The 235,079-nt window shown below is 42.5% G+C and overlaps 4 protein-coding genes across 4 annotated transcripts; 3 read left to right on the top strand and 1 right to left on the bottom strand.

Moving 5' to 3' along the window:
* Positions 1 to 20,852: 20,852 nt before the first annotated feature.
* sox21b (SRY-box transcription factor 21b) lies at positions 20,853 to 21,584 on the top strand (the record flags this gene model as incomplete). The annotated part of the gene is made up of 1 exon (XM_084443635.1): positions 20,853 to 21,584. The coding sequence occupies one exon, from the start codon at positions 20,853 to 20,855 to the stop codon at positions 21,582 to 21,584; it is 732 nt and encodes a 243-aa protein (XP_084299761.1).
* Positions 21,585 to 53,736: 32,152 nt separating this feature from the next.
* Positions 53,737 to 58,726, top strand: LOC311313012 (L-dopachrome tautomerase-like; the record flags this gene model as incomplete). The annotated part of the gene is made up of 8 exons (XM_084443030.1): positions 53,737 to 54,025; positions 54,203 to 54,502; positions 54,702 to 54,802; positions 56,478 to 56,644; positions 57,182 to 57,361; positions 57,576 to 57,711; positions 58,226 to 58,427; positions 58,551 to 58,726. 8 exons carry the CDS (start codon positions 53,737 to 53,739, stop codon positions 58,724 to 58,726), a joined length of 1,551 nt encoding a protein of 516 aa, XP_084299156.1.
* A 3,749-nt stretch (positions 58,727 to 62,475) lies between these two features.
* LOC311313013 (L-dopachrome tautomerase-like) lies at positions 62,476 to 67,896 on the top strand (the record flags this gene model as incomplete). The annotated part of the gene is made up of 8 exons (XM_084443031.1): positions 62,476 to 62,764; positions 62,991 to 63,290; positions 63,558 to 63,658; positions 65,391 to 65,557; positions 66,078 to 66,257; positions 66,449 to 66,584; positions 67,396 to 67,597; positions 67,724 to 67,896. The coding sequence occupies 8 exons, from the start codon at positions 62,476 to 62,478 to the stop codon at positions 67,894 to 67,896; spliced, it is 1,548 nt and encodes a 515-aa protein (XP_084299157.1).
* A 4,736-nt stretch (positions 67,897 to 72,632) lies between these two features.
* On the bottom strand, positions 72,633 to 186,937 carry LOC311313078 (glypican-6-like; the record flags this gene model as incomplete). Its single annotated transcript, XM_084443114.1, has 10 exons — positions 72,633 to 72,838; positions 73,116 to 73,291; positions 76,113 to 76,249; positions 92,327 to 92,356; positions 93,315 to 93,458; positions 94,154 to 94,284; positions 112,893 to 113,058; positions 123,408 to 123,799; positions 160,038 to 160,196; positions 186,787 to 186,937. 10 exons carry the CDS (start codon positions 186,935 to 186,937, stop codon positions 72,633 to 72,635), a joined length of 1,692 nt encoding a protein of 563 aa, XP_084299240.1.
* Positions 186,938 to 235,079: the final 48,142 nt, after the last annotated feature.

Raw genomic sequence — 235,079 nt, 5'->3', positions numbered from 1 at the left:
AAAGAGAGCGTAAAAATCCTGCATCTCCCGATGAGCTGATTCTGTCAAAATATCAGCTAATAGCAAAGCTATCTGTTGCATCTGTATGGCTTTCATAGTCCTATCAGTCAGGCAACTTTGTGCCAGAACCTAATAGGATAAGTTTCAAAGTGTAGAATAAAAGCAACACAACTTTAGCGTGAACGGCTGTTCTCACAGATCTCAGGGTTGATGACACCGTGCCCATGTGGGCTGTCCCCTGGGTTTGTCACAGTAAACTGAACAAGCCCTGTTCTCCACTAACTTGTTTGGTTACTTCAAGGACTGTATCTGAAGTGGCCTGTCATTTGGAAGTTAGTGTCTCGCACTTGGGAGATATTCTTCTTCTAAGTTGAGTCAATTTTCGATGGAAAGATAAGCTTGTGTCTTTTGCCCCTGCAGAGAAAGTTGGATCCAGTTATTCTGTAAAAAGGGGTGGGGGTGGGGGGGGTGGCTTTTGACGGCAGAAAAAAAGAGAATCTTTAGAAATATGACAAAGCAAGAATAGGCAGCGTATCATGGTCTTCATCTGTTTGTAACATTGTTCCAGAGAGCATATACATCACCCCCAGAGTGTAACTGATAGGCCCAACCATTCTCTCCTCAGATAGATGCACAATAGCTGCAGATCTCTGCAGCACAGATTACATTATACCCAGTTCAAAAGCGTTCGCTGTAAAGTATGCAGAACTCCCCTCCTTTGGAAAAAATGCTTTTAATGCTGGCCAATGATTATAGGCGAGAGATGTAACTGATATCGTAGTCTTCATTGTTGGGAGATTTGGTGTGTTTGACCCCCCTAAAGCATCCTGCTACCAAGGGAATTTACAGCCATGCTCGGACCCTGAGGAAAGGAATGTTATGATTGCTCTCAGTGACACCGATACAATAATGCCAGGTTAGTCACCTAGATAGATAGCCTCTCGCCAGGGTTAGTCACGAGAAGGTGTGTTCTCAGATAGGGCTGTTCAGGGCTGTGGTACAGGGATGCCCAGGAGAGTCGCACAGGCTTTTCATTAACCTCTCAGAGCAAAGCTATGTTTTTGTTGGGGTTCTCCAAAGCTGTGGCTCGTGGTGTCGCTGCTCCATCCGACCTCCATTAGCCCACCAGGTGTGTTTTTTATTAATGAACTCAAGTGGCGGTATGGTAATTCAGCATCTCCAACAATACTCCCACAAGGATCTTTATTTTTTTTATTTTTTTTTAGCACAGTAGGAGTGTTGACTTGTGTTCCTCCTGGCAGATATTTTCATTCAGGGCCCTCTTATCAAATAATGACATAAATAATCTGTTTCTTGCCCTATGCTATTACCTTGCCCAAATCAAAAGCTTTCCTCAGTAATGTCTTGTGTCTCATAGTTAATTGGGTAGCACCGTACTACACACTAATTCTTCATTCAAGTGAATCATCCAAAACAATGAACCTGTCCTGAACTTTAAACATCCCGTCTTAATACTTGGTAGCAGTAAAATCGCTAGTGTTTTGTTCTCCCGGGTTGTTTAACTGTGATCTGTTATCTCCTGGCCATTGAGCATCTTCCTAGCATCTTCCTGTTGGATAACGCTCCACCACGCAGAAGTAATAGAACAGAATGAAATGCCTTTACCATGAGCAAACAGAGGAGACAATGTATGCAACCCCACCATTGATTTGGACAGTGGCATTAATATTCACACTCCTCCAGATAATCATGGCATGGTCTACATGATTTGTTTTCATTGATTAAGTGACATTCCTCCAGCTTCTCAGATCATGGTTATTAATATTTTTTGCATTGATATTATTTCCACGTTAACAACTATTCCACCAAGTGAGGGAGATTAGAAGACAGATGCAAACAAGGATCCCCTCTGTGGCAGGGAAGCCGATAGCTTTAATCAGAGTCACTTTGATACAAAATCTTTATCACTTTAATCAATCTTTATGGATAGGCTTTTCAGCATCTTATGTACATTTGAGCATCGTAGTTTTAAAGAGGCAGGATCGTGCTGTCAGGTTTTTGCGAAGAGTTTTGCAAATTGCAAATCATTCTTGGCATATCAATGAGCTTGCATGGCCAAATGATCATTTTACACACCACTGTCCTGGACATATTACAGAATAGAGTAGCTTTATGTGCAGTATTCATCCAGGTTAAGGCTGATGATTAACTTTATGCCAGGTATAGTACTGGAAACTAGCCATTGCCATTGTGGGCTTTTAGTCAGACCCTCCACAACGAACCAATTTGCACAATCTTGTTTTCTTTACATCTCAGGTTTATTCACATTGGTTTGTTGAATAAAGAGAATCTCTCACCAAAATACAGTGAGTAGACAGTCTTTATTGTATTAATGTTCTTGTACTTCCTTGCTAAGAACGTTGCTAAAGTTGCTGGTAAATCCATTCCAGCAGGGTTCGTCACAGTGTGTCTCTCTTCATTCTCATCTGCATGCGCCTGTTTACAAATTACAAACATATTTATAAAACCAGGCTTCTGGCCCTCCCACCGCCCACTATGGCGATTAGCCCTCCACTAAGATAACAACCAGAACACTGCGCCTGACGCAACCCAGCAAAACGGCAACGTGATTTCCCCCATGCATCCTCATTCAGATGTCTGTAGATATGTATGTGTTTATATGTTTACAGAGGTTCTGAACAGGTTCTGTGAAGAAAGGCCAACGGTCTTTATGTACACCTGATACGCTGGCAGCCTGAGAGGGAGACACCTCTCCTCACACAAGGAGGCCATGCTGGCTGTCAGAGGCAGAGTGCTTCCAGATTGATCAAATGGGACCAGGGGCTTGCTCAGTGTCTTAAGGAGTATTAGGGGTGTTGCGAGTGGCACGAGGTTATCAGTAGCGATAGCCCCCTCTGTGTAAAGCTGACATGTTCAAGTAATCACGCTGACCTACAGCCCGCTCAGTCTGTTATCACCGGCTAGAGCGGAATGGTTTTGAAGGGAGGAGAAACACCTAGAAGACAGCTGAATATATCTACACCTAGAGGGTCCACATATACACTTTTGTGTCCTAGCGCAAAAAGAACGTTTTTTTAATATTTGTTTTATATTTTACATATTACCTGCTCTGAAGTTGAGGGCAAGGTAATTCACAGAGGACAAAGAGGCCACTTGTGACTGTACACTGCATTTCATCATAGTGACATTATAGCCACTGTGCACAGAGAGGAAGGAATAATTCAAGTACCAATCCATATTATGTATTTGTTCAGCTCAGGAACTGTCATTGACCCCACAGAGAAAATAGATCCTTAGAAAAGTACGATGCTCAAACTTGCTCTGAGGTGAAGGGCATTATCTCAGCATCTAAAAAGTATAGAGAGTGGTTTTGTGAGTAATCCAGCAGTTTTTACTCTGAGATTGCCAACAGACCAAACTATCTATTTCTAAAAGCATTGATCATCAGGGCATAGCCAATATGGAGGCTAATCCATCCCTATGTCTATTCTATGGTCTGCTTATGGAAGCATATTTACTTAGGGCAGTCATGCAAATTATTACTTACTGCCCTGTAAGCTGATAACACAAATTAGATACTCATTAAAGTCGAACAATATATATAGAATTAAAAAAAGATTGCAAGTGATACCTGAAGGGATGCTCAAGTCATGTGGTATTAAATATGCCTCGTGCCAGCAAAACTTTCAAAGTGGAGGAAGATGTTTATCACTGGGACTGGAAGGTGCATAATGGTAATCTCAAATGCACAGAGGCAGCTGCCAGGTGGAGGGAAGCGCACTGCATGTTTATGAATAGGAATGATTATAGGGACTTGGGAGCACACTCACATGGACCAGTGCCACAGAACTTTCTTTTTTTTTTATCATCTACTCAGTTCATGTGCACAGCAGGCCACTGGAGAGACCCTAAAAATCTATATCACACAGGCTATATTCCTGTGCAATATTGCATGTGTTTGTTTTTATATTCTGTGTTTACATATCCTACATCTGTTGTGTCTTTCGTAGAACAGGTGTTAGGGGGACTTTGTCAGAGTTTTACTTCTCCCCTAACTTTAAGCCCTGACCTGAATGCGGTTGGGAGGAGTGAACAATGGCTCCGTTAACACGATCCGGCCACCTGAGGGGCCTGTGAAATCAGTGCACTCAGAAACACGCCTGCTCCGACAGCAGAGACGGTGCTCTCCGCTGGGCCTCCTGACTCCACACAAACTCACGCTCCTATCAGATGTACCACTTTAATTAACGCGCCAAACCCCTGCTACAAGCCTTCTCAGAGGTGGCTACAGAAATGTCCTTTTTTTTTTTTTTTAGAGGTGGCTGGGTAACTGGAAACAGCATGTGGTGTGTTTGACAGGGGAGAGAGAGCCTCAGGCCAGTCTAGGAACCCTGGCAGATAGTACCTCAGACTTGTCTGTTGTTTTCCGTTCAGCCCCCCTGTCTCTTATCTGCTCTGGCGGCTCCATGATAGTTAGGGATTCATCTTAAAGCCTCCCCCTTTGTCTGTCAGACCATGGAGTCAGCAGTTACTCTCCAACTGACAACTTTGAATGGGCGGCTGTGAAACTGATGAGGCTGAAACACAAAGGTAAATTAAGGGTACAAAAACACTCGCCATTGTCCCATTGTTGTGGGTCACAAATCGTCGAGTAAAAGCCACAGCGTGGTCAGAATGTGTTCGCCTCCGTCCCCCCCCCCCCCCCCCCATCACCCCTCCTCTCCTTTATATTCATTAGATTCATTATAGGCCACAAAGGACTGCCAACAAAACAGCTTGTGATTTTAGTTGAATCCATCCCCCTCTGAGGCCTGCAGGGAAATTAAAGTAGGTGACTATACCAGTGGAGGGGGAGCAGGCTTGACACCTCTGAAGCTCTCAGTGATGCTAATAGCCAAGCGTATCCAAAATACACAGGAGCTGACCCCAAACAGATTGTGGGGGTTTAAATCATTACTTTGCAAATGGAGCAAAAAGTCGATTGCGTGTATGTAAGAGTCAGCCCCTCTGAACCTCTGATTAGTGTTTGTCAACTCCCCTTTCTCTCCACTGCCACCCCCACGCACCATCACCACATTAATAAAGGACACATAGCGACACTCGAGGGGGGGGAACGTGTGCATCTCGAGCACCTGTTAAACAAATGCACTTTAGGCGGAAATCAAATTGCAGGCTGGTTGAAATTGGTGTAAAATCTTCATTTAAACGATGTCCCCAGGGCCTGCTGATTACTTGAGATTTATATAGCATTAGTTCTGCCTCGCAACTGTGGTGCACCACTCCACCTCACAGAAATATGAAACGCTTTGATAAAGCGCTACAACAGATTCTCATAAAAAAAAACGTAAACCTTTTATAGATTAATTAATTGAACTTGTGGCGTGCAAGCACAGCCAGGCAGTGAGGGCAGGCGTGTGCTCTGAGCGCTGTTTGAAATGGGATGCAGTGTAGGTTGATGATGCTGAGTAGGAATGTGAAGCCAGGGGCTGGTGGCATCTGTGGTGGTGGGTCCTTGTGCCATCCTATGCACTGCTGCACACGTTTACCATGTTAGCAGTCCAGAATAAGTTGTTAAATTCAGTACAGTTATAGATCCTGCGTGGGTCTGTGTGCCAGCCGGTCTTGAGTTTAAGTTTGACGCACAAACAAGACAAAAACACTGTGCGATGAGCCGCCATGTTGCCGTGAGTGACGTGATTGAGGGTGCGAGCTCCAAGGGAAGCGCCACAAAGGCATTCCAGCTGTAGGAGTCTCGCCATTCAGTCTTGTGTTTCAGTCGCCAATCTGTTTTGTTCTGGATTCTTTTCAATTTGTTTACATTTGGCCCCTGCCGGAGAGGGACAGTCTATTGATTTATTATCCCTGCTTCCTGAGAGCGGCATTAAGGGTGCACAAGGCCCCCTGTCTTCAGGGCCTGCTCTGCCTCACTCCTACATTGTGTCCCCTGCTTGCTGGGCTCGGCCTCGGAGACTGGCCCTGCCCAAGGATCACAGGGACCTCACAAGAAAGGACCCTGAGCTGCAGGCCTGAGAGAGAAGTGCCCACGAACAATGTAGCCACATCTGAATGGGAGATTCTATGGGTCGTTTGTTCCACATTGAACTGATTTTTATTTTATTTTTAAAGATTCATTAGACATTCGACACAAAATGTGGATGTAATTATTTCAATTTCTTTTCCTAAGAAAGTGCATTGCATTTTATTACCAGGCAATTATATATACATCTTGTTGAGTTTTACTAAATCACATTTATAATCTTTCATGCTATCACAGGGTATTGTTGTTTGTGTTTCCGACCCAAGCAGCATGCGATGTGTTTATTCCCTCAGGTGGTTGGTATTCATATTTGATGATGTTTACTTTCTCAGACTGATATTCACTTTGAAATTCAACTGCCTCAGATTCTATGGAACAATTTATTTGAGTGAAAGGAATGATTCCAGATGAAAGGTAAAAAGCTTTTGTAAAATTGTCTTTTCACTACCCCTGCTTGAAGATAAACAATTTCCCATGAATATATGGCGCCCCCCCTATCTCTCGCCAAAATCAGAATGTGTCCCATACTGAGCCTATTGTGGTCTATTAAAGGAAATCCTTCCCTGTGGCAACCATTTTGCAGGTTTCAAGTAGATAAATGCCTTCCAAGAGGGATAAGAATGCATTGCTACAAAACTGCATTAAAGAGTAATGTTTGTCAACGATTCCGATAAAAACTTCAGTCAAAATTCTTTTTTAGTGGTGGATAATACATAGGCAAGGCACAAAGCTGATTGGTCCAGGGAGGCTGCCCACAGGTTAGCAGGCCTCATTTCCAATCTCTGGCAGCAATATGTGTCGCCCAGCGCTTCATCCCGATTGCTCATGTTCAACACAAACCCTGGTCACTCTATATATGGAAATCTCTGTCTTCAGGGCGAAAAAAATTAAAAAGGTGAGATTGGCCCTTTAGCCTCCATGGCCCCCTGAAAATATGTTTTGGCCTGATACATTATACTACTGCAAATTATTTATCGAGAAGATACAAGCTTGATATTTCCAAAAATAATGAGATGTTGAGGTGGCAGCTGGAATGTTCTGGTCCAGCGAGCAGCATCTATGAATCGGGGGAAATGAAGTAAATATGTGCAGCCAGGACACGCCATGTGGGGAATGTGAAAGAGAGCAGCACTGTTAGGGTGGCATCCGCCCAAAAAGTTTGGAATCTTATGTCTTTGTGATCTCAGTTTAATCTCTTTTGCAAAATGGAGGAAACCAAATACATATATATAAACAATGAATGAACAATGAACTACAGATCTGAAATCAAGATCAGATCCAGCCAGAATAGCATTGTTGTGAATACCTGTTGTCCAGTGGAATATATATATATATATATATATATATATATACTTTAGTGTTAAGATGAGAATGGATGTGGTGTAATGTAGCATCCTGGAAGTCATAAAGAGAAATCAAAACACAAGCAGAGGGAAATATGGAGTTCTGAATGTTCTGGACAAAGCAAACAGTTCAGTTTCCCTATCTATAGTGAACAAAACCACCTGCCGACACACTTTCAAAGAACAAGGATTTTAATCATTGAAGTTATTCAACACAAAATGAAGAATAGAAATCCATTCATACTCACTGTGAATGGATTTCAAGTATGGCTCCCGGAAGATGACTCTGTTATACGGGAACAAAGCAGAGGAAGACATTGAATTCATACTCGGTCAGCAAGTCATTGTGTGCCTCCTCTACTACAGCATGTTCCATATTAGATCCAGGTCATACTTTTATACCTGTACTAGTTTTGAACTTGGCTAGTCAAGCCATTGTAAGAGCCTTTGTAGAAAGCATCTACTGTTTGCTATTGGGGTTATACACTTAAAATACTTAGAAATAGCTCTGCCCTCATCCTCTACTGTTCCTCTGGATGTGGATAATTAGCTAGATGAAGATGAAATACAGTATACTGTTATTAATGGGTAAAATGGTTCTGAAGTGTTTATGTGCTACTGCTGGTGACTCCTGACACTAAACAAGTGTGCTCCATCTATCAAACCCATCACCCTACCCTGTAAGCCATCTTGACTTGTTGATTTCGAAAAGTAAATCAATTGACAGTGAAAGAAATTGGTTTATTTCAGACAGTTTCCCTCCCAAACTCTTTTCTTTGGTTGTGATTTATTGGGCCCTCTCAGGGTGGCCCCTTGCTTCTCAGGGCCCCCTTTGTTCTTGGTGAAGGGGCCTTTTATTGGGGAGGAATCTTCTATCTCAGAGCAGTGCTTTGCCTTAATGCAGATCTTCATTAATCTCCAGAGCCGCTGTGGGCTCTGTGGCAGCCAGCCGTTTTGATGGGAATTGAATTTGATACTGCATTGTGGCCTGTGTGGATGCTGACAATGGCCTGTGTTTCTTCCTGTGTCTGTGCACAATCAGAGAGACCCAATTAAATCATTTGGTACAATAAAAGGGAACAAAAGCATACGCAGGCATATAGTGGGGGACCCAACATTTGCATTCTTTTTTTTTTGTATCATGTTAATTAATTTGCTTTGAAATCATAGAGGGAAGCACAATGGATACAGAGTAGCTCATTTAAAGTATGTCAGAAGATGCTTTATATTCAGCTGGTGATGCGCTAAATCAACATTTTACAATGGAATGTTTTTCTCTGGAGTATCATGAGCAGATTAAAGAGGCATGCTAATAATGTGGCTATTTTTCACTGTGGGTTTCAGGATTTTGTGATGCTAGCTTTGGCCTAAGATGTCCAAATATGAAACAGGCTTAAACATGTTTGATGTTTTATAAGGGCATTTATTGCATCTGGTGTGTACTGTGGCATTGTGCTTTGTGTTTTGAATTGAATGTTTGTGTAATAGCATGTGATTGGGAGAATGTGGCATGTGCCGATATGAATCTGATTGTGGTGAAAGATGATTACCACAATTTGACTTGTTTTTATCAAGACCATCAGAATTGACTGCTATCTAATCGCCTCTGAGAAAACATGACCTAAATTGATAAAAATAGGAATCCGGGGATATAAAACCATCAGTGTTGATAGATGATACCAGTATGTCATCTCCAGTGAAGGCTATATGAATAGTCCGTGAGGGGGCTGTGATAGGCAGTGATGGCACGGCACATATGGAGCTGTGCGTGGCCCCGCTGTCGGGCTCCCTAACCCAGCCAGTGTAATTGAAAGAAATGAGCCATGGAGCTGACATATTAGCACTCACCCCCAGAGACAGCTTTGGAGGACTGGGTGGCACGGGACTCGGACACACACACACACACACACACACACACACACACACACACACACACAGAGCCACCCCCACCTTCCCGTACACAGCACATACGTACCTAGTGCACGCAAACACTATCTGATCAGTGGCTTTAGCGCAGGAATGGTCGGCCTGCTCACTGTTGGCCGGCGCCCCTTTGTGCGAGGCAGGGTGTAAGATTGGGAGGGTCAGAGTCAGAGGCGGTGGATAATGAGAAACTGCCCTGCGGCGAGTTAATCAGCTCATCCCTCTCCCCGACACCACCATTTATTTGCTGTTTATTCCCCAGCCTAGGGCCCCCGGGGGAGGGCTGTCTGTGAGGCAGCACCTGCAGCCTCCCAGGCGCCTGATTTAGTGCTGTAAATGCTGCTCGCCGAGTAGATTACGCTGGACAGTGATCAAACCTTATTTGCACTCTGATTAGACGAACTGCTCCCTGCACTGACCAGACTGAAGCAATTCCCCTTTAGTAATGTTATACGGCTGGCCGGCATAAAAATGATTAACTCCCGACCGAGGGGAACGTGGCAGCCAGTCACCACAGCAATATCCCTGGCCTGCCCAGGTCTCGAGACCACGCCTGTTCCCATCAGCCTGTCCATCGCCAGGGCTGGACAGACATACCCTAAACACACAGACATGACACACTGCAGGACCATGTACAGGTAAACCTGTCAGCGATATCATGTTATCCCCATCTGTAATACTCGTTAATGTCCAATTGCACACGATGACGAATGTGTCACGTGCTACGCGTTCATGTAACATTACTTTTCTGTGCAGTGTGAATGCACAGACACAAAGGTGTCCCGGTGTTGCAGCACACTGTGGTTCTATGAGATGAGCTGGTTGCAGTGGGCTCCAGAGAGGCAGGCTGTCGTTGTGGGGTAAGCTGATGGATGTGGTGTTGGGCCACCCAGCGGCTGGCTGACTCAGCAGGACAGAGGACCCTTTCACCTCCCCAACGCTGAGACCAACCTCTCTCTGATACTCTGATCTTATCTTTGTCGTTTTACCAAACAAAGGCAAACTTAGTGCCCTCAGTGTGGCTCAAATCACTCAATCTACTTGATTAATTTTCTGAGCAACATTTTATGCTAGCTGCACATTAGTCTAGTTGTTATATTTAATGTGTGTAATTGATTGTGAGGATAAATCAGTTCAACAAAGATTACAATGAACAAAGAAAGAGAGTAAAGGATTAGAACAGAAAGCTAATTTATTTGCTATACTGTATGTTGAAAATACACCTTGAACATCATGTCCCATGTCTTATACACACAAATGCACGCACCCCCCTCCTTTCCACACACACGCGCACACACACACACACACACACACACACACACACACACACACACACACACACACACACACACACTCTCTCTCTCTCTCTCTCTCTCTCTCTCTCTCTCTCTCTCTCTTTCTCTCACTCATCTAAAAGCAACAAACAATATCTCCTGTAACCTTCATGTGTATTGTGTTAAAGGACTAAGGTCTCCTATAGCATTCTGAGCAGAAAGCACTCCAGCACTGACATTGTACCACCTACTACGTTGGTGTTTCAGACCCACACAAAGCCTGCTTTCTCTACACAACGCCTGGGCCATCTTAAATATTTACACAATGCATCTGAATAGAGATATAGTGCACTGGAGAAGGGCTCTATTCTTTCCCCTGCTTCTGTGCCGAGACTATGTACTAACGAAGACGTTTTCAGATGTGGCGTCTTTACCTTGATCTTCTCTGAGAATGTCACGCAGCAACGTCTCTCCATGGTTCTGGAGTATTTATTACTGCAGCCCTGATGCAAGGACCATTTAGAGGCGGCCCTTAAAGACTGGAAAGCGTATTTGGGCAAGGGGGCATTATTGTGTGGAAAATGTATAAACAGCTGAGAAGAATGGAGGGCAATATCCATAATGGAATCTGAAAGCTTTCATTTTTGTTCTCATTGTCTCTCCTTCCTTCTCTAAACAATCTTCCCCTTTCCAGCTATCAATGCAAGGTTCTTTGAGAGAAAATGAAGTGCATTCATGCTCTCTGAAAGGGGCTTTTAAAGTTGAGTACAGCCTAGACAAAAGGGAAGGTAGGCCAGCGCTGCCCGAGAACTCAATGTTTATAACCTCACCATGCAGGATTCAGAAACTCTGAGAAATGGTTGGAGACTGGCTACTGAGCACATCAGCACCACAATACCAGAGAGCTTATTTATATTCCAGTTTTGACTATGGTAGTTCAAGTGATGTGATATATCTAAGGTTTATTGAAATATTTTCATATTACAAAAATGTTATTGCTGTTGAATTTCAGTCAGCATAGTTTGACATTGGTAAAACTGACACTTTTTTCATATTTATTCTTTTTGGGGGCGAAATTGTTCTCTGGCATAGTATTCGAGTATTTCTATTGATTGGGAGTGTTGAAATAGATATACATCTTGAAGATAAATGTACATTTACGATAAGATACAAAGAGCATTTTTCTGGGCTGTCAGCCCCCCACCCCGCCCGTTGCTACTGGCCCCTTCTCTCTTCATTCTGCTAACTGGTGCTCAAAGCCTCCCGTCGCTGACCAAGCATCAGCTTCCCTGCTCTGATAAATGGGCTGCTTTGAATTGATGGCAGGCCGGAGGAAAAAGAGATAATCCTAGATAATGTGGACACAGTTTTCATTTCTTGTCACCCAATTAAACTGCAATTATCCCAAGTGCAGGAGAGGAGAAAAGTGGGAAGAATGGCCAAAGAATGAAGGAGCGCGGCTCCCTGGGACTCCTTCTACCAGACACATTAGCCCAGATTTGCTCTATTCTGATAAAGGAGACCCATTCCTTGCACTTGGCAGTGCACAGCGAGTGGCAGACCAGCTGCAACCTGGGGCTTAGAATAGAATGCCTGTACAACGCTTGTGCCATGCCTCAAAGTGGCTGGGAAGAAAAAGAGCAGAATGTATACAGGTTGTCCCCCCACTAAAGCAATATGGCATTTGTATGGGGGTCCTTTGTGTTTTTAGGAGAGACGGGGACATCAAGGTTTTAGCCCTAAATAGCCCCTGTGGATTTTTTTGTTTTATGATGCAAATGTTCAGGACACATTGTCGGGATCAACAAAAGTGTGTATTGTGAGAAACCTTTGTCATCGCAACACTAGCTAGTGACTGGTCGCTGTAAGAACCCTGGAGGGGACTACACGGGGGTTCACAAACCTGGGGCCAACCCAATACCCAAATCTGCTTTGACCCTCAGCCTGGGCTCGCCTACTGTTCCTTCAAAGACTCAGCCAGGCAGCTTTAGAAAGAGAAGCCTCCTCCTCCAATTGTGTGTGCCAGCAGATGAATCAGACCCTGATGAAACCCTCCACTGGCACAAAATCTAAGCAGTAAATGAATGTCCTTTGTAATTACTGCTCCTCGCTGTAATTATCACAGGGGACAATTTATGGATAGCCGTATTGATTTGACTTGACCCTCAGCAAGGCTTAATTTGGGCGCCGCATGAAGACACTCGGGGCCAGTTCGGTCTGAGGGGCTGAAGCCGCTCTGGGGGACCCCGGCGGAGCTGGAGCTGTCATCCGCATCTTTAGCCACGGACGTCCCGCGCTGGAGGGGGGGGGGGGTCGTTCGGGGGGGGCTTCTCTCCGCATGGGGACTGACTTCTGGCGAACATAAAAGCGACATTGGTGAAAACTTAAGGAGGAGCGTTCATAATGGCCTCTGCGTTAATCCTGACGCGACCGATTAGTGCTTTGATGTCTTTGATTTGTGAATGCCCCCCTACTCCCCCACTTTACTGCCCCGCCCCTGGCGGCCTCTTCAGATAAACATTCAAATAAACAGATTATTTACCTCATTAAGCCAGAATTATCTTAACACATAAATACAGACGGCCTCCTTCAACAAAGCTCATAATGCGAGTCCTCCTTCTCAGTTGCATCCAATCACGATGCAGTGTGTGTGTGGCTGTGTGCACGCCAACGGATCCATGGCGGTAATGTATTGCTGATTATGGAGAGGAGAGAATACTCTGTCAAAAGGAGATCAATAACTCCCATAAGTGTCTGATGTGCTCTGCATGAGGAACGACCTGATGAGGTGGCGGGGCGACGCCCAGGCGTGGACGCAGCCTCTCCACTGGTGTGTCCATCAAATAATGTGGTCACCTGAGACGGCCACTGTCACCGACGTGCTGACAGGACACTCGCCTGCCCCTTGATCACGGTGTCATTCAAGCCCATGCTTGGGATCAACACACACACACACACACAAGTATGTACTGTACACACATGCACACACACACACAAGTATGCACTGTACACACATGCACACACACACACACACACCCTTACCTATTAACACAAGTCTAGAAAATATGACGCAGATATCTGGAGTACAGTGTGAACAACAGTTCTCTTCTGAGATGTTACAGGGTTACTACCTCTCGTGCCCTATGTGTTTCAACCCACACACATCACAGTCTATGGAATGGCCACTTGTTTTGTTGCTGTGGCATGTCAGACACCATTTCTATAATAGGTTTACCTTGAGAAATGTGACATTCAGCTGCAACAATGAGCCATCTGCAGGACCACTGTTATTCCACTCTTTTGAAAAGAGAGAGGTTTTTCTCTCACAATGTCATGGTTATTATCCTGGTCACTTAATCTCCTCAAATAAGATTGATTTCCCCTTTCAAGCAGTGTAAGAGTGCCTGTGTTTGAAGGCATCCAGGCCATGGGAACCATAGAGTTCCAATACATCCTCACAGTCCCTTCATTTGATAGAGGTCACAGTTATTCTGGCTGTTGCCTTGACATACTGATGAGCAGAGACACAAAAGACTCTTTCAACATTAGAGCAGATAGAGAAGAGCAGAGATATGTCCACAATGCACAGTAGGATGAGATAGGGTTAGGCGTGTGTCATATAAATGCAAACATGCAATTCAAATTGTCCTGTGATGATCAAGTGGGTTTTGATAGACGTGGATCACGATAAGAAGATGGTCACCTTGGTGTTGTTCTTTCATGCCATTGTTTCAGACATGGGCGGTCACCAAAAATTACAAATTAGCTCTTTTTGTTATATTTGCCCAGTGTCACTGCTATGGCAAAATGAATAATGATCTTGAAAAACTAAACAGTATGTTAAGTATCTTTTAGAGGATGATGTTCTAGGCTTTTTGAAGGATATATGCATGTGTTGCATTTGTCATTGTGGTGTGAACTTACTCTGGAGTAAGGCTTTGTTGTGTGTGTTATCCATGCGTTTGACCCACATTAAGATTAGGCGAGTTCAGAACACCATCCAGCCTTTCTGGTAACTGATCTGATGTTGTGAGACAGGTGAAAGCATCTTCTTTAAGGCTGTATTTCTCTGTCCCAGGGTAACATCAGTGAAAGTATTAATGAAAGTCAAAGGGTGTGAACAAGATAGATGTACTTTCAACCTTTACACAGAACAGCAAGCACTCTCTCTCTCCTTGTGCCTTTGAGCGTGTGTAAAATGTCACAGATGAACAAGGCACTCGCTCTCTTTAGCAGAAGGACGATGGCACAATATGAAGGCCCAAATAGCTTGTCACTGGACTGCCACAGGTTCAAGGAGATTGGATCACGTTTTGTGTGCCAAATGGCCTCAATTCTGCCTCCACAGAAAGGAAGAGAGACTAAAGGAGGACTGGGAGAGAGCAGTCTTTGTGGGCTTGAGGGAGAGGGTGGATGGAAAAATTGCCTGGGTGCATCAGTTTCCTCTGATCCCAACTGGAACTATAAATGTATCTGTAGAGATGAGCTATCTGTGGCGGGCGCTGTCCCTGTGATGAGTTAGCAAGACCTGGGCTGATGGAGCTGATAGAGGAACTGCTATCAGGTGGCAGTCTGGGTAATTACAACTCTCTCTTTGGACCTGTGCAACGATGCTGTGCTGATAAGGGCAGAATCAGGAGCGAGAAAGGCCAGTGATAATGCATCCACTAAACGGTTGAAAAAAATGTTTAGTGGCAAAAGTCATCCGAGCGCCTGCAGGGATACAAGTGTCATTTGTGGATTTAAATCACAGGGTTCAGCGAAGGAAGAAATGTGGGTGTTTTAAGCTAAACATGTGCCCTGTGGTACTGCAGGTAGCAGGAATCAGCGCTCAGAAATCTGACTTCTTGACAAAGGGCTCTGAAGGTTGTTTTATAATGATCCAGGAAGCCACTGTTATTTTGCCTTGAGGTGTGCAGATATTCCTCAATGGAAGATTACTATAGGATGAAGGTCCCAAGGATGTACCAACCTTGTGGCTTCTGGGTGCTTTTGTATAGCTTTTCCTGTTCCATAATGTACTTTTTAAAATATGTTGCATCTGCCAGTTCAGGTTCTCAAATAGGAAGTGACAATTATTTGCCCTCCAACAGCATGCACACACACACACATGCACAGACACGCACACACACACAAACACAAACACACACACACATGCGCACACACACTCCTAGTTCTGAATCAGGTGAGCATCTTGCAGGGCCAGTACTATGAACATACTGTATAGTAGAGCAATACAATTTACTGTATCTAGAAAGAGATGCATTACTATCAAGGGAAAACTATTAACTCATGATAGTAACATAACCACTGTGCTTGATTTAGTATACGTAAATAATGTGATTAAGTTAATACTCTGCCATATGAAAGGATTACTTCTGAATTCGTTTTGATATGCATAATATTTAGGTTGTGGTGAAGTTAATGTGTTGCTTCTTTACCACAGAAATTCCAGCAGAAACAAAGACTCAAACGTCTGCCCTAAGGAGCAATAAAGACTGTATAATTAGAATAATTACAGAACTGGAGAAGTAATTTGGCTCTCATTGAATATGTTTTAAGAAAACATCATGCAAAATAGGTCACATTGAATTTAAGCAAAATATTAACTTTATTGAATTAACAATGTATTTTATTCAGGACTGAATATAACTCATTATAACTAATGCAGCAGACCTTATTGTTGATTTGCCAAACCTGTCATTCTGTTCCGGACACTTGGGAACAGTCACTAGGCATTGTACAAACCCCAGTTCACACACTGAGGCACAAGACAAAATGACTCAATCTAAATACAAACATCTTTAAATAGTAATCAATTGGATTTTACACAAGACTAAACTGTTGAAGCCATTAGCTCTATATCAAGCACTGACAATACATTAAGATAAGATACTGAAGCAAATAGGATGACAAATTGACTTTCAATACTGTCTCGCTCAGGAGATCTGTTGAGAACATTTCCTGCTCCTGCAGTATGTTTAATAGGATTTGTTTGAACTAAACAGTTTTCTCCTCTATAGAGTTATTTCCCTCGTTTGAAGAATTTGTCCTAATTTCTAAAAGCCTGTTGTGTCATTTCGCAATAAACAATTTATGTTTATTTCAAGCACGGATCAATGTACAAAAGCGGGCTAAGCAATCTAAGAATTATGATTAAGACAAAACCAAAACTGCTGTTTATTTCACCCCTATTAGCTTCAATATCTCACAATCAAAGCAGATAAATTTGCTTCATAAAGAAACCTATGTGATCCATATAAATTAAATAGTATAGTGAAAATCAAAGCTGAAAAAAACCTGGCACAATGGATGCAGGTTGAGAGTGCTTAATGAAAATCACAAGCAAAATGAATAAGAGAACATGACTACCTTGAGTGTAATGGGTTTAGCTCCTATCTGGGTCTAGCCCTGCTGCAATCTGATTGAACGGAAGGCGGGTGATCCAGGAAGGCAGGGAAGGCATTGCTGTGATCAGACAAGCAGAAAGGACTACATCAGGTACACAATCTGGACCCCTCCCTCCATGCCCCATTCTCCCTTCTCTCTGATAATGAGCAAACTTTGTTGATGCAAGAACACTGAACCATGGGGTTGATCTGACGGTAACTGCTGTTGTTTATCCGGTGATGTTTAGAGAACTGTTCTGATACCAAAAGGTCGAACTTCATGTGCTTTTGAAAACTATTTCCTATTTGCAAATGATTTGATCTTCCTCAATCCTCGCCACTGTGGAGAAGGACAGTGGAGGGTAGTTATCCTTGGATTATCTCATTATCCCAGAGATAAACTGAACAACCTGGAATTCTCTTAGTAGATGAGTGTGTCTTTGTGCCAACCAAGATCACAGGAGCATCTATCCTTGTCAATGCCCTTGGTATAAAATGTGTATTAGCCTATTTTCACTTAGTTTAGTGTGGCGTGGATCAAAATGGATCAAAAGCCTTCTTCTCAGGCTTCCATCTCAGACTACACAGTGGCACAGAGTGGGAACTGTGGGCGATCTCTCAGTGAAAATGTCCCCATGCTCTGGTTGTGCTGCTGTCTGCCTGGCATTTGCATGATATTTTTCTTTTCAGCCTTATCGCCAGCGTACTGCGGAGTGGGAGTGCTCTGCTCTGCTCCGTCTCAGAGGCTGGACCTGGGCTTTATCACCAGGTAATTCTCCCACTCTCACTAGCTCATCTTGAATTATTGAAGTGTTATTCCCTCTCGAACCTTCCCCCAGGGAGAAGGAAACAGGGAGAAAAGGGCAAACATTCATGTCATTTGCATCAATTTATTAGATCATGCGTATGTACGCGTTTTTCCCAGTCACAAAGTACTGTGCAGTTTTCACTTAATAGAAAGGGCAATGAATCATTAACAATTGATTTAATCTTATTCAGAACAGGTGATGAAACGGTAATTAAATATAAGGTTTGCTTGGCTAGTCCTTATCACTTTAAGAACTATGGGCATTTCCAGGGAACTCCCAATGCACACTATAATCTTGGGGGCATGGTTCAGCAACAGGCTATTATGAAACATGCTATTATGATTCAGTATAGCCTAATTAGAGCCTAACCCTAATTAAATGCTGCTGAGTTCAGAATTAAATGTGCATGATCAATATGCTTCCCAGTGAATTGGAATAGTATGGATTGATGATGCTGTGAGACTCGTAATTTCAAGGGGATGAGAAGTATTGTTTTGTTTGTTCATTTACCTAATATCCACTCTTGATAACTTTTTAATATATGTAACTCCAGGCCATTTTGCCTGTTTGTGTCATAAAAGATAACGCTCCTTGCAGAGTGATTGGTGCGCTTCATTGCTGGAATGTTATCTCAGGCAATGACAAGCCCACAATAGGGACGCACCATGGTGTTGAGAGACGCGCGCACTTTCAGTAGAGGCAGCAGCTTGTCTCTCAGATGCGTCAACGCGCACTTGTCAATCAGCGGCTGGTCCTTTTGACGCGCATCATCTCCACCTTATCATCAGGTTTCCTTCCAGATACAATGTAGCGGTCTTTCAGTGAGGAGACCACTATTTTCCGGGGACATTGAAACAACATTAAGCTTGCTCGTTAGGCTTATTAAATTTGAAAAAGTAGTCTATATCACTCCAAGCAGGAGCGCTGTCTTCTCTAAATAGCGCATCATACTGAATTCCTGGAGTGGCATTCAATCTTTTTTTTTAAATATATATATACATATTATTATTTTTTTTTTTTTAAATCAATAGCCTAATTTTGATCTGCCACATTGTCTCATTGTATCACTAACCGCTTTCTACTCCTGCTGGGAGTGACATGGGAGTGATGTGATTATGGAAATCTCATGATGATTAAAATTAAAGATAGCAATGTAATGTCTAATAATAATAATAGGCTAATAATAATTATAATAATAATAATAGCATATTAACAACAATAACAAAAATATGTTATTGGAATAATAATTAGCTAATAATGATAATAATGAAGGGGCAAGAAGAAAGAATATTGAAGGCTCGTTTTGCTACTGTATTGTAAAAGCTGAGCTGTCAGACATTCCGACACAAGACCGGGAAATCATTCAGAAAAGATAAGCGTTTATAGGAATTCCAATGTGGTTTTCATTTATATATCAATTTAAACGCATGCATGACCTATTCAGCATTGTCAATTGTTTGATGCAGCCCCTTTTTACTTTTTCATTTTAATAATTATTCACAACAGAGAAGGTACGCATCAAACCACTTGAATATACAATTTACTCAACAAGTCCTTTAGATAACTGTAATTGCTTAGTTGAATATTCGACAACCTAATTTCGGTTGTCGATTCACCGCCCTGGGGAAGTCCTTTCAAGTGGGAGTGAAAGGCGGAATTCAGGAAAATAATTAATTTCTCCAAGCGCGATTAGAGACATCATACCCTCCTCAATATTTAGGCATACTTATGACAAATGCTTTTGCACAATATCAGAAAATTAAAGCAGACATTCTTTACCTCCATATAGTGCGTCTAGACGTGTCATTTTCTGTATTAGCAGTGCCACCCGTGGAGCAGGGGATAGGGAAAGAGGAGGACAGGGCTTGGAAGTGAGATCCAGTGCAGAGTAACAGATATTGGGACAGCATGACCATGTAGATCAACTCCTGAAAATAAATCACATTTATTGAAAGACAGGAAAGGAGAGAAAGCGAGAGAGAGAGAGAGAGGGAGAGAGAGAGAGAGAGAGAGAGAGAGAGAGAGAGAGAGAGAGAATGACCAAGAGAATGGTAATGTGCATGTGCATTGAACGATAACGACGGTGATACAGTAGGCTTGAGTCAAATGTAGGCTATGGGAGATTGATCGCTTAGTGAGTTTCGAACTTTGTCCTCCCAAAGATGAGGCTATAGACTTTACGGTGCACACCGAGCTTGCCCACAAATAGCCTACTCTTCGGATAGTTGAATGTGCTTCCAGACGACCCACCTTTCAGATTTACAGTAGGCCTATAATTTACCACTCTGAAGAGACCTCGTGGAGTCATGTAGGATATCAATTGACCCCTATTTAATCTCGAAAATAACTAGGCAGGCTATCTGTTTGTTAGGCTATTGGAACATGCTTTCAATAATGGCCCTAACTCTTGATTAAGTAAACAAAAATGCAAGCGTGGTGGTGTACTTTTGATAATTACCTGAAGTCTCCCCATTAGGATGTTGGGATATAGCCTAGTCTAGAAAACCTTTTTCGTCTGGCTCCAGGTCCCTCGCACGCGCGCAGGGAGGGATTAAAAGAGCGCCCGTGTGTGCCAGGCGCATTGCGCATGCTCCCAAGGCACTTTCACTACCTGCCTCCGAAATCCGTATTTGACGTGGGGCGGCCGGAGCTCTCATCCATTTGCGTAAATGCTGGATTCAAGTGCTGAGTGGCGGTTCACAGTGTCTGGCGATAGAGTGAAAACAAGATAAGAACTGCAACACCGGTCGCATTGGCTTCTGAGTTCCATGCCATACTGTCCTCATCGGATATCACGATGAATCAGAAAACCTAACTTTTACACAGTTACTCATCAGTGCGCTGCGTATTTCTCTTTTCCATACGGATACCAACGGTGGGATGAAGAACTGAAATCTAAGTAAGTGAAGACGTATCCTACTAGTATTTTCGAATAGTCCAATATCACGTCATAATGTTTTGCCAATGAATGTAAATTGATACGTTCGTCTTAACTTCTACCGGTGGTGGGACCTGAATGTTTGGGAAGTAGGCTATGTGAGTGACTTGACATTATTGTCTGTGGATGTATTTCAGGCCAAGTACTTTGTACCAACATGTCGAAACCAATGGATCACGTAAAACGCCCGATGAATGCTTTCATGGTTTGGTCCAGAGCTCAGCGAAGAAAAATGGCTCAGGAAAACCCTAAAATGCACAACTCTGAGATCAGCAAGAGATTGGGAGCCGAGTGGAAACTTCTTACCGAGTCAGAGAAGAGGCCATTCATTGACGAAGCGAAACGACTGAGAGCCATGCACATGAAGGAACACCCAGACTATAAATACAGACCCAGGCGGAAGCCTAAGACTCTGATGAAAAAAGACAAGTTTGCTTTCCCCGTGCCCTACAACCTTGGAGAGCACGAAGCGCTGAAAGTCGGTCTATCTAGTGGAGCACTTTCCGAGTCTCTCTTGGGAAACCCCGACAAGGCGGCGGCGGCAGCGGCGGCCGCAGCAGCCCGGGTGTTCTTCAACCCGTCCATGTCCACGAACCCCTATTCGTTTTTTGACCTCGGGTCGAAGATGACCGAGCTTTCCCCGCCGTCGTTCTCGTACGCCTCTCACCTGGGGTACGCTGGTGGCGCAACGGCGTTCTCTGGAACTGGCAGCGGAACGCACACCCACACTCACTCGCATCCATCTCCGGGCAACCCAGGCTACATGATCCCGTGTAACTGTGCAGGCTGGCCCTCAGCGGGTCTCCAGCCACCGTTAGCCTATATCCTGCTTCCTGGAATGGGCAAACCTCAACTTGAACCATATCCTGCATATGCCGCAGCATTATGATAATATGGACCTAGAAGTTGTTTAAATGTGAAAAAGAGAAAAAAAATCATGCAAGAGTGTATTATGCATGCACAAAGCTGTACATGTGATGAAGTGCTCGTCGTCTCAGATATCACATGTGTATGTATATTGATTAATGCCTTTATCTAAGGTTATGCTTATTTAGAGAACTCTCTAAAATACTATTCAGCCATCGCCTGGCAGACCCCAGAAGAGGAGAATCAATGGATGGCAGACATACAGAAACTGAGGTGGAAAGGGTAGGAGACCAGTTTGCCCGTGTCAATGTGAATACTCATTTGAAAGGTACCATATTTGATTTCTATCTGTTGCAATTGCACCTGCTTGACCGACCTGCTGGAATCAAGTGGGGCGGGGTAGGCTATAGTTGACAGCGTCCAGTCAGAGCGATGATCACCCCTTCTTGCATATTTCTTCAGATAGCCTAATTCGATATTGTTTAGGAACCGACTGAGGTTTGCAAATTGCTCACGCACCTGCCACCCCTACTTCATGGTCATTACGTATTGCAATCAGAATGACTGTAAATGTGTACAGATAAATAATACTAGTTGATTTGCCATTAGACTAGTGTTTGAGATAGGCCCTGGAACAGGCTGGGTTGTTTGACTAGAAATCCGGTGTATATCTTAAGTTTTTAAACACTGTTTTATGGATGTCTGTAATATTTATTGTTTAGTGGAAGCATATGATGACCCAGGCGATTTAACCGAGGACATTGTCCTGTAACATTTGCACAGGAAATATGAAGTGCTTAGGATGTAATTTATTTAAGGAGCAACTTTGCCAAGTATCCCCAAAGTTTTGATTCGTCTACAAAACGTTGACTCATCATTGACACAAGTCACAAATTAGCCTAATCATTGACAATATTGGTTTCTGGAAACATCCGATTTATGTGCATTTATGTGCATAATAAGAATTCGTTTTTACTAACTCTTATTGAAGTTGTATGTTTTGTGTTTTATTTAACACCACTTACATGTACTTTAAACTCTTAAATGCTATTCTGTTCATTTGTTGAACAAAGGATTATAATAAAGCGTATGCGGACAAACGGAAAGCATCGCCGTAGTTCTTGTTGAATTGCTAACAAGATGTTTATCCTCCTGACGTGGTCAGTGCAGGTGAAGTGTAAGGTATCCTCCAAAGGCCGCTTTTGTTCGCACTTTGAATAGCATTACTCGGAAATCTAAATCAACCCATTGTAATCAAGAGCCAAAACCTGATTTATCACAATTTTAATCGTGAATAGGAAGGTAGATAAAACTGAGTGGGTCTCTTTTAAGCCCTCTGTTCCCAGTAAAAAGATCTGCCTTGGTCTGTTGAACAGGGATCTCTTTGACGTTTGAAACAGGGTCTGAATTAGGCCTAAGTGTCTGCTTCCAAATCCAAAACACAATTCCATTATGTTTGTTATTAATTAAATTGTGAAAAGAAATGATTCAAGGCCTACCATGCACTATACTGTAGGGAGCAGTTGATCTCTGGTGCTAAGTGTGTGTGTGTGTGTGTGTGTGTGTGTGTGTGTGTGTGTGTGTGTGTGTGTGTGTGGGAGAGAAAGACGAGACAGGCAGAGGGAAAACGTGTGTATCCTATATTAGTGGGAGTGCACCGAATTTATGCTCATATTATGACATGTAATAATTCATTGGATATGTTATTTAAGCAAACGACCCCTCCTAGATTAGGCTACATTAAGAAGTTAATTCATATGGATCAGAGCGATTATGCAAAACTAATTTGGACTGTCCAGGGATAATTATCTCCGTCACGGTTAATTAAACCCTTTCACCAGTCTACATTCTCTATTGTAACACCCTGATCACTTCTCTCCACGGAACTTCCTGCTTTGCCCTGGAAATAACGCGCAAGTGACCTGATTCATGCAGTTCAAGATGAAACATTTAGGCATATCTTGTAAACACTAATATTACAAATCAAAAGTAATATATAGAAGCCTAGAAGTTTTGAATTAGAGCAGGCCTATGTTTGGTACTTTTTTTTCTTTTTCTTTTTTTTATCTTGAAAGTCTGTGCCTATCAAGCTATAGCCTAGCCTAGCTATATTGTGTTTTAGAAATAGGGCCTATCTTTTGATTCATGGTCAGTGACCATTCCCTCTCTTTCTTTGCCCTTTTATTATATTTTACTCGAAGAAAAGGGGAAGAAAACTTTTTTTTCTTCTCTGGGAGCGTTTAGACGGTCGAGGAGGTTTTGTCTGGGAACAAAACGTGGGTTGGGAGGTTTTTGTGAGAGTGTTGTTTGTTGAAGTGGAGCTCAGCAAAAAGCGTCTGCTTTCCCTCATTGTGATGAAAGCAATCAGTGGTATTTGGAAAACTGTTAGCATTGTGCACTTCTTCTGTGTCCATTGTGGAGGATTTCTTTTCACAAGGTTTTTTTTCAGCCGATCCAGCTGGCCGGAGTGAATAGCACTGCAATGTGTACACGCTTTGTCCCTCCAAGCCCTTCAAGTAGCCCACATTGAATAGAGTGAGTTGACACTGCATGACAGTGAAACAACATAATAAAAAATACATGAGCACATGAATAGAAGCTGGCGCATAAATAAATAAAATGGGTGGCCAAAACTGGATAAACTGAATGACAAAACGGTGAAAGAGGAACAAAAAGATATTTAACACGCTAGATTAGCATTAGAATGCAATCTACAAGGCAGAACAATTGATGAATGGGTTTACCGGCCAAGAAAGAAATGGACTAAATGCCTTTTGAATAGATATGTTTTTTTTCTGTCGAAGAGAAAAGAGACTCGAGGGGAAAGGTGGAGATGCAACTATGCAAATAACTAGAAAACTTAAATAACTGGTAGAACATTCTAACATGTATTTTCCCGTATTTTTTCCGAGATAGCTAGGTGAGACAATAATAGACTTCCAAACCTTAAATTGTGAGTCTTTCTCGTTTGAGTAATTTAAATTTTTGTAGGCAGATAAAGGATGCTTAAGCCCACATAAGTCATTTATTTTTTGTACATCTAACTCAACTCCTTACAAACCAGTCACTTGACATTTCCATTCCTCCGACCTGGAGATCCAAGAATGGAGGCAGTAGCCTATAGCCTACGTCCCTCCTGGCTCACTGTATGATAGCATTTGGTGTTAGACCTACTGTATGTAATTTTGTGGACTGAAGGCTTTGACATAACCATCTCTTGTTTTGAAATGTATCAGAAATATCAGGGGTAGGCTACTGGGAGAGTAACACTGGCCGTGGAAGTGAATATTGCCCACAGATCAGCTGTTATAAGGAAAACAGCACTGTGTGATCGTAGGTGGTGTCAAAGTGGATTGAACAGTGTAATGACGTGCCTAACAGTAATGTGTACTAACTAATATGTAGCCTAGTACTAAATGTCGAGCTGCGACTGGCAGATGCACTTGGTAGACAGGGGAAATGAACGTCACATTCCGCTCTCCACTCTTAATTGAAATTAACTTTCCGCCAGCCCCCACCTGCTGAAGTGCTTCTCCGACATCTTAATTACAACTTGCTCGTGGGAGAGAGGGAACCTTTGATATCTGTGTCTTATCCCCAGCGTTTAGGAAAGACTGTTCATATCAGTGTCTCCTGATATTTTCTTTGGCAAAAAAACGTTTTTATACACAGGCATTTAGATGTATCTGAAGCCATATCTTTTGGATTCTTGACATGCTGTCATGCAGCATATACATAAGCCTCTGAGGTCGACACTCAGAGAGGAGCACTGATCAGCTATTCTCCAAAGATAATGTTTGGAATTGATTAGATTTGCCTGTATTTAAATCATTCTAAATGAATAATTATTGGGTGCCATATTAGTCCATGCATTTTACTTTTTTGTTTTGTTTACCTCCAGAATGATTTATCTTAAAATGTGAAAATAGGCCAGACTGACATAAATATGAGACATTGTTGATTAAATAGTAAGTAAGTAAGTAAGCAAGTAAGTAAATAAAGAAATAAATAGTACAATGTCATAGCACCTAACCTAATTCTGTAACATCTGCATGCACATTATAACTTCATATTCTGTAAATATGAAAAAATGGGAAATGGCTTTAAATACAAACATTGGCCTTTAGCCACAAATTACATCATACTACAAGGAGAGATAGCATTCAGGTTATTTATACCGTTCCAAATCTTCACTGGCTCATATTTTCATCAACTCCTCCAGATGCTCTGATATCATTAGCCTGTCCCAGTGTTAATGCCCTTTTGTGTGCCTGCAAGATATTTATAGAAGCAAGATTAGGCAAAATGACATACATATGTAGCACGGGTTCAACTCAGTGTTGACCTCAGAGCCATCTACAGATGGGTTTAACATCCCCAAACCACCTGGGGCCGGCCCACAAGCGCTTGGATTAACACCTACCTTCAATGGCTTAGATGGATCACATTTAGTATTTTTATTCAGACATGAATAGGAAAACATGACTGTATCTTTGCTGGTGTACTGCCTTTATTTAAGTTAAGACATCATGTTGGGTCTCACCTGGGTATCATAACATGGTGCATGCAGGGAGGACCACTGCCAGAGCAGGTTTCTCTGTTAAGCCATCACTGACTACTCCAGCTCATTTTTGGCAAATCAAAGTGTGAAAAGTCTCTCCTGAAGCAATCTCTCCATCATCAGGCTGTGTCAAGAATGTTTATGAAGGTGATGTGCTGTATTGCCTGTAATCTCTGAAGGAGGACCTGGTATATTTCTTACTTCTCTATGCTCCCAGGAGGGGGAAAAATGACAAAATTATCTTGCATTGCACCTTTTTTCCCATAACACTCCAATGTGGCAAATCAAAGCCTCAAAACCACACCTGTCACTGTGCCCAAGGTCACCAGAAAAAATGAGAAAATTTCTACATATAGCCAATCCCCATAAACATTCTCTGAAGTCGGCCTCTACTTTTAGTTTGTTTAAAAGTACGCAGTGTTGCAGATATATGGACTCCCACTGGGGCCAAGGAAGGCATGCTTGAATTAGGACCAGGGGAGGGAGATTTTTTTTTGGGGGGGGGGGGTTAAGAGTACCACTGCTCTCTCAGATGAGAGGGATTGTGGAGTCCACATGTTTTATGAAATGCAGACCAAGATTATCCATCGAAGGCCCTAAAAACGTTGAAGTTCAGGTATTATTTAAAATATATTATTTTGAAAATAAAAATGTGAGAATATTGAGGGATTTTAAGAAAAAAACAAGATGAATAGGGATTTAATAAATACATCATGATGTCTCCTGGGATCACAGGGTGTTTCAAAACACTGAGGATTTCTTTTGCCCTCATAAATCTGACATTTCAACTTCTATGTCAGATGAAAGAATGAGAGGGTGTAAGTAATCTACAGGTATGTGTCAAACTGGAATTCCATCATGTGATGGGAATCCAATAGGGAGGGGCATATACAGTATGTGCTATGCAGGTAATCTCTGCAACCTGGGTTCAAGACCAACGCTTCCCAGGGTAGACATGACCTGAGTAACGCTGACCCTAAATAGTCAGAGATGCACGCATAAACCTTACCCTAACCATTAAGAGTTTCATCCCCAACTATAACCCTAGCCCTAACCCTAAAACCATAACATGCCTTAACCTTTTAACATGGCTTATAATGCTACATTTCAAACATGTCCTTTAACCCTAACTGTAACCGTAAATTAAGACCTTAAAAAAGGTGTGAGAAATGCTTCCCAGGGAACATACTGTATTGAAATCTGTTGCCCTGTGGACATACTGTATCCCAGCAGGCATACTGTATTGAAATACATAGCTTACAACATTTCTAGAATGAATGTAAAAATGTATAAATTAATCTGTTTTATTAGGGACATCGACATATTGCTAAGAGATCATCTTGCAGAACATCATAGACCCTCAGCCAGGTGATCCAGTCTTGTGTCCAAGTGGTACAGGTATGAAGCTAGTATCAATGGAGCTACAGAACTGATCTCCCTGCTATCTCATGGAATGACCAACAGCCAGCTACAGTAGGCCTGCAAACTGATACTACTGTATCAACCCCTTTTGGCTTGTAAGCCCTGCTCAACAGCTGATACTGTACATCATTAAAAGCCAACCAAGTTATAACTCAAACCTGACAAACAGCACTACCCAACACAGGCTCACAAACCCAACACAGCACTACCCAACACAGACTCAAAAACTCAACCAAACAAAACCAACAGTACATGGCAAAGGATGTTAGTCACTTCTCCATGGATCTGTCTTAATCCTCAGCTATCGGCAGACTTTCTCTGTTGCTTTGTGTTGCTGACAGCTCTCTTCCTTGTTACTACTCATAATTCTTAGGTCCACTTCTTTTTTTTTTTTAAACTGAACTTTCTTGTTTTTGTTGTTGGTGGTAAATCATGCTTTGCAGTCTCTGGCAAAATATATCTGTGATCAATTGTATTGTTGGCATAACCACACATCTACATGGGGGCAGATTATTTCTGCCTTTGTGTGTTTATCAAATTACTCATCGCTTATTACCTCAAGGCAAAGTACTCATCCATTGAAGTCAAGCAATAACAAAAGATGTCTTGCTAAGATGACTGGTATTTCCTCATGATCTTTTCACGACGGGATGTGAATTCTTGTTTCCCTGTGAGTGGTCAGTTGGTAAGTTGTGTATGTTATATCAGATAAACCTTGGGGTTTTCCTGAAGGACTTCCGCCATGGATCAGAGGAGAGCATGTTACTCTCATTATCAGTTAAAGGAGTAGTAAAGGGAAAAATGCATGTTTAGCCCTGTTTAAAGGTTACTTATGATCATATACAATGGTTCAGATCAAAACGTTGACAAAACTAGCACTTTTGAGAAAGTCTGATAATTGCTCTACCACCGTTTAGGTCATACAATGGATGTGAGTGGGCACCTTGAAAAATCATTCAAAAACATGTTAAACTCTAGATTTCAAAGACAAGAAGCTCACTGAGGGGGTAATTGTTGTCCGTTGGTGTTCTGACATCAAATTCGCCGCAAAGTATGAATCCTGTAGGGTTTTATTGATCATTTTATGAAATCCATTGACTTGTATTGAAGCGACCGTTGTAGATGTGTAGATCAATCCGCAGAGGGGATTCAGGAAGCAGAACTACTTACGGTAGCTATTGTTATTGTTTATGTTGCTAGGCTACCTAGTTTGCGGAAGTTTACACACGTATGTGCTGCGACTAAATAGTTCTATGCTAAATATTTAAAAAAGCCTTTCCAGATCAACTAGAATCTTACTTTATGCTGAATTATATGTCAGAACGCCAACTAACACCTCGGTGAGTTTCTTGTCTTTGAAATTGAGAGTTTAACATGTTTTTTGAATGATTTTTCAAGGTGCCCACCCACATCCATTGTATGACCAAAACGGTGGTAGAGCAATTATCAGACTTTCTCAAAAGTGCTAGTTTTGTCAACGTTTTGATCTGAACCATTGTATATGATCATAAGTAACCTTAAAACAGGGCTAAACATGCATTTTCCCTTTACTACTCCTTTAAGATGATGCTGTACAAATCTGTTGTATTCCATGTACTGTGATAAACACACATGATTCCAACATGATTACAAATATATTGTCTAAAGAATATGGAATCTATGTTGATGTACATGTAGTCCACATATATTGCCTTACAATAATACTACTGATAAGGTAATATATGTGGACCACATGTATATCAACATAGATTCCATATTCTATAGCAGAAATACAGATGAACCAGACCACATGGATAATTGTATTCTATGGACTATGTTGACTCCAATATCATCAATACTTTTTAGCGTACTGTACTTGCATTGCAGTGAGTACTTAGATACAGCAGCAGTAAGGAATAGTCCCTCCTGGGCTTTCAACAGGCTGCCTGACACTAAAGCTCCCACTGCTGTCTGAAAGACATTACTGCAGTGACTTCCTCCAACAGGAAACACCACTTTTTGGGGGGCCATTTGAGTACATCAACAATCACAGTAAATAATAGGATGATTAAGACCAGTGAATACTGTAAGTGTTGATATCAAGTGATCACCGATAAACAGTTTGCTGTCAGAGCATTACGGAGCAGTAAACAAGTCATGTAAACTGTTTTTATGGCAAATTCCCAGCACAGTTTCAATGGATTAAACCTTGATCATGTTTATGTACTGCATTGATCAGAAAAATGTGGAACACATTCTAATCCTAATGTGCTTAAGAGAGAAATTAGATAAATCAAAGACAATGTGCATGTGTATGTATAAAAGACATAGAGGGGTAGAGGCAAACAAAGGCAACTGACCAAAATCACACTCTTTTGAGAGACACATACACATAGTCAAAGGCTGCTCAGTATTCTCACAGAGCAAGCCATCGTCCGATCAGCAAACTGGCATAGGATTACTTTGTAAATCCATCAATAAATTTAAATAAGATTGAAGGTGTACAGCTTTAAAAAATATTCTGTCAACTGACAGAACTGACATTTTTTGTTCCATTTCCAAATGACCGCTGGCAGAGATTGTCAGCTCTGGTATTAAATTCTTGTTTTCAGGGCAAATATATATCTATCAGAACTAGACATAATGAAGTTGAAGAGCTGATGCCCTGAGGAGCAGTCGCAAAGAATTATATCCTTCTATAACACAGGACAAGGCAGAAGATAAGTACCTGGCAGCTGGCATACTCTCGGCTACATGTGCCTATCAATAAAACCGATTATTTTCTCTGCTTATTACACTGGAGATCTGGGGGGCTCGAGATTGCACCTTTAATGAGAGGGAATGATTCCTTCCTGCACACTCACAACTCCACTTGAAGTAAGTGAGATGTAATACACTCATTTTTGTTCTCCTCTCCGTTTCTCAAAGCACTTATTAAAATGAAATTTTGCCCACATGAATTATCGGCTTTATTTATTCACATTTCAACGGCACTATGGTATGCAAGGATAGATTTGGGATTCACTTTATTCATTGTGGTATCATGGTTTTGCACACATATTCTGCATACTTGCTGCAATTAACAACACTGGCAAAATAGATGATTGCCAAATGATATATGTTGTTCCAGCTAACATTAATTTCCATGTCCTGAGATTTGTTTGGTTCCTCAGCCCCCACCCGGTGTCTGAGAACTTGCTGTCTGGTACTATCAGAGAGAGGGATGAATGTCACCTTCATATTGTAAGATTCTTGACCTCACTTAGTGCTGCACCTATAGTGTTGTCCTGTTTCTCCTGTCTCCCCCTATTATATTGTAGACATAACTGTCCCCACTGCATGGTGCTCTAGCCATATTGTCTGTGCTTCCTCGCTGTTTGTATGAAAGCAAAGATACAATTCACATGGGTGGCGCCTACCTGTATATTCAGCAGAAAATCTGACAAACACTCCTGAGAGAGCCGTTTAATCTGGTCAACACATGGAGCATGCCATTTGGTTTAATGATTAAGAGCATGACTTCATACCTTAATTGTAAAATAATGTCAAGGTTAGAACACATCTATTATGAATGGTCTTTGCATTCCACATGTAGCTGTATAGTCAAATCGGGCACAGAGGAACTGTAGTAATTTCCCCGTTGCTTGTCATAAAAGAATGGCTGTATTGAATGGCTGTATAAGGCACTGACTCTTGACCCCTTGAATACATAACTTATATTGGTCTTGTTTGTAAGTATAAGAAAAGTGAAAGATGTGAAAAAGAGAGATAGAGAGAGAGAGTAGTGAGAGCTTCCTGCAGAGGTGTCAAGCCCTTTGTTAAAACCCTCCTATAGGCTTAGCATCTCTGAAGGCCATTTGGTGACAAGTGACGGCCCAATGGGAAGAGTGAGTAGCAAGCCAAGCAATCAATAGGCTTCATGGTCTAGTGGCATGGATATCTCTCTACACTAACCACCCTGTGTGACGTGCAACTGGGAAAACACACACAGCTTGCTTGCTTGTACAAAGAAATGGATAATTGGCGCTACCTTCACGCTGCTGTAGGACGCTTCCAGCTCCAGGCTGACGTCTTCATTGGTCACGGAGTGGTGGCTAGCTAGCGCTAGCTGAGTCCAGCTTCGTTTTGTTCAGGTTTTTGAACAATAAAACCAACAAACTTATTTAGGACCTGAGATCTTATAGCACTCGATTAAATAATGTTGTGATCTCCTAAAGGGAAAGGGCATTTCTGTAACACAAGATCTCACTTATCTGGCCCAGAAATGTTGATTAGATTAAAGAGAAAATGAGAATTTTCTCACAGTAACTAAGAAGCATGTTACAAAGAAAGCAATGGAAACTGTGTCCTTCATTCTCTTTGTGCTGACAAAGGCATGACAAGTCCAGACATGACTGAGACCTCTCATTCTTGAGATGATGAGTGAGGTCATCAATTAGAATAGTCATCTTTTATTATTATCAGCTACACTTTTTCATCTTCAAGTTAATACAAGTGCACAGTAAGCATGCCTTCCCCTGTGTTGCTACATTGTTGTGATGGGAAGGCTTGTGTGCCCCCCCCACACCCCCCCCTCAGCAGGTTCAACCAAGCCAGGCAGGTTTCAGGGTAGAGGCCAGACAAAAAGAAACACTTGGCCCTCCAGGTTGGGGGTTGGGTGTGGGGCCAGCAACTCCATCCCGGAAAAAGACAACCTGTTGCGGAAACTATGACAAATACTACAATTGCCACGGGCCCTGTAGTAGACTTGAGCCAAATCTTTGGCAGTATGACCACTCCTAGAGAAAGCCCTCAATGGGAAGCTAGGCAGAGAGCCTATTTGGGCCCAAAACAAAGATCCGCCTAGGAATATGGAACGTATGCACCATGTATGAGACGTCCAAACTAGCCCAGGTCACCAATGAGATAAAAAGGTACAGGATGGATATTTTGGGATAGTGAATGTTGATGGACTGGTTCTGGACACCAAACATCCAGGGAAGGATCGATTGTCTTCTATGCAGGGCATGAAGACAAGAACATTCACAGCATGGCTCTCATGGTCTCCAAAGAAATGGCAAAAACCTTGGTAGAATGGGAACCTGTGAGTGACCGAATGATCAGGGCTTGCTTCAAATTCAAACATTGCAAACTGATCATCATACAATGTTATGCATCAACAAATGAAGCTGAGAGAGTGGACAAGGATGACTGGTATGAGGAGCTACAAAAACTGTCTTCAAGGTCCTTCAACACGATATGCTACTGATCATAGGTGACATGAATGCCAAGGCTGGAGTCAATAATGACAGCTGTGACAGAGCTATAGGAAGACATGGCTGTGGTATGCGGAACAACAAATGGTGATTGCCTTGTTGACTTCTGTCTCAAAAACAACTGCGTAGTTGGTGGTACCATCTTCCCACATAAACCATCTTCCCATACACAAACTCACTTGGGGGTCACCTGATGGACTTACAATTAACCAGATTGATCACATCCTAATCAATGGGAAGTGGCGCAGGTCCCTCCAAGATGTTAGAGTTTGCCATGGTGATTACTACCTCGTGACAGCTTACATCAAGCTGAAGCTCAGGAAAGTTAAACAGCAGGGTCAATGAAAGAGACAACTCAACATCGGCAAACTGAAATGTCAGAACAACAACAAAGAGTTTGTGTTGGAGCTGAGAAATCGCTTTGGTGCTCTTGGTGCCCTGGCTGACCCAACTGATGAGGACCCCGATATCCACACCAAATGGGAAACCAACAAGAACATCATGTTGAGGCAACTACTAAGATCCTGGGTTACAGAGAAAAGAAGAACAAGAAGTGTCTGACACCTGGCACTTGGCAGAAAATAGAACAAAGAACTGCTGAAGGCCAAACAACTGAAGGCCAATATGCTGAACACTAAGTCCCTGATGCTAAGAAGCCTATAAGACCAAGGATAAACAGGTCAAAAAGAATGCAAGGAATGACCAAATGGCCTTTGTTGAGATGCTAGCCTGCAAAGCAGCAGGGGCAGCAAGAAGAGGTGAAAGGAGTGTTGTATTTAAAATCACCAAACAACTCTGGCAAAAACACCAGCCAATCTGCTCCTGTAAAACACAAGAAGGGTGACAACCTGTTAACAGAGAGTGAACAGGCAGGGAGATGGGTGCAGCACTTGAAGTCCTCAACTGCCCTGAACCAGAACCCCACATCTGCAGATAACATAGGCCTACTCAACATCAACACCAGCCCTCCAACTGAAACAGTCAGAAGTGTCATCCAAATAACAAAGGATGGGAAAGATACAGGCTTTCCAAAGAAAGGCAATCTGCAAAACTGCAACAATTAGCGAGGTATCACATTGCTATCTATACCATCGAAGGTCTTCTGCAGAATCCTATAGAGTCCCTCCAAAGATAATCACATCGATAAAGATATTTTAGAGGCATCTCTTCACCCAGCTGGAATATCTCTACTACACTGATGACATAGACTTCTGACATGAGAATCAGCACTTCTAAATCTGAGGCCATAGTTCTCAGCAGGAAACCGGTGGTTTGTCCGCTCTGAGTAGGAAATGAGTCCTTACCCCAAGTGAAGGAGTTCAAGTATCTGGGGGTCTTGTTCACTAGTGAGGGAACTATGGAGAGGGAGTTTGGCCGGAGAATCAGAGCAGTTGGTGCGGTTCTGCAGTCGCTTTACCGCACTGTTGTGACGAAAACAGAGCTGAGCCAAAAGGCAAAGCTCTCGATCTATCGCTCTATCTTCGACCCCACCCTCACCTATGGTCATGAAGGATGGGTCATGACCGAAAGAACGAGATCACGGATACAAGTGGCCAAAATTAGTTTTCTCCGGAGGGTGGCTGGGGTCTTCCAAAGAGATCAGGTGAGAAGTTCAGTCATCCGGGAGAGACTCGGAGTAGAGCCGCTGCTCCTTTGCGTCAAAAGGAGCCAGTTGAGGTGGTTTGGGCATCTAGTGAGGATGCCTCCTGGGCGCCTCCCTAGGGAGGTGTTCCAGGCATGTCTGGCTGGGAGGAGGCCGCGGGGTAGACCCAGGACCAGGTGGTGGGATTACATCTCCGCACTGGCCTGTGAGCGGCTAAAGATTACCCAGGCAGAGCTGGTTGATGCTGCTAGGGAAAGGGATGTCTGGGGCCCCCTGCTGGAACTGCTGCCTCCGCGACCCGTCCCCAGATAAGCGGATGAAGATGCATGGATGGAGGGATACTTGACCAATTTTCATTAGGGGTGGAGGGGTGTACCATGGAGCAACAAAGAACCGATTAAATTTTGGAGTGGATCCGAATCACGGAACGGGTCCAAAAGCCGCTTTTTGGTTTGTCCATTCAGCTCTGTTCATTTTTTGGACATCCTAACAAACAAACAAATACACCAACGAAAACATTACCTCTCGTCCTGCGCTGTCGCTAGGGCAGAGGTAATAATGTAATATAGTGATGTAGAAAATTCTGTTGCGGTTGTGGAGCCCAACATTGGTCTTTTCTCAATCTGTGCACAAAAATCACTTTATTGTGTTCATTTGTTTTTTATTTTTGGCCTTAGGAGCAGTGTTGCAATTATTCCAGCCATTGGAACCATCTGTAAGTTCAAAGCATCCTAGGCTTACTGGCTCCTTTTTTGGATGATGGGCCCTCAAGCCCAACCAATGTCTTATTGTCACTCTGTTAACCATGCATCAGGAATGCACTGACTACTATAGGAGTTTCTTAACTCCATAAGATGGCGGTAATACAACACTTAGGATGCAAGCTGCTGTTAAATACCACAGAACAATAATAATACAGGTTTGCAAAGCCAAGCTAGTGGATATAGGTGGATATGTGTCATTTATGTGCAAAAAGGCAGGGGCTGCAACTAGACACCCCGGAGAAAAGGCTTTCATCTTTGGAAAACTGCCTTAACTTCAATGAAATAATATTATCTGTAGATATGGTAGTGCAGAATGAGTGACAAAAGTCAATGGTGCAATGAATGGTTGGCAGAGCGGTATACCGGGGTAGTACTGTATATCGCCCTGGACCAGGTCTAACCTGAGAGCAGAGCTTGCATCGGAAGCGACTTACTTGCCTTTTGTCTCCATTAGATCTCTCTCTCTCTTTCTCTCTCTCATTCTCTCTCTATGCATTCATACTAGGTGTGAGCCCAAATACAGATACGTTATTCGGAAAGGCACAGATAATGCCTTGGAAACAGATATTTTTCATATCCGAAGTTACTCATTATTATTCGGAGGAGAGGAAAAAACATGCGCATCTGCATTAGCCTATTGTTGATGTTGATGAGTGAATCACAGGAGACGCCGCGCTAATCTGATGAGACCACTGACAATGCCTAGAGCGAGGTGGTAAGAGAGGACACATTTTCACTTACCCATTGTCAGATAAAGTTGGAAGGTCAAGCAGCAAGTTTCTTGGTTTCTTGGCTTCTTCTCTGGAGCTTGCTCGATCGCCTTGTTGAGAGGGGTCAGGGAAGAATTTTTACAGCTCACTTATCTGGCCCCGGGTGATTACTGTTTTTTTGCTTCCCTCTGGAATATGTAGAGAGTGGGTCGTATGCCCACCTCCCTTGTTCTCTGTAAAGCGCATTGTGTTGCCTCTGGGTATGAAATGCGCTATACAAATAAAGCTTTGATTGATTGATTGATTCTTAATTCAGCTCTGGCTTTGAAAGTGTGTTCCACCAACCGACTTTATATTCATTGCAGCAACGTGATGGGGAAAAAACATGGCTTAAGCCATAACATTACGTTATTGTCAACTAGACAATAACTTCAAAAAATAGGCTACACTCAGTCTGAGACGAAATGTGGCTTGTGGATGTTTACTACATATGTGATAGGCTACTTCTGCCTGCACCCCCACCACCAGCACGACCATGTAAGAGCTAGAGTCACGCAAATGCTTCGATGTGGTGCAACATGGTAGTGCTTTCTTCATATCCAGTGAGTTTAATCTGCCTAGATTATTGTTGTACAAAATGATCAGCACAAACTTTGTGGGCCAATTTTGGATTTTTTAATTTAATTTTGAATGCCAGTTTCTCCACCACCTTGGATTGGATTTCTAAGCGGTTAACACTCTACAGGGAGACATGCACCCTAAACATACGTGTGAAATTTCAGACCGATCGGTCTTATGGTTTATGAGAAGAAACCTTTTGTCTGTTTTGCCAAATTTTTAACCTGCAGCCAAATCCATCATGGCAGAGACTATGGCAAATGGCAAGTTTGTTCTGCATAAGGAATGACATAAGTGTACGAAGTTTCATACATTTTCATCCAATGTGGTGGAAAGGGCAAGCATTGAATGCTAAATTGCTCATTATAGCGCCACCTATGAACGAATCTGCAAATACAGTGAGTTTCATGCCCGCAGATTATTGTTGTACAAAATGATAAACACTTGAACTTTGTAGCCCAATTTTTTGACATTTTTTAATTGTTAAATGCCAGTTTCTCCACCATCTTGGATTTGACCTCTTAGCCGTGAACACCCTATAGGGTGACATGCACCCTAAACATACATCGGAAATTTCAGACCGATTGGACTTACCGTTGATGAATATGGCTGTTTTTCAGAGAAATGTTGGTTTAATCTGATCCTGTTAGCTGTTTCTAATTATGATGATTGACCCCTGATTATGGCTGTCGGCCGGAGTTTTCTGTAAGAAACTGTGCCTCCCTTCCATAGACTTATGAGATAAAGATTACATTCTTAGGGCTGGTACATTCTGTGCCAAACAGCAATTGTTGTGGTTAGAGAGAGAGAGACCTGGGCGCCGAGGCTATTGGCGTAGGCTTGGCTGCAAGGCCATAAACAACGACCAGTCCAGACCAGTCGGGGGGGGGGGGAGACACTCAAACCATAAGAACTGTGCTCAAGCTCAGATGCTTTGATTTGGGTTAGACAGCCATTACAGACAGGTCAGCTGGACACTAGACTATATGCCAACATCTTTTGTATGCTATAACCTTCTGTAATAAAACAGCTTTTGATTGTCGCTCAAATCCCGTGTTGGAGAGATTCATTTGGAATACACCTGGAAAAGGGACACTGGACTGTGTGGTATTGTGTGAGATTGGGGGCCATCTTTTATTGAAATCAAAACACAACGCAGAGCTGAATAAGGACAATGATAAAAGACAACGAAAGTCAAAAGTTTCCAATTTTTCAACCTGCAGCCAAACCCATCATGGCGGAGATTATGCATCCAAATTGCAAAGTTGTTCCTCATGAGGAATGACGTACGTCTACCAAGTTTCATACTTTTTTGTTAATCGGGGCGGATATGGCAGCATTGTACACTAAATTGCTCATTATAGCGCCACCTATGGGTGAATCATGGTGAGTCTTTGTGGCGTAGTTACTCACAGTCTGTAGTTGCGACATGCCGAGTTACAGCATTTTTGGTTGAGGACTTCAAGCGCGTAAAGGAAAATAATAAGAATATCAACAATTACAATAGGGTTCTACGCACCTTCGGTGCTTTACCCCTAATAAATTTTATAAAAAGCCATAAATGTGAAAGGTCTATTTCCTGATAGTGTCTTTGTTATTATTAAGCAGCCAAGCACCGCCGCTGCGATGGCACCCTATTGTAATTGGTAGTTTAGTTTTTTCTGCAACAGAGCGTCAGTGAGGTTCCACCACATTCGCATCGCATTTTAATTTCCCATAGGAAAAATCCTTATATTTCGAGAATTCAGTCATGAATCCAGCTAATAATTCATCAGACGAATCGTGATCAGAAGTCCTTATGATAGAAGCCATTAAGCCAAAAGTCCGTATGATATCAACCTTGTTTTAAAGGGGTACACGTTTGAAAAACTAACATTTTTGCATGTACATTTGAGTCTCTGATGGGCCTACTACACAAAGTATGAACTGAAACAACCCAGTCATTTTGTTGTGGTCAGCCAAATTGAAAACATTTGAAAATTAGTCAGTCCCTGCAAGCCATTCAAATCTCCCGTGTTACTCTACATCACGTTCGGGGACCCCGCTAGCTAGAATAATATCTTTGCACAGAAAATGCTCTGTTCTTGGATGTACTAAGCAGCACAGATCATCTCCCAAGCTCAAAGGACAGCAGAGCCGAGTGGATACATTTTATTTTTGATGGCAATGTTCCTGCTGAAATTGGCAAAACACTGGCAGTGTGTGCTAGCCATTTTTTGGCCCGATTGCTTTTCCAACCTGGGTCAGTACAATGCAGGATTTTCAGATAAACTCTTTCTGAATGATCAAGCAACACCAACCGTCCGTGGAAATTATATAGACACTTTAAGTAATTATGCTGTGTGTTTGTTTGCATATAGTACTAACGCTAGGTAGCTAACACAAACAAACTCCCCTTTTGCCTCAACCCAGATTCTCGTCTCATCATATGTTAGAGTAACGTTAGTGGAAGCGGTCATTAAAAATAATCAAATGTTAAGAAGTGGACATCATTGGATTCCCCTCGGCCTACAGAATCTAGCTTTTATTGTTTGTAGTCGAATGGTGTCATATAGCCTGGTGGTGTCTAGTGGCAACGACGATAATCCCAGTGGTGAACGCAGTCAGGAACGAAGCATGGCACCATGTTTCTGACGGCTAACGCATTAGCTAGCAAACGTTACACGCAATATTAACAAAATATACACACACAACCCAAACTAAAACACTAATATTAACAACATTAACACTTAACAATGACAAAGATTAAATGTATGAAGATGCAAGTTGGAATTCTGAAGCAAGTTTGAAACTGTTGAGCGAGAGACGAGTATCATTCGCAATGTTTTTTGGGATGTGTAGTTTTATTCGCTCTTACAGTACAATAGGCTAATTATGTAGGCTACACAGTCTTGTACCATAACCTTTTTTTCATTTCCCCCCCAAAAATTTGCTCCAATATACATGTTTAAAGGTCACGATTCGTCTGATGAATAATTATCTGGGTCCATGACTCAATTCTTGAAATATCAGGATTTTTTAAAAAGTCTATGGGAATTAACAATGCGATGCTAATGTGGTCGAACTCCCCCCCAAACAAACAAGGGGGGGGTCACTGACACGGTCTATGGCAACTCCTAGAATGGTAGGGTCATGCCAAGAGGCCATGGTGCAAATCTTACATCGACTGGCCAAAGGGGGGGCGCTATAGATACTGATTGAAATTGCAAACTTTGAACAGCCATATCTCATGCCCCATTTGACCCATAACCCATAACTTCCGGTTACTTAGACTTTCTGCCATTTTGAATTTGTTGAAAAACTATCTCCTCCTAGGAAATACTGGAAACTCTGTACACACAATCTAGGAACAAATATCATATCAATATCATATATGTTACATCTTGGTAAAAGTTTGAAATGTAAAAACAGCCACTATGAGCCAATAAAGATTGTGGAGGGCGTGTCTTTTCACATAAAGGTGTATAACATTATAAAGGGTTGGACCGAATACCACAAACCCTTGTACGCATATCACCGCAAATAATAACCCAGGATAACCCTGCATATTACAAATCAAGCAAAATGGTGGTCCTAGAGAGCTCATAGGCTGAGGAGTGATCAGAACAGTTGTATGAAAATGTCTTCTATCTGGTGCCTGTTTCCGATACCTTTATCTCGGGTTCTGGGGGGGAGAAGGGCATATAATGGACTAAATGGCCAATTACTGATTGTGTGCTCCAACGTGCATCAGAACTAGTTATTAAGCTTGAGTTGAGTTGGGTTGTGTTTTTGTGCATGGCTGGAAGCCAGCGCACCTAGTATAGCGTTTGTCGGGTTATCACTCCCGCCCTCCCGACAATGTTGGCCTGCATCTCTCTGTTGGCACCACAAGAGGCAGTAGTCCTAGCACACCAAAATCAAGAAGGACACCAAAATCAACCCACTGATCTCCACTGCACAAGTAGAGTAGTGGTCAGAGCATTGGACTCCCACCCGGGAGACTGGGGTTCAAGTCCCGGTGTGGATGACTTTATGGGACTAAACCCCAAACCTCCAAATGTTCATCCTTTCACTCCAACCTTGCCTTATAGATCAGATCCTGTCCCAACCCCAACCCTTATTTTAACCCCAACCCACACTAGGGACTGGAAGAAGGACATCAAAACCAACCCGCCGATCTCCACTGCACAAGTAGAGTAGTGGTCAGAGCATTGGACTCTCGCCCGGGAGACTGGGGTTCAAGACCCGGGGGGGATGACTTTATGGGACTATACCCCAAACCTCCACACGTTCATCCTTTCACTCCAACCTTTACCCCTTGCCTTATGTCAGATCCTGTCCCAACCCCAACCCGTATTCTAACCCCAACCACACTAGGGACTGGAATCTGTGAAATTATGTGTTTAAGCTAAAATGAAGATGCGGCAAAATACAACAGAGCTTTTTCTCTTTTTGGGGAGTGCTGAGCGATGTGAGCGGAGCAGGAGAAATCAGGTGAGCGGTCAGAGAACAGAGTGGCACAGAGTCTCTTTGAGCCAAAGAACAGCCCTGTGAGCATGGATTCTCACGCCTCATCTCCACTCACACGCTCTGGAATGGACTATACTTTTACTGAGACATAAGGTATAGTTTATTTCATACAAAGAAATATGTATTGGCAATCTGAAAAATGAACTGTCTAGCACCCCTAGTGATGGGCTCTAGTGCATCTTGTGTGACGGATGCACGCATGAACAGATGGACAGAGGCCGTTTTAATAATTCCCCCCTCCGATTTCATTGGGTGGGGGATAATAAGGTTAACATAACCAAAGAAGGGAGATTTTTATTGTGTTACCTAGGGAAGGTATGAAATTGCCAACACACAAACTAATTTCAACACATTGACTTGCTTGTTATCTGAAATGGGTCATATGTAAAACTGTCTCTTAAATTACTGTGATTCAAAAGAGGCTAGGGCCTTCAGTTGCACTGTAATTTTTTCCCTGTGTCAGTCATTGGTGACACTACATACTTGAATGGGAAACCTCCAAAACGTTATTAAATATATTATTGCAAACAGATGTAGTTGACGTAGAGCAATAATGAGACATAGAATTATGTATGTAGGGCGCTAAAGAAATGCAGAGTCTATGACTGGTGCTGTCAGGTTGATTTTTCTGCTACATCATTCACCATGCCAAAGCACATATCAGCAGATACTCACCCACTTCTCGTACCAGAGATGTCTTGATCTCCAAACATACAAACATATATCAGAATATCCTCCATTGTTGGCTGTCTCTCAAATATGTTTGTTTGTTAGCTTGTGAACAGCAGGTAAACATGTTTAAATATTTTTTTCACTAATTTGATGTACAATGCATCTTGACGGTTTATTGTAGATGGTTCATACAGTTTTCCAAACACACTGGTGTGTGGAAGTTTACAATGTGACGTCCAGAGTGTCCATTAATCTATCATGATGACCCCTTGACATATCCATGATCCACTCTTTTCTGTTAATCCCATATCAATATCACCTAACTCTGTTCTACCCTGCTCCTCCTCACCCATCCCCTTGGAATCCCACAGTACACATGGCTAGGACAGCAGAGTAGACAGGGAGTGAATGGAGGGCATGTGACATTGCGCCGGCAGGGATTACGGAGGTAACATAACCTCTTGGATCAGATACTGGGACAGGGATATTTTTTTGGGGGGGCGTCTCCTAAATTGCTAGACAGCTCCAGGGCTGACATTTAAAACATAACATCACCAAACAAAAAACACATTAAAAGAGAATAGCAGAGCGGGGGGCTTTAAGGGAAACCTGAAATTCAAGTTTTGGCGAATGCAGCTGTCCCAAATTTCCTGCCCCTCTCATCCTTAACGTGCTTCTGGAAGCCTGGCCCAGGGCGACACCCTATCCCTTACACAGGGATTGCCAGTGCATTTACATAGCATGCTTAATGAGAGATCAACACCAGGGAAGCGCGTTGAATATAAAGCTTTCTTGTAAAAAAAATAATGAGCAAGTGATTGATCCGTAGTCAAACCAACCGGTTTGCTGAGTAAACACCAAAGGCAGATTATAGCCCGTGCCAAAAGTGCCCTGGCATGCAACGCTTTCCGCTTAGAGGGTCCCCAAACTTGTCATCACATTAGCACATGGTCAAGAAGTACATCCCACCACTCTCATAATCTGCTTTCTTGCACAATTAGCCTTCTATAATAAGGCAGCTGCCTAACAGCCGGTAGCAGGAAAGGGGGGGAACTCGCTGAGTTTCAGAGGGGTGGATGCATCTTGTACCGCTTCTGAAATGTATTTTTTTCTCAGACTTTTTTTCTTTTTCATGTGCTGGTATTAAGTCAGAATGTCATGACAACATGTAAGCACTGTCTTATTGCGCCAAGCTAAAGTGTTTTGATGAAGCCAGACAAAGAAGAATAGGAGAGAGAGAGAAAGAAAGAGGGGGGGGGGGCAAGAGAAGAAGTGAAGAGGAAGAAGAAGAAGAAGAAGGAGAAGAAGAAGAAGAAGGAGATGATGATGATGATGATGAAGAAGAAGAAGAAGAAGAAGCAGCAGAGAGAGCTTTTCTAACCCAGGGAATCTGATGTTGAAGAAGGTCTGTTGGGAGGAAATATGGCAAGACTTCTGAATAAAATAATAGATAGTTTCATCCCGACAAAGACTAGGAAACTATGGGAAAGGCGAGAGAATAGCAGGGCTGTATGGAGAAGTGAAGGGCTATGAAAAGAATCAGAAGAATTCACCGCTGCTTCTTGCAAGGGAAAAGAGAGAAAAAAACACTGATGACACCCGGTTCCATTCTTCCGCTCTCTCCTTTCTCTGCTCGTCGCCTCGCAGCGCGCCGGGCTAAGCTGGGAGCTGTAATGTCATTAAATTGCAAATGCTTTTTTTTTTTTTCATTTCCGACACACACTGTTTACTTATCTGGCAAAAACATATGTTGGAAGGAATCCGTTAAATTCTGCCCATTGCCTTGGGTGAAAGTGCAATAGAAACGGGCCCACTGAGCTCCTTCTGTCGTCTCCTTTTAGCACTCTGCCTTATCTACAAGGCTGCTTAGCAGCAAACTGGCGAGTTCAATGAAAAATGAAGATACAGTGCGAGATAAGGGAAGAACAGTGAGGGGAGAAATGCTTGGAGAGAGGGTCATCCCATTGCAAATGATTTCACTCCTCTCCATCTGCATAAATGACTATTTTTAAGGCATCTCCAGCGTCTGTATATTTTTCTCACTCTGCCACACATTTAATTTCACGCCCCGTGTTCTGAATATGCTTAAATGCATATCTCTGATGCACCTTTAAGCCAGAGGAAAGAGGTTGGGGGGAGAGGAGGGGGGAGGGGAGGGTGGGGTGGGGGGTACGAAAGCAAAATTAAAGATAAAATGGTGTGATTTGCACTACAAGTCTATTACTTTATGGCATTTACATATAGTTTACCTCTGCAATTCCAAGATTTTTTTCTACCACCTTCCTATCAGCATTTGGGTTTGTATAAATATGTATAAATCTTTGTTGGGAAAAATAGAATTCCTAGCTGGAAAGTTTGAAGGGTGCACTTTCTTTCTTTAAATTCTCCTCCTGCTCCCCTGAGACTGCCGGTAGATATGCTGGAGGTTGCTCCCCTGGCCTGCCCCACAAAGGCGCAGGCATCAGCCGCTTTGTGCCCCCCCCCCTACACACACACCACCACCACCCGCCTCCGTGAGCAGTGAAAGAGAGGGGAGAGGTAGCCTGGGTCGGGCCTTGACTAGGGCTTTGCAGGGAGGGATTGGTAAAGCTTGGCAGGAACCTGGTGAGGTGAGCCTCTCAAACCTCCTAGTCAAGTGAGCAGCCACAGTGCCGCCACATAACATGGACCAAGTTTGCCATGAATAGTGCCTCTAAGGACATTATCAAGCGCAATGGAAGATCTATAATAACACACTTAGGCCTGGTAATGTGACACATTGAATATAACTACATGTCAGGTATTGCCATACTATCAGACAGCTGTTTTTGTTCCACAGTGGCGAGGAAGTTAGTAAAGAAAGATGAAAGCCCGCCCCTCTGATCACAGGAGGAAAAGGCCTTGGATTGGTCTGGGACAGAGAGAGAGGGAGAGAGAGAGAGAGAGAGAGAGAGGCTATTCAAAGCACGATTCCACTCCCTCATTGTCTGCTCGCTCAGATTTGAATACTCTCACTCGCTGCAGATGAGAAAATGCTGCAGCCGCCTGCATTGTTGGCTTTCTCTCTCCTCTTTTCTATTTGCAATTAAATGCATTTCAAACAGAAGAACTGTACTGAAAATTCAGAGGGAGATCCATTGCTTTCCACCCTCCTTTGTTAGGCTTTTGCATTTTTTAAGCGTTTTTTTTTATGCCAAAGGCACATCAAAAACATATCTTTGTAGAGCAAAACACCATACAACTTAAGTAGTATATTGTTGAAAATTAATTTGCATTTAAAAATCAATTTTAGTCTCCTCCTAGTGTTCCTCTTCTTTAGAGGCAGACCTTGTGCGTCTCTGTAACGTTCTTGGATGTGGATTCTTATTTGACAGGACCCTTGTGTCCTGAGCAGTATCTTACACTAAGGTCCTCAGCATGTGATGTGATCAGTCTATTAGGATTTGTGTCATCTGGTCATTTACAGTTAAACACCCTCCTTGTGCTTTGTGTTGCTTTGTGTGCAAAGCGTCAACTGCAAAACCAATCTCATCCCCCAGACGTGACTTTTTGAAGGATTTGAAGGCTGTAAATAACTCCAAACCCTCTCTTACGAGGTTTACCCCCAGAGCACTTTGTAACTTATCAGGGCTGCCTTGTGCCTCCTTTAATGCCAGCATTATGCTGAAATGTAAATCGCTAAGCTAGCAGAGAGGTGGGCGGGAATCACTGAAGGGTCTAGCCAGTATTCTGACTGGGGCACAGCAAAATAAACAGTAGAGTTTTGTTTTCTGTACCCGGTTCAACAACAATATTATGACGTTCCCTAGTTATAATTGTTGAACAATGCTTCTCAGATGCTTGGTAGAGCCCATATTCAGGACACGGAACAGGGGGTAGAGGGTTTGCGTGTAAGAGGATCATGTAGGCCTACATGCTTTAGACAGGTTTCTGGAGATGAACTTGCAGGGCACTTACACTCGTATCCCTATTAATGCAACTTTAATGTATTCTGATTGAAAAGTGCCCAAGGTCCTTTTAGTATTCCTAATTTCCATCTCTAATGGTACAAGGGATAGATTAGTAATTAGGACAGGCCCATTTACTAGCATGTAATGAGCATGATAGGCTGCCTGTATACGTACACATCACACTGATGCACACAGATATCATCAAACGGAACGCATGTTGACCCTTAATGGCAATTTATCTAACTACTCTGTTTTTCTGCTTGTCCTTGAATTGGCTTTGCGAAGTAATGATAGCATCACAGGCATCTTCAAAATAATTGACCCGAAGCGTGCTTCATAGCACAACTATTAATCTTATTTTCCAGTCACTAATTATAACAGTTTAAAGGAGGCTAACTGTATGATGCCCCTAGTTATTAGTTTGAAGGTGGCTAGAAGCCTTAAAGAGGATTAAGTCAGTATACTGGGCCACTCAATTTATGTTTGTACACACCGCACAGTATACCGTATACAGTAAGTCATTGCTTGGCATGGTTGAAATTTGAAATGGTGACAGTCAAAGCACTAAGGTGTCCAAACGTAGACTATTTCATGGTGTATTTGGTAGAGCATCATGAAAGGCTACTCAGGTGGGATGGTCAATCATCTCCCACTACTGGGGCCACCTACAAACCAATACTGCCCTCCTCAGGTCACCTACAGATATTGCATCTCACTTTCTCTTTCTCCCTGTCTCCTTGCCTATCTGTATCTCTGTAATTATTCCTGTTTTTCACCTCTGTATTTACATTTAAATTTTACATACATAGTACTGAACTGAAGAAGCCCGTATAAAATATATATTAAGAAGCCTGTATAAAATATATACTATTCATCTCTTAATGACGCTCATACATATCTAGCAGATGAAGCATTCAGGAGTTAAAGTGTACAGTTGCATTTGTTTTCCATATCATGTTTTTAAAATGCCTGTTTGCTCATTTTATCTTGTTTTTCTTTGTCCTCCCATGTAGTTGGCTGTAACTACTTCGTTGTTTTTAAACACCTGTTTTATAGCACTTTGAGATTTTTTTTCTAAATGTCAAGTGCAAAACAAATAAAATGTATTATTATTATTACAGGAGGATGAGTAGAGGAGACATTAGGCCTTGTCAGTACATTTGTTATGGTTCGGGCCGGGTACGCCCCGGCTCTCTCCCTGCTCCCAGTCTGGACCCTCGTCCCTGCCACGGACCACTGGTTCGCCCCGGATCCCTGGGCCACTCTATAGTTCGCTCTGCTCACCCCCTGCCCCTGGTCCAGACCCTCGCCTCACCCCTGCCCCGGGACCTTCCTGGACCCTGAGCATCTCCCCTCCCAGTGACTGCCCCTGCACTACCCCTAGAGACTTTTGTACTCATTGGTCACGTTGTCACCTGTTTTGTTCTGCCTCCATGTGTTTGGTCTTGTGTTCGTTGTGTTCTCTTCTATGTTGGTTTGTGTCCTCCCAGCCCCAGCTCTAGACACCAGTCCCTCACTAGTCCCACATCACTCCAGTCCCTCCACTCCTGGCCCTCTAGCTCCCCCCTCTAGGTTCTGCCCTGTCCCATTCCCTGTCCCAGCCTCGTTCCCTGTTCCCTTCCCTTGTCTCCTTGTTCCTCTGTCCTTGTGTTGGTGTCTTGTTGGAATCCCTCCATGTCCTTGTTTGGGTGATTGGCTGCACCTGTGTCTCGTGTCTTGTTGCACACCTGTACGTTGTTCCTTGATTGTTCTCCCAGAGTATATATGCCCTCCTGTTTCCTTTGTTCTCTGTTGGTTCATTGTCATATGTTAGTGCGTTTCCTCCCGGTGTTCCTTGTTTTTGTTTTATATTAAAACTTTATTCTTTGAACCTGCGCTGCCTGCCTGCCATCTGCTTATGGGTCCTAACTCCACCTACCAGACTCAAACAACATTCATGTCAGCAGACGTGTTACCCTTTATTCCGTGATGTATGCTGACTGTGGACGCTGCTGCAAGTCGTGTCAAAGCATCCTTTCAACTGGGAGAAGATATTGTATCTGTGAATGGCTTCCTAGCCCACAAACACTAGAATCAAGGTCAGCTTTCATTTGATTGAATAAGTAGACACATTCACTCTTTTCCTGAACAGTAGCATTTTAACATGTGCCAGTAGTAGGAGAAATGTAAATGCCTTTCTGTTTCTTGGTGTAGGGTGCCACATGAGTGTGGGCTGGACTAGAGTTCTGGATTAACTGAGGAGACAGCCTAGCGGTGATGGCCTCGCCTCCAATCAGTTCCTCCAGTCCTCAGACCACTGAGCTCTGTTCTCTGTGAATGAAACTGAAGCGCTCTTGATTATAATTTGAAAAGACCCTCTGTCTGCCAACCAACACATTATATTCCTCAAAATGTGTGCAGAGCACAACAGTCTAAGTGAATATTCATAAAGCCAGTAGCAGAATGGATGCATTTTGCCATCAGCATGGTAATCAATAGATCAATTTGTGTAATTGAGCATCACCTCCTCTTGTGGTGTCTCTTTGAAATGCTGTAAAGGGAAAGGTTTCATGTTCACCTCTTCAAAGGCTGAGCTCTCTCCACGCAACGCTGGACTCTCATTTGGAAGTTCCCATTTTAAAACAAAGGCTCTTCCACCAGGGATGACTGGAGTGGGGAGGACTGGACAACATTGTCTCTCAGACAAAAGGTGGCGAAGCCGCATGCATATTCCACGCTGGTGCAATGAGCGGCTCAAAAATCAACAGCAGCCCTCAAATTGTTCCCATGCGATGTTCAACTACTGAGCACTAAATCAAAGGCTTTTATCAAATTAATTTTAATTATAATAGAGGTAGGTGAAACAAATGGATTATTTGTAGTACAAGTACAAGTATTAAGTATTAAAAATGAAATTGCATATTAAAAGACAATGGCAACAACATAGTGTATTTTATTATTATTATTATTATTATTATTATTATAAGTTGTTCATAGGTGTTTTATAAAAGCCTGTTTCTGGTAAATATACTCATACACTCCTGGTAACTATTGACATAATAGCCAATTATATGTAGTCATAATAATAATAATAATAACTACTACTACTACTACTACTTCTACTACTAATAATAATAGTAACAATATTAATCATCATACTCATAATGAATAATTGTTTTTATTTATAAAGCACTTCATTGTGAGACAATCTCAAAGTGCAGAGACATGTGGTTGGATATGCTGCTCCCAGATTGATCAGTGTCAGTCTGATTATGGTCCCTCAAAACTAGTGTCACATTTGTATGTCTTATTTGGGAGGCAGATCCTATATCCCATATCCCATCTATGTATATCTATATGTGAAATTATAAACTATTTGTTACCAGAGTACTTGAACCCCTTAACTGATGTGAATGTGTAATTGAAGTGACTTATGAGACAATCTGTGCAGGCAGTGATACATATACTCATACCACTTCACATACCTCATTCTTATCTCCCTCTTCCTAGCTTCAATATTTTCAGTGGTCGAGCATTGCCTCAGATACGGATGTTTAGCATCACCTAGTGGTTGAACTATGGTATTGGATGACTATTTAGTATGACTTCTTTTCATGCCTTTTTGATTTCATGACATGACTGTGGATGACAACATAACATCAAATTCAACTTGAAGTACAGTACTTTTCATAGTGGTTTCAAATAGAAAAACTATGCTTCATGTCTTTGAGAAATCCGTGGTTTTACACTCCTCTAAACAGCACACGAGGACATGAGCCAGCCAAACACATGACTTCCCCAAGATTTCCTCAAGGGTTGATCAGAAGCTTCTAGTGTGACTAGTCTCGGCATTTTTTTTCTTTTCCATCCACTTGAAATGAATAAGAAATATGTGTATTCTTGTGTCTGACTCCACAGTGTATTGGAGTGAACCATTATACTATAACAATCATGCTATAACCATACTGCAGAATCAATCCCAGCACAGTTTCTCTTCAGTGTCTAATCCGATTATATACATGAGAATCAGATTATAGATTAATCAGATTACAAAAATATACTGATGAATTATGTGACATTTTTTTCATTCAGTTAAAGTATCTCTTGGGGTACAGGATTGGTGGAGTTCTTTGAACAAATCTACAATCAACATTATCTGACCTCTCAAAAACAGGATTACATTTTAAAATAGATGCACCAGTATTCAGATAAGTGAAGCACACAGTTTCTTGTGTGTGATTGGTTCAATGTTTTATATGAATCTGGGGAACAGTCTACCGTGGAAATGGAACAAGATGAAGACAACGTGCACGATGCAGGGGATCGTCTCCCAGCAGTGCTGCCCGTCTCTTGGCTCCGACCCTGCTAATGTCTGTGGAACCATATCAGGTAGAGGAAACTGCTCCAACGTCAGGGTGGACAGCAAACCCTCGGGAAAACCCTATTCCCTCTAAGACAGAGATGACTGGGAGAGACAATGTGTTTCTCAACCAAAATTGTAACGTGCTTGGTATTTCGATTTTAATTTCAATACTACTAAATACAATGCATACAACTTGAAACTTAATTTTCTCAGTGATATTTAGCATAGACCAGTGCTCTCTATTCTGTACCTGTGTCCAGATAACTTGACAACCAGACTAACCAGAATTTCACTGTGGCCAGTGGAGGTTTAGCTGGACAGGACCAAACTGACCAAAGAAAAGCCCCCAACTATTTCATATGTACCTGTTATTGTGTTGCAGGTGCTCCCTGCCTTCTAAGACGCCATCTTTGATGAGTGGATGAGGAGGTTTGTTCCACCAAACTCCAGCTTCCCAGATGAGATGGCCCCTTTTGGTCACAACAGAGATGGCACTCTTCTTCCCTCCAATCACCAATGAGGAGATCAACAGTGGCTGCTTAATAACTTTGAACTCCTATGACATTGCACTGGATGGTTTGTGCTTGAAAATCTAAACTTTATGTTTGTGTTAATGTGATACAAGTGGTCCATTAAATCACTGTTTTTTAAATAAGTAGCCATGCCTGAGACCTGTTGTTTACTCACTGAACTGAACTCAAACCTAAAATTTAGTAGGGCAGACAACAACAATCACCAACTCATTACTTTAGTAACTTTCGTGCTGATGTATTTGTTGTGAGATCTCCTCTAGACATTTGTAGGTTTAAGAGCATGATTTGTTGAATTGGAGCCTGATTTATCCAAATTTATCCAAATTAAGAATAAACTTTGTCATACATTTATGGATTGAAATACTGTAACTGTGATTTCTTCAAACACATTCCTTTGTTTGGACTTTTTCCAGGAATTCTCCAGCTAATCCTTTTAGGTGCAATGACCCCAGATAATCTGTTGTACAAGAAAACTATGGTTTAATAATTTCTCAGGCGGCAATCTTAAGAGCAACATCCCACCCTAAATCTCACTATGTTTTCTTAAATTAGCCCATTAAGACCACTTTGCTCGGGGAAATCTGTGCAACAGACATTTCAATTTTACTTGGATAGTAATACCTTTGTAACTCTGTTAGACTACACAATACTCTGAGAGTACACAATACTCTGATTCCACAACAAATACTTTCTCTAAACTGAGCTCTCACCAAACATGGCGACATATCTTACCATTCCTGACGGCAGGAAGGTCTACATTCATCCACTTACAGTAATATGAGAACTACTATTTCCACTGTGACTCTCTTGGCAACAATCAGCAGCAGTCACATGCTGGGCCATAGGAAGGTAAAACGAAGGCTGCTCACACCAGGAGAAAGCATATGACATCAGACATGTTCGCACGGGGGGCCCACGAGTCATATGCCTTCTCTGAAACAAGTTCCTCCCACGAAACAAAGAATCTTTAGTTGAATGAGGAATTTATGACAAAACTAGAAAGGGTGCTCAGAGAGCACAGGGCTCCACCCATTAATGCATTTTGTTGGTGTAATCGAGTTGAAATGGTTAAACCCACTTCTCAGTATAAATATAGCACACTTGCACCATTGGAAAGTAAGCTTTTTGATGGTGTAACTGATAGTGTTTTTAATTAGAGGTGGTCATGTATGAACACAACTGAACATACTTGTGATTTTTTTTTTCAATCAGCCATTACAGACAATAACAGAAGACATAAGTTACAAAACACTACTAAATACTTAACATACAGAAATTAAGTCCAGTGTTCATTCCTCTGGGGGGTAAAAAAGGCGGGCACTAGCCCAGTGTCCATGTCTCTGGGAGGGCTAGAAGGGCACTAGTCCTGTGTCCATGCCTCTAGGAGGGGTAGAGGGGCCCTATCCCAGTGTCCATGCCTCTGGGAGGAGGAGCACTAGTTCAGTGTCCAGGTCTCTTGGATGGGTTCTAAGTTGGCTTATGCTGCATCCCTCCATTGAGTTTCATGAAAATCGTTCTGGTAGTTTTTGTATAATCCTACGATGTGACGGATAATACTGTTTTTTTCGTTCGCTTCAACACTCAAATTAAAAAGAACACATAGTTAGTGAAACCTGATACTCAAGGGGCAAAAACTCAGCCCAGATGTGCAGGTATATAGCTTATTATTTATATGTAGGCTAATACCACAGGATCCAGGCTAAGAAAATGTAACTTTTCCTAAAACAGTGTTTATATGATTTATTTTTCTTGAATCAGATATGATTTTGTTTTAGATGAAACATAAGACAATATTTGGGCGTTAAGAGCAAATAAAAAGTTGATATCGAAAATCGAGACCGGGTCAAGGCATTGCTAGACTGATACATTACCGCACGGCCATCGGCGGTATAAACCTGGCAGGAAGAGTAGATATAAATGGAAGCAATTGTCGGTCCAACTATGGCAAATGTTTTATTTTAATTCCTCTGTCTGCCCAGTGATTCTGATCCACACCAAAATTTAATGTGTTCTAACTTGGCCCATGCTATACCCCTCCACCAAGTTTCATGAAAATCGCTTTTTTGTATAATCCTGCTATGTGACCGAACGAAAAATTGAATAAACGTACATGGAAACAGAGAATAAAAAATAACATTTTACACAACATTGTGAAAGAGAGTCTTCATAATGCTTAAACCAAACATCTACTTTATGTATGGGAAACAGGAGGGTGAAGGGTAACATGACCATTGGGCAGCTATCTCCAGTGTTGCTTATTCTGATCAAATGAGCCCAATCCCTTGTTTACAGTATGTTATCGATTAATCAAATTATTCTAAACTTGTGTAACTACAGTTAGTGTAATTGATAGCTGTGGTAGTTATTATGAGGGCTTATAACTAATACCAGAATTATGCTACAAGTCAGATTTTAGAATCTAGATAGATTCCAAAATCTGTAGGCTATAGTTAAAATAAGTGTGGAAGTAAAAAAGTTAAGTAATTAAAACTGAGACTACCACAACACACATTTCTGCTTTAGATTTGGCCATAACCACAAACCTGCGAAATATTGTGTTATTAAGATATAAATGTAGAGGGGAATATTGCAAACACATATCTTAATACTGTATCTCTCATTGTATTTGCAAAATGCCATGGTGCTCAGATTCAATAGATTCATTTATTCACAGACACTCAGACAGGCCATGAGAATGTTTTCAACAGAGCATGTTTGAGATTACTATTCTTGGAATTTGCCTTAAGCACTAGATCATGCTCTTAGTCACTTGTTTTAGAAATGAGATGCACTTGTTAGTTCTGGCAAGTAGTAATACTAAGTAAAGTGGCTTTTCCTATGTTAAATGCAATTATTGTTGGTCGCTTTGGATAAAAGCGTATGTTAAATGACTATGCAATGTTTTTTATTTAACCTTCATTTATGTAAATGTAATGTTTCCCCTCAAGTATTTCACTGTGTCCAGCTCACAGTCCGGTGTGTCAGGTGATTACCACGAGACCAAGGCTTAATCCTTTCTGGTCATATAAGAGGCAAGCACATAGGAAGCTTTGTTAATGTCTATGAAACTGACTGGAACACTATTTCCTTCCAGGGTGTTCTTCATAGCTGTTATACAGTTATCACTGGATTTAATCTTAAACCCACAACAGGGGACCGTTACAGAGTTAGATTCCATGCCCATCTGGAAGAACTAATCTGTGACATCATTACAGTGAATTGGTGTAAAAACTGATTTTACTGGAAGTGGTGAGAAGAGGCTGAGGTGTGAAGGATGAGGAAGGCGCTGGTTCTGGGGCTGGTTTGTTTTGTTTTCTGGCCTGATTCTACAGAGGCTCAGTTTCCCCGAGTCTGCTGCACAGTGCAGGGGATCGTCTCCAAGCAGTGCTGCCCGTCACTTGGCTCCAACCCTGCTAATGTCTGTGGAACCTTATCAGGTAGAGGAAACTGCTCCAACGTCAGGGTGGACAACAAGCCCTGGGGAGGACCCTATAACCTGAGAAACGTTGATGATAGAGAACGGTGGCCGACCAAATTCTTCAATCAGACATGCAGGTGCTCTGGTGAGTAATATGCTGCAATTTAAACGTCCTCACGCCTGCCATTAAGACTACACAGACTCAGTTATAAATATGTGCCAGACCTGTAGGTGGTTTGATCACATACTGTTACATATTGTTAGTGCATTCCATACATTTTCCTGGCAAAATGACATGTTCTTGATTCTGTCCCTGTTCCAGGTAACTTTTCAGGCTTTGACTGTGGGCAGTGTAAGTTTGGCTGGACAGGTCCAAACTGTGACCAGAGAAAAGCCGCAGTGGTGAGGAAAAACATCCACTCTCTGACTGCAGCTGAGCTCCAGGAGTTCTTGGACGTGTTGGACCTGGCCAAGACCACCACTCACCCAGATTACGTCATTGCCACTGAGCACTGGCTGGGCCTCCTAGGACCCAGTGGAACCGAGCCCCAGGTCACCAACATCTCCATCTACGACTACTTTGTGTGGCAGCACTACTACTCTGTCCGAGACACACTCCTTGGTAAACGTCAAGTATTTTCTCATTAACCGATCAGAATAATCTTAATTCCATAGTCCTAATTCTAATTGTAAATAAGAATCTGTCTTAATGACTTGCCTGACTAAATAAAGGTTAAGGTTAAATAGATGAAATAAATAAAAGTAAATGTATATGACAGAGGAGAAGTGACTTTTAAAAACTCAATGTGTTTACCCTGTAGGTCCAGGCCGTCCATTCAGAGCCATAGACTTCTCTCATAAGGGACCAGCCTTCATAACCTGGCACAGATACCACCTCCTCAGTCTGGAGAGAGAGCTACAGGTACATGTTGATCTTACAGTATGTCAACAACAATATTGGATAATTTGGACTAAATTACGCATTCACTCATATATCAATAAATACAGTGCATTAATGTTTATTTTAGTTTAGATATTAGGTGGAGTTGTTAATAAATCATTGCATACCTCATTAAGTATTTAAGATGGGGTTGACAATTTGGCTAAAATTAACAAAACAACAACAACAAAAAAACACTGTATTTGGAATTGCAGGACTGTAATAAGTCCATCCAGACATATCACGGTACCACCTTGAAATGATTGGATGGCCTACCTGCCAACTGACCTACTTGCTTTGACATTGAGTGTCATTTGTATTTCCCCATTTGGAGGAGTGGCTTTGGGAGGCCTGAAGGGAGGGGCAGGGATTTTGTCAGTTGTATTTTAAAAAATCATCCAACCTGGTTTCGCCTACCCTACCTTTAAATAGTACTATAATTAATGATGAGCAAAGACATTCGGCGTAAACTGATTTTTTTGATTTTAGAACAGGGAAAAGTGAAGAATACTTCAGCTGCTGTGCTCCTCCCTCCCTCTCCCTGCTCTGACTAATCCAGCTCTCACACACACACAACTACACACACGCACACACGCACACACGCACACACACACACACACACACACACACACACACACACACACACACACACACACACACACACACACACACACACACACTTCATCTCTCCCTCGCTCCGTCCCCACTGCAAATTGCTGTCCACTCCTCATGTGAACGTGCCTATTCAAGCCAAAAATGATCCGTTGTTTGTCTATCAAATAATAAAACAAACTTTTCTTGCAGTACTATACCTATCTAAAATTAGCAGTGGTAAAAGTCACTATATTCTGTTAGGATCAAGGAGTTGATAAGCAGACAGATTGTTGTTCTATTGCACTTTGTGCAAGCTAAACGTGGTATGGCTTTCGGACAGCGGCACAAAGAAGTACAAATGGTGCTTGGAGAACACAGATCTCTGCCTATAAATGCATTTTGTGGTTCTGTATGCACACATGCGTACGAGCAGGACATGTTTGGTATTGCTGCATTTGTTTGGTTGAGAGCTTTATGCCAGTCCAAACTCCGTGTCTCTGTGACCTTCCCATGTCAAGTTATGGGATTCAATTCCCCCCATTGACAATGAATGGGAGGAATTTTTCATTCAAAAATGAATGGAGGTGAATGGCTGGCAGTGTTTGGGCGCCTTGTGGACCCACCCTGTGATTTGGATCCACTCCAAAGTTTAATGGGTTCTAAGTTGGCCCATGCGTCACCCCTCCACCGATCTTAATGAAAATCGGTCTGGTAGATTTTGCATAATCTTAGTCCAAAAAATGAATGGAGGTGAAAGGCCGTCTGTGTTTGGGCGGCTCATGGACTCGCCCCGTGATTCAGTTGGCCATAAGTTGGCCCATGCTGTACCCTTTCAGTCTGGTGGTTTTTGCTTATCCTGCTAAAGAATGAACCAATCCACCCCACTGAAAACATAACCTCTCGCACTGCGCTGTCGACAAGGTTATTATTATGTTTTTTGAAAATGTATTGGTTTAAGAATTTATTCATATGAAATAATACATTGGTAATGCAGCCACATTGTAAAGCCTCATAAAATGTTGAACATAGATTATTTTTAAAAGCCTACTTTTCTGGTCTGTAGAGATTAACAGGCAACGAGAACTTTGCTGTGCCATACTGGAACTTTGCCACGGGCCAGAGTGACTGTGACGTCTGCACAGATGCTCTCCTGGGGGGCCGTAACCCAGACAACCCCTCCCTCATCAGCAACCAGTCACGCTTCTCCAACTGGGGGGTGGTTTGCAACAGGTCCGTCAAACACAATTAAGAATTTTCTGTGTACATTTCTACTTAGAATACATTTAATAATTTATTGGTAATAATTCATCTGTCAATCATTTGTACTAATTCATACTTACATGCACCTAAACATCAGTGTATCCTATTTTGTAATTGTATCAAACCATAAATCTGTGATTATAGAGCGTTAGGTTATTACATGTTGAAGGGGGGAGGGACTCCAGGAGTAGGGCAGCTGACGATTGTGTTACTAAAGCAAGATTAATATTAGCATCCACTTACCTCCCCCTTCCTCACAAACCTGGTTCTGCTTCTGTAATAACATACACTGCTTAACTGTAATGTTAGTGTAACACATAATTACATGGCAGTTCCTACTGTATGTTACAACAGGTATTGCAATGTAGTCACTTTAATAATTAATGTACACTTAAGGTGGAGTGCTACCCAGCATTATTGCGTTATACTGGTATAATAGCAGAGCTGTATGTTTAACTTGGGCCTAATCTACTGTAGGTTGTAACAATGAAGCTTACTTGTTCCCAGCCTGGATGACTACAACCGTCTGGTAAAACTGTGTAATGGGAGTCGTGAGGGCGTCATACAGAGAGGCCTGAGGGAGGGGAACATCATGAGTCTGCCCACCATGAATGACGTCAGGAGCTGCCTCACCCTCAGGGACTTTGACAGCCCCCCCTACTTCACAAACTCCACCTTCAGCTTCAGGTACTCCATGCATCCAATTACTGTACAATACTGTAACTGTTCAGATACACCATGTGGCTTGAGACCATCCCAGAGGGATGTTTATCAAAGTACTTCAACATAGAACCTGAACGTGGTGGCACAGTGAGGACAGGATAAGAAAAATGTGGGGAAAATTCTGTTCTTGACTGTTATTATTATTAACTACATTTCAGGACTGTTTTGTTTCTTACAGGAATGCTCTAGAAGGTTTTGACAGACCAGATGGACAGCTTGACTCATCAGTGGACAACCTGCACAACCTGGTTCACTCCTTCCTCAGTGGAACCAGCGCGCTGTCCCACTCCGCGGCCAATGACCCCATCTTTCTGGTCAGGAAATGTCACAGTCTAAAACAGGGTTCCCCAACCTGCGGTCCAGGCCCCCCTTAGGGGGGCGCCAACGGTCGCAGGGAGTGTGCCATGCCTCAGATACATTGAGGCCTTAATATCATATTTAGCTAGACAAATATTTGTCAAAGAATCATGTCATTGACATTTCATACAACAGTTATAACAAAATACATGATTATGTCTGATAGGGCCAAAAGCCTACTACACTGCAATTCTACATATATAAATTCAACAAATTAATCTGAGACTCTGAATCGAGTCAACATTGACGTTACTGCTAAGTTGTCGAAGCGCTTCATTGTACCCTAACTTACACCTGATGGAATTTGCCCCCCCCCCCCAAGTCGTTGTGAACGTCCAGTGTGTGTCGACCTCCATAGTACATAGACTGTACATCCAGTAAGTTAGGGGGGTTCTATGGAAGAAAGGTTGGGAATCACTGGTCTAAAAGATGCTGAACTATTTCATATGTGTACCCCTTATTGTGTTGCAGGTGCTTCATGCCTTCACAGATGCCATCTTTGATGAGTGGATGAGGAGGTTTGTTCCATCAAACTCCAGCTTCCCAGATGGGATGGCCCCCATTGGTCACAACAGAGATTACAACATGGTGCCTTTCTTCCCTCCAGTCACCAATGAGGAGATCTACATGACCGCTGAGCAGCTGGGCTACTCCTACGCCATTGAACTGGATGGTAGGAAGTCTCTCATTACACTATCAGTGTCTTTGAAATGATTGAGTAATCAACTCTTATGTCACGTTGTGAGATATTGAGTTGTGCCCTAAACCTCCTTACTGTGCTTCCATGTTTCTACAGAAGGCGATGGCGGAGCCACGATGTTTGTGCTGGGGTCCACTCTGGGTGGTATCTTCCTGGGCTTCCTGCTACTGCTGCTCATCCTGGTGCTCTACCTGCAGCAGAGAAGAAAACAAGGCTTTGAACCTCTGCTCAAGGCTGAGTTCACCAACAGAAAGTACACAGAAGAAGCATAGAGAGGCCCATTACAGTACAGTGTCCTGTTCTGAGTGATTGTGATACTGAAATGTACAGTACTCCAACACTCTTACCTACATAAGATAGAGCTCTTCAAAAAGCGCAGATGGTTTGCAAAGGCAAAGAGTAACACACAGTATAATTCTGGACATTGAACTACTGCACTATAAAGTTTAAGCAGCTAATACACTATATGGACAAAATTATTGGGACACCAAGTTTGGTGAAGGAAGGATAATGGTCTGGGGTTGTAGGCCCCATAATGTTTCAGCTTACCAAGACATTTTGGACAATTCTATGCTTCCAACTTTGTGGGAACAGTTTGGAGGAAGGCCCTTTTCTGTTTCAGCATGACTGTGCCACAGTGCACAAAGCAGGATCCATGAAGGCATGGTTAGGTGATGTTGGTGTAGAAGAACTTGACTGGCCTGCACAGAGCCCTGACCTCAACCCCATTGAACACCTTCGGGATGAACTAGAATGGAAATTGCGAGCTAGGCCCTCTCGTCCAACATCAGTGTCTGACCTCACAAATGCTCTTCTGGATGAATGGGCAAAAATTCCCACAGACCCACTCCAAAATCTTGTAGAAAGCCTTCCCAGAAGAGTGGAAGCTGTTATAGCTCCAAAGGGGGGACCAACTCCATATTTATACCTGTGAATCTAGAAGAATGGGATATCATAAAAGCTCCTGTAGATGTACAGTAATGTGTAGGTGGCCCAATACCTTTGTCCATATGGTGTATATTTAATGTATTTACTTTCACAAATGAATCTTGAACTTGATATTGCACATGCTTGCTTTTGGCTATAAACATTTTAGACACAGCTGATGTAAATTCTACAATATCTTAAGTTGTACTAACCCTGACATGTTGAATTATTTGCTATGTTTGTGCTTTGCTCAAAACTGACATGCACAGTATTGTAACTAAGGAGCATTCATTTGTATTGGTTTGCATGTAAATCTATTTACCCCACATGTATCTCACTGTTATGAAAAAATGTATTTTCTTTTCATATACATACCAAACGTAAATAATCAAAGCTGTCATCTTTTTATCAAATATTTAGTCGCAATAAAACATCTTTAAGTTACCTCTATCATCAATCATACTGGCTTGAAATAACTTTCCAGCTCCAAGCTACAAATGTAATCATTTTGTCACAACAATACATTCGACTTTTTGTTTTAAATGTTAATGAATAATATTTCTGAAACTTTTGACATTACTTTTGTTGGTTAATTAACATACATTTTCAGGACTTGATTTCAAACATATTACCATTAAAAGTGCAATGATTCAATACATAAAAACAGCATCCTGTAAGATCATTATCCATAATAAAGAATCTTCCAGGGACAAACCGATAAAAGGGAAAAGCTTTACTGTAAGTTCTTGATGATTTTGCACATCATCCTGTCCCTTACATCCACAATGTGAGTACTAACACTGACTTAGTGAAAGGCAACAAGCAAGCCAACACAACTGCTGCAGCGTACAACAGATCTCAACAAGAGCTAAGAGTAATAATACTGTCGAAGTCCATTGATATGTAAGCGTAGCTGGCCTTTGTGGTTTACTGAGCTGACTGGCCTTTTAGGGACCAGCGGACATCCAGCCCTACTATAGCCTGGTGTTGTCCTGTGTTTGAGGGTTAAATGCAGTACGCCTCCTCTAGTGATGTGAAGTTGTGTTAATGTGATACAAGTGGTCCATTTAATCACAGTTTTTAAGATAAGTAGCCATGCCTGAGACCGGTTGTTTACTCACTGAACTGAACTCAAATCTAAAATTTAGTAGGGCAGACAACAACAATCACCAACTCATTACTCAGGACTTTAGTAACTTTCGTGCTGATGTATTTGTTGTGAGATCTCCACTAGACATTTGTAGGTTTAAGAGCATGATTTGTTGAATTGGAGCCTGATTTATCCAAATTTATCCAAATTAAGAATAAACTTTGTCATACATTTATTGATTGAAATACTGTAACTTTGTGATTCCTTCAAACACATTCCTTTGTTTGGACTTTTTCCAGGAATTCTCCAGCTAATCCTTTTAGGTGCAATGACCCCAGATAATCTGTTGTACAAGAAAACTATGGTTTAATAATTTCTCAGATTTCCCATTTTGCTTGGGGAAATCTATGCAACAAACATTTCAATTTTACTTGGATACAGGTGGTAGACACTTTTGTAACTCTGTTAGACTACACAATACTCTGAGAGTACACAATACTCTGATTCCACAACAAATACTTTCTCTAAACTGAGCTCTCACCAAACATGGCGACATATCTTACCATTCCTGACGGCAGGAAGGTCTACATTCATCCACTTACAGTAATATGAGAACTACTATTTCCACTGTGATTCCCAATGGGAGGCAATGTGACTCTCTTGGCAACAATCAGCAGCAGTCACATGCTGGGCCATAGGAAGGTAAAACGAAGGCTGCTCACACCAGGAGAAAGCATATGACATCAGACATGTTTGCACGGGAGCCCCATGAGGCTGAAATCTTTCAAGCTCCTCCCATGAAACAAAGAATCCTTAGTGAGGGGAGTCATCCTTACCAATACAATGCAGCCTATCTGTCCAAGATGTCATCCTTCGGCAAACATACCAATAAAATACAACAATTTGTTGTTCAACTTTGTAGGCTAGAAAGTTGAACTTTCTAGGTACAGTCTGAGGCAAATGATTAATCCATACTTTGTGACCCTTCAAGTCACAAGTGTTACCTTGTGATTGCTCTGTGAAATAATACCAATGGAAATATCTAATAAATGTACATGGCTTGAAACAGAGAGAATACAGAATAACTTTTTACACAACATTGTGAAAGAGAGTCTTCATAATGCTTAAACTAAACATCTACTTTAGGTATGGGAAACAGAAGAGTGAAGGGTAACATGATCATTGGGCAGCTATCTCTACTGTTGCTTATTCTGATCAAATGAGCCCAATCCCTTGTTTACTGTATGTGATCGATTAATCAAATTCTCCTAAACTTGTGTAACTACAGTGAGTGTAATTGATAGCTGTGGTAGTTATTATGAGGGCTTATAACTAATACCAGAATCATGCTACAAGTCAGATTTTAGAATCTAGATAGATTCCAAAATCTGTAGGCTAGTTAAAATAAGTGTGGAAGTAAATAAGTTAAGTAATTAAAACGAAAACTGCCAGAACATACATTTCTGGTTTAGACTTGGCCATAGCCACAAACCTGTGAAATATTGTGTTACAGTATTTAGATATAAATGTAGAGGGGAATATTGCACACACATATCCTAATAGTGTATCTCTTATTGCATTTGCAAAATGCCATGGTGTTCAGATTCAATAGATTCATTTATTCACAGACACTCAGGCAGGCAAACAGAGAATGTTTCCCCTCAAGCATTTTGCTGTTATTAGTCCAGCTCACTGTCCTGTGTGGTCAGGTGATCACCACGCGACCAATGGCTTCATCCTTTTTGGTGATACTAAGAGGCAAGCACATAAATTGGAAGCTTTGTTAATTTCTATGAAACTGACTGGAACACTATTTTCTTCCAAGGTGTTCTTCATAGCTGTTATACAGTTATCACTGGATCTAATCTTAAACCCACAACAGAGGACCGTTAGAGAGTTAGATTCCATGCCCATCTGGAAGAACTAATCTGCGACTACACTGCAGTGAATTGGTGTAAAAACTGATTTTACTGGAAGTGGTGAGAAGAGGCTGAGGTGTGAAGGATGAGGAAGGCGCTGGTTCTGGGGCTGGTTTGTTTTGTGTTCTGGCCTGATTATACAGAGGCTCAGTTTCCCAGAGTCTGCTGCACAGTGCAGGGGATCGTCTCCAAGCAGTGCTGCCCGTCTCTTGGCTCCAACCCTGCTAATGTCTGTGGAACCTTATCAGGTAGAGGAAACTGCTCCAACGTCAGGGTGGACGACAAGCCCTGGGGAGGACCCTATAACCTGAGAAACGTTGATGATAGAGAACGGTGGCCGATCAAATTCTTCAATCAGACATGCAGGTGCTCTGGTGAGTAATACACTGCAATTTACAAGTCCTCACGCCTGCCATTAAGACTACACAGACTCAGTTATAAAACGAGTCCAAGACGGACCAAAAATAAACCTGCGTAGAATCATCCCTGGATATGTGCCAGACCTGTAGGTGGTTTGATCACATACTGTTACATATTGTTAATGCATTCCATACATTTTCCTGGCAAAATGACATGTTCTTGATTCTGTCCCTGTTCCAGGTAACTTTGCAGGCTTTGACTGTGGGCAGTGTAAGTTTGGCTGGACAGGTCCAAACTGTGACCAGAGAAAAGCCGCAGTGGTGAGGAAAAACATCCACTCTCTGACTGCAGCTGAGCTCCAGGAGTTCTTGGACGTGTTGGACCTGGCCAAGACCACCACTCACCCAGATTACGTCATTGCCACTGAGCACTGGCTGGGCCTCCTAGGACCCAGTGGAACCGAGCCCCAGGTCACCAGCATCTCCATCTACGACTTCTTTGTGTGGCAGCACTACTACTCTGTCCGAGACACACTCCTTGGTAAACATGTCAAGTATTTTCTCATTAGCCGATCAGAAAAATCCTAATTCCATAGTCCTAATTCTATGTATAGGATAAATGTCAGTTTTCTTTTCATGCCATTGTTAATTCTTTATAGCAGGTAGGAGTGAATGAGTAAATTGTATTGTAAATAAGAATTTGTCTTAAAGACTTGCTTGATTAAATAACGGTTAAATAAATAAAATTTGTAAATGTATATGACAGAGGAGAAGCGACTTTTAAAAACTGAATGTGTTTACCCTGTAGGTCCAGGCCGTCCATTCAGAGCCATAGACTTCTCTCATAAGGGACCAGCCTTCATAACCTGGCACAGATACCACCTCCTCAGTCTGGAGAGAGAGCTACAGGTACATGTTGATCTTACAGTATGTCAACGACAATATAGGATAATTTGGACTAAATTACGCATTCACTCATATATCAATAAATACAGTGCATTAATGTTTATTTTAGTAAAGAGGTTTGGTGGAGTTGTTCATAAATTATTGCATACTTCATTAAGTATTAAAGGTGGGGTAGGCAATTTGGCTAAAATTAAAAAAAAAAAAAAAAACAGTATTTGGAAGTCGCAGGACTGTGATAAGTCCATCCAGACATATCACGGTACCACCTTGAAATGATTGGATGGCCTACCTGCCTGTCAACTGACCTACTTGCTTATTGAGTGTCATTGGTTTTTCTCCATTTGGGGGAGTGGCTTTGGAAGGAGGCCTGAAGGGAGGAGCAGATTTTGACAGTTGTACTTTTAAAAATCATCCAACCTGGTTTCGCCTACCCTAGCTTTAAGTATATTTAATATAATTAATGATGAGCAAAGACATTCGGTGATAACTGATTTTTTAAACATTTTTGAACAGAAAAAAGTGAAGAATACTTCAGTTGCTGTGCTCCTCCCTCCCTCTCCCCGCTCTGACTAGTCCAGCTCTCTCTCTCACACACACACACACACACACACACACACACACACACACACACACACACACACACACACACAAACACACACACACACACACACACACACACACACACACACACACACACACACACACACACACTTCATCTCTCCCTCGCTCCGTACCCACCGCAACCTGCTGTTCGCTTCTCATGTGAACGTGCCTGTTCAAGCCAGAAATTATCCGTTGTCTGTTTATCAAATAATAACACAAACTTTTCTTGCAGTACTATACCTATCTAAAATTAGCAGTGGTTAAAGTCACTATATTCTGTTAGGATCAAGGAGTTGATAAGCAGACAAATTGTTGTTCTATTGCACTGTGTACAAGCTAAACGTGGTATGGCTTTCGGACAGCGGCACAAAGAAGTACAAATGGTGCTTGGAGATCACAGATCTCTGCCTATAAATGCTTTTTGTGGTTCTGTATGCACACATGCGTACGAGCAGGACATGTTTGGTATTGCTGCATTTGTTTGGTTGAGAGCTTTATGCCAGTCCAAACTCCTTGTCTCTGTGACCTTCCCATGTCAAGATATGGGATTCAATTCCCCCCATTGACAATGAATGGGAGGAATTTTTCATCCAAAAATGAATGGAGGTGAATGGCTGGCAGTGTTTGGGCAGCTTGTGGACCCACCCCGTGATTTGGATCCACTCCAAAGTTTGATGGGTTCTCCGTTGTACCATGCTACAGCCCTCCACCGAATTTAATGAAAATCGGTCTGGTAGATTTTGCATAATCCTAGTCCAAAAAATTTATGGAGGTGAAAGGCCATCTGTGTTTGGGCGGCTCATGGACCCGCCTCGTGATTCAGATCCACTCCAAAATGTAATGGTTTCTAAGTTGGCCCATGCTGCACCCCTCCACTGAGTTACATGAAATTCGGTTTGGTGGTTTTTGCTTAATCTTGCGATTAATGATCCAACTGACCAACCAACACACCCCACTGAAAACATAACCTCTCGCACTGCGCTGTCGACAAGGTTATTATTATGTTTTTTGAAAATGTATTGGTTTAAGAATTTATTCATATAAAATAATGCATTGGTAATGCAGCCATATTGTAAAGCCTCACCAAATGTTGAACATAGTTTTTTGAAAAGTCTACTTTTCTGGTCTGTAGAGATTAACAGGCAACGAGAACTTTGCTGTGCCATACTGGAACTTTGCCACGGGCCAGAGTGACTGTGACGTCTGCACAGACGCTCTCCTGGGGGGCCGTAACCCAGACAACCCCTCCCTCATCAGCAACCAGTCACGCTTCTCCAACTGGGGGGTGGTTTGCAATAGGTCCGTCAAACACAATTAAGAATTTTCTTGTACATTTCTGCTTAGAATACATTCAATAATTTATTGGTAATAATTCATCTGTCAATCATTTGTACTAATTCATGCATCTAAACGTCAGTGTATCTTATTTTGTAATTGTATCAAACCATAATTCTGTGATTATACAGCGTTAGGTTATTACATGTTGAAGGGGGGGCGGACTCCAGGAGTAGGGCAGCTGACGATTGTGTTACTAAAGCAAGATTAATATTAGCATCCACTTACCTCCCCCTTCCTCACAAACCTGGTTCTGCTTCTGTAATAACATACACTGCTTAACTATTATTTCAGTGTAACACATAATTACATAGTTCCTATGTTGCTAAAGGTATTGTGATGTAGTCACTTTAATAATTAATGTACACTTAAGGTGGAGTGCTACCCAGCATTATTGTGTTACACTGGTATAACAGAAGAGTTGTACGTTTAACTTAGGCCTAATCTACTGTAGGTTGTAACAATGAAGCTTACTTGTTCCCAGCCTGGATGACTACAACCGTCTGGTAAAACTGTGTAATGGGAGTCGAGAGGGCGTCATACAGAGAGGCCCGAGGGAGGGGACCAACATGAGTCTGCCCACCATGAATGACGTCAGGAGCTGCCTCACCCTCAGGGACTTTGACAGCCCCCCCTACTTCACAAACTCCACCTTAAGCTTCAGGTACTCCATGCATCCAATGACAATACTGTGACTGTTCAGATACACCATGTGGCTTGAGACCATCCCCGAGGGATGTTTATCAAAGTACTTCAACGTAGAACCTGAACGTGGTGGCACGGTGAGGACGTTGGGGGACATTTTCTTGACTGTTATTATTAACTACATTTTCAGGACTGTTTTGTTTCTTACAGGAATGCTCTAGAAGGTTTTGACAGACCAGATGGACAGCTTGACTCATCAGTGGACAACCTGCACAACCTGGTTCACTCCTTCCTCAGTGGAACCAGCGCGCTGCCCCACTCCGCGGCCAATGACCCCATCTTTCTGGTCAGGAAATGTCACAGTCTAAAACAGCATGGTACAACGTAGAACCCATCAACCTGCGGTCCGGGCCCCCCTTAGGGGGGCGCCAACGGTCGCAGGGAGTGTGCCATGCCTCAGATACATTGAGGCCTTAATATCATATTTAGCTAGACAAATATTTGTTAAAGAATCATGTCATTGAACACAGCAGCTATAACAAAATATATGATTATGTCTGATAGGGCCAAAAGCCTACTACACTGCAATTCTATGTATATAAATTCAACATATCTGAGACTCTGAATTGTGTCAACATTGACATTACTGTTAAGTTGTCGAAGCGCTTCATTGTACCTAACTTACACCTGATGGAATTTCCCCCCCTCCCCCAAGTCGTCGTGAAACGTCCAGTGTGTGCCGACCTCCGTAGGACGTAGACTATACATCCAGAGTTGACCTCTGTAGGAGGATGGTAAATGGTAAATAGACTGCACTTATATAGCGCTTTTATCTTAAGCGCTTTACAATGAAGGCCTCTCATTCACCCATTCACACACACATTCACACACCAATTTGGGGTTCAGTGTCTTGCCCAAGGACACTTCGACATGCAGTCAGGAGGAGCCGGGATTCGAACCGCCGACCCTACGATCATTGGACGACCCACACTACCCCTGAGCTATACAGCCGCCCCTGTGGATGGTCACAACGACGTGGAGGGAGGGGACAATTCCATCAGGTGTAATTTAGGGGTGCTCTATGGAATAAAGGTTGGGAACCACTGGTCTAAAAGATGCTGAACTATTTCATATGTGTACGTCTTATTGTGTTACAGGTGCTTCATGCCTTCACAGACGCCATCTTTGATGAGTGGATGAGGAGGTTTGTTCCATCAAACTCCAGCTTCCCAGATGGGATGGCCCCCATTGGTCACAACAGACATTACAACATGGTGCCTTTCTTCCCACCAGTCACCAATGAGGAGATCTACATGACCGCTGAGCAGATGGGCTACTCCTATGAACTTGAACTGGATGGTAGGAAGTCTCTCATTACACTATCAGTGTCTTTGAAATGATTGGGTAATCAACTCTTATGTCACGTTGGGAGATATTGAGGTGTGCCCTAAACCTCCTTACTATCCTTCCATGTTTCTACTGAAGGTGATGGCGGATTCACAGCGCTTGTGCTGGGGTCCACTCTGGGTGGTATCTTCCTGGGCTTCCTGCTGTTGCTGCTCATCCTTGTGCTCTACCTGCAGCAGAGAAGAAAACAAGGCTTGGAACCTCTGCTCAAGGCCGAGTTCACCAACAGAAAGTACACAGAAGAAGCATAGAGCCCATTACAGTACAGTGTCCTGTACTGAGTGATTGTGATACTGAAATGTACAGTACTCCAACACTCTTACATACATAAGATAGAGCTCTTCAAAAAGCTGCAGATGGTTTGCAAAGGCAAAGGGTAACACACAGAATAATTCTGGACATTGCACTACTGCACTATAAAGTTTAAGCAGCTAATACACTATATGGACAAAAGTATTGGGACACACCAAGTTTGGTGAAAGAAGGATAATGGTCTGGGGTTGTAGGCCCCATAGTTCCAGTGAAGGGAAATGTTAATGCTTCAGCTTACCAAGACATTTTGGAAAATTCTATGCTTCCAACTTAACAGTTCAATAACAGTTTGGGGAAGGCCCTTTTCTGTTTCAGCATGACTGTGCCCCAGTGGACAAAGCAAGATCCATAAAGGCATGGTTAGGTGAGGTTGGTGTAGAAGAACTTGACTGGCCCGCACAGAGCCCTGACCTCAACCCCATCAAACACCTTTGGGATGAACTAGAATGGAGATTGCGAGCTAGGCCCTCTCGTCCAACATCAGTGTCTGACCTCACAAATGCTCTTCTGGATGAATGGGCAAAAATTCCCACAGACACACTACAAAGTCTTGTAGAAAGCCTTCCCAGAAGAGTGGAAGCTGTTATAGCTCCAAGGGGGGGACCAACTCCATATCAATACCTTTGAATCTAGAAGAATGGGATATCACAAAAGCTTCTGTAGATGTACAGTAATGTGTAGGTGGCCCAATACTTTTTTAATTTTTTTGGGCCCAATACATTTGTCCATATATTGTATATTTAATGGATTTACTTTCACAAAGGAAACTTGAACTTGATATTGCACATTCTTGCATTTGGCCAGAAACCTTTAAGACATAGCTGACATAAATTCCACAATATCTAAAGTTGTACTAACCCTGAAATGTTGAATTATTTGCTATGTTTGTGCTTTGCTCAAAATTGACATGTACTGTAACTAAGGGGGATTCGTTTGTATTGGTTTGTATGTCAATCTCTTTGATGATATTGATTATATGATTTTGATTACCCCACATGTATCTCACTGTTATGAAAAAAATGTATTTTCATTTCATATACATACCAAACATGAATAATCAAAGCTCTTATCTTTTTATCAAATATTTATTTGCAAGAAAGAGTAACAAAAAAACAGATGCAACTATTTCATCATTGCATTCAAAAACTGTAAGGCATATTTGTAAGATCTTTAAGTTACCTCTATCATCAATCATACTAGCTTGAAAGATCTTTCCAGCTCCAAGCTACAAACTTAATCATTTTGTCACAACAATACATTTGATTTTTTCTTTTTTTTTAAATGTTAATGAATAATATTTCTGAAACTTTTGACATTACTTTTGCTGATTAATTATCATACATTTTCAGGACTTGATTGCAAACATATTACCATTAAATGTGCAATGATTCAATACATAAAAACAGCATCCTGTAAGATCATTATCCATAATAAAGAATCTTCCAGGGACAAACTGATAAAAGGGAAAAATTTTACTGTATGTTCTTGATGATTTTGTACATCATCCTTTCCCTTACATCCACAATGTGAGTACTAACACTGACTTAGTGAAAGGCAACAAGCAAGCCAACACAACTGCTGCAGCGTACAACAGATCTCAACAAGAGCTAAGAGTAATAATACTGTTGAAGTCCATTGATATGTAAGCGTAGCTGGCCTTTGTGGTTTACTGAGCTGACTGGCCTTTTAGGGACCAGCGGACATCCAGCCCTACTATAGCCTGGTGTTGTCCTGTGTTTGAGGGTTAAATGCAGTACGCCCCCTCTAGTGATGCTGGGCCTCTCAAAGTCCCTGTGGGCACGCTCTACTGAATATCCTCACTGGAGCATCCACGCCTGTCCAGACACTCTCTACCACCTCATATTCTCATTTCACAGGTGGCTGTGGTCGGCTTGGGGCCTGTATGTGCAGACACAACCACTCAGCTTCAGAGATAAATTCAGGGACACCTTTTTTGCTTTACTGTAGGCTTTTTTTTTAGTCTACGTGTTCTGTATTCAAATGGCAGCACATCATACAGTATGTTCATTTCCTGCCTTTTTTATTCATAGAATGAATTATCCTTGGGCAGTAATCAGTCTATACACTGTATGCTACCCCTACGTGATGTCATTAGGAGGCACAATATTAGCTATCATAGCTTTGCAGATTACACCCAGCTCTATATTTCTGTGACACACAATAACCACAGCTCAGTTGACCACTTGGTAGAATGCATTGCTGATATAACTGCATGGATGTCGCAGCATTTCCTTCAGTTAAACCAGGATAAAACTGATGTGCTGATCAATGGTGAAAAAGCTGAAAGTGAGAGAGTATCTGGGCACTTAAAAACACTAACTCTGAACACCAAATGCCAAGTCAGAAATCTAGGTGTCATGTTTGATTCAGATCTTAATTTTGAGGCCCATATTAAGAATGTGACAAGGACATCTTTTTATCACTTGAGAAACATTGCTAAGGTGAAACCTTTTCTCTCCCAGGCTGACACTGACAGACTAATGCATGCTTTTATCAGTAGCAGGTTGGATTAATGTAATGTTCTCCTTTCTGGTCTACCAAAGAAAGCTATTAATCAACATCACACCAGTCTTAAAATCACTGCGCTGGTTACCTGTCAGTTTTAGAATAGATTTTAAGATTATTTTATCAGTCATTACATAATCAAGCACCTAAATACATATCAGATATGCTTTTAGAATATACACCCAGTAGGTCCATCAGGTCCTCTGGCACTGAGCTTTTAACGGTCCCTAGAACCAAGAGGCATCGGGGTTCTTATGCCCCCAGCCTTTGGAACACCCTGCCAGAGGACCTGAGAATGTCTGAGACTGTGGTAATTTTTAAGCAAGATCTTAAAACACACCTTTCTAACGTTGCTTTTACCACATAGTTTTACTTGTTTTAATATCTTAGTGTTCTTAATTTGCATTCTGTTTTATAGTTTTTATTCTATTTTTCACTGTCTTTTAATTTTTGATGCTTTTACTTTCATTGTTTATTTAAAATCTACACTGTATTTGTATGATTTATCTTTTTATCTGTCTCCTTTTATGTAAAGCACTGAGTGCTACATTAATTTGTATGAATAGCGCTATATAAATAAAATGACATTGACATCCAGTTTGGGGGAGAATTGACATTGGTTGATTCTTTAATCAGAATCAGAGTGTCATATAATGTAGTATAGTATAATGCATATTACCTATCAGGCATTTTAAGCAGAATATGCATTCATTTGATATTAATATACTCTCTCATTGTGGTTAATAGGGAAACATATTTGCTCATTTCAGAATTGCAGTCGAGGATATCATGATAAAACAGGGTAATTAAAAAATATGATGTACTCAAGGACCAACGTGACAGACGGGCTGGCAAAATCCTTCTGCAGAAAACACTAAATACTTTGCTAGGCAAATTAACATACATTTGGGGGGATAAGCATGTGGAGTTCAAAAGGTAGTAAATAAAATATAGCATGTCTTAATCCTGAGTTATCAGGTAAAGGTTCATATCTGATATAGAAAACAGAGATACTCTATATCAACAATATTCATGTAAACGTTTTCCTGCTGATAAATGCACCCCATTATGATACAGATGTATGGGGAATGAAATACAAAGCTACAGCACACTACTCTCAGCTGCTAGAAGCCTTACTGGTACAGTATGTCACGAGACAGAGCCTTCACTGGACCGCTTCAACAGAGACCCAGGGGGCGGACCCATGACAAACCCATGACACCAGACAGCATTCCTTGGTTGGCCATTCTTCTTCCATTTTGAAGTTGATGAGACATTTAGAATAGAACTGCAGTTAAGTATAAAATAGAGCAAATCGGATGAGATCATTGATGATTTGATTTCATCTGCACTCAAAAGAACATAATGCAGTCATTGGTACAGCAGGAACTGTAGAAGATATGGCCGATCTGATCTCGAACTAAACCTGATTTACAATCAGCAACTGCTCTGTATATATTTCATATATACCTTTTTTTCTCAGTTAATGTAGAAAAATAATGAATAGACTTTAAAGCAGTGGAACCATAGCAGACATTAACCTAAATGGTGTCAGCCATGTGAGGCGCTGTTTAGTAAGTTTAGCAAGAAATGCACATTTGTGAAAAATGTAATTTAGTTTGACTGGCAATACTGTAACTGCCAGGCCTTCGTCCACCTCCTAGCTATAATTCTGGTAAACATGTTCTAATTCCCATCATCTCTAGTTGAGACATTTCCTCACATTCTCACAGTGGTACAACAAAATAGTACATTATCCTTTACAGCGTTGACAAATCAAAGCAATCAAAGTGCGTGGGCTTTTCTCTCTCTCATGGAGACCTAATCAAATCTGCTATATGCAAAAAAAGGTGACTCCATTCAACTTCTGGAATAGAGTTTGACAGGGGGCATCTGTTTAACATGTAGTCCGCCTGGGGACAGCACCGCCCAGTCTTTGCGAGAGGGTGGAAACCAGGCTGCGTGGGTGTGCTCTCTTCAGAGCTGACCTCTCTCTCTCTCGGAGAGGGCGAGGCTGCCTGGACGCTGTCTGCTTGACTGTAGCCCCAGTCTGACTGAATACAAAAGACAGTGAGAAGAGAAACCCTGCTGTCCACGCCGGGCCAGTTCGCCCGGCCTCGTCTCCATCACCGGGCGCGTTCACCCAGCATTATCTCCATAAGCGGTGCAGCGCCAGGACGGACAGGGCCAGCGCGGCGGGCAGGGCTGCCGAGGGGGCGGGGACGGAGGCCGAGTCGTCCACCGGGCCGCTCCGGTCGGCGCCCACCACGGGGGCCTCGGGGGTGGAGAAGTCGAACTCTGTGACACAGGCCTCGGTACAGCCGCTACCGCTCCCCGAGCCACTGCCTTCGTCACCTAGAGCGCGGACGCAGCAACACACAAGAGAGGGAACAGGCTGAGCGACCGGCTGACTATTCTCTGTGATGCAACGTACCGCACAGACAAATCCAATATGTCTAAATAAACCATGGGCTTATTATCATAACTAAGATTTGGAGCGATTGCATCCAATCACATTGCATAAAAACCAAATTGAAAGTTCCTCATTTTAGAAATTATTGTAAGTAAATAGCAGAATTAAGTGTTAATGTGTAAATATGACTCCACTAAGCTGTATGAAGAGAATTCTTACTTGAATCTTGAAAGTAGATGTCGTTGCCATTGAAGGCGTTTTTCAGTTTGGTGGTCATCACTCTCAAAGCCATGATCTGCTGGCGAATCAGAGTGTCTGGCCGGGTGATGTCCACGCCTACTTCCGGGTTGTTCACCTGATTGGTCAATCCATCCTTCAGGACTTCTGGGAAATACCTGGCAGGCCAGACAAAAACATGCCTTTTCATATGCAGTAAAAACTGTTACTATGGATACACTGAACATACCTGCCATACCCACCATACACAACCGTTTTTCTTTCTCTTCGGGTGCGTTCATAAATGCACTCTGAGAATCTGCTCTGGTTTCAGAGCGCTCTACTTTCAACGTGATAGAGCGCTCTGAAATCAGTTCATTTACGAACAGTCAGTTTGCTCAGACAAACCGTCTTTTCAGTCAGAGCACCCAGTGCGCAGTGCTCTGAATTCTCGAACGGGGATGCGCAGAGCGCTCTGAATTTCCGAACAACCAGAGCGCTCCAAGCACATTTACGAGCGCACCCTTCTTCTTTTTTATTTTATTTTTATTTATTTAAGAAAATGAAGCGGTGGATACATGATTTTCTTCAAGAATATGTGAAATGAGTGTTATTCATTTTATATTTTAATATTTATCATATTTTTTATATATATATCATTTTATATTTTGTATTTAAAGGTACCCAATGTAACGTGAATATAAAAATCTGTTTTTTGTTTATTTTCTAAATTCCTCGATTAAATGGTTCCTTGTTGTCTAATAAACATGTTGAATCACTCAAATGTATGTCCTACCTTGTTTTTTCTTGGCTAAATGATATTTAGATAATGTTTTGTATATAACGCCGCCATAGATCCCTTTCTTTTCCCGTGAAATTGAGCCAATCAGCGACGAACTCCTGGAAGATGTGGGTATAACGTCACTATTATGTGCTCGGCGCGTGTTCGTGCGCTTGCTCGTGCGTCCTCGTGCGCGTGCTAGAAATTATGTATATACAATTTTCGGGGACCACCTTCTGAAATTTGCGTAAATTACATCCGGTACCTTTAACTCCCGGAGCTCTAAGCTGTGGAAAGTATAAGTGCCCTTGAGCGCTTTCTTTCAATTCTGGGAATCCAGGAAACTGTGACTCTCCTTTTTTTTTTGCTTGAGTCATGGTAATGCAAAGCAGATGCACACTCTCCAACTAAAGGGCATGACTAACTTCATCATGGTTGGACATGTTATATAATGCCTATAACTAATGATAATTGTACCCACGATGCACCTAGCCTTGATACTAATCGATGGGAATCCTACTGTACATGTACAGTAGGTTAGAATCCTATGAGAAGCACCAAAAGAGCTACTACTGTAAACACCTTAAGCTCTGAACTCTGTGGATTTAGAAAGTAGACGGCCCCCTGAGTAGAATAGACTATACTTTTATTGAGCCACCAAGCATAGATTTTTATGTACAAAGCAAAATGTACTTGGTAATGGGAAAAATGAACTGTGGCAAGCGCCCCCAGGTGGTGGAGTCTGGTACATGTAAAGCCCCCCACAAACCGCAGTCAAAGCGACAGCACAAGACATCTCCCAGCTCTGTGTCGGTTAGCCCTGAACATAGGACGCGACACACCACGCACTCACGCACATTTAAATCACAAATGATGAGCATTATGACATCATATGTCGGCTGCCACCTTTCATAAAAATAGAGCCAAATTGAATTCAATCCCGGGGCGACATTGTTGGCTGCTGGAGGAACGACGCTAGAGTGTGGGCTTCCATAGAAAACAATGGGAGCTATGTTATTGGAACGTCGTTTCGTGGCGTGTCGTAACGCTTTCGGTTGCGGTTTGCGGGGGGTTTATGACAGATGAACAAATGAACTAATGCACAAACAAACTAACTAATGTACACGGGTGAAGTCCCCTCCACCACATTTCATTAGGTGGGGTACAATTGGTAAAATATTTAATGTGAAACACTGGAACACGCGAATGAGCATCAAGTCAGAGTAGGTCATGTCACCGGACACCCTCATTACTGTCCTGGGCTCTCTGGCATGCTGGGGCTGTCACAAAGAATTCCCCAGCTTCCCCCGGTTTGATAAGAGAGGTGAGGAGAGGCTGCCCTCTTTACAGCTCTTCACCATGTTGCTTTTGTCCTCAGGTCCCATTTTGACTGACAGGATGAGCCAGAATCAGTGAGGGGTGACCAGGGCTAGGAGGATAAACTCTTGACCTGCACAGGTCTAGGAATATGTTGACGTTCTTGGGAGATATTTCTCTGGGGGAAACGTGTTCAGGGTCACTTACTATGTGTGCCCACCCAAGACTGTGGGGAGTTTTCTTCATGTCTAATAACAATAACTTTCATTTCCCACGTGCCTGGGTTGTTCTAAAATAGCTGGATAACACACCTTGGGTCCACCACTGAGGCAAAAACATCACTCTTGTTTACTTAGTGACAATGACTGACAAGTGGAAACACTACCTATTGGTAGGACACAAGAACATCAATCAGAATGCAGCACTGCATTGAAGAAGTTAAATCATGACTGAAATAAGTAATGTCTGCCTCGTCTTTTGGGAGAAAGCAGAATTGAACTTCGATTGTCAAACATTTTAGTTGCTTACGTAATTATTGTCAAAGAAAGGAATCATACTGGTTATTAAGAAACATCAATGCAAGTAGTAGAACAAACATTCAAGGGTTTCTATGGTGGAGGAAACTGTTAAGACACAGTTTGGTCCGATGCTTTGATGTCTACCAATTCCTTGGAGTGTAGAGCACTCTTTGTCTTCCACTTGCACTGCACTGCCTCGGACAAAAATATACTCTGAAGAATGCAAGGCTCTTCAGTTCAAAAGTTACTATATTTGGGTGGGTACAAAATACATAATCAGTGACTATTAATACAGAGCTCAGACATATAAAAGCAACTGAAACGTTTTTGTCTATCACAGCTGTGAACAGTAAGCAGGCTGTTGTTGCTGTATTAGTGGCTGACCTGCCCTTCGTGTGTCCATTCCAGCACTGGTCATCGCTGGCCTCCCCCGCGGTGACCCGCTCCTCCTGGCAGATGGCCTCCGGCAGACTGGACCAGAACTTCTTATAGACCTTCAGCTTCTCCTTAATGTCACTCACCTGAGCACGAGAGGGGGAGAGAGATCAGTCCAACTACAGATGGACTCAGATATGAGACTTGGTGACCAGCAACCTAGTCGGTCAGGGAGTGATACTGTACATCGAGGAAGATGTGAGAAAGATGTTCAAGTTTAATTTATTTGCCATATATACACACAGATGTCTGCCCCTGAATGCATTTTGTGGCTCTGTGCACACCAAAATTGAATGAGTTCTAAATTGGTCCATGCTACACCCCTCCACAGAGTTTGCTACACCCATGGACAAACCATGTGATTCGCTGGGGTGGAGGTAAAAATAACTGGAGGTGAATGGGTGGCTGTATTTGTGGCACTCTGTGGCGCCCTCCTCGGGTCACAGCCGGCGGGGGGCAGTGCAGTGCACTCCGGGCCCTTCTCCCGCACACCCCAATCCAAACCCCCACACGGGGAGCTGGCTTCGTTTACACCCCTTCATCGAGTTTCATAAACATCGGTTTGGTAGTTTTTGCATAATCATAGTCCAAAAAATGAGTGGAGGTGAATGGCCGGCCATGTTTGGACGGCGTGTAGACCTGACCCGTGATTTGGATCTGCTCCAAAATGTAATGGTTTCTAAGTTGGACCATGCTACACCCTTCTGCCGAGTTTCGTAAAAATCGGTCCAGTCGTTTTTGCGTAATCCTGCTAACAAACACATGCACGGATGCACGCCATGAAAACATTACCTCTTGCTCTGCGCTGTCACTGGGGTGGAGGTAATTACAAAAGATGTTAGATGGAGGACTAGTGCATTGAAGACTGATGCTTCCATAGGCCTTGCTGCTTACTGCCATACAGTGTGAAGCACATCACATCTGTATCATAGTCACACACCACAACGAGAGCATGTTTAAGAAGCTTCACAAATCTCTTTCTTGTGCTAAAAAGTTCACACTTCCATACTTAACTGAAGTTGAAGGAAAAAAAAGGGCCAGGTTTGTCCCCATTAGTTGGGTGCCCTGTCATGCTGAGAGCTGAGGTGGAATACTGAGCCTGAGCAGAACAGGAAAGGTGCAGTGATGCCAGAGTGGCACTGCTGTAGGCCCTGACACAGCTTTTGATGTTTTAATCCCGTCACACGGACACCAAAGCACTTTAACAGCTCTGATACTGCCTGGAGGGCCAGTACTCCGCAGCCTTGTAAGACCATCCTGATCTAGCTCACATTCAGTTTCACTCCGGAGGCAAACTGAAAGTGAGCTCGAGAGATCAGGATGGTCTCACGAGGCTAAGGACTCCGCTTTCTGCAACAAAATGAGAAACCATGTTGAAGAGTCGTGCCACAAAACATGGGAAGAGATGTGGAGCCAGTGCATTAGCCTACCTTTCAAATCCAGCTGCAATTTGAACAGTATTTCATCTGTAGTGTATAGTCGGGACTAAATTAAAAACTAATTTAGGTACTGTAATACACTTTGCCGTTTGTGTAATAAAAACCGTGAAGTGAGAGTTAACGTGGAAGAAAGTCCAAGTAAATCCCACCTTGTGTGCCAGATATGCTACTGATAGCTTGCTAATAGTGCAGGGCTCATTAGCAATACTTGAAAAGTGTAAATATTCACTTCTGGGTACTCAGATTATGTTCAACTTAACCACACATCTGCCCTTCATGGAGGCAGCCTAAAAGGAGCATACAGCTGAGTGTCAGAAAAGAAACCCCTGCATGACGGATCTGACGCATAGGAGGTCCTATTCACTTTCTCCTCATCCACCTCATTCTGCCTAAGTAGACCACCAAATATACAATATCTACATAATAAAGTAGGCTATACAGAATCTCAAGTGACTTCAGTGAAGTCTAGTTAAACTATGGAGTATTTCCAGATTTCACAGGTTCTACTGTATCTAGTAATGCAACATTAGGCTATTTATTTCCCAAAAGGCTCATGCAGTTTCATAAAAAAAATGAAATAATGAAAATGTCTATTTCTGGATATGAATCTGAATTTTTTTTTTTTTTGAAATATTGAAAATGTTCCTCTTCATGAATAGTTTAATAAAATAAATCCCCCCACCTAAAATGCCTCAGCAGACCAAAGGAGTGAGAATGGGGGAGAGAGGAGAAAGTGCTTTTTCATAATCAGCACAGAGGCAATCTACTTCTTCAAACTGTTTCTCAATCCGAGTCAGTCTTTATTGTGCATTTCCTATGAATAAATAAGAAGTGTATGGGGACTGCATTAGCGAGTGTTGGCGTGTTACTGTGAGCTACTGTGAACACTAGATGGCACTATCTCTCTGAGAAATGGAGTGTGTGTGTGTGTGTATGTGTGTGTGTGTGGTAGGAAATGAGAGAAATATTGTGTGTGTATGTGTGTGTGTGTGTGTGTGTGTGTGAGAGAGAGAGAGGGAGCGAGCAAAGGAAAAGGAAAGAGAGAAAGAGTGCATGTGCAAAGCCCTGACTATTCAAATAAAAACCAAAATTGATCATGCACATCCATAATTAACACTAGTGCAGTAAGTACTAAGGGCACTCTTTAAACGGTGCTGTATCTTGCTGTGCTAATATGCCATGGGGTGGTCATAACTAAGCGTGTGATAACTCTAATTGGTTACATGCGCACTAATGTATTCCACAATCTTGCCACTAGACTAGCTCTCTGTATGCATGCATTTAAATGGAAGAAAACGGCATGTTCATCACACTGAAACTTCATATCATCTCAATATAGTCACATTGAAAGTGTGCATCTTCCAGCCAGCATATGCCTGGCAGGTACTGGGGATGAAGGTCTGGACAGCACTGATATGGAAAGGCATATGGACATGTACAGGTATCTATGAAGGAGAGAGGGAGGAGGACAGAGAGGAAAAGAGAATGAAAGGGAACAAAGTGGTGGTGGTGGTGGTGGTAATGATGAGCCTTAGTCTTCTCTATTAACAGCTGTCTAACAATGGGAGATCTTCTCATTAGAATGTGAGGCGTAGTGACCCGCAGGTGGCTGAAACAGTCCTGAACAGCCCTGCCTCACACGCAGGGAATCAGGACAGCAAATAATTGCTTTTGTTTTTAAATTAATCTAAACTCATCATCATCATCATCATCCACCGAGAAGGTTTGGAGACAGGAAAGATGACGCAGCATTAGTGAACCATGCTTCTCTGGCCATGGAAGACAAGGCTATTGATAGAAGACGTGTACGTTGGCAGGAGATGAGGCCGATTTTTATCATGTCACTTCCTTTTATGTGGCACTTTGAGGAGCACTTAAGACGATTACGTTTCATCAAATGACAAAACTAGCTGCGACATTAGGGTTAGAGTGTCAGGTGATGAACATCAACCAGAAAGCTCAGCAGTGTTTCTATGTATACGTGGGGCGGTCCATATACTGTGCCAGGTAAGATGACTGTAATGGGCCATAGTGTGTCAATATTCCCCTGGTGTTATCTGTTTTTCATCACCAGAGCCGGCTCTAGGTCATGTAACTGTTTTAATGGTGACTAACAACATATTATGATTATATTTTTAACACCAGGCAGAAGCCCCCTAGCGGCCGCGGGGCCCTGAGTACAGCTCATGGTCAGGGTGTAGGTTAAGCTGGAGCTGCCCATTACTCTTCAAAGCACCAGGCAGTCCTTTTGTTTGATGACAGAATTATATACTGGATCGTACCTCCAGAGGACATTGTGTGCTTTGCGATTGCTTTTGAAAAGTCGAAAAGTGCCACTAGGCAGAAAGACAGGAGGGGGGTGCAGAGATCCTAACCAACGACAATGAAAAAGTAATTAGGAAATGTGATATTGTGGTGGGGATAACGCCTTCACAGGCTCACATGGATGTAGGAGATATTTCTAGCCCTTGTAAGTGTTTGAATGCGTGGAGAAATAGTCTGCATATTGTTGCAACAAGCTTTTCATATAAAGGTCATCTTTAAGTGCAATGGTGTGGGTAAAGAGAAAATATTGAGGCTTAAACATCAAATTAAATAGAGGATCAAATGCTGCTGCAAAGTCTAGTCCACTATCTATAACTCCGTCCCGAGAGATACATTCTCTCTCTCTCGCTCTCTCTCTCACACTCTCCCTGTCCTCTCCCTCCTTTCTCTGATTCTCCCACTCTCTCCCTCTGTCTTTCCCTCTACTTTTCTCCCTGTAGCAGTCTGGAGAGGGATTAACAGTGGGAAAGCAGGGTGTCCAACTAATGGCTGTAAACAGCAATTCAGAGGATTAATCCAGCTGTAAACATCATTAAAAAAGGAGCCTGTTGTGTGCTAATGTTCAAGGTAAAACAGCGCCTTCCATACGACAGGCCTCCCCTTTTAACTCACATCATTGGCCATGGAAAATGCCTTCAATTTCAAAGAAGAATGCACCAAACCAAACAAATGACATGCTTCATGTTTACTCATGGTAGAAAATAATTGGGTGGTTAGAAATAGACAAATATAGGAAGGAATATTTGCAAATACTCATCAGATGTGTGTAGAGGCAGTAGAACTCATCAAAGATAATGAGGACACGGCATGCACACATGGTAATGTAATATATATTATTTAAAACCAGATCATCAGATATGATAACTGAGCAAACAGGTATAGCAACAGCTTGGGCTGAGAGGGCGAGTACATGCCCACGTGCGTGTGTGTGCGCGTGTGCGCGCGTGTGTGTGTATTGATCAAATGGTAGCCGGGTACCACCATTCAGCTCAGCGTACAAATGTGAGCTGACTGTCCCTGGGTCAGTGGTGTTCCGATGAAGAGCTGAAGAGTCGGAGGCTTTGAGGCTGCAGTCCCGTCCCTCCCGTCCCCGGCTGCTCCGTGTCAGCGGCCCACACCGCCCTCGACCTCGTCTGCGGGCCCACGGACCGACCAAGGACCAATCTGCCTTTCATATGACTTTTACTGGGCCGACATCACCCCCCTCCGCACAGTAGACCCACACACACACATACACACGCACACACACACACATACACATGCACACACGCATACACACACACACACACACACACACACACACACACACACACACACACACACACTGTACACACATGCATGCAAACAAGTACTCACACACACAGGCGCGCGCACACACACACACACACACAGGTTTTCGAAGATGTGTACATAAACAAGACATTTCCAGTTGATTAGAGAACTTAGTTCTTAGTTTCTCATGTCAAAGGATGTCATCACGGCCTCACATAAAGTGAAGCCCTTCGCCACCAGTCGGAGCTAAATTAGAGCACGCTCAGTCTAATCATAGCCTGAGCAGCAGGTCTCACCACACAAACCACAGGGGCAAGTTCACTCCATGATCAACTTATTTTCCCTGGCAACTGTCGCTACTGTCTGCATTAAAATAGTTTTTCATTTGATATGAATGGTGCATTCAATGTGCATCTCAATTACAGAGTTCAAGGAGTCTACACAGATCTTTCCAGTTAGTCATTACTGGAAGACTCTCATAGTGAGACCAGTACAAAGTTAACAATTCAGCTTCATCGGCCTCAGAGTAAAAAATCAAAAATCTTTATAAGGTCTTTTGGACATTGTCAATACAAATATCTGACCATACATACACCTGTTTAAGAACAGTAGAATTCCCTTAGAATTCCCTTAGAGTTCCCCTCTTTTTTAACAATACATTTCCTACACGTATTTTATTAGATGACTGCCTGATCTCTGAACAAAATGAAATCTGCCTAGCTTTTAACGAGCATTTTTGTAGTGCTGGCCATCTATTTGACAGGGAATATCATGGCCCCCCTCTTGTTGATCCCATACCCATTATTCCTCTTGAGTGTACTGTACCCCTCATTTCACCTTTAAATCTTTTTCTTCTGATGAAGTTTTAGAAGTTATACAAACCTTGAACCCCATGTGTCTGACTGGAGAGGATAAACTGGACCCCTTTTTTCTAAAATGGTCAGTTACAGCCCCTATTGTCTTAGAACAGTTCACTTATATTTTTAATCTTTCTACTGCTACAGGCAGATTTCCCATGGCTTGGAAGACTGCCTATGTGACTCCTTTACATAAAGGAGGTAATAGAGATGAGCTCAACAACTACCGCCCGATCTCCAAGCTTCCATTTCAGTCGAGATCACTTTAGTCAAAATTGACCCATTTATTGTGCATGCAGCAATACAGCATATGAATTTTTGGCAAACATAAGCACGAAACGCAAGAGCAGAGAAGCAGCGAGCACGCAGATACAAGCGATCAGCAGTAATGGCAAGAGCGAACAATGACATGTTTTGACAGCTTAAATACATGCACTCTAGCATGCTGGACCAATGCTATGACAGCTGACAGTTGGTGGGTTGCGTCATTACGGGGTGTGACTGATCAGCCTCTGCCGATTAGCCTGGCATTGACATCCGTGCCTCGCCTGAAGTTGCGTCGGAGACTTCATTTTTAGCTAAAACTCTGGAAACCTTGGTTAATAACCAGGTAAAGCTTTTTCTTTCAAGTTATTCTATATTAAGCCCGCATCAATCTGGTTTTAGAGTGAATCATAGTACAATCTCAGCTGTCACCTTGGTCACTAATGACATTATATTGGCACTAGACAAAAATAAACATTGTGCTGCTCTGTTTGTGGATCTATCTAAAGCATTTTATACAATTGATCACCCATTATTATTGCAGACTTTATTTAGAATTGGTATGTCTGATGAGACCTGTGCTTTCTCCCAAGACTATTTGTTTGAGAGGCATCAATGTGGGAAGATGGGAAATGCTCGGTCTACATTTTTACCTGTCTCAAAGGGTGTTCCACAGGGTTCAATTTTGGGCCCTGTACTTTTTACCATTTACATAAATAATGTTGTCTCCTCTCTAAAAGATTGTCAAGCCCATCTGTATGCTGATGACACATTGCTGACTCTGTAAATCTAGCCATTGAGAAATTACAGTATGCTTTTAACACCTTGCAGGTAACTCTTGCCAACCTTAAATTGGTTCTCAATGCTAACAAAACAAAGTTTATGCTTTTTACTAGAGCCAACAATGTTGATTGTAGTAAGCAGTCTATAAATACAGCAAATGGGTCTTGCATTGAGAGAGTCTCAGAGTATAAATATCATGCCATTTGGTTAGATGATAAAGTTACTTTTAAATACCATATTGACATCCAAGCAGGTAAACTACGTCAGATTTTTTATTTAATTTTTATATAGAAACAAATCCAGCTTCCCCATGTTGTGTAGGAAAATAATTGTGGAAGCTATATTTTTATCAGTACTAGATTATGGTGATATATTTATGGTAACGCTGCTGCTTCTGAAACCTCTCAACTCTGTTTATCATTCTGCGATTAGATTTATCACAGGTGATAGTTACTGTACACATCATTGTCTTTTATATGACAGGGTTGGTTGGTACCTGTTCATTTTTAAGGCTCTTACTGGTAAGCTGCCTCCTTACTGTATATCTCTTCGATGCTGAGCCAGAAACCTAGTCTGTACTCAACTAGGTCTAGTGACTGGCTCACACTTAAAGTACTGTCCAGGAATTTACATCCAAACACCTTAAACCTTTGTCCTGGTAATTCATCACCTTCCCCCAAGTCCCCTGCAAACCCCAGTTTTCAGTCTCCCCTTTGTAAATGTAAAACACCAACTCTCCCCCCTTTGTAATTGTAAACACACTCTGCATAGCTCTTCCTCATCTCTTTGTTTAAGTCAGAAGGGCCCCACCTTAGTCTTCCTCGTCCTGATTCAGACCTTTGTTTTCTTTGTTTATCACATGTCTTTACTCTTGGCCACGCCTGCCATTCATATGTACAATGCAGTAGCCAATCACATCCTCAAAGCGCCGTACCTGTGTTTTGCTTGAATATAAGACTGGGCTCTGACAAGCTTTGAATTCACTTCGCTGACTAACCACTCGTTGTTCAGGAAGTCCTTGCGCTCGTATGTTTTTCACAATAAACCAGACTTAACCTTTTGAGCGAATCTTGGTAAATCATTTTTACTAGAACAGTAATTTCCATAACAGTACCCCATGTGACCACAGAGCTGGGAAGGTCTGCCTTCTCATTTTTGGCTCCTAGTTCTTGGAATTGCCTACAAGACTCTCTGAGATTGGAATCACTTCCTTCTCATGGACAATTCAGGACTCTGATTATGGACTATTGTGTTTCTGTTTGTAATTGTTTTAGTCAATGAATTTGTTATTACTTCATTTTATATTTTATCTCATAATGTTTTTTATATGTCTATGTATGTGACTGTGTATTTACTGACTGTATTTGTTTATTGTGAACTCAACACACTTGAAAATGAGGTTCACACCTCAATGTATAACTTGAGTATAAATAAAGGTTTGAATTAATATTTGCACTGTATTTTGTTTGCACTGTATTTTGTATTGCATTTGCACTGTTTGTGTCCTGTTCTGTCCTGCACCCTGTCCTGTCATCTGCAACAGTGTATGCCTTAACCCTAGTCAAATTCCTACAGTAGTATGTGTGTACCATATCAGTGGATTAGGTTTTTTTTTTTCAGGGGGGTTGGTAGGCCCCTCGAAGCTACTAGTGTTGTCGCATGTCACAGATACATGGTGTTGACAGTGTCGTCATAGACGCGCAGTGAGGCGTTTGTTAGCATAGATATCCATGTTTGTTAGTATCGGTGCATTCCTCTACACTGAGCTGAAATTAAACGAGTGCTTAGGTAAATAAATATTAACAATATTTTTTAAAACACATAAACATATTACTAGAAAAATGCAGACAATGTGTGAGAATTCTGAACAGAGAAATTGCAAAAGCATTGCTGAAAATGCATAGCCTAAATGGGAAAATGTAAACTAACTTGAATGCAATGCCATTTAGTCCACAATACACAGCCTAGCTAATGGTAGTTACTAACATCTGAAGACGTACACTAAACTGTGGTTACATTACTTACTGTATGTAGCTAGATACAGCAACAGAAAATATTTTAATTTCATCATGTCAGAAAATGTCTGACATGTCTGACTCCACTGACTTATGCTAAAAATGTTAGCGATCTAAAAGTCTTCTATTTTTGACTTTGGGTCTTTCACAAGGGACGGGAGGTCCCATTTGGGGGGTGGGCCGCCCCGCCCCTCCAAGGCAATGGTAGGAGAAACACTATACAGTACAGTACATGGCAAATAAAACGGATCTTGAATCTTGAGTGTTGTGTTAATACTGTGTTAATCAACGAGGGAAAACAAGGTGGGTAAACTCAGTTTACCCACCTCTGTATTTACCACTCCACCCCGGATTACAGTACAATTTTATTTCACATTGTACAATCAGTCAAAATGATACCAGCTTCAAAGCTCAACTCTGTGTTTTGTTCGGTCCACACATATGGCTGTTGTTTGCAGAGGGGCTGTGTTCCAAGTCAGTCCTCAGAGCCAGGAATCAGATCTGGGAGCCCCCTGTGGGTACGTTACCCTCGACACGGCTATGTATTTCATCACTGGTGTCTCACACCTCATAAAACCTTCTTCCTGGGCCTGGCTCCACACATAAACAGAAAACCCTCTCAACCATGACCTGCCATCTGCTTCAAAAACACTATTTGCATATTAATAAACTATAGCGAAAAATAATATTGGCTGAAAAAGAACACACTAAGTAAATGACCTTTGCGATTAAGTTTCGAATAGTAAGCATTACAGCAATGCAACGCCCCTCCTGCATTAATGCTATTGTCCTTGTCTGGAAGACAGAACTGCTCTGTGATAGGTCACCGAGGTGAGTGCTTAGAGCAGGTAGCAGCCTGCATAGAGACGTGGGTTCCTCTCCACCAATCAATATCCATCAACAGAGCATACAAATCTGTTTCCCTGCTGTGACTCAGCACCAGGTCACCCCTGAAAGAGATCAACCAGCTGTTTATGATTTAGTCTCTGCACAGATGGGAAGGATACACCTTGGCCGTTCCTCCTTTCTCCTCCGCTCAGACTCTGACCCCTTGGGTCTCTATTTGCATTAGTGATATTTATGTTGTGAAACAAGCCTATACCAAACTCAAAAATACAGTATATCTGATATACATTATGTACAGTATCAAGGTATAAGGCTTGATGTGTGAGACTATTCAGCCACAACCCCTCAACCTTAAACAGTCCCTGACACCATACCTACAGCAGCTCCAGTCAAAGATTCAGCTACAGTTCTAACTCCCAGCTCCAGCCAAAGATTCAGCTTCAGACCCAGCTCCTAGCTGTAGCTACAGATTCAGCCAAAGCTCTCAGCTAAAGCTTCTGCTCAAGCATCCAGCCCCAGCCAAACATCCAGCTTCAGACCCAGCTCCTAGACCCAGCCAAAGAGTCAGCTTCAGAGCCAACTCCTAGACCCAGCCAAAGATTCAGCCTCAGAGCCAACATCTAGACCCAGCCAAAGATTCAGCCTCAGAGCCAACATCTAGACCCAGCCAAAGATTCAGCTTCAGAGTCAACTTCTAGACCCAGCCAAAGATTCAGCTTCAGACCCAGCTCCTAGACCCAGCCAAAGATTCAGCCTCCAGCCCCAGCCATACTTCAGCTACTGCCCAGCTCCTAGCCTCAGCCACCAGCCTTATTTCCCTAGAAGCCTGATTATGTCTGCACATTCAATCTGCCAGAGCGGAAGGCTGTGATTTAACACGGAGCTCGCAGCATGGCGGTGGCGTGGCTTGCCAGTATATCATTCCCATACCTCAGAGTGATGGCACCATATGTCTGCTACAGCCCCTGTCTTTCTGGCTGCTATTATAGTTTCCTGGATACTTCAGGTACTTGACATGAGGTGAAATCTTCCTGTTATTCAAATGTGCTATTATTTTCAGTAAACTTTGATTTAACGGTGCAGGTTTGGAACAGAAATCGGAATGCAGGGAGATCTGTCTTTGTGCACAGCCTGACAGAGATCGGAGGAATGACATGGTTGCGAGCAAGGCAACATAACAAAGGCAATGAATATTTATCACTGCTCACAGGGCCTCCCATCACTCTTTGAAATATGCAATCTTCACATTAAACAAGGAGATAAGCTACACATTCAGCAATGATGAAATCAGATTCATATCTACGTTTTGTGGATTATTTCCCCCCCACTACACTGAGTAACTTTCCCATGCAGGGCTACTGCAATTACTGTAGCAACAGCAATTTATTAGGACGGACTGTTTTTAAAATTGCATAGCACCTTACTTCAAATAATGTGTGACAGCTACTGTATTGTCAAGTGCAGTTTTCATTCAGATGAATATTGCATTGTATCGCCATTCAGATAAAACACGTCTTATTAACGAGCAGCATGCTATAGATAGGCTGGGAAAAAACTATTCAAAATGCATATCAAATCTAGACTCTACCTCCTACTGTCTGTCACTGACTTCGAAAAAAGTAAACCTAAAAATAGAGGAAATAGTTGTTTCCAGGGATGCATAATCACCTACTAATGGATTCTCCCTCTGTGGGCTAATTTGGTCAGGTTCCATCACAGAGAGACGTGTGTCCACTTCTGTCTAATGTCTCACTCCAGCCCCTGCAGACCAAACTCATTAAGAGCTAACACTACTGTACCTGTACAATAAGGGGCTTTTATTATGTGACTCCATTTACAACCATGTAAGATAATGTTCTATACTGTACATGTATAAGTAGTGTGTACCTTAATGCAGATAAATCATGCTGATTTACATTGTTCTGTGTTCATGTAAATTTAAAGTGCCTAGTGCTTTGCTTGCTTGTAGATAGTAGGGGAACCGTGTACCTGGGGCTGAAGTATGTCCAATTACTGTATGGACCACTTGAATATGTTGTTGGTATGACTATATGCTCTATATACACATTTCAAATTGACCCAGTAGCATGCTTCGTTTTCAGTGGCCCTTTTTACATATCCAGACCTGAGGCTCGCTCCCCTGGTGACTATGCTGTTCGGTTAACAGTATATACTTCATCATGGTGAGCTCAATTTATCAAACAAGGATCCCTTGGTGAGGCAAAATGACAGAATATTGATGAAATGGTGGTGGGTTTTTGCTGGTGATTAGCTCTAGGCTAAGAGATAAGTTGTTGAGAGAGAGAGAAAGAGAGAGAGAGAGAGAGAAAGAGAAAGAGAGAGAGATTATTAAAGCCAAGCTCCACACTGTAGAGAAGAACACAGGAGCCATCCTGGGCAGGGCTGACCTCTCTCTCTCTCTCTCTCTCTCTCTCTCCTTGCACTCTCCGTCTCTCCCTGCTGCTCCATGCTCCCCAGGGAGCCTGCTCGCCCAGAGTGTAATGGGGCCAATATGTCTCATTAAAGTATTGACAGATATAAAGAGTATCAGAGCTTTAATGGCACCGCCATTAGTCATCATGAAGGAATGATCCATGGACAGAGCTCTGTGAACAGGAGACCGGCGAGAGTAAGGCGAGAATATGACAGAACACGACAGAGGACTTCTTATCATAGCTCTAGTTCTCCTCACAGAACCTCAGTTATCTATAAACTTGAAGTTTATTTCAAGATATGCGCTTGTGTTTGTGTTTCCGTGTCTGGTGTTCCAACAGGGAACATGTTCTGTGCGAGATTCCCACCAGTCGGGAATGATGTTATTTGGCGCCGGACAGTCCTCCAAGCCCCCCGACTCTTTAAAGGATGTAACACGTGGGCTGGTGCCGTGACTGCTCATCTGTTCACGGCTGCAAGCCCCCTTGAAGGAATTGAAGCTGTGTTCTCTCTCGGCTCTTAAGCTCCTAACACAGCTGTGCACCAGAATGCTGCTCAGTCCCTGTGCTACAGGAGCAACATAAAATCACCTATTTAAGAAGACCACCGTCTGATGACATCCACGAATCAAACAAGTAAAAAAAAAATCACTTAAAAAACAACAACAAAAAGAACCAACTAAATTCTGCTCCACACTCTATAGGTTAGTTAATAGACAGCCTTGATGTAATGATTAGTGAATAGACTGCCTTCCTGTCTAACCTGGGAGAAGGCAGAATTGAAACATTGCTTATGTGCATCAGTCACCTAACAATGCCATATTAACCACAAGTCACCAGTTTTAATTTCATGCGCAAAAGGCTGGCAAATTAGTTTACACACAAGTGGTCTAGGGGCTTTGAATCTCGCTAAACAGGTTACATTCCATTGTGATCCGGGATATTTTAACTGAAGTCTTTTGTGTGGTTATCCACGATTGATGGCATTTGCTGAATTTGTCAGGATATTTCTATACTATTACAGTTGTACGCCTGAGTACAGCTCCTCGTTCAGAGCTCAGTACGATGTCATATACAAGTACTATCCATTTTTGCCCTGTTTATTTTCATGTGGTATGAGGATAAGTAACAATTATGTTAGAATCTGTGGAATCTAGATAATAGTATGCCTTATGTCTAGAACGAATAAATACAACAACTGCGAGAATGGCCGTGCGGCCAGGCTTACTTATTTCCATTAAGCCGTATCCAAAACAAGAATGTTTGAGTGGCTTAAAATGATCCTGGCCCACTGAAGGATTATGTAGGGGTCAGGACTCTGGAAAAGGGAGAAGATGGATGTTTCCTGACAGTGGTGCATGACTCCAGCAACCACAGCGGCATTTCACATTTGTTCCCTTGTGAACGGCTGTAAATCATAAAATACTGCACAGCCCATATTGTTTCTAAGGAATAAAAGATCTAATTGGATGGAATTTATGATCAGTACAGAATGACACGGACGATAAACATAGAAACTCTATGAGATGAGAAGTGATATTTCCAATAGCTGTAATCAAAGCCCAGAATACCAGATAAGGCAGTCTGCAGCTGACTCCAGTGTTGCCAGATGATGATCATCTAATTAACAGCGACTGCAGCCTGGTATCTATGGCACGGCTCTGGAGGTCTCCAGTTTCCTCTGCTGCACACTAGGCGCCATGTCCATGCAGAGAATGAGGACTTCAGTCTCCCAAATGCAATCAATGAAACCAGCACAATTAATTTCCGTCCACGCAACTGAATTGAGGGCGGAGAGCACGTGAATTTATAAGTACATGCAAATGGACACCAGTATATCCAGTTACAGAAATGGAAAGCAAACTTTTTATAATTTTATAATTCTAATGAAGTTTATGAAGCTCATGCAACATTCAACTTTGACTACAGAATCACTCTAGGCCTCGTTTCAACATAGAATAATAGAAAATCATGATTTTCAAAATGACCTTGTAGTACAGCGACATCATAACCAGACACACCAGATGTTGAGTAAACTGTCTGTGAAAACAATTCCAATCACTGTTATCCTCTCATGAACCACTATACACAGCATATTATAAATTGAACATGAAAGACTGAGCCCAGAAGAGCCCATCCAGTCTGACAATCTATGGTGCCTTCATCTCTCCCTGGACTTTCTAATATCCGCTCCTCCTCCCGGAGCAGTGATGGTGTACTGTGACAGGATGTCAGGCAATTAAGTAGCGGTGCCTCATGGAGCCAGAGGTGGGCTGACTCCTCCAGGCGAGCTCCTCCAGGCGCCCAGGCAACGTGCGCAGACTCTCCCTGCAGTCCCACGCCCCCCCCCCCTCCAGGCTCACTCTTTCAGCGCCGAAGCCAGGCGCTAACACCTGCTGTAATCAAAGGGCGCGTGTGCTCGGCAAACCAGCCGTGGTGCACTGGGAGTGTCGTCACTGTCGCTAGCAATTATGACGTTACAGAACGCAGACCTGGACGGGGATCGCCTGGGGCCACAGGGTTGTGAGGCAGAGTAACTTTCTCGCTGGGAATCCAGACATCCCTGGTCAGCAGATAGCCTACCTGCCTAGGCAGTGGGGGGACTGCAGCTATACAGGAGAAACCCCCACCCCCATGCTAACTGCTGCAACGTACTGACATCAAGACATGAGCACATGCCTCAAGTCAGAGCTATTGAAGGTCCGCTCCTGGATGTGTGTATGGATGACATAGTTCTGTTATCGTTGATAAAGAAAGATATATCAGCCTGTTAAGGTTTCAAAGCTGTGTCTTTACGATTGGCATCTCGGTTTCACAAAAGCTGTCATTTTGATTGCTTCATACAAGCTAATAATGACAGGTTTTGCAAAAAGAGAAGTGTACAGTACCGTTGTACAGTAAATGACATTTGCCATCCCTTTTCCCTAAATGCATTCACAGACCACATGGTATCACAACACCGTGTTCTGAGCTGTAACTGGAAAACTGCCCCAGCAACCGGACTTGTTTATGCCAGAGGGGACTGTGAAGCAAACAGAACAGCCGGGCCTACCGTATCCACACAGCCCTGGCGAGGTAGCCCCCCTACTCAGGTGTCTCAGTCTAGCCATCACTTGTCCAAAATAAGCTCCTGTCACTCAGCTCCCATCTAGGGAGGATCTCTGAGCAGGCTAATTGCCTAGTTATTCATGAGCAGTCTGGAGAACTCGTTTCTCCGTGCCATTAGAGCACACGCCGACGCAGCACTGCCGTCTCCTCCTCCACCCCCACCCCCACCCCCACCTCGGCGTTCAGAGTTCTACCCCGTGCGTTCTGATGGAATAGGCCACGTGGTGATTGGCTGGCGTCCTCCGGGGCCCTGACTCCATTAGCTAAGGCAACGGAGATCTCAGATATGTCTGGAGAGACAGAGCGGGCCAGGAAAAACATGGAGCACACCTCCAGAGAGGAGTCCTCTGCAGCTGAGGAAACTGCAGCGCAACCTCAAGTTCTCCCACTGGAAATGACTGTCGTAATACAATGTTACAACAGCCGAGATTTTGACAGAAGACATACAGTACAAAACACAGGGGTTGTGATCAAGGTTGTTCTCATGAATACAACGCTTTGTAAATCAAAGAGGTCTACTCGTGAAAAAAATAAAACAAGGTTATTAAGTTTGTTCTTATGGGAGCAGAGTCTGGCGGTGGGGATGAAATACAATATCCCAGGTGCTGTGTACCACAGGGCTTTGTAATGTCACAAAGCTTGTTTACAACATTGCCATTTAATATATAGTATGACCCAGTATGACAGATGTGAAATGATTTGCTTTCCAGTGATGTACACTTAACAGGGCACTGCAAAGGAGATGAAATAAGACAATGGTGCCAAACAAAAACGTCTGACGATGGCAAAGTAAAGAATAAGTAGAGAATTCAAGAAGCTTACACTGTGTTGCATTGCCCTCCAGACAACCTTCTGGTATGCAGCAGAGAAACAGACAAAGAGGAAGAATCAGTTAAGAACGCGGAGACAGAGAAGGAGAGAGCCGAATGCACAAACACAATACAAGAGCAATAACATTCATAAGCAACCAAAGATTCCATTAGAGGGAAATATATTTAGAGGGGGAACAAGTTAAATACGGAGGATTATATGTGAAGAATGACGAAATAAGAGAATGCCTTGTTCTGCAGAAGGGGTTCTGTCCATAGCTAAAGACAGGCAGCCAATTGTTTTCCATGGTTCATTTATGGTTATGTACCACAGCTTTTGACCTCAAATAAAAAATACAGTACTAGTACTGCTTTACTTTTAAAATAGGCTAATTTGAGGAGCTCATGGATCTCCTCTCCATGCTAAGGCTGGGAGGATCATCCCAGATGAGAACTGTCCCTCACCTCAATCGGCCTGTCAGTTCCCTGTTAACCTTTAGCCTCAGCAGAGATGAAAATCTCAACCAGATCAAACAAGCGTATTGTTTATCTGATGGACCATAACGGTTCGCCAGACAGCAAACAGATACCTTTGCTTCTGACTATCCCATAAAATGTCTTGACAGGTCCAGGTTAAAGAGGACTGGTAAAGCTGGTGATCTGTTAACAAACGGGGATCGATAGACAACCCTGAATGGAGGACGAGTACAAAGAATTCATTTCCGGCTCCAGGAACCAACCATGGCAAATCACCAGCTTTAATCAACACTGTCACGTCAGGAAGACAAATGATGTTTACACTCTAGCAGAGTCCTGTCCAAGCAGAGACTAGTCTGTCTCTACGTGCATGTATGTGTGTGTGTGTGTGTGTGTGTGTGTATGCAGGCGTGTTTATCTGTTCATCATAGTCTATCCATGTGTGTCTTTCTCATCAGTTTGTGTGTGTTGCTCCTTACCAATCTCTATGTGTGTGTGTGTGTGTGTGTGTGTGTGTGTCTCACCAGTCTGTCCAGGCTGGTGCCAGCTGCAGTGGTGGGCCGCTCCTCTGGGTTGTATGGTCTGAAACGGGCGCTGAACACATCCGAAACGCCCCGGGCAGACCTGCCCATCCCTGAGGGCTTTGGCTGCCCACAGCCTTGGAAAACCTGCAATTACACAGAGATGGGTCTCAACTGTCGGCCGACGAGAGAAGCTAGAATTACTTGGGATGTGGAAAAGAGAAAAAACACAATGTTTTGTTAAGGCCATGTGGATCATTCACCCCCCATATTACCAACATGACAGTGCTCAAAGTCACATTGATCTGACCACGCAGATAGGGTCTTCAACTGAGGCGTGACCAGCCTTATATAAGATCATGGAGTTAAGTTTTTAAGGGATTATAGAGAATGCACCACGTATACTTTAAAGATAAACAGAACAGCATGTGTACCATTAGAAAGCCAGCAGAGAGTTTAGCCTGGAACCAACGCAGGCAACACTGTGTAGGCAGAAGAATCTCCTCACAACCACCTTTTTTTTTTTCAAGCTGTGACTACAATTTTGTGGCCGAAGGAAAGTGCAGTAAAACACAGGAAACACATTAACTACTGTTAGTTGAACTAAGATTATCTGACCAAAGAGAAACATGTAATTCAAATACAAAGACCTAAAAATGGATATATAATTACAAAGTGTTGCAATACACACCTAAGGCACAATCCAGTTGGTGACAGCACAGAGTGCAAAAATGCTTTTACTTAAGAGCCTTAAAAAACAGTTAACTCTGCGACTTTAAAATAAGACTCTTATTGGAGTGAAGACAAGGTGCTGGCTCGGGGAATCGGCCCCGTTGACATACCCTGTAGGAGATCTGGACGCTGTTGTCCTGCATATTCATGATGGCCTCTGAAATCTTCACATCAATAGGCTCCATGACAGACTCAATGTTGAAAGGTCCCTCCAGCCTCTGTGCCACTAGCAGCATGGCATCTGTCACAATAGTGAGGAGAGGTAGAGGGATGGAGAGAGAGAGAGAAAGAGAGAGAGAGAGAGAGAGAGAGAGAGAGGAAGAGAGCGAGAGAGAGAGAGAGAGAGAGAGAGCAAGAGAGAGAGAGAGAGAGAGAGAGAGAGAGAGAGACAGAAAGAGAGAGAGAGATGAGGGGCGAGAGAGAAATTGAGAGAGAGGACTCTGATACCCAAAGAGCATTCAAAGAAGACAGCAGATCAGACCTTTCTGATCACACATTCTAAGCCTTTGGTTCAACATGTAGACTCATGCACCCGAATGGGTGAAGAATCAGAATCAATTTTAGAATCAGAATTTTATTTGCCATGGTAGTTTTACATACTAGGAATTTGCTTTGGTCAATTGGTGCATAACACTGATGGAGACAACATTAGACAGGGTGCAAGGACAAGATGGGACAGTGCAAAGACAGGACAGTGCAAATGAGCAGAGCAAAATACAAAATACAATACACAAAATGGTGTGCGCTGAATGTATATAGAGTATATGTACAGAGTGTTAGAGTGTGTGTTGTTTTTATGTATACAATGTGTGTGCTGTTGTAATATATGTGTGCAGTGCGAGCCTATGCACCGTACACTACAGTCAGCGGTCATGTGCAAAGGTGCAAAGGAGACAGTCAGAGGGATTGTTTACAAGTCACATATTGTCTCATTAAACGTATAATTTTTTATTTTCACAACATTTATCATTTACTGTCATACCCTAATGTGGAAGCAGAATGCGATTGTCTTTGTGCTACCCTCTAGCCTTTCACCATGCAATTTCACCATTACAACCCATAATTACAGCATGAATACTGGGGGTAAATTCAATTTCTATGTAGATCAACTGAGTGTAATATAGAGTCAATATAATTTTGTTACACAGACCAAAATGAATAAGGCGGATGATTTAATATAATTCCTAAAAGCGAAGCACTTTGAGGTCTTATTTACATCTGGGGGTGTGAGGATGCTATGAGGTCATTAATGAAATCCCTGTATGGACTGGAACCATACGGCCACATCTGCACACAGGAGAAGAATACAGCATATCATTACAACATGGGACTTACATGTTTCAGTCAACGTACCCTTATCATGGAGTTATAAAATTCACACTGTATTTCAATGAAAGATCAATGGCGGCAGGTTAAAAAATAAATATTCACTGCACATCACAGAAACATATAAATACAAGCTGTCGCTACCCCCCCTGCGCAGTACAGAAGAGGTGGAGCTTCTGCTCGCCCTCTTAGATCACGCAGCCGTCCAGATTGGCACTTTACAAGCTGCAGGGGTTGATTGTTATTGTCCTGTCTGTTCTACCTTGGAGGGGATATTCATAATTTGGGACCGTCTGTGTAATGGCAGTGTGGAGTGTGAGGTCTGTGCCACAGGGACACACAGACAGGTAGCGTACCGGTCCCTTAGGGGACCACAACCAGGCCTGTGCAGTACTGTAGGTAGGCTGCCTGTCAGGCAGAGCTTCTGGGCCCTGCCCAGCGTAGCGTCCGTCCATCAAGAGACCTCCCAGGTACAGACCTCACCGTCCGGCTTCTCTAATGACTCTGTCATTACCGCCCAGCTCATCAGAGTCATCACTGCGTTTAGGGCATGAGAAAACATCGGCCACTCGTAAATTCATTTTTATTTTTAACACCGCATTCATTCTCTGTTCAAGCACCAGACTTCATCACTTAAATGGCGATGTTTAAAAGTGCCTACTCATAACCATGTTCTGATGGTAGACACATTTGTGGATGATTAAAGGGGACATTTTTAGTTGGCAACATTTTATTGGGGAAAAAACACTGTTTACTTTTAGATTAAAAAACAAAAGAGGCTTTGAAGATTTCTTAGATTACAAGAGCCTTGTGATACTCACACCGTTTTCATGATGTGTGAGTGTGGATGGGTGCCCAGTCTGCCGTCCTCGGGGGACCTGAGATCACTAATGGTACATGAGAGGAGCTGGTGTTCACTCTCTCAGCTCCGGTGCTATTTCGCTCCCCGTCATATCTGCGGGCGGCTCAGCCTTTGAGGAGCGCCTCTTGATTGTTTACCCCGGGGCTGCAGATGGGCTGCGATGCTTGGTCAGATTTCCCTGAGCAGACTGAGGAGGTCAGGGTCCAGGGACAGACTGGGTTTCCAGTGGTTCCATCGCAGCCAGAGGAACAGGCTAGGCTGGTTCATGTTACTGACAGATAATGACATTGAACTGGATAGATGAGGCAACAAACCGTACAAAAAAACGTCTATTTTATACAACCTTTGATTCCTATGACATGGTGACATGGTCGTCCTCAGATAGAGCATCACGTACAACGTTAGTTGTATGATCCATATGCTCTTGCTGATGGTGTGTAGTCTTTTCATCAATGAGAAAAGTCTAAATCTGACAATAGTACCGGCTGACTGTGAAAAAAGCAATCCAAAGTGCCTCAGGTAATCTTGCCTATAAAGAGACCAAGAGCATCAGAAGTCAAAGATGAACAATAAACACTGTTGAATACAACTGCTGCCCGCTGATCAGAACACTGCCAGTGGTTTGCAAGCTATCTCTCGAATAGAACACATGTATTGTTACTGACTCTATTCAATTCACTTTTTGTGCTGCTTCCTTCCAGTCTGACAGGAAGCAGCACGTGAAGCTGGGTAAACACGTCTCTGACTCCAGGACCATCAGCACAGGTTCCCCCCAGGCTGCATCCTTTCACCTGTACTCTTCTCTCTGTACACGAACAGCTGCACCTCCAGCCACTAGTCTGTCAAGCTCCTGAAGAAGGATGACACCACCCTCATCGGACTCATCTCTCTGAGGGTGACGAGTCTGCCTACAGGTGGGAGATTGACAAGCCGCTGTCCTGGTGCGGCCAGAACAACCTGGAGCTCAACGCTCTCAAGATAGTGGAGATGTTGGGAGATTTCAGAAAGAACCCGGCCCCCCCCACCATCACTCTGAATGACTCCCTAGTCGACTCTGTTGGCTTCCTGGGCACCAGCATCTCCCGGGACCTCAAGTGGGACCTGAACATCAGCTCCCTCACCAAGAAGACACAGCAGAGAATGTACTTCCTGAGGAAGCTGAAGAAATTCAACCTGCCAAAGGCAATGATGGTACTCTCCTACACCTCCATCATTGAGTCTATCCTCACTTCCTCCATCACCACCTGGTACTCCGCCACTACAGCAAAAGACAAGGCCAGACTGCAGTGCATCATCCGCTCTGCTGAGAGGGTGATCGGCTGCAATCTGCCATCCCTCCAGGTCCGGCACGCCTCCAGGGCCCTGAAGTGGGCTAGAAAGATTGCGGCTGACCCCTCCCACCCTGGTCACAATCTCTTTCACCCACTACCCTCCGGCAGGAGACTGCGGTCCATCAGGACCAAGACTTCACACCACAAAAACAGATTCTTCCCCACGGACCCCAGCCTCATCTATAAGGCCTGTTTCCTCCTTCCTTCCTCCTCTATCCCCTATGCACTACTTGCACACAACCGCTGACTGTACTGTACATACATAATGTACATATCACAACAGCACACACATTGTACATTGCAAAAAAAACAACATTACACTCATACTGTATATACACTCACTGCACTCCATTCTGTATAACAACAATAATAATAATAATAATAATAATAATAATAATAATAATAAAACGTTATTTGTGTAGCACCTTTCGTACAAATAAAGTGCTTTACAACAGAGAATTAACATGCTTCACATAAAAACAAAACAAAAAGCAGGGGAAATAAGAAGATGGTAAGAAGAAGATAAAACAGAATAAAAGAAGAAAAAAAGAATAAATCACTAAAATACATTTTGAAAAGCTTACCCAATACAATATTGCAAATCCCACAAATTTGTATGAAACGTCTTGTGTCATAAAACCCAATTATCAGTTTTTGAGATGTGTAATTAAGAGTCCATTCTATGCCCTTGTGAACCATATTGCAAACGTTTGTATTAGCTACTGTACACAGTAACTCTTAGTAGACCAATGCCTACTTCAGGCCTCTTGACTCTTGATAATTCCTGCAGTGATTCGTACCTTCAAGATAACACCTGTTGGGGTACAGTATCTCCAGGTTCCAGCTAAACCTAGGTTAAAAATTGTGGATGAGGATCCAATCCTCGTACCACTAGACCAGACTTTCCTAATACACAAATAGAAATATTCCAAATAACTGTTTTATCATTAATTATTTGATAAATGCAATTAAATAAAATATTGTACTAGAGAGATTACATTTTAAAAGAAATGCAGTAGCAAGCAAGTGTAAAAGAAGCAAGTCAAAAGCTAAAGTGAAGAGATACGTTTTTAGATTTCTTTTAAAAGTATTTAGCAAACTGGCTTCGCTGATATCTACTGTATAGGTACAGTATTGTGTTCCATAGCTTTTGGGCATAACAGACAAAGGCTGCACTCCTGATCTTCTTCTGACTGTTGCTGGGAACTTCTAGTAAGCCAGCAGTGGATGATCGCAGTGTTCTTAAAGGCACGTAGTTGACAAGGGAGTTAAGAATGTAGCTTGGTCCTCGCCCATTAAGGGCTTTATATATAAGTAGGAGGACCTTAAAATCAACTCTAAATGTTACCAGAAGCCAGTGCAGAGCAGCTAAGGCTGGACTAATGCTGCATTCCATTTGTCAGGGTAGTGGTGGGATGGGAGGTGGGAGAAGACGGAGAATGACGTCACCCACGAGGTAACCATGTTACAGTAGACAACAACAACAGCTCAGAACAAAGGTGGACGTTAGCTAGCTTTGTTTGACAAACCAGTAGATAACAATGCACTACGTGGTATTTTGCACATAAAAAGGAGGTTGCGAACTCAGATAACAGTTGGGGAATACTGTGTGTACTATTGATTTAATGAGACACAAAGACAGCAAAGCTAATAAAAGAGTATTACTAAAGCTTAACTTAGTTATGCTGGGGGCTGCCATCTTGTTCACGACTTCCAGAGCGAACTGGGGGTAGGGCTGAGTGGTACGAGTTCACGAGTGGAGAAATCAAGTCGAGAGGGGCGTTCCAGCTAAAACTGTGTGTAGTATCTCGTAAATCACGACTTCACATGCCAAATGGAATGGAATGGAATCCGCTTGGTTTTGGTTAGTAGTCAAGCTCAGTTTTTTTGCATTTGTTTTATAAATGGTCATACTGTATGTTTCTAAGGTGGAAAAATAAAGTTTTTGTCACCTTTTAGTATGAGATTTGAAGCTTACATTTGAATCTAGGATAACACCAAGACTTGTAATCTCAGGTTTAATCGAAGATGACAGCATGTCTCTTTTTGTTTTAGGGCCGATCAGTAGGAGGCAACTGGTCCGATCAGGCTGGGGTGTCGGCACAAAAACACTGCGTACAGCAGCCCTAGCCCCCTGGTCTACTCGACCAGCAAATACTACGCACTGGTGTGGTGCTGCAGCGCTCACACCCACCTCATCGATCCGCCTATCAACAAAGCCTTGCGCATCGTGACAAGATGCCTGCGTCCCACTCAGGCGCGCAGATTGGCTGTGGCAAGGGGGGACACTGCCCCCCCTGGTGGCCAGATGCGCAAACTGTCTGCAACGCGTCCAAAACATGTATTCTAGAGACTGGGTCGAAACCGGATCAGAGAAATGCACTGAACAGCCTAGCTCCTGCTTGCGTGAGAATTGATCGTTTTGCGGTGCTTATTCCTCATCCAGTTATGGGTGGATGGAAAACTTTCAAGTGAATATTCATATTGTTCTGATAATTGTAGCTATAGCAACATAAGCGTGACAGCTTTGACAGCAACCCAAACATGAGCTAATCCCATAGCTGTAGGCCTACCATTGCTAGCCATGAACGAACTGTTGGATAGGCCTACTGCATATTTGCTGTGCAACGTATTCCATTGTCCAGTTGTCAAATCGATTATGCACGCAGTATTATTCTTTTGGTGATTATTCTTTGATATAAATGCAGATAGGCTACATGTGAAGAGGCAATTGCTGGATTCTAATACGCTGTTTATAATGACACATCCCGACATTGTTTTAATAAAGAAATAAAAAGTCTGTAAAAGCATTTATTTGGTCTCATTTATTAGCTTAAAGGACAATGCTCATTTTTGACAACCTGGACCTTATTTACGACATATTATAAGACGTTTGACTCACCGAGATCACTTTGGTGTAGTTCGGAGGCATGTAGAAGAAATTTAAAATCCAGCGCGAGCCAGTATATCCATGTAATGGCGGTGGTCGGGGCACTTAGAATGCAGTTTCTAAAAATCTATTTTCTGCCGCGAAACGGTTGTTTTCATCAATCTGTCTTGATGAATCGCTAGTTGTGCTTACATAGAGCATAGGCCTGTTGTGTTGTTTTTCACATGCCTCTGTAATATGATCTTTAGAAACGTCTTTAGACACGAAATAGCTTCCTCACTTGCTCCAGCACGCATGCGCACAGCGTGCTGGAGCAACGATTGCGCGCTGTGCGAATGCGTGCTGGAGCAAGTGAGGAAGCTCTTTAGTTTCGAAAGACGTTTCTAAAGATCATGGCATGTGAAAACCACAACAGGCCTATGCTCTATATAAGCACAACTAGCGATTCATCAAGACAGATTGATGAAAACAACCGTTTCGCGGCAGAAAATAGGCTTGGCAAGTGCGAGTGTGGCGCTGAGGAACAAACCGCAGACCAGGTCATCCAGGACTGTCCGATATATCGGACACCCAATGGTATGCGTGGCCTGACGGTCGTGGATGACGAAAAAAGGATTTGGTAAAAGGATAGCCCCTGGGCCCCGAGCCTGGGGGGAGAGGAAAAAAACAATCTCACCCATACGAAGAAGAAGAGTAGGATTTCAGTTTTGTCCTTGTTTAGCTTTAAGACGTTATTGCTCATCCATTTATTTATTGCTATAAGATAGGTAGTAATGGAGTTTATAGCTGCAGCATCATTTGGTTCAGCAGAGATGTACAGTTGTGTGTCATCCGCATAACTATGGAAACACACATTGTGCTCTCTAATGATATCCCCGAGTGGTAGCATGTATAGTGGGAATAGTAATGGACCAAGGCAGCTCCCTTGTGCAACCCCAAATGGGTGTCATGTTTTTAGACACATGATCTCCAAGCCTGACGTAGAACTTTCTCCCTTTCATGTACGTATGTTCTGAACCAGTTTAACACAGTCAGAGAGACCAACCAGCCTTTCAAGATGACTGATATCATGGTCGATCGTATGAAACACTGCACTTAGGTCTGATAGAACAAGAATTGAGACCTTATTTGAATCAGAGTTTAGTCTGAGATAGCTGATTATTTTAGTGAGAGCAGTTTCTGTGCTGTGGTATGTCCTCAAGCCTGATTGAAGTCCTTCCAGGATATTTTGTTTTCTTTGACAAAGGAGTTTATGTGTACTAAAATCTTTTCAAGTACCTTACTAATGAATTGGAGGTTGGATATCGGCCTGTAGTTGTTCAGTGCATTAACATCGACAGTAGGTTGGGATTCTTTAGTAGCAGTTTTACAACAGCTGTTTTTAAGGCATGTGGGAAGATGCCTGTTTGAAGAGACATATTTAAGATCTTCAGGACATGACTTGAAACACTCTTGAACACCTGCTTAAAGAAGGCTGTATGTTGTATTGTGTATTTGTACAAGTTCCCTCCGACATGTACCTTTAAATAGATATGAACTTTAATTATCCCTGTAGGAGGAACTTACAGCAAAGGTGCAGAATGTATCAAAGCTTTTAGTACAGTCTACTTTCCTGTCAGTACTTGACTATGAAGACATCTATATGCACGTTGCCTCTACCACCTTGAAACAGCTTAACACTGTTTATCATTTAGCACTTTTAATTGCTGGTTATCGTTTTAGAACACATCATTGTAACCTGTATCAGGCAGTCGGTTGGCCGTCCCTGACCTCTAGGAGAATTCAGGAGAACACTTTCTAAGTTTATAAAGCAATCTTACAAAAACTGCCTAATTACCTGACATCCCTCATCACATACTGTACAGTAGCGTTCTATTCATTACCAGACAAGGTCTTGGTATTGGTAAGTTCTTGCGGTCCCTCGAGTCAAAACTGAGCTGGGAAAAAACACTATTAGTTATTGTGCTCCTAAAATGGAATGAGCTTCAAGGGACGTTCAAACTGTATGCCTTAGTCTCACTAATAATTTGAAGCCAAACTTTGTGCATATTTTAATAATGTTGCCATAACTAGAACTTAAATGTGTAAAATGTATGATGTGTTTGTACTGTATTGTTTCATGATTTTGAAAAATGCATATGAATGCTTGTAAGCAGGGCACCGCCGCAAATAAGACCTTGAAGGATAAATAAAGGTTAAATAAATAAAATAAATGTCTGAGTTAACAGAGTTGCCATCAATCATCATCAAGGCAGATGGAAATCTTCCCAAGCCATGTTAGGCTAAGATATGTTTATCAGGTGGGCACCACAAACACAAGGAGCCAAGTATACAGTACAGTACCTCATCCCACACAGTCCCCAGATATTATATATATATATATATACTGTATGTACAGTAGAGAGAGAGAGAGAGAGAGAGAGAGAGAGAGAGACACATTCATAGAGACAGGAGAAAGAGTGAAAATATTCAGAGAGAGAGAGAATGAGTTAGAGTGAAAAGGAGGGACCTGAGATGGCGATGCTGATTGGGTCGAGTCGGGCCAGGGCAGTACAGCTCTGTCCTCAAGGAGAGGGAGAGACGTGGCAGACTCTACTCTACCTACTTGGAGAATTAATGACACTCATTTATGATGAGAGCATGGAGTCCAGACCACTGTGGCTGGTCTTCTCCTGTGGGCCAAAATGCTCCCTGCACCACTTTAGCAAAGAAGATAGGCCACAGGCCAACAGGAGGAGAACTGGTTATCACCACCACACAGCTACTGTAAACAGATTCATCTTGTTGATGTGTTAAGATGCGTGTCTGAAAATTATGATGGGGCGGATACAGTGCTTTCTTGAAGACAATATAAAAATACTCCTTATTAACCTGAACATTTTTTTTCTTTTGGTCTGGTATTTCAATTTAATATAAAATAATATTTATAATATATTGAGATACATTACAAATTCATGAAAATGGTCATTCTCCCATGTTCTGCCTTTTTAGATAGATTGCTGCCCACCAAAATAGAGGCTCTATCAGCGAGCAAACCTGCCGTCGACAAGGACAAATAAGGGAGTGAAAAGGCCCATCTATGGCTCTTAGCCTGTGAAGAGATCCCCGGGATGAAAAATGGCTCTTGTGTAATTTGGATTCTGTAAAGCATAGCTCATCTGCGGTTCACTCAGCCAACTAATGGTGCTATATGGCACGGTGAAAAAATGGCTGGGGAGAAGCATTTCGTTCCTTGGTCACAATTTGTCCTGATAAAAAAGTCCTTGAGAACACATACACACACACACACACACACACGCACACACACATACATGCACACACACACACACACACACACACACACACACACACACACACACACACACACACACACTAACAAATTAAAAAGTCTGTGTCTTTTATTCATTCACATAAATATTCTCTGAGAGATACTTCGAGATCCAGAAATTAAATCTTTTCTCTCAGACCTTAAACCAAAAACTTGTAATTTTCTTTTACCAAACACATACTCTCCAGCAGTATGGACTTTCCTGTATACACTTCCTATTAATTTTCTCCTCCTCCCTGTCTGCTGCTAAAGCTGCTTTCGTCCGCTCTAAAATCCTAACCTCTGCTTCCAATCGTAAAAAACTCTCTGAAACCTTCCCTTCACTACTCCAGCCCCCATCTCCTACTCCCAACTCCTCCCTTCTCCCTGATGATTTCGCCAACTTCTTTGACAAGAAAGTGAACGATATCAGATCCTCTTCCCCTCCTCAACGCTCCGTGCACCAACCTCACCGGAGAGGGTCGATGTCGGAACTGCGTAGTCTGACTACGGGGGTTCCACAAGGGTCTGTCCTGGGTCCTCTCCTGTTTTCCCTCTACACTACATCTCCGGGCTCTGTCATTGGCTCGCATGGCTTCTCCTATCACTGCTATGCCGATGACACCAAACTGGTCCTGTCATTTCCCCCTTCTGATACACAAGTGGAGACACGCATAGCTGGGTGCTTGGCTGACATCTCGGAGTGGATGACGACACATCACCTCAAGCTCAATCTGGACAAGACTGAGCTGCTGTTCCTCCCGGGGAAGGGCTGCCCACACCGGGACCTGGCCATCACCATTGAAGACACAGTGGTGACCCCGACTCGGACTGCGAGGAATCTGGGTGTGACCCTGGATGACCAACTGTCGTTTTCCGCACATGTCACATCTGTCACACGCTCCTGTAGATTCATGCTCTACAACATCAGGATGATTCGCCCTTTCCTCACTGATGAAACGGCACAGGTATTCATCCAGACCCTGGTCATCTCCCGCCTGGACTACTGCAACTCCCTCCTCGCTGGGGCCCCGGCATCAGCCATTAAACCGCTGGAACTTGTCCAGAAAGCTGCTACTTGCCTGGTGTTCAACCACCCCAAGTTCTCCCACACAACTTCCCTTCTCCGTTCTCTACACTGGCTCCCTGTAGCAGCTCGCATCCAGTTTAAAACTCTGTCGCTAGCCTACAGGGCAATGAAAGGAACAGCCCCCTCCTACCTCCAGGCCATGGTCAAACCCTACACCCTCTCCCGAACGCTACGCTCTGCTACCTCAGGGCGACTGGTTGCCCCGTCACTCCGAGGCACCTGTGGTCGATCGACACGGTCACGGTTCTTCTCTGTCCTGGCCCCGCAATGGTGGAATGAACTGTCCACTGATGTCAGGACAGCAGAGTTGCTGCCCATCTTTCGTCGCAGGCTCAAAACTCATCTCTTCAAAAAGTACTCCAACAATCCTCCCTCCTAAGCACTTATTGTATTGTATTTTATTGTATTACACTGTATTTTAGATTGCTATTCTTGCACTTTGCCTTCAGCACTAGATTACGTTCTTAGTCACTTGTTTTAGAAACAAGATGCACTTGTGAGTTCTGGCAAGTAATAGTACATTGGCTTTTCCTACGTTAAATGCAATTATTGTTAGTCGCTTTGGATAAAAACGTCTGCTAAATGACTGTAATGTAATGTAATGAGACTTGTTAAGAGGAATCCAACATAGAGAAAACAGAGTCCATGCTCTGACTATACAAATATTGTTAAACACAATAATACATACAGCAGGCAACAAAACTGGATTAGCAGTGGTTTGGTACCAGTGTGACTGGGAGACAGTCTGTGAACAGCTCCCACTGCATCTTCTGCTCTGAACCCAGCTGCTGGTGCCCCTGGCAGCCCCAAGACAGCGAGCGGCAGAGCTGTGCAGGTCTGACACAGGTTTCCTTTAATCTATGGAGAACACTGGGGATATAGGCTCTTTTAAAGCACACCCCATGAATATTTAATTCACAGATAAAAACAATGTGCTTGAAAGACATCCTCCCTAGCAGTATGACAAAAATAATGCCCCTTGTGGATAGCAGTAATCCCTGCATTCTCCGGGGAGAATGGTGGCAAACTTGTAGGCCTACAGAGCTCAGTTGCTTTTGCTAAGTTGTTGTGGTGCATAGAATCTACTGAAACTGTGCCACGGTGAAAAAGAATGCTCCATGAAATCTTCACATTTCAAAACGTCTACACCTTGCACAATCCAAGAAAGTATGTGTCCAGAAATGTTTAAACTTCTTTTAGCCCTTCCAAACTGGCACTGGTCTTGGACCGAATATTTAAAACATGGCATCTCTCACCTGGCCAATGCAGCCGAAAGAAGTAAATACCTTCAACTATGCATCACCACAAACTACACTTCAGCGTTATCCCCCATAGCTACTGTACTTTGACTGGAATAGGATTGAAGGTATGTGTGTGTGTCAAGTTACTCTTCTTACAAATAACAGAGCAGCAAACAAAATACTTTGAATTTGCAAAGCTTGAAAACAAACCAAGAAACACTGTCAGGTTGAGTCATTTTGTCCCATTTATGTTCCTCAATCCAATAATCAGTATGCTTGTAATAGCCTGGCATGGTGGTATACACTGTGCATGTGTTTTTAGATAGGAAACCTTATGCTCTCTAGGGCAACACTGATTGTGCGATGCCTTAGTGCTAATGAAACCCAGCAGCAGAATTCAATAATGAGCCATTCGCCAGCAGATCCCATTACTAATGGGGTTGCGGATGTCGTCGGGCTCCAGTTCTCTTTTTACTAAACATCTGTCCACAGACCTCTAATGCACGTTGACAGGGGAGTTTCAACTATTTTATCCACAAATATGTTGAGGAAATCCTTCCTTCCAGTCAACATCCATTTGCTTCTCTTAAAGCTGCTGTGTTTTGGAACACATCATCACCACAAAACCCAGAGCGATCTCGACACAGCCTTGCCAGCTGCACTGCACCGACAGGGACAAGGAAATGGAAGTGAGGCGGCTGATGCAATGAAAATATGTTTTTTGACTTTTTTTTTTTTTTTTCAACAGCAGCAGGAGTGACACTGTATAGATGTCCGGTTGATCACTTCCTCTCATTGTATTTTGAGATATCAAGTCAAATTGAATCGTATTTAGTTATGATTAGCCGAAAGTCTAGACTAGGGTCACGTTTTAACAACATTTTTCCCTCACTGTTGCAATACTTCACTAGTGTTATCCACAATGTTGTTTTTCAGGAACGTCTGACTTCAATCTGGTCAGATTGTCACAGTTTATTTCACAGGCTGGGCCTATAGTCCATAAGGGATGTAGTCCTAATGTGTTTGGGATTGTGTTCTAGTCATGCAGGGCTCATTAAATAAGGCCATTTCTCCTAACAGCCGGGACCATCCAACCCTTTTTCACCAATGGGGACATTAACGGCCTCCTCACATTCCATCAACTGTGGTCACATATCACAAAGGATATAAGATTACTTATTTATATTTGCTTAGCCCTGTGTCCATGGTGGTGAAACAGGCAACAGAGGTGGTGAAACAGGCCAGAGAGATTAGTCAGAGCAAACAGCCATTATAAATCCATTTAGCCCAGGTTCCTGAGGTGGGCTGAAATAACTACGAGAGAGGACATTGCTAAATTAGCCCTGTTTGACGGCTTGCACACCAAGCATGGAAATTCAGACTTCACTGATTCAGGGATGGGAGAAAAACAAATAAGCTAATGTGCAGGACAGAATGTGCAGGACAGATACAGTTTGATACTTACGCTAATTTCTATGCTACATTGCGCCAGAGAAGGACCACAGAGGGATTTGAGAACAATGACGCCCGATCAGATGAGGCATATAAAAGGATCTACAGTTTCTATTAATTCTTCCATTCTCTTAGCTGTGGGTGGTAAGACCCCCCTTCCCCACCCCACTCTTTCTACATTGCAGAGTTTCGATCCCGGCTTCACAAGCAGACCTCTGGCTCCTGGCCTGAGTCCGGTCCTGGGGACCCCGGCCCAGCAGATTCTCTGACTCCCAATCCCAGCACATTCACATGTTTTATACTTAGACACTTAATGGGATTGCAGGTCAACCTATCGTGACATTCTTTCAGTGGTAAGAGTGAGATCTCAATCCAACACATTGCTAAGAAGTGGAGGGCGGCACGTAGCTCGGGAGGTAGAGCGCAAGGTCCCCGGTTTGATCCCAGCTCCCGGCATTGTGCTGAAGTATCCTTGAGCAAGACACTGAACCCCGAAATCACTCACCTGTGGTGGCGCAGTACCTCGTACTGTCGCCTCACAGCAAGAGGGTCTCCGGGTCTTTCTGTGCTGAGTTTGCATGTTCTCCCCGTGTCTGCAAAGGTTTCCTCCCAAAGAACCCAATACGAAAAACATGCAGAAGAACAGATGCTCTTCAGTCCTGTCCCTGACTGAGCATATGGACTTGGTTAAACGGATTTAGAATGGCTATTTGCTCTGACTAATCGCGGTGGCCTGTTTCACTACACATGCACACATGGACACAGGGTGTCAATACAAATAAGTAATCTTCCACCAGCGACCACCGAAAGTTGCATGTGTGTGTATGTGCTGAGTCGTCGCTCATTGTATGTAATGTGTGTGATCACTGTGTGGCTGTATAAAGACACCCCTCAGGTAATTGTAGAAAGCATGGAGCACATCTCGAAATGCACATACAGTATGTATTGTCACTGCAGACTTGATATGCAGGTGCTGTGCCATGCCAAGAGACCTTTGTGCATCATAGATACTCGAAACTCTCTCTATTTGTCCTGGATAAACTGCGCTTAAATCAAAACACTCATCTCTCAGAGGCAGCACATCTATTTCTTTTTCATTTTGTGGAACAGATGTGGCATTGGAGACAGAGAGAAGCAAGTCTGTATCAGGTGCTATTGTGATTCAGACAGCTTCATCTCTGATCATAACTGACTCAGGGCTATATTTCTAAGGCACGTCAAAGCCACAATATTTACAGATAGCGAGCACGCAAGTTGGTCATGGGTGTATAGGTTCCTATTTTCCAAGAGACAGAGACAGATGTGGCGGAATATAGACCCCGGTGTGAAAGTCCCTCTTGGCTGGTTCCATTAGATGGTGAGCTGTTGAGAGTAAGTATTACTTGATTACATCCATGTTTACATACAAATGTATATTGTAGACTCAAAATGAATGAACAAACTGATGACTTTGTCTACTCCCTTCAGAGATATTCTGGCCGAGTTGTGAAGTCTGATTTTCAGCCATGGAGGCCCCTTGTAGGAGGTGTTTTTTTCCTGCCTATATTTTATTCATGAGGAAATCTTTGCAAAGGACAGGAAATGTTGTTGGTTTGGCTTTTCATGAATTGTGTGGTTGTGGCCAGCTCCAGTTACCCTGTGAAACAAATCACGCAATTAAAAAGGAATGAGCGGATAAAATCAATGCTGATCACTTCCAGTGTGGTGACACGACCCTCCAGAGAGAACAACACAACTCCGGACAGCAACGAGGCGAAGTTCAGGCACATCAAGCAGTAGCCTGGCCACGTAGTACACGTTTTAAATTGTTTCTAGAGGATTAGCACATTGATAGTCCTGCCATGTGCATTGCGGGAAAGAAAGGAAAGGAAATGGGTTTCAATCATTGCTGTCAACCACTTGTCAACACAAAAAATGATAATGACATGAGGGGTGTAAAATAGAGGAGGCCATATTCATCACCACAGCATGTGAGTGATGTTCTAGAAACCATAAGCTGATCCAGAAATTCATTCTCCCAGACAGCCCAATACACAACCTCTCCAAAAACTGCTTCTAACAAATAGGACACTTCAAAACATCCTTCAATGAAAAGGATATTTCTCCATCTTAAAACACTAAAAGATGCCTCAAGATCTGTAAATAACATACTGTATATTACCAACTGCCAGGTCAAAATCTGATAAATGCGAAGTGCATAGCGTGGATAAATCCCTGAAGGTTTTGACCAATAAAGTGTGATGATGTTCAGTGGGGAGTTCTCAGGTGTGGACTGACAGCTGTTCATCAGTAACAAAGCCTCAGCTGATGTAACTCTTCAAAGCACACCCGCTGTGAGGCCTGATATCTAATCCAACTTTCCATTGCCTTAGTAAATGTTATTCTTTACTAGTATGAAATTGAATACAATATTAAATATACATTATATACATTTCTCTAATTCACATGAATGTCCTCATTTGATTCCTGGAATGGATACAGAATGCAGATTTAATAAAGGATGATGTCTGCCACCTGCTTCCTTAATAACCAGAGGGATTCTGGTTGTTTGGTGCAGGGAGAGGGGGGGGGGGGGGGGGTCACGAAGGGTTTGTCCACCAATGGGAGCAAATGGATTAGGCACTGGCTACTCAGTCGAACCAATATAGCCCATGATTTGATTCGTCCAGTCTTTAATTACATGAATACCTATGAGGAGCAGTGAGACAAAAGTCCTTAACTGCTTAACAGAGATGGATTTGCATATAAACCCATCTGCTATTTTTTGAATTTCATTAAAATACTAGACACGTATGAACAGTAGTGACAAAAACATCTATAATGTTGATTATGAGCATGCCACTATAATACTATAGGCTTAATTCATCTCCACAGGTGCAGTACTTTTCCTCTACCTTTAAAATAATGGCAAGAAAACAACTTATTTAAGCGTGACTTTGGGCCTTGAATTCTTCAAGGATCATAGAACATTTCACATTTTCTTCTAAGTGAAATATCTAATCTCAGACATATTTTATTCGCTCATCCCATTTACATCTCCCTGCCTAGGGCACATAAATGTGCAGACTTGCTGGTCTCGCCACCTAAAATATATTATAAAACAAACTAGCAGGGATATCAGGGCTGTATCAAGTGAGATGCTTGGCCATAAGGACTAGTACGGTCCCTTTAATATCCACATGTACAGTAACACACAGATTCATTGTGGGCGCAAAACATTCAAATAGTCCCATCATTCACTGTGCATCTGCCACGCCTAATCTGTGTATTCCTAAATAGCATAATTCCTTGAAGAGACCAGCCAGAACATCCACACATCCACCAGTATAATGTGAGCTTTATACAGCCTTTCCTGCTTTTCTGTCTTCAGTTGTGCAGAAACGGAAGCTCAGAATTGGCACGCGGCTATTCTAAGCGGAGATGGATGTTATGCAGCATTTCATATTTCTGCAGAATGAATGGGAGCCACAGCTGCATTGAATGAACATCTGTTTTAGCCTGCTTTTGGCAGTGCCACTGGAGTCCCTTTGCCCCACGTACACTCGCAGGAGGATAAATGAAGGTCAGAGTGAGGCTAATGTGAACTGATGCTTTTTTTTGTTCAGGTTCTGTCAGAAGTTCAAAAGCAGCATGTCAGAGAGGGTTCTTCCCTGCTGGTGATAGGGTGCAGTGAAGAGGTGCTGGGGGAAAAATCATTGCTATAGAGAGCTCAGCTTCCAGCTGTAAAAGATTCCTTGCTCCTGGGTTGAATAAGCTTTTCACCTCCCCGGTATCTGGTCACTGGAGCAGAGATGTGCTGTTGGTCTAGATAAATGCCTCAGGAATCAAGATGCATATCTTAAGCTCTGGTGCCACTTCCATGTCGGCCTAACAGGCTTTTGTGTTCTGTTTCACTCTGTCTTCCAGTGACTGATTACTCCATTCAGCACCACACAGCTGAAATAGCTTGGGGAGCTCATACATATACCTGAGTTAAATCAAATTGCTTAATTTCTGAAAAATATTTTGAAAAGTCTGTATATTGACCTTGTGCTGCACTGGTTAGAGTACGGGACCATGCACACTCACTGATATGAGCAGAGGCCTGCCATACTCTATGAGGCATTGACCCAAAGCCTCGTGTGAGAAAGATGCAGCTGTAGTACTAGCAACATGGTGTGAGAAGGACCCAGCCGAGGAGCGATTAGAGTTTTCCTCCTCCTCACTACATAGAGAGCAGTGAGATACACAGGGGTCATCTCACTGGCCGATACACGCTTACAACTGTAGCCCCCGAGAACCAAATCAATATTTCTTTGTGGTTGGACCTTGAGCTACAGTACTGTAATTGAAAATCTTTCAGCATATAATGAATATGAAATGTCAGACAGCCAAAAGATATAAAAATGACACTTAGTCCACATCCTGGGAACAATTATCCAATTTAGAGAAAGGAGAAGTCTGGTGGGGAGAGAATGAACGTTTCAAATGGCTTGATCAACGATTAATGCCACAAAGACCCAATTATCAAAGACCCAATTATCAAATTTGAGGAGTAGTAATCAAAGATGATCTTCTGTATTCTGCACTCATGGGTTAACTTTTCCCTCATCAAGTTCCGTTCTGAAGGATTACAAAGTACAAAACTGATTTCAATGCAGACGCAGTATGTGAGAATGTACTGCAAATCATCTCTACTTTTTCCCCACCAAAACAAAGGTTCTTACAGTATACTCCAACCATATCAGTCTGAGAGACGTCACACAGCTCCACAAACATCCGACAGTGCTGTGCTTTACATGGGACCTCTGCTGTTCTGACATGGAGCAACTATCCAGAGAGCTGTGGCCCAATTTCAACTGCTTGTTTTTGACAGCAGGCTTGTTGTGTGTCTCTAAAGTGCAGCCTGCTGCTACCCTCCCCACTGTAGTTCAACCCAGCTCTCCTGACTAAATAAGGGATCTGAATGAGGCATTCTAATGAATAAATAAATGTGATGTTATATTGATATTGTTAGTTCTCTCTCTCTCTCTCTCTCTTTCTCTCTCTCTCTCTCTCTCTCTCTCTCTCTCTGTGTGCTCCTCACAACGCCCAACTTTCCCAGCTGCGTGTTGCTGCCCTACTCCAAGTCCCCATTTAACACAGCGGAGGACCAGCTTCCCATGAACAAAGCCCTTTCATCCACCATGAAATGAGAGAAACACTCCCTTTCAGCTAAATGCCCATGCGGTGTCAATCAAACTGATACTGTCAAAACATGAAAGATTTACTGTACAAAGTACTGGACATGTATGCCATTTCATCCCGCACCAATTAAAACACAAAACATGGTGCGCTGTTCTCCGGTCCTTCCATGCCAGAGAAGTCTTACCTATGTACTGGTTCCACTCAGGGTCCAGGTCAGCTTGGTTGGCCAGGCAGCCCTTCATGACGTTGAGGCAGTAGTTCTGACAGGGCTTGACGGCAGGCATTGCCTGGCAGTAGGGGCAGTACAGCATCTTGGTCAGAGCCCGCATGCATGCTGGAGAGCTGCCCACCTAGAGAGAGAGAGAAAGAGAGAGAGAGAGAGAGAGAGAGAGAGAGAGAGGAAGAGTGAGGTCTCTCTCAAGGCAATTAGGCTGTTCTTCTGGTACAGGGCTGAGCAAAGGCAAGGCTTCTGTCTTGCTTAGTATCCTACTATAATCTCAAAATGCTACCATGCTTGTATTATGCATTGTTATGCAATATATACTATATCATTAGTGCCGTATCTTTGCTGCACATTGTATTACTTTTGTACTAAAAAATAACAAAAATAACAATAATAAAAAATATGAATAATACATTTTCCAATAGCTAGAAAGAACAGCTGAGCCTGAGTGTGCCATGGGAGGACAGTATGAGCATAATATTAATGCAATTTCTGTCTGCAGCACAGAACTACAATAAACAGTACTCAATGGGTCAAGTTAAGTTCAGGCCTGGAGAGCATAAGACACTGTTTAGAATGCAAACAACACTGCTTGCAACACCGCCTTTTATCTATGGTGCCTCCCTCATATGAACACAGAGAGTGCATGAATAAAAATAAATAAGAGTATGTAGACATAAACAACAGCACATCAGATCAATAATATAAACATCACCATAGTTATGTTGCATATAGCCTAAGCTTCTGGGAAACAGCTAATGGATTTATCTCTGCCCTGACACAGCAGGCTCTCGCAATCCTAACCTTGTTAAAGCATTCCAGCCCTATCGAAAGGCTATCTTGTGACTACAACTTCTGTACACTAGTCATTTAGAATATTGCCTAGTGTCAAAACATTCTCTTACTATTCCCGAGAATGCACACTGGTTTTATTACTATTGTAGCCATTGTTGTTATTACTATTATCTTGTATTATAGTGTCTTTACTGTCACTATCTTGTGTTGCTATTTATGTTGTTGCTATGAGGTTGAGGAGCCGGAACCCAATAATTTTACTCCCCTGTACGAAGGATGGAACGATAAAGGAATCTGAATCTGAATTCCAGAAATATATTTTTTGTGTCATCAGACTTACTTACTGAAAGCATGCGAAAGCACACCTGTGCTGTCAATTGATCTCCAACCTGAACTATGTGTATCTTCCTGTCGAATGTGAAAAAGGTGGAAAAGTACTGTAAGATATGTGAGCAGGGGCATAGGGAGACGTGCAATGTTCAAGTCTAAACTTTCCCGTACCCAGACACAGCGAGAGCATGCTGGGTGGAGAGATTCATCTCTGTTGGATGTCTCCGTTTTGAGTGGCTTCTGAGTTGTTAATGTTTGATCTGATTGGACCCCTGCCTCTCTCAACCCACCAGCAAGTCGCTGACAAGCGTCTGACTCCGCAGAGCAGAATCAAATCCCCACACAGCCTGACAGACCGGCTTCAGACATCTACTGAGACAACCTGACAGACTGGCTTCAGACATCTACTGATACAACCTGACAGACCGGCCTCAGACATCTTCTGACACAACCTGACAAGCCGGTCTCAGACATCTACTGCATCGGCTTGACTTCATTACTCCCCCTGACACTGATCACACTGACAATTTCATGAGTGACATTCTCATGAACCCACAGGTGAGGGAGTGCAGGAGGACAGGTTGGAGATAACAACGGAGCCTTCTTTAAATGGATTCCCTGGAGGTTCTGGATGGTTGTGTTGTCAGTGTCTATGAGATACACGAGTATGTCAGGGTGCTTTGTTCTGCAGTTGCGTAGCAACAGTTTGGGTTTGGATCCCAAGATCTTTCTGAGGTCATTTGAATGTACGTTTTAGAATAGTCAAGACCTGAGAGAAAACTATGCATGACAATAAAGCATATTTTCTTGTTTCAGTACAGTAAAACATGACATGAAACTGTCTTTGTATCCTGACTTGACTTCTGAAAAATGCAGCTTATCTCACTGTAATGCTACAAGCAGCGTCTCTCTCCGTCTCCCTGGGGCACGATTATCTCGAGGACAGGACAATGTATGAATTTGACATTCGGCAGGTACTATATTGCTCAGTACCCTAGGACATGCAGTGTTGCCTACAGTATGGAGTTGTTTGGATCAGCGGTTCTCGATGAGTGCTGTGCCGGTAAAACAAAGTAGTTCAGCATTAGCATTTTTGGTATACATTAGAACCAACAATACGTGTTAAACGTTGTGGGTGTATTAATTTAGGTTTCTGGCATGAAAGAAAAATAGTTAGAGGAGTAGTAAAGGCAAAATGCATGTTTAGCCCTATTTTAAGGTTACTTATGATCATATACAATGGTTCAGATCAAAACATTGACAAAACTAGCACTTTTGAGAAAGTCTGATAATTGCTCTACCACCCTTTTGGTCATACAATGGATGTGGGTGGGCACCGTGAAAAATCATTAAAAAAACATGTTAAACTCTCAATTTCAAAGACAAGAAACTCACCGAGGTGTTACTTGGCGTTCTGACATATAATTCGCCATAACGTAAGATTCTAGTTCATCTGGAAAGGCTTTTTAAAATATTTAGCATAGAACTATTTAGTCGCAGCACATACGTGTGTAAACTTCCGCAAACTAGGTAGCCTTGCAACATAAACAATAACAATAGCTACCGTAAGTAGTTCCGCTTCCTGAATCCCCTCTGCGGATTGATCTACACATCTACAACGGTCGCTTCAATACAAGTCAATGGATTTCATAAAATGATCAATAAAACCCTACAGGATTCATAATTTCTGTCAAATTTGATGTCAGAACACCAACGGACACCAATTACCCCCTCGGTGAGCTTCTTGTCTTTGAAATCGCGAGTTTAACATGTTTTTGGACGATTTTTCAAGGTGCCCACCCACATCCATTGTATGACCAAAACGGTGGTAGAGCAATTATCAGACTTTCTCAAAAGTGCTAGTTTTGTCAACGTTTTGATCTGAACCATTGTATATGATCATAAGTAACCTTAAAACAGAGCTAAACATGCATTTTCCCTTTGCTACTCCTTTAAGCATTCGTTTCGGTTTATGATGTACACCAGAAGTGGTGATTTGAATGGTGAATTTCAACTGATTCAGTCAATTTATCTGCCCTTGGTGTTGAGTAATACTTTCTATAAACCGAATCAAGACCAAGACCAAGGCAGGGCAAGACCGAGTCAAGACCAGGACCAAACCAGTGCGAGTCCCACACTGCATGACACATGATAAAACGTGGAAAACATGCAAACCATAGGCACTCCTCAAATTGATCTGAAAATATCCATATTCCCATCTATTTTATTGCAGTGTGTGTGTAATAAATTAGACAATCCACAGGCTTGAGTGATATCCCCGCAACTGTGGTCTTGACTGGTCTTGAAATGAAATCCAGAGTTGTCTTTGCCCGAGACCAGAGACAAGACCGAGTAAAAATGAACCGAAGGGACCGAGACCTTCTTAAAACCAGTCTTGAGTACTACAACACTACAATCTGGCAACGCACCCGTTCAGACAGATTTCAACCCAGTCTGTTCTCGACTGGGCCAATCACAACCGTTAATCTAATATGGGGCGGGTTTGACAGTATGACTAACCCATGTTTCGTTGCTCTGAATGGATGGTTGTAGGTCTATCCAATTGCGTCCAGAGGCATTTTGGTCTGCCACTGCTAATAAAGCACCTGGGAAATCAAAAATGAACTGAGAATTTCTAGACCTTTCACATTTTTGCGAATTGGGTCTGGTGAAGCCAGGCTACATTAGAGCACCTTCAGAGCACGTATTATTGAAATGACACTGTGGAGGACCTCATCAAAGCAGCTCCTATTATTAGAATCAGTAGCCAGATCATCCCTGACCAACCCCATCAGTACTGTGGGTATCAGTGGCGGCTGGTGACTCAAAAAACTGAGGAGGACAGGAGGAAGAGAGGTGAACCGCCCATGGGCACTTTCCCTCAGTCAGTTATTATTTGAAATATCAGCAATGTGGATTTACAGTCAATTTTAGCATATGAAAAACTGAATGCCACTTTACATGCAGCACTTATTTATCATATTCATGATAAAATATTACAAAACAACAATAAAACATTGTAAGCAATAGTTGTTGTAATAGATTGTACTCTTCTCTATAGATTAAAGAATTGATATTGGTCAGTTGCTGGAGAGGTTAGGTGATATATGAAAAAACAATTTGATTAGGGGACACTGAGGTGTGCTGGCTCTCAAACAGTTTGTTGGCAAATAGATTTGACAACTGGACAATGGAATACATTGCACAGCATGCAGTATCCAACAGTTCGCTCATGGCTAGCTAGCAATGGTACAGCTATGGGATTAGCTCATTTGGGTTGCTGTCAAAGCTGCCACTCTTATGTTGCTATAGCCTACAATTATCAGAACAATATGAACATTCAGTTGAAAGTTTTCCATCCACCCATCCATCACTGGATGAGGAATAAGCACCGCAAAGCAATCAATTCTAACGCAAGCAGGGGCAAGGCTGTTCAGTGCATTTCTCCGATCCGGTGTGGTTGCGACCCAGTCTCTAGAAATGTTTTGGACGAGTTGCCGACAGTTTGTGCCTCCAGCCAATCTGCGCGCCTGCCTATGCCGTAGCCTGACGTGCACCTCGTAGCCCCCGTAGCGTTACCGGCTATAGCCATCCAGTGGAACTGTCGTGTTCAGATGGCTCTAGCTCAAAAAGTATTTATGTCAGCTTAGATATTTAGATGGCTAGAATCAAGACAAATAGACGAACAGTTTGATGTATAATATGTCCCATAATACTATCGGATGTATTATATTATGGAGCTACGAACACACAAAAAGTCTCCAATGGCAGGCACAGGGAAGAGAAACACAGACATCAACGCCGACTCAATTGGCCTTCACTGTGGTAAATCTGGAATGTGATTGGACTAACAAAATGTCAATCATTAAATCCTGTTCAGAGTACTGTCCTCCCTTGCGGTAATTTTTCAGCATTTTGGCCAATCACAAATTAGCATGAAAAAATTGCATTACATTGATAGACCCCTAAGGGACACGTCCAAGGGAGGAATTCCTCTCTTCCATAGATCTATGGGTCTTCCAGCTGCATGTTATAGATGTCACTGTTGGAGCTTTAGAATTTCAATAATGGGTTTTTATCCATTGGGAAAACCTGATGTATGAACAAAACTGAGATAATATTAAATAATAATTATAAATACATAAATTAATATATGTATATTTTAATCCCTCTCTTCTCTCCAAAAACTGAGGAGGACTGTCCTCCTCTACCTCAATGGACGAGCCTCCTCTGGTGGGTATATGTCTGGGTTCTGTCTGTGAAGAGATGCTCAGATGTACGCGGGTCTTTGGCTCCAGTGTTGGGTCTCATTAGCTGTGAAGAACTGTCATGTACTACGCCGGCTACCAGTGTTGGGCTCGTTACTCAAAAAATGTAATATATTAGTTATTACTCATTACCCTTTTTAAAAGTAATCACTTATCACTTATTACTCCCAGCCAAAAGTAATTAGTTACTTATGCAATATATTACTTTCCCAGTACACCCCCGTGTGAATCTCAGATGACGAGACAACCTTTTAAACACCTTCTCTTATTTATTTAAAGCTGAAAACTGAGGGCCTACATACAATTCAATTGAATAGGCAATGCTATTTGCCCTCCTGCTTAATATGGACCTTTGGACATGTTATATATCCTTTCTATCTTTCAACAACCTTTTAAATAACTTAAAGCTGAAAGTGAGATCATAATACAATCATACACATCAAAACTGAGGGCCTACAGCACCAATTAGGCCTAAATACAATTCAATTGAATAAGCAATGCTGTTTACCCTCCTCCTTAATATGGAGCTTTGGACCTGTTAAAGGCCTATGCTTTCTATCTTTTCAACAACCTCTTAAATAACTTAGTAGCAGAAAGTGAGAACATAGTAGCTGAAAATGAGAACATGGAAGACAGCAGCAAACAAATCAAAACTGTAGGCCTACAGCAACGACTAGGCTAAAGTAGGCCTACATTAAATTCTGCTTAATAAAGACCCAACGTACTACTACTTCACCGCTTATTTCACTGCTCACATCAGAAATGTCAAAACATTGAATAACGCACCTACTACTGCTTTTTGCATAGCCATTTTCTGCAAATGTTTTTGACATATGACAGTTGTCAGAATGAGCAGAACGTTAAGTGTTTTGAAAATTCGCTCAGCGCTCACAGTGAGCATTCTAAAGCGTGAGCGCTCAGTTACTTAATGCACCCAGAGGCGGGAGAAAAAACTCACCACCACCTTCAGTCTACATGGCGGTTGCTACGTCAGTGAACTTCATCTTCCTCCTCCTCATGTTCTTCTGAATCAGTTTGATTGTCTGTATGTTGTCTGACGACGACATTCTTGTTGTCATCTTTTAGCTCCACAAAATCAAAATATGTGCATATTTCCAGCCACGGAATGTTATCGTTGTCATTTTCAAAGTTAGCTACGCAGCTGCTTGGTAATGGTGACGTAACATGTGCGGAACGTTCTTCACATCCTAAATCAAAACTTTATTTCACCCTTTGTAAAACGAAAATAAATAAACAGAGTAGGTCTACGACAAAAGTAACGCAGTAGCGAGCTTTCTGGGAGGTAAGTAACTGTACTGTAAAAATTTGATTAGTAACTCGCTACACCCCTCGTTACTTGGGAAAGTAATATTATTACTGTAACGTGTTACTGCCCAACACTGCCAGCTACTGTAATACACGGAACACCCCGGCAATGATAGACACGGATGTCACATGCTGGGGCCTAGTCACCTTCTCTGGGGTGTCTTATTCCATTATGCTAACACCCAATCCCTCTTGATGAGTTTAAACCCTGCAGATGAAAGGGCCGTGGCCACCGCCGCGTGACCTGAGTCTCGGGTCCCAGTGAAATACCAGAGGTGAGGCAGGGACACGCTGGCTGCCAGGGAAGCCGGGATGTGTGTCACTAAGTGGATACTAACAACTCATCCTCCGCACTCCGTCATAAACAGGGTTTTGCCAGTGACTGAATCAGTGGGCACTCATGCCAGCGTGGCACCAGACAGCAGTTCACAGGGTTCACCATGTGGGACATCCTGACCTGCTTGAAAGCTCAGGGCTGAGGTATCTTATGCAGCATCTTATACACCTGTTTGTTTGTTTGTTGCTGTTGTTGTCGTTGTTGTTGTTTTACTACATTTCTTTCCAAAAAAGACCAAATGACATATGTGGTTCACATGTGATAACATTTGTAATGCGATAATCATTTCTGATAATGATAATCACCGTTCTGGTGAATTGGACCCCATCAAAGTGTGTAGGCTCACAGAACTGACCAGGGACTAAAGAGCTGCATTAGTGTTGCCTTGTACTGTAACGAAGAAGAAGAAGAAGACAGTTGTTTAGTGAAGCTAATTCCCTATCTTATGCAGCATCTTATACACCTGTTTGTTTGTTTGTTTGTTGCTGTTGTTGTTGTTTTACTACATTTCTTTCCAAAAAAGACCAAATGACAAAAGTGGTTCACATGTGATAACAGTTGTAATTCGATAATCAGTTCCGATAATGATAATCACCGTTCTGATGAATTGGACCCCATCAAAGTGTGTAGCCTCACAGAACTGACCAGGGACTAAAGAGCTGCATTAGTGTTGCCATGTACTGTAACGAAGAAGAAGAAGAAGACAGTTGTTTATTGAAGCTAATTCCCAGCCTAAAACTCTGTCTTTTCCTTTAATCTTCTTTTGCACACGATCGAAGCCACACATACTCCCAGGGCAATACGATATAGCACGGCGGCTGCATTACGATTACATCACATCAAATAGAATACTAAGGTTACAGCGTGATTAATGTCTGCTGTATACAGAGTGAACCAATATTGTGATATAGAGATACAAACATCCACAGCAAATATATTCTGTTTCTCACTCTATAGCTTGAGGCCAGCGAGTCTTGCAGTACCTTAGTCTCTCTCCTGAACAATCCAAGGTCTCACCAGTACTTATTACACGGCACCTGAACGACCAGCCTTGATTCTCTAGCGCCCAGTGCAGTACTGTATGAGCTCCTATAGAACAGTCTACAGGGCAAACATGATGCTCTCTGTGATCGACCAGAAGAAAAGTGAACGTCAGCCAGACATCAAAACAGAAAAACCTCCGGCTCCAAGACGAAGCTGGATATAGTTATGTTTCAAAAGAAACTGCCCAGGTCTAATCTAGTCTGACTCAACGGATGTAGGTTTTGGCAATAAATCTTGTCATTCGTTGTCACACTGCCCAATGAATGGCGAGACTGGCGACACAAATTAATCAGATTCGGGCCGAGAGATTCTCTCGGCACCAATCAGATTCGATCCAGACTATTTTGCAAGAGCATCCCGCAAGCCCCTCTATTCTGACCAATCAGAAGGCTGTCTGCAAGCGAAGCGTGTTGGAGGCGTGTTCAAAACTGATCTGTCTCGATTGGGTATTCTGCCGTGTGAACACAAACTGGAACTAAGGACAGTTGCAACATTGTATAAATTTTGTTCCAATTCCCCTTGAATCGGAACGAAAAATAGGTTTGAAAACACCCTAACTCTAATCTAACAAATCTAAGACATCTAACACCTAAATTACGTAACCTCGACCTGCCTGCCTCTTTGTCTGTCTCTCTGTCTGGACTTTCCTCAAACACTGTCAGCCTGACAGCATTCATGTTTGGCATGGGTATCCGCAGGGGTCCCGGACAGACCGTGCCAGCCTACTCTAGAATTATTTTGCTGTTGCTCAGCTTTTCCCAAAATGAATGCATTCTATTGTCCATCCAATAGTAGTAGCAAGTTGGCTTGCAAAGAATAGGAGGCCTGGCCAAACTAAGCTATTATTCAGATGGGACTTGCCAAAGACAAACACGTCTGCTATGTTCTTGGGAGTGAGACGGGCATATAATGGACTAAATGGCCAACTACTGTACTGATTGCTCCAACAGGTACAGTATCAGAACTAGCAGATAAATTGATTTGATGGGCTAATCTGGAGTGATAGCAGATGTACAGTATTTAGTATTTAGGTGCCCATAGTGCTTCAACAAATATCAGAACTATTTTGTAATGATATACACAGATTTGTCCTCTTTCTATTTGACACGATTACACTGATATTCCTTACTAAATCTAGCACCATCTGGCAGTCATTTGGCTTATTTACTCAACTCTATTAGCCTATAATCACATAAAAGTGTGAGGTATTGTCATAGAGTGATATATTTTGATCCAAGCAGCAAGTGCCGGAATACATGTTATTATGTTTTAACAGTGCAGTGATTGTAAACATGCTGAAATTATGTGTGGTGTTAAATGGTTGCAGTGTTTTTACAAATTGGGCGATTTCAAAGTGCTTATGGTATGTTGTAATGTATGCTGTGCGCTATGGGAGTGATGGACCTGTGTGTCTCCACAAACTATTTACCTGTCACAACCTGTTAAAACAAATACACATGACACAAACAACGCAGCTGCATCTGTTCACAATCAGCGCAATCATTCGCCAATGGCTGACTCCACTCCCCATAAAAGTACTCGAGATGCCTACCTGAACCCTCTCTGCTCACACGTCTTTGACTGCTGCTGCCTCACCACGCTGACCCCTGACCCCCCGAGCGCCCCGTCTCCCGCTCCTCACACCAGCTAAACTCCTCTGCACGTTGGGGATCTGTTCTCCCCCTCGGGTTGGTGAAGCTATCCTCTTATCGAAGGAAAGTAGCCTTACCTTTCCCTTATCACAGGGTGTATGTATGAAATCATCCCCGAGTATTCTAGTGTGTGTATTGATTCCCGCTATTCTGTACGTCGAGTGATCCACCGCATCAAGAGGGTCTCTGCGAGACAGCAGAGCAGCAGTGGACGCGAATATTGTTGATGAGCATGCTTTTTTTATATTTAAGGAAAGTTATCACTTCAACCTATGGGCATTATAGCACTTTGAACTTGCCGGTGTTCAACGTGGAACAGGCACTGATTCTCCCCTTCCCCTCCAGCAGCGCAGCGCCAGTGGGCTGAAATCCCAGCGCCGGATCCTGGGAGAACAGGCGGCACCCCCTGGCGCTTATGTCTGGTGGGTGGGTTGGAGGCCCTGGCCCGGAACCGTGGGTTGGAGGCCCTGGCCCGGAACCGTAGAAGGACTGGACAGCCCATGGGAGTGAACTGAATATTTGCACGTGTGCCATTGGCCCCTCAGGTTTTATCATTGGATGTTGTTTTTTAACATTTCGGATTGCTCATGGTTTTAGATAATTGGAATAAATAAAATACTTATATTTTTTATACATATACTGTTTCCTCCTGTCTCTGTGCTGGTGTGGCCGGGAATCTCCAGCCTGTGTTATTTAAATCTAGTTACAAGTGTTACAGTATTACCTTGGCTACTCGGTTGGCTACCTCTCGGCCAACGGAGAGGCCCTGGACGAAGGTGCGTGCTGCGATGAAGGCCCGGGTAACCTGGGCCTTGAGCTTCCTGGGCACGTCTCCAAAAGGCTTGAGCTGGTCCGTGTACTTACTGATACACTCCAGGTAGTCCTCTGTGATCACATACTGGGAGTTGAGCAGAGTGAACATACGCTCCAGCAGGCGTGACCAGAAGTCATTGAGCATCTCCTCCAAGTTAACGTTTCCTCCCGTGTAGTAGCGCTTCAGCTCGGAAAACAGGTTCTGGAATACCTCTGAGTTCTGCATGTAAGGCTTGCCGTAGGTCTTCACAAACATCTCGTTCAGGGACCTCTCAGTGTTCTCCAGCAGCTCCAGGAAGAACTCTGGAGGGAGGGCAAAGAAAAGATGGGTCATTTCATGTCCACTATGCATAACATGAGTTCTCTGACACAGATGAACAGCATTGGTGTAAAACCAAAATATATCTTTCAAAAGATATCGAACTATCCACTTACAAATCTATCCTAAAAGAGGCAAATGGGTGAGTCGACATAAACCGGTGGACAGTGGACGGGTCAACGGTCCGACCATGCACTTTACCACCTACCCACCAGGGGGCGCTGCACAGAGTTAGCTAACTAATTCTACTGTTTGTCTGCTTCCCGCTATGGATTACCTGTACATTTGCAAATTGTTACTTCAAGCCAACTAGGCCACGCTTGGTCTGCACACATTAGCTTTACTACCTGATATATTAGCTATTTATTCCAGTTTTATTATACGGCTCTCTGAAATACTCGATTCAGACTGGACAATTGCGCATTCTACTGGTAAATTACAGAGTAATATTGACCGTTGTTAGCCTTGCGGACTAGAAGCCTAAAAAAATGATCAAAATCACACCCAGGTGGGGTAAGGCTTATGAGCAATCATCTCTTATCTTAAACAATTAAGCCCCGGCACAGATATGTGTCGTTGCAGCAAGAGGCTACTCTTGATTTGCATAGGTTATTCCTGATTGGTCTAATTCTCATGCTACGAATGGACACACACAGACAACACTTGATAAAGCAGTTACCACTGCGATTGTTTCACATGAAAAGGGCTTTATAAATAAAATTAATTATTATGTCATGTATAGAAGTGGCTGCAACGCTGAAAAATATAAAACTAATAATAAAAATATAGTAATAATAATAATAATAATACATATACAACTAATAATAAAACATAAAACGACTACTACTACTAATTATAATCATAAAAGAAAATGTAATAATAATAATAATAATAATACTTTTTTTTATCACATCAGCCTCCAATTTTTCTTAAAAAAATAAAATAACATCAGTCTCTTGTTGTTTTTTTGTGTTTTTTTATAACATCAGTCTCCTTTTTATGTATCACATCAGTCTCCTGTTTTTATGCATCACATCAGTCTCTATTTTATTTATCACATCAGTCTCCTTTATAGTTATCACATCAGTCTCATTTTTATCTATCACTTAAATCTCCTATTATCTATCACACCAGTCTGTTTTTATCTACAACATCAGTCTCCTGTTACCCTTGGCAAAGATTCTAACAAATTCATCCATGTCTAAGTTATTAGTTATTGATTTCTCATGGGCCAAAATTATCACATTTCTGTGCGATGATAGGGGGTTAGGACTTGTGACAATGTAGAGAAGGAACTCTCACATGAGACTGAAGACACCAATTACCAAGGCTGTTACATACAATTTATGCAACACAGGAAAAGCTTCCTTATACTCCTGCAGGTGTTTACACACAGTTGACAGGTCTGTTTCATTTGGACATTTTTTGACCAACATTGGTTTGGCAACAAGAATTTCATTTTTCAGACTCACATCATCTGCCGCAGTGCCAGCAGCAAGCACATGCAGAGGGCGCAATAAGGTGGAATCCTCTCAAAATGCACAGGATTTGGGTACGAGACTGGATATGGCTGTCATTAGGTCTACATTCTTCTTGGAAAATCTGTTTTCCATTTCTGAAATGGCCCTGTCAAGGATGTTGAGCAGGGATCTTTTCAGAGACGGACTGGGGGTGATGGCGGGATCATCGAGAATCTGTATGACCCACAGTTGAGAGCACAACACTTTCCCCAAGGTGTTTACTCAACGTTCTCCTTCTCTTTGTGGGAAGTGAATCATCCTCAGCAGCAGCCTGATCTGTCCACTCATATTTGCGGATGTTTTTTAAGGACTCCAGTGATGCACCTACAACCTCACAAGCAGTGCACATATCAACAAACTGAGACTGTAGAATTGCATTAGCTGGTTTCAAGACACCACGCACCCACACTAGACATGTGCCAATCTGAAAGAAATGATTTACAGTATATTAATTTGAATTAACAGGCCTGATGCCTCAACTGTGGCATCATCATCCTCTGATATCTCTGACAGGATAGTGAGAAGATGGTCTTCATTCTCAACAATGCACTTTGTCACATCATAATGGCTTGTCCAGCGAATTTCAAGCAGTCTTTTGAGACAAGGAGCATCATACCATTGTGACACATAGTGGTGACGGAATAAATTATACAGGGAACTAGAGAGGTCGAAAAACCTTTTGGCACATGGTTCACCCTGAATGGCATGCACAACCACTAAGTGTAACTGGTGGTTATAACAGTGGATATTTAGAATGCCCAAAACAAGGATTGGAGGTTTAGAATGCCCAAAACAAGGACAAAACGAGCCAGCACTTCTTTTGTGCCGAGAAGCATTAAATTGTTGAACAGCTGTTGATGCCTGTTGCAGTGATGATGATGTTGATGCAATGATGTTGGTGAGGATGGTGATGACGATGATGGTGGTTGGTGACATTGTGGTGTTGGTGATGGGCGTACATTTTAATGTTTTCTGTATGCTTGATGTGTGCTTAACAAATTCCCCTCTGGGGCAATAAAGGTTTCAATTCAATATGGAATATATCTAGCAAGCTTCTTTTGAAGCAGTGCTTGCACACCACCTCGTATTCCACTCATTACTGATGCTCCATCATAACACAACTATGTTGTCAGCACTGTAGCCAGCATTAGAAATATTCTCAATATTTCAGTCGACATCATCAGACAGCATCAAGTTGATTTAAGTCAACCAACCCAATCAGATGCTCCTCTGGCATGGAATCACATATGAACCGAATCATTATGGACAAATTCTCAATATTACATCTGTCCCTAGTACCATCAATTTTTATGCAAAACCCTGCTGAGTCAGCGTTTGCACACTTTTTCCTGACCTCTCCGAGAACCATGTTTGCCAGTGTTTTAAATACCTCGTTTTGAATAACCTTAGATGTGTACCTGGCATTTTTAGGTATACCCTTAGCAATATCAGCTAGCTTGTCATCCTTCTCTAAGGTATATTCAAAAAGTTTCAAAAAAAGACCCGCTGAAATGCCATCACCATCATCGGTGTGGTCACACTTTAATTGTTCTGTTGTTCCACAGAGCCCTAACTCATTCACACACAGAAACCTAACTACACCACCAACACTCTTGACATAATATCGGCTCTTTTCAAGCTGTGTTTTGCCTACCAGCATGCAGTCAAAGGTTTCCCCTGTTGCTTCTCTGGATTTGTGTTCAGACCAGGCGGCTGCAGCCTGCACATGACTTTGGCTGGATGCATGCTTCTGTAGCCCCCTGTCACGCTCGAGTGCTGCTTTCCAGTTGTTAAAACAGCGCGAGGTGAAAGCAACATCACCGTCTTTGAAATATTTCCGACAGGGAAAACAGAAGCATGTGTCCTGCTGAACAGAGCACTCCGGCCATGGTCGTGTGCAGTACCAGGCAGGATTGAATGACCGTGATACAGCACCGAATGCACGCTTTGGATAGCTAGCTAATATCAGCTGGGATGGTGCATCACCATTCAAGTGACTATCCGCTTATTTTTGTAAGGTAGGATAAATCAAAGATGAGTCAAAGCATCCACTATCAAATGCATGCGCTATTTCCATGTCCGTTTCCATGGTTTTTGGGCATCCCATGATTAAGCGTTTTCTGACCGGCGTGCGCTGTCTTTACCCAGTGTGTAAAGCTACGGCGCCGCCTTGGGATTTGCTCTTGGTTCTGAATGCGCTATGTAAGGCATCGTTTGAACCAATGGAGCAGGTCTCTCTCAGGTGGCTCTCTATCAAGACCTTGCATTGACATTGGGCAAGTGGGTCAGTGATTTGAGAGTGCTGACAGTTTCTCTCATCACGGGTGATGGGAGTGAAGCTGTTTTGCGCACGGTTCCATCTTTCGTTCCGGAAGTGGTGCGGGGTGCAATCAATGCACAGGATTTGGAGCTGAGAGCCTTCTATCCTCCGCTTCATGCTAGCAAGGATGAGGCTTGCTTATACTTGTTGTGTCCTGTGCGTGCACTGGCTTGTTATGTTCAGCAGACAGCAGCTCGGAACTACCCCCAGTTGTTGGTTTGCCCCGGCCCAGGGAAGGTGAGTTCACCTTGTATAAACAGCATCTCTCCCAGTGGATTTGTGTGGGCATCTCCAAGTCTTATGAGACTGCGGGTCGCCCTCTCCCTGGGGCTGTTCGGGCTCACTCTACAGGGGGCATAGCCATGTCGGTTGCCCCGTTCAATGGTGTGTCTTTAGAGGACATTTGTGCAGCGGCGACTTTGTCGTCACAGTCTCCTTTTGTCCATTATCTTTTATCCATGTTATCTGTCTCGCCAGCGGGAGTCAGCGTTAGACATGATGTTCCAGGGCGGGACCGTCTGGTGAGTGACGGTCCTCTCCTGTCCTTGGGAGAGGCTAGGATGGGCTATGTGTTATGATGTAACAGCTTCCAGTCCGGTTCTCCCTTCACGTACCTCTCCTTACCCTCGGCTGTGATAGACCAAGTGTGGCAGGGAGGGGCCAGTGCTTGTTGTGGGCCAACTTTTGGTATGGTTTCACCTTGGAGTACTGGCTTGTGTCCTGGCTGGCCAGTTTTGTTATTGGGTCCAGCAAGAGTGTATGGTGCGGTCGTGTAGCTCTGCTTATGCCAATAGGAGCTAGCCCTGTGGGGCGGAGCTCCACGAAATAGAACGATGGTTATACGTATTGTAACCCTAGTTCTATGCGTGGAGTGGAGCCCCACAGGGCGCAGGCTTTGCTGAACTCGCTGTCTGCTCGCTGAAAGTTGCCGTTAGGAGAAGTTGTGCAGGCGAAGCCCGCTTATACAGTGATGCACCGGACCTGGTTGGGCACAGGTGTGTGTATGCTTTTTTTTTCTTCAGTCAATTGTAGCTGGCTAAGTTTCCCAAGCCAATACAGTAGGAGCTTGCCCTGTGGGGCTCCGCTCCACTCATAGAACTAGGGTTACAATACGTAACCATCGTTCATTGTTATGAGGTTCACATCGAAGGTATCAAATGTTCACGACGGCGTATCTTAATCAAACCTAACTACATGAATAGCTAGAAATATCGCCTTGTGGTTGAATGCCTCTGCCAACAAGTGAAGTTGCAGTTGTCTGTCCAGACTCATAAAATATATGTAGTGAAGACTTTGAAGGAATTTCATGGAAAACATATGAAGTGTATGTATTGGCAAAATGGAAGTTGTGTATTGACGTGTATTATTCCAGACAGTGAATAATTTCCAGTGAGGACGGGACCCCCACCACTCCAGGTTCAAGGTTTGGCCACTCGACAGAGACCGCCCTTCTTGCAGTGACAGAGTCACTCCATGCCGCAAGAGCAAAATCTTTCTCCTCTGTCCTGATATTCCAAGACCTGTCAGCAGCATTTGACACAGTAGACCACCAGATCCTCCTCTCCATCCTCAAGGACAAAGACGTCACTGGCTCTGCACATTCCCTGTTTGCATCCTACCAGATGACATCGAGAGCATTGATGTCGGAACCACATAGTCTGACTACGGGGGTTCCAGAAGTCTGTCCTGGGTCATCTTTTTTCCCTCTACACTACTTCTCTGGGTTCTGTCGCTCGCATGGCTTCTTCTATCACTTCTATGTTGGTGACACCCAATTGTAATTTACACCTTCTAACACACAAGAGGAGACACGCAAAGCTGCGTGCTTGTCTCACATCTTGGAGTGTGTGGCGACACACCACCTCAAGCTCAACCTGGAACAGACTGAGCTGCTGTTCCTCCCGGGGAAGGGCTACCCGCACCGTGACCTGGCCATCACCATTGACGACACAGTGATGACGTCAACTCAGACTACGACCAGTTTAAAAAACTGATGCAAGCCTACAGGACAATGAAAGGAACAGCTCCCTCCTACCTCCAGGCCATGGTCAAGCCCTACCGTACACCCCCTCCTGACCTCTACCCTTGCTACCTCGGGGCGAGTGGCCCCTTTCAACAGCATGTAAAATTCACAGAAACTCATAACAGTGGTTCCTTACTAGACTATGTGTATACAGTAGCAACCAAAAGGTCCATGTATGTAAAACTGCTCCCTGTCTAGTGATCATGATGTGATTTGGGTTGCTGTTCTATGAACCAAACATTGAACATTAGATGAATAAACTTTTGTTTTATCATTGAAAGGATGTTTTTTATTTATTGAACATTATTTAATTAATGTGATTATTAGATCGTTTCCTCAGCTACCGGGGTAAGCAAAACATTATGATGTCACATTTGAATTTGACCTTTGAACCTTTGGCAAGGAAAACATTATGATGTCACAGTGAAGTTAACCTTTGAGCTTTTGGATATAAAATGACATCACTTTATAATTTTAATGCGATTAGGCTGTCTCCACCAACGAGTGGTATATAGCTACTGTAAACAGCGCCAAGCTCACAGCTGCTGACTGTTAAATACAAATCTCAGATCATGAGTTTAGTTAAAACAGCTGGAAAGATCATGGGAATGTCCATCCCCCTATCACCCCAAAGAATCTTTGAAGAGTCCACAATTCAGCAGGCAAAGAAGAAAATAAAATAAAGCTTTGATTGAAGAAGATTCTGTCAGACCCAGCCCACGTGTTGAACTCTTAGTATGAGTTTCTGAAGTCTGGTCAGAGGTATAGGGTTCCTTTATGTAGGTTGAACAAGTATAAGTTTTCATTAATTCCCGTTTCGATTGATCTATTGAACAAGCGCTTATCTGAGGATGGACAGAATAGGAGGCGCTGAACTAATGTGACTAAATTAATGTGATGAACTATGCACTTGGGTCACTTTATGTATATAGTGTAACAGGGAACTATGCACTGTACTCGTGTCACATTTCATGTCTTGTATGCTATTCTTGTTTTTTGTAATGCAGCACTGCCTCTACCTCTATTAAGAATTTCTCTGTAGGGAGACAAATAAACTTGAACCTTGAGAGTAGGGCTGTCGTGGTGAAGAAATTTCCCCAGCGGTACAAAAGGGTGGCTTTCAACCGCGGTATGCAGTATTATTGCACTTTTTTTTTCTTCCCCCCTGTGCTTTATAAATTAGATTTTTTATAGTGTGTGTACTGTAGCCTACCTGTTATTCATTTAAATACATTTTTATCAAACGAAAAAAGCAGGCCCGACCCTATCCGAGCCTGTGCACGTTCTGGCTGAGCCCGGCCCGGCCATCCCATTTACCACATTTATGGGCCCGAGCCTGATTAAAACCCAACATTTTCTTTCTAAATTGGCTGTTTATAAGTAGCTCATTCATTCCGAGTTGTTTGGATGACAGAACTACGCTACGTGCTAGATGTTCTTACATATAGGCTAGCCTTCCTCTCGCAATGGACTCACAAAGTGTAGTAGGCCTACCTGCCGGTGCCATAGGATACAGTAGGCATGCAAAAACCCTTACATTTCAAATAGTAGGCTAACCTTTGATTCACTGGTGATAAAAAAACGTAATTGACAAAAGGAATTAACAATCAGACTTCTGAAAGACGTTATGAACCTAAATCTGTTCAGAATTATTACGCACTGAATCATAAATACCTCAGCATGGATTGGAAGCGAAATTGCGGTTTATTGGGCAAAAAAACAATATGCGTGCCCCATTTATTTTGTCACTCATCTACACAGCCTACTGACAAGTGTTAGGCCTAATTGTAAAAACATGCTTCGAATAGTATGATATGCCGTTGCGCTCAGACTGGTGCGTAGTCCCGAGAATTACAATCAGGATATAGATCGACGGGGACCGCACTCAAAGAAATGTCATAAGTATTTTATTGGCACAAAACCTTTTCGGACATCTGGCCTTCTTTCGTGTGCAAATACATGCTTCGGAAATTGATTTACAAATGGAAATAAATGCTTTGTAAATTGATTAACAAATTTCGAATATCTGTCTCAACTCTGAATTAAGTTGAATTACAGTAATGCTGAAGATACGGCATGTCGGAGTGGTGTGTTTGTTTAGGGTAGGCTTAGTGAGGAAAAGCAAAAAGCAAGTCCATACCTGATATTTATTTGACAGGCCTAATGAGAAAAGCCTCATGAAACATAATAACAAAATGAAAAAACTTTAGTTACCGCGGTTTCACAGTACCGCGGTCGTGCAATATTGCCGTAACCGTGACAGCCCTAGCTGAGAGCGCACTGGGAAAGCGAAGTTGATTGGCTAGGCTACTAATGTTTAAGACAGCTACGTTAGTGTCGTGCTTTTGCTGACTGGAGTATTAACTAGCTAAGTTAAGATAGCTAGCTAATGTTAGCTAGTGCTAACATTTGCTGCCTCTGCAGTCTTGCCAAAAAATGGCCGTCGTTGTCGTCAGAACAGCCTTTTACAGCCAGACATAATTTTAGCTAGCCTGTGCTTTAGCCCAAAAAGTCACTGGCACTATAGATACACTCAATGACCACCCGGAAGTGGGGTACAACGCATTTTAATTAATGTAGTTTCTATACTTTTGCCACCTCCAACTTTTCCGCATGTTTGCTGTGTCCCTGTTGACATACTGTACAGTATTTAATGGTTATTGTCAGCCACCGCCATGACCATGCTGTGATACCAAGATAAATAAAATGCATTTGCTGATCAGGGGGAAAAAAATTGGCAGGGATGCCACATTGTGAGGTCACTAGTAAATTCAATATCACATGGACACCACAAAATTCCCTGCCAAACTGTGAGAAAACAGATACCTAATTCTCCCTTTCAAGGTAACATCTTTTTGGAGAGCAATATTGCTCAAGTAGAGTGAGAACACACAAAGTCAAATTAGACATGGAATAATAACTAACTAATACAGTACAGGTACTAGAAAATAGAAAAACAGCAACATTTGAAGTGAAAAAAGAAGCCTTTACAGATTTTTGCTTTCCTGCTTCATTCTCTTTTAGCACAGAGCTGATTGTGTCCAGAATAACCTCTGAGGATCTCCAACAAGGTAATACTGTCTGCCACCATCTGTGCTCCATGATGATAGGCTTGCCCTTCAAGGAGTCTGATTAAATGTGAACAGGGTTCACACCTCTCCCTGCAAACTAGGAGTACTGGGTTCAAGACTATCAGAGCTGGGTGTCAGAGCTAGCATTAAATGCACTTTATCTTAGTTCTTCTGCTCATGTTATGAGAGATCCAGACTTATCTACGTAGATCTCAAAGGTTATGGTATAGAGTGGAGACAGACAACCTTTCTCCAGGTGACTGCCATGCGTGCTGATGTTCAGGTTGGGTTCTGGACTGTATGCTGAGGCTGCAATGCCGCTCTCAATAAGATGCTGTACAGTATATCTCACTTACCAGAGGGGCCTTGTTAGAATGGTAATGTCACTGAGCATTCATTAGTGCTCTGCAATGAAAGTGAAATCCAATTACAGAAGAAGTAACACATTAGCAACTTTCACCAGAAACGGTCCCTGGGCAATATGAACATAATGATCATATTCCACCCGCTACATCAGATGTTGTCATATTGTGTATGTTAATGACTGTATCAAATTACCTCAAATCTGATGCAGCTTGTTACTTTTCATCTATAATGCACTATTTGCTCTCTTGTTAAAGACTTTCATGAATCTAACAATGTAATTTTGTTGAATTGACACATCTAGCTGTATAAACTATATTTTACACTAGATTTCAAGATTCAAGATCTGTTTATTAGCCATGTATATGGTTCACATATATTAACAGGACTGTGCAAAGACATAACAATGCAAAACAGTACAAAAACAGTGCAAATACAAAATACAAAAACAGCGCAGACAAAATACAGTGGAATGTGCAAATTATGATATATAAAAAAGAAAAAAGAACAAAAGGGGAGGCACAAATGCAATATACATACTATATACAGAATGGAGTGTGGTGAGCCTTGTTAGCCTTGTTAATGAGTCTGATGGGACAGAAGTTGTTTTTGTGGCGTGAGGACCTGGTTCCAATGGCCCGCAGTCTCCTGCCAGAGGGGAGTGGGTCAAAGAGACCGTGACTGGGATGGGAGGGATCAGCCACAATCTTATTGACCCGTTTTAGGGTCCTTGAGGTGTTCAGGTTCTGTAGGGATGGGAGTCTACAGCCGATCACCCTCTCAGCGGAGTGGATGATGCGCTGCAGTCTGCCCTTTTCTTTGTCTGTTACGGCTGAGAACCAGACTAAACTAGACTGTCTGTTACTGATGCTAGCACCATACTGTTACATACCTTTACTGTTATGCCAATACTATTTCTCACGCTGGACAGACTCAGAGGATATACTGTACCTCATTAGTATGTCTGTATTCCTGAGAGCTCCTAATGAAAATTGATTACTACTGATTTCCATGGCTTTGTTTATACAGCAAGTTGTTTATAAGGTCATGGCTAAGCCTACTAAAACAAGAGTTATTAGCAGTAAATAATGAGCTGTCCAGTTCCTCTTCTAAGACACATGCTGGTCTATAAACATTAACCGTAGCTAACGTGTTAAAAGACTCATCGTTATCTCTTATGAGCTTTTAAGGGTAAATGCTTAGCGACATATGCTGAGATAACGTGAGTGCCCTCTGTTTCTACAGCACTGTAGCTCTCTAAATCAGGGCCAATTTAGTTACAAATATGTTTGTGAGCTTATAGTTTTTAGATATAAACGGAACGTGTGTGATTCTATTTTCAGTGGTAGAGAATATTTTGGTATTTGTGTTTTCACCTTGACTTTAATGTTGGTGCCTGTGTCTTTTGGGACATAATTATATCAAATTGAATTTGTAGACCTTTATCCTTTACCAGTGGATGCTTTGAGAAAAAAACTAATGAGGGACGTTTGACATTGCTTCATTGAGTCGATTTATTACTCTCGCATTTACATATTAAAGCAGTGCAATAATGCAACTTGCAGAGAAAGAAGTGAAGTGCTAAGGTCATTGCACCACTCTTGAGAAAATGTAAACTGAATGGACTAGTGTTAAGTGATTGAATTATGTACATACTGCCCTGCGTTTCAAGTATGTTTTGTGCTTAATCAACTTGATTTCATTAACCGAATACAGTACAAGAGTCTATGGCACCAAGTGATATCCCTTCTGATTAATTAAATCTTTGAAACTAATTTCATTATGAATGTGCATTTGAGGATGAGAAAATATCTGTGTGCAGTCAATTCTTTTCCTTTAGAACAGCGCAGCTATTTATCTAATATAATGAACATAATTGAAGCAAAATTAATTTAGAATAGTCCATTCCAATCCCTATTTCAGTACAATTCAAATGAATAATTAACACTCACATTATCAATGACCTCAATACAGGTCAGTGAATAAGACATTTGGTTAGAGTCGCACCGAAAGGGAAGTGGGAGAAGATCTTGCTTCCGTACTTTGACGTATTTCCGCCTGAAATGGGCTGCAAGGGCAGGACATACATTTAAATAGTTTAATTGGAACGTTATTGAGCGGGCGGAATATTCAACACTTTTAGTGTTTTTTACTTTTAGTTTACGTTTTGATTGACAGGGTGGATGTCGTGAGATTATTGGCCTAAAATCGAAGGTACCTGGTGTCGCAATTGCACGTGACTTACTGTTTTCCAGGAAGTAAGAAAATATATACTTTGATATAAGATTACAACAAAAGTAGAATTTTGTAATTTTTTTGGCATACATCGTTATAGGTGAACACTATGACCAATTATATGAACCAAAATGGGACAGAATATTTTTTAATTTCTGTGCGACTTTAAAAAGACAACTTGGAAAATCCATGAAGAGGATCATATTTTATAATTGGGTATTAAAGAATCGCAAATTACGAGGAGAGCTCAATACATTTAAGTAATTAAGAGGTCTGCCCAAATTAATGGCTGCAAGTACTGTTAGCAGAGGACAATGAGTCTGAGATGTTGGACAAGAGTGATGTTAATGCCCCTAACTCGTAGAGATCATTAATTTCCACTGATAAAGTTCAAAATGGCCTCCGTTCCACGCAGTGTGCACAGAGCTTTGAGAGGAGGATAAACAGGGACCTACTCACTTTGATCAAGTGTAAGCCTCTGTGAAACGGAGCTACTCACAACAGCAGAGGTCTACTGAGGTTTGGTCTCCTGACAAGCTCGCTCTGCAGATCTTCAAACATGCTCTAAACCAAGCAGTTCTCCAGTATATCTCTGCAGACCATGCATACACAAAACCGCATAACATGCTCTTCACAAGTCTTTGCATTACATTATGAAGGCACACCAGTGTCAAGGAGATTTTGGAAGACAATGTGAATTGGGCCTCTGTGCGTACTCACAAAGGGTGGCCGGGCATTGGGATGACAGTGTATAACTGTGTGACATTGTTAAGGGGCCACAGTGTAAAGAGGGACCCTGCGGCCTGTAGTTAATTACAGCAAGGTCCCCTGAGCTGTGACCAGCAGTAACTCAAACAGGGCTCTCTGCAACAGCTGAGCACACCCAGCAATTGGGATTCATTAAAACTATGGGAGATATCAAAATGACATAGTACATCACCAACCAAAACATAACCCCTGGTCTTGAAGAGACCCTTGACTGCTGTGCAGTATCCACCCAACTGTGGATCCTGAAGGCGGCAACAATGTTATGATGCTGCTGGTGCGTGAGATTAACAAAGTCGTAAGGCCTGTAGCATTTAAGCTGACAGTAAAAATATGGAGGTCACCTAATTAAGGCAACATGCAGGGATAACAGCAGACAGTTTCAACGGCTCCATCCATCACCAGCTGGCAGCTCGTTTATAACCCCCTTAAAGGTATAACATGGTCATTTTCACTTTTTTTGAGTTTGTAAGTGCTATTTGCACAATAAGGCATTGAAGAAACACAATAACAACATTAAATACATCCGTTTTGTAGTTTTGGAGAAACTGAAAGTTTAACATTTTCAGTCCAATTTTACTCGGGATGAAAATGCTCCCCTTTTGTGACGTTTTTCCCTTTCTTGACATCACACTAAAGTGTGAAAAACCCGCCCCCACTCCCCTACACCGTCCCCGAAAAGAAATCTTTCTGGCTCGCACACCTGCTGTCTTTGCGCCATTTCACCATCTATCCAACACGGTAAGGCAGCTCTGAACCTTTTCTTCTCATCTTGAGAATAATTGAATTGCAGTCTCAATGATGACCACCTTTAATTTTAATATAATTTGTACAGACGTTTTATAACTGTATTTGTGGTTGTCATAGAAACTGGGAAGTTTTTACCATGATCTCCGTGTCTGATTAGTAGCCAACCTAGCTAATATTAGATAAACGAACCATAATGTTAGCTGTAATTGGCAACAGTTTTTTTTTAAAGCTATCTGTCTTTATCCAGCATGTTGACGTTAGCTAGCCTAATGTTAGGTACGGTAGCTAGCCTAGCTGTGTTAGTTATCTTAGCATGCTAACATTAGCTCTCAATAACTGGTCTCTAACGTGACCATCGTGACACAATTTATTTTTAGCCATAGATCAGAGCCTATATAATGTTAGTGCTGATATTAACTAACCTTAATTATCTAGCTAACATGACCAAACATATTTTCAAAGCTAACATTAGCTGTTTGGAGTGGATTATTTTGACGAGGTTAGCTGTGGAGGAGCTGTGTTCTCCCACTCATTTAGTCTGCTTCTTGCTAAACCAAGTCTTTTTCCAGTAGCCATGTTGATGTGTCAAAGTATGAAAAATGCAGGTGTAATTGATCAAATTAATTGTGGTCCCATTCTGTTTATTGTGTCAGCCATTTCAATGAGCCACTATGCACAATATCAGGATCTTGGCTCTCCTAAATCCTAAATGGGAACAGGGACATACTTTTGTTATTAATTGCACCTGTGTTTACAGTTGACACCTCAACAAGGCTGCTTGGAAAATGGTCTGTTTGACCTGTGTGTGTGGTCATGTAGGTGCTAGTGAGGTTAGTTTGTCTACCTGGCAGTCTGGTAGTGTTATAATGCCATTTATGTTACACATATTTGATGCAAAAGATCTCAGCTTTTACTAATATACTGTAAAATATATATATTTTTCTCCTTTTGCAACATATTTTCCCAACACTTACTGTAGTAATGACCATGCTCTTCGAAGAGGTATTCCAATTGCCTGAGCCGTACCGAGAAGGCTGATGCTATAGCTGATGAAGGCTGATGCTATAGCTGGCTATGTGTCACGCTTCAGTCAACCTCGCCAGCCCTGCCCTCATCAGCCCGCTCCCTCAGACTCCAGAGACCATCTGACTTGCCTGTTCCCGCTGTGACCCTCGTCAGTCTGAGATCCTCGCTCCTACCAAACCTTATCTGTCTGACTGCCCTGTCGTAGCCCAACCATCACCTGCCTCCAATTAAGCCCATACGTGGGCTTTTCCACTAAACCTGACTGCTGTGTCTGCTCTTGGGTCCCTTGCCACCCCCCCTCCTCTCCCTTGTTGAGGAAAAATGTAATACATTGAGAGAATGTTTATTGCCTTTTTTCCTTTGAAAGCCAATCCATGTTAGATAATAGGCCTAATTGTTGAGCCCGCTTGTGATGTTTGGTATGAAGGGCTCTTGGAGACCAACAAGGCCAAACTGCGGAGGGTGATCACCCTGGGGTCCGAGCTCTGCTGGGTGCAGTGCTCAACCCTCCAGAAGCTCTAGGACCAGAGGGCGGTGAAGAAAGCAAGTAAGATCGTGAGACTCAACTCACAACCTCAGCACCTGCTTACAGATCCTGCCCTCTGGTAGGAGGTATGCCGCCCCTGTATTTAAAACAAACGGGCACGGCCAGCTTCATCCCTTCTGTGATAAGGCTCCCCTCCACTGCTCCCCCCCATGAGTGGTTGAACTGGCCCCGGTGTGCCAACACCCCCTATGTGGACACAAACATTCACACAATGCACAAGCACTTCTGCGCAAAATTCTTTTTAGAGACCCTACCTCTTGCCTTTTGGGGATTTCTATTGTGATGTGATGTACTGTGATGGGTTTTGTCTGACTGAGGCAAAATGAATTTACCTTGTGGACAATAAAGACATATAATGTAATCATGTTTTAACATGGACAGTCAGCAGTACAATCTCAATGTGACACAGCTAGAACTCTTAGACTATATGTGCCATTTTTTCACAAGACTAATTGACTGATCACTGGGAGGCAGTATTAGTAGGACTTGTTACTGTATTGAACCACTGCCCCCCCCCCCACCTCTCTCCTATTATATTGTTATGCAGCCAAACCTGTGTAGGTTTACTACAACTTCATCAGTGTCATTTGAAAGCTCGAACGGAACGTTATGTCTAAAAGGGCTAACGTTACACCTCATTTGATTCCCGAATGACAGCATGCTATAAAAATGACAACACTGCACTGGCTCAATGGCAAGGGGAACACCAGATTATGCACTCCATCTCCAAATAGCGTTACTCCTTCATGGCCACAATGTGGTGTTTGAGAGCCACTCCACTACTATTGTAGTGTCTTGAATATGCTTGAATATACTATTCTAGTAGAATTATGGGCTAAAAACTTTCCGATGTGTTTAACTTGACATGTAAAGTAAATTTAAATTGAATTTATTAAAGCATTATGGAACTTGAAGCCGTGGGATGTCACGGATATCGCCATGGCTAGCGGGAGTGGTTAGGCACGACGCGCACGGTTTTGAGTTCCATAATGCTTTTATACAACGGTTGCCACATTTATCCGTCAATATTTCAAAAAGAAAGACAATACAAACTTTAAAATGTATTTTTAATGGAACCATTTGTTAATCATTTGCGGATACTTCCGCTGAAAAAGGGAACGTTGCCAGGCAACGGCAATGCTACAGCACATCTTTGTAAACATTGATCTGGACACTGCCACGGCTACTAATAAGAGGTGATATTAAAAGATGTGCGAACATTCCATTTTAGTGTGGGGATATCGTGGTTATCGCCACGGCTGGAATGCAAACTGACCAATAGAGACAATGGACCGGATCAATGGACCGGATCTTGTATAATATACTGTAGCACATTTAAAAAAAATGTATATATTAATGCATTGAAAGGGCTGGACTATCTGGTTAGCTAGCTATATTCATTTACTGTACCTATGTTCATTACCCATTTAGCGTTCGAATGGTGACAGCTAATGTTTGTGGATTATTAGCTAGTAGCTAACGTTAGCTAATTTTATATTCCCCATACATTAATCATGAAGTTAGCTAGCTAGATAAGCTAGTTACTTTCATTTAGACAGTAGTTGTACTTTCCCCTGGTTAGCAGCTAGATAGAAAAAAAACATTACTGGACAAGTCACCTTCAGTATGTTGCCTATTGATCTGGCTGTTGCGCGATATAGCTCTTGTGCGGTCTGGCTCGGAGCGGTGGTAGCTATGGTAACGGGGAACACACCAGTCAATCATAATGATTCCAGTTGGTCATTTACTCAGAGAACTGTCAATCAGTTGTTATGAATCACGCCCAGTTTTGAGTGAGTGAACTTTTTGACTGGCAGATTCAGACCTATAAAAACATGTTTTAAAATATTTTTTATGGATGAATTCTGAAATAGTTATACACATTTGTTTTTTTGTTGCCTAAAAGATATCTGGAAAGTGTTACATTGAACCACCATGTTTATCCTTTAATACTAATGATGCAGCAACCTCAACATTGACCCAATGAGATTATAATTTAGCAGCTTCTGTACATCAAGATTCAAGATGAGTTTATTTGCCCTGTAAATGGTTGACACATACTAGGAATTTGACTAAGGGAAATGGCATATGCTGATGACATAGGACAGGGAACAGGACAGTGCAAAGACATGACAGAGCAAATGCAGTACAAAAACATTGCAAATACAAAATACGATAAAATCAATGAATAAAAATGCTTTTTTTTTCAAGGTTTGAATGAGGAACACACTCCAAAGCCAATCCATACCGACAGCAGGAAGACAACACTAATATAGAAAGGGCAGCTTCTAATGATGGACAATAGATCTTTCAAGTGATGTTGTCATTTTGTCGGCCTTTACTAGCATCGGCAGCTTCCAAGGATCTACAGTAAACATAGAAAGCCTATGGAGAAAATGTTTTTCTAAACGCTATGTCCCTTGTACGTTTGTGTATGAAAAAATATAGCTTTAGACATATTTCTTATTGACATATTTCTTATTATTGATGATAAACAATTCTTGCTTCAACTAGGCTACATAGTGGCTTCATAATCCAAAGGATTCAATGTTAATCGACCACCAGAAGAAAGACTTGGCCAGTGACTTTTCTGGCCACACTCACACAGCCGGCCGGTCCCAGTCACAGCACTAGCCAGTCCACAGAGCAACACCATCTCTCTCCCTGTGTCTAACACACAGCCATAATATAGGGCACCCTGCTTAGCATGGGGCACCACATGCTCAATATCCTCTGTATGAAACCTGCCGCGCCCAGAGTACAGGCAGAGGCCTGGTCAACAGAAGAGGCGGTCTGAGAGGGGAGGAGCCTGGAATGGATCCTGTGCTGCAGTAGAAAGCATGACGGATTGACCTTTTTATTCCTTCTAGGCAGATGAATTATTCCTTGTTGGCCGAGTTGGCTGCTGTGAGCTACATACAACTACTGTTCTGGGCGGGAGAGGGGGCGGGTTAGCCTACAAACAGTCAGAGTGACAGTGGATGACAGGAATAAATATACCTACTGTAGGGACGGCTCTTATTTAGAATGAGGGGTCAATAGAGGATTTTAGAGTGCTCTGAAATGAAAAAGGCGTGACCCCTCTGACAGATATATATTACATCACATAACAGTCATTTAGCAGACGCTTTTATCCAAAATGACTAACAATAATTGCATTTAACGTAGGAAAAGCCAATGTACTACTACTTGCCAGAACTCACAAGTGCATCTCCTTTCTAAAACAAGTGACTAAGAGCATAATCTAGTGCTGAATACAAAGTGCAAGAATAAAATACAATAGGTGCTTAAGAGGGAGGATCGTTGTAGTACTTCTTGAAGAGATGAGTTTTGAGCCTGCGACGAAATATGGGCAGCGACTCTGCTGTCCTGACGTCAGTGGGCAGTTCGTTCCACCACTGCCGGGCCAGGACAGAGAAGAGCCGTGACCGTGCCGATTGACTGCAGGGGCCTTGGAGTGACGGGGAAGCCAGTCGCCCCGAGGTAGTAGAACGTAGCGGTCGAGATGGGGTATAGGGTTTGACCATGGCCTGGAGGTAGGAGGGGGCTGCTCTTTTCATTGCCCTGTAGGCTAGTGCCAGAGTTTGAAACTGGATGTGAGCCGCTACTGGGAGCCAATGTAGGGAATGGAGAAGAGAAGTTGTTTGGGAGAACTTGGGGTGGTTGAACACCAGACGAGCAGCAGCTTTCTGGACAAGTTCCAGGGGTTTAATGGCTGACACTGGGGCCCCAGCAAGGAGGGGGTTGCAATAGTCCAGGCGGGAGATGACCAGGGTCTGGATGAGCACCTGCACCATTTCATCAGTGAGGAAAGGGCGAATCCTCCTGATGTTGTAGAGCATGAATCTGCAGGAGCGTGTGACGGATGTGATATGTGCGGAGAATGACAGTTGGTCATCCAGGGTCACACCCAGATTCCTCACAGTCCGAGTTGGCGTCACCACTGTGTCTTCTATGGTGATGGCCAGGTCCCAGTACGGGCAGCCCTTCCCCAGGAGGAACAGCAGCTCAGTCTTGTCCAGATTGAGCTTGAGGTGATGCGTTGTCATCCACTCCGAGATGTCAGCCAAGCACCCAGCTATGCGTGTCTCCACTTCTGAATCAGAAGGGGGAAATGACAGGACCAGTTGGGTGTCATTGGCATAGCAGTGATAAGAGAAGCCATGCGAGCGAATGACAGAGCCCAGAGATGTAATGTAGAGGGAAAAAAGAAGAGGACCCAGGACAGACCCTTGTGAAACCCCCATAGTCAGACTACGTGGTTCCGACATCGACCCTCTCCATGTCACCTGGTAGGAGCCGCCCGTCAGGTAGGATGCAAACAGGGAGCATGCAGAGCCGCTACTGGGAGCCAATGTAGGGAATGGAGAAGAGAAGTTGTTTGGGAGAACTTGGGGTGGTTGGACACCAGACGTGCAGCAGCTTTCTGGACAAGTTCCAGGGGTTTAATGGCTGACACTGGGGCCCCAGCAAGGAGGGAGTTGCAATAGTCCAGGCGGGAGATGACCAGGGTCTGGATGAGCACCTGCACCATTTCATCAGTGACGAAAGGGCGAATCCTCCTGATGTTGTAGAGCATGAATCTGCAGGAGCGTGTGACGGATGTGATACCTGTATGTGCGGAGAACGACAGTTGGTCGTCCAGGGTCATACCCAGATTCCTCACAGTCCGAGTTGGCGTCACCACCGTGTCTTCTATGTTGATGGCCAGGTCCCAGTGCGGGCAGCCCTTCCCCGGGAGGAACAGCAGCTCAGTCTTGTCCAGATTGAGCTTGAGGTGATGCGTTGTCATCCACTCCGAGATGTCAGGCAGCACCCAGCTATGCGTGTCTCCACTTCTGAATGTAATGTAATGTAGAGGGAAAAAAGAAGAGGACCCAGGACAGACCCTTGTGGAACCCCCATAGTCAGACTACGTGGTTCCAACATCGACCCTCTCCATGTCACCTGGTAGGAGCGGCCCGTCAGGTAGGATGCAAACAGGGAGCGTGCAGAGCCAGCAATGCCTTTCTCCTCGAGGGTGGAGAGGAGGATCTGGTGGTCTACCGTATCAAATGCTGCTGACAGATCTAGGAGTATCAGGACAGAAGAGAGAGAGAGTCCGCTCTTGCGGCATGGAGTGACTCTGTCACTGCAAGGAGGGCGGTCTCCAGCCTTGAACCCAGACTGGTGGGGGTCTAGGAGGTCGTTCTGGTGGAGGTACGAAGACAGTTGGTTAAAGATAGCACGTTCAAGTGTTTTAGATAGAAAGGATAGAAGAGAAACCGGTCTGTAGTTTTTGACATCAGAGGGGTCGAGAGATTGTTTCTTCAGGAGGGGGTGACTCTGGCAGTCTTTAAAGTGGAGGGAAAGCATCCAGATACAAGTGATGCGTTGATGTGGTGGGTTAAGAAGTGAAGGAGTTCAGGTGCAACAGACTGAAGGAGAGTCGAGGGAACAGGGTTTAGGGAGCACATGGTGGGGCAATTAGATGTTACAAGGTTGAGGACATCATTGGGGGAGAGGGGAGATATATTTTTCCTTGATCCTCCCCAAATGATAAGAAAAAAACAAGATTGGTGAAAAGAGAATACCAGATTGACCAAAAGAGAAAACGTTAATTATTTAAAATGGATAATTCCATCCCATTGTTTCTATTGATCAGTTTGCGCTCCAGCCGTACCATTATCACACATCATTTGTTCCCCATGAGGAAAGACATAAGCTTCATAATTTTTTGTCAAACAGCGTGGAAATGCCAGTATTCTGAAATGTGAAAATTTACTATAGTGCCACCTATGTGTGACCGGTGTGTTCTGTCTCTGCGTTGTTGTGTTGTGTAGAAGGGAGATCAGGCAGACAACGTGGGATCTTTATGGTCATGAACGTTGGACTATTTATCTTCGATCTGTACAAACAGTAGCAATAGCATACAATCAGCTAACGGACGCTTTCCAGACTGCAGCCCCAACTAAAAGAATCCAAAATAATCCACAAACATAATAAAAATTAAATGACAATAACGACATGACACATGCATATAATATATAAACAGAACATAGCTGATACATTATGGGTGGGGAAATAAGGAGTTATAAGGGGTAAAATGATAATGGGACTGGGGGATGACAGACACATACCTCTTTCTGCATAATATTTCACCGGAAAGAGGCAGAAACGGGGGAAACGTAAATATTTCAGGGGTGACAGAGGAGGACAGGGGGTTACAGAGGGAGGAGCTACAGCACGTCCCTGACAGAGCACAGCAGGCTACAGTAGGCAAAATGTTAATCAAATGAAATAAAATAAATGGAATATAATAAAGATTGATTTGGTGTTATTATACATAAAAACAGTAGGGTTACATATGGAAAAATCATGGCATTTTTTTCTGGCATCGCTACTCATGGTCTCTAGCTGCAGCATGCAAATTCAGAGCATTTTTAAGTTATCCAGGAAAAGCTTTGTGGGCCGACCAACTGACAGAGCAAACTAGTAGAGCTGCTGGTTACAGCTAAAAATCATCATCATCCTCTGAAAACACAGGACCTCTAGCGAAGGTGAGCCAAGGGTCAGTGGGGATGCTACTCATCTCCATGTCTGTGAAAATGTTCACCTCCTGGTGTGCAGCGTGTGCTGAGAGGGTGCAGCCCCAGATGAGATCGATTGTGCAGGTCTCACCACATTAAGATTCTGTTCTGATCCGCAGCACCATGGTGTTAGTGGTCAACGGAGGGACAGCCATTGATTAGTAATTAAGACCCTGACTCACTTGTTAATGAGCTAAATGGGTGAGAAATCTGTGGTCCTGTTATTCCTCTCATTTATTAGAGCCGAGGTACTGTTAGCATATGGATTGCTGCCAAACACAGAGAATATCAGTTCAGGCTACACTGTACATGAATATGTAACCATGTGGGCAGAAATGATGGTGAATCCCTGTAATACAGGCTTCTAAGCTCCGTCCAGGATGATGTCCGGGGAGGAGGTTATGTCTTCAGTGCCGTCTGTTTGTCTGTTAGTCAGCAGGATCATATTGAGAGACGTCTTTCTCTAAACTAGAAAAGCCCACTTACTTACATATTCAACTACTGTAGCAATTGCTGTTTTTGTGCATGGCTGTAAGCCAGCACCTAGGATAACGTTTGTCTGGTTGTCACTCCCTCCCTCCCTCCCTTACTCCGGTCAATGTTGACCTGCATTTCTCTGTTGGCACCACAAGGGGCAGTAGTCCCAGCACACCAAAATAAAGAAGAACACCAAAATCAACCCGCCGAGTAGAGTAGCGGTGAAAGTATCGGACTCACACCTGGGAGATCGGGGTTCAAGACCCAATGGGGATGATGTAATGGGACTATACACCAAACCTCCATACGTTCATCCTTTCACTCCAACCTTTTCCGAGTTAGCACATAGATATCGGTCCTCCATCAGAATCAGAGCGAGAATCCGCTGGAGTGTTTCTACTGGGGGGTGTCTAGAGGGGCACCGTTGTTCAACAGCTGGAGAATTTCTGCTGGCGAGTCGGTAGCGGTCTCCGAGCGGAATTCAACTCGCATTCACACGAGCTGACGCCCTGCCCTGTCTCTTTTCTGATGGTAAAACTCATGTGGACCTCTGTTGGGATACAGTTGGAATTCCGCTTGCATGGCACGCCCTTCCCTGTCCCTTTTCCCATGGTGGAACTCGGTTGGGATACCGTCAAAATTCCGCTTGCAACCATCACTGAAGGGTTGTCTTGAACAACCTAGTCAGTGACAACCAGCTCAACACGAGACCCCGGACAGGTCAGATAAATTCTGGTTCAAAATGTAAAGCTACAAACATCACATAAAACAGGTTTTTAAAAATGTCCGGTGTATTGAGGGAACATTTGCTACTCATATGTTAATGCTACTTCACGTTACGGCAGCTATCTTAAGTAGCTGAAACATTTAGGTTAGCTAACTAGCTAGTTAGCGTTAATGTTAGCTAGCTAACATAACATTAGCCTAGCCTCCAGCTACTGTGTTGTAGCTCTTTATTTGTAAGTCTTTTATTAGTATATAGATGGATAACAGTGTGAGGGATCATTCTATTTGAACAAGGTGATGAAAGTGTACTGGTTCAATCCCTTAATGGTGAGATTCTACCACAATGTTTGATCAGTGCTTAGAAATACCTGTTAGATTAGTGTTATCCCTATGTTGCTAGCTACAGTATATTAGTGTTAGCTCTATGCTCTCGTCCTCCTGGACCTGAGTGCAGCCTTTGATACTATCATGATCATGCAATCCTCATCGAAAGACTGGAGAAGTGGGTTGGCCTCTCTGGTCCTGTCCTTAATTGGCTTAGGACCTATCTAACCGGTCGTGATTTCTTCGTTGCCCTCGGTGAACATAGCTCAGGAAAGATGCCTATGACCTGTGGGGTGCCCCAAGGATCGATCCTAGGACCTCTTCTCTTCAGCCTGTACATGCTGCCCCTTGGCAGTGTCATCAGGAGGCACAACATTAGCTACCATAGCTACGCAGATGATACCCAACTCTATATTTCTGTAACACCCAGTCACTACAGCTTGGTTGACTGCCTTGTCAAGTGTATTACGGATATAAATGTATGGATGTCACATAATTTCCTCCAACTAAACCAGGACAAAACAGAAGTACTGATCATTGGAGAAAAAGCTGAAAGAGAGAAACTATCAGCACACTTAAAAACTCTGGAAATTGACACCAATTGCCAGGCTAAAAACCTAGGTGTCATACTTGACTCAGATCTTAATTTCGAAAACCACATCAAGAATATTACAAAGACATCTTTTTACCACCTAAGGAACATTGCCAAGGTGCAACCCTTTCTCTCTCAGGCTGACACCGAAAGATTAATGCATGCTTTCATCACAAGCAGGCTGGACTACTGCAATCCTCTACTATCAGGCCTACCAAAGAAAGCAATCTCTAAGCTACAAATGATACAGAATGCTGCAGCACGAGTCCTCACTAAGACTAGACGAAGGGCACACATCACACCAGCCTTAAAGTCACTACACTGGTTACCTGTCAACTCTAGAATAGACTTTAAAATACTATTACTAGTCTATAAATCTCTCCACAGTCACTCACCAGAATATATTTCAGACATGCTTGTTAGGTATATGCCCAACAGACCACTCAGATCCTCAGGTACTGAACCTTTTACAGTTCCAAAAGCCAGGACCAAGAAACACGGAGAGGCAGCTTTTAGTTTCTATGCCCCCAACCTCTGGAACACCCTACTGGAGTGCCTAAGAAGGGCCGAAACAATGGAGGTCTTCAAGCGAGATCTCAAGAGGTACCTTTTCGACCTAGCCTACAATCACTAGCCAGGACCTTGAGACACAGAAAGGCAGCCTCAAACCAAAGTTATCTCGGTGAGTCAAACGTCTTATAATATGCCATAAATAAGGTGCAGATTGTAAAAACTGAACATTCTTCTTTAATGTTATGGAAGCTGCTGCTAGTTGTAGAGCTCATGAGCTAAATATTCCCCTCTTATTGTGCTGGATTAGCATTGGAAGCATTGGAACTGATGTGTCCAGGTGACAAGACTTAACTTAATTTATCAGACATTATTTCAATTCACAGCTATTTCAGTGGCATGACTAGCCTCCGTCCTTCCAGTCCTGAACAGAAACAAGCCAGCCATACACGCGAGGCCCTTTAAGTGATTATCACCATTGAAACTCTTTTTACATGCTTCTTGCTGCTATGACTTTTTATTTTGATATCACCTAGCCAATACTTTTGACAGAATGGCAGCTCAACGACGCAAAACAATGAATGGAGTCTATGGAAGAAAGACACTTTTGATCAACACTGGCTCATTTTGAAGCTATAGACTTAGTTCTAAGCTGAAACTCTGGCTGGCAAACTTTCACTTTACTACCTACTTTTAATGCTGTGGGGTCTTGAAATTCCATTCAGACTTAAATATGAAAATAGCGGGAGCCTTGTGAATATTTACATGAGAACTATTTTGACTCAACTCAATGGATGTCTATGGGACATACACTGGCCTTAAATAGTGATAAATGGCGGGAGCCTTGCCTGCATAGATGCATGAGAACCATTTTGGCTCAACTCAATGGATGTCTTTGGGAGATGCTCTTTCAGTCACTGCTTGCTCTACAGACTCCATTCGAAGCTTGAAATACTCAGAATGACAAGCTTATTACGGTGATACACACATGTTGACTTTTTGAGCTATTGAACTTATAAAACTATATGAGTCATAATGACTGGTCGTCAATGGGAGATTTACTTTCAGTCCCTACTTGATACTTTTTTCCAGCTAGATACAGTACATTTGACTCTTGATGAGAATATTACTCTCTATTAGAATTAGGATTAGGAGTATTTACTATTAAGACTATATTCTGTACTTTCAGTCCCCACTGAATCTTTTTTTTTTGGCTAGCTACTATATACAAACGTTGAAACAATCACAATCACACAGCTTATTGATGCTTTACAGTCATTTAGCTACCATTTATACTTTCCGTTCTTTCTCTCTCTATTAAGCTACATTCAAACACTCACAGCGACAAGCTTATTGATGCTTTATACTTATACTTTTCATGCTTTATACTCATTTAGGTGACATTCATACTTTTTAATCTATTTTTGATATATTAGAATTAATAATAGTATTTAGTACTTTTAAAGCTATCTAAACTACATACTGTATTATGCTTGCTTTCTGCAAACACACATTTTCTTCAGAAAGTGTACCTTTTCTAGTTTATATTGTCCCTCATCAGAATACTGTACAGTAGGCACCATAATTGCCCATATGATACCATTTTGAAAGCCATCCTGCAACTCTCTCTCTCTCTCTTCACTTTTCTGATAATCTCCCCAAACGCTGGAGGATGAAGCCCAGGATGTGTGTATTATCAAAGATGGAAAATGTTCCTCTGATAGGAAATTAAAATGACTACGTTGCCCCAGCTTTGCAGTCGTGTTTGAATAGATAGATCCAACCAACCAACACAAATGTAATCCACATCCAAACAGGAGCTTCTCATGTTTCCTGTGTTGGCAGTCTGTAGAGACCCTCGGCAGACTTAGTGTCTCCTCAAATCTGCCAGACAGGAGAGAGTTGCAGTGTTGAAACCTGCACACAGCATCTACCCTGACACTGATGAGATTATGGAGAGGCAGCATGCCCCAAGAGGAATGGGGGTGCCTGGAGCCATGCATCTAAGTGCTGCTGGACCAATTCCATTTCCTTCCTCAGTGAAGCGCTCCTCTCCTTTCATGGTGTTCATGGAATGAGGACTGTATGCTCAACATTCTGTTTTGAACAGGTCAATTCTAAGAACAGAAACAAGTGCACAGTGAACCAGTCGTCCCCCACCCATGATGCAGGTCATCAGTCTACAGTAGGTGTTGTGGGCACAATACAGGCTATGGTGTAATCAGGCTAATTGGCAAACATGTGCGTCACTGGAGTGTGCATCACAAGCCATCTGGATATTAATGGCGTGGATCCCAGATTCACATAAATGATAGCGTGATCAGATGGTGTACGTGTTAAAAAATCTCATGTATGAATCTATTTGCTGGCTTAAGGGGAGACACGGTAGGTGAAAACATCGTTTTTCAACGCCCTGGTCAAATTTGAGATTTTGTGCTAGTTTGCTTCCATAACATGTCTTCTTTCATACTAGTGGAAATAAAACATCAAAAATACGCATTTAGATGTTTATTTTACTTCATTTAGTCCGTTTACGTCTGTAGATTCTTCTGAAAATCACCAAAAGTTAGCCTTCTTTCGAAATGAGCCGAACCGCGGGCGTTATTTGGACCCGGTCATGTGAGGTATCATTCGAAAGCTCTCTTTCTCGAGCGCAATGTTATCGCAACCAAACCTGATAGTTTCATTTGTATCAGCAACCAATCGTGGAAATACAAAGGCGGGTTTGATGCTAAGCGTGAAATCTCATTGGCTGTTGTTGATTTCTAAGAACGTGATTGGTTCAGCGCGTCATGTGACACGTTTCCATTTCCTGATATCTAATCCAAACAATGCCGTCTGTAAAGCGTTCTAAACGTAATAAGCAACAACGACAACAGTGTTTGCCCGCAAGGTTGAACAGAAAACAAGAGAAACTAAATGGAAAGGTTTACATTTATGAGACAAAAAGTGCCTATTCGTGCAAGTTGTCATTAGCCGGTGCTAGCATGTCCAGTGAGCAGCAGAGAGATGCGGCGCGTTTGAATGAGCTGATAACTGGGTTGATTTGTCCTAATTGTGCAGGGACTGGTCTTAAAATTAACATAGATCCTCAGAATAGTGGGTTCTGTAGTACTTTGCTCTTAGAGTGGAGTCTTTGTGAGAAATGGATATCGCAAAAGTGTCTACACATCGACTCGGCTTCATGATACAACTAGGAATGATGTTGCATTTGATGTCAATGTGAGGATGGTCCTCTTAGCGCACAAGTTAGGGTTGGGGTATGCAGCTCTCCAAAAGATTAGTAAAGTGTTAGGGATCCCAGGGCTTCATCTGAAAACGTATCAGAAACATGACAAGAGGGTGACAGGTAGGCTATTGAAACGTATTCCCTCTTTCTCTCTCTCTCTCTAGCCAATATCAGAAGCCTATACATATGCACAGTAGTCTCCCTCTCTCTACCTGTGGCATTTCTACATGCATCCATAAACTGACCAAATAAACTGTTTTAATTTCAGTTGCTTTAATAGAGAGAGGTCTGGAGTCCTTGCACAGAAGCAGAGAGCAGATTAGGCAGGCATATGCAGATGTGGACCCAGAGGTAGGTAAGCTGAATGCCAATAAATGCAAAATGTTACAAAATTATTACAGTTATTGAGAATTATTACAATAATTCTCAATAACCAGCGTTCAGTGGACAACATGAAGGCGGCAATATGGGGAAGTCTGTTTCACTGATGACAACCCCATGCGCACCAGGAACATATTGTGGTTTTAGGACAGTTTTGTGGACTGCAGCTGAGTGGGTTCTACAAACCAGCTGCCTAGAACAGTTTTGTGGACTGCAGCTGAGTGGGTTCTACAAACCAGCTGCTTAGAACAGTTTTGTGGATAGCTAGTGTGGTGCCATCTGAGGAGTGACTGTGTAGACCTATGACGGCGTAGCTTGATGTCTCCTATGGTGTTGCTTTTGATGATGGTTATATCACTTGTTTGTTTAGCAATCTATATTTAGCTTCTATTGGTGTTTACCCTGCATTGTTTACCACATCTTGTCCTGTGTATTTATGAATCAGCTTACTCTTCATGTTCATTCATTCATTCATTCATGTTTTCTCCATGTAAAACGCTTAAAAAAAACACAAAAAGTTAGATAATCTGTTTTCTCATGCATGTCCTCGTCAAATGTGTCTATCTTTGTCCATGATCTGTTTAACAAAATAATACAAGCTTTCTAAAAGGGAATGTTCTCTTCCCTACTAACATTGTCTCGTCTCTAGTCTCGTCTTACTAACATCCCACTCGTGGGCTGTACCTTGACGTCGTGAGTGGGCTTCCAACTAAACAGGTCTTGCTTCTCTATACAAAATGTCTACTCCTGGACTATTCTGAATCCACAACATGGTGTGTTATTCAGATTTCAGTTTCTATGTGTTTTCAGATGTTGTGTAATGTTGTTAATAATAGTGTGATTGGATATTGTGTTTTTTGTAAATATTGGTTTCCAATGCAAATGTATGTTTTTTTACAATACAAATTTTCAAAGCCCGTTTTCTCAAAATTAGTTATTTCTCATCTTTGGGACATCAAAACCACCACTTGAGTAGCACCTACATACACCTAACTTTCCAGTTTTGTTCCAATCCATATTCTGAAGGGTTTGGCCAAGGGGGATTTTTTAAATGTAATTCATAGCCTGATTCATATAACAGTTTATCCCTAAAACATGGCGAAAATTGGTCTTTTTATGACTGTTGACAGTATTTTCTGATTTCTGAAGTGAAGAAAAGAGATATCAAAAATCCCCCTTGGACAAAGTTTTGAATAGGGATATGTGAACAAAATGAAACAAGAATTTTGAATCTTGCTTGAACCAATTTAAAAAATTGATGTCCCGAAATTATGCTAATTAGCGCATATTTAGCGCATATAATGCCTAATTTGCATATTAATCCATAAGATTTCAGAAAACTTGTAATACAAAAAAGATGCTCCTTAATGTACCTAACAAACTGGGGGAGTTTGATGGTGAATCCTATTAAGGATTTTTTTTTCCTATTCACCTGGGCTGTCTCCCCTTAATTAATCTGAAAATGAAATCATCTTGGTTTATTCAAACATAAGGTTTAGTACTACATACTACCAATCACTGTGGAGGCATTGGTACAGGTAAGAGAATATATTTGAGACCATGATCTTTTATTGATCTCTGTATGTAATTCAATGTATGTTACAGGTCTATGTATGTCCTGTCTTTTATGTAGGTGTATGTCTGTCTTTTACCTGAGTGAATGTCTTAACGAAAACTCATTATTTGACATCACAAACTTACATAGCGCCGACTGTTTTCATTTAATTTCAATAGTCACACACCCCTATTGTGCTGGTCATCCCACTGGAGCAAACGCCTTCATTGAACACCACAAAATTGCCAAATCTATGGCCTGTACAGGCTACACAAATTCAGGTTGATTTTGGGGATATTTTTTGTCGCAAAGTATCCAGCGTCGGGCCCGATTTTGAATGTTGGGAACGACGAAAAGCCTTGTAATGTAACATAATTGAAGATCAGCGATTTGGCATCTGGAACACCCTATGACACCCCAACGAAAAGTCTAGCATGTCAGAATTTTTTGTATTTTCCTGCCTAGTCTGGCATCTTCTGTGACCATGCCTACGACATACCTTGACGTTGACCAATAGGATGACAGTATTCTTTACATGTTCACATCCGCTACCAAAAGTTCTCCTTGAAGGATAGACAGCCCATACTGTGCTCTTCGTGACACCCAGGAATGGGTCCACAATCGTTTTTTCTTTATTCTTCTTTGACTCTGAGCAACACAACTTGCGCTGAATTCCGACTCTCTGGCAGAATCCCACTCACCTTCTCTTTAGTTTGATCTGCGCTCTTCTTCCGACAAAACAAGTGTTTACAGTTTCTACCACTGGTAAAAGACCAGGACAGCACAAGAGTAGCAACTTGTCACAAAAAGTTTTAAGATGACCACATTGCAATGCGAACCTATGGCTAGCTACTGCTATAACATCCACAATAATAAACTACGGGACACTTGGAATAGGAACCTACATAATAGTTTATAAGTAGTAGGCCTACATTCATATGAAGTCATATAAGGCTATTTATCCCTCCTCACATTTATTGTGGTTAGCCTGCATCTCGAGGTCACTGGATAGTACTGAGTCGGTAGATAAAAAGGAATGACTGTATCAACTGTAGTTTTAATGAGGCAGATATAGCCTAGTTGTGGTAGCCTACATATAATGGTTTCGACAGTCAAAAGTCAAAACTCAAAGATAGTGAGGGGAGTCAGATTCTGCCGGGGAGTCGGAATTCTTTGGCACCCTGCCACCATAATTTTGACTATAAATAAACCTTGAATACAGTGCATACAATACTTCTTCCATGACTGACAATTTCTTAACCAGACCACCTGAACTCACGCATTGACACATGGTCGTGAAAGACAGCATACGATTTGTCACAGTCATTCGTGTAGTGTTGTCAGTGTCCGGCCATTACACGGCAAGAATTTATGGAACTGTGATCGCCTTATCTGACATGGTGAATAGGGACTAGGGATAGAAACAATTAATCGAAAATCAATTAATTGATCGTTAAGGATTTGTTCGAGCATGTGAAATTTACTCAATCTACTATCAAACAACGTGGTAACAAAGCAGCCATCTCGGGAGAAATGCAGAGAAATCAACAGCGGCATATTTTGAAAAATGAAGCAGGCCAATCAAAACATTATGTGGGACCACTTCGAAAAGGAGGGACAAGAAGCCACTTGCAAATATTGTGATGCCATGTATACGTACAACACGACGACAACAGCAATGCTCAATCACTTGAACGTTCACTCGGATAAGTTGGCTCTCTTCGTCTCACCTGCAGCAAACCCACCACCGGTTCAGTGCTTGCGAGGAGGAGTTGTGACGTGCAGTAGGCAGAAAAAAATCCATCCATAATAAAGCGTTGATTAAGATAAAAACGTTTTTGGTATTGTTTGGAAATGTTGGTATTTTAATTACAATTAATTGATTGATTGATCATTAACATTACCAATGATACCAGACAAAAAATCGTATAGTCTATACGGGCCATTTGCGGAGGCGAGAAATATTGAGTTTGCAAAGGATGAAACTGGCAATTCACTGCTTAGCGCTAGCATGAAAACAGGGGTCATAGAGCCTGCTGTCTGTGTCTGCCTTTATCAGCTTGAGAAGCAATCCTGTGCATGCCCATTTACTACTTTACTGTCATTCCATTCCACATATGCATGACGATGTAGCCTGAACTAGGGATGTGCACAACTCAAATTTTTCATGGTTGATTAATCAGTGGGTGGTATGAACGATTAATCGCATGTTAATTTGAATTTTAGAAAGTAAAGGCCGTAATTCCATTGATTTTGACACTATATATACAGTATATTAGGGCTGTCAATTGATAAAAATATTTAATCAAGTTTAAGTTAATCCCTTGCTGTTTTGATTTTCACAAATATTCATACCTTGAGGTTTTCACTTTGATCCCTTTTCATTTGTAGCCATGCATGCTGCCCTCCAGCATGTTAAGCCAAGGAAAGCTCTGGGGCTTTATTCTATCTGCCCGGATCTTATACTCCATGCCACACCTGCCTTGAAGAAGATTAAGAACGTTCCTCTCTTCCTGCTTGTGCCAACTCAAGATCCCCGAAATCTGGAGAAGAGCTCTAGTTGTCGCGATCCCTAAGCCGAACAAGCCTGAAGGGGACCCCAAGCAGGGCCGTGCTGGCCATCTGTAGGTTCTGGAGAATCACAGAGCAAGGTGGCCGCTAGGCTCAGCCCCACCCCCCCGTCGACAAATCGCTCAGCACAGCAAAACATTATTATATATACTGAAGCGGCCGCCTCAGACTCCAGGGCCGTTTTTTCGTCCCAGCACGTCCCTGACCCCAAGAGTTATCGCCCCATCTCTCTGTTATGTATCCCCTTCAAGATCCTCGAGCGTCTCATCTACGCCCGTGTTAAACTAATTATCGACCCGCTGCTCCCACAGGAGCAGGCCGGTTCCGACGTAGGAGATCCACCGTAGATCAAGTCTCATTGATGACTCAAGACATCGAGGACAGTTTTTAGGCCAAAAATAAGGCCGGAGCTGTCTTTATAGACCTGACGGCTGCCTACGACACCGTATGGCACCGCGGCCTAACCTGCAAGCTGCAAGTATGCCGCGATTGTCTGCTGCCGGACAGGCACATGGTTAGCATGATCATGGAGCTTGTCCGAAACCACAGCTTTACCCTCACCACCTATAGCGGACACTGAAGCAGGCTGCGACACTTAAAGAACGGCGTCCCCCAGGGATCAGTCCTAGCCGCCATCTTTTATAACATCTACACCTATGACCTGCCGAACACAGTCTCCAGGAAGTATGCCTATGCAGATTACCTTGCGCGGGTGTACTCCGCTGGAGACTGGCAGGACGTGGAGGAGATCTTGAGTCAGGACATGCAGACACTAGCGACATACCTCCGGAAATGGAGGCCCACTGGCCTCCGCCACACAGGAACCACAGCACATCTCGCCTGCCAGGCCGTGGAGCCTAACCACCTGCTCCACGACAGGCTCACTACAACAGCGGAGTCTCCCAGGCATCTCAAGTCAAGACACCCTTTTGTGCCTGCCGCACGGGATCTCCTGCAGCAGTGCATAGATCTTAACATCAGCGAGGCAGGATGGGCGGACCACACCTGGCATGCGGAGGGTAGGCAAACACCTCCAGACTCCATGATTTCATCCCGGCTGCCGGTCCTTCCCTTACCGGGATGGACTTACCCAGACCAGCGTGGGTGAGGCTTAACCGGCTCCGGACCGGCATCGGACGCTTCTGCTCATTGATGCACAGATGGGGCTTGGCATCCGATATCGCATGCAAGTGTGGCGCCGAGGAACAAACCGTTGAACAAGTCATCCCGGACTGTCCAATATATCTGACACCCAACGGAATGCGTGGCCTGACGGTTGTGGATGACGAAACGGTGAAATGGCTCCTGGAGGTGTGCCCATACAGTATATATAGCCCGGGTGACCCCTCACCCAGGCTTGGGGTGGTAAAAGGATAGCCCCTTGGCCCTAAGCCTGCGGACAAAAAGGATAACCCCTCGGCCCTGAGCCTGGGGGGAGAGGAAGCAACATCTGACCCATACGAAGATCATCAGAGTTTTTTTTGTTTTAGCCAGCTGAGCCAACAGCCAGCAGTGGTAGTTCAGCATCATTTTAGAGTTGTAACGTTAGCTACTGTTTGGCATAAGTCACTCAACTCGCAAGCATCTTGGTCACGAACGTGATAAGATGGGTGGCTCGCCCGCCTCATCAAATAATACCAAAAATAGTTACATATTTTTGAAATGTACGTACACAACCACAACATGTCCTGAGAGCACATGCAACTTATGGCTACTTTTAATGTGTACGACTTACCTGAGCAAAAGGGTCTATTTTAACAAATGCTGGGTTTTGAAGCCTCGGCGCTACCATTAAAAACCTTATTTAGACACGTTCTGTCCGAATGAAATTATTTTTCCGAGGTAGTCTTCTGTGGTGGTGGCGGTGGTTTGAAGCTTCAACCCAGCATTTGTTAAAATAGACCCTTTTGCTTAGGTAAGTGAAGTTTCATGTTTATCTGACACTTGTAAATATGAGCGCCTCTCCTAACTAGGCCGACACCGATTTATTTTGACGGCAATGTGAATGGACCAGCAAAGGACTGTTGTCTGGCATGAGCGAGCGGAATGCGACAACGGGACTTAGAAGGGCTACATTTCAATCAGACATGCCAGTGAAACCAGGTAGTCAAAATAACTTACCTGATATAAAATGGGCACCGCAAACGCGGGCATTTCTCATGATGTCCTCAGTCTAGTCCGTATGCTTAATAATGGCGATTTCGTCTGTCTTCCTCTGCTACTGTTTCAAGAATGCGTGCGCATACTTGTGCTGACTAGGCTGTAAAAGGGTCTATAATTAACAAACATGACCCACGCTCGTTACATAACTTCTATAACATCTAGTGACAAAATATGTCACAATCTGAACTCACAATCTTCGCAGTGATAGGCAGCGCACTATCCACTCGGCCACCGCTGACCTGGGAAATCTGTGGAGTCTTTTTGTTTTGATGTTCTGGGATCACTGCCTCTTGTGGTAGCAACAATAGAACTGCAGGTCAACAACTGGCGGAGGAAGGGAATAAGTGACAAATAGGATTCCCTCTTCATGGTGTGTCGGCTTACAGCCAACACACAAAAAGACCAAACTGATTAGGTGGGCGGGGTTCTCACCTGTGGCTACGTGGCTGGTGGCTACATGTTAGTGCTAAGACTTACAGTGTATTAGAATAAACTTTTTATAGGTTTTGCCTGCAGAAAAATCCATCATAGTGGACTTGACTAAATAAATGTTCATCATACTACCTAAGAGTCATCTGATCAATGTGAATATAAAAACTACTGTATAACTAATGATACTTGTACCTACAATCTCTGAACTGAACTCTGATGATTTAGAAAGATGACGGGCCCCTGAGACTATAGTTTAACTTCATGAGACACCAAGCATAGTTTTCTATGTACAAAACAAAATGTACTAGGCAATAGGAAACATAAATTGTGACGAGCATCCCCAGGTGGTGGGCACTGATACATGTGTGATGGACAAATGAAAAAACTCACAAATTCATGCATGCACTAATGTACAGGGGTCAAATTAATATCCCCCCTCCATTTCATCAGGTGGCAGACAATTATAGTTTACTGCCATGAAATCTGAGCACAGGCAGGTTTAATTAAGATGTAATGTTGAATCCTTAAAGCCAGCTGAGCATGGTGGGTCAGAGGGAGTAACATCAGAGAGCTTTGAGCAAATGCAGTTAAAGAACTCTCTTGTTTGTTGACTATCAGCATCACTGTTTTACACATATTTTGAGATAATCACCCTGTTGTTGCCTTGCTGTTGTTAATGGAGATTTGTAGAAATCCCCCCTGCATTTCTGCCAAGTGTATCTTACAGTAGGCTACTGCATGAAAAATGACTGCTTACCTGAAAATGTCTGCAGGATTTAACATATTGCTCTCCACTGAATAATTGTGTGGCCCTCTAAATGTATTCCGGAAATGCTTTTTCAGCCACCCTCCCATAACAGCAGCACTTACTCAACAGATTTAACTCAATTTTCACATCCCACACATTGAACATCAAAGGGGTGTTTGCATGTTTTCATTCAACATACATTAGTAAAATGTAGCCTTTTGAAAATCCTTCACAATGGAAAGTCTTGAATACTATTCAATATCCAGCTAGAGCATTTGGCTTAGTAGTGCAGAAATCTTTTGTAGAGAGAGAGAGAGAGAGAGAGAGAGAGAGAGAGAGAGAGAGAGAGAGAGTCTAAGCTTGTTGTTCTTGAGGAACACTGCTCCAGCACTATGGACTAATCTGAGAAAGCCCAGCTTCTCATCACACTACCACTGAATCAAGGCCACTGCTCGGCATACCAAGAATTCCCCAAGTTAACAGAGAAGCGGCTCAAGCGAATCCACCCCAAACAGAAGCACTGTGTGGTCTTAGATTGACAGAAAAGCTCTGCTAAAGAGGACCCACTGAGGCAGGGTGAGCCAGTAAAACTAGTCAATTTAGGGTTTCTCCATATATAAATCATACATTTAAATACCCTCAGAGCCTCATACTGGGCTCAAACAGGAGTTGGCTATGTGTATTGACATAATTTTCACCGCCATCGTCCCTTACTGTATATATTTCTGCCTTCTGCTGATGAGAGCAGCTGCTGCCCACACAATAGAGGGACTCATATCATCGCTCATTAAAACCATAACTACTACCAAGAGCTCACTGGGAAGAGGAAGGGAGGGAAGGTAAGGCTCAGTGCTATAATGTGAAGTGGATGTGTTGTGGTGGGGAATATTATTGGGTTAAGTCAGGATCATTCCGAGAACAGCTTTACTGGAATAACGCAGGCTGGAACGCTCCACCATCAGCTATCAATCTGCAGCGCTAGGGGCCGTGGATGTCTAATCCAGCCAAAAGAGTTTGCCACTCACAAGCACGTTTTCTATTGACATTTCCTCTTGAGTAAGTAAGCTCAACTGCACACACCTGTTAGTGAATTCAAATTGTAAGACCAATTAAAAGTTACAATGACTCCTCAATACTCTGTAACACTGAACTGCAGTTATACTGCAGTATATACGTTTTTTAAATGTATTATTGTAATAAAAATATGTATTTATTATATGTATAAAATTGAAAATGGCAATAAAAATGACTAAGTTAAATATAAAAATATTTTTTTAAACACCTGAACAACAAGGGAGAGAAGACAGTATCATAACATTACTTACCATCAAACTTTTTATGTCTGGACACAAAGGTGCTTCGTAATTCCTGACTCTTTTCATCAAGGAGATCATCAAACTCAACCTTGCTCTGTTGGCCAAACTTGTCCTCCATTTCAATGGTGCAACAAGTGCTGCCTTGAGGACAGACTCGGAGATGGTCTCCTGGAAATGACAGACATGCTATTACTCAGAGCACATGATCCCAAATCATCACAGTACGGTGGCTGGATCCACACCTCATCACAGGCCTATTTCCTGTCAAGTACAAAGAGGGACATTGATAACCAGGGGCATGGCTGTGCTGTGACACAAAAGGGATTGAATAGAACACTGAATACATTAAATACATTTCTGCAATACCAGAAAATTGCAATGAAATATATTACACCATCTGGCAAATCTGTTTTACATTTTGCTGTTATTAAAATGTCTCTTCCCATTATATCTACCTCTATTAAGATAATAGGGTTTTTGGTTCAATTGTGCTGTTCACAGTGTAGAGAAGTGATCACTGTGATATTACAATGACAATCACAGGGGCCAAAATCCAAAGCTCTCACACAGGCTAGAGGTGGTTAGTGGTTAATAATATGAACAGTACATGTTATTTTTTAAAGTGGGGACTAGATTTATTTTATCAGTTGAAAAAAATGTCCATGTACTAGGCCTTTTCTTTTTCACAGAATAATTAATAAGTAGTGCTTTTCAGTAAGCCTGTGTTGGCTTGTACTGGGAAGTCAAGAATAAAAAGAATGTAGGCTACAGTATGTCCATATCATATCTATCAGATACTGTAAACTCTGTCCAGAACCACAGAGTGAGACATTGAAAGCAATATGTACAGTATCTGTAAACATACAGCGGATAGCTGGTAGACATCATTTCCTCGTACCCTCATCCACTCACTCACGCACACACACACGCGCACACACACACACAAACACAGAGGGAGAGCATAATGTGTGTCAAAGTCATTACCACTCCCCATGCAATCGCTTGTGTCTCTCAGCGTTCTGCCAGCTACCTATGTACAGTAGCTCACAGACAAACCACAATTAAAACTGCCGGCAGTGCAGAGATGAAATTCATGCCAATCTCCATTTATCAATGAAAGACAAAGACACGAGTTTCACTGCTCTTTATAATTGTTTTTGTCCTACTGGAAGAGAAACCACAAACCTGCATGGAGGAATGGGGCATATTTACAGTATCATCTGACAAACAGATCTCTGCTGTTGGTTTATTGTGTTTAATTTTTTATTATATTGTGATTATTTGTGATGACATCTTATTGTATACCATTGTTTTTATTGTTGCTTATTGTTTTGTAATATCGGCTACATTGAAAATGAGGGCTTGCCCCTCAATTGTATTCCCGAGAAACTAAATAAAGGTTATGATGATGATATGGAAATTTGATTGAGCAATTGTGTAATGATGTATAGGCTACTTCTGTTGTAACATTTGAAGTTGTGGTTCGATATCAATAGTGCTGTCCCTCTGTTACCTCTTTCATCTGTCTAAATTTCTTCTCCTTTGACATCGAGACATTTGTCAGGTATAATAATGCAGAGGGCGTCATTACCAATAACCCATCACTATAAAGCCAGTGGAGAACATACTCTTAAATGTCATCCAATAAAAATACCATCCCACAGCAAAATCACATTAGAATTGATGACATTCAGGAAATAGTGAAGGGAATCACAAGGTAATGATCTACATCATTCAATTTTCCGCCATTTCTGAGGCCACAGATAAAGCTGAGTCAGCAATATGGCTTTCTTCTCTTCATTTCACAGTGCCTCAAAAGCCGTTTCCCTTGGGGCTGTTGAGCTTGAAAACAAATGAAGCAGAAACATTTTCTGATCACACGTGATGAAACCAGCCAATGTACTTGATGTAACTTAATTAGACCACCCAACTTGTGGTATTCCCACTATTTCTTTCTTTCTTTCTTTCTTTCTTTCTTTCTTTCTTTCTTTCTTTCTTTCTTTCTTTCTTTCTTTCTTTCTTTCTTTCTTTCTTATTATTCTCCTCAGTTTTTTGACGCTTTATAACTTCTTCATACTTTGTGCTAGAAATTTCATTCAAACTTTAAAATGTTCATGATGTTAAGCTCTTTAGCGGATGTATTCAGATTTTTTATATTTTTTTAAATAGTTTTTTAGTAATTTTTTACTACTTTTAATAGTAATGTTTGTGCCATTGAAACTGCTGGTGGAATGTTCAGTATCATTATGTTTTTAGAGTGGTGGCAGCTGCTGCTTTGAAAATATCACACATTTTGTAAACTGCTGGCACTCCTACAGTTTTGACAGCTCACACACACATTATATATCGAAATGTTCACACAACTGTGCTGATTCGTACAATGTAAGTATCTAAGCTGTATGACCTATAGTTTTCACTGTATGACGATTTGTTCGGCAACTGCGCTCCCCATTGAAACGTATGGCGCTGCACTCTAGCTTGTGAGCTGCTAATTTTGCATTTTTACCCTTTTTCTAACTTGTCGCTATGCCTACAGTTTTAACAGCTTATACACATATTATATATCGAAATGTTCACACAACTGTGCTGATTCGTACAATGTAAATATCTAAGCTGTGTGACTTATAGTTTTCGCTGTATGACGATTTGTTCGGCAACTGCGCTCCCATTTGAAACGTATGGAGAGTGAGTCCGCAAATTCTGTGTGTACTGTGCTTTGGTGCTGTAGAGCTGTGCTGATGCACTGTGGTTGCTATGGTGACAGTTCACAGGAGAGAGCGTGAAGGTTCTTAAAGGAGTAGTAAAGGGGAAATCATGTTTAGCCCTGTTTTAAAGTTACTTATGATCATATACAATGGTTCAGATCAAAAAGTTGACAAAACTAGCACTTTTGAGAAAGTCTGATAATTGCTCTACCACCGTTTTGGTCATACAATGGATGTGGTTGGGCACCATGAAAAATCCTTCAAAAAACATATTAAACTCTCAATTTCAAAGACAAGAAACTCACCGAGGTGTTCGTTGGCGTTCTGACATATAATTCGCCATAAAGTAAGATTCTAGTTAATCTGGAAAGGCTTTTTAAAGCAAGCACACCACCAAACACCTGTGGTTCGTGGTATAGCGACAGCTTCATCGACCGTCTCTGGCTCTGCGGTTCGGAGAGCCTCCATCTCTTCCATTTGCTGTAGTTCCTCCTCACTATATTCAGGCTCGAAACTATAAGCGCTGCCGTCAAAGTCTAATTCCTCGCGATCAAATTCATACTCTTCAAGATCAGCCATTTTGATAAGCGTTTTCTGAACTGTAGCCTAGGGCTTCCTTGTCTGTGAGTGAAAGAGTAGTGTGAGCAGTGAGCAAACTAGCTAGCCTAGCTAACATAAACAATAACAATAGCTACCATAAGTAGTCCCGCTTCCTGAATCCCCCCTGCGGATTGATCTACACATCTACAATGGTCGCGTCAATACAAGTCAATGGATTTCATAAAATGATCCATAAAACCCTACAGGATTTATTAATATTTAGTTATAGTTATTATTATTGGTAGTGCTAAGTTATATTTGTAGCTATAATAGTAATAACAATTGAGTTTATAGTAGTTATATATACAGTAGTTATATAGAATAGTACTGGCAGTAGTAACTCTAACAGTAAGGTTACTGTTAACCCTAATACTACTGTTAACCCTTACACCACTGCAGTGATGATCTGTTAATGTAGGGTAATCCTCTCAACAGGCATCCTTTTTTATAACAACAGTAGTAGAATTCACCTCAACTTCCATACCAACACCTCCAACAACTACTGTGGTAGCATTTGTATTCCTACCTTCCTTCCTTAGGCTACTAACTTCCGTCCTACCATCCTATCTTCCTTATATTCAAATACATATTCCGAATGACATTCAGACTGTAAACTAATATTTATACCTTTTTTGAGCTATTGAGCTTATTAAAACGATGAGACAAGCAGTAGTTTTTTATATTTATATTGAAATTTATTTAGTAGTATTGGTAGTGCTAACAGTTATATTTGTAGTTATAATAGTAATAACAATAGTGTTTATAGTAGTTATACAGTATTTACAATAGTTAGAAGTTATAATATTATTGGCAGTAGTTGTTACAACCAGCTTCAGCAACTAGCCCACCTCACATTTTCTCCAGGAAATGTATTTTCTAGTTACACTTTCCTATTCGATCTCTCTTTCCCAGTCAAGCTTTGTGACTGTACAGAACATCATCACAGCGTCTATGTACAGTATAAAGGTATTAACTCAAATGAACTGACTTCTACCACTGAGCACTTTTCTCCCCAAGAACTAGGCCTATCTCTCTAACCCTCTCCAGTTCTGTGTGTGTGTTTGTGTGTTGTCTGTGAGTGGGAGCACTGTAGTGCAACAGAGGGGACTAATAAAATGAAATATTATACTGTATATATGTTACGGTGAATGTGGAAAAACGTCCTATCTATACATTAACCGGGGAATGTATACATTTCCCACTTGGACGGTGAATCTATACATTACCTGCGGTTTATCTATAGAGTCCTCTGTTAATGTGAAAAGAAATACAAGTTTTGCCTTCCAGAAAACTGCACCGTCGCAGATGCAGTTGCTTATGATGACATACTCTCCTCAATCGTTCCCAAAATAGCATCGCAAGCTGGCTAACCAGCAGCTTATCTCACACGCTTGACTGGCTGACAGAAACACGATTTGGATAATATAAAAAGTCTAGCCTACTTCCTATTCTTGCTAATGCCAAAATGTGTGTATCCTCGTCAAAAGGGCACAGAGATTGTTCCACATTCACCAGGGAATTTATAGATAAACTGTGGGGAATGTACAGATTCATCGTCCGAGTGGGAAATGTATACATTCCCCAGAATATAGATTCCCAGTTTTTCCATATTCACCGTAATATACAGTAATGTGCAAAGGTCTTAGGCCCCCTTTAAGAAAATTGTTTAAAGCTATTTATATGCACAGTAAGTGTTTATGTGCTTGTAAACACTATATAACATTACAGTTTACAAATAAACATTAATAATAATAATAATAATAATAACATCAGTAATCCAGCAAGAAGCTTGGGAAGCATTTACGACAGGACTACTAAAATGACACAGTAGTTTTTGTATTCTAAGGGAGGCCACACAAAATACCAACTTCTTTTATAAACAATAATTTCATATTTTGGTCCATTTTTTAATAAAGCTTTATTTTTTATTTATTTTTTAATTCAAAGTACCTCTGATTCTCTTCAGACTGCCAACCTACACCATGGACAGTCACTGTTGTTTTTTATTCTTAAGATATTTGTATTACTTTTTTGTATTAAAGGAGTAGTAAAGGGAAAAATCATGTTTAGCCCTGTTTTAAGGTTACTTATGATCATATACAATGGTTCAGATCAAAAAGTTGACAAAACTAGCACTTTTGAGAAAGTTGATAATTGCTCTACCACCGTTCATACCACAGGTCATACAATGGATGTGGGTGGGCACCGTGAAAAATCATTCAAAAACATGTTAAACTATTGATTTCAAAGACAAGAAGCTCACCGAGGGGGTAATTGGTGTCCGTTGGTGTTCTGACATCAAATTCACCCCAAAGTATGAATCCTGTAGGGTTTTATTGATCATTTTATGAAATCCATTGACTTGTATTGACGCGACCGTTGTAGATGTGTAGATCAATCCGCAGAGGGGATTCAGGAAGCGGAACTACTTATGGTAGCTATTGTTATTGTTTATGTTGCTAGGCTACCTAGATTGCAGAAGTTTACACATGTATGTGCCGCGACTAAATAGTTCTATGCTAAATATTTTAAAAAGCCTTTCCAGATGAACTAGAATCTTACTTTATGGCAAATTATATGTCAGAACGCCAACTAACACCTCGGTGAGATTCTTGTCTTTGAAATTGAGAGTTTAACATGTTTTTTGAATGTTTTTCACAGTGCCCACCCACATCCATTGTATGACCAAAACGGTAGTAGAGCAATTATCACTTTCTCAAAAGTGCTAGTTTTGTCAACTTTTTGATCTGAACCATTGTATATGGTCATAAGTAACCTTAAAACAGTGCTAAACATGATTTTTCCCTTTACTACTCCTTTAATGTTTATTTGTGTTTATTCCACAGTTTTATATAGTGTTTTTACAAGCCAATAAACACTTACTGCCCAGATAAATAGCTTTAAAAATAATTTTCTTTGGTGGCCCTGGGATGAGACAGTGCTTCCACCACTGACAAGCTGAGGGGCAGGCAGAACCCAGTCCGATGACCAGTCCGAGAACGATGCTCTAGAGTATCCCTGTGTAAAAAGTTTTGAGAGTGGCTTGTTTAGTGCACACATTCTGAAAGTAGCCTAATGGGACAGAGGTTAGGGGGGAAGAGAGGTCCCTTTGGCCACGGCTACGGGAGTGCGGCTCTCCATCAGATGTGTCACACTGAGAGAGCTCTTCCGCACTGACACATAACCCCGCCGTGTGTTTCTCCCGTCTCAACAGAGCAAAACATCACTTAAAACGAGGATGTCCTACATCAACATCCCTGAAGGCTCTTCCAGGGACCTCGGGACTCAGCAAAGGTGCTGTGTCCTTTACTGACAAGGTTAAAACAGCACAGTGGTCTCACACATGAGTTTCTGCGAGTGTATGGGAATAGACATTCTCCATTAGCGGCCAGGACCAGATAGCACATTCTCAGTGGGGAATTCAACTTTATTTTGTTCCATATATTAAAAGTTTTGAGAACACTACTGTATGATGGCCATGTCCACATTGAGGAGTAATGCAGACTTCATACTGTCTTCATACTGACGTTTTCTACTCCTTGACTGTGCTCTCAATAGTAGATGAGGTCTTTCTTTGCATCTGGCCAGTGTGTTGCTGGGTGTGATTGTTGTCACCTGAAGCAGTGTGGGATCCTGAGTTAGCCCTGCTCTAAGAACTGAGAGGGGCACACTATTTCCTGTTAATGTCCTGGTGTCAAAGCTGGCCTTTTTCAGGTCACTCAGTATAAAGAGAATTGTGAGGGTCAATGTCAATGTCATTTTATTTATATACTGTAGCACCATTCATACAAATCAATATAGCACATAATGCTTTACATAAAAGGAGACCGATAAGAACGTAAATCATACAAACACAGTGAGAACAGATTTAAAAGAAACAAAAGTAAAAGCATTAAGATTGTTAGAAATTAAAAGATAGGGTGAAATAAAGAGACGTGTCCCAAGGCAACATCCAAGCATCAGCCGCATCCTCCTGGTCCCCTGTGCTCTGCGAACTGTCAGGGTTCCGGCGCTTCCCAGTGAAGACGTTTTCACATGCAGGCAAGCAGCAGCATGACCTCATTTCGTCATGTAAGTGAACTCAATCTAAAAACTATATGAACATTACGGTTTGTAAAGAATAAACAGACTTCACAGACCGGGGTTAGACAGGCAATGTACACCGTACCAATAAAGTAAAGTAAAATTAAGTAAAATAAAGTTGAATCTAAACTTGTTTAAAGCAATACATTGCGATATTTGGACCTTTACAAACATATCTGGTGCTAATTCTCCAATTAGATTTACTAAAAGTAAGCTGAATCGTGCAAACAGTCTACTCAGAAAGATAATACATTGACATTTATTACGTTTTAAAACTCGCGCCCCCGGGACGCAGCATTCAGTTGAAGTGTGCATGCGCAACGTTGTGCTTAAACAACACAGTAGTAGCTAACTATTCCGGCATCTATGGATATCATGCATTTTTTTTAGCTCAATGATATCATGGCGGAGGTGAGAAAACCAAAGCGAAACATCACGGAGGAAGCCAGAAAAAGAAAAAGACAATCTGATAACGTTACGACAGTACGACAGTGCACTTACTCGCAGAGCCTATGGGGGCGCAGTTCCGAGAAAACGCGATGTATTGCTTTAATTTATCCAGGAAGGTAAAAAATTGTGCCATTGCAACACTGCCAACATGTTAGCGCGGAGCAGAGGTAATGAGCAAGCCTATGCATGCATTCAGTATCAACAGCTATAGGAGCTGTCATTATGAGTCACAATTACCTCCTGTCACTCCAGCGTGTGTAATCAGTACAGTGTCAGTCAGTTCAGCTCTCCCATTATCACGGCTGATGAAGCTCTTCCACAACAGTAATAGAGGAAGACATTTATATTCCATGCACTCTCTACTAAGGTGTAGTACTTGTCCTTACTACGGTACACTCAGCGACGGATGACAAGTGTCTTTCTTTATATGATTTTCTAACAGGATGAACAAGCTGGTCAGGAGGGCAGGCTCTGTACAAAGTAGCGGTGGAGAGAAGAATACTGGCCAAATTGAGGGCCATCATGGATGTCTCCCACCTCTTCATGGCACTGGTCAGGCAGAGGAGTACCTTCAGCAGCTGACTGATCCTGCCCTTGCTCTATGGAGCGCTTTCATAGGTCCTTCCAAAAAGCTGCCATCAGACTGTTCAATGCATCCTCAGACTGGCTGGATGCCATGGACCTGAGCCAGCTTGGAGTGAGCTAAGACAGTTTGTTTTGGTGTCCAGACGTTTCTTGGACAAGACTGTTAAGTCACACTCCAGATATGACTTGAATTGACACAGCTTGATTTTATTGAGTTGACAGCTTGATTGACTTGACTTTACAGCTGAGATTGTAGACTGTTTTACTGTACTACTGTAAAAAGCACTGACTATCTTCAGAACTTGCAGTAAGCATTCTGACAGCTGTAGCCTACAGGGAAACCCATTGTCCGAAGTGGTTGACCTCCCAGTCTGTTAATTTTGCTAATCGTCTGGTGATCAACATGCCGACCTGTGTGCAAATGTGTTAAGAAAATGAGTCACAAAGAAAATAAAATTATGTTCTCACTGCTATTGATATGTGTTCTACAGAGCCTATTTTTCCACAAGACCACTTAAAAGACTATGAAGGTTCCATTTCCATGCCAGAAAAGGTAGGCCAACTCTCTGAAGTATTAATTTAGTATACTTGGCTGAAGAGACTTATCTCAACGGGCAGTCTGTTCTCTGGCCATCTGCTGTCTCCCAAGACCCCTGCTAACTAGCTTTTAAAGATACCTCATGCTCCATCTCAAAGTATAAAAATACAACAACAACAAAAAATCTTTAAAAACATTGCCCGCCTAGCCCATTCCTGTCCTCAGCTGCTGAAATGCAATGCCTTCATCACTTCCAAGACTTTGACTACTGCAATAGCATCCTCTAAGGCACACCCACAAAAGTTCTCAACAAAATTCAATACATCCAGAACTCTGCTACCCGTCTACTCACTCATGCCCGCACCAGAGATCACATAACCCCGGTCCTCCAAAAACACCACTGGCTTCCAATCGAACAACAAATACATTTTAAACTTACACACTAACCTGACATCAAAGAACTAGTGCCGATAAGGACAACTGCTGTATCGCCTCGCGTCACCTAGCATGGCCTGTTCCAGGGCCGACAAGTTTCACTTGAACACACCGAGCGGACAACAGCCGGCAGCCGACAAGCGTGTAGGTTTCTGAACTTGTGTGAGATGAGATAACTCCACACCACCAGGTGGTAGTAGTCTGTATCATCAAGGGGAAATGGAAGACCACCGGATGTATAAACTGTAAACAATGCAGCGTTTGTTTAGTTACAACTGTTAGCTACAGCACTTAGACTGTAATCTCTGAGAATGTCTACTAAATTGTGTAAATTGAAGAGGTCTGATAAATTGAAATTAGCACTTGTTATCAGCCCCGGCTCCTTGTATGGTGGAACAGATGAAGAGGTGTAGGCGAAAGAAAAGGATAAACCGCACAAATAGGTGAAAGCATGCATGCATGGATCCTACTTTCCCAAATGTGCTAGAAATAAATGAAATATCTAGTCAGTCCACTCATCCTGAGTCAAAACCACAAATTACCGTGATTGTATCGCCGTAGGCGAACGTCTGATGGTTAGTGCGCTGTGCTTGGGGTGGCACGTAGCTCAGGAGGTAGACTGGACGGCTGGGTATTGCAAGATCCCCAGTTCGATCCCAGCTTCCAGAGTGCCGAAGTGTCCTTGAGCAAGCTCACATTCAGCATCGTGGCGCAGTACTTAACACTGTCGCCTCACAGCAAGAAGGTCTCTAGGCCTTTCTGTGTGGAGTTGCATGTTTTCTCTGTGTTTGCAAGTTTCCTCCCTAAGAACCCAATACGAAAAAGCATGCAGATGAACAGGCTCTTCAGTCCGGTCCCTAGCCAGGACTTGGACTGGGATGGGTGAAATGCAAAGAAGAATTTCCACCGGCGAACGCAGATGCATGTGTTTTGTGTGTGGTTGTCGCCGCTCTTTCACCGTGTGTATTTGTGTGTCAACACTGTGTGGCGAATAAAAGACCCTCGAGGTCTCGAGAATTATTATTCTTGGCGACAGGTAAGCACAAGGATTTTGAATAAAGTGCTTAAACTTGTGTTTACAGGGGAAAGCTTCAAGAGCTTATTAATTCAGAGTGGGAGTGTCAACAATTTTGAAGAACTCGTTGCTGAAACCTGTGCAGCAATCTACCAGGCTTTAAAGCAATACAATGCGATATTTAGACCTTTACAAACATGTCTGGTGCTAATTCTCCAATTAGATTTACAAAAGGTAAGCTGAATTGTCCAAACAGTTTACTCAGAAAGATAATACATTGACATGTATTACCTTTTAAAACTCGCGCCCCTGGGACGCAGCATTCAGTCGAAGTGTGCATGCGCAACATTGTGCTTAAACAACACAGTAGTAGCTAACTATTCCGGCGTCTATAGATATCATGCGTTTTTCAGCTCAATGATATCATGGCGGAGGTGAGAAAACCGAAGCGAAACATCACAGAGGAAGCCAGAAGAAGAAAAAGACAATCTGATAACTTTACGACTTTGCAGAGTCTGTGGGGGCGCAGTTCCGAGAAATTCTGAGAAAACGCTATGTATTGCTTTAATATTGAGTTTAATTCTTTTAATTTTACTGTTTCTTTTAAATCTGTTCTCATTGTGTTTACACGATTCATGTTTTTATCCATCTCTTTTTATGTAAAGCACTATGTGCTACATTGATTTGTATGAATTGTGCTATATAAATAAAATGACGTCGACATTGACAATCCAAAACTATTTTGCACTGACTCCATCCCGTGCAAGTCATCAGTGTAGTGTGCTGTGCTGAGTTATTTAAGTAGGCTAAAGACTGTGTTCTGCTAAGCTGACTGTTACCTGTAAAGACCGTGCAAGGCACATATACAACAAAGTTAACCTCCCATTTCCAGTGTGAAGTAGCTTGATTAATATATGTATTATTTGATTTTGAAACAGTAGCCTTCATGTTGTTATTTCGGTACATTTTTAATTGTTTTCAGCAATTCAGCAATGGGATTCTTATTAAAATATGACTCTTTTTTTTTTTTACGCATTTCTGCTTTATTTGATAGGACAGTGTAGGTGACAGACAGGAAAGGTGGGAGAGAGAGGGGGGAAGACACGCAGCAAAAAGCGTGGGCCGGATTCAAACCCACGCCGCTGCAGAAAGGACTAGCCTTTACATGGTAAGCGCCCCAGCCCATTGAGCTACCGGAGCGCCCCCATTAAGATATGACTTTAATGAGATGTGAATTAAAACTAACCAATGGTAAGTGACAGAAGGCCAAGGGCGTTGACCGCTGGTGGGGTGGGTCTGGGCAGGTCTTGCTGAGCTGGTAATTTTTAAATTAGCTCACAGGCCAAAAAAGTGTGGGCACCCCTACCTTAAGTAGTTCCAAACAAGTCCATACCGTGTACATAAAGTTAGCCTGTTTAGTTTAGTGTTGAACTTCCCCTTCCCACTTTAGGCCCTTGACATCGATTGAATCTGCCGACCCATTCCACCTTCCCATTAAAATTCAAACCATGGCCAAAAGGTTATATATAGCTATATAGAGTTATAGCACAACATTGATCCGTTACAGCGGAGGATTCTGACTGTGGGGAAACCCTGGAGGCATAGTAACCACAGCGCTTTCAGGGAGAACTGAGTTTAATAGTGCAGCTCATGAATGCTGGTGCACATGCCAAGTTAGACAAACAACATTTACAGTGAAACATTATTCATGAGTTCCAGAGACAGCAGAAGTTTTGCTGTCATAAAACCACCAATAATGTGAGACCAGAATTTCTCTCCTAATACATATTTTTTTCTCTCTCAATTAAAATGTGACCCATAATAAACTAGAAATGGTGTTCGGGGAGCACAGACTTCTGCCCATGAATGCATGTTGTGGCTGTGTACATGTGAGCATGTGTGCATGCGCACATGCGTGCAAGCAGGCCATGTTTGGTATTGCTGCATTCGTTACGTCGAGAGCTTTTGCCAGTCCATACACCGTGTCTCTGTGACCTTTCCATGTCAAGATGTTTCAGATTCATTGACAATGAATGGGGGGTGGGGTTTGTTCCTTAGCCCAAGTCCAAAAAATGAATGGAGGTAAATGAGCGGCCGTGTTTGAGCAGCTCTGTGGCACCCATCTCGGATCACAGCCGGCGGGGGGTGGTTCGGTGCACTCCGGGCTCTCCCTCTGCACACCCCAGTCCAAACCCTGTGTTTCTAGCACCCCACACAGGGAGCTGGCTTCCTTCTAAGTTTAGTTTTAATTCATGGATCCGCCCTGTGATTTGGATCCACTCTGAAATTGTATAGGTTCTAAATTGGCCCATGCTACACCCCTTCACCGAGTATCATGGAAATCTGTCAGGTTTTTGTGCAATCCTAACAAATAAACCAATCAATAAATAAATAAACACTCGCCACCGAAAACATTACCTCTCGCCCTGCGTTGTCACTAGGGCGGAGGTAATATTATCATTACATAACAAATACTAGAAATGGTGCCCAGAGAGCACAGACCTCCACCTATGAATGCATGTCGTGGCTGTGTGCATGCACACGTGTACACAAGCAACATGTTTGGCATTACTGCATTCGTTAGGACAAGAGCTTTATGCCAGTCCAAACCCCATGTCTCTGTGACCTTCCCATGTCGAGATATGGTTTCAATTCCCTCTATTGACAATGAATGGGGGGAATTTATCGCTCCCCAAGTCCAAAAAATGAATGGACCCACCCCGTGATTCTGATCCACTGCAAGATTGAATGGGTTCTAAGTTGGCCCATGCTACAGACACCTCCACCGAGTGTCATGAAAATCAGGCCTGGGTTACACGGCAACGTTTCAAAAACATTTGGTTCCCTTATGCACCTCACAGTTACACGGCAACGGCAATAATGTTTTGAAAACCTGTGAAATTTCGAAAACGGCGTGAGGGGTGTTTCCGTTCTCATTTTCCTGGATTCCGTTGTCGTGTAAACAGGCGAAAGCGATCACATTTTGATAACGATGAAGGACGTTCGGCTATTGTACAGTTAAATTATAACACATAATTTTAAAGCCCAGAATGTGATTGTAGGATTTAATTTGATTGCTTAGTCGAAATAGGCTCTCTTGTCCGACCAAAATTCTATATAGATCTAGCTTATTCATCGAGCGCTAAAGCTTATTAGACAAAAAATAGGCTATAGCCTATAAAATAGACTACTAGTTTCCTAATTATATAATTTGTGTTAAGACTGATGACTGATTTGCTTCCATACATAGCTACAGGAGTGTATTTTGAGCAGGGTGCTGCAGACAAAAGTGTAAAGTCCAGCCCAATCTCTAAAATGCATGGTGCGCATTGTAAAAAGTAGGCCTCATTTTGTTAGGATATTCTTTTCGATTTGATTATGTTCTGCTATTCTAATCTGTTCTATGTTATTCTTTTTTATAATAGTTAAAATGCAATCTCCAAAGACAGCAGCAGAATTATATAATTTAGACAAAGTGCAATCTCCGAACACTAGACTTCGAAAAATGACACCCTCTCACATCTAGAAGTTGAGTTTTTAGTCACAGTCTAAATGATTTTGCAAAGACTGGGATCATGCAGGTCATTTGCATTAAAGGATAAGGACACTGAATTTCATGTTTAGCCCCATTCCTGGCTTCCTTGGCATGTATCTGACTAGTACAGGTTAAAATATTTCTGTTTTGTGCAGTACAGAGTTCTGTGTCAATAACGTCGGCGCGCGCACCCTGGCTCGTTGCTAGCTATGGGCACACTCGAAAAACTCTAAAAAGTATGATATACGTAGATTTCAAGTTCAGGAATTACATGGTTTATGCTTACCAATACCTTGTAAACAGTATTAACTTCACTGAACATACAACAGCCATCCCTTCACGCTGTAAACCTCCACAAAATTAATCCGAATATGAATTTCGCGGAGGTTTACAGCGTGAAGGGATGGCTGTTGTATGTTTACAAGTTACTGTTGTTTCGAAATGCGTTTTTGCGTAATCCTGCTAAACACACGAATAAACACATCCCACCAAAAACATTACTGCACCCCTGCGCTGTCGCTGGGATGGAGGCAATCACACTTTTCTAAATACAATGACTTAGGTTTATGTGAAGAAACTTCCTTGTTAATAATTTAATTATTTAAGAGAAAATAATGAAGACCTTGTTCAAGGATGCATAAATAACAATACTGATCAGAAAATTGCCATCTGTGTTTTCCTCACTTTCAAACTCACGCACTTCAAATGATATCTAATAAGGAAATTGTTTTAAGAAACAGCTTCCTGCACCTGTCAAAATGGAACGACACCATATTCCCATAGCACTCGTCTGGGCCATGTCAGAAGTCCAAATGAACTAGCTGTCTCGTGTTTTTAAATAACCTTAGTCGCTGATATGGGAGCATGTGTCCTTGTATAAATGAGGACGGGTTAAAAAAAAGCCTCACTGAATAATAAGTCTAGGTGCAATATAGGTAACACAGAACAGTATACTGTAGGTAGCACATACAGGCACAATGATATGCATTCTCATGGGAGTCAAAATGAGGGTGGAAGGAAAAGGAGCTCTATGTAATATGACTGTCTCCAACAATGTCATAGAGAGGAACATATCAGGGCATTCCACACAGGCCAACACCAGAGGCAAAGCTTTGACAACAGTTTCATGAAAAAAAATAAAAAATCTAATCCTTACGATGTGACATATTTACAAAAGAGACTTTGAAAGGGCATCTTATCCTGTTACAGTATGTAAAATGTTCAACTGTCAGTAAATAGCCAGGAATATTTGACTTGCTTTCATGCTGCACAAGGAGTCACTTGAACATTGTATCAGATCACTGCTGTGTAGTCACTTGAAGTTCAAGGCTAAAAAAAAAGCCCTGTAAAATATATTCCAGAGAGCGTCCTTGCAATATAATTAGAAGTTGCACTGGATTAGTGCAGTCACAGTGCATCAGGAGCAAACACATACAGAGGTTCTCTGGTGTGCATTTCTGATATACTACCAGTGCACACTACAGTGGGGTATAACATCTGTAACACAAATACCATCCATCCAAGCCTGTCCAGATGATACCTTATGGAATACCCAAACGCCATGTACACTACAGTGTGGAATGATAAGCAGCGCATAACCAGCATACATAGTACTATGTCTGGCTTTGATATTTATTGAGGAGCATGTACTAAAAGGCCTAATGGAGGAATGAAAAGACTGGTGTCGACATTCAATCTCTCCTTGGGCAGCAGGCCTAGAACGCTCAGGCCTAGAGTAAGAGAGACGCTCTCCTATGCGTCAACTTGCTAACTGGAGCACGACAGAGCAGAGGCGTCCAGGTAGCAGCTGGTGGCCGTGCAGAGACTAGCACGGCCCTGAGGCCCGCGCCGATCATTACCTCTCACTCCTCATTTACAGCTCAGTTCAGCGGCACTGGCCTAAGAGGGACCCCTCAACCCCTCAATAGATACACCTCGGCCCCTCACTGAGCATACACCTCACTGCCCCCTTCCCAGGGGCACTGCAAAGGCAAACATCTCCTCAGGCTGCACATCATGTCTAGTCAGACGTCAATATGACTGGAATGGCAGACGCCCCGCTAAAGATAGATCTAACGACAACGATGAGGGATTCAAGGGGGCTTTGTTTCATGACGGCACCCAGTTTTGACAAGCAGACTTGTGTAGCTGGATGTGTATTGCTGCTGAAACATAGGATAGGGCATTTGTGTCAATACAAAATATCCACTGATATTTAGTTTAATCTATCATCATCCGTGTTCCCCGTCTTGCTGAAAAAGTTGTGCTTACTCGAGGTTGTAGACTTGTTCTACATAGTGTTCGATTTTTGACACAATGGTGCTGATGCTGTTTCACATCTGTTCACATCATCCACATCTCTTCAATCACATCATTGTCAACAAGATCCACAAAAATATGTTTACATGGGATTACATTTCCATGACCAAACAGGGAAATACCTTCACAGCTTCAATACCTTCACGGCTAATTGGACAGCTTTTGACAGATTATGAAAGCCTTAGATGACATCAATTCCATCCTATTGAAGACGTGTTCTGTTATGATGGGTCCTTGTATTTAAATATGAAAGTGCACAGTAAACCTGCTGTCCCCCACCAATGGTGCATGCCCCTTTGTAGGTTTATTATACTGATAATACATTGATGAAAACGTCAACAGGAGTGCACAAGAAACAAGCAAGAATTTGCACTAGCTGGTGCAGTGCATATGTGCAGCCGGACCCAATTTTTGTGGACCATCCGACCAACTAACCAACTGACCAACCAACAGAGCAAGCTACAGTATAGAGCTGCTAGTTGCAGCTAAAAAGAAGAGCGGGATACATTTTTGTTTGTGGTCAAAATAGTCAAATTATATGTGTTTTGTATCAAATTTTCTTTTTTAAATGCCAATTACTCCACAATCTTGGATTGGATCACTTAGCTGTTCACACTCTATATGGAGGCATGCATCATACACACATACATGTGCAATTTCCGACCAATTGGACTTATTGTACATGAGGAGTTGCATTTTATAGGATTAGCCAAATTTTCAACCTTCATGGCGGACCTTTTGGGTTCTTGAGGCAAATTTGTTCCTCATGAGAAAAGACATGTGTACCAATTTCATTTCATCAAACAGCATGGAAATGCCAGCATTATTACATTTTCATTTTGAATCTAATACTATAGAGCCACCTATGGACAAATCATTGTAATTCTGGCATAGGTACTCATGGTCTCTAGTTGCAGCATCCAAATATTTGGTCAAGGACGTTTTGAGTTAACCAGGAAAGGCTTTGTGGACCGACCAGCCGACAAAGCAAGCTACAGTATAGAACTGCTGGTCGCAGCAAAAAATACCACAACGTAAATCAGCGACACTAAAAACAATGGGGGACAAAAACATCTCTGATGCTAGAGAAAACAAGTTACAACAGCACCACTACACTTTTGACATTTGTATCAGTACCCTAATGTTACTAACCCAAAACAATTTTGAAAGTTGAATCAGTTTGATGTTCATCCCCTCAAATCAACTCAAACTTTATTTATAAAGCATGTTTAAAAATAACCGTGGTTGACCAAAGTCCTGTACAGTATAGGCACTAAACAACAAAATACTACATGATAAATAGCAAATAACAAGACAATAAAAGAAAGAAAAAAGAAAAACCATACAAATAAATAAATAAGCATAAATTATCGGTTGTCTAAGCTCGTCATTACATAAAGGCCACTGAGAAAAGATATCCAAGCAGAGACTAAGCAGAGACTTAAAGATATCCAGTCCAGTCCAGTCTGGGCAGTTCTAATATGCAACGGTAGGCTATCCCCTATTTGCACAGTCTCATATTCATGCTCCAGAGGATGCACTTGAAAATCAAATTATAAGAATGGGAGCATGGGAGTATGGATACTGCAATACTGTACACCCACAGACACCCATACTATGGTCATGACAAATTTCATCACGGTTGGACACATACATAGCTATACACTATCACTGGTTTACTCTAAATGTATCCAATATTATCAAACTGCATAAACAAGAACCATCTAATCTATCTCTTACTCTCGAGTAAACCAAAGAACTGCAATCATGGATAAACGGTATTACAACGGTGGCTATGAACTTGTTAAGTCTGCCCAACTGGTCCAATCTAGCTACTGTATGAGCGCATTCACAGTAAAAGGGGAGGTATAACCATCGCACATCTTAGTATGGGTATTTGGACACAGCCATGGGCAAACAATACGCAAGTTCCGTCCACTAAATTTTACACAAGAGAAGCAATATTATAGAAATATGATCTATATAATCCAGGCGCAACACAGTCGCTAGCCTACTGCCAATGGCAGGAAGGAAAGCCGGAAAAATATTGACAACTGCCTACGTTTTATCAATATCCTCATGCACTCGAGTAGGCTAGATCATTGGGCTATGTGTATTCTTATGGCATGTAAAGCAATTGCAGCCTATGCCTATATATCTTATTCTTTCAACTGCAACCCTGGGAGTCTTGCAAAGGACGCTTAAATAAAGCAAATGTAGGCTATAATTTTTAATAGTTTCAGGTTGTAGTAGACAATGTCTCTATAAAGAGGAGTTTAGAACTAGAGATTAAGATAAAACATATTAATATGGAAAAAGTGAATGTCGAGGTAGAGAGGCTATAAGTTTACGGGAAAAAAGGTATCTTTAAAAGTCTTCCTAAAAGACTGTACAGTCTGTAAAAAGTCTTCCTAAAAGAACCTCTCACTCTTCGTGCACTGAGATTATTTTTTAATTCGCACACTGAAGTTCTATATGGGATATTAATGTCCATATGCCATTTTCCAAGTGACTTGATCAGTCAGCGGGCATTGCTGTTTTGATCTTTAATCTGGAATTTAACCTGCCCCAGAGCAGATTAGCTCGACAGCATAAATTACCATGGCGATATAGGACAGTGAAAAGTGATCCACATTTGTGATATGCATAAACCAGTCTTGAACCTGAAATTATTGTGCTAATCCTGTAATCCTGTTTCATAGTACAGGGCCCAGGACTGTTAGGACTACAGCGGGATACCTTCTCAACCTCCTAGGTGTTATAGTGAAGCCGAGATCCTCCTCTCTTCCCTGGATTGCCTACCTCAGTGCGTAGTCCAGGACTATTACAAAGAGGAAGGGTGCAAGGGTGTCCGCTTGTAACACTCCCGCCATGATGTCAAAATCCTCGCCCTTGTGTTCCAATAAACGGTCCCTATGGACCAAAGTAAATTAAGGGGAACATCATAGGCCTTAAGGATTTTCATCATGATACCTCTGTGTATTGAGTCAAAGGCCTTTTTGAAATCAATAAAGCACAGCACTGCTGTCATGTTGTTCTTTTTCACTTCCTCAATGATTCTCCATTCGGGCCAAGATCTGAATTACTGTGGACCTCCCCTCTCGAAAGCCATTCTGGTTCTCTCTCAAGTGTAGGTCGATGGCACTCCTCAGATTTTTCAGTATCATGCAGTTGTACATCTTTGCAATTATACAGGTCAGGCTGATGCCGCGGTACTTGTCTGGCTTTGAGAGATCCCCGGCTTTAGGCACTGGGATGATGTTGGAGAGAGACCATATATCAGGCTTGTTATTTTTCATTAGGGCAAGATTGCAGATCTCCAGATGTCCAGGATGATGTCATCAAGGTCTTCGCAGTTCTTAAAGAATGACACATCTTAATGACACATAATGTAACCAAGTCCAGGTCCTGGTCAGGGACCAGAGTTGAGTGTAACATGCTACAAAAGTAAAGTGTTACAGTAACATATTGCTTTTGGCATTAACTAAGTAATATACTGCTTTATCGATAGGATTTTGGCAATGTTATTACTAGGGATGGGAATCGAAAACTGGTTCTTGTTGAGAACCGGTTCCCAGTGAATCGATTCCTTGGAATCGTAAGCCAAAATCCTTAACGATTCCGATATCGTTTCCTGTCGTTGCTGCGCATGCGCAGTGTCGTCACACGCACGCTGCCTTGTTTTGTTTTATTCATGGAAGTAATAATAGGTTTTATTAGACCGAAGAAGTAGTAGAAGAAGCCAGCAACATGTCGTCTAGGCATAAACGTTCGAAAGTGTGGTTACATTTCATGTGACAAGATGACAACACGGCCACTTGCAATACTTGCAAAAACCTATATCAGAAATAAATACTACAAATATGCAAAAACATTTGGCCACACAGCATGCAATAACTTTGCAGGAATGTCCCGTTTTTGATGCGCTCTGGAGTGACGACAGCAGCGCAGCTAACGTTAGTGTAGTCGAAGGTAAACTCCTGCAGGCTTCAACTTTGACTTGTAACCACAGCTCACCTGGAATCTGCATAGCTACACCGCAACGCATATTCTGTGAAGTTTTCGATATGGATAAAGCCATCCCATTACTTTGAGTTTATCAAAGAAAAGGGCAACAATGTCACAGTAAAGTGCAATCTATGTGCAAGTCGAGGGAACTGTCTACAGTAAAAAAACAAAAACGAACAGTGATTAGATTTCTCTGGATCTCCATGTACCGTGTTTGAACCTTGAGACATAAGGACATTTCTGGCAGAGCATGTTGTTGAAGATATGTGACCTCTGTCAATAGTAAAATCACCAACTTTAAGAAAGCTTGTTGCAAACATTATTTGCAAGCGCGTCGGTTTGGTGCTCGTTGGAGGGAGAATGAAGGCATATTTTTCAATCCATTCATATTTGAATTGCCGATTTCCACTGTAAACCTTTCTTTTGGCCACCTCTGCACTAGCTACACTGGAAATAACTGAGGCTAACACCAGGCTAGCTACTAGTTAGCTACTAGCTAACGTTAGCTAGCCGCAGATGAAACTAATGCTAGCTGTGATGTCAACTCTCCATGTGCGCTGTCCACTCACATAACCCCTGAGCTGCCAGATCAGATTGACAGTTTCCCAACCGCCCAATGTCACCAAAGGTAGGGCACATGGGCGGAAAACCTCAAAATGGTAAGAGGTAATGGTAAATGGACTGCACTTATATAGCGCTTTTCTCACCCCTAAGGGACAAAGCGTTTTACAATGGCCTCTCATTCACCCATTTACACACACACACTCCCACACTAGTGTTGCCAGCAGGCCATACAAGGCGCTAGTCTGCTCACTGGGAGCATTTGGGGGTTCAGTGTCTTGCTCAGGGACACTTCGACATGTAGACTGGAGGAGGCGGGATTCGAACCGACGACCCTGCGATCATTGGACGACCCACTCTACCTCCTGAACCACAGCCGCCCCACAGCCGCAACACTGCCAACGCTAACCCCTCTAAACAGGACATAATGAGTAGGGTTGGGCCAATGAATGATGTCATCGTCCATTGCTGACAACTGATAGCCAAAGACGATGGTTAAGAAAACATTGTGACATTGTGTTAAAATAATTGCAGGGCACTTAGGTGGTCAAAACGAACAGTTGGGTATTATATTTGTGCATTTAATACGTTCCTGTCATTTATTTCCCATATTGTGTCCCTGGTGAAGAATTAGAACAGCGAACTGGAGCAAGCGATATGCCAAGAACCGGTAGCTCTTATGAACTGGCAATTTGAAACGCCACAAAACAGTCATTTTGTACCTTTTCTCAGAATTCATAGCTAAGCACCAGTAAAAGGAGAGGAGTCAGGAGAAGAGGAGACAGAAACGATCAAAGGAGACAGGACTTGAAATGGTATGATTCACCTTTGTTGGGTGTGTGTTTGTGAACTGGTTTGGGGGGGGGGTGATGGGGAATGGTGATTGGTATTATAATTGTTTGCTTACCTTTTAATTAATATGATTATTGGGAGGAAAATGGTGGACCTTTAGGATTTGTATTTGAGCACCCCTTCTCTACACTAACCTATGAGAATCCTAACATATGTAACAAGTACAAGACAAGCAAGGATTCTCCTCAATCTTAAAACTCTGTGGATTGGAAAATAGAAGGGCCCCGTGTAGAATGGACTTTTCATTTACTGAGAAGCCAAGTACAGTTCATTGGGTACAAAGCAATGTGAAATGTATTGGCAGTGGGAAAAATGAACTGTGATTAGCACTCCCTGTGATGGGCCCTGGTACATCTCATGTGACAAATGCACCAATGGGCAGACAGAGACTGTTCTAATAGCCCCCCCCTGATTTCATCAAAATGTTCTACTTACATAGATTCATCTCAGATGTGATTGTCAAACATGAATGCTGCTGTTGGCATGTTCAGCTCATTAATGTCTGCTACCCTATGTGGTAAACTTATGTGAATACAAGGAGACAGGAGAAAGCTGAGTCTAAATGCAATATTAATCAGAAGAGAATGAAATAAAATGTCTACACCATCTGAAAGGAAATAAAAAATAATTTACATATTGTTTGTTAGAAAACTGGAGGACAGACTCATGAGCTATAAACAACAAAATCTGGAACCGTGGAATATCAACAACAAATGAAGAAAAAAGTGAAAGGCTCAGAAGTTAAAATGTCTTCAACAAAGATGTGTGTTTATGAAATGACAACTCTCAAAACTACAGCCTGCTTACTGCAAAAATAAATCATGACAATATAGTGGTGCACAAATTGTTCTCTGATTTTCCACAGATATATTATGTCTAAAGATTAGGGTTGCAAAGGGGCGGAAAGTTTCTGGTACATTTGTAGCCTTAACAGCTTTTTTTCAACAATTTTTTATTTTATATACTTATTTTAGGATTTTATCCAATTGTCATCCAATTTGGTAGCCAATTGACCCTGAACTAGTCTCCAATTAATGTTTATATTTACAGTATGTCTGTTTATGACAAGATAATACAGTTGGTATAAATAATCCCAAAATTCCCAATGAATTCCTGTTAATTCCCATACATTCCCATTAATTCCCATGGAAAGTTTCCAACTTTGAACATTCATGGAATTTTGCAACCCTATTAAATATATCTTTGTACAGAAGGGTTGAATTATACTGTCACTACAGTATCCATATAAATGGGGAGAGCAAAACACTAATGAGAAGTCATTTCAAGTTAAATATCACTGTTAATCATGGGCTTGACTGCATGTATGATGGATGTGTTTAATGGTTACGGTTGGTCTGACAAATCCAAATTGAAGAATCAAAAGAATCAACATGAAAAACAAAGGGTAATGGGTTAGATGAAAAACCCAATTACCCATTCATCAAAAAAAGAATTAGACACAAAGAGGGGAGGGGAGCTGTATCCTCTTATCAATGTCATATCTACACAACAGATATTAACCCACAGGTTTCCATGCTGGAGCCTGCCAGTATCCTTTGAGCGACAGCTGTTTTATTCTGTTCTTCCTGAGCCTCTGCAACTCTTGTTTGTCTGTAGTGGTTTCTCCTGCTCTGAGGAGGAGCGCCTGTTGAGATAGTCCATCATGCAGCCATTTTAGTATTCATGAGCATGATTAATGGCAAGGCGATGGGGGGTTTGAAAAATCCACTTTGGCACCGAGAATGAAAAAAAAAAGATGTAAAAAAAAAAGATGATTTGGGGTCCTGAGTTTTCTAATAGCACTCTACCTCCTGTGTGTGTCACAGCAGGAGATATTCACATTAAAATCAACAGACCACAGTCCCACATAAACAACGCTATTATGTGCAACCCTTACAATCACTGTCAATCCCAACAGTCCAATTACTGTAAATCCAGTTCAATCAAAATCCTTTTCATCGGCTGGACATTAAAATGCAAGGTCTTATTTGTACTGTATAAGAGGCCACATTGCCATGTGTGATCTCTCCCAGGGTCTCACCTATAAATCCACCTATTAATCTGCGACTGACAGTGTGGAGGTCAACATAATCTGATAATGCATTATAGCAATACTGTCCGGCAGCAACACCTGGCCATTCTCCTCCCATGCAGCCTCATTGAGCCCTTTCTAATCCATCCCATCCCATTACAAGCAGGAGGAGGACCTGTGCACATTACACGCTTCAACAGAGATCATTTGCCTGCATGCGTATGCTGCCAAGGAACACATAAAATAACAGTACCGTTATTTCTGTCCCGTTCCCCGGCTGGGAATAAAGCAGGCTGAGCTGGACATGGAATGACAGGGTGAGCTGAGACAGTTTAAGAGGCTCTGCAGCTCTGGGTTGTACGTACCCACCAAGAAGACACCAGGGGTCTATGACTTAGCTCCCAAATCTCACCATCTCATCTCAGCCATTGGGTAATTCACAGACTGGAACCTGAGACAGGTCTCTATCCAAGCTTGCATGCACGGCTAGTCTTTCACCGGGGTAGTGATGGGCTTGGATTAGTGAGGTCGGTATGTAATGAACTCACTGACAGTTTATTTAAATACACAGAACCCAGACTGTAGGGGAGCAGGAGGAGCGCTGGCCATTTTTAGCTGTGCTGACAGTCTCTGTGACTTAGGACTCAGACAGGGCGGTCGACTGGTTCAGTCCCTCTTAGCTCATAAGCCCTGACCACTGTAGCTGCTGACAGCCCAGGCCAGGGCCTCTTCAGAATGCAGGGAGGCCAGGTCCCGTGGTATTACTGTACCTACCTACCAGGCCTTCGGGTCTGACTCATAGCAGCACTTCTGGCAATATGGCTGACACCACTGCTGACATTCCACCTGACCCGGTTCATTCTGCCTGACCACACACACTACTAAAACTAAACTCCACACAGCCACTCTGTATCAAGCATTGGTATTACGTTAATAAGAGTGCTATAGCATGGAGCAAACCAAAGTCACCTCAAAGCATGTTTATATGGCATAAATGGGTTCATTTGGAAACTTTTAAAACAGTTATTGGAGATATTAAAATGTCTTTGGCATATTTACTCTAAATAAATAACGGTCACACTTTACAATAAGGGTCACAAAAACATTAGTTAACTGTTAACTAATGCTTATTCAGAGTTAGGTTAGGTTACTAATGTTAATTAATACCTTCTTTAAGGTTAGGGTTAGGGTTAGGTGAGTTAACCTTAGTTAACATAAATCACATTAGTAAATGGTTAATATACATTAGTTAACTGTTACTTAATTCTTAATAATGCATTAACTAACGCTTATTAATGTACCCTTATTGTAAAGTGTTACCTAAATAACTGTATCTACTGCTGTAACTATCTACTCATCTATAAGTATTAGTCAAGAGGGCTTCATTATCTGTGGAAAAAAAACTATATACTGTATCAGATAGTGATGAAAAAGAGAATCGATATTGTGAAGCACAACCAGACGTGTCAGTCCATAGGGAGAAGAAGGGAACTCTGGTGTCTTCTATCTAATTCAAATTCTAACACTGTCAGTCTCTAGGGCATCAGCCATCAAATGGCATGGCAATGGCACATGGCATATCCATCTCCCTCTGACCACAATTAGAGGCTGATGGATCTCCTCAAGGGGAAATGACCAAGAGCTACAATGCTTTACGGAGCACAGTCGTGTGTTTATTCAAAACTTCATGAATTGTCATAGAAACACATGCTTCAGGGCATGCAGTCTGTATATGACGCTTTGACATTGAGTTGATTACATAACTCAACAAGCCTGGAAAAACAGTACAGAGTTGTATAAAAACACGACCACACACTGTATCCTCACTAAACACTCACACTACAAATTCCATCTGTCTACTGATGCTGTGGATTTTGTCTATTATAGCCATACTTTTGTAAAGTCTGGGGTTAATACTAATGTAGGTGTGATCAAAGGAGGGGAGACTGAGATTTTAATTCCTTTAAGAGATAAAGAAGCAATGACAGGAACATCTGGAGGATCACTTGTTATCAAATACGCAGCCCATCTACCTGAGCCAGATTTCGTGCTGGGATTCACTGAGTTGTGTGATCTGAGGGATCATGACTAATATTGTGGACAGGTAAAACACAGCATCCAGAACTCTGCTGGGAGAATGAAAAAAAGAAATAAAACTGAACACGACGCTTCAACTTCATACACATTCAGTATCTACTACACTGAATAAAACAATGAACATAACAATGTTCTGTGTTGAATTCTTAATTGGCAACCCTACACACCTCTCCCAAAGGCAATTTTGGATCACTGGAAAAATGGACCATGTAGAGTCGTAGGCAGTGTCTTTTTTAAACGAATCGACTGGTTTACAGGACAGAAATCTGAATGATGATTTAGTCGTGTTTGATTATTCATCATCTGTGGCAAACACAGAGACCTCTACTGGACATAGCACTCCCAGCAGGATGGATGCTGCCTCCATTTAGCCTACACAGAAAATCTAATAAATATAGAGATTATGAACGCCCTTACCTTTAGGCCACAGCAGTGAATGGCAGAGAGTGGTCTGGCCAACATAAAACTGCCATTGGCTAATGTGCCAGCTAATCTGCCGTAGCCTACTACAGTTGTGTTTAATATTGTGGTAAAAGGTGAAATATAGGCTACATTTTGCGTTTGAAGGAACATAATGCAGTGAATCAAAATATATATAATTTTATATATTTGAACTGTGATAAATGATTTGAAAATACAATAATATAGCCTACAGTAATTCATTAGGCTATATAGAATAAATAGGCTGTTAGCCTTACATATTAGCCAGCCGGTAAATCGTTCACCTTTTAAACCAACCATTAGATAAACTATTTTGGCAAATTAAACCGCGTTTCAAACAACTGCAGGATCATTATAAAAGCTTAAGCATACAAAACGGTTAAAGTTATGATTTCAAACTTCTACTCCAAAATCCTTAAACATCAGATTGTGTCCAGTCTGACCAAGTGTAGCCTAGGCTACCACAGGGAGCAAGCAGTCAAATCTGACGGTCCATCCTTACCTGGTATGTCCTGGAGAGGAACATGTACGAAGCTGAAGCCTTTAGCGACACAAGCGTCCCTAACCTCACTACAGTTTCGGGCTTTGAAATCTGCTCTTGCTACGAGTGAAAGCACCGAAAAAGTGCAAATGATGATTTGTATTGTCAGCATGATGCACTTGTGTGACAAATCCCTCTGATCCTTTGAAGATCCCCGTTAACTCCGCTGCAGTAGATCCGCAGGTAATAACAGAACGATTAGTGGTTGCCACTTTTTCTACAACTGTCTACCAGCACATCTTTCTCACTCCAAATCTATGTTATTTTGCAACCAGCGATGAGCCCTCCTTTGCCGCAGAAAACACAAGTACGCAAGTACAGGTGCCAGTGCCACATGGATCCGTGAAGAGAACGAGCGCGTGTTCACTAAACTTCGCTCCTAGGGAGGCGCGAGCCCACCTACTGCTGTGAAGAGAGTGGCAGTGCTGTGCGGATGGGGACCGCTCGTGCTCACAGCCCAAGTGGCGAAGCAGGGCACGCGGGAAAACGCGGAGTGGAGTTCAGACTCGTCCCGTCTCACACGCGCGCATCTCTCGAGATATCCTAAAACCTTCATTAACCCTACATATTGATTAGCATGGCCTATTTTAGCCGCACTTGACTAGAACAGACATTGCCTGGGTAACCATTTGGGCATTTTCATTGCTAATTCTCTGGAATGGTATGATTCTAGGTCTACATCCCCAGGTGATGATGGGCTGCTGGCCTGCATGTATTGTGGTGACCATTCATGAATAATCTCACGGCTTTATTGATATAGCCCATGCTTGTCCCAGGGTGGATCAGGAGTGGAATAACAGGGCTGAATTGCAAGAGATAGGTGCAAAAGAGGTGAACGCTTCACTTTCACGTTGGACTTTTGGAGATAAACATTCTAAATGCTCAGAGAAAGGTGAGAGCAACAGGTTGACATGGAAGGCTGGGTGGCTACCTGGAATAACTAGGCCTTCTGGTGATGGTGACTAGCCTTACAATGTGCGATGATAGGGGTGTTTATCTGAATATATCCAGTGTAAACATAGCAAAATGCTCTATGCCTCCAGGCATCGATATTACATTAGCCTCCCAACACATTGCATAAGACACATTAGGCCTATTTAATTCAGGGGATATAGGCTATTCCCTCCAGCTTTCTTTCAGGAAACAACAAATTATTCTACTAAAGTTTGTTTGGGAAGAATAGCCCAATTGCAAAGATCTCATTATCAATTATGAGATTAGAGACTAGAGTGAAATGTGTGGTCAGAGACATGTCTTTGGGGTATTCCAGAAGCTGACAGTGAGAAATTAATCTACTGAATAATTAAAAAAGAAATGCAACAGTTAGTATGCAAATACAATAAGCAATAAAAACTGTAGGCTATTCATTTTCTTCTTGACAGACTCGGTCACACAGCATGCACAACTCCATCCACACAGTGAAGTGACAGCCAGGATCGTCAAATATTTAAAACAAAAAAGAAAAAGGTTTGCAATTAATATCAATAACGAACCCTTAAATCATCATCCTTTTGATCTCTGACAGGGGTTGCAGACTAATCTGAATGTGGACCATCCTGCACAGGTAGTTCCACCTGACAGGGCTGGCTTGTGACCTGCTAGCACACAGCCTGAGTGAGGTCAAAAAGCAAGGGAGAGCAGCACAGAAATAAAGGCGCTCTGGCGTTTGACTGGACAATTTAAAATATCTGGAGCATGGAGCCTACAGGTCTCAAGTATGGCAGGTTTTGAGAGGCATCTTCAAGATGACTCATGACGATGACTCTGTGGTGCAGTTAACACAGGACCACACCAAATTTATCAGAAACAGGTTTTCACATACAAGAAATTAGAGATGGGATTCATGGCTCTTTGAAGGGAGCCGGATCTTGAGGATCCGTTCCTTTCAAAGAGCCGTTCAAAAGACTGGCTCATTTTTATATTATTTTTAAGAAGCCAGCCTTGGGGTGACCCATTCTATCTGGGAAATACTCACTGGGAGGAATGATGATCAGAATCATTCAAACTTAGACATCCAATATATATTCTATTGGTGGGATATTCTGAAATAATGATTAGGCTATAATTTCATTTGGTAATGTGTGGACATTTGTGGTAAACATTCCACATTCCTAGACACACACTACCTGTCTTTGATTGGCCTAGAGCTCCTTATTACCTTGAACAACAACACGTGCATGCAATATTTGCATAGCACCACACGTGTACTATGCTGCTCTCCTCCTGCCGGTCCGCCAGTGAAGTAGTAGGGAGGAGCTTGAGTGAAAAAAGTACGGCTCCCACAACTGCGAATCGGTTCCCATCGTTCGTTTTAAAAAGCCGTTCAAAAGAATCAGATCGTTCGCGAACGTTATATCACTACAAGAAATTTGCTTTGGTCTGTTGGTGCATAACAATAAACAAAGTGCAAGGAGAAGTACAAAATATAATAAAGAAGTGGCAAATACAATTAATTATTTGTACAATATACAATACAATCTACAAGAATGTACAAAATAATAGTGTCAGTGTCATAATGTCAGTCATAATGTCGGTGGTAATCTCACATGTTTATGAAATACACATAAAGAACAATTGGTAGTTTAATGCAAGTCTATTCAGCATCCCTACCAGCTAGTAGTGTTCTCTCCTGCTGACTCATTCCCTGCAAGGACCCAACGCAGGAGCTCAGGATCCAGGTTTCTATTATCAAACAGACTAGCCACGTGATGTGTAGCCACATATTGTATGAGACTGTCAAACAATTCTCTGAGTTAGCAGGGAGAATACAGTTTAACTTTTGGACAAATCTATATTTGATTTCTTCTGTCAAATCCTGCTGTACCAATCAGTTCTGAAATGAAAATGAGATATTGCCATGGGCGATTTTATAGGGGGGGCAGTGCTCCCCCTGATTGGCCAGCCCAACTCTGCTCAAATTCTTAATTTTTTATTTATTTAAAATAATTAACACAATTATTAAATAATAATTTTGGTTTGTACCAGTTTGTGTTAGGTCATCATTCATTTTAAAAGTGTATTTATTACTTAAACTAGGCTACCTTTAAAAAAATCTATATATTCATAATCCACCAACATGTTTTTGAATGATTTTTCAAGATGCCCATCCACATCCATTGTATGACCAAAACGGTGGTCGAGCAATTATCAGACTTTCTCAAAAGTGCTAGTTTTTTCAACGTTTTGATATGAACCATTGTATATGATCATAAGTAACATTAAAACAGGGCTAAACATGCATTTTCCCTTTACTACTCCTTTAAAACACCGTTGGTGTAGTAACAGGTTGTCGGCTCGAGGCAAGATCAAAGACAGAATTCTGGTCCTGCGGCCATTACTTTATCTCAGTTATACTAACCCAAATTTCTCACAGTTTACTAAGCTAATGGACATTGAACATTCAAACAGTGGTCTATTCTTTGATATCTCTATCTGGAAATGTAATTTGCATGAATGTTTAACGAGAAGCTTCACATGCAGAAAATGTCTGCAACCTGAACCTTCAAGCTATGAAATGCAGGTACCTTAATATTCACCATGGTTAATTTAGCACTGTGGTATCCAAGAAAGCAGTGGCTAGGAAAGTTTGAAACTTTCATAAATATACATAGTCAGATCCTGTGGTTTTTACATTAACGAGACATTCCAAATGTCAGCTGAATTATAAAGATGACATGCCCTGAGCCATTTGATTGCTTAATGTCAAATGCTTGACGCAAGCGGAACAGCAACCATAAAACATTTCTGAACAGACTGTCGTGTGTAACATCATAATCATATATAAATGTCAGGACAATAAACATTACATCGTGTAAAATCAATAGGCTTTAGGGCAAGATTAGCTTTATTCCTCTTTTCTCCTTCACACTATGCATTGCTTTGTTTAGAAAAGCATAGCTCTCTCTGTTCTGAAAAGCCCAGTTGGCATGGCTTATTACCTCTGAAGAACTGCATGATATGATTGAGAACGCAGCCTTTCTCAGTGACAGCTGTTGTAATTTACAGCCAATGCAGAATTTAAAGGATATGTACACTGAATTTCATGATGAGCCCTATTCCTGGCTTCCCTGGCATGTATCTGACTAGTACAGTTTAAAATATTTCTGTTTTGTGCAGTACAGAGTTCTGTGTCAATAACGTTGGCGTGCGCACCCTGGCTCATTGCTAGCTATGGGCACACTCGAAAAACTCTTCCACTTCCACTGTCTTTACAGCGTTAAGCTCCAGGTTGTTCTGGCTGCACCAGGTCAGCAGCTGCGGACTTGTCCCCCTTGGAGAGTTATATGAGGGTGGTGTCGTCCGCAAACATCAAGAGCTTCACGGACTGATGGCTGGAGGTACTGCTGTGTACAATGAGAATAGTAGGGGGGAAAGAACACAGCCTTGTGGGGAGCCGGTACTGGTGGACTTGGGGTCGGAGATGTTCTTCCGCCCATGTTGGCGATGATGCATTACATTACATTACATTATTTACGTTTTATTTACATGTTTTAAAGTTTAAAATTTGCCATAGTTAATAACTCAGCGTAAATGTTCTCCCGCTAATCAGATACCTCAACGCGAGTCTCTCAACACCATTTAAGATGTAATGCATCATCCCCAACATGGGCGGCAGCAGTGAGTAGGCTAAACAAAGCGGAGAGCGCCGAATCGCCGGTAGAAGAAGGCAGTCGATGCGCTGTGGATATTAGGCATTTAAGTGTACAAATTTGCCTTTTATTTGAAAGGTGGGGGACTACAAACTGTAGCGACCTCGGAGAAAAGGCTTTCATCTTTCCAACGATGTGTTTACTTTGGTGAGTAACGAAACAGTTTTGTCTGTAGACTCGGACGAGCGGGCCAATGAAGCGGTAGGTAGGTAAATTGCATTGAGAGTAACAGGGCGTTATCTGTAGGATATCGCCCTGGACCAGGTCTAGTAATAGTAGTAGTATTATTATAATATGCTGCAGTAAAGTTTCTGAATGTGGAGAATCAGAGACAGTTCTGCTCCCAACCTGGAGAGGGAGAAACAAGGACCAGCTCTGTGCTAGACAGAGCCAATCCTCTAACAGAAACATACACACGCAACCCAGCATGCTCTCTTGCTCTATAGAAGCGGACGCTGTCTGTTCTCAGCCCTATGGCACACAGTTACTCAAGCAGGAATCTGATTTCAAGTACCTTCACAGATCTAACACATAATGTAAGGCAAAAAGCATACAGCTTCCATCAGAGTATTCCAGCGTTTCGCTCCTCCACTCCTTCAGACCGACGAGGCGTCTGTCCTGCCTGCTCAGTCATGAACAGGCCCAGGTTGGATCGATGCAACCCAATTAGAACCACAGCATTACTCAATTCAAAGGCTCACTCTCATCTTAAGAATCGGATTGGTAGACAATGTGTGTTAATAATGCATCCCCTTGTTCTCCTGACAGTACGATCCCCCAGTGTGACATATACCCACTGCCCGCTGAGAGAATACTAACAGCCAGTCTTTGTTATGGCTCTGGCACAATCAATTCTAATCTGAAGCCAATGGTCAATCACTCTCCAATGGTGGACACAGACTGCAGATGAGAGTGAGAGGATCCGTTCCTGGTATCCACACACACACACACACACACACACACACACATCACACACACACACGCGCGCGCGCGCACACACACACACACACTCTGCGCTGTCCTTTAAGTTGGACGGAGTAGCACCTAGGCAGAGAGGAGGAGGTAAACAATCCAGCAGGGACAAACAAAGACACTTCTCACACCCTCCATAGTTTCATTCGTGCCAGACACAGCAACGACCTGGAGCTCTCCCAAGGCAAAGTTAAGTGGCTGTGTTAAGTCACTGCACACCTGATGGTATATACAGACAGATAGAGGAGATGGAGGAGACGGAGAAAGGCCAGAATGTTATCATCTTATTCTTACCAGACATTACCAGACATGGTCAGGTTACTAATCTATGAAGACTAGGTTAATCTACTGTGTAATATAAACTGGTTTGAGCACATTTACAAAAGGCATTGCTGTTTTCTGGGAAAACTCCTCTCCTTGCTATACAGCTAGCAATATTGTATTTGGTGTCGCTGCAGCACTTATTTAGTAATGGTAAAAAAAAAAAAAAAGCAGCAGAAAAGGGAATATTTGGAAAAGGGCATAGGTCAGGAATTGCTGATGCTCAAAAATGGGTGACCTATTTTGCTTTAGGGATAGGATCAGGAAATGTATGCCCCCCCCCCACCCCCCCCCCTTCATTCTGTGAAGCGCATTGTATTGCCTTTGCGTATGAAATGCGCCAATGTAGTAAATAAAGTTGATGTGATTTGATTTGAAAAAGCTGCATCTGATATGGTAATCTGAAATAATCACAATCAGGTGGAGCTCTCCTCTCACCTTCTTTACAGAGGTGCCCTCTGTGGGTGATTTACGTTGTGATCCATTAACCAGCTCCAGACCCAGCTGGGCAGAGCACCCCCTTTGCCCCAGCCGTGTAGTAGACCGGATGTGGATGATGTATTGTGCCAGGCGCCATCAAAGTGGCTCATGAGGAAGGCGCCCACAGGAGCAGTGTCTCTCCTTCTACAAGCGCTGTCAGAGGTACTGTATTATGGCCTGTGTGTGTGTGTGTGTGTGTGTGAGAGAGAGAGAGAGAGAGAGAGAGAGAGAGAGAGAGAGAGAGAAAGAAAGAGAAAGACACACACAAGAGCCTTTGACGTAGTGATGCATTCCTAAGGGAGCTAGTTGCTCCATAGAACAAATACAATGACCTTGCCTAGTCCTAGACAGTTCTTATCTGTATCCATACAGAAAACCCGACATTTATGTACAGGGAATATAATCCTCAAATCTAAACAAGAGCCATCAGTTGCCATCCTGCAAGATTTGTCTTGAAATAATTTTGTAATACAAAACATTACTTTCAGATGATGTGAATTATTGATCTTGATATTGTATGTATTACACTGTCTCTGTACAAACCTGTTTCTGATGTGAGCACAGCAACATTTGTTAAGCTAGACAAACAAAATCAAGCAGATGTGTCCGGGTCAAGAGAGGATGATGAAGCGTATTCTGATTAAAGATAATTTTCATCAAGCAAGTAACGCCCTCCGTTGAATGCAATGGTAGGGTCCCAGTACCTCTGGGACCTCAAGTCTAATTTGCTTCAAACCTGAAGGCAGGCAATAGTGCTGATCTGACAGTTGGCCAATTTCCAGTTTCCCACACATCCAATCTGAAACATCTGACTGCTCACACCATAGTTGAAAACCCTTTGAATGAAAGAAAAGGAAATATGTGGGAAGGAATCAAGTTTGATTCTGTTTGACAAGTTTCAGAGCATTGTCACACCCAGTGTTTTATGCCTATGGTCAGGCATTCTAATTGGTTGCAAAAGATTAGGCATATTTCATTGCATTTGTAGGAACTGGATAAATTGGATGATGTTTTATTCAGAGGTCACAAACAGATTCAAGCTCAGACAACAAAGCAATACAAAAGCAATCAGATTTACAAGTTTATCCAAGAAGTAAATTGGGGCCAAAGGCTTTACATTCTGAAGAGTTCTGGCACTTTTTAAACATACACTTTTCTATCTTTGGCTAAACACCTCTGGCATCTAAGTGCAGCGCTGTCAAGTTAAAAGCCTACTATGGCACAGCTGCTATTTTCGTCCTGATTTGTTGACTCACATTTATATAACTGTTTATTATATTTCCATCAGCTGTCTTTTCGCTAAACTTAAATAGCTTCTAAATGTTATGTAATGGAGTTCAGATGCAAATCCAGCCATTGTGGGAAGTTACAAAATAACCCGCCCTGCTTAAACAAACCTAAGTATAATTCACTTGAAATGGATACTTATGACGAGAATAACATGTTTTTTTGTTGTTGAAAAAAACGTACATTTTCACAACTAATTAATGGCAGCTCAACAATACTGAACACTTGTGTACGGAAAAGCAAATTTCAGGTAGGAGTATTAACTTGTATTTTCATGCTTCAGCTACTTTCATCCATCTAAATCTCCTTAATCACGCCGAGGAGTGTCAGGTCAACATGATTGTTAATGGGTACTTCCTGTTGATGGTTTTTTAACTGCTAATAACCACCCAAAGCCATGGCCAGGAGGCAGAGATATGACTGCCATTGGGGTTATTAAAGCCGGTTGTTGAATGATGTGTACTTGCTCCATCCATGCTTCATTACCAAAATGATCCTGCCAGCTGTGCGGAGGCTGCAGCTCATTAATTCAGATGCCGTAATACGGGGGGCAGAGAGAAGTTATGTCAGAGTGCCTATCCCTGTATAGAACAACATCAGACACACTTCTGGAGCACACAGGTTAAAAGATATGCCCTGCTAGTAGACTTGTTCAGCATTAAACAGATTACGTACCATGACATACCATGGCACTGGATCTTAGAATATTTTTGTTAACTAGGAATGATAACCAGCACTCTACCAGAAAACATTGTTGTATTTATTCTGCATCAGTAGTCTATATTCTTGGACACATGACTTTCAATGGGTTTACAGTATAGAGCACCTACAGTATAGTCCGCCTACTGATTAATCAATAATGATGTACTGTAAACCTGAGTATCCATATCTGTTTGCATAAACCCACACATGTCTACTGTTGGTTTCCTCTTTGGCATTCCTTTTGGCCGTTTCTGAGCTTTGGTCCTTCATCGTGTTTATAAAACACATGATGGTGCAGACCTACACTATCAGCGGCCATGTTTCCAGGACCTTGGTGCTAAAGATGAAGAGGATGGTTATACAGTCATGAGTCATACAGTGTAAAGTAGTTCACAGAGTTCACTGGTCTAAAAGCAAACAAACTAGCTCACATCTTTCCTGGCACTCATCCAAATTGTGATAAACATCAACCAGGACCAGTTCATTTCAAGATCTATCTCTTATATATCTAGATATATAATAGAATATAGGGGATACACATTCAGGGAGAATTGCCTGAAGATACCCCGTGTCTGTTGTGCTCTGGCATGTCCGCTGTTGCTGTTAACTGCAACAGTAACAGAGAGCATGGTGAAGGATGTGCTTGAGCAATACCACCTGGCCAAGGACACGGTTGAAATTATTGCTGCCCTATCTGACAGGTAAGTAAGCACATACACCACCACGCAAAGATAAAATGATTACTGTCTAAATGAAAAATCTTTCAATATTTTCTCCTGCTTTTTTCAGGCTGAACATACACCTTTCTATGCTGAACTGTTCAGGCAAATTTGCCAAAGAAGTGGACTGGCTCATCTCCAATCTGAGAGAATTTGGACTTGTTGCACCCAAAAGCATAATTTACTGCAAGTAATTCTACATAGTGATGTGTTGCAGGTGTTGCGAGTCAATGCTGTTGCAGGTGATGGGGCAGTGGATATGTGAGGTGATGTCAGCATAGTAGCATTGTAGGTTCACATATTAAACTATGAATGTCAAGCTGTAGACTTATTGTGTCATACCCTGTGTGCTCATCAGTAACCCTGTGTTTATTTCTCATTTTCTGGGGCTGTGGAAACATTGCCTGGATGCATGTCAGCGTTAAGGGTGCCTTCTCAGTAATCCAGTCTATTGTCTTTTCACAAGAAAAGTCTTCCAGGTTTTCGCTGGTTTCGCTGTCGTTTATAACAGCTAGCTAGCTGTTATAAAATCACTATAACACACGGCCTCGAGTGGTTTATTGCATTAAATCAGATTTTGATTGCCCACGCTGGATTCGACATGCAGTCCTCTGACTTGTTAACGCACCTGACACAACCCCACCTAAACCATTATGCTATCGAAAAGCTGGCGAGTCGAGGGCGCGAATGATCTGTATTCATTCAGAGAAGTGACATCTGCACACGACCCTGGAGTTACATATCCTTATATGGGGCTGGTGGGGAGTTTATCTATGCTAATTCAGGTGAGCGACCACAAGCTTTGAACTTGAGATTCGCCTGAAACCATGAGATTCGCCATTAAGAGAAGGCAGGTGCAAACTCTTCCAGTGGTTTACGAACACGTCGTGAATGAGACAGGAGCTTTCCTTAGAAACGTTCTTAGGAAGAAATTTAAGAACAGAACTTAAGAAGATATTGGTGAATGAGGCCCAATGTGATCAAAGTGTACAATAATCTCTGGGGGTAGTGTAGGGGCAGTCACTGGGAGAGGAGGTGCTCAGGGTCCACGAGGGTCCAGGGGGCACAAGAGCTCAGGGTCAGGGATCCAGGCCTGGGAACAGGGGGTGAACAGGGCGAACTGGGGGTCCAGGGCAGGGGCGAGAGTCTGGACCGGGAGCAGGGAGTGAGCAGAGGGGACCAAGGGTCTGAGTCTGAGACAGGGACGAGCAGGGCGAACCAGGGGTGTGGGGTAGGGTCCAGACTGGGAGCAGGGGGCGAGCTTGGGCGGACCTGGCCCGAACCATAACAGTGCTTTTCTTTTTATTTTGTATTATTTTGTATTTTGTGTTTGCACTGTTTTTGTATTGCATTTGCACTGTCATGTCTTTGCACTGTGCTGTCCTGCACCCTGTATGTCGTGTCCATAAGTGTATGCCATCACCCTAGACAAATTCCTAGTTTGAGTAAACGATATACATGGCGAATAAACAGATCTAGAATCTTTAATGATGACGACATGCATCATGGGTGGGGGGGACACAGGTTCACTCTGCACTTGTGTTTATATTAGAAATCCCACCCGCAGTGCCTCCTAGGAGTTCCTAAGAGGCTGAATGCTTCAGTATTATTTCACTTCTTCCTTATCCCTTGAGAAAACTTAATATGAATCTGCTAGGGCCTGTCCTGTCCACCTTCTCTGACTGGATATCCTTGCAGGAAATCAATATGTCATTTCAGTTGCCAATAAACTGTGAGTCAGGGCTTACTGTAGTGCTTCTTAAGAAAATAAGAAGCTGAAGCTGTCATGAGATTATAGCACACTTCCTGCCTGTCCTCCCAGTTCCTGATTTCAAATATGCCAGTGAACTGAACTCAGGCTATAAGCCAGATGATTGTAAACCTACTCCCTCTACTGCTGGCTTATTCCTATAGGATCTCTGAATCCACTGTGACATAGTGGCACGGTGATGATATTCTGCTCTTAGATAATTTCAGGATTTAACGGAAAAAGAGATTTTCTCAAGAGGCTGGAAAAAAATGATTGCTTAGAACTGCAGAAAAGACAACTCTGTCTCATAAGTCTTTTGATTTGGGTCAACTCTAGAGTGGTGATCGGCCTCAAGTGAGATAGCCTACAGCTAATAACATGGTTGAGACTGCTGTTGGGAGAAAACCGTGTCTTTCAGACCAGATGGGGAAACAGATTATCTTTTTACAGAATTCAAAGGAAAACCTGTGTTTAGTGTGCCTAGAAACGAAATCAGCCATGAAAGATTTCAACTTAAGTTGCCACTACAATAACACACATAAAAACAAATATGACAAGTGCACTAGCGCTGCCAGAGAAGCCATCGTCACTGACCTGAAAGGAAAGGTACACCGACAGCAAGGTATTTTTACCAAAGCCATGACTACACAAGAATCCTCTCTCAAGGCATACTATGCCGTTTCCCTTGAGCCTGCTAAAGCAAAGAAGCCCCTCTCGGATAGCGAAACAGTGAAGCGATATGCAGTAGAGATGGCTAAAGCTTTTGGAGATGACAGCATGACTAAGAATTTTGAAACGGTCTCTGTCTCGTTGTACAGTGAAGAATTTTTGATATTCTAAATCATGTTGAAGGAAAGTTGAAACAAGTGATGCATGACTGCAAGTACTTCTCCTGTGCATTGGATGAGAGTACAGATGTGATGGATGTTAGCCAGCTTCTCATTTACGCAAGAGCCATTGACAGTTAATTTGAAGTTCACAAGGAGTAACTGAAATTGGTGTCTTTGAATGACACAACCAAGGGCGAGAATATTTTAAATGCAGTTAAAGGGGTCCAAGTTTACAAAACTAACATTTTCATTGTTTTTGCATATACATTTGAGTCTCTGATGGGCCTACTAACACACAAAGTATGAAGTGAAACAGCCCAGTCATTTTGTTGTGGTCAGCCAAAATGAAAACATTACAAAAAAAGTCAGTCCCAGCAGGCCATTCAAATCTCCCATGTCAAATTACGTCACAGTTGGGGACCTATTATAATAATCCCGCCCCCATCTGAATACCTCCAATCAACTGCGTTTGTTTACCTGGCTATAAAGGCTGACATTATTTGCAGGTCCTGCTAGCTAGCATAATGTCTTCACATGGAAAATGCTCTGTTCTTGGATGTACTAAGCAGCACAGATCATCTCCCAAGCTCAAAGGACAAATTGACAAAACACTGGCAGTGTGTGCTAGCCATTTTTGCCCAATTGCTTTTCCAACCTGGGTCAGTACAATGCAGGATTTTCTGATAAACTCTTTCTGAATGATCAAGCAATACCAACTGTCCGTGGAAATTATGGAGAAATACTAAGTAATTATGCTTTGTGTTTATTTGCATATAGTACTAACGCTAGCTAGCTAACACGAACAAACTCCCCTTTTGCCTCAACCTGGATGCTCGTCTCATCATGTTAGAGTAACGTTCGTGGAATGAAATTGGCAGACTTCTAGTTCATCGAGCAGTCATTAAAAATTATCAAATGTTAAGAAGTGGACATCATTGGATTCCCCTCGGCCTACAGAATCTAGCTTTTATTGTTTGTAGTCGAATGGTGTCATATAGCCTGGTGGTGTCTAGCTAGTGAATGTAGCTAGTGGTAACATCATGCAACCATGGAGATGATAACATGGGCACTATCATGTTTAGTCAGGGAGAGAGGACAATGAAATTTGTTACAGTGGCATCAAGTGTGGATGGTCCAGGCTAGCCAGCTATATTTGAGGTAGCATAGCGCCGTCAACAGCCCTGGTTCTCTAGCCTGCCGACTTGCTCTTAGCTGAGCTCATTTCCATATGAAAAAAAAGCGCTCAATCTGCTCAATCTGATCTTGTGGTCAACGGAGGGGTATAGAGGCATGCTAGAATGCTTATTCTGAGTGGTATTTTAAGCAAAAATACTGAAAGATATGTTTTGGGGACCCCAAAGACATATTAAACTGTTGAAAATTAGCATAATAGGACACATTTAAAAGTGTTCTCAATGAGCACGGGGCTTTGACAAACTTTCAGCAGTTGTTACTGATGGTGCACCATTGATACAAGGGATACACACTGGATTCGCTGGACTGCTCCAAAAGAGTGGTGTTGACTGCCCAATACTGCACTGCATCATCCATCAGGTGGGTAATCGCTAGCCAACTAGTTAATATGGTTATGGATGTAATAAACTTATTTTCAAAATCGGAATCAGAATTTGTTTATTGCCATTGTACGTACTCAGACACCGTGGTGCTTACAACAATGGACAAGTGCATGGACAGGACAGGACAGTGTATGACAGGACTCGTAAAGTGCAGTGAATCAAACATAGTGCAAAAAGTAGCAGTGCAATTGGACTACAAAGAATCAGTGCAGTAGTCTGTTTAGTGCAAAAGTTGGTACAGCTGTGTACAGTAAGAACAGTTGGGACACGTGCTGTGTCCTCTTGGACAGGAAGTCCGTGATCCACCTGCGGGTAGAGTCAGGCACTCGTAGCAGGGAGAGCCTGTGCTCCAGTGTGGCCGGCAGGATGAGGTTAAAGGCCAAGCTGAAGTCCACAAACAGAATCCTGACGTAAGTGCCTGTGGTGTGCAGGTGCTGTAGGACGTAGTGAAGAGCCATGTTCACCATATCGTCTGTGGACCTGTTGGCTCTGTATGCAAACGGCAGGGGGTCCAGGTGTAGGTCTGTGATCGTCTTGAGATAGGCTAGGATGAGGAGCTTGAGGAGTTTGGCTTCCTCGACCGCCTTTCTGAATTTATACTTGGCCTTTTTGAACCGGTCCTTGTCTCCACTCTTCCTTACTACATCTTTCTCCAGCCTTAGTTTGCTGAGTTTGGATCTGAACTAGTTTTGTAACTTAATCCAGCATTTTGGTAGCAGTAGGGTTTCCCTTTAAATATAGGTTTGTGATTTTTATTTTATTTTAAATAACAATTAACTTAATCTTATTTCATTTTCATTTTACTGGAGGCCCTCTGTGCCAAGGCAATGAACTTCAACCATGTCATGGATCTAGTGACCAAGGTTAACAATCTCATTCGAGGGGGTAACAAGGCTCTCAATCATAGGAAGTTTGTAGCCTTTTTGGATGAAGTGAGTGCTGCTTATGGGGATTTACAAATACACACGGATTTCTGCTGGATGAGCTGCTGGAAGTGCTTGGAGAGGTTTTTTGAGCTGCGCCTAGAAATCCCAGTGCTCTTGGAGAGCAGCATTCGAGGTGATACAAGTGTTTACTGCAGTAAACTCAAGGATACAGATTTTCTCTGCGACATGGCCTTCCTTGTGGTTATTACCTCACATCTGAATCATACGAATCTGCAGTTGCAGGGAAGAGGCCAAACTGTGTCAGATCTATATGCACACATGAATCTGTTTCAGTGTAAACTAGCCCTTTTCAAAGACAACTTTTCATCTGATCATCCAAATTTGGCACACTTTCCTGCCTGTAAAGAGATGCGCAAAGGATGTCCCCGAATGCGAGAAAGCATTTCTCAAGTATAGACCTGGCATAGAAATATTGCAGCAGCAGTTCAAGGACTGCTTTCAAGATTTCTACGCCATGCAGACACAAATTGCGTTGTTCACTGACTCCCTTTCTGGTGCTCCCAGTGAACAACCCCCAGAGTTGCAGCTTGAACTGTGAGAACTACAATCAGACCCCTTTTTTCTAGCACAGCGCTATGAGACAGGAATTGCATTTTGGAAACTACTACCCGAGACCCGCTTTCCACTCCTCAGAGATTTTGCACTCTCAATGGCCAGCATGTTTGGGAACACTTGCCTCTGCGAGAGAAACTTCTCAACAATGAAGCACATCAAGTCAAAAGAGAGAAACAGGCTGACAGATGAAACTCTGTTCCAGCTCATGCAGATTGGATACACAAACATTCACATTAACATTCCGTCTATTGTTCACCAGCAGGAAAGGCCACAAGTATCTAATCTAACAGAATTTAATACTGATCCACCTATGGGTGAGGGCCAGTAGCTTTTTTTCTTTCTTTCTTTCTTTTGAGATAAACATGGTTATTTAATTGAAGAGGAGGGCAGAGTAAATGCACTACAAACAATATTGTTGCACTTCAACTTTTTTAGTCTATCATTATTGATTGAGTTTTGACATTTTATATTTCTGTATAGTTCATTCAATGAATACAAGGATATGTTGGTCCAATAAACTTTGATTAACAATATATATATACTTTTAATAATTAATTTTTTCATGAAATTAGTGGCCAGGTGTATGGAGGATCGGGATGACTGGAAGTGCCAATGGAGGGCTCATCCGAGGACGACCTAGAGAGAGAGAGAGAGACTGATTGAATGTAGCAAAACCTTAAACATCATGTCAAAATATTGGATTGCTAGGCTGTGACCGATTTGCAGGTGTTAATTGATCTCAAATGCAAAATAATGACTCGTTTGACAATTCTGAGCAAAATAAATCTGCTCCTCAGCACTCTCAAATTTAAGTACTTTCACAGATTTCATTATGGGTTATAGCCCAGCTCATGAAGGCACTAGAAAGGAATGGCCTTAATCTAGAAGCACTTTTCCCTTTTCTCTAAACTGCACTAAGGGTTCAATTATAAATGATATCTGCTGGCAAATGAGGTGGTGGTCAGCTAAACAACAATTGGTTTGACCTTGTTAGCTTGTTAGATTTCAAGCTTAGATGAGACAGATGGAGAACTGCTTCTGTAAGTAGAGACAAACACTCAGTCTAAACTATATCACATCAATCAGGACGCACTAATCCAAACAGGGAAAACCAAAGAACATTAGGTTTTATTTACTTGAAAGTACGGAAACCCCAGAGCTGTAAATCATTGTACTTTAAGACAGAGCTCTGATGTGGGCTAGCTCTTCAATAAATGTGTGCGTGGTTAGTATGAATACTGTTTGCCAATCAGTTAATCTGTTCACCGAAAATATTGTTTTTATAGATAGAAAGTGACTCAGAAAGGTAATCAGTATTCTGTCAAAATAAAGGATAACATATTTCTTTGTTTGCAGCTGTGAAATAACTGATTCTCTTCCTTTCAATTCCAACTCTCCTATTTTATCAGCACACCAACACGCCCGGACCACTGAACATGTTTAGTCATTTTCACAAGGATCCCACACTCTGCAGCTCGAGGTGCAAGTTGGATTTCATGATAATGGCTGTGCCCTGTGGCTGTTGATATTCCAGCTGTGCTAACCTCTGGCTCTGTTGGTTTCTCAGATAAGAAGGAGGTTTCTAAAGAGAATAAGGAAAGCAGTCTTACAAACTCCGCTCCACTGGTATGCTTTAACAGGCATGAATAGTCCAGGGATCATTGTGCTTTGGGCTGTGTATACCAAACACACCTGCACCAGAAAAGAAAATATTCTAACTCTAAAAATGCTTCAAAGAACCTGAGCATGAGCTGACTCTTGCTGACTTTCAATGTTCATTGAAACACATGCATCACATTTGAATGTTAAGATATATAATAAATGATTTGAGACAAACCATTATAATTGTCACTGAATACATTTTGACTTGATTTCAATTTCAATCAATTTCAATTTCAATCAATTTTATGTTGTTTTTAGCGCTGTCAATTTCACACATTAATTAGACCACGTAATTATGCAAAAATGTATGTGTTCATTTAATTAACGCAAATTAGTATTATGATTATGAATAGATTTTGCCCAGCCGACCCCATAGGCTACAGAAAGCAGACAGCAGAGAATGAGTAGCCAATTGAGTGGCTACTCAATAGCCTACTCATTGAGTAGCCAATTTGTCAGAGGTAGTAGTCTACCTCAGACAAATTGACAAACTCGCTATGGACTGCAGGTCAATTGCTATGGTTGAAGACAAGGGCTTAGTGGAAATGTCACAAATTTTGTCCTCCAAGCCGCCATCAAGAGGCACAATAGTTTTGAAAATCCCCGGATGTATTGGCATAAGCTGAATATGTTGCTCAGACATGGTCAGGTCAGGAGTTTCGTCTGAGGTCAGGAGATTCGTCTGAGGTGGTCTGAGGAGAACCAGCTCCAACTCAACACCAGCAAGACCAAGGAGACGGTGGTGGACTTCAGAAGGAAGAAGAGGCCCCCAACCCTTGCCATTACCATCCAGGGGAGACATTTTGATGGTGGACGTTTCTGGGAGTGCACCTGAACAACAAACTGGATTAGACTGACAATAGAGGCCCTCTATAGGAAAGGACAGCACAGACTGTTTCTTAGGAGGCTCAGGTTCTTTGATGTATGTAGCAGGCTGTTGTGGATGTTCAACCAGTCTGTTGTAGCCAGCACACTGTTCTTTGCCATTGCCTGCTGGGGGGGCAGTAAACTGTCTGGGGAGACAAACAAACTGAACAAGCTGGTGAGCAGGACTAGCTCTTTTGTGGGGCAACAACTGGACAACCTGGGGACTGTGGTCAAGAGGAGGATGAGGGACAAACTGAAGTCTATACTGAACAGCCCCTCCCATTCCCTCTATGATGAGCTGTGGCAGATGGGGAGCACCTTCAGAAACAAGCTCATCCCACCCAGGTGCAAAACAGAGCGGTTCAGGCGTTCCTTTGTGCCAGTGGCCATCAGACTCTATAACAGTGCCTGAGCGTTCCTGAGTGTTGTGGAGGTGTGCATGTATGTATGTATGTATGTATGTATGTATGTATGTATGTATGTATGTATGTATGTATGTATGTATGTATGTATGTATGTATGTATGTATGCATGTATGTATGTATGAGTATTACTAGACATATCTATACAGTCTGGATGTATGTATATACATATTCTATTTTACACATGCTGTATATGTGGATGTATATATTCTTGAACTTTTTATGCTTATTGCTACTGTGTATATTCTGTATTCTGCATTTCCAACGTTTTGCTGTAATTTCCCACTGCTGAAACGCCAAATTTTCTCCTACAGGGATTATTGAAGTTCATATCTATCTATCTATCTATCTATCTATCTATCTATCTATCTATCTATCTATCTATTGATAGCTTTACACATAACAAGATATTACAACTAATAAATTAATAAAACAATATATTGACTTATAAAGCCACCTTTTGTAATGTCTATTCAATGCTTTACTCGTCTGCCACAATAATGTAAGGTTTTTTAAGTGAAATATCTTCATTTGGGAGCTAGAAAAAAAATTATATATGCAATTAATTAGATTAATTAATCACAGATCATGTAATTAATTCAATTATTCTTTAATCAATTAACAGCCCTATAGTTTTACATTAGCCAATCCTTCTCCAAGTTAAAGGACAATGCTCGTTTTTGACAACCTGGACCTTATTTACGACATATTATAAGACGTTTGACTCACCGAGATCACTTTGGTGTAGTTCGGAGGCATGTAGAAGAAATTTAAAATCCAGCGCGAGCCAGCATAGGCCTGTTGTGGTTTTTCACATGCCTCTGTAATATGATCTTTAGAAACGTCTTTCGAAAAGAAAAAGCTTCCCCACTTGCTCCAGCACGCATGCGCACAGCGCGCAATCGTTGCTCCAGCACGCTGTGCGCATGCGTGCTGGAGCAAGTGAGAAAGCTATTTCGTGTCTAAAGACGTTTCTAAAGATCATATTACAGAGGCATGTGAAAAACCACAACAGGCCTATGCTGGCTCGCGCTGGATTTTAAATTTCTTCTACATGCCTCCGAACTACACCAAAGTGATCTCGGTGAGTCAAACGCTCTATGTAAGCACAACTAGCGATTCATAAAGACAGATTGATGAAAACAATCGTTTCGCGGCAGAAAATAGATTTTTAGAAACTGCATTCTCGGTGCCCCGACCACCGCCATTACATGGATATACTGGCTCTCGCTGGATATTAAATTTCTTCTACATGCCTCCGAACTACACCAAAGTGATCTCGGTGAGTCAAACGTCTTATAATATGTCGTAAATAAGGTCCAGGTTGTCAAAAACAAGCATTGTCCTTTAACTGCCTGCACACCCCCAGGGGACAAAACAAGAAATTAGGATATTATATCATAGACAAAGTCATTATCTTGTTCTTATTGTCCATTTGAATGAACAGAACTCCAGATACACTTGGAATGGCTGAAACTATAATAATGATAAAACATACACAGATGTCTAACAATCATTTACCCTGTGTGGCTTCTCCACTATTCAGACCCCAGAGAGAATCACCAATTTCACCTCCACCAGAGCCTGGAAATCCATCAGGAGAGAAGTCTCGGTGCCCCCCCCCCCCCCCCAGCATGGCATGTGACTCATCCGTGGAGACAGCTGCTTTATTAGATCCTGCACAGGCTTATTTGATATGGTTGAAAATCCACTGTTTAGGAGGTGCATTTACACATGGCAAATATAGAAATGTAATTTGACTGTGAGGTTGCCAGGACACCGGCTATTTCACAGCCTATAGGCCTCGCTGTCATCTACTGTATGTGACGTCCCTGGAATCGTCTGACTGTCAGGGGCCAGGGAGCCATTGACCAGTTGGTGCTCCAACATCTGCCCATGGGGTCGTTCAGTGATCGAAGGGTCAGCGGTTCGAATCCCATTTCCGACTGTCCACATGTCGAAGTGTCCTTGAGCAAGACACCTAACCCAAAATTGCTCCCAATGAGCAGGTTAGCACCTTGCATGGCCGCTACCGCCATTGGTGTGTGAATGTGTGTGTGATTGGGTGAATGAGAGGCCATTGTAAAGCGCTTTGAGTGCCGCTAAGGTGGAAAAGCGCTATATAAGTGCAGTCCATTTACCATTAACTGGCAGCCTAGCTGAGAATGAAAAAGCATGAGCGGGGTTAGTGAGCCAGAGATAGCGATTAACTCCCCAAGGACAGGTGACAGCAGGAGCCACCACTATAATAGACGATCAACATTTAAGTCTGTGGTCAAAGACATTTAATTTGATTGATAATACTAATAATAATGATAACACAATTGTTCAAGTTATGATATATGTGTAGTTTGAGTAGACAGAACTCTCAAATCAAAACCATAGTGTAAGGTAACCCGGGGGGGTGAGAATTAGCAATCCTTTAGCAAACCCAAAACCGTCTAGGGGAATGATAGTCGCAAGCACTAAGTTCCTCTCCCGTATTCCTTCCAGGGCCAACCGATACATTAACGCACTGGCTTGCTTTTACATATAGAACTGAAAATGGACAAAGCCCCCCCCCCCAGGGTGCTGATTCTTCTAACTCTCTGGTCCAGCTGACAACAACCACCAGCCCTGGCTCGCTGTCACTCAGCTGTAGTTTGTTCAGTTTTCTAAAAGGGTTTAGGTTTCACCAGCCAATTGGCCATTTACTGTAATCCAATGGTTCAGCGGGAGGATTATTTCCAACCACCCCTGGTAACCTCAAGGATTCCTCTGTTCAGCATGCTGCCTGGCTTATGGCTGTGCACTCCACTAGACAGGACGTTCTCTGAATGAGGGTCGCCTCAGTTGGCGGTCGTCCCTCTCAAATGCTCCCTCAACGAGCCATCTCCCCAAGAGGTCTCACTGATCCACTATGATCAAAAATGATGTTCTCCAGGCGTCCGATCTTTCTTACCCGTATGTGCGTTCTCTGCATTCCATTCTCCAGAGTGCTTTAAAGTGATAGCTTCTCGCGCCAAGGGCAGACCACACCCCCAACGTCATCAGCATCACAACCATTGTTAATTATCATATTCTGTATGCATTACCTGTATACATAATAATATCACATATACATAAGTATTCACTCCCTTGGCTATGACACTCAAAATTGAGCTCAGGTGCATCCTGTTTCCACTCATCATCCTTGAGATGTTTCTACAACTTGATTGGAGTCCACCTGTGGTAAATTCAATTGATTGGACATAATTTGGAAAGCCACACTCCTGTCTATACAGTTGACTGAGCATGTCAGAGCAGAAATCAAGCCATGAAGTCAAAGGAATTGTCTGTAGACCTCCAAGACAGGATTGTATCGAGGCACAGGGGAAGGGTACAAAAAAAGACTGCAGCATTGGAGGTCCCGAAGAGCACAGTGGCCTCCATCATTCGTAAATTAAAGTTTGGAACCACCAGGACTCTTCCTAGAGCTGGCCGCCTGGCCAAACTGAGTAATCGGGGGGTTAGGGCCTTGGTCAGGGAGGTGACCGATGGTCACTCTGACAGAGCTCCAGCATTCCTCTCTGGAGATGGGAGAACCTTCCAGAAGGACAACCATCTCTGCAGCACTCCACCAATCAGGCTTTCATGGTAGAGTGGTCAGATGGGAGCCTCTCCTCAGTAAAAGGCACATGACAGCCTGCTTGGAGTTTGCCAGAAGGCACCTAAAGGACCAGACCATAAGAAACAAGATTATTTGGTCTGCTGAAACCAAGATTGAACTCTTTGGCCTGAATGCCAAGCGTCACGTCTGGAGGAAACCAGGCACTGCTTATCACCTGGCTAATACCATCCCTACAGTCACCTGGCCAATACCATCCCTACAGTCACCTGGCTAATACCATCCCTACAGTCAAGCATGGTGGTGGCAGCATCATGCTGTGGGGATGTTTTTCAGTAGCAGGAACTAGGAGACTAGTCAGGATCGAGGGAAAGATGAATGCAGCAATGTACAGAGAGATCCTTGATGAAAACCTGCTCCAGAGCACGCAGGGCCTCAGACTGGGGCGAAGGTTTACTTTCCAACAGGACAACGACCCTAAGCACATAGCCAAGACAAGGACTGGCTTCGGGACAAGTCTATGAATGTCCTTGAGTGGCCCAGCTAGAGCCCAGATTGAACCCGATTTAATGTCTCTGGAAAGACCTGAAAATAGCCGTGCAGCGATGCTCCAAATCTAACCTGACAGAACTTGAGAGGATCTGCAGAGAAGAATGACAGAAATACTACTAAATTCATACCCAAGTAGACTTGAGGCTGTAATCGCTGCCAAAAGTGCCTCAAAAGTAGTTATCAAAGGGTCTGAATACTTATGTTAATTTTGGTTTAATATGAAAGTCCCACAGTATACAGTGCATCCAGAAAGTACTCACACCCCTTTGCCTTTTCCACATTTTATGTTATAGCCTAATTCCAAAATTGATTACATTCTTTTTCTTACTCTCAAAAACACACAATACTGCATAATGACAAAGTGATTTTTGTTGTTGTTGTAAATGTATTAAAAATGATAAATAAATAAAAACTGAAGACCTCAGGCCATTCCTCACTGACTAGGGGGTGGTCTCAAATAAGAAAATGGGTGCACGTAAGAATGGAAAGGTACAGTAATTGCATTAGACACACTTTTCTTTATTTTGTTTCCCACATTCTTGCAGTTCCTTGAAGTTGCTCAAATAAATCGTCTTCAGATTTACATTGAAATAAATTGTACCAACAGGTGTCAGAAGAACAAAAACACATCATTATGAGATCAGTGGTTTAATAGTATACATTACATGCTTGAATTGGCCTGCTTGCTTGAATATCCAGACCTTCTATTAATCTTGGGCACACTTCCACTTGCATTCTATCCATGTCTCTGCTGTACAAGTCACAAAGTCAGCAAGTGTTCTGACACAAAGGAATGTGATTTTGCTTCTTGTGAAAACACCTCAACTCTCAGAAAAATTAATTGTTTTTCATGGCTAATACACATTGCATTAGCATACATTGACAGCTGGGGTGTGCTGTATGAATACATAAAGTAGAAGTTCATTCACAGGTCGTGTGGGGTCCTGGAGCATCAGTTAACTCCCAGAGGTCAGAGGAAGGAAGCGACCTCTGTCAGTGTGACTGCCAGGAGTGAATTGCAGCCTCAGCATCCAGGGCTGACACAGGCCTTTTTTCCTGTCGATTAGCAGAATAACACAATCCCCCGGGACACAACATCAACACTAAGACAAGGTCCCTTCTGAATGTTTAATCAACTCCATGAAAAGGTAAGAGGATGTTAAACCACATCTTCACCAAACCAATGACAGGCTGATAATGGACACATGGTACTTCACAATGGTCTGTGTTGATTTACTAGAACTCTTTGGATGTGAGCAGTTGCAGGACTAAGTCTATACCCATTACACAGTCACAATGCTATCGTGGGGGACTGGGATGACAAAGACATCTCGCATTGACAGCTGTGTAGTCTATATCCCGCTCCCATGAGTGGGAGTGTCTTTTTCCCAGCTGCTCTTGGTCCACAAATAAGGAGAATTATTCATCACACACACGCACACACACACAGGGAAATGTGTTGAGTGCTTTTCAGCATTACTTGTATTCTATGCCAAACCTAACACATGGTTCAGATGTACTTTGGTGAATTCAAGATGCCTTTTTCTGTGAATTGTCTTCAAAAGAGGCTTCCTTCTTGCCACTCTGCCATAAAGGCCATTATCATGTAGGTGTTGTCAAATGGTAGCTTTGGACACCTTATAACCCCAAGATGCCAGGTTGTTTTGGAGATCTTGAACTGTGCCCCTTGGATTTATTTTTGTCTTATCCATTGAAACATCCATCTCACTATACGTGGGGGTAAGATAGTCTTGCATCCTCTACCTATCAGGTTAGCCGCTGTTCCAGTGGCCTTAAAACATGTTTATGTTCATCTTAAATGCATTTAATTCAATATTAAATTATTACAAGTCACTTTGGATAAAAGCGCCTGCTAAATGACTAATGTAATCTTTATCAAGGGTGTGAATGAAAAATGAGTGTACTGTATACAGTATCAGGTAAGCCCTTCAGATAGGAAAGCTGGTAAAGGTCTCCTACCATCTTCACATTATTACAACCATCAAACTGCTTAGATCAATAAGCCAAAATGGCAAATGTAGCCTACAATTTGGAACCTTATCAGCCTCAACCATATGTGTGCCTGAATAACTGGATTCAAAGGGTTTATCCCTAAATCAGAATTCAGAATCTATTTGGCGAAGTAGGCTTACACCTACAAGGAATTTGCCTTGGTTGGCCTAAGATATTAAAACGGGGGTTTCCAATCAATGAGAATTTGCTATGAGACATTTATCTAAGGTGCACTTGTGATTACTAACATGTCAGAGGAGTGAGGCCATCTTGACCAAGCAATTGAGACAAATGGAGGGAGGAATTGGTCTGTCACATGAGGAACACACACAAAGCATGATGCCTCATCAGAGCAGCCTCTATTGTGCCCAAATACCACTATGCTAATTGTGCCATTAAATTACTGAGACAGGTTGGCATCTGCAAAGAGGCAGACACCATAATGTCAATGGTCAGTTGATAGTTCATGAAGAGGTTTCTGTCTCATTGGAAGAATGACATTTTCCAGACAACCCCTGAAATGTTTAGTGGCTTATGAACATGACACATTTTCAGGGCACAGGTAATAATTGGAAATTGCAATAACATTCGAATGCAGTGTAGCATCTGATTTGTTAAGCATTTGATTATATTTATAGAGCAAGTCTTCCTATAGAGCAAGTCTTCCTCCAGGGGCAGCCAGGAGCAGTGGGCAGCCATTGTTCATGCCGCCCGGGGCCCAAATCCAAGTGCTCAGTCCTGGTCAGGGACTTTTTCAAACCTTTTATACTCGGAAAGCACTGAGGTTTCCCTCATTTACAGTGTTAACGGGTTCACCCAAATAACAACAGAACAAATACAATACACAATAATAAGAATAAGAATAAAAAGTTACAGATCAAAGTACAAATGTCAAGAGCCATTTAAACTCGATTGAAGGAAGTACTTCAAGCTTTAGTCTGTTCCAAAATATTCCAGGTATAAGGAGCATCATTGGAAAAAGCAGCTCTGCCAAGTTCAGAATGCACTCGAGGAACGAGAACAAGCCGATTGTTTGATTGGGTCTGATAGGTACCAAGGCTCCAGTCCAACAGAGACGAGATGTATGGTGGACGTTTACTGACTTTGAAAATAAACAAATACCAGTGATGGTTACGTCTTAAAGAGAGAGAAGACCCACCTACATTATCATAAGATTGAAAAGACCAGACTTAAAAGCATCTGTTCTTCTGCATGTTTGTATGTGGCTGTAAGCCAGCGCACTAGGATAGCGTTTGTCCGGTTATCACTCCCTCCGGTCAATGTTGACTTGCATTGCTCTGTTGACACCACACAAGGCAGTAGCCCCATCACACCAAAATAAATCCAGTGATCTCCTTGCACAAGTAGAGTAGGCAATGAAAGCATTGGACTCTCACCTGGGGTCGGGGTTCAAGACCCAATGGGGATGATTTTATGGGACTATACTCCAAACCTCCACATGTTCATCCTTTCACTCCGACCTTTACCCCTTGCCTTATAGGTCAGATCCTGTCCCAACCCCAACCCTTATTCTAACCCCAACCCACACTAGGGACTGGAAGGAACCAAAACCAACTCATCAATCTCCACTGCACAAGTAGAGTAGTGGTGAGAGCTTTGGATTCCCACCTGGGAGACCAGGGTTCAAGACCCAGTGGGGATGACTTTATCATCATCAGTGTAACTGCTTTAGCCACCGACCCCTACCATTCATGTTATGGAATCTGCTGCTAGTTGTTTTGAGCTCATGAGCTAACTGGCTGTCCCGCCCTTATTATGCTTGATTAGCATTGGAACTGATGTGTCCAGGCAACAAGACCCATCTTAATTTATCAGGCATTATTTCATGTCATTTCAATTCACAGCTATTTCAGTGGCATGACTAGCTTCCGTCCTACCAGTCCTGAACAAAAACAAGCCAACTACGCACATAAGCCAGGCTGGACCTGGCATGGTTTTCATATTGGGTTCTTTTGGGAGGAAACCCTTGCAAACTCAGGGAGAACATGCAAACTCGGCACAGAAAGGCGCGGAGAAATTCTTTCTGTGAGGCGACAGTACTAGGTACTGTGCCAGTGTTGCATGTGAGCAATTTTGGGGTTGTGTCTTGCTCAAGGACTCTTCGGCACAATGGCCAGAGCTGGGGTCGAATTGTGGGACCGCTTTACCTCCCGAGCGACGTGTTGCCCCAATATATGTGGCACAAATACCCGAGCATTTACATATTTTGTGGGCATCAAGGCAAGACAATTACAAAAGACAATTTCAGAAGAACCTAATTGAATAGTAGAGTTGGGAAACATTGTTTGATCATCCTGTGCAAACAGAACATAAGAACTAAGCAGCACTTCATGCATATTACAATGATGAGAGGTCCCTCTGCTGGTGAAAAATGGAAAACTGACATAACCCTCTCAAATGACTTCAGAACAAATGGACACCTGCTGTCAATTAATGCAGTGGTATGGCAGAAATTGTTATATTTAACTACTTTCAATTGCACAGCATTTCTTCAGAATGGAATAGGATATGCATGCGATATGCAGCAGACCACATGCATCAGCTCAGGTGTATTTGCACCACTGTTGTGTACCATGAAGCCATCAGCAGTTACACTCCCAAATTGGAGCCAAGATGTTATCAGTTAATCTTATCCCTCTTTAAATAGCACGTCAAAAGTTGTGGAATATAAAGATAGTTATTACTCTGTACCAACAACACGATCCCCAACTGAATGTTAGGTTAATCAGTTGAGACACAGGTTGAGATGGGATAAACGTGGGATTTATCAAGACATTCTGCACACATAGTACTTAGCGTAACAATGTTAGAACTTTGAGTTTAAATTCAATGTCCAACACCTTGAGACAACTTGGGAGCGCTTTGGGTGGGGCCACACTCCACATACACAGGGCCATAGAAGAACCTTCAGTGTTGCCGATTGAAACTGCGTATATGCTACAATTTTTTTTCTTAAACTGGTGACGACCAGACACTGAATATTAGAAATGAATCAAAATCAGTTTTATTTGCCAGGTCGTTTTTACACACACTTGGAATTTGTTTTGGTTAATTGGTGAATAACACTGATAGATAGACATTAGACAGGGTGCAAGGGAACAGTACAGAAAAAGGACAGCGCAAATGAACAGCACAAAATACAATATACAAAATGGTGTGCAATGAGTTTACAGAGTGTTAGTGTTCAATGTATTTTTCATGTATATATAAAACATCGCACACACATTAACACTGTCCACATACTGTATATACACTCATTGCACACCATTGCGAATATTGTTTTTTGTACATGTAGCAGAGCCTAACAGCAGGCTAAAAAGACGGTTTTCACCCAGGTCCTCATTGCCTAATCCCTCTTGATTTATCATAGCAATATAGAAACATTTGAACACGTACAATCCTACATACTGTAGATTTAATTGTGTATACACATACATACCTATGTAATTGACACATGTATCTTATTAAAACAAATGCAGCACACGGCTAACAATTGACAGGTAATTTCCAGATACCCTGTGCAGCAAGACAGTTCCCTAAATTCTCAACAGGCCGGGACAAGTGCAATACCGTACAAGTGAAAAGCATTGTCACCCATCCCAACCTGCACAGAAAGGGACAGCTATTCTGATAAAAAAAGAGCTGTAAATCACTGCCATGGTCAGTTTTGCATGGATTTGCACAGCAGTACAGTGAAAAGCTGAAAGCAAACCAGCAAAACTAACCAGAGACCAGCGGGTCCAGATCGCTTCCGTTGTGTTCTGTGATGATGCACGCATCTAGAAGTACTTCAAGTGCTCACACTGCAGTAGATATCTAGAACACTACCTGCACTATAAGCACTTTAATACTGCTGAAACCTGTCTGCGCACACACACACACACAACATAGCTGTAGATGAAAGCATATTGCATGTGCAACCTTACAATAGCCATAAACAAAGACTTAACAGGGATGGAAAAACAGGCCACCGTCAGTTTTGCATAGATTTGCACAACTCTTTTTTTCTTGCAGTGCAACTATGCAAAACTAGCAGAGAACTGCAAGGAGGAAATAATGAGTGTTTATAGACCAGATGAGATTCCCAGCTCCTTATGCCAGAAGGAGCACTTAGGGCAGTAGGTGCTAGTCTACTTCACTATCTGCACTAGATGCACCTTAGCATAAGCACTAGTTGTAAGCGCCTGCGGTCTGTGTACAATTAAGTCGGTCACCGTGTCAAAATAGTGCTTAAAGTGCCTTCACTGCAGTAGATATCAGAAAACTACCTGCACTGTAAGCACTTTGACACTACAGAGACTTGGTAGAAGCATCGTCTTTATATTCCACAACAGGTGCGAAGTGAAGTCAGGGCGTCCTCAAGGATTCAAAGCCAGGATATGGTCCACAAGGTCGGTTATCTGCAACAAGAGAGAAGCAGCAGATGCTTAACAGTTTCAGGAAAGCACCATAGACTTTATTGCTCCAAGGAAACTACATTAACCCATCTAATCCTAGCGATTATTCGGTGGGCTCAAGTGATCCAGAAAGTTGTTTGTATCAGGCATGGTGACTACAGATTGTTCTTAAGAAATAAGACCCGTTTCCATAGCATTAGCTTGTCCAAGTTAAAACACGTTACACTTGAGGAAAACACCATTTAACAGTGCATCATGACAGGTCATGCACACCTTCTTTTAGATTTAGTATACAGTCAATTAATTCAGGATGATATTACTTAAAATTGTCTCGCCAAATCAATAGGGATGTCCGTATAAGTCGGTATAAATTAACGAAACTTTGAATGAAATGCGCAGCTTGTTTCGAAGGAGCTGCACATGCGTTCTCAAACACTCGAATCCCCCTCCCCCACGCGCTGCACTAACATGGCGCCTCCCGAGTCCGCAGTGCTACAATTTCAACCTCGTAACCAATGTGTATGTACTGAATGATAGCAGTGTTGGTTAATAAATTCAAGCACATTCCAGTACCTTCTACCAGGCCCGCGGGAAGTCTAATACTAACTAGACTAGTCACCACGCGCACGATACAGGCTACAGTAAACTTCGCACGAATCCACAAGCACAATCTGGCTAACGTTAGCATAGCCAGCAAGCTCCCCAGATGCCTCACAGTACAAAGCATGTGAGCCATTCGGCTACATCCAACGGCGAGACGCTATAATACAGCTTTGAAGGGATCATCGCTGCATCAAGTAGTGTTGCCATTAGCTGACAGTTCGCAATAAAGAAACGAGCGAAAGAATGTCCCGTGAACCCACAAATTTACCCCATGTGGCGAGTTATAACTCAACAAGTAACTAGCTATGTAGCTAGCGAACGCTAGCCAACAGAAGTAGCTAGCTAGCCATTTGGCTAACCTGGCCTTCCAACTCTGCGTATTTCCCATCGAATGCAGGTAAACAGTCAACACAAAGCCACGTGCCATTTCCCACCACTTTTCTGCACTTGACTCGAATAGATAGCAAGTACAATGGCTGGCAAAGTGTTGTTGAAACTACCGATGGAGTAAGGAAATTATAGATGCACACACGCTGGGCAAATAGACGGTAGCTAAAAGCTTGACAGGCTAACATTAGCTAGCAAACGCGCGGCCTGTTGCTACCCCATGTGCTACTGCTTTGTTCTGGGGGCACATTCACGCACCCACCACCGAGCAGAGAGCGGGTTCAATAGATTGATTCAATTCATCGACTTTACATAAAAATTTTATATATTTTTTAAAAGCATGTTGTATGGAGTGACATGCAGATTTATACAGGCAGCACACCTCCCCTAGCCACTAGTTCTGAGTGATGTTGCAGAGACACCAGCGCACGCTTTTTCAAATCTCCCTCATTCTCTTCCAACTATGGAGGGGCCATGCGTTTCTTTCAACATGTTTTTAATAACACCATCTGACGTCTTTAAGGTTATACTCTCGGGATCAGTAATGAAAACGGGTAAAAACTGACCCGGTGCACAGGTACGATGCTCACTTCGACAATTGCATCTTGAGAAAAAGGCTAACAACAGGTTTCTTGTCAATAACATGCGCGTAGTAAGACACTCGCCTCTGAAATCCACCATCTTCACTCACTTGTGTAGACTTACCGTTTAGTCTCGCTGCTCCGGGCGTATCTACGGAACTAGACCTATAAACTTCTAAATTGCATTTCAACTCAGCTAAGCTAGCGATCTTACAAAATCCACATCCCCATTTCCTACAAATTTGATTCGCCAGGAGTTTGTGAATCGTAGTAAGATTGCGAAAGTGGCGCGCATGTACCCTGGTTTTAACCATGTGGTGAATGAAGGGCGGCTCCCGATGAACGTAAATATCTACAACCCCCAACTCCTTCATTAGCATACACAAACTGCTTCCGATCTTTACCCTCCGTCGGCCAGAAACAAAATCAGTAGAATAGCCACACTGATTTACCTAATGTAGTTGAATTTCTAGTATACCATCCACTGTTTAGCGTACTGAAATGCGAGGGTAGGCTACTACAGTATGAGATTAGCGCAGGTGGTGGCATGATGAACAGAGTAGAGCTGAAAATAAGATAAAGTTTATAGTAGGCCCTACTGTACCAAAGACAGTTTGTATTTCTAAAAAGTGAAGTTATAATATAGCAATGTGAGTGATTCTACCCCCCCCCTAAAATAATAATAATTATTATTATTATTATTGTTGTTATTATTATTATTGAATGTGTATAACACTGCCCTGTTTGCAGCCTACAGCGAAAATGAGAAACAATAATGTAGCCTTGGTGAACCGAGCTGATCTAGGCTATACCTTTATGATCTCAATTAACCAATTGGAATATTGATAGAGACGCATACAAGGAGAGATACATTCACTTAGTGCACAAAGATGCCAGCTGAGGCCAGTTAATTTTACCCTATAGGCTAGCCTATCTTAAGATATAAGGATCGGGAGATCCGATCCTTCAATTAAATGTATTACGATTGTATTTCTTGCAGCAGAGATAGTATATTCACATACAGAAACGTGTACAAGTTAGTTTAACTGATGAACAGATCCATTATTGTCAAGTCAGGGTAAGAAATGGAATCCCTGAAGTTGAAGCACCTCTTTTTCTTTTTTTTAAATGGCAGTTATTGAAACTCCTCCTACAAGGGGCCCAGGAGTTCCTCCCTGTAAAAGCAATGCTTGGGATTGTCTTGCTCTGTGCCCTGGCCAGATCACCTTTCACCTCTGGCCTCATTCATGTGTAAAATCTCACACAAGGGTAGCTGAAAACATAGGTTATGTCCTCTCAAGGCCAAACAATGTAAAGAACAATAAATATTGTATATTTTCCTGGGTCAAGTTAGTTATGTCATCATGTTTGTATTTAATTGACCAAGATTAATTTACCAGGATTTTCTTGGTTAAAAAGAAAAATGCAAATAGCCTACAAAACTAAAGGAGAAAGCAGGCAGTGGAAAAGGCAATCTATTTCTGAAGCTTGAAATCTAAATATGGATTGATCATTTGTTGCAAAATATGGACATTAAATCCATCCAAAATGGTTGCTAATCCTTTTTAGTGAACAAAACACAGAGCTATGCCCATGGCAAAAGTAATGCCATTGCTCGGTGAAGTCGTATCCTCGTAGCAACAGGCAACAAACATATTTTCTCCCACTAGGGCATCCTCAGGACAGGTTACCATTACTCTGGCAGATGTCACTTCTGCACATTTGAGTATAACGTTAATTCAGTAAATGAGCACACCTCTATACCGGTACATATATACTTCTGGATGAATGGGTCAAAATTCCCAGACACACTCCAAAACCATGAAGAGTGGAAGCTGTTATAGCTGCAAAAGGGGAACCAACTCCATATTAATGCCTATGAATTTCTAATGGCATGGCATGTCATAAAAGCTCCTGTAGGTGTAATGTGTAGGTGTTTTATAAAAACATTACACACACATTAACACATTGTACACACAATGCACACCAAGATTCAAGATCTGTTTATTCACCATGTACATGGTTTATACATAGTAGGAATTTGACTAGGGTAATGGCATACGCTGATGAAGACGACATAGGACAGGTTGCAGGACAGGGCAGTGCAAAGACATGACAGTGCAAATGCAATACAAAATACAGTGCAAAGACAAAACACAATTTAACCAATAAAGAGAAAAAGAAAGGCACAATGCAAATTACTCTGCACACGGCATGTGTGCAGAGTTTGGTGTGATAGATGAGTGATGTTTTATAGACAGACCCTCCATGAGGGACATCCCTATTGGCGCAACTGTCCGAGAGGCCCTCTATAGGAAAGGACAGAGCAGACTGTTGTTCCTTAGGAGGCTCATGCATGACATTTGTAGCAGGCTGCTGCGGATGTTCTAGCAGTCTGTAGTAGCCAGGCCAGCACATTGTTCTTTGCCGTGGTTGGCTGGGGAGGCAACATCAGTTCTGAGGAGACCAACAAACTGAACAAGCTGGTAAGGAAGGCCAGCTCTGTTGTGGGGCAACAACTGGACAGTCTGGAGGGAGTCTTTAGGCATTCCATTCTCGGACTCGGAACCTCTCCCCCCCATCACTCATCACTTAATCTCTCTCCAGACTCAAATATTATGTTGATTCGCTGTGCTCTGCATGCTACATAATAGAGTCTATGCCACTTTTCCGCCCAAACTGATTTTCTGAGGGCATCTCGACGGGTCAAAATCGAGTGACAGGTCGTAGCAGCAAATGCAAGACTCTAGCCCAGGTTAGATGGGTGGGGCCAGGCTGGGTGGGAACACCTGATAGCAACTTTACATGAAGTGTCCCATAGTGAGATCTGCAGCATGCAGTAACGTAGTTAGCATAGCTTACGTAGTGTATCAGCGAATTAACTCTCATGGGTCTGGCATTGAGACTACTCGTCACTTTACAGTGACTAGTTTTTATAGTTATTTTTAGTTTTTATAATTATGTTTTACTTGTTATTGTTGTAGTATATGCACTGTATATTATGTATATTTGATTCTTTTCTGTCCTGTCTTGCTGCTGTAATGCCTGAATTTCCCCTTCTGGGGATTATTAATGTTCTCTCTTCTCTTTTATCTCTTATCTTATTAGTGCCGTCTGCAAACTTCATGAGTTTTAACAGCTGGGTCCTTGAAGGTGCAGTCATTGATGTAGAGAGAGAAGAGCAGTGTTGAAAAGATACATCCACAATGATGAGGGCCTACCTGGAGGAGGTGAGGCCCCTGACCCAGTGGTGTCAGGAAAATAACCTCCACCTGAACGTCAGCCAGACAAAGGAGATGGGGGTGGACTTTGGGAGGAAGCAGGAGAGGAATTACACCCGTCTAAACATCAACAGAACACCTGTAGAGAGAGTGGACAGCTTCAAGTACCTTGGCATCCAGATCAACACACATAGACACTAATATCACCACCTGGTATGGGAACAGCAGCTCTCATGACCGCAAGGCCCTAAAGAGAGTGGTATGGTCAGCTTAACGTACCTTGGGGAGGCCACTCCCCCACCTCGAGGACATCTACACCAGAAGATGAGAAGATGCAAGACCAAGGCCAACGGGATCCTGAAAGACCCCAGCCACCCAGGAAATTGACTGTTGTCTCTGCTACGATCAGGGAAGAGATACCACACTCACATGGTGAGCACGGAGGCTCAGGAAGAGCTTCTTCCTGCAAGCCATCCAGCTCCTGAATGACTATTTATTATAGCTATAGCATGTACATAACCCACCCATGCGCATAGTGTATTAGTTTGTAATTTTGTCAATTGTAACTTGTACAGTTGTAATTTAGAATTGAGTATAAGAGTTTATCTGTAGCATAATATTGGAGCTGGAAGCAACTTTCACTGTGACTGTACACTGTACATTACATGTGACGAATAAAAGAATCCTGATCTTGATCCCTGGGGAGCACCAGTGCTGACTGTCTGTATACCAGAAGTCACTTCCCCCAACCTCACCTGTTTCCTGCCTGTCAGGAAACTGGTGATCCACTGACAGATGCCGGGGGATACAGTGAGTTGGGAGAGTTTGGAGGAGAGGATTTCTGGAATGATGGTGTTGAACGCCGAGCTGAAGTCCAGAAACAGGATCCTTGCATACTGTATGTCCCTGGGCAGTCAAGATGTTGCAGGATGTAGTGCAGTCCCATGTTGACTGCTTCATCCACTGACCTGTTTGCCTGATAGGCAAACTGCAGGGGGTCCAGCAGGTATCCTGTGACACTCTTCAGATGGACCAACACTAGTCATGAGGAGAGTTGCCAGAGGTGTGATGAGGGCTGTTGTCGTTGGGCCGGAGAGGGTGAGGGTTGTGATTCTGTCCCTATCAAACCTGCAGTGGAAGACATTCAGGTCATATCAGCCAGGTCTGAAAGTAAAATTTAAGACCTGTCTAAAGGAGCCTTGACTCAGGTCCATATAGCGTCTAACCAACCAAGAGATGCATTGAACGATCGATATGCCCTCAGAACAGTCTGATGGCGTCTGGTACAATAAACAATGCCTATCACGCTGTCCCCCAGCTGCACTGCACTGGGCCACTCGGACCACACCATAGTCCACCTGATTCCCAAATACAGGCAGAAAATAAAACTCTCTAAGCCTGTCGTGTCGTGAGGACATACAAGAAGTGGACCAGTGAAGCTAAGGAGACGACTCGCACGTGGATAGAACGGGCTGGTTGTGATTAGGGTTTTGACTGGGCGGGTGAGAATGCTGGAAAAAGCCAGGACGAATACACAGACGCCGTGACATCATTCACCAGCTTCTGTGAGAACAGCTGTGTACCAACCCGCACCAGGGTCAGTTATAACAACGACAAACCCTGGGTCACAGCCAGACTCTTGAAGTTAAGGCTGGAGAAGTAGGAAGCACGTAGGAGTGGGGACAAGCCAGTTTAAAGTACAGTTTTAGCAAGGCTGTGAAGGAGGCTAAATGAGAAACTTCAAAAACTGTTCTCAGAAGGTAATACGTCTTCTGTCTGGAAGGCCTCAGACAGATCACAAACTACAAACCTAAATCCCCCCCCACTCTACAGATGACCTGCACCTACAACCAGACCAGAACAAGGTCTACTGGCGATTTGAAAGACAATGGGACTCTCCTGCCTCCCCCATTCATCATCAGCCCCCCCCCCCCACCCGGGGGCCCAGACCTCTCCACAACTGCCCCTCCCCCACCACCACCACAACACAGCCTTTCTCCATGAGAAGGATGTGAATTGTCTGGACAGGACCCCTGAAAATGCTCTGTCACACCTGGTGAATGACAATTACACAGCCACTGTGACATCATTCACCCACGCCAATGTGTACCAACCCGCATCAAGGTCATACAACAATGACAAACCCTGGTTCACAGCCAAACTCAAGAATTTAAGGCTGGAGAATGAGGACTATAGCACATTCTGCTATAGTCAGGGGAAAAGTACTGCACCCACATGGCGGCACAGGAAGAATTTCTTCCCCCAGCACCTGAATGACTAGTATACAGTGTCACTACATCTAGTGTACATAGTGTCAGAATATCTAGTGTACATCATCATATATGTATAATGCAGATGACAGTATATCTCACCCCCGGGATAATTTATAGCTGTAGCATGTACATAATACACCCATGCTTTCCATACAGACAGTATACCCCCCATACTAGATTTGTATAGTTTTGTGTAATTTGTAAATTGTGCACTTATAATTACTTATAATCTTTAAAGCACATCATGGAGCCGGCAGCAACATTTCACTGTATATTGTGCTTGTGCACGTGACAAATAAATCTGAATCTACACACACCAGGTTGAGACTGTTGAACCTTCAGCGTTTGTCTCCTGGGGTCAGAGGTAGGGTTTCACCTTATCCACGCCTGGTGCCCTCAGTGGATAGACTTCAACCCTTACACAAGTAGAGCATTAAGGAATTGAGAGTGCGAGTGAAAGTGGTGGCGGCGAGATGAATGCTGGCCATCATGGACAATGTCTCTCGCCCGCTACATCAGTCAGGCAGAGGAGCACTTTTAGTAGCAGACTGATTCTGCGCTCGACGGAGGGCTTCTCAAGGTCCGTTGCATCAGAATCAGAATAAATAAATGTACATTTTATTGCCAGGTAGGTTTTTACACATACAGTACTAGGAATTTGTTCTTGTCAGTTGGTGCATAACACTGATGGATAGACAACATTAGACAGGGTGCAAGGACTAGACAGGACAGTGCAAAGGCAGGACAATGCAAATGACAAAATACAAAATGGTGTGCAGTGTGTGTATATACAGTGTGTGTATAATGTGTTAATGTGTGTGCAATGTTTTTTTATATACAATATGTGTGCCATTGTGATATACATTGAGATCCTATGTACGGTACAATCAGAGGTCATGTGCAAGTAGTGCAACAGAGACAAAGTCAGAGGGGGGAGAGTCTGATGGAGACACAGGCCTTGTTGATGAGGCTGGTGGCCGTGGGGAATAAGCTGCTTTTGTGGTGTGAGATGTTGGTCCTAATGGACCGCAGCCTCCTGCCGGAAGGAGGTGGTTCAAAGAAATTGTGACAAGGGTGGAAGGGACCGGCCACAATCTAGCCCGCTTCAGGGCCCTGGCCTGGAGGCATGCAGGTCCTGGAGGGAAGGCAGGTGGCAGCAGAGTGGATGATACGTCTAGCTTTTGGCTGTGGCGGCGGAGTACCAGGTGGTGATGGAGGAGGTGAGGATGGACTCGATGATGGAGGTGTAGAAGAGTACCATCATTGTCTTTGGCAGGTTGAATTTCTTCAGCTGCCTCAGGAAGTACATCCTCTGCTGTGTCTTCTTGGTGAGGGAGCTGATGTTCAGGTCCCACTTGTCACAGAGTCGACTGGGGAGTCACTCAGAGTGATGGGGTGGGGCTGGGTTCGCTCTGTTGCACTACTTGCCCATGACTTGATTGTACCGTAAACAGGATCTCAATGTATATCACAATTGCACACATATTGTATATATAAAAACATTGCGTATGCGAATGTGTAAAAACCTACCTGGCAATAAAATGTACAATTATTTATTCTGATTCTGATGCAACGGACCTTGAGAAGCCCTCCGTCGAGCGCAGGATCAGTCTGTTACTAAAAGTGCTCCTCTGCCTGACTGATGTAGCGGGCGAGAGACATTGTCCATGATGGACAGCATTCATCTCTCCGCCACCACTTTCACTCGCACTCTCAATTCCTTAATGCTCTACTTGTGTAAGGGTTGAAGTCTATCCACTGAGGGCACCAGGCGTGGATAAGGTGAAACCCTACCTCTGACCCCAGGAGACAAACGCTGAAGGTTCAACAGTCTCAACCTGGTGTGTGTATATTCAGATTTATTTGTCACATGCACACGCATAATATACAGTGAAATGTTGCTGCCGGCTCCATGATGTGCTTTAAAGATTATAAGTAATTATAAGTGCACAATTTACAAATTACACAAAACTATACAAATCTAGTATGGGGGGTATACTGTCTGTATGGAAAGCATGGGTGTATTATGTACATGCTACAGCTATCAATTAACCTGGGGGTGAGATATACTGTCATCTGCATTATACATATATGATGATGTACACTAGATATTCTGACACTATGTACACTAGATGTAGTGACACTGTATACTAGTCATTCAGGTGCTGGGGGAAGAAATTCTTCCTGTGCCGCCATGTGGGTGCAGTACCTTTCCCCTGACTATAGCAGACAGTGTTGCCTGGGTGGCTGGGGTCCTTCAGGATTCTGTTGGCCTGGGTCTTTCATCTCTTGTCGTCAAGGTGAGGGAGTGGCCCCCCTTAGGTACGTTCAGTTGACCGCACCACTCTCTGTAGGGCTTTGTGGTCCTGCACGCCTACACAAACCTAACCTCCTACATATTATATGATGACCTTACTATAGAAGTCATCTCCCCTTTACTAACCTAATGCTGCTGATGCAGGAGCATATTCCTCACTGTTAGGATGAACCCGGTTAGCAGCTGGATTTACAGCAAAGAGGCGGTGTTATGGTGCAACCAAGAAGGCTTTATTCACCCACAAAAATGACATGACAAAAACAACAAAAAGGACTTGACAAAACAGAGGGACAGCTGCGAGCAGCTCTCCAGGTCCAACCCACCACAGTCCAGGCAGATGAATACTGGCAGCCTTATATACCCTGCCACAGGTAATTAGCCTGAATGCTACCAACTACAAGGTTGTACAAATACCATTCCCCAAATTAAACATACTGTCACTTTCACATACGATACACACATGTTGCTCTCCACCAATAGTACCTGTAACATATAAACAATATGAATATACATTCAGTTCACGATGACACAACACCCCCTCTGCTATCCCATCACATGGTCCCTCCCGGAACCATTTATCGGTGCTCAGACATCTGGGGAACTCTTTTGCCCGAACACCTGGAGGTCACAAGACAGCTCAGGTAAGTGTTTGCATGAACAAACAATTCAAACTTACATTGCACCAGAAATATTGCACTAAAACATAATTCACTGTGAAATATTGCACCTGCCCATGCCCAATCGTGGCATTTTACCAAACAATAAAGCTATTTCACCAAACTATAAAGCGATTTCATGTCCGGTTATGTATTGAACATTTGTTTGGCTCCACAGGTAGCCCACCATTACACATGCAGAGAAGCCGACCCTGCAGGACAAAACAAAGTCACACACAAACCACATGCCCAGCCAATTCACATTCAATAAAGCTTCAAGCCATATTTAAGCTTTAAACCATAACACGACTGTGTGCATATTAATGCTGTGCAAACTGTTCAATTAAACAATCAGTTCCTACCACATTAATGTGCAAATAGTGCAAAAGGTTCACCTTTGTTACACTCACTTCTTCAAAACAAGTAAGGGGGGTTGTCTTCATCTTTCATCTAGTGGCACTCTAAAATTGAAATCTGGTGGTAGGCTATGCCATTTGTAAATCAAATCTTAGCTTTTATTCTTTAAAATTGTTTACTAAAGTGTCTGTAAACAAAGCATCACAAAGTGAGTAATAATTAACCTTAACCATCAGGGTCAGAAAGGAGTTATGTGCCATTCTTAAAACTTGCCAGGAGAGGGCGCCCTGCACATGCAAATGAATAGCAGGCAGGGATACACTATACAAATAAAACACCTTCATACAAATAATACTGGAATACTGATAGATTTCATATCCTTTCATGCATTTCTACCTCAGAAATATCCATATATATATATATATATATAGACAAAGTGATATTTTAAAAGATATCTATGTAATTAGGTGCAAGTTAGATGGAAGGATGCTGTCTAACTTATTTTCTTGCCATTTCATTTTGGATTTATAATATGATATTGATACTAATGTTAAACATGTGTCAGAAAGCCAACTCAATAACTTATCTAGCCTTAAAACATTTCTAAGCAGCTACATATCGTACAGAGACAAATAACCAACAAAAATAAAGGGTATTTATTCAAGGGTAGCATCAATGCAAAATCAAATCACATTTACACAACCTTACCTCTTTCTGCAAATTTGAAAAATGATCAAAGTAAATCAGTTGGGGACTTTCAGCTCAGCCTCACCCCTACAGCTACAGATTTCACAGTACTGGAGTGTGCAAGAAGATATGCTTTTGAAGTGAGGATGACTCAGTTTCTCATTTAGTGCCATTTTCTTTGGATTCAAATGCAGCTGATAGGACAGCCAAACAAACCCCTTCACTGTGGACACAGAAAACGTTCCCTCAGTCTAGTGTTGCTACTATTCATCTTTTGGGGTTGAGGGCTAGTAATGGAGGATAGGGGACTCTGCCAAAGTACATTTTATTGACTGCAGGCAGCATGTTGAACAATGAGGTTGAGTACTGGATTAGACAGGGCCATTAAGTTATCGTAATATTATTAAAAAGCAACAAGGTCAAGCATTGTTGTCCTTGCTTGTGTCTCAGTGAACATTGACAAGGCAAACCATTATGGTGCCATAAATGGTAAGTGTGTGTGAGTGTGTCTATCTGTGAGTAGATCAAAGTATAGTGAAAGGACAAGACTTTGAAACAGAGCACTATTGCACCAGTTAATGGAAGAGATTCCAAAAGAGTAAATGCTCTCTCAGTAATCCCGTTCTAATTTGCATTTCAATTATTTTGCCTTTCTGGGCCTAGAAGCTAATCTCGTGCCAATTTGAATGTGGCCAATGCTTTCATCAACATTTAACAGTTATTTACTTACATTACACCTTAAATCAAAGTAGAAACTCTGTTTTGATTTCTGTGTTGCTACTATTGTTGCACATTATAGGTATATCACAGGATATGTATGATTTGTTCAGTAATTGGGTTATCGTTAATTACCTGGGCATGTAAGGTGTTTGCCACTCTTGCCAGGGCAAGGCCACCTCAGAAACACTTTCTGTCTGCGCCGTTTAGGTGGCATGTGTCTGTATCTATGCATTTAATATTCCACTCAGCCTCTCTCCTCGACTAACTGGGACACTACAATGAGCTAGAGTGTTAGCATTCTGCACTTGATCTAACCCTCAACCACAGATCTTGCACAGTTCCAAATGGTCTTAAATCTCCTCATTTGAATGGTGATCAACCTCTTCAACTCAGATCGAGTCATATGTCCAAATGACTCAATCTGAAACATGTTTTGTCTAGTTTGTTTAATGTCTTCTGACTTGGATATAATATGTATATTACCATGTGTCAATCAAACTACAGTCAACCAAGGGTAGCAGCATCATCTTTGTAATAGGCCTTACTAACTATGCAAAGCTATGTTTGGGGATAATAAAAATGTATGATAGTTGGTAACGTTATTCGACAAATATATGATAGTTGTTACCCAAAGAGCATGATACCCATAATACCTCACCTGTTCGTCTTAACCTCGTGTCACCAGGCTCTCCTCCATTCACTATCAGATTCAGATCCCGTCTAGAGCCTGTTCAGGCTTCAGTCTCTTCAAAACTGTCATCCGGACGATGCAACTTGCCTTAGACCAGTAAAATGTAAAGCAATTGGCCCCAGACTATCTAGAGCCCGCCTACTCAGCTCTACTAGTGAATAGCTCCCTCAGCTCTGGTTGTGTGCCTGATTATTTGAAACATGCCAGCATTCAGCCACTCCTAAAAAAAACCTAGCCTTGACCCACTGCTTCCCATTAACTATCGTCCTATATCCAAACTTCCTTTTATGTCTAAAGTCCTGGAGAAAGTAGTCTATAAGCAACTCATACTGGTTCGGGACAATTATGACATATTCGATAAGTTCCAGTCAGGTTTTCGGCAGAAGCATAGTACCAAAACCGCCCTACTCAGGGTTTCAAATTATATTTTGATGCGTGCTGATGCTGGGGAATGATCAGTGTTGGTACTACTTGATCTAAGTGCAGCTTTCGACACTGTTGACCATACTATTCTACTTAGTAGGCTTCATCAATGGGCAGGTATGACTGGGTCTGCCCTTGATTGGTTTGCCTCCTATTTGTCAGACAGGAGTTTCTCTGTGTCCATTGATCATTTTGTGTCCTCTTCTGCTACGTTAACCTGTGGTGTACCCCAGGGTTCAGTCCTTGGACCTATTTTATTCTCTCTGTACATGCTCCCTCTTGGTTTTTTAATCAATAGTTTTAAAGATATCTCCTATCATTGCTATGCGGATGATACACAGCTGTACTTGTCTTTTAATTCTAATGACCTTGGCAAACTCAGTATCTTCCAAGACTGTCTAACAGCCATCAAAAACTGGATGTCTAATAACTTCCTCCAGCTAAACAAGGATAAAACAGAAGTCCTAATTTTAGGTCCTGAGAGCTTATCTGAGAAAGTACAGCAGTGTATCAGTCCATTAGCAGCTAATGTGAATCAAGCCTCCAAAAACCTAGGAGTCTTCTTTGACCAGCATATGAACTTTGAGCTACATGTTAAGAAAGTGGTCCAAACTGGTTTCTTCCAATTAAGGAACATTTCTAAAATCAAAACTGTTTTATCCCCCCAAGATCTGGAAAAAATCATTCACGCTTTTGTTTCCTCCTGCTTGGACTATTGTAATGCACTGTTTACCTCCCTGACTCGCTCCTCTGTATCTCCACTCCAGTTGGTCCAAAATGCAGCAACTAGACGTTTAACTAACACTGGGCGCAGGTCACACATCACACCTGTGTTGGCCTATCTGCACTGGCTACCTATTGGCTGTAGGATTGATTTTAAGATTATTTTAATCACATATAAAGCATTGCACGGAATGGCCCCACTTTATATTTCCGAGTTACTATGTTCCCTGGCTACAGTGCAAACTCAGAGGTTTCTTAGGTCTACTGACCAAGGCCTTCTTGCTGTCCCAAAATCAAGATTAAAAACTAAAGGTGACCGGGCATTTGCAGTAGTGGCCCCCACCCTCTGGTCTTCCCATAGACATAAGGAACGCAGTCAGTGGATGGATTTAAGCAGCTGCTTAAAACCCACCTGTACCGCAAACATTTTTCTATGTGATACAGTTTTAAAACTTTTATTGTTCTTATATGTTTTTTATTCCTTTATCCCGATTGTGTTAACTTTTCCTTTGCTGGTGATTATGTGTATGTCTATCTTATTTTAAATCTGTACAGCACCTTGTAACCCTGGTTTTGAAAGGTGCTTTATAAATAAAGTTTACTTACTTACTTACTATAAATATGACGTTCATACTTGGTACATATATTCTACCAAAGGCACCCTGGACCTGATTTGATTTTGGAGCTGATCTGAATTACGGGGCAGATCCACAAATTATTTTTCTCTTTCCTTATGAATGTATTGGAGTTCTTAATACTTCCGACTGACCACCAGAGGGTAGCAGCGACTACCTCTCTAAATTGGATGATTTGACGTAGAGATCGCTTTGCACACATTTTGGAAAAGTTGGATTTTAACTGCAGTATCGTCCTCAGAAAACACATTTCACACCCATACGACCCAGCTTGGTTCCAGGTTTAAAACTCTTTATATACGCATTTCCTGAAATGTCAGTGGAGTGAATGTAGGTGAAATTCACTTCCTGGATGGAAGCAAAAACAAAAGTGGGCGGTCAATGTTGCATTCTATAAAGTGCTAGTTGGCACCTCACCCGTGTGCAGTCTAGTTTGTCCGAATCACCAAGAATTAAAACTTGGAGTGAAGCCAGCTCCCTGTGTGGGTTTGGACTGGAGATGTGGAGGGAGAGCCCAGAGAGCAACTTCAAAAATAAGTGTCAACTGCATTATCAACGAAAACCTGATTTGAGCTGTACATGCTGCGACATGCATCATGGGCAGAGGTATGCACTTCTGAACGACCTTTTTCTAGTTTATCATGCTTTCTGCAAGTTAGCGTTACCAAGTGGTCCATGTAAAGCTACCATACTAGCCTGCCAAGTAAATTCCTTGGTACTATACTGAATGCTTTCTTCACATAGGGGGAGCACCGTATAGACATGAACGTAGTAAACATGAGCCTACAAGGTTATTCCTACAAGGCTTCTCAAAATCAGCAAGCAATTATTAATCAATCCACACCACGATTCCAGAATACAGAGTGCATTAGACAGGCAGGATTATTGTAATACTCAGCCTAGGCAATACCGAAAGCTGTGTTCCTGCTTACATATACAGAGGCAACAAAAACAAAACGCAGTTAGTAATGGACATGTTCTGTGTCCAGATGGTACTTGATAGCTGGAGGGGTCTATTTGCATACTGTATATGAATCATCCAGGGTATTTTTGTCTTTACATATAGAAGAGGGTTTGAGAAAAACAAGTTAGTATGTGTGACATAAGCCTTGTGTTTAAAGTTCAAGCTGCCACTTATAAGACCGCACAAGGTTGCATAACCTTGTTGTTTTACTCGACATTTGGTCACAATCTGATCATCAAAGCTCAAACAGGAGGGATGTCAACACACCCGACATATCAGCGCGTTAAGCAGCGCCGAGGCTGAAGCACAGCGGGTCAGCTTCTAGAGGTCCCCTGGCCCTTATGTACACCAACACACAGTGGCCATCTTGCTTTTGTCACATTCAAACTTCTATTACCCATATACAGTATCTCGCCCTGCAAATAAGTGGCTCAACAGCCATTTCATTGAGTAGCCTAAGCAATGGCCAGCCAAAGTAAAATACACGGAGACAAGAAGCACTTGAGGAAGACAATGCCGTTAAGAGTCAGCTATTGAGATGTACAAACACATCCACATGGTCTGGAGTGGTCTGAGCGGTGTACTTTATTGTTAGCCAATGTATTTTTGTCCTTGTTGGATGGGATTGGCAAGAGGCTGTAACACTGAAGGGAGTTAAGATATTTTCAATGTTCTAACTTCCCATCATAAATAATGGATGCACTCACAGTGCATTCACATTGAAACACACTGTGCCTCACTGCACATTGCTGTACAACACACCATCATGACTATACTGAGGGGAAAATGTTGGAGAAAAATGTGGAAGGCTGTGTGTGGCTTCCTTTAAGATGATCAGATATTCCAAGAAGACAAGTCTATCACTATGGAGAAACAAAGCATATAGAATGCTTCGGTTGGATATAGGGAAACATTGCAAGACACATATAATTTTATATAAGGAACATGTAAACAACAGTTATACAGATGGCACAAATGCACCTAATGCAGTCATCTGTCTGTGAGGAAACAGTCTGTGATTCAAAAACGGTTGACCTCATTCTTGAGGAGGGATGCATTGTGGGTCCTTCTGATTGGAAAGAGGCGTTAATAACTGGCGGTTAAATGCTTATCAACTCATCCTGCTATAGATTAAGCTCAGCTCCTGCTCCAATCCTTAGGCCTACTACTTCAATATAAATGACAATCCCATCTTGCCAATTCTGTGGCTGATGATGGTTGTATTAGGGATACCTTGTTTTCGTTGATATAATATTTTCATTGAAAATTAACCTATTTTAGTCAGCAACATCATAGTAGGCTATTGAAGAATACACCTGAGGTGGATCAAGTTGCCATAGCAACCACCATTTCCCTACTCTCAACGTTTTTTTCTTTTTTCTCCTGTAAGTGGATTTTGCTTTGATCTAAGTAGCCAGTGGCTAGGTGATGAGTTTAACTGTGTTATGACCAGTGGCTAGGTGATGAGTTCAACTGTGTTATGACCAGTGGGAGAATTATTCCATTTGGGAGATGGCTCTGTCAGGCCAAAATGTGTCCGGAGGCCAAAATTATGATTGCCGTGAGCCGCATGATTAGAGAGGAAGGATCTAAACTTCGGCACCTTCTCCTATGGGAATCCATTCACATCTTTACAAGGTTGAGGTTCTTTGCTCCCATCAGTTAAATGCAAAGGTGTATGATCACTTCACTATATGATATAGCCTACACTTCAGCGCTTCTGTGTTAGTTGCTAGGCTGTTATTATCAATTTTTTGAATTAAAATAATATTTTCAATATTCGTGGTAAATTGACTGCACATACATAGCGCTTTTATCCAAAGCTCTTTACAATGGCCTCTCATTCACCCATTCACACTCACATTCACACAGCAATGGCGGCAGCTGCCATGCAAGGTGCCAGCCTGCTCAATGGAAGCAATTTGGGGACACTTCGACATGTGGACAGGAGGAGCTGTGATTCGAACCGCCGACCAATCATTGGACGACCCGCTCTACCTCCGGAGCCACAGCCGCGCTATATTCATGAAACACCTCTGCATAAACGGAGGTATTTTCAAATATTCAAGATATGATGAATTATTTACAAACTTTCTGAAATATAAAAGTTATTTTTAATAATTCATTTCATGTCCTTGTGAATTTCACATTGTAAAACACTTTGGAGAGATTGATTCCATACCACGTATTATTCAAAATGATATAGTAGCCTATACTTCAACACTACTTACGGACAGGCATACAGAGCAGGGGAACAGCTGCTGGGATGTTACAGACTGAGATATTGGGAAGCTGACGTAGCATATAGGCCTACTCATCTCTGAAATATTTAATAGACAGACGTATTGGAGAGAGGGATTGGCCTGATTGAGATTCAGATTTTTATTTGTCACATGTACAGCGAGCGTATACAGTGTAGGCCTACATTGTACAGTGAACTACACACAGAGGCATGGATGTATTATGCACACGCTCTGAAGGCCATGCCATTCGGTGTTATGAACAATATTCCCTCTCGTCTAGATCCGCTGACTGGAGTAGCCTACTGTACTGGTCTCGTGCTGCCCTGCAGGGCAGTTCATCTCACGGTAACCTCTGAGAGCGGGGGGGGGCATATACACTATACACATATAGTGGCACTATATACTATACGCTATACTGACACTATATCCACTATACTGTATACTGACACTATACACTAGATACTAGATATATTGACACTATATACAGTAGATATCAGTTCTAGTGTGTATGCCACTATGTGTAGGGTGTAGGCTATATGACAGTAGGTTATATGCCCCCTGATTATTTATATTTATAGCATGTACATAATACATCTATGCCATAGGCCTACATTTATGGCCTGGGTGTTTCAAATCTGAGCTGTAGGCCTATCTTGTGTTTTATCTAATTAACGTAACTTTTAAGCCCCAGACGCACTTTAAGAGTCTGACGCTAGCGTTTTGAAGTACACCAATTGTTTTAAATAGCCGATCATGCACCGAAAGCGTTTTGAGGCGAGTCAAACTGCCTTGACGCTTCTACTCCGAACTTGTTTACATTTTGGAGCGTCAAATGGGGACAAATCAATCTAAATTAAATCAGCTCCCTATCAAAGCTGACGCTTGCAGTGCGCAATAGGAGCGTCAAATGAGGCGAGTCAAATGAAGCGCGTCAATTGACTTCCAGTGCGTTTGGGGCTTAACTCAATTTACCTTGTCAGGAAATTACTTGTTCGGTCATTTAAGAACACACATGGAGCCTATAATTTCATTGTAGCATTGTGCGATGTTGCGTATTTCTAGTCATTTTACCAACACATTCCACTCAGTGCAGTTGGCAACTTAAAATAACTTTCTCTTTTAAGTTGATGTACTTGTTATGGGCAACGCAGCCCACAGCAAATAATGCTACTCAGCAGCGTTAAGGAAACATATGAATGGTCAAATGTATTCAACGCTGAGGCATCGGGTTACAACGCTTTGAAGTGCTGCATTTTGAATATGAATCGCACTCATGACCTATTTGCTTCTGCAGTTTATGGAAATACATTATGCCCTTGTTGGCCATGCAGTCACTGAGGATCTGATGCTGTTAGAACAACGACACTTTCATTAAAATGGGGAGTGGTTTGTGTAAACTTGCTATCAACGCGCAAGGGTTCAGATATCTCATAAGAATCAAGCTTATCTGAAAATACCATTAACGAGACAGCAAGGAGGACACACTCTGTAAGAACATACCAGGCAGATTGTAGACTGGGCTTCTCTGGGGTCTGGGAGACAGTTACACAACACCCCCACCGTACCATCTGTCAAAAAGCCATTGTAACGTTTAGTTGATACCATGTGAACACTCATGCTGAAGACAGAAACATGGAAATGGGCTTTTAGGAGCTGACTGTTGGGTATGGCACGAGAGCACTGTCTCATACCTGCAATCTGCAACGTGGGAGTTCAGATCAAGCCTGCATTCTATCAGAGAGACTTTGTGTTAGATAGAATATTGTTAGCATTATTCCAAACCCACCAGATGGCCAAACATGGGATTGAGGCACATTGGATGAAAAGATACGTCAGAACACAAGGCATCAGAGATCTCTCTCACTAGCAGAGAGACAAATTCTGCCCCCAAGCAGCAAACCTACAGACAGGAAGATGCAAATGATGACTGTTCATCTCCTTTCAAGGCACCAAAGGTTTCACATCTTTTCAAGAGGAATGTGACTATACACATACTAGGAAGGTGACCAGGTTAAAGACATACGCTGATGAAGACTGCATAGGACAGGGTGCAGGACAGGACAGTGCAAAGACATGACTCGTAGGCCCATCATCACTCTGCCTGTTGATGGTCGCCGATCTGCATGCCAGCCTGCGATAGGCCCTGGTTGTGGTGAGCAGGGGTGGGCTGGGCGGGCAGCCCTCCAGGACCAGGGCTGCGTTTCTCAAGGTATACATTGGCCTAAGAAGGCTCTGGGAAACGCATCGCCACCTAGAGGGGGACCTAACGACGTTCTTACGATGAACGTAGCGCTACGATGCCTCTGGGGAACGCAGCCCAGACCTGGAGAAGGACGTGCCTTTGACATGCAGCAGAGCCTCAGGGCTAAGGGAGTGATAAACAGAAGACGGGTCTAGGGCATTGTGCAGAGGTTAGCGTGAGATGAACTGCCCTGCAGAGCAGCACGAGAGCAGCACAGTACTC

Source organism: Borostomias antarcticus (genome assembly GCF_949987555.1).
Source record: "Borostomias antarcticus genome assembly, chromosome: 9".
Taxonomy (NCBI): domain Eukaryota; kingdom Metazoa; phylum Chordata; class Actinopteri; order Stomiiformes; family Stomiidae; genus Borostomias; species Borostomias antarcticus.
The sequence above is the reverse complement of the archived record's forward strand: the minus strand, read 5'-3'. Positions and strand labels throughout refer to the sequence as shown.